The sequence below is a fragment of the Buteo buteo genome, chromosome 13 (genome assembly GCF_964188355.1).
Source record: "Buteo buteo chromosome 13, bButBut1.hap1.1, whole genome shotgun sequence".
Classification (NCBI taxonomy): Eukaryota; Metazoa; Chordata; class Aves; order Accipitriformes; family Accipitridae; genus Buteo; species Buteo buteo.
Genome location: NC_134183.1, coordinates 23,499,248 through 23,784,107, shown reverse-complemented (window position 1 = coordinate 23,784,107; position 284,860 = coordinate 23,499,248). Strand labels below are relative to the sequence as shown.

At 49.3% G+C, this 284,860-nt stretch overlaps 1 protein-coding gene across 3 annotated transcripts; it reads left to right on the top strand.

Moving 5' to 3' along the window:
* The first annotated feature begins 63,672 nt into the window (after positions 1–63,672).
* NTRK3 (neurotrophic receptor tyrosine kinase 3) lies at positions 63,673–283,589 on the top strand. 3 transcript variants are annotated; one of them, XM_075045071.1, is made up of 18 exons: positions 63,673–64,428; positions 98,447–98,521; positions 99,853–99,924; positions 119,260–119,328; positions 126,722–126,879; positions 129,163–129,305; positions 129,928–130,069; positions 132,293–132,589; positions 136,064–136,087; positions 136,929–136,999; positions 138,781–138,883; positions 184,770–184,958; positions 239,995–240,125; positions 244,194–244,366; positions 249,959–250,202; positions 261,951–262,025; positions 279,971–280,129; positions 283,007–283,589. In XM_075045071.1, the coding sequence occupies exons 1-18, from the start codon at positions 64,181–64,183 to the stop codon at positions 283,190–283,192; spliced, it is 2,559 nt and encodes an 852-aa protein (XP_074901172.1). In that variant the 5' UTR covers positions 63,673–64,180; the 3' UTR covers positions 283,193–283,589. The 3 variants fall into 3 exon arrangements, with proteins under 3 accessions (XP_074901172.1, XP_074901173.1, XP_074901174.1); XM_075045072.1 differs by lacking the exon at positions 261,951–262,025; XM_075045073.1 differs by lacking the exons at positions 239,995–240,125; positions 244,194–244,366; positions 249,959–250,202; ... (1 more) ...; positions 279,971–280,129; positions 283,007–283,589 and adding an exon at positions 211,095–213,815.
* The last annotated feature ends 1,271 nt before the right edge of the window (positions 283,590–284,860 follow it).

Genomic DNA, 284,860 nt, shown 5'->3' with positions numbered 1-284,860 from the left:
AGGATGGAGGGTGGGTGCTGAGGACTGCCCAGGGCACTGTGCAGGAGTTAGGGAGGAATGGGGTTGCAGAGGCGGGGGGGGCATCCATATGGGGTAGGGATAGGGGCAAAAAATGATTGTAGGTGTTTGATGCAGGCAAGGAGAAGGCAAGAAATCCCTGTGGATGAATTTCCTATGGCCCGGTTGTGCAGCAGTTGTTTTGGAGAAGGCAGTGAGTGTTTTTCTAGCAGTGTCCAGGTTTCAGCTGCATGCTGTCCCTCACCTTGCGAGATGGAGTGTGGTCGCCAGACGCTGGCTGTGGGGCTCAGTGACCAGGGAGGACCTGATCCTCTCCCCAGGGTGGCTTGGCATACCTTTGATTTACTTGGATTGGGCTTTGGGGGTTTATCCTCAAAAGTGGGCATAAAAGTGGGTTTACCTAGAAGAGGGGATGTATCTCCTTCCGCCACCCCAGTGATGCAGCATGGGCTCCCATGCACTGTTAGGGGGCAGGAGTGGCAAAATCCCTCCTTTATCTTCCCTTATTGGCCAGGGTTCTGAGCTCAAGGTATCCCTGGGCCCTGCTATGTGCTGCTGCCACCCCTATGAACCTCAGAGCAAGACAGCCCCTGTGGCGCTGGGTGCCTGGTTGTCCTCTTCCCAGGCACCAGTGCAGAGCTGCAGCCCCTGTGCTATGCTCTGGGTGTTGTAGGTCCCCTGTAAGCACCTTCCAACAAAAAGGGGATTATCTATAGCTTGTTAGAGTCCTTGCAGGGAGGGAGAATAAGGCTCTTTGCTCTGAAATGTTCTCTTCCCTGGGATTACAAGATAATGCATATGAAACGACATTAGCTCAGCCAGGTTTATGGATTATTTGAAAATCAAATTCTTTTAATCTCATCCACCATCTGGCACCAGCGTAACAGCCAGCAGCCAGCTCGCTGCCGCTTCCACCCTGACTGCGTCGGAGTGACTGGAGTATCAAAGCCGACGAGGGGACACCAGCATCCCTGGCCACCACTGTGCATCCTGGCACCACCACCCAGGCCAGTCTTGTCCTGATTTCTTCCCAAGACAGTGTGAAGGTAACACATCTCTGATGAGTTGGGTGCTGTCCTTGGCGTGCACTGGGAATGAACAGACGGGCTGGGAACATCTCAGTATTTGTGCCTGTGTGACCATGAGACTCAAAACCAGCAGCCAGAGAGGTCCCCAGGCCTTGGATAAAGGTTAAGATCTGAGCAGGGGACCTGCTAATCTCACTGATGTGATTTGCAGTGATCTCCTGGCTGGGCAGGGAGGGCGCAGGAGCTCCTTGCAGGATGCTGATGCAGAGCTTTTTCCAAGGAGGTTGTGTTTCCCCTTGAATATTAACTGGGAGCTGCTAGGGTGCATCTGGGCTCTGTAATGGGACTGGAGGTTCCTGTAGGTACCAGGGAGCCAGTGACAAATCGCACTGTTTGAGGGGGGCAATGTGAGCGGGCACACTGTCCCCAAGGAGCAGGGCAGGGTGGAAGAGCACGTCGGAGATGCAGCATGGAGCACTTGTGAAGCATCGCTGTCAGCAGCACCACAGAGGCCAACCTGGCTCGCTCTCCCTGGCTTACAGGTCAGGGAACAGATGGGACCGGTGAGCAGTCCAGGGACCACCATGGGAAGGTGGAGCCACCAGAACTGGGGACATGAGTGTGCAAGGGGTGCATGCTGGGTCCTGTTGTCCCCAGTCCATGGGTGCAGTTAGCACCTCCCTGGGGAGGGAACAAGGTCAAGTGATATTCCATCCTTCTCCCAAGAGTGAGCCAACCTCCCAGCTGATTTATCAGATGGAAAGCCAGCTGTGCCGCAGAGCTGCTTGGGTCTCATGTTTTTGGTTTCTTTGCTGAGCCTCAATAGGACCATCCATCTTCTCCTGTCTCCTCCGGAACGCTTCTGCACCTACTACCAAGGAGCGCTGTAATCTCAGTACCCATTTAACATGAATAAAAAGCCTTCTGGGACAGTAGGTCACGCTTATACAATTTAGCTCAAGTAGAGAAAAGGCCTTTATAGCTATGAATACATGAATACTTAAAATATATATATAACATTGGTTAACATCAGGACTTATGAGCATAATATATATATAGCGCTGGGCTAACAGTCTGCTCCTTGACTCCCTCTACAGAAGGCTGTAGCTGTTCTGCCTGTCAGCTCCATCCCAGCGGCTTTTTGTGGCTGGAGTCACAATTTGCACTGCTGCCCACTTTTGCTGGGCTCTTGGTATGGAGAGCGACTCTTACAGGCAGAGGGAGGCTGGGGAGGGAGGCCTGCAATTGCTCCTCGGTGGGGATCGGGATGCGAGAGGTGAGGATGCAGCACCTCTGCCCGCAGGTAAGGAATCGCACACAGAGCCAGGTTGGTAGCTGATGCGCCACACAGCAATTCGCTGCCATGATTTGTGTGCCCTGAAGACAGTCGCATGCAAGAAAAAAAAGAAAAACAAACAGGAAAAATGAATAGCTTTAAAGAAAAGAAAGTGTCATTTCTGTAGGTAATTAATTACTAATTATACAGTCGCAGCATTGTCTGTATCATTAAAATTACTTGGGTTTTCAGTACATTATAGTTTTAATTAAACAAATCCTTGGATTTTTTTCTCCTCCTTTGTAACACAAATTCATTTTTTTTATTAGTGCCAAAGAATAAATTAATTGTATAATTAGTGACTGTTACTTTGTCACTCCTGGAAGGGTTATTTCCAGGTTGTATGTATGCAGTGGCTGGGGAATGGTTATGAAATGCTGTCTGATACCAAGACTCCCTGGAAGCAGCTGTCTGTGGATGGGGATGCTGGTGGAGGTGGGGATTTGGCAGCACTGGGACACAGCTGGCAAGAAGGGGGTGAAAAACTCTGCCAGGGCTGGCTGGAGGAGGCTGTCAAACACTGGTGGGTATCTTTCTTACATGCCTGTGAGTAAATGTGTTTCATTTTGATGCAGAAATGCCCTCTGGAAGGCATCCTCAGGTCCTCCAGAAAGGAAGCTGTAGCGAAGCTGTGCCTGCTTCCATGTGCTCCCCCTGGTACAGGTGAGGGAGAAACCCCAGGGTGGCGTTTTCAAGCATGCACCATCACAGTCATCATTACAGGGGGCTGAGGGCTGGCAGGGATGGCCTGTCTCCCCCCGCCCCACAACGTGTAGGGTACACAGCAGATTCAAGGCAGGAAGAGGGGAATTTAGTATGCAGCTAGTGATAGGGTCTTAATAGATCTGCACTTATTATTTGGAAAAGAAAGAATCAGGATTACAGGCTTATGAGGGATTAGCAAGCATAAATGCGTATTTCTGCATATACTGCTCCTTTTATAAACCCATTGTGCCATTAGGCTGATACAGAGTTATACCATTACTAGCATGACATCAGTGTATCAGATAGTCTTGATTGTAAGATCCAGCAGCTGTACTAAGAAAAACAGTGCTTTCCCGCTGGCCTGCTGATCCTCTCCTGTTTGTAGCTTGTGGTTTGGCTGTGAAACCACTTTGATTTTCAGGCAGCATCAACATCACCAGTAGGACAGCCAACCTGTGAGCATTGGCCTACTTCCTGGAGGATTGTGATCATCTGTTGAAGTGACCAAATTGAGGCTTTAAATGTTTCAGCTGCCCTCTCCTGGGGTTTTAAAGCAGAAGGAGATGGATGCATGAGGATCCTCAGGTGTCTGTGCACTCAGTTTTAGTGGTGCAGAGAGATCTTGGACTGCTCAGAAGAGCTCAGGTCACTTGTGGATGTATGTGCAGGGGTCTTTCAGTGTGGCTGAAACTCTGCATTTCTGGTCTTAGCTAAAGTACAACAAGATTCTCATAAAGGTGGTATGTCTGTTGGCTTCAAGTACTGCCTGCCCTCAAGGGCAGTAGCTGTGAGGTCTTAGCTCTTGGAGCCCTGGAGGTGTGCGAGCTACCTGGATGTGTTAAGAAATCCGTGCAAACATAGGCGGCTTCAAGAGCCTGCCTGTGTTTCATAGTGTGCAAGTCTTGACCCCATGTGGCTGGCCACATGGCCAACATGGGTAACCTAAGCAAATCAAAGCCCTTGGCTGTAGGCTTCACTAGAGACGGTCTTTTTAAGTAGAGATGTGCTGAGCAGGAAGCTGGGATGGAGAAGCAGGGAATTGAGTGGTTATGAAACGTCAGAGCCTCTACGTGTGTGACTGCAAATTTTGATTTTTCACTAAATATTTTCCCCTTTAATTTAAACCACTGTTTTTTTCCAGGGAATTGTAATAAAAAGAGCCCATGTGTTTCTAACTAAATGGCAGCCTGTGCTTCGTAAAAATCCAGGGTCAAGTTTGGATGGAATCCCTGCATTGATGTTTCTGGAAATCAAATAACAATCAAGCTAAGGCAACTTGTTCCTGGAGCTGCTCAGAGCTGTTTGCTGCCAGAGCCAAAGGGATTGAGAGCCCCTGGAGCATCCAGGTCTGCAGGCAGCTCTGCATGACACCAGGAGATCCCTGTGCTGCTCAGACCTGCCTCATTTCCTTGCTCTCTGTCAGTCAACCATCACTGTACAGGACAGCATCCCAGGAATGATCCCAGCCCTGGGGGCAGCCAGCTCCATCCATGGGCTCCCCTTAGCACTGTTGTTCTCACACCTCCTGCCTCTCCATTTTCCTCTGGGGGTAATTTCAGCAAGGAAATTTGGCTTTTCCTGCCTCTGTAGTCCACAAAGTCTAGATGCATCCACCTAGGCACATCCCACCTCCACGTTGAGATGGAGAGCATCCCTCTGTGGCAGGCAGAGTGGGCAACATGCTGCTGCCAGGTGTACTGGTCCCTTGGGCAGCCACTTCCATTTTGCCTCTTCTTGCTGCAGGTTCTCTCCCCTCCTATTCACTGATCTCCTGCAACACCACTTGCATTGCTGACACTGGGCACTTTGGAATTAAACTGGGACCAGTTCCCTATTTATCCTGTCAGGGTCCTGGTGCTTTTAGTGCTTAGATCACTTTTGAGTGTGAGATTCCAAAATCTCTTGGCATATTTGAAAAATGGTGTCTATTTTTTTCTCTCCATTGGAGTGTGTATCTGTGGGGTTTTTATTTTTTTTCTGGTCCATGTTTAAAATTTCTTTTGGCCGTAATTTCTTTGTGTGTGATCTAAGTGTTCTGACAAACTTGACCCCATGCTGCAGAGCAGTTCTGCATGGATGAACCAGGTAGGTCAAGCAATCTTCCTCTCTGGTTCCTTCCCCTGAAGTTAAAAATGACCCTGCCACCACAAACCTAGTGCGTAGAACCCAGTGCACTCAAGAGACCCTACAAAAACAAACCAGTGTGTGCACAGCCCGCTACTGATGAGTGCTGACATGGTTTCAAATGTATTGATGCTCCTGCTGATGTGTCCTTTCTGAGGGCATCAGCATCAGCAGTCCTTTTAGCTGTGAAACGAGGAGGATGACTCATGAACCATACAGACGCAAGCAGTGTCAGTACCTTGACGGTCCATCAGGTTTCTAACCTGCGTCAGCAAAATCAGGGGTGAAGAAGGAAACGAGAATGACAACCCAACCTGGATTTGAGGGGGAGAGGGTAAGTGATATAAAAAATAAAACTCCCTCTGAGACTGTCCCCCGGCTCCTTACCAGACACATGCTGCAGGGAGACCCAGCTCTGCTGACCTTCAGGCATGGACTGTTTCCTGTCATTTATAGATAGTAGAAACATGGACTTTTGACATGCTTTCTGATGGACTCTATCTTTTTCGTCTGCTGATAGCCTGAGAGCTTATTCCCTGCCTCCCTCTGCAGAGGCTTTTGGAGGACTGATTCTTGTGAGCAGGCACCTCTGCCCTCCTGAGTTTGCTATGAATATTGTCTCTGCTGGTGCAAGAAACCCTCCTTAGGTCAAAGCTACAAGCAGGCCAGAAGTGCTTAACAGTCCTGAAGCCAAGAAAGCAGGTGAGAAGCTGGTAAAAGCAAACTTAAGATGCTGTGAACCCAGTTGTGATAATTAATGGCTCTTTTTATCTGAAGATGCTTAGAAACTGACATTTTCTGAAGAAATGAGAGTGAGGTCTTTGTAATAAACTAGGAAGAGGTTTTGTTTTTTTTTTTTAAAAAAGATGTTTCAGCCAATACAAGCAATTACACATTCCTAGGTGTCTCTCCCTGCTTGCCATCTGTAACAGAAGAAAAACCGCTGAGAGACAAGTAGCTTAATTTGGGTCAAGGGACAACCAGGCTGGACCATCACCTGCAGCTCAGGTGTAGCCTTCATGGAGTGCTGAATGGGGGTGATGAACCAGCCCTGTTCCCACCGCAGGGTGCTGCCCCATGTGTACCTTGACAGCTCTCTGAGCCTCTCACCTCTGCAGGGACAGGAGACATTGAGATGCCAAGAGACAATCTCAGCTGCCACCTCTGCCAGCAGCCTGGTGTACACCTCTGCTCAGCCTGGCAGCAGCTCCCTCGCTGGCAAGTGGAGCAGTCAGCATCGACAGCCTCAGCACCCACCTACGTACCTGCATCCTTCCAGCCTACCCCCCTCCCTCCATCACCACCCGAAGTGGTGGAAGCAGCCTGGAAAGCTGGTGGGACATATCTCCCCCAGATGCTCCAAGTTCAACAGTGCTAGCCCAAGAGCAAATCTGATATTGCAAGTGAGACCTCTCCCAGCGGGCAAGCGAGTAATGAACTGGAGCTGGGCTGTAATGATTTAAAAAAAGAAAGTTTTTTAAGGCTGGCTGTCAATGCCCCAGCTAGATCTTAAAAAAGGGTTTCATTGTTCCTAGAGCAGAAATACAAGAGAGCACTCTGCATTTATTTACGATGCAGAAGGGTCAAAAATGGCTCTTCTCCCTCCTGGGTCCTTGCAGCTTCTCTAGCAGAATGAAAAGACACATGCAGAGCTTCAGCACCAGGGTGAAGAAGAGAGGGAACAGAAGAGAAGAGCCCTCTGTTTCAACCCACCTGCTCTGTGATGGTGACTTGCCCCGAAGAGTCTCAGGAAAATCCTGTGTAAATGGAACATAAATATTTTATGAATTCAGCCCTGGTGGAGTAAATTAAAGGGTCATTAATGGCCTCATTAAAGAGCTTTGCACTTTGTTCTGAATTATGAAAGCTATCATGCAATGTTAAACTAAATGGAGTTTTCGGTGAGATTTTAAAACTCTTTAACTAGTTAGCTCTCCCCCTCTGTCTCTATTCTTTTCTTCCCCCCTCCCTTATTTTTTGTCTCTGAGAAATGTCCTTCGAGGGAGCCGCCTGTAGTGCTACAAACTAGATTTCAATTATAAATCTTCTTATGCTCCACTAATTGCCCAGAATTTTTCTTGAGAGCTGCCTGAGGTTAGCGCTGATGAAGAAAGAGCCCTTTTGTCTTTTCCTGAAATGGCGCCTCCCTCCCCCATCTCTGATGAGATGTCAAGCAGGGAATTACCTATAATGACACCCAAACGAGATGCGGAGAGCTGCCATGTGGGAAGAAAGACAAGTTTGCTGTGGTTTTGCCTTGGCTTGTTGCGGAGAAGTCTTTGGCTCCTCTGGCATCTCCTGATGTGGCTCTTGGTGGACCCCAGCAGCCTTCCCTGGCTCCGGCTCCATCAGCAGCCCAGCACTGGCCCTTCCCCTTGCCGGGAAATTAGCTGGTGCTCAGTGGGGTCCAGGAGGCATATTGGGGAAGCCCAGCCTGGACACTGTGGGCTTGATGGATCCACGCGTTAAATTGAGTGGTGCTGTATGATATGGTCCAGAGCCATCAACAGGGCTGCATGACGGTACCTGATGGGGAAGAGGAGTGGAGAAAGGGGTGATGAACTGCTGGCGCAGTCTGTGTGCCTGTATGTGTGTGTGCAGCTTCTTTCATCAGCCCTTTGCACTTTAACAGGCTGAAACAGCCTGTGCCAAAGGCTAGATCAGGTCTCTGTCTTTCTCCTCTGCCTTGCTCATCTCCTCCTAAGAACTCAACAAGGTCCTGCAGAAACCAGGGTTGTAAGGACATTTCTGAGAGCTATGACTGCCGCTGAGCATCTTGGCTGCCATCACAGGGTCCTCATCCGCTGCCCTGGTCTTGGGGATGAGGAGTTGCTGAAGCCTCTTCTGCAGTGTGGCAGTGACCCCACGTAAAGAGCCATTTTATGCCATTTTAAATGTTGCTATGGATCAACACTAATTGCCAGGTGGTTTTGGATCAGGCAGGAGCTTGCTGAGACAGTGCATGCCCTGGCACGTTGCTCGCTGGCCAGGCTGTCCAAAGGGTGTTGAGGGACCTGTCCCTGCTGCTACAGCTGGGACAGGGGTGCAGGAGATATGGACAGTGGGAGATATGGGCAGTTTCCCCAGATGTACAAGCTCAGTGCACTTGGAGATAAAGACTTTGAAATCCATATCCAGGAGTCAGCATCTTCATTGCCACTGGGTTTGAGTGTATGGGAATAAAGAGCTGTCCCCTGGTCACCTCCCTGCCTTTCCCAAGTGCTGGGGGGATACTGGGAGCCCCACACCTCAGTACAGAGAAGGGAAGACCCCTATGTCTGGGGCCAGCAGCATCTTGCTTGAGATCCAGCTGCCTTGCTAAATAATTTGCCAAATTTGTTCGGCAAAACAGAAAATGTTGGTTGGCCCCACATTTTCCGCTGGGACACAATCACTTCGCCGCCAAGAGAAGCTTCTCGGGCCTCGCTTGGAAATCCTTGATGAGGCTGGAGGCAGAGCTGGGTCTCCCCGTGTGGGACATGGCCGGTCACGGTGGAGACACCGTCCCCTCCCCAGCCTACCTCTAAGGCTCATTGCTTTGACTTATTTACTTAGCTTGCCCTCTGCAAGTTCTTCACACAGCTACACAACAAATCAAACCCTTTATTAACTAATTAAGCTATTTCTCCAACCAGGCAGGAAAGAGAGGAGAGGTTGTTATTATTTCTATTTTTAAATACCTGTGAGAGGCACACGTGCTTGGATGGAGGCTCAGCCCAGCTGAGACATGAGTGGTGGACAGGGCCAGCCCAGGGGCCCCGCAGCAGCCCAGCAGCTGTAGCAACAAAATCCCTAAGGGGCTGAAACGTGCTGTTTTAGCTGGTTAATTTTCCGCATCTGGGATGGATTTTGGGCACGGTGCCCGGAAGATGCCAGCCTCTGGGAGATACAGGCTGTGATGGGGGACAGCGCGGGGGTATCCCCGGGGAGAGATGCTGAGCTCCCCTCCCAGCACAGTGTGTAACTCCAGCAGGGAGGACGCAGGAGCCCAGGGGACCCCACCGCCTCCTACAGCGACTGCAAACTGAGCAGCGGGTTTTAACCCCTACGCATGCATCTCTGAAGGCTCAGGCCCTGCAGACAGTGAGCTGGAGTCCCACGCATACCCCTTGGACTCGGTGGAGCCAGATTTCCCCAATGCCAAGCTCCCCAGGGCCCCCATCATCCTCATTGTCTCCAGGGACCACTCCACACTTTTTGAGGGGGGCCTCCTCAGACATCAAGAGTCACCCCACAGCAGCCATCAGTGGGACTGGTCCAGCCCTGGGACACCCCACAGTGGTTCTCCTGTCCATCAGCCTCCCCGATAGGAACCGCAGCCAAGGGCTTTACCGCCGCACGGAGCTTTGGCAGCGGATTCACGTTATTGAGGCTTGCCGGATGCTCTTTAGGAGCATCCCGGCCAGCTCCTGGCAGCCTGTGCCACAGTGCTTCATTGCCGAGAGACTCCGTCTGCCTCACGGCTCCTTTCCTCCGAGGTGGGAACGCTGCGGCTGCTTCTGCTGCGCATCGTGCGGGAAAGGATGGGGATTTTGCAAGAGCTCTGCTCAGAAATGCTGCCACTTTCTGGCAAGCTCTGGCCTCCTTCCCTGCACCGGGGTGTGTAGTAGTGGGACAGGGAGATACCCAGGAGCTGGAGTCAGATGGTTTCTCCAGGTGAAGCCACTGATGTGAGGGCTTTTTGGGTCTGGCAAGGGGGTCAGGAGCCACAGCTGCTCCATATCCAGTTTGATGTGGGCTTTTTCACTGGGATGTTTGCCCTGAGGGGCTGGGAGCAGGCACCGGGCATGTCCTGGGAGAGCTGGGCAGGTTATAAATAAGCGATGAGGGGGAGGCAGCTGCGTTGGAAGGGGGTTTGAGTTTGTGCCTGTTCTGCTTGTCTCCTCTTTATAGAGCTGTGTAGCTCTTGCTTTCTTTTCTTTTGGGGTTTTTGCCTTTTTTTTTCTTAAATGACCCCTTACAGGAGGTGCTCCAGGGGTGTGGAGGGGCTGACCTGCTCTGTGGTTGGTGTGGAGGTTTCCTTGCTGGAGGCTGCTCTCCAGCCTACCCCATCCATACCAGACAGCCCTTTGCAAACTTTTCTTTAATGCTGTTTGCTGCTGAGGGGGCTCTCCCACCACCTCTAACCTCAGGAGAGGGGCTGGTGCTCTGGGAAGGAATGGAGACCACTGCACAGGGTGATTTAGAAAAGCTGACATGCAGCAACAGTAGTGCTATAAACCATGTTTATGCTGATACAATTAGCAGAGCCATCGCTGTGCAGTGCCGGAGCCCTGGAGCTGGGGTGAGCATTGGAAGGGGCAAAGCCCTGCAGCTGCCAAACCCTGCTGCGAGGGAACTGCGGGCAGCGAGCGCCTGGCAGTTTGCAAACCGGGGCTGCAGCGGGGAGGTAGAGCTGCTGGGGCAGGTGGGAGGATGATGCCATGGGCTCTATTTGATGCCTTTTCTTGCCCGCTGGTGTCTGCGGACATGGCCTTTGCTTGGCCCCGACTCCCAGCGCCTGCTGGGCAGGGCTATGGGCACAGACCCGTCTGTGGCCCAGTGCCACCATCCCCAGGGTCACGTAGGGTGGCCAGGGCTTGGGGCTGTGTCATTTGGGATGGACCCGGTGGAGGGTTTGGGGTCGGCGCTGCGGTGCGAGCGCCTGCAGAGTGTGCTGTGGCTTCAGGGATGCCGCAAGAACCCGCAGCCCCTGTCAAGTGCCGGGGACAGGAGAATTTTATGGGTTTTCCATGAAAACTCTCCACAGGTGCCATGGAGGAGGGATGCCGGGGAGCCAGAGCTGGGCTATTCTGCCTGCGGCATGCCCGGGGATTTGCGGGGCTCGGTTTGCCCCCAGGTGGGCTGGGGGCACAGGAGGAAGCCCAGGGGTGCCAGACCCTGGATGAAGCAGCAATGCTGGCATGGGGAGCGTAGAAATGCCAGAGCTGGTGGGCAGATCCAGGGGTTAATGCCGCACGTGCTGCTCTTCTCCCCAGCCACGGTCCCTGCGGGGCCAGTGGTGGTGTGGCATGGCCCCCCTGCGAGCAGGAAGGTGGGAAGGATGCGGCTGGGATGCAGAGACCGTCGTGTACTGCTCCTGGTCTGCACAAATGGAAGATGGAAGGGCGAAGGGAGCTTGACAGCTCCTTGGGCGGGGAGATCGCTGCAGGCTCAGCTGAAGAGCCCCATAAATGCTTTGCACTGTTTCCAGCAAAATGACTGATGGGGACTGAGGGAGGGGGAAGGATATGGGTGGGGAGCTGATTTAGAAAATGATTTCACCGTTGCTTAAATTTCCTTAGCACTAAAGCATTGCAGAATTTGGGGAAAGAAGCACAAGTCTGCTACAAAAAAAATAAAATAAAAAAATCCCACGTCCAGCTGTAGCCGGACAGCAAGGGGAAGGATCTTGCAAAGTCATCAGTGATGCAAAGCCACACCAGGAAAACACAGGACAGGGCACGACAAATCCCACCTTGCGCACACGCCTGAAAGAGAAATCTCTTTCCCCTGTCTAATCCATTACCACATGCTTATTCCTATAACAAATAACTGAGTCAGCGGGAGAAAACCAAATTCAATTTATATCTCAATCCAAGCAAATATGAAAAGGCTGCCAAATCTGACAATAAAAGTGCAGTGATCTCAGATGTTTCCCTCCTATATATTAAGAGAAAAGGGAGTGGAGGAGCTTTTGGCCACGTGATTGTAGGTGGGGATGCAGGGGGATTAGCGGGATGCCTCAGAGCTGTGTCCTCAGGTGGTGAGCAAAGCTTTTGCTGTTACCCTGGGGACAGCAAGGGTACAGGGAGGAGGGTGACATTCCTCTCACCTTTTTGAAATTATCTGAATAATCTCTGGTGGAAAAAAGTGAAGGCTTCCTGTATTGGGCTGTTCTTTCTGTGTCACTGTGGGATTCTCAGAGGTGCCCCCCTCTCTGCTTCGCAAACATTACTGCTGGCTCTGGCAGCCTGTGGGCACAAGGATTTTTCTTCAAAGTTTGTCAAGTTTGCCAGACTTTTAATGAAAGTGGAGCCATGCAGCAGAGCACCCTGTGCCAGGAGATGTTCTTTCCCGGCTAGGGTGGCAGGTAGCATGTTGCTCTATGTGCCCTGGGGGTCCGTTTCTGCACTGCCTGGTGCGTGATAAATGGGTGCAGCCAGCTAAAAAGTTGCTCTCCCGCCTACCCCGCAGAGATAGCGCATCATCTGTCCTCCAGCCAGAAACGCCCCAAGTGACTGGGATTTCTCTCACAGCGAGGCAAACCTCTCTGCAAGTCCCTTTATTCCCATCTGAGCTGCCCCATCGGTGGGTGTTGAGCTCAGCTAGCCCCAGTATGGCTGGGGGCTGGTTTAGCTCCCTGCTGTGCCCAGCCTGGCTGCAGGCGTGCAATGGCACCGAGAGCGTTTCGCTGTGCATTGGCAGCAAAGGTGTTTTGCTGTGCAATGGCATTGAAGGCATCTTGATGTGCAATGGCAGCAAAAGCGTTTTGCTGTTGCATGCCACCGAGGGTGTTTTGCTGTGTGGTGGCACTGAAGGGATGTCCATAAAGCCAGTGGCAGGGCTGGGGTTCACACTTGCTGCTCCTTGCTAAACCCAGGTGACATCCCCACACTGAGCCACGCACCCGTGCCCGTTCGCACTTAGGTGGTGTCAGGCTTCCAGCAACGGCAGTGGGAACAGATGGGCAAGAGAGATTAAACAAAGAGTCAAAATAGACAGTTTGATGAACTATTTTCCTAGAAGAAGGCATTTAGCAAGCTCAGCTGAGCTATAAATATCCCATAATGTTCCTCTAATGTGAGGAGAGTTAGGGAATGGGAAGGGGGGGGATTTTCTTCATGTAAACAAATGCAGAGAAAATAGTGATGGGAGGAACAAAAGGCACTGATGAATTCAGGTCAAACACCCTGGTTTGGCTCAAAGGTGCAGCTTTTCTTGGGGACTGTGTGACCATGTCCAGGCAGTTCATCTGAAACCCAAGCTTGGGACTTTTTGTTCCCAAGTGTTGGGAGTTTGGGGTTTGTGGTTGATCTTCCTTTATTTGAAAAGCTTAAAAAACCAAGTTAAGTAATGCGAGAATAAAAGGAAACATTTCATGTTGAACTGGAATATTGTTTTTTGGTTTTCAGCCTGAAAAGTTCCCACTTTACAGAGCATCACACATGAATAAGGGCTGGATTCAGCTTGTGGAGGACAGGCAGAGGATGGATGATGGGGAGTCCATGCAGGGAGCAAGTGGGGACACAGATGCCTGGGACGAGCTCTCTGTTAGACCTGTACTTTGCTCAGGAAAAGCTTAAGTGTTCCCCATGCTAATTTGCTTTTTACCCACTCAAACCGCAGAACAGCAAAAGGGAGGGGAACAAAATGCTGTTCCTGGGCTACATTAGGAACAGTTTGGTCTCATTAAAATCTGCTTTCACCTGCTACTAATTTTCCTCTGGTTACGAAGGCCTGGAATGGTTGGTTGGTTTGTTTGTTTGAATGAAGAAGGGAAAAAGAGCTGTTAGACATTGTTCATGGTGAAGAAATGACAGCACTCGCTGGCGGGGGCACGCTGGGTAATGAGCCAGCCATGGGGACAGGGAGAAAATTGCAGTGGTGAAATCCTTCCTGGGCTTTCACAGCAGCCTAAGAAGGGTGGGACAGATGGCGAGGTGGGACCTGACTTGCCTGCCTTGCCAGTGCAGGCAGCGGCTGCTCCTTGGGGCATGTAGGAGATGGCGGGGGTTGAGTCCAGCCCCATGGGTGGTTTGCACAGGGGATGGTGCACTGCTGGAGAGTCTGGAATAGGACCTGCTTGCTTCCACTGCCTTGCCTCACCCCTGGCTCTCCTTAGCAGGCATTAGTGGCTCAGGGCTGGGGACATCCCTCTGTCCCAGGGAGGGGACGTTTGCGGTCCCAGAGCAGCAGTGCAGGGTCAAAACGCTGCTCCCACCTCTGCAGCTGGCAAAGGGTCCCGCTGGCAACGCACCCCAGGCAAAAGGGGCCCCTCGTGAGGTGTTTGGGCTGTTGTTTTGGGGAGCTGTGATGGGGAAATGGGAAACAGCAAGTGCGTGGGGAAATGACCTCAAATTCTGGGGCTGAGGGGTGGGAATGCGTGACGGCAAGTCTTCGTCCTCCCTACGGGCTCATGCACCCCACTGTCTCTGCTGCCAGCCGTGCCAGCCCCTGACCAGGCCAGGGATCACAGCACGCGAGAGCTGTCTCTTATTGTTGTGACAAGTAATTAGGGTGATGCGAGATTCTAAAAAATTACTTTATTAGGCAAAGGCAGCCTGGAACAAACAGGCTTTTTAAACAATTCCAGATTGTGCACGAAGACGGCTGCTCTCCCTCCTACTCTCCCAGCGCACCTCGCCCTGCTCATCTAGACCAGAGGAAGAACTGGAACCCGGAGAGACTTTTTCCTGCTTTGCCTTAACATCCTACCAGCTGGTGAGATCCCCCCAAAATAGGAACTTCAAACCGCAGCAACCACCGGGGTGGGTTCAGCTTCTGCTCCCCACCATACCCCTTTGTTTGATGCCATCCCTTCTCTAGAAGCTCCCCAAAACCTCCGCTTGGGGTGAATGGAGCGTTGCTGTGGCACGGGCATGGCTGGCAAAGCACCTGCTTGTGCCTGCTGCTAGCATTGGCCAGCAGCGGTCTGAGGATGGGACAAGTGTTAATAAATCTGCAGTGCCGGTGCTGCTTTAGTGTTCCTCTAATTGGAGCCATAAAGTTAGACTCGGCCACTTAGGGTTCTGCTGGGAGTCGGGGCTTCTATTTGCAGGTTCCCCTGCACCACTAAAGGGCACCGTGCTGGCTAATAGGTGTTAAATTGGAGCATCATTTTTTAATAAGCCTCTTAATGGCATTGTGTGGATCCTTGGCAGCTTTGGGATGATGCCTGCATTAGGATACCCGTGCATGGGGAAGGCGGTGCTGGGAACTGGAGGGTTGGAGAAGCAGGGGTGATGTGGAAAGCATGGGGGGCACCTGGGTCCTGCTGTGCTGCACAGATTCAGGTCACTGCAGAAAATCAAGAAGGTGGCTTGGTCTGAAAGCCAGGACACAGGCACAGGGGCAGGCCAGGAGATAGCACTGCTCACAGCCAGTGGCATCACACAGTGTGGTGTGTTTGGTCCTACAGCACCTATTTTCAGGGTGACTGGGTAGTTACTGCCTGGGGAGCAGCATCGCCTGGAGCTGGACAAAGCAACGGTGCTCCCCTGTGCGCTTTGTCCCTTTGGTCAATGGCAAAGCCACCAGCTGTGTTTCCCTCATTGCTGTCACAGCCCCCCCCCCCCCCCCCCCCCAGCGTTTCTCACTTACTGAGAAAATTTCATAACTTTGAAAAAAACCCAAGCTCCTCCTTCCCCCACCCCAAGTCAAAGGGGTTTCTCTCCTCCCACTGCTCTGCGTGGTTGCCCACCTAGAAGTGACAGCGTGGATGCGATCGTGAACTGTCCTGCAAAATATAGGCAGCGAAGCCATCCAGGCTGCTTTCACTTGGGTAATGCTTAGAGAAAGGACTAAGCTCCCAAGAAACAAGCATGCTATTTTTATCTAATTCCTCTGCTTTAATAACTGAGAGTTGGAGGGCTTTCATTATTCGTAATTCAGATGAGGGTGTTTTGAAGAGTCCCTGGTGGGTTTTGTCTTCTGCCTCTGGCTCTGCTCGTGCCTGGGTCTCCTACTGCCAGGTGGGACTACAAGGAAGCCGTTTGCTGAGCCCATGATCACGTCTGAACGGCTCCACACTGCCCAAGAGCTTGATATATAACCCCACACTTGATCTCTGGGCATGCTGAAGTTTAACTAAGAAACACCCACCAACAGAAAGCACTTTGTCAAACTCGGCTCCCCACAGCATCATCCACCTCAGGCAGAACGGGATGGACTCGCTGTGCTCCAGGAAGGGAGATCGGGTGGGATCTGTCACCTCCAGACCAGGCAAATTTGAGGCCAAAGCAGTGGAAGGGAATGAATGCAATTTTTGTCAGCTCCATCCGTGCCGGCAAATGCAGATCATGAATTACACACCCGCCAGATGACAGGCTGACATTTTAGCTCCAAACATTCTCCTATAATTAGAGAATCTAATGCAATACAGGGAATGGCTCCATTTTACACACACATTATCGTAATGCCTTTAAATAAGATAATTGATTATGCCTCTGCATAAGAAAGTAAAATATTCGGTGTAATTAAAACCGACATTCAGATTTTGGCATGCTGACAGGTGAGGCCATGTGTCATTTTATAAATCCTTAAAGTGATATTCACACCCACATCTGAGTTCCCAAAGTTTGGGGAGAAGAATAAGAGAAACCCTTGTCACTGAGTTGCTTTTTATCCTGAGTTCAAATGTGTTTTGTTGAGGGATTTCTCTTTTTTTCTGCTCTCATTTATCTTCATTTCAGCCTCATATCATCAGCTGACAAAAAAACCTGCAGTCATGCTGCTGTGAGCAGGGATATTGGTAGATCCCATTTGATAAGCAGGATTTGGCCAGGTTTCTGCTTGCAACAGACCCCTCCGAGGCATTTGTACACAGCACTGCTGAATTGGCAGGCAGCATCTTCCAGCCCGCGTCTACCCCGATGCCGAAATTGCTGCCGGGTATTTATGGGCTCTCCTGGAACAGAGATGTTCATGTAGAAGCCGGGAAAATGCTTTGTGGTGCAGCAGCTGCCAAAAACCTTGAGATCCTTCCGGAGGAGATCTGACCGGGAAATATGTCCCTGGTGCAATGGATGGATGTTGGGGGGCGGCTGAGGATGGAACATGCCAGGGGGACAGGTTGTGGTGAGCCTGGAGGCATGAGGACCTGCGCTGGAGGACTCTGGGGACATGGGGCTGGGCTGGCAGGTGCTCTGTCCTTGCCACCTGGGCTGAGGTGCTCTTCTAACTCCTTTATGAGTGTTTTTATGCCAAAGACTGAGGAGAACTGGATGCTTCTCCCATTCATTTTTATGGCTGGAGATGTCTGTGAGGACTGTGTTTCTGATCCAAACAGCAGGTGCCAAAAACTGCTCAGGACCCACCACAAAACCTCCTGGTTGGGGCTCCATCCTGCTGCTAATGGACAAGGTTTATGTGACAAATCACCACCGCTGCTAGGCAGTGAAACCTGCTGCTGGTGGTCACAGGGTCGATGATGGGGCTTGAGGTCTGGGGGCTTTTGAGGGGATTCTTTAGGTCTTGAGAAATCCTCTAAGTCAGTGCTGATGCTGACCTGCTGTCTTGACATTTGCTGACAGTTGCGCCTTGAAACTTTGCAAGCAGAGGCTTAAACACCTTCAGCATCCCTAAATCTGTCCTTGTTGTCCCATAGGATGTTTCTGGTGAGATCTGGGCAGGACCTGGGTGAGGGATCTCCACCTCTGCCCTCTGTGCTCTGGATCCATCCCTATCCCCTTTGAAGACAGCACTCTTCTGATAAATGGGAGGGCCAAGATTACGACCATTGAATCCACCTCCTGTCTGGTAACATGGACTTGGTCCAACCTGCCCTCAGCTGCCAACAGCTGCCACTCCGTTTCCTTCCAAACAAGCAGAATCGGTTTCTCCTTTCTAGCCTGGGTTATCTGTGAGTAAGCTGCTCCTTCCAGCATCCCCATTCAGTCTTCAAATACTCAGAATATCTGCCAGGATGAGGTGGCATTTCCAGCCCCATATAGAGTCTGTCTGGGGACCTCTGCAGAAGGAGAGGTGCAAGAGGGTTCCATCTCATGGCTCGTACCTGCCCGTGGACACACAGCATGCAGAACAGCGCCTGTTAGATGCAGTTTCAGTGGCACTTGCTCCATAATATTGCTACCCAAACCTTCAGTGATGACCTTCCCTATTTTGTATCTGCTGGTCCAGCTGCCTGCCCACTACTTTTTCCAGTGCACGGAGGATTAAGGCACTCAGTCAATTAGATGGCTCCCAGCCTCCAAGCTGGCTGTGGAGGCCTGATCCTGCTGCCCTTCTTGCTGCTCCAGGACATTGTGTTCCTCAGCCGGGCTCCGATGGAGCTGGCGGAGTGAGGGCAGGGTGGAGCCATGTCGGAGCAAGCCCCGGGGGGATGCAGGATGGGAGAAGAGGCTTTCCCTGGCCTCAGCCCGGTCCTGTCTCCGCATCCAGCCCCGTCAGGGGTCTCATGGGGTTTCCTCGAGGGAGAGATAAAACCAGATTCCCCGGGCTCCCCATCTGGCCAGGGCTCTGACGAAAGGAGGAGGAAGATGAGGGGGGCGAAGAGCCCGCGGGCAGTGCTGTCTGCTCTGCTTGCATTAGCAGGCTGCTCTGGCTTTCTCCACCGCTCTTTAGGCCATTACGCCAGGCTCGCCGGGCTGCGGTTGGTAGTGCGGGGCGCCGGAGCCCGCTGGGATGCCGGCACAGCAGCCGGCAGCTCACCCCTTCCCCTGCTCTTAAGTGGGCTTATAAAAAACAAAGCACATGCCCGCATGCCTGGAAAACAGAGGCATGGTTAACCATCTTGTTTAAGGGCACTCACTGCCTGGCCTCCCATGGGACAGCCTCCCCGCAGCGGGGTGATGAGGAGGTGCACCTGGGGTGATAAGAGGGGACGAGGACAAGGGGACTCGCTCCTGGCTGTCCCCGCCATGCGTGGGTGGCAGGCGTGTGGCGGGGTGATCAATGGTGGGCAGTTGTGGCACGAGCCCCCAATACCGGTTCATGGCTGCCAGAAATGATATAACGTACCAGCCTGAGGGGAGAGCAGACCCTGGAGGTGGGGTTTTGCAGTTCCTGGGGGACAGGATGCTGGGACTTACCCTGCAGCCAAAGCCTGACATCCCAGCAGCATTCCGGCCGTGGACACTGGCTGTGTCCTACTGAGCAAGGGCAGCCCTGGCTGGAGTCCTGCAGCCTTTAGGAGCAATATCCAAGGCTTCCATGAGTGTACCTGTGCACCCATAAATTGTAGGTGGGCACCCAAGGCTGGCCGGGACACAACAGGTGAGAAGAGCCCTCAATGTGATGCACCTTTCCATGACTGGGTTGAGAGTTTGCATGGATCTGGCTTCCTGGGGCTGCCTCCCGCAGCACCCTGCATCCCTCAGCACCCTGTGTTTCCCAGAAGCCACCAACCAGTGCCCTGTGTGGGGAATGGGGCTAAACGGAGACTGGTGAGACTGCTGAGGGAGGGAAAGGCCCCCTAAGTGTCTGGCCCAAAGTGGCTCCTTTCCTTGAGGGTCTGACACCCCATGGGTGATGGAGCAGCCCATGAAAGGGACACTGGGCAATGCTGGGCCACCCCATTGTCTCCTTATTCCCCCACATCAACCTTCATGGTCACTGCTGATGGTTTAGTGCATCATGAGTTGTGTTGTATCAAGTCCTGGAGCTGCACCACGCTGGTGAGAGAATGGCAGCCTGGGAGATTGCTTGACAATAATGGCTGTGGCAATATTAAATGTTGCCCAGGGGGTAAACTGAGGCAGGGGGCTGGGGCATGACTTGCCCTAAGGGTCTCAGCCGTGCTGCCCGGCCGCCTGCTCTGTTTCTCATGCCAGAGAAACCCAGGAGTCCCAATCTTCCCAGTGTGCTCAGTGCTTCCAGCTCCTTCAAGTTCGTGCCCCCACTTGCTCTGGGTGAGCAAGACCCCAGGAGCAACATCCCGCTAGAAAGTGCCACCTGGACATCCCTTCACGTCCCCAGCTCTCGCTGAACCCAGCCAGGGAGCCCGGCTGCCCTCGTGGTCCCCGGACTGTCCCCACCTCCCACCGTCACACGCAGGCTCCTGCAGCCTGTCTCACACTCTCACAAGCACGCTCCCCCCGTCCTCCACACGCTCGCTCTCTCACCCTCGCACACCCACGCGCGTGGGGATGATGCACGCTGGAGAGGAACGTGTGCCATCAGCATTAGTCACCGGTTCCTGTAGGAGGAAGGTTGCGAGCAGAGGAGGAGGAGCAAAGCCACAATGTGGAGCAAGACCACAGCCCTAGGGACAGCCACCGGCTAGGACGTGGTGTCACTGCTGACCGTCCTGCTCCTTGCAGTTGGAGCTGGCGGGGACCAGGCAGCCTCCTGGCTGGGGGCTGTGAGCAGGCTGTTGGGGGGCACTGATGCTGACATGACTCCTGCGGAGGAGAAGAACCACCCTGGAAGCAGTGCAGCCCTCTGGGAGGGAAGGGGCTGGGCCATGCATGGAGCTGCTGATGTGGAAACACGTGGCTGGGATTAGGTTGAGAGAGGGAGAGTCACAGGAGCGTTTCCCTGGGATGGAGCTGACACATTTCCGAGCATCCCTTTTTGGGGAGGAGGAGCTGGGTGTGAAGGAGTGTGAGGGCAGGTGGGTAAAGCTGGAGGAGATGGACTGGAGAGGGGAGAGCAAAGCACCCCAGGCGGTTTGGCTTACTGATGTGGGTGAGAAACCAGGGCAGAGGCAGAGAAAGGCAGTCGTGGGGGAACCAAGAGCATTTTAGGGGGCTCCAAGGGGAGCAGAGCAGGGTTGAGCAAAGGGACATTCCCCTCTGAGTAGTTTCTAAGAGGTGACAATGAGAAGGCAGCCTGGCCGGCTGTCCTGAAGAGGAGTCCCAACAGCAGCAACCTTGGCCGAGAAGCGTGGAGCAACCGCTCAGCTGGGAGAGGAGCCCTGCCTGCCAGCCCCTTTGACCTGCAGCTTCCAAGTCCTGCAGAGCATGTGGGCAGCAGATCGGAGGAGAGAGTAACCACAGACGCTTACTTGCACTACCTCCTTCCCTACGAATTAGCCTGGGCCCAGCTGGTAAGTGAAAGCAGGCTGCCTTTGAACTGCAAAGCAGGCAGCTGCCGTATTTTCAGGGCGGGTGGAAGTGCAAGCCAGCAGGCGAAAAGCTCTGGCCATGGGGTGCTGGTGATTTCTGGCAACAGTGCTGGCAGAGAAGAGGCCAGGGAAGTCAGAGGTGGCAGTGGCAGTGGCACGGCTGTCCCTGGCTGGGCAGGTACAAGCACACTAGGCTCCGTATTCCCTCTCTGGTGATGCGCAGGTGACCATGACCTGGTCCTGCAAGCTGTCCCGCGCTCCTGGGACCTTCCCACAGCCCCTCCACATGGCTCTCTCCAAAGGCCTCCTTGGGTTTGGGTGTCTAATCCAGCCTTTTACATCCTTTTTTTCTCTCCTCCCTGCTCTCCTACAACATACTCCAGCCACTGTCCCCCCTCTCCTGCCCTACAGGCATTCTGCTGTGAACTGCCATCCTCCACACCTTCTCCACCCCCAGGTGGGCTTGGAGAAGGGTGGTCCTGCTCAAGTGGGACCTTCCGCTAGGAAGTGAGCTATGAGTGTACAACCCAGGAACACACCGTGCCTGGGGCTGGTCCCCAGACCTTCTGATCATCCTTCCCCTGTGAGCTGCCGCTTCACAGCTGCCCACGTGCACACGCCTGGATCTCCTCTGGGATCTTGTCTCCGTAGGTGCGTGGTGCACGTCTGTGTATTTGCATCTGAGCCTGTTCCCACCTTGCCCAGTATTCACGGGCATGTACTCCATGCCTATATGTATTTTACCTTGTACACGTACTGCATTCAGACTCCTTCTCTGTTTACAGCTGCGTGCTTCTCCTTCATCCTATACCTCATCACATTGTTGTGATTGCTTTCCCCACGGTGGGCTGGATCATGTAGGGATTAAAAGGATCATCTAGAGCAGGGGAAAGCAACTGTGTTTTGGGCATTAGCTGTTGCACCAAGCCCCAGCTCCATTTTATTTCCCACTGAGGTTGAGTTGCCAGACTTCAGCTGGTCTCTTCCTTCCTGTGCACCTCTGACTTGCCAGCAGAAGACGAACATAGGGGAACACTGGCTTTCAGTAAGGACTGCTGATTTATCTGTGGACCCTGGAACACGAATACATCGATAAACAACTAATGAATCACACCATCACTTATGCATTAACTTCTTTGAAATGCAAAGCACTCCCTTGATATTTCAGCATTTTCCACCTAGTCCAAAGCAAAACCCAATAGGCAGAGAAGAGATAAGTGGGAAGCTAAGCAAGGTAATGTTTCCACCTTGTGTCTGTTACAACGATTGCATCAGCCTTAATTACAAGGGGACTTTCTGCCCTTTAAAGCAGTTCGGCACATGTTGTATTCTCAGCTTTCCTGCCTCCGGCTGGCTCTGGCTCTGAAATGGTTTCTTTCATGCATTCAAAACAGTTTGTAATTAACAATCACATTGTTTTCCTTTGAACATCGACAGAAATACAGAAAACAGAGAAATTAGGAGCTGAGATGCCGATATGACTGAGTATTATTTTGCTTCCATGAAATGACTTTTTCCATTTTACAGCAAATTTTGTGCTGATGAAAGGCTCAGGGTAGTGGAAAGACTTTGCTCACCAGTTGTTCATGAAGCTTGGGAAGCTGGCTCAGACACCTGAAAAAATTCTCTCCCGTCTCGATGGGGAAGAAGGAACTTTTGGCTTGGCTGCCCTGTTTCTTTGGCCCTTGTTCTTGACCCCAGTAGATGCCCACGCAGAAAACATCCCTGACAGCATTGTAGCATTCACAAAATAGCCCTTGATGGGAAAGCAGCAGAAAAAAATAAGTAAAACCAGGAGTATCTCAGCTCCGCCACGGGTTCCTGAGCTACCCAGCGAGTCAGACCAGAGGAGGCTTAATTTGAAGCCTTGGCTCTGTAAACAAGAACCAGATTACAAACTTCTTCAGTTCTGGTGCAAAGCTTGGATGGGAGGATTGTTCCCTCCATCTGTTCTTCTCATAGACAATCTGCCTTCGAAAACCGTCGCTGCATAAATCTGGAGGAAGCGTAAATGCAGGAGCACCTGAATATTGTTTAACAGATGGGGACACACATTTTTCAAGCAGAGATTTCCCTCACATTGGCCCATTTATTTTAGAGGATGTTTTTCAGGACCATCCTTGCAATGCCATGGCTGCCAGGGAATAAGATGGCATCCCAGTCTGAGGCTTGTGGCTAGCCAAGTTGATTTTCAGTAGCAAGCTTTACTGCGTGAACACTGTTGTGACATTTCTGGTTTGCTTTCACCCCTTTCAGTGCTAATTCCCTTCTGACCAAACTCACATTTGTCATCCAAGCCTTTCAGGAGAACTGTCAGCAGTGAGCACTCAATGTCGCCTGCTCTCATCCTGGAAACAAAGTGGCTTGAGGAGTTCATCCACACACCTCACTTGAAACTTGTTCTGGCATAAGCAAACAAAAGCATGCAGGAATAAACACAAAGTCAGGTTTTGAACCCTGCAAATCCCTCCACCCACGTGTCCTTCTCCTCCTTCCCTGACAGGCAGTCCGGCAGCTGCCTTCCTGTTGACAGCGCTCACTCTTGCTCTTCCACCTTTCATCCCGCAGGTTCTTTAATGTGTTTAGCATAGTGGCTTTCAGCTTCGTCAACTCAAGGACCACTACAAATTTTCCGACAGTAACACAGCCACAGACTGTTGAATGGCAGAAAGGAAATTGCTTTTTTTTGCAACAGTTTCACGACTCCCTGCAAATAGTTACTGGCCCCCCAGGCCTCAAGGACTGCAGATTGAAAGCCACCGACTTATCAAGCTGCATAAGGACATCACTTCAGGTAACATCTCTGGGTGGGAATGGGTTAGCCATCAAATTTAGCAAGCGGCAGCATTTCATGCAGATACAGGAGGGAATAAGAAGCTACTGAAATTGCAGTGGGAGTTTGGATATTCCTGATGGAGATGGGGAGCTCTTCCCTGCCGCAATGTCCTGCCTTGCGGTGAGCAGAGCCCTGGCTGTGAAGCCACAAAGATTTGCCTAAGGACACAAACCTGGCTCCTTCGCCTCCTCTCCAGCGCAGAGGCACAACAGACGCCGTACTGCTGACCCCAGACATTCAGAGCTCGCCAGCTTGGCCTCCAAATTCAAACAAAAATTTTAAATGCTTTTCTGGCTCTGGAACCAGTAGGTTGCACTCAAATAACACTCACAGCTTTTATTTATTTCCCCCCCAGCCACAAGAACTAGAACTTGTCCTTTTTTTTTTCTTCTTTTTTTCCTCAGTATAAACAGAAAGCTGAGAGTCTCGCTGAATCACTTGTCTCCAGGAACTGGGGCCTTAAGGAAAATATCCCGTATCGGGAAGTGTGCAGCGTACGCGTGAGACTTGGCAGCACCACCAGGAGATGAAACCAAAAGATGATGTAATACGGCCACGTCGGGAAGGGCAACACAAGGATTGTGTTTGGGGGTGTATGCAACCCTGGTCAAAGGGCAGGACTCTGTGACTGTGACCATGTCTTGTGACTTGTGACAGATGAATGCCGTAGGATGCCGTGTGGGTGGTGATGACAGGCAGGCATTGAGCTCAGCCCATCCTGGCCTCCCCCCGCCACTACCTCTGCACCTAACGTGGGAGTCAAGGTAATGATCACGTCTCCTAGGAGAGGTGGGCAATGCCATGGGGCACTAGACCACCGGACCAGCAGCATGGGGACATGGGGACAGAAGCTGGCTGGTGCAGGAAGGAAAAGAGGAGAAGATGGGGTAAGGAGGGATAAGGCTTGGAAATGGGAGAAACAGGCAGGTTGTCCCCAGGGCAACCTGAGCTGGACCTGAGCAGCTGCTTGCTGTCTCACTGACCCTCAGCCCTGCCCATCCACAGCCCTGGACTCAGGAAAATGCAGCAGGAAGCACAAGGCAGCTCCCAGTGGTTGGTTACGTGGTGCAGCATGCCATGGGCAGAGCCCTGGCATGACCTGTTCTCCCTGGGCCATAAGATCTTAAATCCAGCTATCAGGAGAAGCCTGAAAAGACAGGAAAAAAAGAAGTGAAAATATGGGTGCAGAGGATGGACCCCAAATTTCTCAGTTTTCATATCGCTTCCCCTTCCCCCTTCTTCTCTGTTCTTCAGTCATCGTATTGTTTCTGGGAGAAAGTGGCTGTTGGAAAACAGAGAGAGAAGACGACAAACACTGCTGTGGAATTATTTAACGAGCCAGAATGAATTGCATTTGAAATCATTTAAATGGGATCTGGGAGTATTTAACTGCAGCACAGGAACTTAACAAGAGTGGGAAAGGATTTTGCGCTAATTGCTGGCAATGATATACCTACGGAGAGAGAACATGCAGCAATTAGTAAGCAAGGCTGTAATTTCAGCCTAAGGTCCCTGCCTGCCCTAGAATATGGCATGGATTATCTGCTGGAAGGAAGACAGGGGCTCTGATCCACAGGTGACCAGAGAAAGGAGCACATGAGATTTGCATTAAGAAGTCATTAACCAAGTTTTTCAAACAGTGGGATGCAGGAGATGGGTTTGGTCAGACCCAGCCGTCCCTTTACATCACTCCAGGTTTGACTCTTGACTGCCTGTTCCCCAGCCTGGCATGACTCAGATTGGCAAAAACCAAATGAAACACAAAGCCCCGTCCCAACCCACACCAGGTTGTTGTACCCCCTCCTTGCCCACCCAGACGTGGCAGGGACTGATCCTGTGGCCAGCCTCCGCTCCACACCTGGGTAGTGGGGCTACAGCTCCTGGCATCGAGGGCCTGGGGACCAATTTGATCACTTCTTGCTGAGAACTCAGCAGCTTCAGTGCATTCTCAATGCTGCTGGATTTGGGGAACCAGTAGGACAAGACCAGAGAGCTGGGGGCGTGATGTAGCCTTGTTCATAGCCTGCACAAGGGCACTGCCTGGGGCGAGGACCCTTAGGCTGGGGCCAGGACCCTTAGGCTGGGGCCATACAGCGATGGTGGGGTGAGATGGGAGGAGGGTTGAGGAAAGGAGGCGATATGGGACACTTTTGCAGGTGCAATGACAGCAGACAGGAGCCTGCACCCACCAGTGGGCTTGCACAGAAACACCCCAGATGGCTCCAACCCTGCGAACAGGGACCTGACCTTCTTATAGAAAAGCCCATATAGGCCAGACCCTATGGTCCCACTCTGCTGAGCCTGCAAGGCTGGGGTACAAACGATGCCCAGCAGCACGTCTCAAGCCCTGACCCAAACAGAGATGAGCTGCCACAGCTCTAGATGGGACAGTCCCTGCTAGCAGCAGTCCTGGGAGGGTGTCCTCGCCGCAGGGGAAAGCAGAAAGCCACCACCTCTTGGCGGTGCCTCTGACACCCGGCAGCTGCAGGCAGCCTCCGCCAGCCTCTGCTCATTGTTTCCCGGTCCTGCCGCTCCCCGTCTCCATTCTCTCCCTGTGATGCCTCTGTCTTTGTTTTTTTGTCTTTCAATCAGTTTTCATCTCAGTAATTCCCATTCAATGGTTAGTCCCTGATCTTTCTAATTGAGATCAGAGCTTCATATAATAGGGAGGGGGGGAGGGAGACTATTTTTAATTTGCTACGTTCCCATTAATAACAAGTTCTAATTAAAAACCCTCCATCTTCCATCCTCCCAAGTTCAGAGGAAAACTCTCTGCAACTTCTGTTGGAATCTTCTCCTGATAAATTGGTACCACAGCCTCCTAGAACAGCTGGTCCTCTTTAGCAGGCATAGTAATTAATGGGAATAATAAATGCATTCAAAGCAGGTTCGTAACCCTCCTTTCTGTGCACTCAGACATCTCTTCGCATTGCAAGAGACACACATCAACATTTCCACTTACAAAACAGGCCCCAAAGAGCTGCCTACGTCTAACAAGCCCGGGTTTCATTAGCACTCTCCGTCCCATAGTAAACCTTGTGATACAAAGGGTCCCCAGAGACAGGGAGGTTCCCTCTTGGCTGGGAATGAAGCGGATGCACAGAGTAGGAACCGTACCTTGGAGCATCTCTGCGGCTGTTGAGGACTTTGTGCCAATCCTGAGTTTCATATTACAGCTCCCCAACCTCTGTGGGGAGGAAAGCCACGTTCTGCCCTTCACCTGCAGCCTGCCTGGTGGGGAAGGGTCTCCAGTTTTACAGGGCATAGAGCCACACACATGCCCTGCTCTGACGGGTACGGCTCACCCTCGTCCTGAGCTGCTGGCTTATGCCGTCATCCTGCGCTTGCCTGCTGTAGTTTGTGATACCCATTGCAGAGGTCAGGGATGAGCTGGTGTAGCATCGCTCAGAAACGATATCAGCGCTGAGGAGGGGAGAGTATCACAGGACCAGCCCTGCCTGTGCCTGTGCTCCTGTGTGATGCTGCCCTCGCTGCTATGGCAGGGGCAGGCAAAGTGCAAAGAGACCTCAGGGAGGGAGTTTGCTTTGCCACTTGCACAAGAAGACAGGAGATCAGGATTTTCCCTTTTTTCCTGCTGCTGTTCTTGTCCACTGTGTCCATCTTGCTGCCTAGCATGTATTAGGGTAGACAGATACTACTGCCTTGCAACGTCCACACAGTGAGACTGAGAGAGAGGAAGGTGGAGCGAATGCAAAACGAAGGCTAAGGTCACACCGTGAGCTGGGCATGAGGCCCAGGTGTCCTGATTGCCCTGCCTGGGCACACAAGATCAGCACATAGGGACAACCCTGCCCAGAGAATGAGACAGAAGAGACCACATCCAGCCTGGGTCAGCAGACACAGTGAAGCAGAAGCATAAGGTCCAACAAGCTGCACACCCTCTCCTCCCTTTGCACGGGTCTCCATTTACACCAGCTGCTGACTTGGGCTTCCTTGGATGTGCAGATCAGCTCTGCTGGGGATGGACGACCCCTCGCTGTTCCTCTCGCTTGCTTTCGTTCACCGCAGCTGAGTTAATGGACTCATCTCAGGAGTGGCCAAACCGGGAGCCATCAGTGCAGATATCCCCGAGCTGAGCAATCTGTCCCGAGCAGTGATTTCAATTAAAGTGTCATTAGCATGAAATCTTATCCAGCCCAGCTCCCATTTGCCAGCAGGAGGTCCTTCTCCTCCCCATCCCAAGCCCTGCTCTGCGGTTAGAGCACGCTGCTCCTGCTGGAGCCCTCCACTTTTGCTAAAACACAGCAGCTGCTGCTAATAAACAAACATATTGATCATACAGATATGGGCTGTCAGGGACTTAATTCATGAATGAAATGTGCTTAAGAGTGCCCGGTAGGCAAAGGCTCTGCTTAAAGAGCTCATAGCCAAGATGGTGCTTGGAGGTGGGAACTGAGAAGACTGGCGGCTGCTCAGTACTGGGATGTCGCAGTCTGGGGCTGGTGAAAGGATCTGGGGATGAAATTTATTCGTGGGACAGAATGGAGCAAAGCAAATTTCCCCTTTATCATCATGGGCCATTGCTAACAGGGATGTGATGCAATGAAGGGCTCTGTGCTTCCCTCCTGTGGCATTTAGCAAGAGGCTCCCAGTTCTGCTCCATCATGTGGGGAGCACCTGGGCAACCCAAAAATTCAGGGCTAATTTAAGGAGAAAGCTGTCAAATACCCCACAGAAAACAATCCCTCAAGTCCCTCAGGGGTCTGAGGCTTGCAGAGAAACAGGAGCAGGACCCGTCCCATGCCTGCCTGCTGGAATTTGTGATATCCATTGCAGGGGTCTGGGATGAGCTGGTGTAGCATCGCTCAGAAACTACATCAGCACTGAGGAGGGGAGAATATCACAACTCCAAGTTTCCAACATTTCTATTCTCCTGACAGCAAGCAGGTTTTCCTGATTTTGTATCAAATTTTCCCTCCACAGGCACAGTAAAACTGTCCCTGTGCGTAAGACCAAGGCTGCTTATATTGCTGCGATACTAATGCCTGCCATTGTTTCTAAATCGTTGTCATTGTGTGGAGTCATATCTAAACAAGGTACAATCAGCTCACAAATGGATCCTGCACAGTCAGGGACTGCAATTACAACAGAAGTATATTTGAATATAGCCTTTATCGGTGCAATAAATTACACCGCAATATGCAAGGATATAGGTTGATCTGTAACAGGCTTCCATACTTTTGGTTTTGGCCACACTGAAGGCAGTTGTTAAAATAGGTCTTAGTATTTATGGTCCTGGGATGTGGAGGCCTTGCTGTGAGTTTGATGAATGAACTTTCAAGGACAGGAGTAGTTGTCAGTCTGCAATATTTATCAGTCTGAAATCTCCCTGCGATTCATGCCATGGTTTTGATACCTCTGTTTTTTCACCCCGACTTCTAGGTTTGAAGCTGAGGTTCCCCGGAGAGGAGGAAGGTCTCTGGATCTCTGCTGTGGGGCTGCAGTGAGCAGGACTGTGTCTGCCTCCTCTCCTCCTGCCTTGTCTCATCTAGCAAGGCTGAGATGAAGGGGGCCGGCATGACCCCGGGGGGATCAGCTCCCTGCAGCTTGAGGATCCGTCCTCGGGGAGGTTGAGCAGCCTGGGGAGGGCAGAGAAGGGAGAGCTGCCTGCTGCTCAGCTTGCAGGGCTACCGGGATGGAAAAAACACCCCAGGCTTTCTGCCTCTGTGCAAAACACCTCTGCAGGGAGGCCTGCGGATTCTAAAATCAATGATGTTTGTGCTCTTTGCAGAGGGAAAGAAAGATGGTGCCTGTGTTTATGGGCACTCGGCAGCTGTAGCAGCCCCGTGGCAGGAGGCTGCAGGGGAGGCAGGGGCCACGGGGACAGCGTTTGACCTCTGTGCACTTTCCGGGGAGGCCAGCAAACCCTGCTCAAGCGATGTTATCTCTTCTTCCCATGTCAGCAGCAACTGCTGTTGGAGCCGGCTGTGGTAGTCTGCACTAGCCAGCCGGCTGCGCTGCCGGCTCCCAGGCTGCTTCTGCTGCCCTCCGCCCCGGGGGCCATGTTTCAGGGCTTGCCAAAGAGATTCCTGCTCCACGCACAGCAGGAGATGGAGGCCTGTGTCTGGACAGACTGCATGCCTCCCCCAGCGTGTGTCTGGATGCTGCTGCTGTAATACCTTTGCTGTGGGCCTCCCACATCCCTCTGGCTGAAGAAAGGCTAAGGGAACTCAAGGCCAGATGGGTAAGGTGGGTTCTCCATCATCCTGCATCTCATTTCTCCCTGATCAACAGCACAATCCTGTTCGCTGCCCGATCTCCAGTTCCCCCCTCGGTTCCTGGCGTCAGCAGTACGCCTGGGACTACCAGCCCTCTCCTACAAGGAAGGCAGCCTGGACACTTCGCTCCTCATTGCTGTGGGAGAGGAGGGGCTGTACGGTTTTACACCAGCACAGATGAACTTTCCTCTTCTTTGCAAACGCAAACCCAAACCCAGTGGAATGTGTTTCATTTCTGGCCCATCTTTCCGTGCTGCTTTTATGAGTCTATTGTGTTTTGCGGCTAAAGCGTGGTTTGAAGACCACGAGTAGTGCATGAGGCCACTGCAGAACCACGTCCCACTGCAGCCTTGTTAGCAGGTCCATGCATGAGGGCAAGAGGGTCTGCTGAGCAGGAGACATGCTGGGTTTTATAGGGATCTGCTGCTTGAGAAAAGACTGAGGGCCATGACTTCAGGCATCTTTTCAGAGCCTGATCTCACCAGTTGGGGGTTTCTAGACTCCTCGGGTCTCCAAGACACCCAGAGCCTGCCAGTTAATAAACGTCTAGACGTTATCTCCTGAGAGAGGTGATGAAAATTCCCAACGATTCACCTGCAGTAAATGCCAGCAAAGCACATTTGCTTGAGGTTTCTTGAAGCTACCACTGAAAGGTCAGGTCTCTCAGTGAGACGAAAAGCTCTCTTCTCCCTTCTAGCTGTTCCATCAATACTTGGTTTTCCTCTCCATTTACTTTTACTTTCCTGTTCAGAAAAACATACGTAAAGAGGGGAAAAAAATGCTGCTTCCCATGACAGCAGCTAAGCAGCTTCTACTGCCAGCGCTCAGGCCAAAGACCCCAGTACACCTTGGGGCAATAGTGGAGACCAGGAGACCCCAGTGATGACCAGGGCAGTGCAAAGACAGGTGCGAAGTCAAGGTGCAGAGGGGACACCTGATCTTCTGCAGCCAGAAGTGAGGCATGGTGCTCGTTCTCCATGTGCTCCCTTCAGCCTGGCTGGCTCCAGCATCCTTTCCAATACCTAGGGCAGAAAGAAGGGCAGATGCTGTGCACAGGGAGAAGGGCAAGTGGGAACAACAGGGAGCCTGTGTGCATCTTGCCATCTATGGTTGTATGACAGCCATCACTTTAGGCCTTGCAGATAGGCAGCAGGTGGCAACAAGGATCCTGTTTCACCCTTGCAAGAATTTCTCTGAAAATAGTGACCACTGTTGCAGCCTCTACCACGTCCTTGGAAGAAGCCTTCAAGATGATGTTTGTAGCCCTGCTGGGAGGAAAGCAAATGGCTCTCCAGTCCTTTGGACATCTGCCATGGAGGTCGCCTTTCTGGGTTGGATGGCTCCTTCTGCCAGCAGCCTACCCACAGGTTTTGGGCATGGGCAACCACTGCTTTTCAAGTTGGGGAAACGCCTCAATGTTTGGCGTTGGAGCAGGAGCTCTGTGCAGAGGACTGGAGTCCTCTCTCTTGCTCATTGAGTTAATGGCTCTCTGCTGAGTTAATCATGTAATACCATTTGGGGATAATATTCCTTAACCCGCCGCTGGGCCCTTTGGTGATGATTACTCCAGCTGCAGCCCACCTCTCTTCCACTTGCTGTTCCCATCCCTCCCTTCTCCCCCATCTCTCTCTTGTTTCTCTCTCCCTTGGTCATTATGGCCTTCGTCCAACAAAGCACTTAACCAGGTGTTTCACCGAACAAGTAACCTGGCCCTCTCCATGCGGCAAATCTGGAAGCCTGACGCAGGAGGCATCTGGCCACCTTTGCCCTCTGGACACCTGGGGCCTTCGCGGTGTGGAGAAGCTCTTGGGCTGTGGGTAAAGGAGCTCAGAAAACCCTTGGATGTCCCTCCTGACCTGCTGGCTATGATGTGCAGTCCTGACATCTGCTTGTGTATAAAAAAAGAAAACAAATCACCAAGGATTTCCTCCCTGGGCTTCGGGAACAGGAGCAGTGCCGTCCCCGGGATGGGGCTGGGCCATCCAGGCTAGTGTTGGGCAACAGGCAGAGAAAGGCTGAGCTTTTCGGAGCTCTGCGTGGGCGGAAGAGATGGTGATGGGTGCTGCCTGGCCGCGGAGGGCAGCTGGAGAGCCCTGGGAAAGAGTCCAGGCAACGGACCCCACAGCATCTTCTCCACTTTGTTAGCTATTGTATGTGCTTTTTGTAGGTGCATTTGTTATTTTGCATGGACCTTCTCATCCATCACCCAGTATGCACAGTTTCTGCATAACATCCAAGTCAGGACAAGGGTCCAAGCCCACCTTATTAGAAAAGGCAGGACATTATTTTTGCTGCCACAGGAAAAAGGAGTGTCTCAGGGTGGCTGAGGAGTCTACCAAAGAGGTAAAAATGTTTCCTGTGTGACCAGGACCAGACCCTCTGCTTTTCACACCAAAAGAGTGAGACTCAAGGTTAGCTTCTCGCACTGGTGCAACATCTCTGCTGCTCAGCTCTGTAACAAGCCGCAGATAAGACAGTGGGGCTTACATTTCAAGACTTAAATATTCAATTAATCAATGGAATATTCCATTAGTGTAATAATCACTTGGCATTGCCTGATCTATAGGTACATCTCAGCTGGGCCTCGCAAATTGATTTCTGATGAAGTTCTAATTGACTGCACAGGCAGAAGAGGACCCGTCTGAGCATGTCGAAGCAGGGCTCGCGAAGGCTCTGGCAGCACCACCTCCCTGCAAGGAAGGGGAAGGAGGAGGGGGAGGTGTGATTTATGCCCCATTTATCACGACAGCCTCTACCCTATCCTGTTTTATTGGTCCCAAGTGAGGCATGAGAGCTTACAGCTTTAATGCGGAAATTTGCAGGCAGCCGGAGACCCCCGTAAGCTGCTGACAGCTGCTCGTCACTTATGCAGTAGGTGCCGGGGGTACCCTAAATCCTGACCCTCCTAACGTGGGACGCAGCCATGGCACGAGTCGCGTGGGGAGGGCTCAGGTTTCTTCTGGCACGTGTGTATTCGCTGGCTGGGCCCTGCCACCCCTCTCCGTAGAGCCAGACCGGCAAAGCTGTGCGGGTTTCTTCTCTGCTGATGTGGCTCAGAGCATATGGGGATGGATGTGTGTGGAGGGAGGCAGTGGGTGACCCGCGTGTGTCCTTCTTGCTCGGCCATCCTGCAGCCCCGTATCCTGAGTGCTGTCCTTCCTGAGCCTTGTGGTGGTTCCTGAAGGAGGATGGCACTGCAGGGACCATCTCTGTTGCAAAAGAGTTGGGCTTTGTCATGCAAGGTTGCGGGCATCATAGGCTGCCATGCCAAAGGCCTCCAAAGGCTCTAACATGGCCCTGCTATAAAGAATTAGGCAAAACCTGCCCGTGTTAGCAGCCTGGCTGCGAAATTACCTTGCTGGGGTGGTTGTAGCAGGAGAGCTTATGGTCATAGCAAGCCCTAGGAGAAGTGTGCGATGCACCTGCAGGTGCAGGCACATGGAGATCCCAATCTCCTGGTGGGATGGGATTGCCTGCCTGGTGGCATGTGTTGCACCAGGGGATGGTTTGTCACACTGAAGCCACTCCTGGCTGCCGCAGTCACACCCAGAGATGTGCAGAGAGAGCACGCCAGGCTCACAAATGTCCCAGCACAAGCTGTTGTGATGGTGAGGACCAGCACACCAAGGGCTTGGGGTGCAACACCAGCCCTTCTAACAGCCCCGCCTTTGCCGCCCAGACCCTTGCTTGGGACCTACTGGCTGCTTCTGCATTCTCCTGAAGAAGCTGCTAAAAGGGAAGGTTTAGGGGTTTCCCTCTCTGAGCATCAGTGGTGGGAAGGAGACACACATGCTGGTCCCCAAAACGTGAGCTGACTCTGCTTCCCTCCTCCTGCCTGCATGGGGACTTGGGCGGCTGAGCCTTCCAATGGGGAAGGTGACGGATAGTGATTTCGGGAAAACTGAAAACAACAACATCAACTAAACCAATCAAAGTGTGTGTGGCTGGCTGCTGAGAAATAAGAGAAATAGTTGCATTTTTCAAACATACAGAAGTGACTGTAACTTCCTCTCCATCCTCTACCTGCATTAACTTAAGAGACAGCCAGGTGCTTAAAGGTTACTTTGCAAGCAATGACTGTTCTGTAAAGGGCTACTCATCTCTAACAGAGATAGGTTTTCTTTTATTGAACGTCAGGCAGAGTGGCTGAAACCTGATAAAAAATCCAGAGCGATAGCTTTTTTTTCCCCTTTTCCAGTGAGGAATAATAACCAGCAAAAGAAAAAGGCAATTGCCTCACTGTATGCACTGCTTTAAGCAACGGCTTTGTGTGGCAGGGAATGCAGCTTAGGTAAATGCCCAATTAGAAAGATTTTGTGGGAAGACCTTTGAATCACCATGTCCGAACCTCTCTCCCCACCACCATCATTTCCATCACCATTATTTCTATCCTCACATACTTATGGCACAGGAAGATTTAAGTGGTTGAAACCCCACGTGTGGAGTTTAGGTGACAAAATTCTCCCTGGGACCACTAGGGCTGGGTGGACAATGGCAGCATGGTTTGGAGGGGTGGCCTTCCTCCAGACCCTGGGAGTCACCACAGGTTGTGTCTTCTTCCTCGCAACAAGGGAAGGTGCTCTGGGATTTATACAGCTCTGCCCTGGTGGGGGTTTTGACTGAAAAAAAGTTGTAATAGCAGCCTCTTCTATGTGGGGAAGATGACTTTCCCTCATGCCAAACCTAGGATGATGGGCTGGGAATCCAAGCCTTTCCATCATTGTAGCTGCTGGTTGCTTCAGAGCAGTCTTGACTGATGAGGTTTGACTGATTTCTAGTTTGTTTGTTTTTGCTATTTTTTAAATGAGTGTTTTTAATTACTTGGTGAGCAGAGCCAGAAATATAACCCGTGCTGCAAATCCAGCCGAGAGGAGCAAGGATGCAAATAGGGGAGAGCCTGTGGAGGTGAAACGCACGCCTCTGATATGGGGGGACTTTTCCAGCAGTTTGCCCCTGCACTGTCTCCACCTGAGATCCTTGCAGGAGACCCCATCCTCACCCAGCTTGGGCACCTGGCAGAGACATCCCCTCCCAATGACCCACGAGTGCTCCCCTTGGGAGACATTGAAGTCTTCCATCCTTGTAGAGAGAAACCCCTCTGGGGCTCTCCCCAAACTCCACTGCCCTCCCCTCTGCGTGATCCTAAACACAGAACGATATTTGGTGGCCATCCAGCTTGTTAACGGGCTCATTAGACTCACATGGTATGTTTAGGCTGTCCCTTCAGGGATGTACTTTGGCTGCCCTCATGATTAGATTTGTTGTCTGTATGTGGAGCAAGCCACAGGCATGGCTTGGGCATGGCCGAGGCTCAGCCCTCGAGAGCTGAGCATGCTCTGGTAACCCTGGCCTGTTCCTGGTACCTACAGTGGCTGAAGGATGAGGATGCAATGCACACTAAGAGAAGTCCTCTCAAACCCTCCAGGACAGGATTTGGCCATAGCTATGAGCATCTGGTGCTTATACCCACTGTAGAATGAGAAGACACTGATCTCCAGAGCTGTCAGCCCTATTTTTATCAACAACATGAAGTTCAATTAAAATCGGCATTATTTTTTTCCCAGAGTGCCTGTTCGTCCCTCTCCTTTTTTGCAAGCTGCACGACATATGGGGCAACCACGCTGCGTGTGCTGAGAAAGCATGTCCAGTCCTCCATGTGTCACAAATTCCCACACAAATATGGAGACTATTAAGCAGAAGTTATTAAGTGTCATTATTAATACACTTGAAAGTGATGGGAGGAGATTTATTTTTATGCCAGAGCCTTGCACATGCGCTCCCATCATGACAGGGTGAAAGGGGAAAGGGGAATTGCCCACAGCTGAGCTGTGGACCAAGACGCTGAGCTAGAGATAACCAGTCCCCACGGGGCCGTGGCCGATGTGGTGCCAGGTCTGCAGGAAGAGTCTGGTGAAGCCAGCTTGGCTTTTTCCAGGGCACCTGGTTGTTGTGGGGAGATATGGGAGCAGAATTGCCACCAGGAAGGTGAGGGCTGGTGCTGGGGTTTCCATCTCCTTCATTGAAAAAGAAAGAAAGGAGGAAAGAAAGAAAAGCCGCTTCAGATAAATCTCTAAACATCTGATTCAGAGAGAAAAGAGCAATGGGAACAACTGTTTTGTGTAAGCACCGTAGATCATTAATCCTTCCCGTGGGCAGGATTGTCCCTTTCCTGTGGTCTCACACACATGCTGCTGCCCTAAGTTTGGCCAAACTGCTTTCATTTCTCCAGTACCAGAAGTCCTCTGCCCCCCAGCTCCTGCCCCTTACCCTGGCTCCTGCTGAGGCTCCCCCCAGCCCTACCTCGTTGAGATGCTCTCCCTGCCAGGTCCCAACCCACCTTTGGCCCTGGCTGGGGACCATATCTGGAGATAACATTTCTCATCAGCAAGATTTTGGCTTTCTTCCCCCTGCAGCTCCCCCAGCCCCTCCAGCAGCCCCAGTTTGCTCCTCCAGCCTGGCTGTAGGGCAGGAGCAGGAATGAACTCAGACCCTCCGCCTGCTGTCATCCTCCAGTGTTCCTCTGCATCCGTGCAGGGCAACCCTTTCCATCCCTCTCTCCTTCCCAGGGGCCGAGTTTCAACCTTTCTAAGAAAAACACTCTTCCCCTCCATGTTCTTTACTGTTTTCTGTGCAATGAAATACAGTTTCTCTCCTAAATGAAGCTACAGGCAGTTTATTAGCCTAGCTAATTAACCCATAATCAGCGTTTCGTTCTCCTCTAATCACAGGCTGCTCACACCCTTGGTTCACAGAGTGCAGCCATGCTATAGCACATGTATTTATAAAGGGGAAAAAACCCAAGTGTGCAACACACCATGAACTCTATTTGCAGGAATAATATCAGTTCATTCAGGCATGCAGCGTGACCTTCCCAGGGCTGGGGGACAGAGGTCTCAGGTGACTCCGAGGGGTGACAGTGAGCTCTGGAGCCTGTCACCTTCTGAGCACAGGTTCAGTGGCAGCTCAGGTCACTAATGGCTGGCTGTCGCTGCTGGTCAGTGGTGCTTTAGGAAGCAGGGAGGTTGGAGGAGAAGCAGACCCAGTAAGTCTTGTAATCCACATCTCTGCCTTAGCAGAACTATTCCCCAGGGTGTCATTTTTTCCTAATGTTTCCAGCTGAGTTTTCCTGTCCCTCTGGCAGCAATCTTTCCGTGAATCCGTACCAGAGCTGCTGAAAACAAAATATTTTGGAGAAAGCACCTGTGCTTTTTCATTTATTAATTTTTCCTCCTTTTCTACACTAGGTAGCACCTTCCCCAGTGCCTGCCTCTTGCCCTTCCAGATCTTTGTGGGTGGATGCTGAGTTCTCCGCTCCAGCCAAACAAAATGGATTCAGCTTTCTTAACATTTCCTTGTAAATCAGATTTCTGATTATTGCCGCTGCCCTCTGAACTCCGTCCAATTTGTCACTCTATTCCTGGTACTGTGGTATGCCGACCATGAAGAGACAATGTTTGAAAACATCCTCAACCCGGGCAGCGATCTAACGAGACAGCATATAAAAATATCGTTACATGGTGAGCTGAAGGCATTGTGCAGCTCTGTAATCATTTTCAAGATGGTAAAATCATTCTGCAAGGACAGCCTGTCTCCACTCTGATAAAATCAGGGCCAGAAAGGCAGCCCAGCTTGGAGGAACAAATTGCAGAGTTGTTTTTTTTCTTCTTCTTTTTTTTTTTGTCAAGGATTTATTTTTAAATAAGAGAGCTGTCATAAAGTGGGACAGATGTTGAGCAGATCAGGTACCAGTGAAACCAAAGTGGTGGTGCATTTACCAAGTGAAAGCGGATGGTTTATCCTCTGCTCTCCAAAGCCCTTTGGCTCCCTGGCAGTCCCTCACTGTCCCTGCAGTGCCCTGAATCACCATGTCCCAGGTGTCCCCAGCCATCCCAGGCTGGCAGTGCTCTCTCTGAGCCTTTTTGGACCCACAGCTGAAGCCACCCTCTGCTTCGTCTCCCGGAGCAGCTGGTCTTAGCTATTACCATGTCTCTCTTGCTTTGCTGTGAAGCTGCTCTTGGATTTCTAGTCTGCTCTTGTGTTTCTAATCTGCTCTCCCTCTCCATATCTGCGAGACCCACTGTGTGCAGAGGGAGATGAAGAAAAGGAATCAGGCGAAGAAGATGCCAAAAGAGCCAGGTGAGAAGGCTACATTTGTGTTAGAGGTGGGTCTATCTTGACGTTCACCAGTTTGCCCATCACTGGGGCACTTCAGTGTTAAAGGCTCTACAAAACAGCCCCCAATGTCCTCCCATCTTCCAACCCCATGAGCACCATGGGCTTTTCTTCTCTTTTGCCCCAGTATCTTCCTTCCCTTTTTCATTGCCATCTTGCATGCTGGGGAAAGGTGAATTTGACTACAGACTAATGAAACACATAATGCATTTCTTGAAAAACTGCAATCTGAGTTAAAAGAGGGCACTTCTGTTTACAGAGCCACTTTTTTTTTTTTGCTCTCTGTCTTTCCCTTTGTCTGGTAAACATGTATTGCGTAAGTCCTCGGCGCGTTCACGGGATGCTCAGAACATTGTTCTCACTTGTCATTGTTCGGGTTAATTTATGCTGTGTTAGACCTCACCCTTTGGAAAGGGTCCAGAGTCCTGGTGGTGTAAATCTTCCCAATTTGTTTCCGCCCCCCTAAAGAAAGGAATTTAGGGAGTCCCAAAGAGAGGAGAATTCAGGACAATTTGCACCCATAACTTGCTCCTGACAGGGAAGGCTGGGATGATTTGGGGTTGGTAAGCACAGACCTTTCATCTGTTTGTAGAAGAAAGGAAAATTAAATCTCATGGCCTGTTTGTGAGAGGAAATTGCCCAGAATAGCTCTGACAGAATAAGCTATTCCACAATAGCTCCCCATGCGGACACTCGAGCCACTTTGTTCCAGGCTAATTAGTGTGCTTCCAAGCGGAGTAATTATTCTGGAAAGGAAATTTCTCTTCTCCCACAAAGAGTGTCCACATGGAGGTAGCTGTTTGGGAATGGTACAAGCGGGCCATCTGAAACCATTGCTGCTCCCCCAACCAGCGTCCCCTTGTTGAGATATCCTGGGCTTGGAGAAGTCCCACCATTTGTGGGTGGGATGCTCTGGGGGGTGTTTGGAGGAGGGCTGGGGAAGGAGATAGCAGCGTGGATGTATCTGGCTGGTTACCCAGGTGAGGTGGGCTCGGGTGGACTCCCCTGGTGCATGCTTACGGGCCCCAGAAGAGGCAGTGATTCAGAAATTAGAAAAGATTGCACCAATCCTGTTATTTCATGTCCTTCTTTTATTCCACTGTTTCATGACCATGCCATTAAATGTCTGCTGTAAGGGCTTTTTTCCTTCTCTCAGAACGTCTCACATTTTTTCTAAAAGCTTTTTTTTTTTTCTCACCTACTTTGCTACTGACTCACTGGAGAGCCTAGATTTAGTCTAAACATTTCTCAGGAGACCGCCTGGTGTCTCACGTGGCTCATTCTCTGTAATTCGCAGAGAAGTTCTTTTTATGAAAGATGAGGACTTCTGTGAGGAGGGAGCTGTGCCTGAAGCAGGGACCATTTAGCCAGGTTTGGTGCCAAAGCATTGGACTGACTTTGAGTTCCTGGAGATGGCTCTCACCTTTTCCACGCTGCTTGCACCAGGCTCAGTGGAGGTTGACTCAGCTTACACCAGGGGACCAGAGGTCAAGTCTCCCAGTAGCAACCAGTGCGAGGACCTGCATCTCCTCCACCATGTCTCATGGAGCAAACTTGTACTTGCATTTGCCTGGTTGCTCTTTCAGTTGTCCTGGCAAAATATTGGTGCTGAGGAGATAGGAGAAATAACAGAGGAGATCCTAGGGTCCATCTCCATCCAACCTAGGATCCTGGAAATGTTTTATAGTCTGCTTATATTCAGGGCTTGATAGGTATGGCCCAACCCAAAGCAACCTCTCAGCTGCAGTATTCTCGTAGAGCTGTTGAGAGTCTCAGCCCAATCTCTTGCACTTTGCACATTGTTTTGGAGAAGGGAGGCAAAGTACTGTGCTGCTTTTCTGGCATTTATACCCCTTTACTGCTTGGTTACTCTTCCCCCAGGGCTTAACCCTGAGCATGGAGCGATCTGGTATTTGGAGGGGCAGAAAGAGAAGCTGAGAGGGCTGGATGACTTACACTGGATCCCTTCCTCCTGGAAAAAGTTCAAAACAACTTCATAAACATTTTTGTGGCAGTCGGAGAGATTCTCCATGGCCATAAACCGTGGCACGGTCTATAATTACACATGATCTGCCCACTCTGGAAAATTGTTACTTATATGGTCCACTGGGCCCCGTGTCCCTGTCAAAAGGCAGATCAGGTGTTCCCCATGGGACAGCTGAGCATTCCTTCTGGACAGAGTGCTAAAAGAAAATGGATGAGAACTTTCTTCATTAATGATAGCTTCTCTCTCCTTAAACTCAGACTCCATGGGGGCCCAGAGAGACTCTGGGGGCATGCAGTGGGAAATAAAGTGGGGTCCTCAAGCGTCTGTCTTGGATGCGCCCCTGTTTGAAAGTCTTTGGGGTGGACAAGCCACCAAGGAGATCAGACGAGCCCAGGGGGCTGCGAGTCTCAGTGGTGCTGAGCTCTGTGGGAGTCCAGGGTGGACAATGCATTGGAAGAAGGATGGAGACAATGTGGATGGACAAGGGGAATCACCAGCCCTTGAGCTGGCAAGCACAGGAGAAGAAATTATTGCTGTAGAGAACTAGTTGCGTCCTTACTAAACCTACTAGTTCCTCCAACCTCGCATGGCTCCTGCAGACCACAGACCCCAATCCTGGGGTCCCTCCCCAACCACCTTGTCCCTGCCTCTCTTCAGCCAGAAAAGGAGACAAAACTGGGGAAAGCACTGGAGCTTTGGGGCCTGAAAGAATTAAGAGAGGAGGCTGATAAGGATTAGAGGCTGATGCAGTTCATCAGTAGCAGAGCTGGTCTTCACACCCCGCAAGGTCCCTTCCAGGGCCATGCCTCTATAGGGGCTTGGCAGGGCATGTCCCAGAACTGCAGCAAGGAGAGGGAGCGTATCCCATGGAAAGGCAGCCCAGTTTTACCAGGAGGTAGCGAAGGAAGCTGAGGAGTGTCTCCTGCTCCCAGCCCAGCCCTGGCCCTGCCACGTTGACCCGAGAGGCAGAAGAGACTCTTTGGGGCAGGGGCTGGCAGCAACGGGGGGACCCTCAGTTTCCCTCCAGTGAGGGGGAGAGAAAAAGCGATTACTGTCAGTGAACAGCAGGCTGACACCTCGTCAGTGCCAGCAGTGACTGATATCTCCTTCTTCTGAGAGATTAATTATCTGAAAATAACCGTACACCAGGAACTATGAGATCTTGTCTCTGCAGAAGAGTCCTCTCCCCTCCCAGCAGCATGCTTGAGCAGGCACCCCTCAGCAGGCAGTTGGGGGACCCCTTTGTGGTGCTCCAACCTCGCCAGCCACCAACCTGGTGCTTTCTGTGGGCACTAAACCCAGCCAAACCATGAAAGCAGTCACCAGAGGGGCAGCACAGGGAACAGCATGGTCAGGTCATGACAGCTAGGAGAGCTAAGGGGCAGAAATTTGATTTAGAGGAGCTGGGAGGCTTTGCAGCCTCTTGAGCTGGACCTTCTTGTTGTTGCATCAGGGTTTATAAGGTCCATCTTGGGGGTCCTTGGCAGGAGTGGGGCACCCCACAACTGCATCTCCACCTCCTGCCAGAGCCTCACCAAAGCGCCGGCTCCTCGGGAAGCCCAAGTCTAGCAATTAATATCCCAGACATCTTCCATGTCTCTGTATCTTCCTTCTGAGCTGACTCCTGGCTCCAGCTAAGATTTTTCTCCTCCTGAATTATATTTCATCTGTTGAATCTGGAGAGATGAGGTCTGTGGAAATTTTACAGATCCACCTGATTTCTGCTGCTTTATCCAAGCTTCACCCGCTGCAAAGGGTGCAAATGCAAATATTGATAAGTTCAATAAAAAGACCCATCTAGCAGGTAAATAGCTAAACAGACTCTCTAATGAGGGGGTGCAGGGAAGGTATTTGAAGAGCAAATCATAACTTTTTACCATAATCTATATGCTGGCCTCTTGCCTAGACCCTAAATAATCCTGAAATATGGGCACATGGAGTTGTTATCCTGCCTCAGCCCTCCCTAGCAGCTGATCCAGTGCCATACAGGGACGGTGGCTTTCTCCTTGGTGTTGAAAAGCCAAAATCCCCTACGTTTACTGAGCTTGGCACTTTCCATGGAGCAGCAGCAAAGTGATAACGTCCCAGGTCACCTGACTCCCCCATCACTTGGCAGCGCAGTCCTGTCTGCAGCCATCCCCTGCTCCCTGGTACCCGATATCCTAATTCAGCCCTTCCTTAACGATGTTTGCAAAGATTTCCACTGGTGGAGCAGGATGCTGGCCGCGGTCTCCACCATGCTGTCAGCCCACAGATGTGCTCCCCTCGTCCTGGATCGATCTTCACATCGGAACCGGTGCTGTTTGATGTGCTCATTGCAATGCAGTGGAGGGGAGTGAGTCCAGGGAACAGACCTCCTTGGAATTAAACTGCGTCTCTAATGCGATTACAAATGGCTATTAACCCTTGTATCAACATGAAGGAATGCCATCTAAGGGGGGTGGTGGGGAACGACACGTGAAAGTCCCTCCTTGCTCTGTGCTAAATGAAAACGAGAGGTGCTCTGTTACTAGGAATAATTAGGCTTCCCCAGCTCCCTCACAGGGGCTTAGGAGAGTTATTTTATGTTTGCAAAGTACGCTGAAGAAGGGAAACATCCTAGAAATGGTGCAGATACCAGCACAATTACTTCAGTGCTCCTCTTGCTAAAGTGAGAGGATTGCAGCTATGGGACACCTTCCACCCAAGGATTTCACAGCATGTCACCTGTGTTGGGCATGTGCGAAAAGTACAAATATAATTATGCCATTTTAGCAAATGGAGAAACAGGGATGCAGAGCACAGTGGAGCTGTTGAACATCTCTCACAGAGTTGGGATTAGGAGGGAAGAGTCCTATTCTCCATGCTGTTGTGATGTCCACCTAGGGGATACTTGGACTTGAAGACATTGGTGTTTAGGAAGCACATATTGACTGACAATGCTGCCGTAGAGGCACGATGTTCTCTCTGGAAACCAAGTTCAAGACTTGGGTTTTTCAAACACCTCCATGTGTGGGAGCAGGGTAGCTAAAATATTGCCTGGACCATTACCTTTTTAGCCTGAAGGACCCAGGAGAGTTCCAAGTGCTCAGCTCTGGCTGTTTATCTCTCTCTCAAATCAGGCCGAGCCTCAAGCTCACCCATCTCCTCCTCCAACATCCCCCTAAGCCTTAGGAGGAACCGGAGATATGTCAGATGATGAGGCTGTTTCACCCTAACCATGTCCCTGGTCTGGACCAGAGGACCCTGGAGCTACAGCCTTGTTGGAGCCACCACCTCCACTCTGTGGTACTACTCGGTGCCAGGATGGATGGCTGCCTGGACGCCAAGCAGAACATTACACAGCAGACTCTGATGAAAACTAATTTTCCCCTAACCTCCCCATTTTGTCTTCACAGCAGAAACGTCAAGCAGGCTGTACAGAAAAGAAGCAAGCCATACCAGAAGAAACTTGGCTTGGTTCCCACCGTCAGTTTGGTTCCCTCCATCAAAAATCAACTTCGACAGGAGCATCTGCTTCACTCAGAAGGGCTCATAATCATCATCTGTGCACCCCAACACAGCAGCCATGAGCCTTTCCCCCAAAACCATTATCAATGCATAACTCTTCAGCCAGAGGGTGTCTGCAAAACCCCTTCTAACCTTGGTTTCTACAAAATCCCACTGCATCCTTGGCATGGTCAGCGGCAGGGGCAGCCACTGTCTCCTGAGCTGAAGTGGGGATACGTGCGATGCCCCCGGAGGTCTCCAAGGAAGATGAGCAGAGGCTGGAAAGGCACTAGCCCAGGATGGGCCAGGGAGGGCAGGGACAGCAGAGGCACAGGATGATCTTGGAGGACAGACAGTAACAGCCTTGTCCATGCTTCTTTTTTCCCCCTGACAGCTTGACAACCTAACAGGAAAAATGAAGCCAGTGAAGGGAGAAATGTTATCAGAAGCCCCGTGCTAAGAGGGCAGACAGGCCAGATTGGAGGAAAATGAGAAGCTGTCCGGACTAATGCAATCATTTATCACATAATCTTGCTCAGCAGTTGGGCGGGGAGCCTGGCAGTGCCTGGCACTCAGAGGAGGCTCTCTTGGCCCCTGGTACCCTATGCCAGTTGGTGAGGGTTGTTTCTCCTGGATTCTCCAGGGCTTGAGGTTTCCCTTTCACCATCTTGTGCTCATGGTACCCGCCTCATTTTGCTCTGACTGTTGTCCCCTGCACGCTTCCCTCCTCCTCAGAGTCAGACTGGGGATTACTTTCCTTTGCTGTGGACCCTTTTTCAGAAAAGATGGCATCTTGTCAGGCCGTTGCTTGTGCTGAGACATTTCATCACCAGGCCACTTTGGCTCCATGCTGTGTTAGCTGCTCGCCTGGAACCTGGATTTACTGCTTTCTCATCCCTGGCCATAAAAAGAGGCATTGCTGAAACGCCACTGCAAAAAGGGGTCAGCATGAAAGCGTTACCAAAAGGAAGCAGCAAGGGAATTTCACTCCCTGCTCATGTTGCATCTTAGGGTTTGCTCTGAGTTTGGGCCATATGTGATCCGCACCCCAGGGGAACGGCTGGACATCAAAGGGTGACTTTTGGAGAGGATGAGCTCATTCGCCCCTGCTCGACCCTTCCTGCGAGGCAGGGGGGTGGGAGCTCTGTGACCACCCGGCAGCTCTTCCCCGGCCGGGGCTGTGCGTATCTGGGGCGGGGAACCCCACCGGCTGCAGCTGCTCTGGCTCCGTCAGGATTCGCTCTTCCTCCTCAGCCTGTAAATCGGAGGGAGACCTACACTTTCTTTAGACCCACAAATCCCCCGTGCTGCTAGCATGGCACTCAGCACCGTTCAGACCAGCACGGCAGCATCTCACACCAGGGATGGGTTATCAAAAAAGTTTGCGCATCAAGTTTCAGTGGCAGGCTGTGGGACCTGGATGCCCACCGAGCCACCTCTCCTGCACCTTGCCTCTGCAGCCGATCTGCATGGAGTTTGTGATTAACATCATCTTCTGGATTTCCAGGAAAGTGGTGATGTGCCAAACCATATAGCTAATTTGTACAGGCCCCATCACAGATGAGCACTTAGCTGTGTAATTACTAGAGCTGGCCACAGGACAAGAAAGCTGACTTCGTCACTGCTCTCAGGTTTTGTTTGTTTCTTTTCTGAGGAGAACCAAACCTTCAGGCACAGAGAGATGAGGGCTGGGCTGGTGTGCAGGGCACTGGCTCAGGGCTGGGGAGCACAGATTCAAATCCTCTCTCTGCTTGAATTATTTTCCCTCCTGGACACTTCAGTGTCCCATATCCCTAATGCTCCATCTGCAGACCTGCTCCCTTGTGTGCTCTCACCTTTCCTGGCTGTGGAAACCAGCTTGTTTCCAAGAAACATTTTGGCTGGGACAAAGTTTTCAGCAATGTTGCAGCCAGGTCCAGCGGTTATTCCTCCTTCCGCCAGACTCCTGGATGGGCCCCTCCACGTGTCTAGCTCCATCGCTGTGTCCTCACCACCCCTTTTCAGAGCAGCTTCAGCTTGTACTTTTGTCAGGGTGCTGCTCTTCTCTGAAAGAGCTCTATGGCCTCTCTTCTCCCCAGCACAGCCCAAATCCAGCTGAAAGAGTTGTCAGAGCCCTCCTGTGTCTGATGAATCCTCCTCAGACAGACCTTAACCACCTCCAGCCCTTGTACTTCCCATCCACAGAGCCGTTTGCCACCCAAACAGCTCCAGACCTTCCTTCCCTCTCTTGCAGAAGAACCATCAGGAGGAGGACCGGCAATTTCAGGAGAAACACAGCCTCTCTGTGGCACAGCGCAGATATGGGTGGCACTGATGGAGCCTCCCAGGGCTTTCCAGCTCTGGCTGTCTGCTGAGGCAGTATTGGTTCAGGTCCAAGGCAGGGGGGAGATTTTGCCAACATGCACCCCCTGCTGAGGACCCACCAGGCACGTAACAACAACAGCCAACTGTTTTGTGGCTTAGCGATGGAGAAGCAAAATTTCTTGGACCGCTGCCTCCTCCAGGAATATGGAGTGTTAATTATTATTAATGACTCTCTGTGACTTTTATTATTAGCAATACTAATTAATTGGATTATTACTATTTCCTCTCTTGTAGATGCTTGGGGCTGGCACATAGAAGGAATGGACATTGCTTTCAATACAGAAAAGGGACAAGAGGGATCTCAGGTGATGTTATTTAGATAATACAAAGTGGCAGAGGTGAGCGGAGATCTGGGAGAGTTGTCATAGAGGGAACAGAGTATGAGATTAGCAATGCCAGCACCAAACACTCTGCAGGCTGGATGCTTCAATTCAATGCATGTTTTTGCTATTTTCCAGCTATAAAGATATAAAAGACTAAAACTAGCCCTTAGATCTTAGTCCCAAGGCTCCTTAGCTCCCTGTATCTGAATCAACGGTAAGTCCCTCCAGGTGGTTGGCCAGGCAGTTCTCCCAAGGCTAAGGCCAGGAGAAAACTGGCAGCAGATAGTCTCTGTACATGGCACGAGAGTCCCTTTGTCCCCAAATCTTTGTCTCATCACACTCAAATCAGCCATCCCATGGAGCTGCCCAATGCACCTGCCCATCACACTAGTTCCTCCTCGCCCTGAGCTCAGGATGATCCACCCTTCCTTGTGGTGAGACCCATCGTTAAACGTATGGCACAGCACCAATTCACCAAAAAGAGCTCTGAAGAAAGAAAAAGAGAAGAAGCGTGCGTGCAGGCACGTGCGCAAGCGTGTGTGTCCACAAACCCATTTGCTGTTTAGGTGTCAGAAATAAATTTTACCACTGGAGTCTGCAGCATCTGATTAGTGAATTATTCAGTTTGGAGATTGCCTTCACCGTGACCTCATTAGTAACCCCGAGGTGAGCGGGACGCATTAGACTAACCACCAGGCTGTCACTGAGGAGCAGAACTGGGGCATTAAAATGGATTAAAGTGCTTTACCAAGAAGTGCGGCACAACTCATAAAAAAAAAAATGACAAAAGGGGAAAGAGAGAGGGATAGAAGGAGGAGAAAAGAAAGAAAGACCAATAAAATAAATAAATAAACCATCTTGTTAAGCTGGCAGCCTGAGGATAAACAGGCAAGCGGGCGGAGGGGCGCAGGGGCCCCGGCGTGCTGGCAAAACATGAGCCTTCATTCCAAAGCCAGGGCAGGTCTGCGGTTGGGAAGAGGCATTTGCAGGGCTCTTCACTGTCTGCTCTGCCAAGGGAGCCCAGCATCTGCTCAGTGAAACCAGCCCTTAGGATGCCAGCCAAATCCCTTTGGCTGCCCAGGAGAGCCTCTTCTTTTTGACCCCCGTTGGGCTGACACCCAGCCTTGGACCTCCTCTATGTCAGGGCAGGTGATGCAGGGCTGAAGGAAGATCCTCACATGGATGTGACCTCTAAGTGTTGGTCCCCATGTTGAGGGCCTCAGTGGTTCCATGCAGCTGGCTGCAAATGGGAGTGTAGTGCACACCTCTCCCGAACCTGCCCGTGAGTGGGACTTACTCAGCTGATATGGGGAGGAAGATGTGGCCCACAGTGATCATTAAAGGACCATGGTAACCCCCTTGAAGGGGACATGATAGAGGGACGGAGAGGTGAGATTCCCCATTTTGTCTTTTCCTGACAAGCCTACAGAAGGGAAAGGGGGATGGGTTTGTACCACGCTCCCTCAGGGGCAACTATTCTTTCCTGGGGGGGAGGCATTGGCTGATGCGAACGGCTTTCATCTGGGGATGGGCCTGGTGACTGATGTGGTCACATTTGTTTGCTCAGCAGCCGTTGCAAATAATGGATGCTAAAAGGCTTTGTGGTTCATTGATGGCCATGCTCATAACCACACACTCTTCATCCAATTCTGGGGAAGAAATGCAGCGCTCTCCATCTAACTTCTCAGGTCCTAAGCCCTGCCTTCGACATGATGTGGCCTTGGTCCCTTCGCTGTGTGCACAAGAGATCCTGTTGGTGAGAGATGCTCCAAAGTGGTGGCTGGACCCTGCAAGATGATCATCCAAGGGTCTGTTCCTTCCTCCCACCACTGCAGCTGCTAGAAGCCTGGACATGCACCCGTGGCACTGGACCCAGACCTTTATGGGGTCTCTCTGTGGTAGTGCCTGTTGAGTACACTTGCCTCTCCCACTTCTTTAGTGACGGTACTGGGAGCACCTTATTGCCAACTCATGTCAGGGCCAGTCTTCAAGAGGACACTGTGGGATTTCTCTGTGTCATCCGGTCCTCAGAGGCATGGTGACCCCCTAGGTTTCTTCAATGGAGCCAAGTGTTTACATTCCATCTAGCTTCATCTGTTCAGCTTGGGCCCATCTGTAACTGGGGAGACCCCTATTTAATACTTTCCCTGTGCTTCCTATTATTAGTCCTTCAGCTGTCCCAACCCATGCATCCCAGGCCATCTCTGCACCTGGGCTGATCTCTGGGCCAGTACAGGAATGGGAGCTTGTTGTCTATCTCTTCTCCTCTGTGGGGTTTTAGACATCTGGGACTATCCAGAGCAGGGCTGTGTTGGCTGACCCCTCACTCTGCCCCACTTGAATCTGTCAGGTGTGACCTGGCCTCTCATGGGAGGCTGTAAGAGGAACAAGAAGGCATAAGGAAGGTAGGACAGAACTACCTGAAGTTTATTAGGTTTAATTGTCCCTATTTTGTTATACCTGAATGCACAAAGAATCTTAATTGGATCAATTTCAAACACCCAGGGCAAATGAGCCACTCGATAGACACAAGCTGAGAAGGGAGACATTCAGGCTGTCATTTCCCTGGGTCTTTCCTGGATCCTCCCTTCCTTACCACCAGGCGAGTACAGGAAATTCGTTCATTTATTGCTGCTTAATAATATATACTTATGCACTGTGTATCCCAAGCTATTTGCATTGTCAAGTCATGTGCACTGATGTGGAAGCTTTGCTTTCCCTTGTGTTGCTGCTGGTGTCATCTTTGAGCGTTTACCTAACAATGACTTGACGAAGTGAATGGAAAGATGCAGCAGAGTTGAAAAATGGCTGGGGGAGCCCAACCAGGGCTTTCTGTCACCATCCTGGGAATTGCTGGGCTGTGTTAACTGAGCATCTAGCAGGGACACGCACAGTATTATGCCTTCCCCCTCCAATTAAAGTAGCCACATTGGCTTTGTTTTGAAGGCCAGCCAAATTTCACTCCACTGATTTCTAGGACAGTTGTCCTGGTGGCATTCTCATCTCCCATGCAGATTGTCATTGCCTCAGCTTAGCCCCTTCCAAAAAATAATCAGCTTAAAACAGAAGAAAGTGCCATACCAAATAAACAAAACACTCCTTGCACTTCTTTTTTCCAGCCAGCCCCCTTTGGTCTGCTGTGCTGCCATGGACACATAGAGACATGAGGGACCTTTCCCAGGATTGCCACTGCTATCTCAACACCTCCCCACCGGGCTTGTGTCTCTTGACATCTTCTGAATTTGAAGGCCAGGCTTGTCGGGTGAGTCAAGCACAGAAGACCTGCTCCCTTCTCTTATGCATGAGTTTCTTTCTTCCATCTTGTGTTTCCTGTGGGAGCTATTTGCAACTCATGTTTTCAGCGATGAACAGAGCTGCATGTCTTGTCTCCTCACAAGGCTTCTCCCAGCCCCCATTGCTTGCTTAGTTAGTTGGAAAGACCCTTGCATCTCTCTGGGCAGGGACACCTCTAGCAAGTCTCCTTTGCACGCAGCTGCCCATCACAGATCCTGGTTGGGCAGCGAGGCAGACTGCGAGATGCTGCATGCCTGCTCACAGGACACAGCTTGGGATGCGAATGCAGACACAAGAGCATCCCTCAGGACCTTCAGGTGCATCCTTCTTGGCACAAAATTACCCATAAGGAACCTTGCTTATCAGCATAGATAGATTACCCACTGGACTAAAGCTGGACCTTCCTCATCCACTCATCAGAGATGAGCACTTTGCAAAGGACCAGCCTTAAAAACAATGCAGGACAAGAGCCCAGACCCACGCTGCCTACATCGCAGCCCAGCGGGCATCAGCACCTTCCCCACAGCTGGTGTCCCCTTACCTGTGATGGGCACCCAGCTCCACCGCCCGCCCCAGAGCATCCTCTTCCCAGCTCCCCAGCAGCCAGAAGAGGGTGGCATCAATCTCTGCCTGTTTTGTAAAGCAAGGCTGGAGTTTTCTCTTGGCCATTTGCTAAACAGCTGGAGTGCTCCCTGTATCCAAGGAAACCTGCCTTAACCTGCTGCTTACAGGGAGGCTTCTGTTCTGCAAGTTTCTCTTGGCTTTCCTTGGTGCTCCCAGGTTAAGATTTTGGGAGATCTCTAAGGGAAGATGCACCTGCCTCGTTCTTGCACTCCCAGCCTCTCATGCTCCCCCCGCTTTGGGAATTGGGCCTGTGTAGAGCAGAATGGGAAAAGCCCTGATTTCCCCAGTTTTGTTGCCACTTAGTAGCAGTTTCACAAAAACGGAGGCAGAGCCCGGAGGCTGTTTTTCTGCTTCTGTTTCTTTTCCTTTCTTCTTCTTCTTCCCTACTCCAGACATTTCCAGTAGGCGAAGTGCAGTGTAACCACCCACTGTGAAGATGCTCTGTGCTGCATCTTCGACTGGGGTCGTGTGCAGGAGCTGAGCACCACTGGGAGAGATGCGCATGAGGGCTTGGGAGGAGGTAGAAAGAATCAAAATCCAGGAATGCTGGAGAGGCTGGGAGAAACCTGTGAGTTAGGCAGTGTCTGTGGCTGCAGCCAGGACCTTCCACCTCTCCCTCAAAGCAGGAAAGACTGCAAGCATCAGAGACAGCAGAGAGCAGGCAATGCTCTCAGGTTTCTCTAGACACTTTCTCTTCCACTGGCCCACATTTACTCTCCGGATGTGGCTGTCAGCAGCTTCTTGCCCTGCCAAGCCGCTGTTGTAGCCCTGACCCTTCCCAGATGCTGTATCTCTCCAGACAGAGTGCAGCTCTCTGTCCTGCCCTGCAGCACCTGAACCCATCCCATCCATCCCATCCGCTCCTCTCCTCTCCTCTCCTCTCCTCTCCTCTCCTCTCCTCTCCTCTCCTCTCTCCTCTCTCCTCTCCTCTCCTCTCCTCTCCTCTCCTCTCCTCTCCTCTCCTCTCCTCTCCTCTCCTCTCCCATCCCATGTGACGCTGTCAGCATCCCCCATCCTGCATCCCTGCCCCCCTGCTTTGTCCCTGCTGTCCCATCTCCTCTCTCAAAGCAGTACTGATCCCAGTTCTCCTTCAGAAAGCTCATAGCCCAAAAAATCCCCATTTCCTTCCCCATTTCTTCTGCTGCTTGGGAGCTGGGTGCAGGCAGGAGAGTAGGAGAAAACCATAGCCCTGCGGGGTGGATGTGAGCAGCCGTGAGCTCATGCTGGGGCTGCAGGGTGGGCTGCAGGGGTGGGAGAAGGTGGAGAAAGCCCAAGGAACAAGCCCAGGGAAAGCAATTGGGGCAGAGAAGGGCTGGAGGTCATGCCAGGTTTCCCCAGGCTCAGAAGCAGCATGCCAAGGCAAGCAAAGAGAAAGAGCATCCGTCCCCTCCCAGTCCCCGTCCAGCTTGGTCACGCCAGCCCCAGCCCGCCGCTGGGTTCATCCGCACTGCCCCAGTGCCGGCAGGCACGGCTACGCTGCCTTGTTCGGCTCTGGTGCCGTTTTGCTCTCTGTCAGCGTGTCCCGCCAGCGCATCCCCGAGCATCTCTGGGTGGTTAAACAGTGCTCTGGGAGCCGGAGGCTGCTCCGCTCCCTCCAGCAAACCCATAACGCGCGGTGCTGTAATGGCTGGGCTGTGCTAAAAGCCTCTGCCTGCCCGTGCTGGAGCGGGGCCGGGCGCTTTCCCAGAGCCGGGTTAATGCAACGGCAGCTGCAGAGCGCAGCAGTAAGTGGGGTTAACACACTCGCTCTCCCCCAGCTCCCCATGCTGCCGGGGAGGTTAAACTCCTGCCTTGGCCTTGCAGAGGCTCGTCTTCAACCCAAGGCGAGAGCGACATGCTTCCCCCTCTCAGGTTAAGCATTTCTTTTGCTTTCCCTAAGGTGGCAGTACGAATCCCCTCGCTGCAGCATCCTCCCGCAACCCAGTATTTAAGCTCTGCATCCTCCAAGGTGTCCCTCTGCCTCCCAAAGCACCCAGCACTGTGTTTCGTAGCTCGCTCCCCATCCGTGCCCTCCGGTAGCCCAGCCCGGGCCCGAGCGGCTGCTGGGGGACCCAGGGCACCGCAACCCCGACCACCGCCGGTGGCAACGGTGGTACCCACGCAGGCCTGGGCAGGAGGATGCGCAGAGGGGCTGGCAGTGAGAAGCAGCTTGCAGGCAGAGCTGGGAGAGCTGACAAGCTTCCAGGGTCTGGTCAATAGGAGGACAGATGATGGAGAGGCAGAGAAATCTGGAAAAAAAATTATTGCAATTTGCTACCAATAGGGAGAAATAAAAGCGTTATTGCTTTCTTTAAAGGGTGATAAGAGGGTGTCAGAAAGCCTCAGAGGCAAGGAAAGGACACTTTGCATGCCAGCCTAGTGTTTTCACTCCTAGGTTGCAGGATGTCTCCCCAGCGTCGCCTGTCCGGTGCAGTTTGGCTCACAGCTGGCCAAGGGACTGGTGTCCCGCAGGGGTAGGTCCTGGCCCTGGCAGCAGGCTGGCTCCTGTGCCCAGGGACCCCCACTGCCACCCTGTACTCCTGAAACTTCTGGGATGCCCCATGGGGTCTCCTCCACCTGCAGCAAAGACTCAACCTCTTCTAGAAGAGCTGGTGTGCCGGTCTGTGGAGTGGGTTGCTGACTAGGCAATCCTCGGGCTTCCAGGGCACGGTGACCAAAGGAGGTTAAAAATGATCTGTTTGGCAAAAATACCCTGTAATTTCCTCTCTTTCTGATCACGAAGTGCCCCCTTAGGAGTGCCAGACAGCCCTGGGCAGCAGGCACAGATTTGGATTTACTTCTGTTGTTCAGACCAAACAGCTGCTAAGGGCGTCAGTTATACAGACATGATGATGTTGTCACTTTATGTATCATTTTTATTTCATTGCTCTCCAACGTTTGTAATACCCCGGAGCTCAGAAGCTTAAATAACAACTCTCCCCATATTGATTTTATCCTTCGCCATTTGGCACTCATTCATCCCTTTGAGCTCCTAATAACCAGGATTTTAACCGAGCACTGTCCCTCTCCATGCTTGGGCAGTGGTTGTGGCCAGCCGGAGATGGCAGGGAAAGGGACGGGTGCAGGACAGTAGTTTTCTTGGGGTCCTTCAGAGATGGGGCTGGTGCACATGTGATGCTGCGGTGCCTCTTGGACTACTCCTTACCAAAAAAATAAAATTAGCACTGAGACAATTGTTTCTCACTCAATTGCAATAACTCTGAAGGAAGTTGTGTTTAGGATCAGGATGGCCCTCTCCAGCGGGACTTTGGGGATGGAGCAAACAAGCAGATGGTGCCAAGGGAATTAATTCATAACAAAATGTGTCTCTTCTTCCCAGTGCAAACTGCCTGTGAAGCAACCACACGCCTTTCACATGTGTTCCCCGTATGGAGGTGTGTTGGGGCTCCCGTGTCTGAGCCATGGGACTTGGATGTTGGACCATATAATCCCTTGTCTTCTTCTGGCTCAGCACCGCATCCCCCCAGGTCCTGCAACAAGGCTGCTCCGGTTGGTACGTGGTGGTGTGTTTTACCTGCTCTCCCTGTGGGTTCGGATGGTGGATCTGGGTCCAGAGCACCCAGAGCTGGCAGACCCCCAGAACAGCCTGCTCTGTCCTCTCTGGCAGATCTCACCCACCAAAACCACAACAACTTTGTGTTGCAGGTGGGGAGACTAATAGCACCAGGAGCTCCTGGGGGACCTCCAGGAGGACATGGGGAGAAGTGCCCTAAGAGGAATGAATGGAGATGGGCTACTGGGGCCAGTGAAATAGTGTGGGCTTCTGGCAGGACTGGTGAGAGAAGGAGCTCCCCTCTAGCCAGCATTAATGGGCAGTAAGAGGAAATATTTATCTTAACTTCATTAGATGGCTCTGGCATATCACTGAGGGAGGCGAGGGAGTGAGGGGAGCCCTGTAGCATGATGAAGTAACCGCTACAGAATCTGCCTGCTCAGCACAGCAATGTCTGTACACACAGACAGGTCAGACTGGCACAGCATGGTCTGGAGGCTCAGCTTATCTGTCTTGGTTGTAGAAGCTCCATTTGGATAATCTGCCCATGAGCAGCCAATGGAGATTGTTGCTGGACCCACCTCTGTCTTGGTGGGAAGCAGAGGTCTCTATCCAGATGCTCGTCGGTACAGCATAAGGAAGAACTTGGTGTCATTTCAGCTATCCTTGGTCATTTCAGCTGTAGGCCATCTCCAGATTTCAGCTGTGTGCAACGTTTCTGTATATTTGCAAAAATAAAGCGATCTTTTAATATTTAATCAGTCATTAGTCACTTTTATTTATTTTACTCAGCCGAACTGCATCACAAGTGTTTCAGTGACAGCTCTTCATAGTGGAAGCTCTCTGCTGGAGGAAAACTCTCCAGTGTTTGAGATTTTGGACCAACTCAGGCTCCCCTGGAAGCTCTGCAGTGGGTGGCTGATCACCTCTGGCTGGCAGAGGTCTGTCTCCATCCCTCCCCAGAGCTCTCCCAGAGCCTCCCCAGCTCCCCGGGAGGAGCAGGCCTGGCAGGGCTTTGGTTAATGCTGCTGCACCGTCAGCCGTTGACGCATTTGGCTATCACAAACCACAGCCTTGCCTGGCAGGGGGAGTGGGTGCTGAGCCAGGGAAGGGGGGAATGGGAAGATGGGCTCTGGGGACCCCATCCTGCTGAGAAGGTGGGTTGTGTTTCACATTAGCTGATGCTCCTGTGTGGTTTCCAGCACTAGCCCAAATGCAGAGGCTTGTGGCAAGCCAGCTCGGATATGCAGTAGGCATAAATCACATCAGCCAGATCTTTCTCTGTAAGGATAGGGAGAGCCTCTTTTCAGACTGGTGGGGTGATAGGGGGAATTGCTCGGTGCTGAGAATTGCAATGGGCTAAAAGATGTGGGGGACTTACCCCTTTTAGTAGGACAAAGATTTATCTGCACTGCAAGATCTTGGGTTTTGGCTTTTCCTTGTTGGTTTTAAAAGTGGCAGGGCAGGGATGATATGGGTGCCAATGTGGAGAACAATATGGCACTGCTGCCCAGACATCTTCAGGGCTTGCTGGTGTCCGTCCCTGCCTTCCTACACTGGCAGTGTGTCCCAGATGAGCATGGGGACCTCTGAGCTTGACCTGCTGGTGCCTGTCACCAACCAAAATGACCTGAGAGATCATTTCCCACTGTAGGATGCTCTCCTGAACTGTAGGTCTGGAGTTGGCTGGACAGGAGGTTGGCAAGTTATTTGGCATCTTGAGCTTCGGACAGGCGAGTGTGAGGTTGGTAAGGCTGCTTTTGGGAAGGCAGTGATCTTCAGGAAGTGACATGGCTGGAGAAGGAGCCAGGCAGGAGCAAGCGAACAAAACTGCTGCATGTTCAAGGAGAAGAAAACCTCCCAGCTGTTTTATGTGTAGGCATCTAGACCCTTTGTTCACCTGATGGGGCAGATCTGTGGATCATCAACAGCCACAGTTGTACGGAGCTATGATGTGCAATCTTGCTTTGGTGATCCTGAGTCAGTGTGTAAAGGCTGGGGCTGAGATGAGCACTTCTTCCATCCAACACCCAGCCCCTAGCCAACCCACCAGGAGCTGGGGCAGGCCCTGAGCACTACCGCTGTTGGAGGAGCGGAAGACCTTTTGAGGGGACTTCACCTACCAGGCATGGGAATGGGTGGGGGACTGTGGCGTTGGTGATGGGCTCTCTCCTCACAGCTCCTCCGTGATGGTCTCTCATGGTACATCCCCACTTCTCAGCTCCAGCACGTGGACTTTGTGCCCATCACACCTGCAGGCATGCTCATGCACATCACCTCCAGCCCCTGCAAATGCCTGCATCCCTCTTCTTCTTAGTGCCCCAACTGTTCCCCCAGCTGGCTGCTTCCCACACATGTCCCTAATCCCACAACTTGCCTGCCTGATAAATCTCACCCTCCTCCTCCTGATCCTCCATCCTCAACCCTAAACCACACCTCATCCTCCTGCAGCCCCTTGGCCCTTTGCAGCAACCCCCCCGCCCCTTTGCTTATCCCACATGCTTTCCTTGGAAGGGCTAAAATAAGCTCTACCTGGAGTGTGTTCAAAGGCTAATGTACATCCTCCCTTAATTATTGATTTGTTTATTGCAGACACTTTGGCAGGACATTTGCCACAGCTCACACACCAGGCTCCTGCCTTTGGTTCCCCTTGCAGCTCATGGGGGCTGAGGGCAGTGTTAGAGGGGTGTCCTGGGGACCATATGTCCTGGCTTGAGGGCAACATCCCTCCATCCTGACCAGCGCACCCGTGTGCCCCAGGGTCTCCCAGGTTAAACCCCATCAGCCCAGCCCTGTCGGAATGGTGAAGGGCTTTCCTTTAGAGCCAAAACCAGAGCTCCCCTCCAGGCCCTGCCTTTCTCCCCAGGTGATCAACGCTTGTGGGAGCTGTTTGCCATAGCAAGGCCCCCTCCTGTAAGGTGGTATCAACTCCCAGCGTGTGTCTAGGAAGTCTGGCACAAGGGATCAAAACACAATTATGCCATTGAGCCCCAGCTGCTGTCATCCCCGGGCAGGGAGAGATTAGATGCTGCGCATTAGTGGGATTGTTAACGACTCTGCAAAACCCATGTTGAGAAATGAGCGTGGCAGCGCCTGGAGAGGAGGGCTCAGAGGCACGGTCCTGTTACTGGGGCTGCTGTCAGCCTGTCACCCTATGCTCTGGGAGCTCAGGCTTTCAGGTGATGCTGGAGAGGCGTCAAAGTAGGAAAACACAGATGCTACCAGCTGCCAAGGGGGAGCATCCTGTGTTCGCTTGCCTTCCTCCAGAGTGGGGTGAGGTGGCTGGGACAGAGCATTTTGGGGTCTTGCTTGCTCAGCCCAGGGCTCCTGGCTAAGCCAGGCTTTGTGGTTCATGGTCCCTTTGGGTTCGGCATGGTCACTTCTCCCAGCACGTTGGGTTGAGAGTGGGACCAGCTGGCTCACTTGCACCCATCATGGGATGGTGAGATGTCTTCAGTAAGTCAGGGTTTCACAATTCCCCTGATAGACTAGGAAACCATTTCAAGCAGCAGTTGACTCAACTCATCCTTAGGATGAGAGAGTTAGGAGAGATTTTTGGAATGATGCCCTTTTGGGGCCGCAGCCATCTCCCCAGTTGGCTGTGGGGGCTGCAAGTCCCTCGTCCCCCTGACGCTTAGGAAGCACATTAGATGCTGAGATGGAGCTATATGTCCTTTCTACATCAGAGCCCCAACACCAGGTAAAAACTGCCTTCCCTACCTTGCTGTAGATAATAGCAACTTCACCAGACTTATTTGGCAGAGCAGCACCCTACAAAAGATTTTGGTAAACCATTTTACGAAGAGTTGGGTATATTAGTTTCTTCCCTGCTTAACCCTGCTCCGGCACCTCTCCCCAAAGTCAACAGAGCCCCCCAGGAAGGAAGATCAGTGAAAGATTTGGAGGCATAAACAGGCGGGGGAACTTTTTCTAAAGCAATTCAATCTCCTCACAAGGGTAGCTGGGTTTTGCAGAGCATGTTTCTCTGCACGTGTGCAGGGAAGAGCTCAGGGCAAGGAGGAACTGATTCTCCAGTGAGTTGTGATTCAACCTGGAGGCTTGGTAGGGGCCTGAGGCGAGTGTTGTTAGCTCCCTGATGAGGTGTGTGTCATGGCCACTGTTCCTTTCGCACAATCTCCTCCCCAGCATTTCAGCGGTGGCCTGAGTTTCTGCAAACCACGTCGGCGGTGCAGGAAGGATGCAGCTGCGGGTGCAGGTGCCCGGCTGGAGGACAGGTACACTGTGATGGTATGCTGCAATGCAAGAAACCAGGGCTTGGCACAGACGTAGCTCTTCCTTTTGTTCTTAAAAGCATGCTTGAAAATAAGCTGCAGGTTTGGGGGGGGAGGGAGGGTGTTGATTATTTGTAAAATCTAAAGCAATTTTTCTTACACCAAGGTCCTGCATTGTGGGATATTCCAGGCTCCCTCTGACCCCCCAAGTCTCACATGCTCCACTTGTTCATTCAGAGACTGAATTAGGAATGTGGGATTTTTGAAAGCACAGGCTTAATTTGGGGCAAATCATGGGGGAAAATGACAGAGACTTCCACTCCTTTGTTCTTGCAAGGGTTGTGTCCGTGACTGTGTGGCCTGACCACTCACGTTGGGAATTTCCTGACTTGTGCCCACAACTGAGTGGCTCTAAGCACATAAAATACCCCAAGAGACGTGCAGATGGCAGGGCATCAGAGGAACAATGCTTGGACTTTAATTCCCGTTATCTGCCTGCAGCATGGCCATCTTGAGTGCCTCCTGGGACTCCTTTGCAGCCCCCTCCCCAGCTCCTCTTCCAGCAGCTGCCCTCAGGCTTTGCAGCCTTGCCCCTGTTAGAGCTTCCCCACCCGGGTCTAAGAATTGCTCCTCTTTCCTCTTGGTGAGAGATGGACCAGCTCTGTGCAGAGCATTGCTAGCAGATCAAAGCGCTGCCTTGATTTCTTGACGGCAGCTATAATCTGCACCACATTATTCTACTTCCTATTCCTTGGGCTTTCCACGACCTTTGTTTCAGTCTTTTTTTTGACCATTGCAGACATCCCGCCTGGACCATCTCTTGGACATTACAGCCATGACCAGACCTTTTCCCTGGCTAGACACATTAACTCAGGAGCTGCCTGGGTGGGAGACTGGTTCAGGTCCTAGCAATGAATGCAAGCACAGCAATATTTGTTATCTTCGTGACAGGGCTGTTTATTTAGAACTCACTTGAATATGTTTTCTTCTGAATTTTTTGTTCCTGTTTATTTCAGCAAACAGTTCCTGGTTAGATGCTTTTCCCTACACTTTCTTAACAGCCTCAGAGAGTTTATGAACAGGACATCTGCTGGAATGGCTTCATCCTGCCCTTGTCCCTACATGCCCACAGCATGGACAAGGACAACCCGAGGTTGGAGTCTGCCACCGGCTGCTCTCCAGCCATTTCCCCAGCTGAGCACTTCACCTTTCATCACATAGCTATTGCCGCCCACATGTGATTGCCCCATGTGCCTTCCCCTGCCCCTCTCCCTGCAGGTTCCCGGGGCCAGGCTGACTCATGTGCAGGATGCGACCTTCCCTGCTGCATGGGGGCTCCTCCTGCCAAGTGCTTGAGAAGCGATATGGACATCAGATCAAAAGCTGCTTCCAAGCTCTTCCCAGGGTGGTGGGAATGAGGAGCTCTGTTTCAGGGAGCAACACTTTTGAGGCTCGTGTGCCTGCATGGCTCAGGCAAAAGGCAAACACCTCCTGGTTCTGCAGGGGCTGATATTTTCCTCCTGCAGCCCATGCCAGTGGTGCCGTGGGGGATGCTATGCCCCCAAACCAGTCCTGACCCCCTCCCCATAAAAAGCTGGCAGCAGGTCCTGGGCATTTACCCTGCAAGCTGGACCGTCTCCAAAATCGCACTTCTTGGGGTCTCTCTGCAAAGGGGCACGTGAACCTGCAGCCAAACTCCCAAAATGCAGGGGATGAAACCCTTCTCCCTGCCTCTCCCGTCAGAGCTCACGTCCCGTGCTGCTGCCTGGCATCGCTGCATGCTGCCAAACAGCAGCTCTGCCTGTCCTGGGGCTGGCTGCATTTCAGAGGTGTGCAAAGTGGTCCTGCTGTAGGCAGATTTGCAGATCCTTCTGGATGAGAAGGGGGCTAGAAAAATGTCAGCTCATCATTTTCAGCAAGCAGCGAGTGCTGTTCTGGTAATAGGGAGCGGGGCGGTGCATGCCTCAGTGCGGGCCTGCCGGATCGATACGGAGATCAGAGGCAGGAGTGGACGTCGGAGCTTATGATGACTGAGCAGATATTGGACCATGGATCTCTTTCTGGTCATGCCTCGAAGGGCTGTCGTGTTTGCTGGCCCCGGGAGGCAAGTGGTGCATTGGGGAGCCTTTACCTGGGAAGTGGGTGGCAGGAGGAAAGATCGTCCCCGAGGGATGGCCAGCCTGAGAGCATGATGCTAAAGGCAGCCGTGTAGGTGGGAAGAGCAGAAATGCAAACAAAACAGCTGCCTCCACCTCTGTTCGTGGCCAGAAGCCCCCTGGGCATGTCCTGACCCCGCTTCTTCTGGGCTGGGTGTTTTGGTAGCAACCTGTGTCTCCATGCAGAGGGCAGCTGGGATGGGGGAGATGAACTGGGGTTTAGTCTCAGCTGAGTGCATCCCATGGAATTTCTGGAGGCTCTCAAAAGCCAGAGGGAACTCATCCTCTGAGCCCCTGTGGGGCAGAGTTCTCGCAGGAGGCACTGATTTCATCCTTCATGGAGATGCTTCGTGAAAGAGCAATTTGCCAGCATCCCTCAGAGCAATAACGGCAAGGCCTCTGCTCGAGATACCATCTCTGCGCTCTGACAGCCCCATCACTCATGCCCTGCTCCTGCCTCCCTCTTCCATGGGGACAGGAGTGAGGGATGGAGACAGGGATGGCACGTTCCCACCACTGGCAGCTCCCAAATACTCCCATCCCTTTTTGGGTCTGGGTGTGCAAGAGGTAGTGCTGCCCTCCCTGAGCATCCTCTTCCATCTGTCCAAGGACCGGTGAGGGGTGGTGGGTTCAAGCAGGACCAGGACCTGCCCAGCTCTGGTGCTGGGTGAAGGTTGGTGACCCGTCTGCTCTCTGCAGCAGGGACTTTGCTGTCGCTGCAGTCTCTTCTGCCAGCAGACTCGCCAATCCCCCCTGGCAGCCTGCAATGGGGAGGATGAACAGCCCCCTGGTTTCTTTCTTTCCCTGTCCACTTTCCGCCTGCCCTCCGGGCACCCAGCTGGATGCTCCTGCTCCTCCCATTCCCGCGCTTTGCCCGGCCACGTTTCCTCTGCAAGCGGCAGCTTTATCTATTAGCGGCAGAGGAAGCCGTGGCTTGGCACAAAACCTCCTCATCAGCTGCTGAAGCGGGGCCCGCCTGGCACCAGGTGGCAGAGCAGGGTGTGCATGTCATGGGGGTGGGTGGGCTCCTGCATCCCCCCAACCTGGGACAGCCGACCTGAGACCTCCCCAACTTTCTGCGGGTTAAACCTTGTCTTTGCATGGAGAGTGCAAAGCACCTACCTGCCCACCTCCGGTTGCAGAGGAGGACCTGAAAACCTCTCTGGGTGGGTTTGTACTTCGTTAGCAGTCGTGCTCTGCTCCAGGCTGGGGGTCGACCCCACACCCTGGGGGACAGAGGAACACAGGGCAGGCTGCCACCCCGGTGGGCAAGGAGGGTGCAGAGTGCTCATGCACGCAGCCCCGTGCCAAGCAGTGCCACCCTGGCACTTCCAGGTGACAGTGGCTTTCCCCAGGCCCTGGCACTGATCTGCCTGGAGGAGTCTTGCTGTGCTGCGGGACTGCAGTGGGTCCCCAAGGCGGGTGTGTGCCCCCAAACATGTCCCCACCCTGTGACTGGCCCTGCGGTAACATGCTAGGGTAGGCTGATGGCCTCACTCTGGTTTCACACTTGATGTCAAGTGCCACGAGAAGGCTGTGACCTTGCACCAGCTTCAGTACGAGGGAAGCCCTGGTCTTGCCCTGGGCACTGGTTTTGTGGGTAGTGTGACATCTCTGTCCCCTGTGCTGCTGAGGGATGAACCCACATGCTGGCTGGGCATTTTGGGGTGCCTAGTGTTCCTCGCTGGCAGGGGCATATGACATGGTGCCCTCCATCAGTGTCCTCTCCAGTCCAGTTGCAGTGCTGAGCCACAAGAATGGCATTTATCTGACATGGGTGGGGAAACTGAGGCAGGGAGTAAAAAGTATGCCTTGGGTGTTCTCCTCTCTGGTGCCTTTCCAGCCACAGTCTCTGTACGGATGCCTGAGGATGGAAGCCGCTTCTCATGGGGGTGGGAACCCACCAACCCCCTTGTACTCCTCTTCCTTGCAGTGCCAGGCACTTCAGTAACCTCTTTGATCCAGCTGTTTCACTTCAGTTGTTTGCATGCAGGCGGGGCTCAGGGAGAAACCAGCTTTCCCACCTTGGTATTTATTCACTAGATGAGTGTCCCTGCTTCTTCTGGGGAGCCCTGGCAGGAGGAGCTCTAACGAAGCTGCTTGGTACCCCAGAAGTTCCTGTGGGAGCAGGATTAATGCCTGGTATGTGTAGCCCCTTGCACATCACTGCTGTTCCTAGGGCTTGTGATAAGGCCGTGCAGCTATGCGTGAGGAGTTACCCAAGTGTGAGCCCTGCTTGTGCCCTGCTGGGACGGGCTCCCCACGAGCATGGCTGTGAGCAGCCTGCTTCCCACTGAGGGGTATGGGTGCATAAATTGTGGTTGCAATCCTCCCTGCAGCTGCTCCCCCCCCCCCTTTTTACCCCCAAATCCTGTTGCCTCTTCTGGACTAGGATGATTTGGGGTGCATAGCAGAGCCTGGAGGTGTTGGTTCAGCCCATGCAGAGATCCCTCTCTCTCTCTCCTCCCTGTGCAAAGCCCTGTGCTTGGCAGAAGCCGACCCTTGAAACATTTGGAGTCCTACACCTGTAATTCCTCCCTTCACCCGTGCTCCAGCCTGCAGCACTGTCCCTTTATCACTGTGTCTCTGTGCAGAGGAGCAGAGACATGAAACTATTGGGGGGGGGGGGGGAAGGCATGCAGAAAAGCGCTGTAGAAAAGCAGAGCAAATTAAGCAGAGCTCTGATCTGCTTGGGTTTGTGCTTGCCAAAAATGCACCATGCATCTTAATTCGCTCTGCTGTTCAGCTCGCACTCACTGCTCTCCTGATGCCATTTCGGTGCTCTGAGCTCAGCCTTTTCAACACTTCAGTCTTCCTCTTTCAGGATTTTTTTTTTTTTTTTTTTGCATGTCTGATTGCAGGATCTGCTGCAGGAGGGAAGGGGGAAGCCAGGGGAGGGAGGACGGGAGCCCCAACCCTGGGTGCTCCTGCCTGTGCTTCCCGGCAGTCGGCTGAGTCCCCGTTGCATTTTGGAGGCGGGTGTGTGTGTGTGTGCGTGCGTGTGTGTCTTTTCTAGAAAGTCCTTCCTGGGTGCTCTCCAGTCGCTTTTTTTTTTCCCACCCAGCCGTCTGATCTGCGTCTCGCTAGGATCCTCTTAAGAAAAAAAAAAAATTAAAAAAAAAATTGCTGTAATCCACACCGGCTTTTATTCTCTTCCAGTTCAGTTTAATCTTTCTTTCCTTTCCACCCTTGTGTCCGGATTGCGGGGCGGGGGGGAACCCACCCAACAACCAAGCGAAAAGCAGCATCGTCCTCCTCCTAAAGACGAAAGAGCCTGAGAAAGCAGGAGCCGAGCCAGAGCCCCTCTCCTCTCCCCCCAGCACAAATTTAACCCCAGCTGCAACTTTTCCTTTGCTGGCGGGGCTGAGCTGGGGCTCCAGCAGTGCTGGGGTGGGTTTTTCCCCTCTCTCCCTCCCCTCCCCTAGATTGATTTTAGCGGAGAGGGGGGTGGGGAATCCTTTTTATTGCAGAGCCCGGCTCGCTTTGCGAGCCTTCCTCCTCCTCCTCCTCCTCCTTCTCCTCCTCCTCCCCTGCTTTTTTGTGCCCGCCGCAGCAGGGCTGGCCAGGCCGGGGGAGGGAAGCGATGGGAAGGGGAGGTCGCCCCCTCCTCTCCCTCTGTGTGTTTTTTTTGCAGGTGTGTCAATTTTAATTCTGCCCAGTAGGTGGGACTTGGTGACTTTCGCACCGTTTTTGTTATTTATTTATTTCGCCGGCTGCCTCCCCAGCCTCCCGTTGCAATCCTCCGGAGCGGCTGGCGGGGAGCGGCGGGCGGCGGGCGCAGGGCGGCCGGGCCAGCATGCATCCCCGCCCGCTGCCGCTGCCGCTGCCGTAGCGGGAATTACAGCCTCTCCGAGCCAGCTGCCAGCATGATTTCATCTGCTGGAGGATTTTTGCATCTGATCGCTTGAGGTTTTGTTGGGTTTTTTTGGGTTTTTGTTTTTTTTGTTTTTTTTTTTCCTCCCTCTGTCTTTGTTTCCTTCCCCCTTTCCCCCCCTTCCCCTCCCTCCATCCCCCCTTTCCTCCTCCTCCTCTTTTTTAGAAGCAGCAATCGGAGATGGATGTCTCTCTTTGCCCTACCAAGTGCACTTTCTGGAGGGTATTTTTGCTCTGGAGCATTTGGGGAGACTATCTGCTTTCGGTGCTGGCTTGCCCTGCTAATTGTCTTTGCAGCAAGACAGACATCAATTGCAAGAAACCGGATGATGGGAACCTCTTCCCTCTCTTGGAAGGGCAGGATTCAGGCAGCAGCAATGGCAACACGAGCATCAATATCACGGACATCTCAAGGAACATCACTTCCATGTAAGTGGGGGTGTCCCCGTCCCCCCCCGCGGGTTCTCCCGGCGGCAGGGTGCGGGCTGGGCTGCCGGTGCAGGGCTCAGGTGCCCTCGGCATTGCTGCGCTGCCTGGCAGAGCTCAGCCCGGCTTCCCGTGCAGAGGACGCAGATCCGGCTTTCCCCCTTATCCCCCCCCCCCAAAAAAAAAAAAAAAAAAAAAAGCCCAGCAACAGTTTGGCCGAGGCTTAGGAAGAATAAAGTAAATGAGATCTGATTCCTTAGCAGGAAAGAGAGCAGCAGGCAAAGATGCTAAAGCTGCTGCTTCCAAGTGTTTGCTTCTGCAAGGGGAGGGGGGGACGCCACAGCCACACGCAGCCACATATTTACCCAAATTGGGCAAGAAAAGCAAGTTCTGAGCTGCTTGTTCTTTTTCGAGACTTTGGATCCGAGTAGAATGTCATTTTTTTTCATCCCCACGACAGAAAATGCTCCCTTCCCTGCCCTGGCTGAGTGTATCTGGGGATCTGCGGTTTCGCCTTTTTAAGGGGAGGAAGAAAAAAAACAGGACAGCGAGATGTCCCCTAAGTAGCTTATTTAACTTGCATTGTTATAATTTTGCAACTTGCCGTGGTGCTGCGATAGGGTTTGTGTGTTCTCGTCTCGGGGTGGTGGCAGTGGGGAGAAGCATCGGAGCAGGGAGATATTTTTAGTTGAGCACTTTGCGTTTGTTTGCATGCTTGTTTATCTGGAAAATCAACTTGAAGTTGCATTATCCTTGTTTGGAGAGGCAGTTAGCAAAGCCCATGTTAATCTCATCAGCATGGAGTCGAGAAAGGAATATATTTCCTTCTCCTGAATCCATCATGCTGTGTGTGTGCGGAAAAAAAAAAAAATCCTCATCTCTTCCAATCTCCGCTCTTTATTTTCCAGTACATTTTTGGGTGAGATGAACTCTGAGCCATTTCATTATTCTAATGCTAATTGAAATGTGAGCATTTAGGGAAATGTAGCCCCCAGAGCAAGTTGGCAGTGGGAGTTGAGCAAGGAAGAGGTGGAATCCTTTATTCTGGCAGTTAAATGCAGCAAGGTTTGAAATGAGTAATGGAGGATTATTTATTTATTTTTTTTCACCTCGATGGCACAGTTGCAGGAGGGAGCAGGCTTTGCCCGGTCTCTTCCTGAGGCTGTTTTATTTGGTCACAGTGCAATTGCAGCAGAGCCATGGAGTAATTGCAGTGCCTGTTTCGCAGCTCTGCTCGTCACCTTTGCTGGGTAAAGATGACAGGAGCTGCTTTCCCTGCTTGCTTACAGGTTCATGCCATGCCCAAGCAGGTTTTCAGCAGCTACGACTGACCCTGAACCCCCAGCCCTGCCTTCACCTTGCCAGCAAACCTCTGCAAACCCAGCAGGAACGGGGAAAGTAAATGAGGAAACCAATGCAATGCTCCCCTTCCAATTGCCCAATATTTATCCTGTGTTGTGGTGCTGGAGTGTTTTCTCTGTGATACCAGAGGGATGTGGGTGATGCTGGGGAAGTCAGAGAAACTCGTGTTTTTTTCCTGGGCTTGGTGTTTGTTGTGGTTTGGGTTTAACCCTTTGGGGAGCAGGGAGCAGCAGGAAAGGCTGTGAAGGGTTTGGAAGCCACCAGTGTGAGTGAGCGAGTGTGCGTTGTCAGATGCACACATACATCTGAACTGCTGTGAGAGGTAGTATTATGTGAGTCCTTTGTGCCCAGAAGATGTCTTTAACTGCTTTGAAATTGAAAAATGCTGATAAGTAGTCTGTAAAAAGGAGAGGGGCAAAAAAAAAAAAAAAAAGAAAAGAAAAACGGACTACTCCAGAAACAGAGATGTTGGGTATTTTTTTGGAAAGAAGCTTCTCCTAAGTTGGGGAAGGAGAAGGTGCCAGTCTTGCTGGAATTTGTATGCATCTCTGCTCCACACTGAGCAAAGCGTGTTCCCTCACCCCCTGCATCGCTGCCGGCCCCATGTCTGCCTCCTCGGGCTTGGGGGGGCCGAGGCACAGGACTGGGTGAACCCCAAAATGCTGTGAGGGGCTGAGACTGAGCATGAGTGAAAACTTTCCCCAGGGGTCTGTGCTTACTGGGAAGACACCAGTGGTTCGTAGGGGATGCTTATGGGAGCAGAGGGATGGTTTGGGTAGTGAGGCCACTTCCTCCCAAAGGAGTCACTGCTGGGAGCCAGGGTTGAACCCATGTTTGTGCTCTTGTGAGGGCGGCATCAGGTCCTGCACCCTTCCAGACTGATGTCAGGCCTCTCCTTGCCATCCCCCATATCATGTGTGCTGGGGCGAGGGGTGCATCAAAACCCAGCCTGGTCATCGCTGAATCACTCCCGGCATGTGAATCTGATTCAGCTGGGCACTGAACGGCACTTCCCCCTGCTTGCCATGCTCACCGGGGGCTTGGCTTCATTAGGCAGCTTGCCTCGTTTGTGGGCTGCGAGTGGGGGTGCCCCCTTCTCCCACTGGGCTGGGAGGTGAATAGGGGAGGCTTAATCCTGTCCCTGTGGCTGGGGGATGTGATGCTCCAGCCTGGTCCTTCCTGCAGGCCCTGGGGAAGGTTGTGGTCTCTGCTCTGTCCTGCTGCTGGTGGAAAGGCAGATGGGCTGTGGGGTCCTGAAACCACCCTGGGGGCAAGCAGGGCCTTATTCATGTCTGAAAGACAAGCTCAGCGTTGCAATCAGAGCTTGGGTGGTGCTGAAGAAAGCCTGCCAGGGCCCATTTGGAGGGCTGGAGAAAGCAAGCAGTGTGAGCTGGCTTGGAGGGCTCGTCCATCATACCCCCCTGGGCCAGGGCAGAGGTCCCTCCATGCCAGCCCACCCCACCCAGGCAGGTCTCCCCAGCCCTGGGGGCCAAGCCATCAGGAGCTTTGGGTTATTTTGCGTCTCAGTGGCTGATGAGACCCCCTGAGGCAAGGATGACAGAAGGACAGGAGGCACATCCAGCCTGTAGCGCTGCCCATGGAGGCTGGCATGGCAGGCCAGCCCTGAGGGTGCCTGCAGAGTGGTACTCCATCATCGAGCCTCCAGTTGCACCCCTCGAATGAATGGCCTTTGCTCCGATTGCTGCTGCTTCTGGTTTCCCACCCATCCTCCTTTTGGTGAGAGTGGAGCAGCCGCAGTCAGGGCTGGGTGGCTCCTGCCCTGGCTGGGCTGGGGAGAATGGTGGCATTCAACGTTCGTGCAAATCCAGGGGGTGCCAGGTTAGAGGTGAAGCAAGGGAAGGGCAGGAGGTTCCTGCCCTGAGACGGAGGAGGAGGTAGGGTTGGCTGATGTCCCTCTGCCCTTTCTCAGCCGGCTCAGAAACGTATCCAATTTCGGATCGTATCCCTGGGGACGTGGCTCTGCACACAGAGATCCCTGCAAGAGCTGCCAAGGGTCCTGGCTAGCCACGGGGCCAGCTTGGACCCCAGCTGAGATGCTCCAATTTGGAGTTGTGCTGCTGGAGTTTCCCCCTCCCGATTCTGGAAGAGGATGACCATGGGGCTGGGCTATGTTCATGCCATCACTTTTCCTTGTGCAGCTGGGTGGCCTTTGCTGCGTCCCCAGCCAGGTGTGACTTGTGGAGATGCTCAAGCTTCCCCTAAACCAGCCTCACCCCTGCAGCATGGGGCTCTATCTATTGCAAGACCTCCCTAAAAAGACCAGATGCACAGGGAGAACTTTGGTCCCGGGGCTCCTGCGGCACAAAGCCCCTTCTGCCCCTGTGTACTGAGCAGCTGAGCTGTTTGCCACTCCGGGTCCCCATCCGTGGCACCGTGGCAGTCTGGCTGGTGCACGGGGCGGCTGGGCTCGCCTGTGCTGCCGCGTGTCGGGGTGACGGCGGGCGCCGCGTGCCAGGGGTGGGCCGGGGAGTTACCCTTCTGGCAGCGTGGGCAGCGCCTGCGTGTGCCGGCACGGTGCGTGGGGAAGGACGGACGGAGGAGTTTGCCATCTGGGCCTCCCTACTTCTCAGCTGTTGCTATGGCACTGTAGAGATGCTGCCAGGCAGGCGGTGGTGGCCTGTGTTTGTCACCCCTGGGCTCCCTTGAGGTAGGGAGATGTCCCGGGTATATAAAGCCTTGCTCCCTTACCCAGCCTCACCAGGGGAGAAGGGGGTTCCCTATGGTAAAATACCATTGATGGGTGGGTTGGCAGGGTTCATCTGTGCAGCTCGTAGCTGCCATCAACAAGGTGAGATGAATTCAGAGCAGCTCAAAAGGAGATGGGTCGTTGCAGAGCACTGTGGGCTGCAGGATTTTGGGATCCCACTTGCAGGGCCAAGGGGAAGCCTCTTGCCACCCACCATGGACAAGAGCAGCCCCATCCTTTCCTACTGGGCTGTCCCACCAGCCCACGGCAGCATCCGCTCCATCCCGTGGGCCTGGCTGAGGGTGGGAGAGCCGCGTCAGAGCTGGGTACCGTGGGGGGTGAGCGGCAGCGCAGCCCCCACTTGCTGCGCGGGAGCTGGGAGCATGTGGCGTGGGGGAGAGCGAGGGGGTGCTCAGAGCGGCAGCACCCCTTCGCTGCTGGCACGGGGAGAGCCGAGGCACCAGTGATGCCCACACGCGCCTGCATCTGGGAAGGAGGGAAGAAAGAAAGGGCAGGCATCTTCCTGGAAGGGCTGGGGGGAGCAGAACTTGCTTTGGTGGCCCAAACAAGCAGGAAAGGGACTCCTGTGATGCTCAATTTGGTGACTGCTTTGGACAACAGGGCACAAACTTTTCCCCTCTCTGTGAATCAGCCACAGCATGCCCAGTGTGCCTCGTGTGCTGCTGCTCTCCAGAGATGAAGGGGTCTGCATTCGCAAAGCCTCCCATCTCATCGTTCCTCCCATCTCCTGGTCCCAGAGGCTTTGGCTGCTGCAGAGACCATTCAAAAAGTCCCTAATTCAATCCAGCTTTGTTTTGCAAGGCTCTTGTTTATGCAGAGCGGCTGTCCTGAAGGATGTTGGGATGGGGGAGTGGGTGCAGCACAAGGCTGTGAGGACAGAAGAGGGTGCAGAGATGTTTGGGACAAGGAGGTGGGCTGAGGAATGGTCTTGATGCTCCAGAGTTGCCTTAAGCTAGGAGCGCTGGTCCTGACTGTCCTCGTATTGTCTGCCTCGCATCAGGGGATCGGGTCCGTGGTGGGTGTGCCCTGTGCACCAAAGTAGCTAAACTTGTACCAGAGGTGCCCAGGGCTGGGTACATTGCCTGGGCTGGCTGCTGGTTCCTTGCTGTGCCCTTACAGCCTTTCTCCCTGCTGACCAGTCCTGGAGGGAGGCAGATTCCTGGGACAGGTGATGTCTGGGACCTCCAGTACTTTTTCAGCGCTCACTGCTACGTGTGGGGGCAAAGCAGAAGGTTCTGTGGTAGACAGCCTATAAAAGGTGATTTTTTTGAGGAGTCAGCCATCAGGGTCAGGTCTCGGCTTGGCTTTCCCAGCAGTGGCCGAGCTAATGCTGAGCAGAGGACATCAGGCACCCAAGGGTTGCAGCCCCTCTTTGTCTGGGACACAGGATTCCAGCTGGGTTGAGTCACCTACCTTTTCATGCCAGTGTCTGCTGATGTTTCTGCCCCCCTTGTGCCTGGTCCCACTGGGGTCCCCAAGTGCTCCCCAGCCATATCTGCATTGCCTGGCTCTGCTGGTGGCCCACACCAGGTATTTCTCCAGGGAGGAGACAATTTTGGTGCTTGCCAGGACTTCCAAGGCTTTTTCTGAGCTGAACATAGGGCCTGAGCTGCTGCCTGGACAGGAGGAGCTGGTGACCCAGATGGTTTCAGAGTGCATGTGACATTGCCCCAGTGTTCACCTCCTGCAGGGTTTGGTGAGGTCTAAGTCATCTCTGCCTGCCAGCTTGTCTTCCTGGGCTTAGAGAGGTGAGATGGGGATGCTTTGAGTCTAGGACAGGTGTTTCATGGGGGGAAGAAGCAGAGATGGAGGGGAAGAGACTGAGGAAGCACCTGCCTTGCCCTTGGAGGCTCGGAGGTGTGTTCCCTCTGGCTAGGGACTTTTGTAGAGCTCAGTTAGGGACAGCTCTGCAGGCCTGCTCTACCCCATCAGCTCACCCCTGTGGGGGTGACACTTTCATGTTCTTTGCCATGAGGCTGCTTGTAGTCTCCCAAAGGCCTGTGACCACCCAGGCATCCAGCACTGCTGGGCTCTTTCAGTGAACCCTCCAAACAGGTCATGGGATGTCCCATGGGATCACTCTCGGGGAGTCCTGCAGGTAGGTCATGCTCAGCGATGCTGCCCGGTGCTACCCTGGCACACTGGCTTGACCTGCTTGATGCAGTGCCCATGCTAGGTGTTGCCCATGATTTTATGGTTGGATTTGGTGCATCCCACTCAAGGGGGGCTGCAGTCAAGCAGGGAGAGAACCAACCCCTGAGTCTGCCAGGCTTCCGAAAGTGAGCGTTAATAATGCTTCTAACTCGGTGTATTATTTACCGGGCACTGTGCAATAGCAGTAATTTTGAACTTTGGGTTTCCTGCAGCAGGGGTTTCGGCAGGTCGTGTAGGTGCTTTCTAAGCTGGTGTGTTTGACAGCAGCCTGCGGGCTCTGGTCTCCCTCAAATTCTCTGTGCATCAAGGGGTGCACAGCAAAACCCCCGCTGAGGCGGTGCTGCGGGGCGGGTTTCTCGTTCGGAGGCTGCAGTTCACGTACGGGGGTTGGATATTGCGGGCACCTTGCGTGCCACGTGAAGAGATGGGGAGCAGCAGCCCCGATCGCTCCGCACGATGCTCCGGGTCCCGGAGGACTGTGCGCAGGGCACGATGACCACGGCTGCACCGGTCTGGTCCCCGTGTTCCTCTCCCGGTGTCTCGAGACTGTTCGGGACAGAGGCTACTGGTGCGGGACCGCCTGTGCCTGAGCAGCTCGGTGGATGTATCCTAACCCCCAGCCCCAGCCGAACCTCTGCCTTGTGCCCCCTCCCCAGGGCAGCCGCAGCCCGACCGAGCCCCGGGTACCCTCTCCCCGGCTCATGCTCTCGTCTCTTCCCCCCGTTGGAGGGTGGCTGTGCCGCTAGAGGGCAAGCGGCAGCGGCAGACAGCGCGGCTCCGGGCTGCGCCGGCCCCGGCGGGGCCGCAGCCTCACGCCGGCCGGGGCCGGGGGCAGCGGCCGGGGGCTGCTGGGGCTCAGGGGTCAAGTCGCCGCTTGCTTGCTGTCACGCTGATGGGTGCTGCGTGGGAGGAGAGCCTTTGCTCTGGGGTGCCCGTGTTGCCGTGTACCCCTCCTGGGCTCCCACCTGCTCCCTAGCTCGGCATCCCGGACCCTGGGGTGGGCACCCGGTCCGCTCAGACGGTCCCCCGGGGTCTGGGTGGGTTGCTGGGTCACGGCTTTGTCCCCCGCGCCGCTGCGGGAGGATGCGGTCTGCGCACCCCCGCGTACCGACAGCTCTCGCGCCGGTGCTGCAAGCCATACAGCCTCGGCCCGTCTGTGAATTGAGGGCGTTTGCGGCTTTTTGGAAGGCGTTGACCCAAGCGGAGCAGGTGCTGTGGGGACGTGTTTCTGGGCCGTTTGACGTGCTGGGCAAGAGGTGTCTGATCGGGGCAGTGCGCTGTCACCTGCATCCGGCTTGTGGCTGCGCGTGATCTGCAAGGAAGGCCCTTACGGCTCTGCCCATTTTACTGATGGGCAAGCTGGGGCATGGAGTAGTGGTGCAACTGGCCTGCAAGCAGCAGAGCGGGGACGGAGACTCTTCAGCCCAGCCAGGGTTTAAGGAGAGGCCAAGTGTGGAGGGCGGGTGGGGGTGGGATGAACAAGGCCGTTCTATTGGTCCTGTTGTATCTAGCAGCCATGAGAGATGTCCCCAGAGAAATCCTGGAGGTAGAGGCAAGAGGGCACAGGCTGAGAGCTGTCTCTGGAGGCCCCCAGGGTAGGTGCAATGCTCTTTGCTCCTCTGATTAACCCTTTGCTGCAGGGGCTGGATGGAGTTTGGAGGGCTAAAGAGGCCACATGTCCTTCCCCAAGGGGGGAATGCTGAGAAGAGCCTGGTGTGAGATAGGGCAAGGAAGAGTGCTGGTAGGAAGCTGGCCTTGACCCTGTAGCATCCTCCATGGGCAGCTCCTGGGGAGGTATCTCATCCTCCCTGGCAGCTGGGCCAAAGATGGGCTGGTTATTTCCCTGGTTATTGCCATGCGCTGCCAGCGTGGTGGAAGGGCTGTGACACCCAGTGGTCCCACAACGCAACAGCAAATGGGTCATGGACGTGGGTTAGAGCCGTGATATTGCTCAGGGCCTGAGCTTCACTTCATTTGAAGAGAAGGAGATTAAACTCTCTCTGGACTCCCCTTGGAAGGCTGCACTGGAGTCAGTGCCCAGCTAGCAGGGCTCCTTCACCACCCCTGCTGCATGTGCCCTTGTGCATCTCCAACTTCCATGTACCACCCTGTTTCCCGACCCCATGGGGCTTGGCGTCCTGCCCTGTCCCCCTCTGTGTGAGACCTGACCCCTGCTTGCCTGGAAGAGGAGCACCAGGAGAATATGTGCTGTATTTTTAGCTTGGTTTCATGTGTTGTAGCAGTTGGGGAGCCAAAGGAGAAGCCAGAACCATGTGTGCAGCCAGCTTTTTTCCAGCTGCCACCCAACGCTCCAGTGTAGGAGATAATGGAGCCTGTTAGTGACTGTCCCCATCCTGTACCCCCCTCCAGCATGTGCCATCACCCCCACCTTCCCCTTCTCCCAGCTTCAGTCTGCTTAAACGGAAAGGAAAACTGATTTTTCAGTTAAAAACAAAAGTCCCAGCAGTGGAGCACAGAGGTCAGGAAGGATTCTCAGGGGAGTGTGATGGTGTGATAGCACAGAAGGGTGGCTTGGGGTGCTTCTCCTTGACCTTGGTGCCTGTTGCAGTGACAACTAAATGACCTCAGGATCCCAGGGCTCCAGGGAAGGATGCAGGGAGATGCCGGGCCCAGGTGCTATTCCCCATGCAGCCCCTTCCCTGCAGCCCTCATACAGCTCTGTTCTATGCTCAGTTGTGCTGGGGAGGGCACAGGGCACTGGTGCCTTTGCTGTCTGTCCTGTGCTGTCCCTGGGGGACTAAGTGGGTAGGAGCAGATGTGAGCGTGGTGAAGTCCCCATCCTGCTGGGTTGTGCAAGGCTGTCCCTTAACTAGCTCTCCCCAGGCGGTTCCCACTAGGAAATGTTAACGTGGAAATGCTCAAACATGCTGGGGATCTGAGTGCTGCTGAGGACCCTGCATGCTCAGGGTTTTGCCAGGATAAATTAGGAACACGAGTGCTCAGCTGAGCTGCAGCGATGCCAGGCTCTAACTCCTGGCCCTGCTGGGACATGAAGCCACATGGGGGAGAGGCTGGGTGCCTCCAGCTGCTGACCTTCCTTCTGCTCCTGGAGCAGCTCTGGCCTCATCCCCCATCCCATGCTCTCCATGGAAATGCTGTGCAGTGACCTGGGCTGGGAACCAGGACTCCTGGCTCTCTGGTCTGTGATGCATCTATGCAAATGCTCCCTTGGGCTGCCTGCTCTTGTCCTGGACCACAACCCTCCTCCTGCCTGCTTCTAACCTGGGCAGGCAAGACCAGCTTGGGCATCCCTCGTGTCCATCCTGGTACAGATGGGATTGCCTCTGGGGAGCTCTGTGACTTGTATGGCTGGAAAGATTTCTCTTGTCCTGCAAACCTCTTGCATCCAGGATGTGGCTGGGTGCTCCCGGGGCAATGATGTGGGCCCTGGTTTTGGCTGTCTCCTGTCTTGCCTGTGCTCTCAAGGCCAAAATACATCCAAGGGAAAGTAAGCTGAAAGCCGTCGAGTGACTTGGTAGCTGTTGCTGAGCAGCCTGGGGAGCAAGCAAAGTTCACTGGGACACAGGGTCAAGGATGCTGTGTGTTCCCAGCTCCCCAGACTGCTTAGAGCATCCCCGCCCTCCTGGCGTTCTCCCTTTGCCAATTCAGAGAAACTGAGTGTTACTGGGGACTGTTTCCTAGTCTGAGCCTCACATGGACTCTGGACATATCTGTACTGCCAGCCATCTGATGGGCTGTCCCAGGCTCTGCAGTGGGGAGGGCAGAGTAACACAGAGCACGCTCAGTGTCAGAGAAGCAGCCTGGTGCTCCCTTGGCAAGCACTGTGACCCTCATTTCAGGTTAGGGCAGGTGCTGATGCTGAAGGGAGTCCTTAAGAGTATCAGAGCAAAGCCTGAGCTTGAGGAGTGCATGCAAGGCACCGATCTGGTGCAGGGATGCTGGCTGGGCAGGGAGGGAGCCTCTACATCAGGGAGCTCTGCAGGGCCTGGCACCCTGGGGGTTAATGGTAAGGTGCATGCTACAGCTGGAGCGGATTTGGGAGAGGCAGAGCCTAATGAGGCTGAAGAGGTATCAGGTGGGAGAACTGAGGTGTAGGTATTGGGGGATGTTTGGATTTGTGGGTGAGGCAGGCAGGCAGTTAGTTGCAGTGCTCCTTGCAAGATGCTGCAGTAGCTGTTTTGGGAAGAGAAGCTGAAGCTGGGATGCTCTCAGGTATGAAGCTGTGTGGGTCGCCTGCCCTGGCTCTGGGCAGGGGGGCAGCCGGGAGGTGGGATGTGGGTGGCTGTAGCTGGTGCCCAGAGCAGCCCTGGCTGCCTGCTTGGTGGTGGGCTTCGGTGATGTGTTGGTGCCTGTCTTTGTGTCCCTCCAGCGCTTTGTGGATTGATCCCCTGGCCCGTGGGAGCACAAGCCCTCAGCTCCTCGGTTGCAGCTGAGATCCCATCTTGGGGCCAAGAGGCACCATTTTGGGCAACACTGCCTGGAAATCCTCCTCTGTGTCTTGCTCTGCCTGTGCTCTCCTTCAGGTCTTAATGGCTGAAGTCTCTAATGCCCCCAGCCTGAGCTGTGCCTGGTGTTGCTTTGTGTTGTAGATAAGCTTTCCTTTCTAGGAGGGATAGAGGTGGGATCCTCAGGCTTTGCCCCAGGCTTGTCCCCAGCTCCAGGCAGGCTGCCCAGCACCCAGAGTGCTCTGGGCTGCCCTGGCCCTTGGGAAAGGATCCCTGCCTTCCAAAAGGCACGGGCAACACAGATTTCTTTATTCAGAGACTTAATTAGCATCTTTAAATATTAAATAGTAAACAAACTGCATCTAGCGGGATCAACATTTACAAACAGGGATTTCCCCCCCCCCCCCTTCTCTCTCTCTGGGATGTGCACTTGTTTTTTAAGTGTTTGGGGAGGAGCAGCTGTGTGTGGGCTCTGGTTGACGGGTGAGGGACTGACCCACAGGGCTGGTGGTGAAGATGGGGGAGAAGACGGAGTGAAGGGGCATGAACAGACAGGAGGGCTGTGAAAAAGGAGGCAGAGAAGCAGGGATGTGTGCACAGAGCATGGGTGTTGGGGAATTCCAGAGCCAAGTTCTGGATTTAGGTAATTCTCTGAGGATGTGCCATCCCCCTCCTGCCCAGGCAGGTGGAATGGGACAGGCAGGAGATGGAGGTTCCTGCCATGGCACAGCTAATTGCAATCAAAAGGTGGTGGTCCCTGCGAGGGGAGGTGGTTTGCAACTGATCTGCATCCTATTATCTCTGCAAATGGAGGCCTGCCTGGTAGCGGATTACACTGGGGGTTATTTATTGGCAAAGCACTGTACAGTTTTAATTTTTCCTTTTTGCTTATTCAGGCTTTAGCTCCAGAGGAAAATAGCCTGGGGTGGCTTTGAAATGGATTCTCTCTGCCCCATTAACTTATTCAGTGAGTTTAATGGGCCTTTTTTTCTCTGAGCCTTGAAGCCATCATTAAAAGGCAGAGATTTATAAAAGCAAAGATACTCCTGAGCTTTAGTCAAACTTTGGGGTAGGGGGATGGGGCCATGGTGTTGTCACTGCCTGTCGTTAGGGTCAGGATGTACGGGTTTTTGCTCAGGGATGTTGTGAGGATTGGATGCTGCTATTGTGCCTCTCTGGAAGTTTTACACAGAGAAGAAAACCAGGTTTCTTGGGATGCTGCCCTGATGCTGCCCATGTTTCTCTGCTGGGGAGATGCTCCTGAGGAGCTGTGGGATCAGCTGGGCTGTGCTGGGACTGAGCCCTTGCCTGCGAGTGACGGGATGTTATCTGGGCTCTTGCGCATTGAGATGTTGCCCAGTGTGACTTGTAACCCGTTTGCACTGCAAAGCTGCTGTCTCTCCAGGCTCAAAGAGAAAAACTTCTCTTGCTTTGTGTAGGCTGCTCACAACTTTATTTTCATCTCATTTATGCCATGTCAGGGCTGGGCAGTGCTCAATGCTTTCATGGGTGTCTGTGGTCAATGCTTGGAGCCCTTTCCCTCCCTCCCTCTGCTAGTGGCACCTGGTCATATTGCACCCCTGTGCTGAGCAACCCAATGCTGTGAGAAATCGGGTGTCCCCTGCAAGGATTGCACTTAAGCATGTGGTCTCCTGGTACCTGGTGCAAAATAGGGTGTCTGGAGAACGAGACAGAGATTAAATGTCTGAGTGAACTCCCTCTTTCTTGGGCTCTTCTAGGACCAACCTCTCCACCTTTTGCGTTGCAAAACAAACATGTGCGTCTTTTTGGGGAGTAAATGCAGGAGCGTGTAACGGTGTGGGTTGGGATGTCATCTAGGGGCACCCTTCTGCTCGCATGTTTGAGTTTTTGGTCCCTAGGCCGTGATGTGTTGCAAACATTGCTTCTGCATAGGCACCTCTCGGCTTGTACCGTCAATGGGGAGCAGTGGCAGGGAAGGGCTGGGAGCAGCAGGGTTTCCTGGCTTGCTCCTGAACATTAAGTTGAGCTTGTCCTGGCATCTCCTGGAGTGGCAGAGGCCAGCGTGGTACCTGTCACTCTTCCCCGAGTGCCCTGTGCAACGCGGTATGCTCTGACGGGAGGATGTCGCCATGTGGTGGAGTGGCAACCAGAGTCTCGGTGCTGGGACAACTTTTCCTATGTATTTCTTACTCCATGTGCAACCCTTGAGGGTAATCCCTGGCAACGTGAGCAGGCCAGGCGTAACCCACGTGCCTCCATGCCCAGCCTGGCACCTGCCAGCTCAGGGATGCTGCTAGTACGAGCCTGGGCTGGGAGGTTTGTGACAGCTGAAGACCCAAGCATGCTGCCACTCCTCGCCTTTGCACCATGTGCTCAAGGTGTGCATCCCCTGCCAGCCCTGCTGCAGTTCAGGAGTGGGAGGCAGATGCAGTGGGAGAGGGAAAGGACCTGCGTGCTCAAACTGATGTGCTCAGGGTTGTGCGTGTGGGGCTGACGCCAGACCCTGGCTCCTGCTGGGTGCCAGAAGCGCCTGGAAAATGGGACTGGGGACTGGGTGATGTGACTCCTGTGTGTCTGTGCTGGTGGCCCCAGGGAGGGACAACAGACTGTGACCCCTGCCCACCCATTGCCAGCCTGGCAGCCCCGTCCTGGCGGCAGTGAGGAGCCTTGGCAGTGGGAGAAACGCTGCCTTATTGCCAGCAGATGGGCTGGATCAGACCCTGGCGGGGAGGGCCTGTGGGGCTTGCCAGGAGGAAGGGCCTCCAGCTCCAGGAGGAGATGTCCAAAGGTTTGCTGTTTGTAGTAGCCTCCCTGGAGGGACTGACCAGTGAGCCTGGCCTTGGAGTGCTGCCTTGGGGCAGTGGCAGGACAGGGACATGCTGAAATGACCCCGAGGGTGCTGTGGCCAAGCAGAAACCAGCTGCAGCGTGCAGCCACACTGGGATGGGGAGGTCCCTGATGCTGGGCTGTCTGTGGCCTCCAGAGCAAGGGGGAGACTCGTTGCAAATCCCTCTGCTCCCGCGCCCCTCCCTGCGTTGCAGCAGTCAAGGGAAGGAGACGCTCATTTCCTAATAAACACCCATAAAGACTACTTCTCCCCTGCCCCTGTAAATCCTTGCCTTCTCCGTGCTACCTGCTGTGTAAATTGCTGCTGACCCTGTAAATCACCCTCTGCTTCTCTCTACCTCCCCTGAAACCAGCCCTTCCCTGTAAATCCTCTGTCCCCATCAGTTTTCTGCTGCCAACCCCCTTGCTCTGCCTGCGCTGTAAATCCTGAGCCCTGGTGAGGCTGAGGGGGATGTAGGGAGGGAGGGTGCAGTGGTAGGGTGATGAAGGCCAGCTGCCCTGGGATGGGTTAATCCCTCCCAACAGCTCCCCTGGGACTCACTTGCCCGCGGGAGCTGGTGGAGGATGTTCTGCCTGGCTGCCTGGAGGGAAGGTCATCCATGTGCTGGAAGGAGGACAGGGCTAGGCTGTCGTCTTCAGCCCCTGGGCTGCAGGCAGCTGGGTGCAAACTGGAGGCTGTTGGTGGAGCCTGTGCCTGACCACAGTCATCCCAGCCCTCAGGAGGGATCCTGGAGAGGGCTGCTCTCCCAGGACATGTTTCCGGGATGTAAAAATAGCCAGAGTAAAGAGAAAAATCTCCATTTATCCCTCGAGTACTTGCGTCATGCCGTAGCCTAGCTTCGCTGTGCCCCCACCTGAGCTCCCTTCAGTGAGCGCTGAAGGAACTGCAGGCGGCAGAGGTTCCTTCTGGTAGTGGAAAACCATCGCCTGAGCTTCTGCTGGATGCTGGTGCCCGGTTTCTGAGCCCTGAGCTGCTGGGATGACCATGCTGTGTTTTTTCCCCTTACGATGATGCTGGGACACCACATAGGAGCTGAGGCAAGGGGTCTGGCAGACACCTGACCCAAGGGAGGTATAGGAAGCCAAGCATGGGGGATCAGCTCAGTGCCGTGAGCTGTGCTGTTTGTAACCCCAGCCTCGCTGCTCAGCCTGGGCGTGCTGGGCTGTGCCAGGGTGTGCAAGAGGAGGTGTTTGTGTCTCCGTGGGAAAGGCTGTGGCTAGAGCTGATGGCTTGGCCTGTGTGAGTGACTCAGCCTTGATCCAGGCTGGTAGAGCTGCTGCTTTGCTGTGGCTGGACAGAGTGTCCTGAGGGCATGCACGCACCTGGCACCCAGACAGGGTGTTATTTGGTGTGCAAAATACTGAGCCTTTCAATGTCCAAGGACTTAGTGAGCAGAAACTGATTATGCTCCAGCACAGCTGCCTCCTTCCTCCTAACGAGCAGGAGCAAGCATTGCCCTGAAACGCGTGAGCAGCCCTGGCCCACTCCCGCGGAGGTCAGTGGAGCACACAGCAGAAGATGCACAGTCAGAGCCAGAGCGGGGTCACCGGAGTGTTTTGGGAGGGTGCTGTCTGCAAAGCTGCTGCGTGCATGCAGGGTTTAAACACTTCTGCTTGGCTCCCTGTGGAGGAAAATGCTGCAGGAGATCCGGGTGCCTTGTGATGTGGCTTTCCAGGTGCCCCAAATCCCCAAGGTATGAGTGGGAAGTGGGGTGCCAGCCTAAGGCAGGGAAGCACAGCCCTTCCTGACCTCTCTCTGCAAGCCCTGAGCCTGGACGAGCTCCTCAACTGCCCGAGTGGTTCAGGGTTTGATTTATAGATGTGCTGGCCCTGACCCACTATGGACTGTGCATGTCCTCTGGAAAAGCACCAGCTGGTGTCATTTGTGGCTCAACTCTCCCTGGTCGCCCGGAGGGTGGTTACCAGAAAATTTGCGAGAAAAGCGAGGTGATGCTCCGGGATGGCTAATTCAGGAATTAATATTAACCGCTCACACTGCTGGCCGTGCTCTGCAATGGACCTGGGCTTGACCCAGCTGGGTGTTTCCTTTAGACCTTTCTCCTGCTGCCAAACATCCTTTTTTTTTTTTTTTTTTGGTTAATTTTTCTTCTGTATCTTGTGTCTGAAGCCAGTTGTGTATTAACACTGGACTTATGATACTGCCGTGCTCTGGCTTTGGGAGGAGGATGGAGGAGGAGATGTATACTGTGGCAGCACAGGGATGCTAACAGCAGTGAAGAAGGCAGGGGGCAGCGGAGGAGACCAGAGGCAGATTTTCAAAATCCATATAAATAGCAAAAATAAATTTCCAGCAAATGCTTCCAGTCCTGCAGTATTAATAAAGTGAAGCACTAGAGGATAAGGAAAGCATGAGCAATAACAGCAGGGATTTAGGAAGAATAAATCTTGCCAGACAAACCTGATTGCTTTTTCTTTTTGATGGAATCGCAAAATTAGTGTCTGAGCAGAACGTGGAAATCCTAATATATTTGGATTTAGCAAAGCATTTGATATAGTGTCTCGCCAAATCTTACTCTTAAAATTAGTTCAGTTTGCCTTGGATATGATGCTGCCAAATGGACTGAAAACTGGCTTAGGGCCCTAAACAAATAACGATGGGCTGCTTTTGGGGAGAGGGGGAGCTGCAGGAGCAGAGCTATGAACTGGCTTTTCTTTAAAAAAAAAACCCAAACAACAGAAACCCCCCAAAATAATAATAATATTAAAAAACCTCAGGAATGTGGCCTCAGTTTGAGGCACCTTATTACAGGAGCATTGACAAACCTGGAGAGAGTTCAGAGGCAAGCAAGTGGAAAAAAAAAAAAGCCATCAGAGGGGTCAAATTACCCTCAGAGGGAGGCTGGGGGCTGAGAAAGTCCCAGGGCTAGAGGCATTTCAGGGAGGAGCAGGTGGTGGCCCATGGGGCCAGGATGAATATTTGGGCTGTTATTGGGACCTGGCAGCGAGCACCTCAGTGTCTTCGCCCCCGCGCAGTGGAGAATTGCTAAGCTCCCCATTTCACGGCCCTTTCCAGATATTATCGAATAAGCGGGGGAAAATATTCACCGTGACTGTCAGAAAGAACATCCCTGACTGGGGGAGCTGGGCACGTTTCCTTGGGGAAAATATTGAGTCGTGGAGCAAGCGTGAGGAGATAGCCCTAGGTGATTTGGGTCAGCAGATGGGGATTTTCCTGGGTTGTGGACTTGTGTGGGAAGCCAAGAGGTGATTATAGCCACCTTGAGGTGCTGCCTCCTGCAATATCTGTCTGCACTCCGCAGGCTTTTATTTATTATCATGGAAAAGGCTGGGAAACTGCTAGTGGCAGCTGGAGTGCAGATATGTCCCCAAGGGAGGATGGCTGAGTCCCTTCACGTTTAAAGGCTTGTGGAGAGGTAGTACCCTTTGGTGACCTTGCAGAGGTAGGACGGGATAGCTTGATGCCCCTCACAGGATTTTATACGACAGGTTGAGCCCTGTCCATAGAAGTCAGGAAGTTCATCCATGCAGGTGTCTGTCTGTCTGGTACACTGAGCCTTTGGGGTCCTTCAGCACTTATCTGGGGCCTGAAAGAGATGCTGAGTGTGTGGAGGCTCTTGGTGTAACTGTAGTGCTCCCATGAGGTGAGGAAACATGTGCGTCCATCGGCGATGGCTATTTTGGATCAGCTGGCTGCTGCCAGGGCCGTTGCCCACTGCTCTCAGCAGGATGGGCTGGGTGAACTGAGTCTTTCCATTTGCCTTTTAAAGCAGATCTGTGCCTTTTGATACAAATGCAAAGAAACATTCAGTATGGGAAAGGCAGCTTGCTAAGGGGGATGTTGCTTTTCACAGGGAACAAGCTACCTTGCACCTGTGAGCCAGCGTGGTGGGGCAGGTGTTAGGTGGGCTGAACCAGAGTTAGGGAGAAAGCCATGGAGCGGAGCTGGGAAGGGCTACTAGATGGGGTGGCCTTGCATTGATGTCCTGGTCTCCCTGGGGGAGCACAGGGTTTCTTCACCCCCTTCATGGTCCTTCAAGTGGTTCCCCCCCCCCAACTTTACATTGCTCCCTGCCCAAGGCTGAGCCTTCTGGGGGGTGGCAGGATGGGGCTGAACCAGGCAGGGTTCAGGAGGTATTTTTAGCTGTTCTAATTGTGGCAAATAAATGCCATTCTTGCTTGTTGGGATTGAGCTACGGCTAAATCACAACTAGTTCTAATGATGATAATTACCGGATTTCAATATTTATAGAAACGGGCGCTTCCTTCATATTGGCGGCTGCCGCTGTGCTCTCACCTTCACAGATCGAAACCTTGGCTCATTATCACTGCAGCTATTTATTTACTTGCACATTTTTAACCCACAGATGGCAATGTATGAGAGATCTGAAATGATACGGGCCCGCTGGGTATGTTGTAGTCTTTGGGCAGAAGCTGCGGGATGAATAAGGAAGCATCTCCTAAGGACCTGCAGGTTGGATTCTTGCTTTTTGGGAACCCTTGAGAGATGTTTTCAGGTCTGCAAGCTTGTCTGTGTCTGCCAGGGCTTAGCCCCCAAAGGGTGGAGGTGGCTGTGCATATTTTTGCATGTGTTAGCACGGTGGATCGCTGCCTCTGATTGCTGTGTGCACCAAAACATGCACACGCTGTAACTGGGACAGTGCTTAAAGGTGAGGCGACACAAACGGCTCGAGTCCTGTAATGCTGGACTTGGAGGAGCTTGTGGAAAGGGGTCTGGGAAGTTCTTGGCTGCAGCAGCAGCTTCTGGATATCTTGATTTAGCAGCATCCCTCTCCAGCCTGGTACTGCAGAAGGGTGGGCTCCTTTTGGAGCATGTGGGTGCAGAGCCATGTGTGTGGGTGGCACGTGTGCCTGTCCCCTAAGCCTGGGATAGGGGTGCAGACCCCCCGGGCTTTATCAAACCGGTCCTGTCAGGTTGATCCCAGCCTGTGGATCCTCACCGGCATTCAGACCTGTGCGCCCATCGGGTCTGAGACTCCCTCCTTGTGCAAGGTGTAGAAAAGATTCACTTATTCAATTTGTTATCTCTCCAGTGCCACATAAGCTGTATTGATAAATTAATCTTATATTGTTGTGACTAAACAGCCCTGCAATTTTTTACACTGTGCAGTCTAATCTGTCTTGACAGCTGTATCATTAGTTTATATTTGTTGTAATCTTATTCTCTCTGTTGGCTGTGGGGAGTTTTTATTTGAGGCACTGTGCTGCTATGCAGGCAATGGGTGCAGCCGGCAGCTCTCTGCCGGGCATCTTGGGGTGCTGTGAGGTGCAGCTGGGGTGCACCCAGGCAGCCACCTGGGTGCCCTCTCCATGAACCAGCACTGAAACTCTGCTCTGCTGCCTGGTAGCAGCATCTGCCTGGTAACAGCATCCCCAGCGCTGACCTGGCCTTGCCAAAGTATCCCTGCTGCTGAGGTTTTGATGGGGACCCCTAGGTTGGGGTAAAGAGAATGAAAAGGTGGATGTTGGGAGATTTGCATCTTAAGGCATCCTGAAAGGTTTGCTGCATGATGAGGGATAAGATGTTTTCTTGGTCTGTGCTTTAGTTTTCCGTGGTACAGGATGGTCCCTGCTCCATCACCGAGGTCACCTTTTGGTCACAGGGGATAAAGGGACTGTGGGAGCTTGGACTGCACAGCCTGTCACCCAGGCCTTTGGAGTTGTTATGGTGATGTGCGCTGGCATAGTGTCGCGAGATGGAGGTGGCAGTGTCACAGACGGCTGGCTGCTCCCCTGCCTCGAGCCTGGGTTTGCTGTCCCTGGTCCAAGTGGGGCCGATTCGGGCCTCTCTGTTGCTTTTGTAGAGAGTCCCTCTGCTTTGCAGGCAGCTTTGCATGCAACTTCTTCTGATAACAGCTCCCCAAAACTGTGGAGCAAAATGTTTTGGGCTCGTGCAAGGAGATTTCTGCCAGCAGGGAGCAAGAGAGACTGTGTGTTCCCCAGGCTTGGGACAAAATGGTGGGGGTGGGAAGCATTTCAGCTGCTACTTTATGTTTTAGGTGTTGAACTTGTTAAATCTGGGTGGGAAAGGAGAATGGTGAGAGCACAGGCTCCTGTTTGCAGCATCTCTGACCAAGCCTGGATGGCTCGGTAACGGCTCAAGCCTGTTCTTCTCTCTCAAGTGCATCCTTTTGGGAAAGCATTCAGGATCTGGCAAGACTGAAGATGTGGATGGCTCCTGAGGCAGATGTGCCCCTTGCAGTTTGATGACTCAGATTGTTATTTAGACCTTTAATTAGGGTTGTGCACCTGTAAGGACTAACAGGGTCCAGCAACGCTCCGTGCTGCGCTCAGATCCGCCCTGGCGCCAGTAACTCGTCAGCCCAATGGACATGCCATAGTGCCTCACAGTGCCGTGGTGGTGCTGCCCATATGCCTCCCCCTTCACAGGCAGGACTGAGAGCAGAGGGTGGGACGTGCTGTGTGACAGACCCAGCGGCTTCGTGTAGGGCTGGTGGGGGAGGATGGTGAAGCTTGGTGAGATTTGCATGGTGGCATCAGCATTGAATGTAGGAAAATCCCTGCTCCAGGAGGCAAATGCTTTTGGAAATGTCTGTAGCCTACTCGTTGCCAAGCATGCAATGATGCTGCAAAGGGAGTTTTGTGCGTGGTGGTCCACAGTGAGTGGGCTACCAAGGGTTTGGTGTTGTGACTGTCCACCACACAGCTCAGAAGCTCGTTGCCGTGGCACCAGGTTGCGTCAGGGTTAAACTGCCATTTGTGAAGTGATCTCAGGTTGGGGATGGCTGGGGACAGCCCTTGGTAGTGGCAGAGACCTGTGTTTGCATCCTGTAGTTGGGAGAGCCTCCTGCTGTCATTGCTAGGGGAGCTGCCATTTGTCACGGGCTGCAGCTGGTGACAAGGTGAGGGACACCAGCAGGTTGAATACAGCTACTCAGCATGGCCAGAGGCAGGAGGTGCCCATGCTTTTGGCAGGGGTGTCGCATCCTCCCTCTCTCCCAGCCAGGTGGGGTGATGGAGATGGGGTCCCTAGCACTTAACCTAAATCCAGGGTTAATGACAGATGCATTGCCTCTGCCAACATGGCAGTAGCACCTCTATGTGCACCGAGCCCTGTTGGCTGGCTGTCCGCTCCCATGGAGAAGATGCATTTCCTGCTTAGCTGGTCTTCAGTACCTGGGGATCTTGCTCCAAGCTCTAGTAGTAAAGGATGATCCTTTGCCTGCAAAGACCCTGCCAGTGTTTTCAGCAAGAAATCAGCTTACAGTGTAAGATTTGAACGGTCTGCAGCCGCAGCTCTTGGTGACTCAGCGGGTGAAGCAGATCCATTGAGGCACATAGCAATTGCCCAACATGCTGGTCTCTTTGCTGGATAGGAAAGATTCTTGCTCTGTTCTTCAACTGTCTTCACAACACTTGACAGTTGCCGTTCACACCCTGCTTCCTTATTAGCTTCATATCTGAGGTGGGAGTACGGAGAGGGTGGCAGAATCCTCCCTGGAGGGCTGCATTGAACCGGTGGCAGGGCCAGTGACAAAGCTCAGCTCTGCTCCTGCTACCCTTGTCTGTGGCCACCTCCTGCTCGCAGTGAGGGTATCCCTGGGGCAGATTGCAGCTTTTTGCTGTTTATAACGGTCTCATCCCTTAGCTGGTGTGAGGATGTCTCTATTTCTTTTTTTTTTTTCCTGGTTTATCCCTGGGTGAATTGCAGGTCCCTGCCCTTTACTCCCAGACGGGTCTTGCTTACCCATCGCTGCCAAGTGCTGCTTTAAGCGCAGGTATCCCCTGTGCAGCTTGGGATAATCTCCAATGCTGCCAGTTCCTAGGCACTGGTGTCAACTGGGAGCCACAGGGAGTTTTGGCTGCTACTGCTACACTCCACCCATACTGATGAGACTATTTCCATAGCAACTACAGGATTTTTCAAAGGGGAGATAGGGGAAAGATGTGAAAAACCAAAAACAACCCAGCTGCAGCTGCTGATGCACTGGGTGATTTCCCAAGCTGGTGGCATTGCTGTGCTCATTGCCAGTGAGGCAATTCCAGTGGTGGTGGGGGCTGTGGGAGTCAGGGATGCCTTTCATCTGCCCCTGCTTTTCTGTATGGCCCGGAGTCCTGGGGGAAAGAAGGGCAGCTTCTGGCCTTGGAGCATCCCAGTGCCGGTTTGGCTCTGGGCTCTGCCCTCCCCTCCATCCTCATCCTGCTTCCTTCTCTGACTCCTGCTCTCACTGGGAGCCAGAGCAACAGCTAGAAGGACTGTAAATTATGCTTTTTGGTGCAGAAAGCTTTGGGAATGCAGTGATGGGCACAAGCCTGGCATGGTGACAGTGTCTGTCCCAGAGGCTGAATCCAAGCCTTGGTTGGCATTGCAGCAGGAGAGATCAGAGAGAGGCTTGACCCAGTGCTGTTGGGGCTTGTCTGTGGTTTGATGGTGCCTTGGGTTTGGGGGGCCCAGTAGGGCTTTGGGTAGGTCTGCTGGCTGCCTGGCAAGCTCGAAGGTAGCTCGGAGGCTGGTGGGCATCCCACAAGCTTGGTGCAAGGTTGGGGTGGGGAGGCTGTGGGCGAGGGCATATTGGTGGGTTGATACCAACTGTTGGGGTTGGTGACACCTGGTCCCAGCCCTCCTGGGGCAGAGGAGGAGGGAGCCTCAAGGCAGCCCTTCTCCATCCCATTGCAATATCCACAGAGAGAGAAGGAGCTGGCGTGCATGAGGGCTGTCCCCCACCAGCTGCTGTCCCCTGTAAGCCCCAGCCTGGCACGCAGTGCGGGCTCTTGGGCCCCAGCTGCTGCAGGCTGCGACCGAGCCAGCCTGCTCCCCGGAGGGCAGCCCGGGGCTGGCGGCAGACAATGTCCGTATTCTTTGTGCAGAATGAGCTTCCCTTTGCTGATAACTCTCTGGGCTCATGTAGTTCGCTCTGAGGTTGGGCTAGTGCTGGGACCCTCCTGGCTCTCCAGCTGCCCAGGAGCACAAACAAAGTTTGAGTGATTCTTTAAAAAGAAAAAAAAAAAATAAAAAAAAAATCCAAGAACAAAATCTCCCTGGAAGGACTTTGTCTGATGATCTGCTTTCTGGCTTTGAAATCGCTCCCTGACCCTAAACAGCACCAAAAAGACATGTGTCCCATTAAAAACATCTTCAACCCAAGTTGTGAAAGGGCAGGTGCCATCAGGAGGTGTGGTCTGGCTTCCTCGCTCACTGCCTCTCTGCAGTTACAACTGAGCAGGACCTCTGGATCCCTCAAATGATCCTGCGAGATTTTTATACCTGTCAGTGTAACACCAGCCTCTTGGAAAAGCTTCAGAAATAGGAGACTCATTTTCAGGAGCACCAAGCCGTCAGGCTTGTCATGTCTATGCTCATGTCTCATACGAGGGATGTGGCCTTGGTCTATGGAAAGGGGCATGCCACGGCCCGGCTGGGGACTGGATGTCATTGCTTCTCACCGTTGTGGCCTTAAACCTATGTGCTAACCCCCAAGGCCTGGTGATGAAGGACATTTTCAAACGGTGCGAGGAGAGCCTGCTAGCGGAGGGTGAGGATGTCAGCGCTGGGCTAATGAGTTGCCACGTGTTGGCCAAGCTGCAGTAACTCAGGTTGTGTGCTCCTGCCTCACTCCTGGTGTAAAGCAAAATGCGTTTGCTTAACAGCCAGCGCAGATCAACAGCAGTGTGTTTGGATAGCATGAGCTCAAGGGTTTCACCCCACATTTGGCCTTGGTGGAGGAGGTGCCCGTGGGGAGCGAAGGGTAGGGGCTTGGTTGGGGCGGCTGGTTTTGGAGTGCTGGCAAGCCCTGGCTGTGAGTGCTGCTCTCTGTCGAGGTGCCGGGCGAGCAGAGGCTTCTCAGTAATTCACTTATGCCTTTATCTGGAGGAATGGCAGACTGAGCTGCAATAAGAGATAGAAATGGTCCCCAGATTTGCTATTTGTGTAGCTAGATCAGCTCAAACACAACCACCTGTTTAGCAGCATCTCTGGCTGTCAGAGTGTCTTCTCCTATAACGTTTTTGCAAGGCATTTTTTTTTTTCACGTTTATATGAACAAAGTAGAGCGCTGGGAGAGGAGCTTTTAAAGTGTCTGTTCCCTCCCTGCTCTCCTTTCTTCCCTTCCCTGCCTCCTCCTGCCTGTGTTGTGTTTATAGGCATGCTGGTTAGCTTTTCCTTTTCGGAGCCAGCTGACTTCCCACAAAATATCTGCTATCCTGGGAAGCCTAGAGCTCTGAGTCACCATGTCTTAATGTGTACATCCCTCTGCTCCTGAGTGATGCTTCTGCTCTTACACCTCTGCAATAAGAGCAAGCTGGCGTGTCCCCCTCGTAGCAAAAGCTTGGGTGGGGGGGAAGGGGGAAGGAAGGTTTTTTTCCTGGCTGGGGAGAAGGGGACTGAGCCCCTTCTCATGAGTGATGAAGGAGCCCCTTCATCGCTGCTGGGGAGGCTGAGCAGAGCGGGCTGTGATTTATTTGCAATGCAGATACAAGCCTGGGCGGGGTCGTGGCAGTTGACTCAAAATAAACTCCATGGAGAGCTTGCCTGGTCCTTTGGTTTTACGGGGAGCAGCCGGCAGGCTGGGCAGGCAGATCTGCTGTGCCATGGAGGTTACAGGGACCTTGGCAAGTCTCCTTGCAGGTTGGAGCTGCTCTGCCCGTGGCTGTCCGAAGAGGAGCGGCTGGGATCCTGGCCTGTGGCCAGCCCAGCTGGGCATTGCTGCCCGCTTGTTCAAGCTTCATAAACATCTGAGGAGCCAAAATGCTGGAGGATCAAAGTTCAGGCTCCTTGGGAGCCGTTTGGGAAAACAAATGCTTCGTGGGAGCGGGATCCAAGTCCAAGAAAGATTGGCTCTCCCCTCCCCTTGCTTGGGCAGCGGCTTTCCTGGTGTTCAGGGTGTGTGGGAAAGCTGGAAACGGGATGAGCCACGCTACGGGGGTGGTGGAGCTGTGGAGGAGGATAAAGTGGGATGGGGGACTGAGGAAGGGTGCTGGATTTGGCTGCTGAATAGCCATAACAGTGCAGAAGCAGAGGGACCTTTTGGCACCTGAGGTTTGCAGCTCCAAGCTCTGGTTTCTGTGCCACTTTTGGGATCCAGGCACGGGAGCAGTGGGAAGGATCTGCCCCAAAACGTGCAGCTACATTGAAACAGGATTTGCGCTGAAGCTGGTGTGGATGTAAAAAGCTCCTGAATTTAGACTCCCGTGGAGGCTGTGGTTTTAGAAAGTGTGCTTGCGGGTTTGCGTGGGTGGGTGGCAGTGGGCAGGGCCAGGAAAGGCAGCGAGTCTGGATTAAGGACCACAGCCCCCTCCAACCACTGCGCTCGTGCAGCCCCATCCCCTGGCTCTTGCATCTGCTCTTGCTGGACTCTTGCTCCTGCCGCCTCATTCCCAGCACTGTATATCACAGTAACAGCCAGTTCGTGGGAGATTTTATTTTCACCTTTTCCTCCTCCATCCATTTTACTGTCTTCAAGCACAGCATGAAGTGCAATGCATGCATGTGGCTGGCAGCGCTCCCCTTTGTGTCCTAGCTGAGCTAATATGATCTATCAGGACATCATCTTGGCCATCACCAAGGCCCTGTGCCTTTTTGGGGGGCTCCTATCCACCGCACGCTCTTTGGCACTACTCTGTATCAAGAGTTGTTCCTGCCAAGCTAAACTCTAGTGATCCCATGCCTTTAGTACATTTTCTTGTCTTGCTAATGTGTGTAGGCACTATGCTCTCCAGGAGAGAAACACAGCTGCCTTTGGAGCAGAGCTTGGCAGCTCTGTCTGCCTGTATTAATTTTTATATATATATACGCTTCAATTTCTGAAAAGCCCTGAACCTGTTCGGAAATGGGAGTGTGAGGCAATCTGACCTCCAGTTTGAAGTTGCAGGGAGGGTTTAATAAGACAGAATATGATTACTGAAGCTGATTTTGACCAGGGTGCTGCTTCCTCTATAAAATGCTGTTTGATCTTTAAAGACCACAAAACGCTGCATACTGCTGGCTCTCACTGCATATGAAATCCTATGGATAAAAGCATCTTTTCCTTTGGCATGGCAGGTGCCTGGGGAACTGACTAAAAATGGAAGCTCTTTTGGTCTCCTGTGCCCCATAAAGCAAAGGGTGCTGCCTCACCTTGAGGTTTGTGCTTGGTGTAAAACTCCCAGGGGAATTGTTTTTTCTGCCCTTGGATTGCCCTCTTGTCCCAGCTGGCTGCACGGCTGTTTCAGAGATGTAGTGTGATTAGACACATGCAGGTTGATGTTAGCGGTCCTGAGCAGGAGCTTTTGCTCTGCATACCCCAGATCCATGTCTAACGGTGGGCAGCACCTCTCTGGGCACAGAGGACTGGCTTTGCAGGCTCTCCTGCCAGAGAGTAACAAAAAGAAATGCCTTTTGGGGGAAATATCATCATTTCCGAGTCTGCCACCCAGAGGAAAAGGGGAGTGAGCTACAGCTGATGCTGCAGGCGAGGGGTGAGCTCTCACTCTTGCTGATGCTTCAGCCCAAGGTGGTTACATTTGTGTGTTTATGTCCATGTCTGCAGGACTAAACTGCTCATCTCGTGCTCTCTCACTTCAAGTGGTGTTTGAGACTGTGTGGGGGTCAGAGAGCGATAGGCAATAAATAAGAAAGAGGTGGGAAGAGAGTCTGCAGCAACTGGGAGAGGCTGAGGTGGTGGGCAGGGAGCTGGGGCTGAGCCAGGAGCCCAGCCTGTACACAAAGGGGTTCAGGGTCACTGTCCCCCCATTCCTGGTTCCTGTGCAGGGAATGCTGCAGCCCTTGGGAGTTTCTTCCTGGAGCTTTTGCACTGTTGCTCATCTCTGGTAAAAGAGGTTTCTTCAGCACTGTGATGATTTTGGACACCTCGGTTCTTGCTCGGGACCCCAGGTCTGCTTTCTCCCAGCACTAGCTGAGTAATAGTGATGGGATATTAAGGAGGGTATTTGTTGTGATGGCAGTTGCACTGCTGCCCACAGCACTTCTTCAGCTCTGCCATCCCACTTGCACCTATTTCTTCCTTTCTGAAAGTGACTGGGCATAACTCTTCCTGCACTGAAGAAACCTTGGATGTAGTGTGTGATAATGGGAACATACTGCTTCCCATGTGCTGCAGCAATCTGTCCATGCTGGGTCCAGGCAGCCTGCTGTCCTCTAGTAATACTGACACATTGTCCCTGGAAGGGATGCTCTCTGCTCCATAAGTCACCAGCCAGAGTCGGTGCGGGATGTGGAGGCTGTCCTGGGGTGAGCTGGAGGCTTGTGGAGATCGTAGAAGGAAAAAGGGGGAATGCACAAACACAGGGCACAGTGCACCCTGTACCTGAGAGGGTCTTGTGTCCTTGGGGACAAAAGCAACGGGTGAGCTCCTGGTCATGTTGGCACTGCTGTCTTTTGAATGCACGAGCTTTCCCTCTTTCCTTTAGGTACAGCTCCTATGCATCCTTATGGGTGCCAAGCAGCATGGCTTAATTGTAGTGCCTGGAAAAAGCATGTTCAGCAGAGCTTAAAGCTGCTTCTCAGGGTATCTTCCACAGTAGGGTGTCTATATGGCAATCTTGTTAGTGCAGCTGTAGCAGTTCTTCTGCATCTAGTGGTTGCTCCTAGCCAGCCTGGGGCCAGGCAGATGCTGTTGGGGTAAGCGTGAAGCTCCTCTGGGCTCATCTGAAAGGTGCCCTGCAGGGGAGTCCTCTCCCCTGAATGCTTTGTGTCCTGCGAGTTGCTTGTGTGTAGCAGTTGGGTTTCTCCAGGAAACTGGAGAAAAGCTGTTGAGACACCACACTGCGGTGGCTTGTGCATGGCTGTAGTGTTCCCACACTCTCCCCAGCTGGGCGGACTGGGGGCTTTTTCCTTTGCCCAGCCTTTCTGAAAGGGCCCAGTTTGGATTGTTGGGTTGGATGTAGCTGGGCCCATGGGATGGGGACTGGGTACATCCCCATCGCATCCTCTGCAGCATCTGTGTACCCCTACGTGGCCTTGGCAAGAGGAGCAGATCTGCTAGTGCAGAGGGAGCTGTGTTGCAGTGGTGTGTTTTATGATCATTACCTTGATGAATCACAATTGCACAGTGGGGTTATGCTCATAATTGTTTCTACAAAGCTGGATTTGCTTTCTCTCCCCCCCCCAGTTTTCTCACTGACCTCAAATTATCCTTAATGATGCGAAGTTATCCACTGCTGGGTGAATTTTCCATGCATTTTTGGGAAGGGGAAGCCCACACTTTAAATGGGGAAAATATTGCCCTCATAAGTCTTTATTCAGCTGCACTTGCCTTTAATGCTCAGTTACCAATTCACTTTTATAACTTCCATATTGAGGGAATCAAGTCCTTCGTGCCTCTAGTTATTAAATGTATGTGATAAGTGCCTTACAATACTGTGAAAGATGGCTGATTCCTTTATGGCTTCCTCAGCCCTGCATGGTGTGTGAGGGATGGATAAAAGGAGTTGGCAACCCCCACTGTGGCTATGCTTTGCCCTGGGGTGTGGGACCTGCACCAGTGCCACGGGTTTCCCAGCCTCCAGGGCTGCCCATCAACATCTGCAGCACCTCTGCTTGGAGGAGGCAGGTCTTACTGGTCAAGGGTTTTAAGAGACATCTTCCCTCTATTCCCTCCCGCAGTCAAATTCATATTTGCATGGTCTGGAGCTGGCATGCCTGGAGGTTTGTTTATAATGCTAAACATATCAGGTAATTGAAAGCTAATGCTTCTGTCTGGATCGCGAAGTATAATATGCCTGGATGACGCATCAATTTTCCTGTTGCCCTACAAGAGAGAGGAGTCAAACACTCTGCTTGCCTTTCCTATATATATGTGTGTGTGTGTATATATATATATAAAAAAAACAAACTGTGTGTGTGTCGGTGTGCTGCCTGCTTGCTGGCATGCAATTTATTCACTGCCCAGCATCAAAACATGAGCGGTGGCACTTGTACAGCATGGTTCTAAAAGGGACGTGTCATTTGCTCTGGCAGTGAATGGAGCTGATGGCATCCTGATGAAAAGTTGCTCCCCTCCGGTCTGGGCTAGATATAGATTTGGGTAGCACGTGTGTACACATGCTATATAATACTTGGCACTTATCGAGTGCCTTTTTAGCTATTGACCGCAGCGCTTGAAAAGCTGAGAGAGATTAGATAAATATTATCCTTGTTGTATGAGAAGGGTGAAGGAAGGCCAAGACACTTTAAGTAGCCTCAAGCTAATCACTTGGTAAATCGGTATAAGAGGCTGTTTTTCACCTCTGCCTCATGCATGTGGGACGAAATGAGCCTGGCTGTGTTTAAATCCCAGTGGCTATTTTAGTCTCTCTTGCTGCATTGTCCCTGGGCTGGAAGGGGAGCACGTGGAGCTGTGCAGGCTTGCTGTGCGGTCTCAAGAAGGTGACACCAGCCTGCCTTGTCAAACACCTCCTTGCATGGTGTCCTTCTGGGAATGAAAGGAACCACCGTTCCCAAGGGGTTGGTGGCTACGGGTCCCCTTCCAGAAAGTGGGGCAAGGTCCTGGCACTTCTGGAGTCCAGACAAAACCTAAACCCTGTGACTTGGTGACCGTACGGTCAAGAAGATTGCTGATCTCTCTCTGCATCTGTGTGATGCGGGGGCAAAGACACCTGCTGCTTTGCTGGCGTTGCACGGTGCCCTGGAATCTGCGAGTGGGATGTGATGCCCGTGCGCTGTGGAGCTTGCAAACAGGGCTTCATGCTTCACAAGTTTGCTATTAACTGGGACACAGCACGCAAGCTGTGGACTGACCACTGGTCTGACTTCAGTGGTCTACAATGCTTTCAATGAGTTGTAAAGGCACAGCTGTAGGTACGTGGAGGCTGAGATACGATGCAGGATTGGCCTCCTAAAGTTAGCTTTTGTCAGGCTAACCCCATATCTTCCTTTGGAAAGGTAACTGATTTCCTCAGCAAAGAGATGACTTCGTGGTGAGAGGTTAATATGATGCTGCATTACATCATAAGTGCTTTGTTTTTCTGGAGAAGACACAGTATAGTCCAGCTGTTGTAGGTGAAGAGCTGGAAAATGGAGAAGTGGTGGTGGGAGGTGTTGAAAGAGGAGATAACTGCTGAGGTTCCCTGGAGGTGATGTTGGTTCCTGCTTTTGTTGAGGACGCTGGCACAAAAGGCAGGAGCATACTCGTGGACTTTGCTGCTGGCACGGTGCTGGGGCTGTGGGAACGCAAGGTGGGGTGAGGGTGGCCAAGGAGAAGAGCAGCAGTAGCAAAACCAAGAGTCTGTAATGCAAAGTGGGATGAATGCAAATGTGGGTGTAACGGGGCTTTTGCTGCCAGCTGGGAATTCATGTCAATTGGAAGCAACCTGGTGGATAGAAGTGCTTGGTGCAGTGCTCAATTATGGGGTAAAAACAAGCCTCCAGGCTGATGGGGCTATGAGAAAGGCCAGCGTGATCTCAGGCTGCAAGTCACGGTGTTTCCAGTGTAACTGGGGAGTTGCTTGTGCTGTTATACAAGTGAGACCTCCTGGAGATTGCTCTGTGGTTTTGGTCACTCTTATTCAAGAAGAAGGAGCTTAAATAGGCTGATGAAGAAAATAGAGAACTGTTTTCTATTATAGTGTCTATCACAGGGGTCCTTCTTGCGTAGGTCACCAAGCATGAGCGCCAGTTGTGCTGGGTCTGAAACCAGAAGCAAAATAACCTCGCCAGGGGGACTCTGCCTGAGCAATATATCTGCATCACTTCTGGGACTTGAGTTAGTATCTCTTCAAGGCACTTGAGACAATTTGCCTTGCACTTCACTGCTTGGTACAGACTTGCTGCCTTCGAAGAGCTGACTTCATGTAACTTATAAATGATAGCTGGGTGGTTCTGGCTCTTCCTTGTAAAGAAAGGAGGAGAAAGTGCTGGGAAAGTAAAAGCTGATTAAGCAAAGACAATTTTGACACAAGGGAAAATGGATGTAAAATGCTTGTGGGTAAGAGATCAGAAGAGCAAGGGAGTTCTGGTGCAGTGTTTCAGTGTGAGTTGGGAGGGCGAAGCCCTAGCTACTCCTAAGGTGGATTTTGAACAATCTGTAAAAAACATGGTATAAAGGCAGCTCTGCAGTGCAAGCAGACCTGGACCAGCAGGACCCTCCAAACAGACAAGAAGTATGAGAAAGAGGAGAGTATTTAAACAAGCACCCCCTTCACCCCCCCACCCCCCCCCCAAAAAAAAAAGTGAGCAATCTCATCTGTGCTAGCGATGCATCTCATGTGGTCTTGATTAGAAGTTGGAAATGAGTCTAGGTGGATGTGTATATGGTGAGCAGTTCAGGATTTGTGAAGTATGGTATTGGTCTTGAAGCTATTGTGTCTTGCAGAAGAGCAGCTTACTTTAGTAATAACTGAGGAATGCCACAGGAATATATATTTAGAGATGTTTGCAGGGAGGAGGGAGTAACCCACTGACTGTAATTCATACCTCAATGCCTGATTGCAGAGACCAGGGCAGGGCTGGGAGTTATCACATCTGTATTTGGCATGAACCCAGCACCCGTGTTCCTGCCAGGTTAATGAACCGAGGCAGAGGAGAAGGGAAGGTCTCAGTCTTCGGCAGCAATTGGGAGGATATAAGATTTCTAGGGCAAGCAAAACCCTGGAAGGAAAAGAGGGGGAGCTAGCTGAGATACTGAAGGACGTGAAGAGGGACTTAAATTTTAGGGTGGAGTTTCTTTGCTTGGTTGGTTTTCTTTCCTGTGCAACCACTGCCAATTTTGCAATCACAGCTTGACTCCTTGAGCTTTCAGAATAAGATGCATTTCTGTTTTGTTTTTAAAGTGGATTCAGGTGAACCTAGCCAGTGCAAAGTTACACTATTCTTTCCAAAGTAATAGGGAACCAAAGAAAATGGTTTTCCTGGTGTATCCGTGAGATGCCTGTGAACCAAGACTAATTTGCTACTTATAGGAGCAAGGGTGCAACTCTTACTGAGTTGAAAAATCAAAGAAAAAAGGGGAAGAGCCATTTCTGGGAGTCCCTGAGAAGGGAAGTGTCTGTGTAGCTTATAGGACTCCAAGTCCCTTGCTGACCTGTGCACCTAATTCAGGATGATGCTATTTCTCTGTGTTGCACTCAACGTAAAGCAGCTTCTAGTTGGGGGATTATCCTATATGTAAGAGTATGTGTATGTATTTCCACCGTTGCTTCTCTTGTCTCTCACTTTATGGGTGTTGTGTGGCTATGTTAAATAACATACTAAAGCATATTTGGATCAGGAGGCTCATGGGCTTCATTTGGGAGGCTGAAACACAGGCTGTGGAGTTGTATTTACAGCCTAGTGTAATGTCAGTTCTGGGGGGGCTTGGCCATGGGGGGCCCCAAGACCCCCATACCCCAGTGTTGAGTCATCAGAAAGTCATGCCTGTGCATGTCGCTGGCAAAAAGCTCAGGTCTTTTTCTGCCTCTTCTAGAATGCTGCCCACATGGCTTTGAGTGTCAGGTCAAAAATAACCTTGACTTTTTTTAGCAAACACAATCAATAAAACAAGAGCCAACCTGGCCGCCGCCTCCTTCCCAGCTGTGGTTGCTCTGTAGTTTCTGGCTCGTGGCTGCTCCATCCCTCCCCGAAGGTCATTGCTTGGATGCTGTAGCTTCAGCATGCCCCGGTGGTAAACCCACATCATCACATTCCTGCTTCTTTTTATGTTCTTTCTTTCTCTTGGAGGACCCTCTCTTTGGGTATGTAGGAGTTGCAGATGTGAAACGTCTTCAACTTGTGTTTCTAGCCTTGCTAAGTCCTGCAATCTTGTGGCCCAGGAGCTGAACTCGCAGTCCTGCCCTGTCTCGGAAGGGTTTCAGTGAGCCGTTGGATCTCTTGACTGACTCCTCCCAGTCTGTGTTTTGTTCTGCAAGTGTTCGCAGGGGCCTTGGATGTTGGCAGGGAATACGAAATGGCTGTAATAATGTCCTGTTTCTCATTCTGTCTGGGACACAGGCGATCCAAGCCGATGAGCAGGTCATTGAGGATGAACCATAACTTACACTGTCATGCAGCAGCCATTTGGGAGCTTATGCTGTGTCCTTACGCTAACCCCTCAGGGTATGCAGACAATTATGGAACATGTGGAAAGCAGAGGTGACTCTTGTGGGTCTCTACTTTTCTTGGATCTGCATGGTGAGAGCAGAGAAATATGTTTAGATTTAGTCCAGGCTTTGTATTTTTCTTTCTTGAGCTGGATGGTATTTGGGATATGGCTCAAATAAGTCCGTATACTTCTGTCACGCTAATTCATCTGTTCTTGTGCAACCACAAGGCATAGTGAGTGCTGGAGGAGGAATGTGTGGCCCTGTGACTGCTCTGGAAGTGGTCAAAGGCCCCTCTTCTGCTTACCTTCTGGACCACCATGTGGGGTCCTGCAACCTTCTTGCCTAGAATCATAGAATCATGGGATGGTTCTCAGTGTTGGCTCTTCACCCCAACCCTGCATCACTTAGAAATGTTTCCCCTCTACAGGGCCAAGTCCAAAGCCAACTATTGCATCGAGGCAGATGTGAGTTTGGGTGCATGTGTTCATAAATTTTGAAGTTGGGCTTCTTTCACATGTTGTCTAAGGGGACCAGCCAGATGTTTTTCCCCTTCTCAGTGCACTTTCAGAGAGCACCATCTCCACCTGCTGCCCAGCAAAGACCCTCTTGAAAATGTTTGTGCTTTCTGGTGGCAGGGTGTCTGAGTTTAATCTGGGAGAAAGTCCGAGCTGGCCAAGGACTGCCTGGGGGGTGAAGACTGAGCTCCTTCCCCACCACGCAGCATTGCAGCTTGTTAGCAGAGGCCCATGGCTGCAGCTGGCCGGCCATGCTGCTGCCAGCATCGCTCCTGTGCTGCTGATAACAGCGGACCCCGTTCTCTGGGGCTGTTGATCTGTCACCTTCCCACGGCTCTAATATTTACTGAATAATGATCTCACAGTGACAGATCAATTTCTGGTTTTGTTCTCTATAACATACCTGCAAGAGTGCCCTGGGCGACTGAGGAATTTATAATAAAGCCATGGTTTCCAAACTGTTTGGTGCTCTCCTGCCAGCAGCACTTCCAGCCAGCAAAGACTAGGACCCTGTTTGTCTACCCCAGTAAGAAATTGGATAAATGTGACTTTTTTTTTTTTCCATTTAGGCCCTGAGTTTTTGTTGAGAGGTTTTATTTGCATTCAGTCCTTTTGCGTGAGCTGTCTCGATCGTGTCTTTGTTTTACCAATGTGCGCAGTGTGGTGCAGAGAGGGTCAGTGACTTGGGCAAGGACGTTCAATGGCTCAGTTGCATGTTTTACAGTCAAAACTGTTGGTAAAACCATGTTATTTGGCTTTCCCAAAGTGCTAGGAAAACAAAATAAAAAGCAGCATGAGAAACTACTTGTTTTGGCAGCGTGATGCATACTGTACATGTCTGAGGGTGCGGATGCTGAAGCCTAAGCAGGTCTAATCCCCAGACCTGTTGCAAGAAGGTTTTGGGTGAAGGAAGGTGGGAAGAGGTGTGGGGCTGGGTGGTAGGGCATGACAAGCTCTCGCTATGTGCTGACCCCTGCATGGGCAGAGCAACCGTTTGGTTGTGCCACAGCTGAGCCTTTCCTTCTTCTCCACAGACACATAGAGAACTGGAAGAACTTGCAGACGCTGAATGCTGTTGACATGGAGCTGTACACGGGACTCCAGAGGCTGTGAGTATGTCCTGCGTGTCGGGGAGAACAGCACCGGGCAGTCCCTTCCAGCAAAGAGCTGCAGCTTCCCTCCATCTGCAGTCTCCATGCCATGATGTTCAGAGCCTGTTTAAGCTACTGGCTCTGTGGTATTTTGCTACGAGACTCTGCAAAATGGAGAAGTGGTGCTTTTTGGTCTTTGCTGGGTCTGCGAGAAGGAAGATCGCTAGCTCCTGACAGCTCTGTCAACATACATCAGCCCTGACCTCTCTTCTCCCCCGCGGTTTTGGTTCTGGGCTTGTGCATTGTTCTGACTCATTTCAGCCCCACAATGGAAATTCCAGCTGTCGCCATTGATCCTTCATTGCTGGGCTGTTGGTCCTCATTTAGCGCAGTTGCCATCACGGTGGTCCTGCACAATAAGGCAATTGCATCTCCCTGTACAACCCTCCGAGCACCAGGAAAGGTTGACTTTGTGCATCACGGAGGGGAAACTGAGGTCCATGAGATTGAAGGGGCTTGCCAGGCACTTGGGAAGCCTGGCTGAGTGAGGATACCGCTCAATCCCTTAATTCCCCCTCCTAGAGCTGGGAGCACCCTGGGTGCTACTTGCATGAGATGCACAGTGCTGCTCAGGGTTAATTGGAGACTCTGCTAATGTGTTTCACTGGGAGCTTTACACCATGTACAGCTTGCTTGCAGGCTGGAGGAGAGGTGTACATTGCTGAGCACTCGATAACCCAACACCAGCAAGTTGTACTTTTAACACACACCCCCCTTGTAAGCAGGCTGGCTGCTGTTCTCATTTCACCTAAGAAAACAGCAATGGAGTCAGGCATAGTTTTGTCTGCAGCAGATATTAATAAGCCCTGGTCATAGTGCTGATACAGCTTCTCCAAAACAGGGTGGGCAGAGGATTCCCCCTTCAGTGTCCATAACTCCCTATGCAAAATACTGACCCCTCTTTATCAGAGCTGCAAGCAGAAGGGTTTTCTCTTGGGAGGGGACATGGCAGTGCTGGCTGTTAGGTTTGCTGTGGGGCCAGGCAATGCTGCTTGTGAAGATGGAGGGAGAAGAGAGGAGCAGAAGATGCTCTGGGCTGCTCCAGCAAGCCTTGGTGGATGTGCGGGGAGAGTCTCACCCAGCAGCAGCTCTGTGCTGTCATCATATCAGATGAAGCTGAAAAACCCAATTTCCTTTTTGCTTGTAACTCATAGAGGCTGTCTGGGGAGAGATGTTCCTCCTGGGTGGGGGCACTGCAGGCCTCCCAGTGCACCTCAGGTGCTGAGCACAGGGTTTTAGAGCAGTCGTCACCCTTGACTCCATCGCTGCCTTTCTGTATCCCTTTGCAGGACAATCAGGAACTCAGGACTACGAAACATCCAGCCACGCGCCTTTGCCAAGAACCCTCACCTGCGCTACATGTGAGTGCCGGAGGCTCCTGCCCCCTTTTCCCTCTGCTCTCTCTAGAAAGGCAATGCCCAAAGTGGATCCCCAAAGCGCCCGTTGGGGAGAACAGCGGGAGGCACGGGGGATGCTCATGGGAAAAGGGAGGGAGAGGTGGTAAAGGGCAGGAGAAGGAAAAGCGAAGGCACGGGGAAGTGCAATGGGCTGCGATGCAGAATGGGGCAAGCTCCGTCTGGGCAGCTGATGGGTTTAGGTTTCTACTAACTGCCCTGGCTTTGATTGCCGCTCTAACGAGCACTTGAGTCATTAGCAGCCTTATGGTGGCCGGTGTACATTTCCCTTTCTGCAGAGTTTGGGGGGCAGCTGCATGCCCCAGCACACAGTCGGAGCCTGCCCTGCTCGTTAGCTTTTGTGCCAGAAAGGTGCCCTTTGGTTAAATCCTGGGGTGTGAAGCTGCCAGCTCTGCTCCTAATTATTGACTTCTTAAACTGGCATCTGCAGCAGGCCTGGGGTAGGGACATTTTGTGCCAGAGAGACTAGAGGCCTGTTATCATGGGATGTCGTTAGCCACCAGGTACAGTCTTCAGGGGAATTCCTGCATCCTTGAGGCCAAGGGCACTGATTTATTTTCTGGATATGTATTTACTTTTCCCAAGGGGATAAAGGAAAGCCTGAATTTCAGGTAAGTGTGCAAGGCACTCCATGGGCTTGAAATAGCTCATCAAAGTGACTGTGTCTGAGATCAAACCCCTCTCAGCTCCAGTATAGATATAAAAGGTGAAAAGGGGTTGGTAAGAGGCCCTGGCCTTGGGCATGAGCTGGTGGGCTGGATGTGTGTATCCCTGCTTTTTGGAAACTAATGCTAGTGGCTTCTTCCATGAAAGACAGGCGTAGTGTGCAATCTGTTTGAGTCTGCGGATGCATGCGGCCGTCGATATGGGCATGTTCCTGGCGGAGGGAGATAGATGTGACCTGCAGAGCAGGATAGATTTGTCTTTTGATATCTGCTCAGACATGATGTGAACTGAAAAACACCAAAAGCTTCTTTTTTGGAAAACCAGTTACAGTTGCTAAGTGACGGTAAAGTACTTGCTAAATAGGAGATCTGCAGTATCAGAGGGCAGGAATAGTTAAGGACGTGTGAACAAGCATGGAGCTTTTTTGAGTTTAAAGAAGTGCATCTTTTGTCATAATAAACCCTTCTTAAAGCTGACCACTGGGATTTTCCTGATTTCTGTGCTTTGTTATTTTGATTTGTAGTGTTTGTTTTGTGTTTTCTGTAGTTGTTTGTTACTGGGAAGTGTTCTCTCTGAATACCTCTCCCAATTGATTTTTTGGGGGGGAGGGGGGATGGGGTGGATGTTGTTTGTCAATTGTGCAGTTGCTGTTTATGTATCTAGCAGATAAAATGAATAACATTTGATTCCTGATGAAATTAGTTTGGATGTCATAGGAGTTTAGAAGGCCATGAATGCTTGTTTTGAGGCTAAATGTGTCATTAATGTGTACACATGCAATTGTTGTTGCTTTTTCCAAAAGTGTTTGTTTTTGTCTTTTGAGATTACTTTTGAGATTGGAAAAAACCCCACATCCATCTTGTGTCAAGAGTTAAGGTTGGTATGTGGTGATGAAATATGTGTTTGTTTACTGCTTGGGCCATGTAAGATTGATCATGTTCTTAACATCTTTCTTTCCTTGCCTTTTGAAGCTTGAGGCAAGTAAGTATATTATTTGGTTAGTGTTTGCCAGCGGGTTTTGATGCTGTTCCTGGCACCTAGCAGCATGGATGTTTGCAAGGTGGATGTCCCCCATGGCAGATGCCGGGCACCTGGGGATGGAGACCTGGTGCTTGCAGGGATAGTGGCTCCCTCCTGCTCACCAGAGGCTCTTGGACCATGGTGCTGCTGCTTCCTTGCAGCCAGGCAGCTTTTTCTGGGGTGGCTCCCCAGGCTTTGTGCAGCCTGGCAGGCACCTGGTGCCACCTGGGGTTCATGGCCATGGCACCATGCAAATGCATTGGGGTGCCTCCTTGGCTGCTCCGCAGCCGCTACCTCCCGGGAGCTTGGCTCACCAAAGTCCTGACATTTTCTGCAGCCGCTGCACGTAGGAGCCAGGGATAAAAGGATTAATGGAAATGTCACTCTGCTGTAAGTCTTGGGCTGCTGTAACCAGGTACAGTAGCTGACAGGAGTGAGGGATACTGTCCCAATCCCTTTGTGGTGGGGCTGGCTGCAGCTAGATGGGGGCTGGGGCCTGTGGGATGGTGTTCTTAAGGCTTGTTGAGTTACTGCTACGTGTTATCTCTGCTGCTTGGTTTTTCCTTCTCCTTTGCTGGCTGTTTGGATGATTGCAAGTGGAGTTGAGTCAATAAGATGGCAAATGTGTCTAATGAATGACAGAGAGGTTTTGCTGCCAGGGAGGGCTGGCACAGGGTGGTGGGGACCCTGGGCTGGACCTTTGCAGGGTGCTATAAGCTGGGTCTGAGAAGCAGCAGCAGGCGTTTTTCCACACAGAGCTTGTGTATAAACTGTGAGGACTCAAAAGCTGGTTTCCCACCCCCCCACGCCCCCCATCCTGAGTTAAATCCTAGCTTCCTGCTGAAGGGAGTTTTTTTCCCAGTGCCTTTCATCAAGGTTTCCTCCTCTCAGATGGGCCAGATAGCTCTGCCTTCTCCCAGCAACTTCTATTTCTGGCCCTTCCTCTGTGCATGTGCTTGTCTTCAGACCCCAGCTGTGCAATCACAAGCAGATCACTTATCCCAGCTCTAATTGCATGAGCTCGGGTTTGCGGGGGTTTCTTTAAGATAATGGTTCTGGATGAGATTTGGCTTGTGTTTTTCCCCCCTTCTCCATTACAGAGTTGGGGAGGAAAGGCAAGAAACCCATGAAGGGCATTTTCAGCCTTCAGCTGCCCAAGTGGTAGAGCTCAGAGTGCTCCAAAGTGCAGCCTGGCAGAGTCAGTCATGCCCTGTCCTTTAACGTTTGAAATTAGCTGTATAAGTGTAAGGGGCTTGAGGCCAACCTAATCAGCGGAGGAGCAGTGGGTGACTGGGAGCCAGAGTTGTGGATCTAGAAATAGCTTTGGACCCCTCTCCCTTCTCCTTGAATGAGGAGAGGTAGGGCTCCACGGCATCAGTGCTGTGAAGCCTATCGTCATGGTTTAACCCCAGCTGGTAACTGAGCACCACGTAGCTGCTCACTCACTCCCCTTGCCCCCCCAGTGGGATGGGGGAAAGAATCGGGGGAAAAAAAAAAAGTAAAATTCATGGGTTGAGATAAGAACAGTTTAATAGAAAGGAAAAAACTAATAATGATAATTATAATAATAAAATGACAATAATAATAAAATGATTGGAATATACAAGTTGCTCACCACCCACCAACTGATGCTATCTCAGCCGAAACCAGGACACCTATCACTGGTACAGAGGCAATTAATCCAAAATATATAACAGTGGGTTTTGCAATGTGGATCTGCCTCTTCTGGTGGCACTTGGGCTGAGGTGGTTGACTCCTTCCAGAATAAGTACTGGCTAGGTGTTGAATGGGGATGGATGTGGGTCTGATCTAAACTGGATATCATCCAGTGTCATTTTGTGCCCTCACTGGAGGTCTTTCTGCTGGGAAAAGTTGCATTGGTGGGTTCCTGGTCCCATTTCTGTGCAGCTTTCACAGCCCTTCAGCTAATATGGGGATGGTCCTGGAGAACACCACACACTGGATGCGAGGACTAGCAGGTCTAGGCTGTGGAAAACTGAGCCCTTGTAGTCAAGATTTGTGGAAGTTAGTGATAGCAGGTGGTGCGGGTGAATGTAGGAAAAGTTTGTTGACAGTAAACCTCAGCCTTTGGCTTGAGGCTGTACAAGAAAACTTTAGGATGGTATGGTTCCTAAATTTGAGACATACAAACCATGTGAATACATGTTTATTATGTTGCTGTGTTTAGCACAGCTTACTGAGTAAAGTCTTGCATGCTCTCACTCTCTGTTCTTCTCCTAATAACACTGAAATGCTTTGGCCAGTTGATAGAGGATTACAAGTCATGAGGATAGCAAGTTCCTACACGTATCATGCAAATAAGCAGAGGAATAGTAAAGAGAGGTTGTTGTAGTGCCTTCTGGGGAAGAATACAACATTATCACATTCATTAGGCACTGGGAAATCTGCAGGAGAGCTCAGCTTCACAGTGCACCAGGAATCAGCGCACAGGAGAGGACAGGACGTGTTTGCTGCTGGCCAAAGCGTCCAGCCTTTGCTGGCTGTGGGACAGTGGAGCTGTAGGAAAGTAGGCTTCCAGCAGGTTGTGCCTAGAGCTAGGCAAGTTGACGTTTGTAATGCCTGAGTCCCTCTTTACTGGGAAGCAGGTACTTAAGAGACTGGGATTCCCTCTGAATGCTTTCCTGGGTGGCTGCATGCTCAGCCAGCCAGTCAGGAGGCACTGCCTTGTATTTACAGAGGGTAATTGTGCACACCTTATTTATTGTGTAGTAAAGAAAACAAATTAATGTTGTGTAATTATAGAGACAGGCACACTTTTAAATAAGGCTTAAGTAGTCAGAATTCTATTTAGAAAATTAATAATTGCCATTTCTGTCTGCATTCAGAGGCTCTTCTTAAACTGTCTTCTGGAGGTTTATACGTGCTCTAAATTGGTCTGTGAGCTGGCCAAGACACAGCTCCTGTCAAAGAGCTCTCTCTCAGCACTGTCTGCCAGAGTAAGGATGGGGTTCAGGATCAAGCTTTCTCTTCAAGATTTTACCCAAGGGTCTTAAAGATGGAGACCCGGGAGTGCTTTTTGCTGAGTGTAACTGGTTTTTGAGTATGGTATGGTCAGATCACCTGCACCACAGGTATCTTTATCTACGTGATCCTGTCAGTCTTTTTCTCCCAAAAATGAGGATTGAGGAAGATCTGGAAGGTGCTGGCAGGAATACACAGGGACCTGCTCTGCCTGGTGAAAGACTGAGCTGGTTGATCTGTAGGCTTGTTTTCACAGGCAAACCTGAGCTGTGATTAATCTGGAGCTTCCCAGAACCTCCTCTGTAGGTTGTGCTGTTTTCTGAGGATGGGGTTAGCTTCAGTGTCCTGGTTGGGTTCACGGCAGTTTTGCACTGTCGTATGAACTGGTACCCTGGTATTGGATGTACTTTGTAGCTTTGACATGGGAATTCCCAGAGATGTGTTATGATTTTAGGCTTTGATAGGAAAGAAACTGGGCTGCCTCCCCTGAAAATTGAGGTGGCTGAGGCAGCACAAGGTTGGTGAGTCACTCTCTGCCCTCTTTAATGCTGTTTCAGGACAGCACTCAAAGCCCTCCAGCAGCTGAGGCCTGTGTGCTTTTGAAGGGCTGCAGGCAACCATCTTGCAAGGCTGGCAAGGTTCACCTTCTTTGCTCTGTGTATCTGGGAGCTTGATTGAGATCTTACACTAAATAAAGAAATAAACAAAATATCAGACGCTGAATTACTCCAAGTAGAGCGCTGTTGCCTCTCAGTCATGGCTCAAGGGTCATTTCCCCCTGCTTTGTAGTTAATGATCTATTGCCTTGCTCTGAAAGAGCCGTTCTTATATATGAAGCAGGGTTAAACTCTCTTTTGCTCTCTTCCTATAACCAGCTCCAGGCCCTGTGACTACCTGCAATGCTCTGCTTGATTCTGGATGTCCTATTGCCCTTCCTCCTCCTTCCTGATGATTTCTCCCTGCTTTGTCCTTTCATCGCTGCACTGCTGTCATACCCATCCTGGCAGTCTCCTCCCAGCCCAAACTGTCATCTGTTAATTGCTCTTGATTTCCTGTCCACACTCTCGAGTCAGTGTAGCCTAACAAGTCCGTGTGTATGAGCTGGGGCATGCTATATAACTATATGTAAGCTCTGAGCTCACTGGGAGAGTGAAGTAAAATCCATTTATCTAAACCACCTCCTTGATAATTTAATGTGTTTTATGTTGTATTTGCAAAGGACTAAATAGGAACCGAATTACTCCATGAATATAGGCAAAATAAGAAGTACGAGAGAGGTTTAAACAGCCTTTAATTTCCATTAGGTGAATGTTCCTTTACTATCCCTAATCAGGCAGGCAGCTTGGGTACCCTTTGATTCCCATTTGTACCCTAAGGATGTTCCTGCTTCAGCCCCTTCTTGGAGCAAATGAGGGAGGCATTTTCCCCCATGTATCTCTAGTTCTTCTATAAAATGCTGGGCATGCTTATAGAGCAGTCACTAAAATAAACAGCAGTAACATCTCCTCTGCTTCCATAAACTTTCCTGTTCTGCCCCCCATCTGCTTCATCCCCTGGATGCCAGTGTAGCGCGTGTCCTTGCTGATATGCTAATCAGCAGCAGTGGTTTGATGGCATGTTTATTCCCAGTCATTACCGCAGGTGACTGATAAGCAGTTAACTGCAGCTATTCCTTTTCCTGCAGTGGCAGAAGTAGGTCCTGTGTTTTACTGGCCATTGTGCACAAGGCCAGGGGAGAGACCGGTTCCCTGCAGGACTGTGACTTTCCTTCAGGCTGGGTCAAAATCATTTGACCTGCATTCAGAGGGCTGGGTAACTAATTCCTGGCTGCAGGCTGCTTTGCTTGGCTTTGGAGAGGGTTTATTGTATTATAATAGGAGGCAGAGTGGTGAGTTTGTGACTGATTTACTCTAGTGGGACCTGGGAAAGAAAGTTTCCAACTCAAGCAACTGTGCACCTTGCAGCAAGACTTGTCCTGCCTTGGTTCCCCATCTGAAAACCTAGAATAACATTTGTTTTTTTTCTGGTTTCATTTGATCTATTTGCAGCATAACACCTTGTATGGTTTCTAGTGAAACCTGGCCTTGAATTGTGGGATACTGTTGCAATGCAAGATGAGTAATAATAATGCTATCACAAATATTTGTTGCCTGCTCAGATTCTTATGTTATGCCTCTCTCTGGTACCTGGGCGCTCGGGATTTTGCTGTCGCTTTGTCTCTCCTTCCTTCCTTTGAAATGTTGAGATGTTCTTTCCAGCTGCATTGTGTGCCTATGAGCCTTATTTCCCTTTCTGCAATTTGATCAACTGTCTTTTGGCAGACATGTGAAATGGGCAACTGTAGTTTAGCAAAGGTTCTGGTTTTTCCCATCCCCTCTTTAAAGGAGGCTGCAGACAGTGCTGGGGATGTTTTGAATGAGGCTGTTCTTACATGGGGGTGTGTGTGTGTGTTTGTGTCTTTTTGCAAGCTTTGTTTCAGGATTGGGGTAAAGTGTAAACTTTAGAGAAGTTGGGGTTTTGGGGGGGCTGGTCCTCTGTGACATAGTCCTTGCTGTGCAACAATGGCCTGATGGATGTCTTGTTGCGAGCTTCCCTTCAAAGGGAGGCCAAACATTCCTCTCAGATGTGATCACGAAGATCAGGTGTAGCTGTGTCTTGATTAAACCTCACCACATCTTTGAGATCACCAGCAGCACAGAATGAGCTGATTTCTGGAGATCTGGGCATGATAAGGACAGGATCTTGTTCCTAGGGTTCTGAGTCCACTGCAGCATGGAGGTACTCCAGAAACAGCCTCTGGCTGTCCCTTTTGCTTGGTCCCCGAACCCTGTGGCTCAGTTGATTAGATGTGGTGCAAAGCATGTCTTACCTGCCTATGCCAGTGTGAGAGGTGTTGCACAGGGAGAAGGACCCTCCCCAAGAAGGACCTGAGGATGTGGAAGCCTGCTTGAAGGCTGCTGGGGGAGAGAGTGAATAATCATGGCAGGATGAGTGAAAGTTAAGTGACTGCACAAGTTATCTCACCTGGGATTTTTCTTTCCATGATATTGGTTTACTAACAGTATGATTGCAGGGCTGATTTTTCCTTTTTGATGTACAGGCAATAAGCACCAGGGCAGAAAAATAGAAACATTAAAGTCATATGTTATTTGAGCAATAAGATATGACAGGGCATGAATGACGGGACATTAATTCATGATGGTGTGTGCCTAGGCAAGAATTTAAATGTCCTAAGTTAGGCAGTCATGTGTTTTATTGGAATTATAAAATTTTATTAGAAAACTGGGCGAGGGGGTGGAGTTTCCCACCAGCCCCCTCCCCTCATTTGTATTTGTGAAGGGATGAGCTGTGAATTATGTCGGATGCAAGAGACCGTGGGGATATTGACAAGGCTGCCTGTAAGAGCCAGGGGTTTGTCTTCTCTGGGGGCTGTGGGTAACCGTGTCTGTAGACTTGCTAGTGACTGAAGATGAGTATGTTTTGTGCCTGCTGTCCTCCAGCATGCCGTGAGGTCGTGCGTGGCCTTTCCTAGGACAGGGAAAAGCAGCCCTGCTGGTGCCCACGGGTGTCCCGTGGGGTGGCGCCGCGCCCGGCACCGTGCGCCCCGCGGGGCCGCGCTTCAGCACCACGGACAGGGCCCCCGGGCCTCCCTGCCTGCCCCGCCGGCCTCCTGCTTCCAACTCAAATGCCGACCTGCCAGCCTGCGGCTGAGCTTCCCTGCTTCCCAGCCTGCGGCTGAGCTTCCCTGCTTCCCAGCCTGCGGCTGAGCTTCCCTGCTTCCCAGCCTGCGGCTGAGCTTCCCTGCTTCCCAGCCTGCGGCTGAGCTTCCCTGCTTCCCAGCCTGCGGCTGAGCTTCCCTGCTTCCCAGCCTGCGGCTGAGCTTCCCTGCTTCCCAGCCTGCGGCTGAGCTTCCCTGCTTCCCAGCCTGCGGCTGAGCTTCCCTGCTTCCCAGCCTGCGGCTGAGCTTCCCTGCTTCCCAGCCTGCGGCTGAGCTTCCCTGCTTCCCAGCCTGCGGCTGAGCTTCCCTGCTTCCCAGCCTGCGGCTGAGCTTCCCTGGCCTCTGATCCAGCCTCCCTGCCTGCACTGAAGCCTCCTGGCTTCCCCACCTCTTGCTCAGCCTCGATGTGCAGCTTGGCCTCCCTGCACGCAGCCCCTGTCTCCTTTGCCCTTCTCTTAGAACAAACTCGCTCCCCTTTCAGCCTCGCCAAGCACCCCAGGGCAGTGAGTGGAGCAGTGGCTGTGCACACCTGGCTGCAGCTGCAAGCTGGATCAAACCATCAGGTGTGAGCCCACCTGAGGGGTGGTCAGCCTGGTTGCACTACCAGTGGTGCCTTTATTCCTCCATCTCTCCTGCTATGAAGCCAGTCTGCCGAGGTGCCTGTTTGACGGACGCAGTACTAACTTTCTGAACTGCAGTGGCTCCTGGCACTGGCTTTGCTCTGCAGCATGAATGGAGTTGTCTTGCAGCACTGCTACCCAGCTGCTGTCTGTGGGTTTCTCACATGAGTAGTTCTCTAGGAGATCTGCCATTCGACCTCACTGCAACTGCAACCCATGGGCTTTGGCTAAATGTTTGTTGTATCCAGTTGTGTGTGTTGATAATTGTGGGTAATTTGCTGTCTCAGAATAATGAAAGAATGCCTGCTGCAGTCTGAAGCACTCGGTGCTTCATGGTGATTAGTCTTTTCACTTGAAAATATTCCTCACAGTGACCAATATTTGAAGATAAAGGGTGGGTGAAAGATACTTCTCCTTTTTAAGTACATCATGTATTGAGAAGAACAGGAAAAATGTAACTGCCGTGTCTAGATATTCTTGTTGGTCTTGATACAGCTAATTGTCAACGACAAAACATGTTTCTGCTTTTGGGGTGGTTATAAGCAAGGAATGTAGCAAGTAGACTTCGCTGGACTCTGTATTAAGTCACCAACAGTTCCCTGTCCCCCTCAGCCAAGTGTGCCTGGGGCTGTGATGAGGTACATCACACCATGGCACAGGTGTAGCTGCAGGCAGGTCTCTGCTTAGAGCATTACTCCTCCCTGTCTGCCCAGCTGCTGGAAACAGAAGCATTTCTGCCCAAAAGTCTATGCCCATGCTCAGGTGCACTCATGGCATCTGCTGCCTCCCTGCTCCCCATCCCCACCCCGCAGGCCCCCGGAGGAAAGCAGCAGCCTAGTGTGAGGCAGGTCCCTGCTTGATGCTGTCTGTCTCCTAGGCTGAGTGTTTTTCTTGCCGTTTGATGAGGTGTAGGTGGAGCATGTCAGCCTCATCTCCTGCTGTGGCCAGGAGCCTCAACACAGCATGGGAGGTGGCAGCTGCTGTCTCTGCTGGCTGACGGCGTGGTCCCATCGGTCCCCCATTCCCCACAGGTGCACCTCCCCATGCCAGCCCACTGCCCCTGCATGCTCACCAGCTCTGGTCCCTCGTGGTGTCCAGCTGCTGCTTCCTGGCTCCCTGTGCTATGGGTGCAGGTAGCTCTGCTCTCTGCCGAGGTGGGGTGAGTGCTGTAGGCTCATGGCAGGCTTTCTTTTCATTAGCTGGTGTAAACACAGCTCCTTGGCAGCAACCTGCTTTTCTGAGCCCAGGAAGACCATTTTTCCTTTTATCTATAATTTAGTAAAGTGTCAAGCCACAGAAGTTTTAATGATAATAAGCAGCAGAGGAAATTTATTTATTTGCTGCAAAGGTGGGTTTCATTCCAGGTCTGTGGGTGGTTGTTTTTGGTTTTTTTGGGTTGTGTTTTTTTTACTCTTCCCTCACAAGAAATGTTGCCTGCTCATGCCATCTCCCTTTCAGTGTGTTCAAGTGACCTTCCCTGCAAAGCACACCAGTGCAGTTCCTGCTTGGCTCAGTGGCTTTCCAGCCCCTCTCCCATGCAGGACCTGTGGGCCAAGTCAACTGGGAAATAAGAAGCAAGGAAAACATAGTGAGGTGGGAGTATTCATGTGCTTGGTGAGGTGTAAGAGGAGAAAAGGGAGTCAAGAGTTCCCCATCTTTGTGCATCGCTCACATCTGCTTCCCAGACCAGCCTCTGTGATGGATTTGACTACTGAGGAAAAGAAGGGAAGAGCTTTTTTGTGATTACATGGAGCACTTGCCTTCTGTCAGCCTATGAAGCTGCCAGTGGTGACTGGAGAGAAGAAGTGGATCCATGTCATATGGAAGGACCAGGGTTCCTTCCTGAGGTGCACGAGGACAGAGAGTGGAGCTTGGGGCTGGTCAAGGATGAGAAGGGGATGGGATGTGGCTGTGGGAAGGACAGGGACCAGTCTGGAGAGAGAGGGTTGGAGAAAGGATTGGAGCAAGGAGTCATTGGGAAAGAAGGTTGAAATGGAGAAGAAGGGGGATGGGGTGTAGAAGAGGTGATGGGGAAAATAGATCTGGAGAGGAGAGGGAGGGTTGACTGGGGTAGGGAAGAAACATGTGTGTGTGGGAGCTCTGTGGGGGGAAGCAAGTGTAAGGAAGAAATGGGTTTGCTAGCTAATACTTGGGAACTGTGCCTCTGAATTAACCAGAACCTTCCTCTCCCCCTTCGATGTGGCTTTGGAGGCAATACTAGAATCTTCCTAATTATTTTTCTTGGATGAGTTTTGCGATCCTGATGATATTAATTATTCTTAAAGGTCAACAGCACTCACTTGAATCCCCTTCTGTTCTATCATGTAATCAGTTAATTAATTGGAAACCATTTAGCAGTGTCTGCCGAGAGCTTAGCCTGCCTTATGCCCTGTTGTTTTGCTATTGCTAGGAGATCTCTGTGTGTGTGTGTGTGTGTATATATATATATAAATTCATATTTGCACCCCTTCCTTTCTTCAGAAGCTCTGCAGAGCACTTGGTACTGTCCCAGCCCATTGCAGCCTCTGGCACCCCTCCCTGAGGCAGGCAAACTGGGACTCAGGCCCAGCTATTACTTTTCTCTTTACTAACCCCCTGCAAGAGCGGTGTTTGAGATTATTCAGGGCTCATTGATTTCTGGGCATCCAAGTAGGTGGGGATTTTTTTTTTCAATATAAATTTGATGCAAGAGCCCTCTAACAGCTGAGAGCACAGTCCTAGTTCAGGAGGGAAAGGGAAGACCAGACCCTGTCCCAGCGCATCTGTGCTCGATGTGTTGAAGTTGAGGCTCTTGTGGACCTTGTCCAGCCCTCCCAGTGCCTGCCTGTGCATTTGGGGTGATCTCCCAGCTGGGGTGGTACCTCCTGAGCACCTGTCCTTGCTGCTTCAGTATATTCGAGGGAGAGGTGGTGGGAAACATGTGGAAGCCTGAGAGGGCACATATTTGGGGGCTGGTGTCACTGCATACTTGGAGATGCTAGGAAATGCCCCTTGGGCATGGCTCTGCTTCCCACGCCGTCTTCTTGAGCTGTGCCTTGACACAGCACAGAGTTCTCTTCTCTCGCACAGAGCGATTGGGTTTGCTCTAGGTCCACTGGAAACCTGTGAGTAGGAGGCATTCCCCAGTCGTTCTCTGTTCCTTGCTCAAAGAAACATACAATTTGAAGCAAACAGGCAGGATAAACCCAACCCCTCACTGGAACTGTCAGCTGGCAACCTTTGTTCTCAATAGGCACGCATCTCCAGTATTATTTCTGCCTGCCGAAGCAGGAGAAAAGCCCGGCATACAGTTATATTTCAGGCTTAATGGATCTAAAATTACTACAGTTTGGGAGAGAAGAGATGGGGTGGGAGCAGAGCAGCCCTGAGGATGTCTCAGCTGCAGGAGGGCAGCTGTGGGGAAGGGCTCTTGCCCACTGCAGGTTGATTTTTCTTTTCCTTGAGCAGAAGACTGGCATGTTCTGTGGATGCTGCTGGACTCTGCCTTGCAGGGCAGCTTGCAGGCAAAGGGAAAGCAACTGCAGGGCTGACCCAGCTTTTAACCTTTCCTCGAGTCCTCTGATTGCCCAAATGTCTTTGGAGAAGAGCAACAAAAACTGCACACAACAAGGGAGAGGCGAGTGTAGTCCAGAGGGCCAGATCCCCACATCTGATCCGCCTCGAAGCATAGGGGATAATATTACCCACATCTGCTGATGACTTTCCATCTGTACCGTGTGCTGAACCAAAACTGTGAGCAACAATACCTCTGAGGGGTGATTTGTCTCTAAAAAAAGCTTCATGCAGCTGGGAGATGCCTCAGAAGAGATGACTTGGAGGGTGTGGAAACATCATGGGGTTGGAGATGGCCTTTAAAATGGCCTTTAAAGTATTTTGGGATGGGCTGTGATGAAGGCAGCAGCAGGAGATGGCTTGCTGCATTGGCAAAGGCAGTGGGAGGAGAGGCGTGGGGCAGATGTGTCGCTGGCACGGGCCGTTGGAGCCCTGTGATGGAGGCGTGGTGCCTTACGCCTTCCCACTTGCTCTGCAACTTCTGTTTTGTAATGCTATTGTTTAAAGAACAATGCAGGAGACCAGCCCCTTCCTCCTCCTTCAGCCCTGTTCAGTGACAGTTGGGATTTTACAAATCAAGGTCATGCAGCTGGGAAATACAGAGGGGTTGGTGGTTCTTCCTCTGGCATTGCACCTCCAGGGCTAGCGGGTGTGCACATGGAGTGGTAGGATCTCTTCTTATGTGTCACCCGTGATGGTCTCTTGCTCTCCTCTGATGCAGGATGCTTTGAGTTTGGGAAATTATTGCAAATTCTGGCTCTAGCCTTAGAACAAGAAATAATTTGGGGGGAATGAGATGATAATGTTATGGGACATACAGTGTGACACAAGCCTTACGAGGCATAGGACAGTACCCATGGAGGCGAGAGAGGAGAGTTAGCTACACTGTCCAAACTCACAAAGGAAGATTGAATAATGGAGGCTTTTTGATTCTGCTGTGTTTGGGGTCAGTAAAGACCTGGGTGTTGCCAAGGGGCTGCTTGAGGAGCAGAACTGGACTGTAGGTAATGCCAGACCACGGCTGTCTTACTCCTCCATAGCACCAATATACATGTCCTGGTGCTGAGCCCAGACAGAGAGCACAAATGGGAGAACTGCTGGCAGCTATGAAATCTCAAGCTGACCAATTTAACACTGTGTCCTGTTCTGCTAACTCCACTTTCCAGGCATGCGAGGCTTGCACGCGCTTGGCATTGCCCAGTGCTTTTGCAGGCTCTATCTCAAGCGCGTCCTGCTGGGGCTTTGTGCTGAGCTATCGGAGATTTCAATTGAGTCTAATATTTGCAGAGCCTGATTTGTGGGGAGGCCTGTACTGCCACAGCTTCTGGGACTTTCTGGGGTAATTTTAGCACATTCATTAAGGGAGGACAGTACATTTTTTCCCTTAATGAGCAAAGCTGCTTACTAAACAGGAAAAGGAGGGAGGGGGAAGGGGAGGGAAGGGCGGGCAGTGGGGAGTGTAACATTGCTTTTAGAGGTCACTGAAGTTATCTGGCAGGGACGAGCAAGCCCCAGAGTGACTTTCCAGCATTTCTCTGGTTCAAACCCAAAGCTTTAGCAGCTTGCTTGCTGCAGAAATGAAGTCTGGATGGAGCTACCCCTACACCTACAGCAGCATGCAAGGCTGCTGGCATTTTCCTCTTCTGTGGCCACCAGCACCTGGCCAAGGGTGCAGTGAGCTGTGAGATGATGGGAAGCACCTCTTGTACCCAGATCCCAGGCCATATCAAGGGAGTCCCACGCGGTGCCACAGGCATATCCAGTGCTGGGGGCCGTAGCTGAGGATGTGCATCTTGCCTCTTATTTCTGGCAGGCAGTTGCTCGTACTCCGTCAGCCCCAGCTGCTCGGCCCAGTTAATCCCGATCAGAATTTTCAGAGTGGCACTGTGTTATTAAGATGTGTGAAAAACTTCTCCCATGCAGAAGTAAATGTGTCAGGTAGGAAACAAGGGCGAGTGGAGGACGGAGATGTGTGGAGGAGGGACAGGCGCAGAGGGTCCCTCCTCAGCAGCAGCGTTTCTGCCGTTGTGTTGGGCTGAACTGCATAATATAGCTTACAGTTTAATTACAGGGGCTCCTGCTTGTTGGTGTCATTAATGAGGCAACTGGCTTAATTTAGCTGAATAAAAATGGCTTTAATAGTGGAAACACTTTTGGCTGCTGGGTAACTGAGGGGAAAGAAAACACGCTGTCTCCTCTCGGACTGAAGTCCACTTGTTCTGGCCCACAGGGATCCAGACTCCTCTTTTTGTCCCACACCCACTCATCCCTTTTTAAACAGAGGAACTTGTTCAGCAGATGTACCTCCATGGCCCCATATGTCACTCGTGCTGGGACAAAATGGCAGTGCTCACCTCCCCTCCCCTGCCGGTCCCCAGCAAGGTCTCCACAGTGCCTGTGGGAGAGCGTGCACGACACCACGTGTCCCCTCCGGAAACATAGGAGGAGGATAGATGGAGGGAGAGAGCAAGGACTGGGACTTTGCTGTCACTCAGTGATAACATCTGCCTTTGAGGCGTGCATGGGGTTGTTGGTGGAGAAGGCTGGTAGGGATATGGCATGATATGGTGGGATGAGCCAGCCGTCTGCAAAGCAGGAGGCTTAGGAGCATGACTGCTGCGGCAGTTGGAGAGCGGAGTGATGTTGAGCCTGAATCATGAGTGGGTTGGGTGTCTGCTGTCCTGGACCTGGCCCAGGTGAGATCCATCCAATCCCTTCTCCCTACCCAACTCCTTTGAAACCTGCTCTGGAGGCAAAAAGGACCCTGGCAGCTGTTTCTAAAAGACTGTCTCTGTGGAAAATAGCATTGTGTGAGTGATGGAGAAAATGTCCTATGGCAAAGAAGCAGTCTGAGTATGTTCTGGAGGTGTGGACGGCAGGTCTGTCCTGAGAGAGACAGGCTCCTGTTCACTGCTGAGAAATACACAGGGAAGGCGTTTCACTTCACTCCTGCTGTGTTTCCTCGATGTGTGATGTGCTGTATTTTATTACAGGTGGAGCTGATGCGTAGGCTGTTATAAAGGTTGTCTGGCATGCTCTAGTACAGGACTGCTTCCACTTTCCTATAAGTCTGCCAAATTCTAATTGCTTAGGCTGAAGTTTTCTGTTGGGTGTCTGCTCCTGGCTGAATTAATTTTTTTAGATTATTTCTTCCTAGTTTCAAATAAAAACCTGCTCAAATGTTTAAGGTGGTGGAAGAGAGGGGGCGAAGCAGGCTGTTTTGCTCAAGCTAGAAAATACTGGTGATGCTCCTGTTACAGAGCACACACATTCTCCTTTTGTGGAGAGGAAGAAACTTTGTCAAAGGGCAGATTTTGCTTGGAAGACTTGATTTTGCTCTGGGATGTCTCCTTACATAGGTAGAATGGCTCTTGATCCAGTTGAGGGGAGAAGTTTTGCAAAGGATGTTTGGGAAGAAAATAGGGGAGATGAGGAGCAGCCGCTCTTCTTGTGACACTGGGGTTAGGATGGGAGAATGTGAAAATGAGGAAGATCATAGGAAATCTGGGCATGGATAAGGAAATATCTAAGAATAGCTGAGAAGTATTTGGGAGTGGCTGGAGAGCAATGGGTAGTGTGATTCAGCCTGCTGGGGACAAGTGGCCGGGTGGGGAGGAAAACAAACCGTTGGGGAGGAGAGACCTGGCACTGCCCAGCCACGGGCACAGGATGATGGGGGTTCTGGTCACTGCAAACAATGGGAATTTGGAGATGACAACAATCTTTCAGCCTTGGAAACAGCAGCGGGAAGGCAGAACGGGCAGCTGGAGCTGGGAGAGGTCTAGTCCTGGCTGGGAGGGCCTTGATTTTCCCCTGTCCTCCCCATTTATGCTCTACAAAACACTGGGAAACTCAGTGCATGCAGCCAAGGTTTGAGCACGGGGGGAACCTCACGAGTGCCAAACAGGAGTTACAAAGCACCGGAGCTCAGAGCTTCACCTGTGGAGCTGTAATTTAATCTCTTTGTGTGCATGTACTGCGATACTGTCTCTAATTACACAATCACACGCTATCTTCCCCAGGAAACCTGCCCCATCCGGCAGGCGGGATGGATCTATTCTGGGGAGAAATCAGTGCTGTGCAGTGAGGTTTCTCTGTAGGAGCTCTCTATCTTTTTAGCAGCAGTCAGCAGATGTACCCTTTGCGTGTGGAAACCCAAACCTGACTTTTGGAGTTTTTGTGACTGAAATGGCATATTTTTAATGTGTGTTTGTGTGCAGCCCCTTTCTGTCTCTGTGCTGAGATCAGGGTCCTTTGCAAGAGTCCATTGCAAGGACCTTTCTGACATTTTAAACTGAGGTGTCTGTTTCCAACGACAAACACGTTTGTCCCTGTGTGTGTATTCTGGCTGATCTGAAACAGAGCTGTTGGTGTGTGTTCCCCCGACCAGCCCTACAGAAGTTGATGGTCAGGTTGGTTCGGACACTGGCTTTGCCCTTTGAGAGCCGAGTCTCCTGCCAGATGTGTGCAAGTGAAGACCCATCTCCTCTTTGCCTAATACTTGCCGTGGTTTGTTGTCTGAGGGGAGGAGGTGGTAGGCGTTGGTTTCCAGGGACTGCAGGAGATGAGAAGCGGGGCACATCTGCCTGGCAAAGCTCCTTGCATTAGTGAGGATGTTTCCTTTCTCCATCTCTCTGTGTCCTAAATTGTAATAACACGATCATGCTATTTTTGATTCCCTTATTTGCGTGGAAAGCCTGTTGTTTTTTTCTCTTCTCTTTCAGAATCCAATTTTCTCCTGACATTTCTGCCTAATGTAGCAAAACATGACCTTTGAGAAAGGACATTCCAGCAAGATTCACTCCCTCCTCTGCATCTCTGCCTCTCTCCCACATCTTGCTGTCTCTCATGCATCCCCCTTTACGCTTCCTTCTTCTCCCTGGCTTGGGGGAGGGAGTTTACTGTCTTGCTTTTCAGTAGCAGCGAGCTTCTCCTTCCCCTCCTACTTTTCATCTGTCTTTGCAAAGTTTCCAGGTGCTCAGTGCTCCGGGGTGGATAAAAGAAGCATTTTTGCAATATTTCTTTCTCCTCCTGCTTAGCTTCACCTGCTATTTTTGCCACCTTTCTAAACTTTATTGGAGGCTGGAAGCAGTTTGTCTACAGCCGTAGGAATGGTGGGATCTTAGTCATGTGAAATGAGGTACCTGTGGTTTGCCATGGTTTCCACAGCGGGATAGTCTGATGTGAAGCAGAGCCAGAATTTAATGATGCAGTACTGTGCCATCATGGTGTTTGGGCTTATTTTTCTGCCAGGCTCGTGGAGAGCCTTTGGGATGATGGTTTGCTGTGTGAGCTGCAGCAGCTTCCCCACTCCTAATTGCAGAGTTTTGAGCTTTGCAGCATCGCTTGGTAGTAGGTGGGACAGGACCAGAGTTGTTTTTCCCTTGTTGGTCCCTGGGCTGTGCCCTCTGCATTTGTCCAATGTGTGTCTGCCCTTGCTGCAACCTGGTGTAAGGCAACAAATGAACCTCTCATCCCAAGTCCTCATGCATCAGACCTGCACTGGCAGGAGCCTTTCCAGGATTTGCTCTCTTGGTTTTAGCATGTTTCTGCAAATCAAACAAGGATTGTGGGCTGAGCCCAGCACAGCTGGGCTGACTGCTGTCACTTCTGTGCCACCTTGTCCCATACCTCCTCTCTGGCCAGCTGAGGCTTTAATGAACCTCCAGGTGGTTCATGCCTCTGGCCCTCTGTCACTCTTTCCAGTGAGCAAGGCAGAGGCAGGAGGACATCTGCAGCCTTGTGCTGAGCTGCCCTGCCTGCTCACAGCCTGCCTGGACACATTCAGCAAAGGGTGCGAAACAGCACCTCCTGTGTTTTCTGGAGGCCAGCATAGATATGGGAGTATTTGGGTTTCTGCCAGAGCTTGTGACCACCCATCCCTCTGCTCACCCCATGGGCTGGTTTCTCGGCTGGTGGCTCTAAGGCTGGCCAGGCGTCCCCAGCAAGGCTGCCCGCTACAGAAAGCATTTTATTACCATCTTCTCATGCCCTTAGAAACCTGGGGCTTTTCTCTTTCTGCTCACTCTGCCCCAAATGCATTTCCCCCTCTTGTTTTACTTCGGTTGCTTTTACACTCTTTCATCCTCTCTGGCTTTCAGCTGAAAAGGTGATGTCTGCTGGGTTGCAAAGCTCTCCCAGGTAGATGAGGTTTATCTCTTTGCAAGTTTGGGCAGATGGAGAGAGGGATGGGGAGCTGTTGGCTGCTGTAGCAGTGGTACCTCTGGGTGCAATCAACACACAGCCATACCAGGACACTTCAAGCGCACAGCTACTGCAGATCATACGGTAACACCTTGGATAATCATTGTGCTGTCATTTGAACCTGGCTGTTACTATTTTTAACGTGAAGTTTGTACTTAATTTTCTGTTCAAGTTATGAAATTAGACTTATTCTTTCTGCTTATGGTTGGTTGAGCTCCAGTTTCACGGGCAAGAATCAAACATCTTGCTCTGTTTAGTTTTGTTTTTGTTTTTTTTTCCCCTCAATGTTGCAGCAGGATATAAACCATTTTTCCCTTTGGAAAAAAAAAAAAAGTAAAATGAGAAACTTCCATTTGGGTTTGTCCTCATTAAAATACCTCATTATGAAATCTAAACTAGGGTCCTAAACTGCTTGACAGCTTCCCCATTGAGGAGGATGATGAGCTCTGTGGAGGCGGTAGGGCCACATACAGGAGGAATTACTTACCGTGACTACTTTTTTTTCTTGTTAATTTTCAGAGACCTCTCTGGGAACCGGCTCACTACTCTGTCATGGCAACTCTTCCAGACCCTGCGACTCTTTGAACTGTAAGTCCCGCCCTGGAGGTATCTCCTGGGAGAAGAGGGGAGGCTGAGAGGAGGAACGATTTCCAAATAGAGCTATTTTGAAGCCTGTGAATAATTACCTGGAACTCCAGTGGGCAGCACCATCCTTGGGAGGGTTTCCCTAGTATGGGAGCACCAGAGCAGAACTGCTTCTCTTTTAACTTCACAGCAGCTGGCTAATTAATGTCAGGATGATGAACAAGTCATGCTTGGGGTAGTAAATGGTTGACTGACTCTGGGAACACATTAGAAACACTTTACTAGGCCAGATTTTGAGTGAATCTTCTCAAATACTTGATCCTCATCTGTTGTAGGGTAGGGCTAACTGTTTTTCTTTAGCTGATGGACATGCTTTATAAGACACCCCTGCTTTTTAGGCGAATGACTCCCTTGCTCTCTAGCAATCGAGGCACCTCCCAGCTCCAATGTGGATGAGATAGTGTCTCTCCTGGGGCACTGGTGGCCTTCAGCCTGCTGAATTATTGATAGAGCATTCAGCACTGTGCTTGAAGAATAAGTGGACACGAAATCAATGGAGCATTGCCCTGATGACCTGTTTTGTTGAATTTTAGAAATAGTTGTTTGGTGGGTATAAAAAAATATATATATGTAGGATTTGTCCCAGAGGATCCTGGGAAGCTCCATTCATCCTCACTGATGATCAATAGAGCTGTAAGCTAGAAGTGACTTATGAAAGAATAAAGACAGTCTTTCAAGTGGGAGTAAGTGTGTTATCACCGGTGTTACTGCAGTGTATTTTATTTCTGTCAAATTGTTAAATGAAAAATACTAATAGTGATATTAGAAAATAGAGAAACGCCCTTCTGATGGGGAATCTGGCTTGCAGAGTTAAAATGCTGAATTTGGAATTTGTCTCCTCGCTGATTACAGCTCTAAATATTTTTCAAGCCTGGCTCAGGTTTCAAGTTTAATAGCATGAGTCATTTGTATTCTTAGACCTTTACTTATTGTCATTGTACTGTCTGGCAAAACTCAGATTGATGGTTGTTACCCAAGAGAGACCCAAGAGTGGAGGAGCAAACGGGGCTGCAGTCCTGAGCTAGAGGCACTGGCAGGGCCTGGGGTAATGGTGAGCCTGCAGATTAATGGGAATACTTCCAACGGGGCTTGTTTTTATGTGGCTTTGTTTCATCTGGTCATATTATGTTTCTTCAGGCCTGTCCCAGGTCTGCCAGCCCAAGTCAGGCTCAAAAGACCAATACCAAGCACAAAGGGAATTGAGATGCTGCTGTTTGGGCAGCAAAGTGTACTTGTCCCCACCTGATGAATACATCTGTGTTGTCCTGCTATGGTGATCCTAACAGGGAAGCTGGTGTGATTGGGGTGGCTTTGGCTGGCGTCAGTAGAGTCACTTGGGGCCAGAGCTCTGCAGCCTGGCAAACAGGAAGGTTTGAGTTACTTGGCTCCAATTGGGGCGGTGCTTAGAGTGGTTTTCTTGGAGATAACAAGCCCCAGTTGATGAAGGAAGTAATGCAGATAGAAATGTGGGAGATCGCAGGGCTGGTTGGTAGGAAGAAGTGATGAGGTGGGAAAGCAGCAGTGATGTGATGCATGGTGTCCACAGTGTCCCGTGGGGAGGCTTGGCACCACATGGGGCTGAAGCCTGGGCTGGACTTCTCCTGCCATCATGCTGTGAAAGGGGTCTTGGCAAATGACCCCCTGGCACCAGCTTGTGATCAACTTAGACCTACAAATGTATGGGTCTGCAGGGTCTGGCTTGCTGTTGGCTGGGCTGGTCAAGTTTATTTTTCTTCTGAAGAATTGCTTTGTCACTGGTACTTCCTGACAAATGTTTCCCTCTGGGCTCCTTTTCAGTAAGGACCCTCCATCCATGTGAACACAGGTAGGACGGTCAGTACCAGAATAACATGACGATACTGTTCCCCAAAGCGTGATGGGAGAGGGATGTTTTAGCTGATACCCACTGGGACGTCAGTGTTAATGGGGCAGGGGGGTGTGCCTGCAGTGTCCTCCCTGGGGCCATGACACTGTCCTGCTGGACTTTGTATTTGTTTGAGAGAAGACAGCGTGGAGGCAGACCCTGAGCTATGGGCTCTGAATAATCATTCATGTAAAGATGTTGGGAACTAAGTTAAAGACGTGTGTCATCTACTGTGCGGTTGTCATGGTCCTGAGTACTAGAAGGATGGGACCTGTTGATGAGGAAGAGCAAATCTCCAAGATCGGGAGAAATTAGTAATGGATGCACGAAAGTGGGAAATATTGTATTTTTTTTAGAAATGCAGAGGATGGGTGAGTAGAAGACAGTTTTTTGGCACACTGAGCTCCAAGAAGGCTTCCAGAATCTGGGAAGGAGACAGAATACATGGCCCACATAAAGTGAGTGTGAAGCACTGGTGAAAGCTAGAAAGGGAGTTGCAGACTGACATCAGCCAAGGACTTGAAGCTGAGCCAAAACTCTCGGGAAAGGAAGAAAGCGGTAAGCAACAGAGACTGATGCAGAGGCAGCAAGCCTGAGGAAGGCAGGCTGAGCAGCAGCACTTGTGCATGGCTGTGGAGAGACCAGAAGACCCCAGGGACACAGAGATGCCGGCAAGAGTCTGGTCTTCTCAAAAGGGTTAGGTCTACGGGGACGGCTGGTGGGCCAAGCGGGTGCAGGTCTGCAGTCATTCACCAGAGGCACCTCCTATTGCGTACCAGTGCCCCAGTGCTACCAGGTGACCATGGATCCAGAGGGAGGATAGTCATCAAAGGCAAAACCGTGACTTGCAACGAGGCATCTCGGAGCAGTGGAGCATGCGGGGAGGGAAGCAATGGGAGGATTGTCTCCAGGAGAGTGTTGGGAGGAGAGAAACTACAACTGATGTGACATGGTGATTGCCAGAGAACATGAGACCTGACAAAGCCACTCATGGTGAACACAGAGGATGAAAGAACTGGTGACTAATGTGAAGATCATGCCATGCTATGAGACCAGGCAGGTGGATGGCAACTTGGGGCTTGAAACAGCTGCCTGGCTGCATTCAAGGCATCTCAAGCTCTGGGAGATGGTATTGCTTTAAAACAGAGTTTCTTTTCTTGTTCGGCAGAGCTGAGCTTTTCCCCTGCTGACTCACTGAAGAAGGGATGGCAAAAATGAGGCACACTTCCAAAGAATATTATCTCTTTCTCTTCCTGGCCAGAAGCAAGGCTTGGAATGGTTTCCAGTAACTCCAGCCCTAATTCCCACAGCACAGGCTGACCTTGACTGGCGAGGCTCAAGCTAATGCGTGCACAGCTCTCCTAAGTCTGAAGCTGAGTGTGCACAGGGAAGCATCTGACACATGCAACAGCTCATAAACATTGGACTTAGAGCCTTTCTTATCCAGAAGTCACAGCTGGTTTCCTCTGTCATGTCCTTGGCTTCCTTTGTCATGTCCTCAGAGAGCTTAGGGCTGACATTTCAAGAAATTCCTTCCCGGAAAGACCTAAGACTCTGGATCCAATTACATCTTTAGCTGTATAAAACCTTGTAGTCCTGAACATCTTGCTGCTCTGCCCGGCCCATCAGCATTTCTAATACCAGCAGTCCCTGCCAGCTTGCCCTGTAGTAGATTCTGCAATGCTATAGCAAGAGGCTTTGGTGGGGATGGGGCACAGCAGCATCTCCGTTAATGTTGAGTCCAACTTAACATCATCTGTGCCTCTAGCTTAAAAACTTATTGCCGCCAACAGTCACACTAATAGAGTTGTAGCTAGACAGTGGGTACTTCCCTGCTCTCTGCATTAGCTAATCCAGCTGTCAGACGCCACGCGTCGCTCCCTGTCTGAGTTCTTCCCTTTCTATTCCATCCCTTTCTGGCAGGGATTTGGAAATAACAGTTCTGGCTGGACCGCCAAGAGAAGCCCTGGTTCTGAGAAATAAATAGAAATGAAAAAGAAAAATAGATTTTGTTCTCTCTGCTGGGTGCTCTTTGGTTCTCAAGCTTAGGGAAGCGGTCTCAGTCCTGAGGTAGGAGAGTGTTTTAATCGCAAGGGTATGAAACCTTGGCAGCAGTTTTATATGAATCAAAACAGACAGGAGAAGCATGGCAAGGATCTCCACGGCCCTCTGAGAGGCTTTAGCAGCAGACAGCTTTGTTTTAGCTGTGGGGAGGCATGGGGCAGGGCGTGTGTCTCATTTAGCTGCCTAGCCTGAAAAAAAATCTGTTCTGTTTACGTGTGAAGTCCTCTCTGTCCCAGTACGTACTGGGATGCTGATGGCATCCCTCTCCCACACTGGTCCACCCTGGTGTAGGTTGTCCAGGCAGTTTTGGGAGGCAGTGGGTACAGCTTTCTGTGGGGAGCAAAGCTGGGCTCAGCCAGGCACTTTCAGCATCGCTGTCTCTGAAGAGTTGACTTGGTGCCCGCATTGCTCTAGGGTTTCAACTCTGTCATTGTCCCCTTGAATGACAGTGCAGGGCTTGATTGTCCCAGTTTTCCTCAGTTCCAAACATAAGCCCTGCCGTGTGCCCGCTTCATGAAGGAGCTGTGCCCAGAGCACACCCTGCTGCAAGCCTCTGCTTTGCCTGGGGCTGGTGGATAGCTCTGGCTTGTGTGGAGGTTTGGTCCCTTTTTGTGCCAACTCCTCCATGCAGAGAGCAGCTCCGCTTGTGCAGAGAGAGCCCAGCTCACTTGTGGCTGTGGTACTTGCTATTTCTCACAGGCATTTTCAGTTTTAACGAGGCCTTCAGAAGGTGTGGGACTGCGCACGGCTCCTGAGCGCCTGTAACCAAGCGATGCTTTGGCAACATTTCCAGGCTAAGGCTACATGCGAAAAATGCCCTTTGGGTTTACTTGTTCTCTCCGGGAGTAAGCTGTTCTGGATTCGTCTCACGAGAAGGAGCCCCTGGCTTTAATTCTCATTGTGGTGCTGCTGCACCCATTAAGCACGTGGCAGCACTGAAGACCTCTTGGCTGTCCTGCTGTGCCTTTCAGCACCAGTTTTTGTTCTTCCCGCTGTGATGAGAGACGTCTCTGCAGCACATGGTGATGTCTTCTGGCCTGACAGTGGGTTTTGGCCAAAGGGCACCTTGTGGTCCCTGAGGTGCTCCTCCTCCTTGCAGAGAAGGGAAGGTGCATTTATCTCGGCGAGCAGAGGGTCATAGGTAGTGGAGATGTGTTACAGAAATTGTGGGAAGAAGAGCTAGTAGGAGCTGCAGCGTCTAATGATCCCTGCAATGGATGTGGTCTGAGGAGAGAAAGGGAGGTCCAGGTTTTTGGGCAGGTGCAGGACAGTGTGAGCATGGAAATCCCCACCCACTTCTCTGGAGAACTGGCTGGCAGGGCAGGCACCAAGCAAGGAGGGAAGGCATCTCCTGCAGGTCAAGAGCACTTTTGCAACATGTGTTAGGGAAAATGGGTGTACACATCTGGGTCCCTTTCACCCACAGTGCCATGCCATGTGCTGGTGGCACTCGGCACATCCAGCTGGTGATGGGAGTTAATTTGTGCAAAAGGCCCTGTGGGGGTCTCGATTAGAGCAAGTTACATCACTGATGTTGGGGCAGGTCATGAGCAAGTTCTGCCCTGAAGCCTGCTGCTCCTGCATTATTCATGGGCCTTCATGAATTAGCAATGGGCTAGAAAGGCTGCTGTCTATTACTTACAGAGCTGCCCTTAAGTGCTAGGGCAGCGGCTGTCCCTGGCAGCCTCGTTTCGTGGGAGTATTTGCAGCGGAGCAGAATTTCTCCCCTGTTGCCCCTGAGCTCCCCCAGCTCCCTGCTGGGTCCCAGGTTACAAGTCCGGTTACCCAATCTGAAGTTAGCTAAGTCCATGGCTCTTATCCACATGCCATACCATGACGTTGGGAGAATCCTGAGGAGAACGTGGCTGTGCTGAAGAGTACCATGCCGTACCCATCATAGCACGCGGGGAATGCCTCGTAACTCGAATCCCACAAAGTCACTGCACTAATCTGCGCTGGTCTGTTAAATTTAGTGCTTTGGCCTTTGAGTTGCTTGTCTGAGCCTCGTACCTGTGTTGCAAAGGTTTATGTGCTTTTGATGGGAAAGAAATGAACTAAAGAAAAGCCACAGAGTGAAGTTTAACTCGGTGTTTGTTCTAAAAAAAAAGGTCAGATGGCATCTTGTTCTATGAAAAGATTCAAAGTGGCATCATTAGGGTTCAGGTTTAACACACTTGTGTGCTACCAGAAGATCCCTTCTCCTCCTCCTCCTTTTGCAGTACTGTATTGACAAAATAGCACCTGCATATGTTTGGAAGGTTGTTTCTAAATCCTATTGGTTGGTGGAATTAATTTTGTAAAAGCAAGCACAAATGTTGCAGTAACACATGGAACACACCAGAAAAACGGTTTCTCTGGTGTGACAGAGTGATCTAGGCAACCTGTGAAGCAATGGTTTGACCTTTGGAGATGCCCTTCTGCTTTGGGGTGACTGAGCTCACCTTTTGCAGTGCTGGCTCCTCTGCTCCCTACTTTCTCCTGCTTCACGGTTACATGGGGAGATATTTTGTTTGTTCAGGCGGTATCTGCTGTTTTGCTCAAGTTATTGTTGCAACCCACGTTGGTAACAGTCTGTCCTCACTGAGCACTGGGCTATCCTCTCTGCTGGGACCTGCCCTCCTCACATCTCTGCAGAGAGCTGCAGGGCTTTAAAAATGTAAATGAAATGGTTAATAGGTTGGAAAATCAATTATAATAAACATTCCTGGTATATAAACTATGTGTAAGTGTGTTTTAAATGAAGTACATTAAAGGCAGTGCTTTTTTCCATTTCTCCTGGCCAGGTCAGCAGGGTCTCAGTGCAGTGCTGTTTGATTTGATTAAAATGCATGATACCCTGCACATTAGCTTGTGTCCAGGGTCACCAGGAGGCTGTGTTCATTCAAGGTACTTGTGAGAAGAGCTGCCAGCTTCACGGGGCTCTTGTGAGGACTGGAGGTGCACTTTGCCCAGCAGGGTCTTGGACCCCCACTGAAGTGGGCTTTGAAGATGTGAATCAATATTTTAGGGCAGTGTGGAGCTGCCTGCTCCTTTGCTGAGGGATGAATGTTTTGGGTGTCTGGATGACTGTGGGACCGAGCTGCAGATGTGCAGATCTTGTGGTGAAAGCCGTTGCATGTATCCATGTGCTGCCCTGGGAGATGTAAAACCGTGTGTGTGTGTGTGTGTGTGAAGGAGGCTGTGTGAACGTGTGGATGTGTAACCTCTGTCTCTCTGGAGGCGGAAGAGACATGAATAACGAGTGCCAGAAGATCCCAGGCAGATAACACAGAGGAGATTCTCTCTTAGCTCCGAAGGGCCCCTTGCATCTGCACGGTGGCTGTCCTCCTCAGGGAGCCTGGAGCCAGGCGATGGTCCTGCTATCCTTCCCCACCCCACCATCCTTTCTCATGCTCTCTCTGCCCGTAGGAGACTAGAGAGGAACCTTTTTAACTGCAGCTGCGACATCCGCTGGATCCAGCTCTGGCAGGAGAAGGGCGAGGCGAACCTGCAGTACCAGGAGCTCTACTGCATGAACATGGACGCAGCCATCATCCCTTTGCAGGAGATGAACATCACCCAGTGCGGTAAGGACTCCTGGGGCTGGGCAGGAGGGTGCTGGGAGGGAGTCCTGTCCTATCTGGCTCAACCATTTGCTTGGGGAACCTGGTGTAGCAGAATCCCACCATGTGGTCAAGAATGAGATGATTGAAGCTGATTGGAGTAGTTTATGAATTAAAAATAGACTATTTAGGTAAATGTGGGACTGCTGTTTCTGTATGTGTGAAGGTATTGGGTGATTTGGGGCTGTTGTTGAGTGATTGTCACGCTGTTGCTTGACAAAGTGTCTGTGATGAGTCTATGTGGTGTCTTGAAGAGAGATATGTTTCATGTTGCTCTTCCTCTGTCTAATAAATCCTAGAAACAGCATATTGTTAAAAGACATTGCTACTGTATCTTTTGTAATTACTCTTAGGAAATACATGTCTCTATTCATTTTCTTTTGTTTTATTTTTTCAATTGAAAGCCCATATCTGTAGGGAAGAAGCAGGAGTGACTTTATATCTCTTTCTGTTTCCTGCTGATGTTTAAAAGAGTCCAGCGGCCCCAGGAGCAACATGAGGCATGTTCAATAGTTATCCCATTTTCCTTCACCTTGTTCGCACATCAGCTGCCTGTTCGGTGTCAGTTTTTGCTCTGCTCTTGCCATTACTGGCAAGCATCCCTTGCAGAGTAAGGGGAAGGAGGTGTACCTTCAGCAGAACAATTAAACTGTCTATATGCAAGCAGCTGTCAAACTCATGGGCTGAAAAAAGGAGGAAAACCAGAGGTTTTCTTTTTCTGATGATTGTCCTCTGTTCTAGGAATTCAGGTTTGTTTCTTGTAGCAGTAGTAGACAAACAGCACGCACATTTGGATTTGCATGACTTCCCCCCTGCGCGCGCCCCCCCCCCCAAGTTCACGATGTCCCTTTATTAAGCTCTGGAAATTGGCCAAAGCGTTGCCTGCACGTGGATGAACAAAAAAGATTTGAGAGTGTGCTGTAATTTCCTCCCAACATGGGAAGAATAATCTGCAAGGATTAGAGGGGAAAAAAAAATCCTTAGGGATCAGGGACAGGGAGTAGAGGTGAATCCATCAATGGTGGTATTAGACTCTAGGGGACAGCAGGGTACTGATTTGGGAACACGAACATGCTGGTGTGCAGGGTGAGCACCTCCTCTGACCTGGAAGGGCAGGGAGCCACATTGATCTGCTTTTCTCCAGAGGAGAGTCTTTCTGTTCAAGCATTAAGATGACTCAAGGGATGTTGTAACAACACCCCATTTGTCTTTGTCCTTTGGTGCTGAGGGCTGGTGTGACTTGGTGTGGCCATGTTTGATACTACCTCAACCTGGAGAGATGATATGTGTCCCTCCCATGTCCCTCTCCACTGATTCCTGCCACCTATGCAGCTTTGCCAGGCCTTGACCACTGCCTCCTTTCTTCTGGTATCCCCCAAATCAGTACAATGTTGCTTCCCTCTTGGTGTCACTCCTTGATGGCAATGACAGGAGGTGTATCCCCATCCGTGGCTCTGGGTTGGCGTGATGATGCTGCTGCCCTATGATGGCAGGGGACCACGGGTCCATTCCCCCCTGCCCTGCCTACCCTGTTTGACTCTACGAACAACCCAGAAAGCCTCCCCTATGCAAGAAGGCTATTTGCCCTTCCTCTTGCAACCAGCCTTGTTTTGTTTTATGTTGCAAGGATATTTGGCGCCTGTGGCTGCAAGTAAGGAAGTGGTGTAAATCAGAGCCACCATAAATCAGTGAATCTCTCTGCTACCACCAAGGAAGAACAAGGGCACCTTTTATTAGGAGAGCTGCAGTTAATATGAGGACACATCCTTGGTCATCTTCTCTTGATTGTTATAAATTAGAGGGACATTTTCCTCAGCTGGAGTGCTAGGTGCTCTGTGCACCTTCCCCTGGCGGTGGGAGCACTTTGGATCCTCTCCCAGCACATACAGCTTTCCCATCCCAGGTGACGGCTCTCAAGAGCAGCTTCTGTGGGAGTAGAAGAGATGGGGATGGGGATTGTGTGAAGGGAAGCACAGCCAGAGCTGGACACCAGCTTTTGGATCCAAGTGTGATGGGAGGGTCTGTTCAGCTGGCACATCTCCAGTGTCTACGTTTCCCCCTATCTCCAATACCCCTCCTTCACTTGGTAAGGCGAGGCTATGCTGTTGCCTCCTGCTACTTATCCCAGGGTGCTGGAGGCTGATTTGGGAAACAGCTTGGTGGGATCTGGGTCCACACATGTGTCCTGTGGCTGGCTGTAGCAAACGCTGCTCCACACCTGAGCGCTTTGGTGTATGGCTCTCCTAGACCTCCCTGAGATCAGTGTGAGCCACGTGAACCTGACAGTGCGAGAAGGGGAGAACGCCGTCATCACCTGCAACGGCTCAGGCTCGCCGCTGCCCGATGTCGACTGGACGGTGGCTGATCTCCACTCCATCAACACACACCAGGTAGGGGCCACAGCACCTCAGTGCTGCCTGCGCCTGATGTGGCAAGGGCAAGACAGCTGCCATGTGTTCCCCAGGTCTGTGCACGCAGGGCAGAGGGTCAGGTAGATGGTGGAAACTGCTATGAGAAATGTGAAATGGTTGTATCCAAAGGAAAATTGAGGCTGTACCCCATCCACATGAGAACCTGGCAACTACCTGACAGCAGCAAAACCTTCCCTCTGTATGGCTGGAAACTGAAGATGAGATAGCTTCATATCTCAGTGCTCCCTAATTGAGTTAACTCATGTCTCCTCTGATGAAACTACCTGTTTACAGGGGTGTCTGCAATAACCGTAGCTGAAATAGGCAGCTAAACAAGCTTTTCTAGAGGCAAGCCATGTTTATCAGTGCTACAATGCTGTGGGTCTCCCCCTTCCAGTAATTCCTCTTACAAGGTGTGGTTTCCTCACTTAATCAAGTGAGGAAACACCTGCCTGCACCCAGGTCCTAGCTGTCTTTGGATTTTAGAGACCTTCTCACATCTTATGTGGAAAGTGTGATCCTCATCTTCTGGCCACAGTAGCGGGGAGGAGAGGAGCCACCAGACACTGATTTCTGTCTGTATTTCTCTCTGGGATTTTAGACCAACCTCAACTGGACCAATGTTCATGCCATCAATTTGACCTTGGTGAATGTCACCAGTGAGGACAACGGGTTCCTGCTTACCTGCATTGCCGAGAATGTGGTGGGGATGAGCAATGCCAGCGTGCTGCTCACTGTCTACTGTAAGTAGCAGTGGAGAGACCTTGACAATATAGAGGCTGGAGGGCTGCCCTGGGAACCATTTGAATGCATGACCACTTGCTACCTGTGACGTACCGGTTTTGTGCATGAGGATTAGGAGCCGAACACAGGGAGGAGGAGGTGCATCCTTGCACAGTTCTCTCTTAAGCATCAATATTTTGCTTTCCTGCTGCTTCCATTAGTGTAGAAATGAGCACTAGAGTAGGGGAGGAGCAGCAGTGCCACACTGGTGGTGGACATATCTCCAACCATCTCTTGGAAGATCCAGCAGAGTAAGGAAAAGCTGTAAAGGCACTAAAACTCTGTTTACAAACACAGAGTTGCTTGCCCTGATGCTTTGTGAGAGGTTAAATGTCACCCTTGCTAAAGCCAGTGTAAATCTTGCCTCTGATATCAGGGATGCTAGTGCTTCCTCCCAGATCTGTTCCTACAAAGTTAAACTGCAAATGCCATGTAAACATGCACGTGTCAAATTTCAACAGTTCACTTTTAGCTGCAAGTAGCTAAACTTTCTTTGTGCTTTCTAATATAACTTAGCACAAACCTGACCTTAAGAGGAAGTTTACACAGCTTTGTGCTCTCAAGCAGCTGAGATTTACTATATGTTGCTGTGTCTGTAATATTTGCCCTTACTCTGTAGTTTGAAAATCTGTCTCCCACCCCCAACCTTGCCAGGTAGAGCAGAGACCTATGCATGATTCTGGCTAGTCTTGGTGAACTCACGCACATTGCATGTCCAGTGCAGTGCAGAACCCTTGGGGTCCTGTAGACAAAGCAGTCACAAGGGATAGGAAAAAGAAGAGCAGATGCTTGACTGCTTTCATCTTCTTCCCAGTAAGTACTATTGATGGATTGAAGAATAGAGGTAATCAAAGCTCAGATCAACTCAGAGGTGATTGGTCAGCAGGCAGGTGTTTTTTGCACTGCATTTTAGCATCTTTTCATCCACACCTTAAACAGCACCATGCCAATGCCTATTTTCACCCATGTAATCCTCTAAGCTGCTGACAGTTTCTGCTACCCGTGCTTTTATTGCCCAGTCCCATCACTCAGGCTGTAATTGCACGCTGAAAAGATCTGGGTTTGTGCGTGTAGGTGGCTGCCTGTTTTGAATCCTCCTTGCCAGGAAGATGTGAACAAGCCACATGCGGATCCAGGCTTGCAAGTGAAGGGAGGTGGCTGGGACACGGCTGTGTGGTTCAGGGTAACTGGTGCTGGCGGGAGAATGTTGCTCAGCTCTAACCAGCTCTGCACCTTTTTCTCTTCTACTACCTTCACTGCCTGAAAAATTCACTGTCTTTTTTCCAAAAGATGGGCCAAAGTTGGTGCATTGTTTTTTGTTCCTTGTGGATGCCCCATGGATTGTCTTTGCAGTTGGATGTTACCAGAAAAAGGAGAGTTCTAGGGAAGACCTTCATCTTTTTGTGTCCTTTGTCTTTGCACAAAACTCTTATTCTTCTAGTTCAGACCTTGCCATCCTTGGGGTTTGGGACCTTACATGTAGGTGTTGTAAATGGGGTTTCAGAAGTGATGGCAGAGCAACATTTGAATTCTTGGGGTGTCCCAGCGGGAAGACAATTGCATATGCAATAAATTGCATGTGGAGTCCTGCTTTTCTTTTCCCTCTCCCACTCTACTCCCCTTAATTAAAACACCCCTGGAGGGTGTTCGGCGGGTGAGCAGCCCTTTGGGATATTCAGGCAGTCAAAACCCCCAAGGACAGGCAGTCGCTGAGGGATGTTTGCTTCCACAGCTATGCAATCCAAAATTGCTCAGTGTGACTGGAGAGCTCCCACGGGCACCTTGCGCATGTGTAATGTAACAGTGCTACATCGCGGTGTCCTCCTTAACGGGGACAGGCAGCCTCCCTGTGATCCCTTGAGGGAAGGAGAGCAGCAGTTAGTGTGTGGACTGGGCAACTCTAAGCTTAATTGTTTCTGGGCTGGTGAAAGGACCATCCCTGTTGGTAATTTGTACCCCTGTTGAGAAGCCGAAGAGAGCTGGCTATGGTTCAGATCCTCCTTCTGGGGAGCGTGGAGTGGTTCTTGTGACTTAGCGCTGCTTATTTGCAGAAATCCATGGGAAAAATAGAAGGAACAAGGGATTTTGGAGGTTGCGTTTTCAATAATCTTAATTTCCATGGTGTGCGGAGACATGATGTGGATGGAGGTGTGCTGTGAGCCTGCCATGTTTTTCTCTGCTAGATCCCCCTCGCATCCTAACTCTGGAGGAGCCTGTGCTACACCTGGAGCACTGCATTGCATTTGCAGTGCATGGGAACCCAGCTCCCACCCTTCACTGGCTGCACAATGGCCAAGTCCTCCGGGAGACAGAGATCATCCACATGGAGTTTTACCAACAAGGGGAAGTATCTGAGGGTTGCCTGCTCTTCAACAAACCCACTCACTACAATAATGGCAACTACACGATTGTGGCCACCAACCAGCTGGGCTCAGCCAACCAAACCATCAAAGGACACTTCCTTGAAAAACCCTTTCCAGGTAGGATATCGGTTTATCTCATTCGTGTTGCTTGCAATCCAAAGGTCTTACTATGGTCCCACCAGTAACTCTCGCGCCTAGACAAGGCCTTGGCAACCCAAGTTGGCCTTTGTCTGAGCAGCAGGTTGGAAGAGGTGACCTCTGGAGAGGCCTCTTCTGACCAGTATCTTTCTCCTACTCAAGTGTGCTTTGGTGTCATAACAACTCTTTAATGCAGAGAGACACACTAACTGGTTTAGATATTTTGGTTGTGTAACATATTGCAGTGTATTTCTTTTTAAGCTCTTTAGGGATTTCAGTGGGAATGGGATGCAAGTTTGGTCAATTATTTCGGAGCTCCTCTGGGGTCCCCCAAAGAGGTTGCCTGCTTTTTTTTTGAGAGAAAGTATTCTTCTATATGATTGCTAGTTATAAGCTAAAGAATGGAAAGCCCTTTGAAGTGATGCAGCTCTTCCCTTTTTCTTCTAGCATGCATTTGCAAAATGATTAAAGCTGGATGCAGCAGTGTCAGGATTGTTTTCCTTCTGAATATGACGTGCAATTCCAGAATGACAGGTCTACAAAAGATGCGACGGCTCAATTAGTTGCTTTGCATCAGTTTGTTGGGACTTCTTAACTGATTGTTTGGAATTCCCCGTTGTACTCCATAGTGATTCAGGGCTTAACTGCAAAAAAAAAAAAAAAGAAAAAAAAAAGAAAAAGGCATTTGAGGACATGAAGATGCAGCTCTGGGGAGTGCAGTAGAGACTTTTTCAGTGACCTGTCTGCTTTATAGGAGCGTGGAGGGTCTTGGTCTGCTCTCTGGCATTGAAACGCCACACTGGCCATCATGGAGTTAAGATCTGTGCATGCCGCTGCCTTCAGGAATGATGGCATGAGAAAGTGGCAGCTCTAAATTGGCCCCTGCAGCCCAAGAAAATCCAGCAAAATAGGGCGTTCGCTAAATATAGAAAAATAGCAACAGTACTCTCATTTATTATTTATATCACACCATATACGTACACAGAGTTTTCCCGCAGGTCAAATATTGTAAATGTAACCCCAAATCTCTGCCTTGAAGATCTGATATGGATGGGAGTGGAAAATTTGTATTCTGGCTTCAAGGATGATGCCCTGTTTGGCTATCTGACCTATTTATGTTTCCTTCTGTCAGGGCAGAAGAGCAGCTTATCAAATGTAGGTGGGTGAGGAGAGGCGCACAGGTTTGCAGTCTCAGCTCTGTCAGGTCCCACCTTTGTGACTCAATTTCCCCATCTGTGAAATGGGGACAGCTTTTAAGTAGGTGCTGGACCTCCAGAAAAGGGAGCAGATCTGTTCGGGAGAGCTGATTTTGGAAATGGATCTGAGCTGTGCTGTGATGTGGGAAGGCACGTTGATGTTTGAAGAGCCTCTTGTGTCAGAAGCTCTGGGAGAATGGGATTGTGTGAAATATATGCAAAATATTGCCCTTGTGAAGGCATCTTCACCCACGCCTTGTGTGTGGTGTTGGTGTGGAGTATTTACTGACCCCGAACCATCTCTCAGCAGGAACTGAACCATTTCTTTTATTTCTTCTGATCCAAAGTCCCAAGCCGTTCCTCACCCTGGCAGACCCTGTCAGCCCAATGCAGGATGTAATTTACTTTCCTTGAAGTTCGTTGTTCCGTCCACTGCCACAGCTGACATTAACACTCAATGCAGCTGACGTTTATAATTTCCCATTTGAAGGTAGATTCCTCCAGAAAATGCCACAAATTGAAGGTTCCCCATTGTGGTTCATTCAAGAAGCTTATTGCCTATAGCTATTCACACCTGCAAGGGTTTTGCTGTCACTATGCAGGATGAGATTATTAGTCTTAATTAATTAATGAAAGTGTAGTGCCTGGAAGACTTCCTATCAGCATAGAGAAGGACCTGTGACCATGTTTTTTTAGAAACCCCTGGTCTGCAACCTCTCATTGGTGCTGTGCCAGATTGTGCTTCCCAGGTTGAGAGGAGAAAGGTACTGTTAGAAGCTGGGTGGGAGCTGGGACACGTAGCCCATGCTATATCCTGCTTCTCTGTGATGTTGTGGCTCTAGGAGCCAGGGCAGTGGCTCCCAGGACAGGTTTGTGTTACATCCTAATAAAAATCTCATCGTGTGTTGACCCTGACATCTCTACCATAGGCTACCATCTCCTTATTTAATCCACAAAGGCTAATGTACCTATCTCTCCCATGAAGAGTCTTCAGTTCTTTGGGAACTTCTCACAAAACTCAAGTTGGCTGAAATTTCTTGGCTATGTTTTGTACTTTGAAAAATAGGGTTTAGTGGGAAAAACTTTTTGTGGGTTTCTGTTGAATTTGCTTGGTCCAGTAGAGAAAAATGGAAAGGAAAATGTAGAAGCAGCATAAGTTTTACGACTAGCCTCTGTCTGCTTCAATAGGAAAAAAAAAAAAAGTCTCCAAATGAAATATTTCTTTCTCTCTTTTTTTTTTTTTTTCCCCCTCCCCTCTTGCTAGAAAAAGCCAAGGAAAGCTACTCTTCTGCTTGACTTGAAACAAAAATATTTTTTCAGGTTTTTTTTCCCCTGGTTTGGAAAGCTGTGTTTGTCACCCGGGGGTTGTTTTACGCTTCCCTTCCAAACCTCACCCATACTTCAGCGTGAACATTTCAGCGTCCTTCCAGGAGCCCTCTGCCAGCAAAGCTGTGTAAACTCCAGTTAATATTGGGCTCAATTTCTTACATGGGCGAGTGAATTGAAAGCTGATGTTATTCTCATGCTATGTAAACTGAGTGTCACCGAGAGCTTTAGACCTCATCGTCCGGGGCCTCAGCCGCCTTCGGAGCTGAAGGAGCTTTGCTGAATAGACTGCAGCAGTCAAGAGGCTGACAGCAGGGACTGGCATGGCTGTCTCAGGCAAGAGGCAGCTCTAGGACAGCCACAGCCTCCATGTCCAGTTCGGATGCTATTAGCTTTTATGAGTGGCTCATGAAAAGTTGATCAGAGGAGGTCTCCTCTAACCTGCTGTCCCAAGCTGGGCTCATCTTCCTGGGAGCTGGTCCTCATCCTCGTAGGACTTTGTCCTTGGGTGAACCCTGCCATGCAAGGCAAAATCTGCTTCTCTCCCCTTCACCTCCATCCTGCTGAGCCCCATGTGTCCGTCGAGCTTTGCTCGCTTGCTGAAAGCAGGGTTGTTGAATGACCATTCAAAAGTTTGGTTAGCATGCTGCTAATTGTTCTCCATTTTGGCCTTGCAGAAGCATCCCTCCCCTCCTGTTTCACCCAAGGTCCTGCACAGTTACCCCTGTGCTCTCTGCTGTGACCTCCAGCATGTCCTGCTGGCACATGCACTGCAATTTCCAGTTACAGTTGCCCAACAAGACAAATATGCAAAGTTGGTTTCCTGCGCTCTTCGGGGTGGTGCAGTGTGTTTGAGGTGGGTTGGGAATGAGACCACTCTCCCTTTGCTGTACTGCTAACTGTGTTGCTTCTCTCTTTGTACTTTCCACAGAGAGTACGGACAACTTTGTCTCAAGTAAGTGTCTCCTTGCCCTTTGCATACTGTGGGTGTTTTGTTGTTGTGGTTCCCCCTGCCCTTCTGTGACTTACATGCTCCTGGAGGAAAAGTCAGGAAGCCAAAAGCAAGTTGGTGGAGGTTGCACAAAGTCCTGGCTTCCCCATGCATAAGCAAAATGGCTGGGGAGCTTTTGATCAGCTGGGTAATCTCTAGAGCCCAGGAGATGCTCACTTCCCTCTAGTGACGTCCTGAAGAAGGTCCTTTAGTGGAAATGATGGTCGGTTGTGCTGTAGCAGAAGGGGTCTTAACTAGGTGCAGGCTGGCCAGTCCCCAAAACAGTTGTGTGTCATGGCCCATTTACAACATGCTTTCTAGTGTGGGCGGGGGTGAGAAGCAGGACTCAACTTCTGTAGTGTTTCCTCAACAGATTCTTCCCTTCTTCCTCTCTGTCCCTACCTGCTCCCCTCCAAAAAACATCTAAGTAACTGTTCCTTTTGATCAAGTTCTGCTGGAGATAGTCTTGTGTTTTAACCCTACTTAGCCCAGTAGATTTCCAAAAACTCTAGGAGATAGCTCAGCAGTGGAGGTTACCCACCCTGGAACACCAGGCAACCAAATGTTTCTCATTTGTAAGGTTGGAGTGACATCAGTGTTGTCCTGGTCTGTGTTTTCTCTGCTGATGCGCACAGGGAACTCTCTGATGGTTGATTTTGGTGCCTTCTGAAATAGAGAGTTGCAGCCTCTGTTAGGGGTGAACTGGATCTTTTTAGGTCAGGCACTGCCACTGGGGATGTGCAGGTGCCTTGGAAGTCCCATGGGAGCCATGATGAATATTCTGTCTTTGGTGTTTTGGTTTCAGTCGGTGATTATGAAGTGAGTCCCACCCCACCCATCACTGTGACCCACAAACCAGAGGAGGACACTTTTGGGGTAAGTCCTTTCCTCTTCTCTACAGAACTGTTTTGCATGCATTTCTTGTTATTGATGACTCAGTATTTACATTTCGGTGCTGTTTTGAGATGTTTGCAAGGAAAATCTCTTCCTTTATGACTCAAGACAACAATCAGAAGGATTTTGTGGCTTGTGTCAGGCAAGTAAAATACTGACACGTACCATCTGAACCTCTTGGGTCTGCAGTGTGGAACCAGGGAGCTCTTTGAAAATAAGGCATCCTGTGAAGTTGCTGCTGGCAGGGTCAGAAATTCTCACTCTGAAAAAGTAGCACCCAGAGAACAAACAAACAAACAGCCAATTGTGTGTTTCATACTATTATTGAGCTGTTAAGTTTAGCCCTGTGAGGGACTTGGATTTAGCTTGGTTCAATTTTGTCAATGCCAGTTTGCCCTCCCTCCTGCTCTGCAGGGTGTGCCAAAAAAGAAAAAGGAAAGAAAGCCTACGGCTTATCAGGTCTCAGCATTGTCTTTCTTCTGCAGAATCCAGGTAGAAAAAGAAAAAAAAATTACGTATAAGTATTGGGGAAGAAAATTAGCATGTTACACAATTGCTCTGATTCTGTGAAAGTGTTAAGATCTTGAAACCCACCAGATGTTAACAGAATGAACAAAACTCAATCCACTTTGGTTTCAGTTTTTAGCCAACTGAAAATCTCCTATAACTGAAGTGAAAGCTTTGAACGGTGAGACTGGAGTAATAATGTGCACTGATTATTAAATATAAAGCACAGAAAACAAGCTGGGCGATGAAAATACAGTGTGGTAAAATAAAAAATTTAAAAATATTGTAGCTAATGTATTAAGGGCAGGGAAAAGGGTTGTGAAATGAAATTACTTTTTCTTGGTTAAATGACGTGTTTTCTATTATAGCAGAATACAGTTTTGCAAAAGGAAGTGAAGTCTAAATGCATCACAAGACCCAGTACAGGAGAACAATTGGGCCAATGCCAAAGAAATTGTTGTTTACATCAATGCAATAAAAGTATCTTGAGCAAAGACTTGAAGGAATAAATATTCATAAATATTAAAATAAGCCTGAGACTGTAAACCCTTTAGGGCAAGGAGGTTTTCTTTCCTCTAGTTTTACACCGACACAGCGGAACAACAGTTCCAGTGAAGGACTTTGGATGCTGTTGTAGCATAAATATTTACTACTAAAAATTACAATAAATAGGGAACGATTAGAGGCTTTAGGAAAACCAAATGTTTTTTGGGAAAAAAAACCAGTTCTGCTTAATTTCTTCTGTTTTCCTTTTGTGGTGTGTTATTTTCCCTCATTCTTTGTCCTGAGGGATGTTTGGATGGAGACAGAGTTGCTCTTTCTAAAGAATTTTCTGCTGCTCCTGTGCGTTCCTAGCTCAGGTTAGTACAGCTTTAGTGTTGTGATGTCATGGCAAAGTGGCGATGTTGGGAATGGAGGCTCACGATGTGGTGCAGTGAAGGGAGATCCGAGGCATTGGAGCAGAGGTCCTCCTTCCCTGCAGATAAATGGAGTGAGAAGCTGGGGAGAACTGGTGCCAGAACAGCAATTGCTGATAGGGAGATCCCAGACCTCCCAGTCCTGCAAACAGCCTGTGATGCTTCCAAGCTGTGCCAGGGCCCTTTGCTTTAGCTTGTGTTTTCCTCCACAGCTGATATCCACAGGGCTGCAGCAGATGGTATGAGCCTACAGGAAGGTTAACTGGGCAAGGAGGTGCTGTATTTCCAATCTAGACTCCTAAATTCCTCTGTCTTGACTCTAAGGCTTTTTCCTTTCAGGTTTCCATAGCGGTTGGGCTGGCAGCTTTTGCTTGTGTCCTCTTGGTCGTCCTCTTTATTATGATCAACAAGTATGGCCGGCGGTCCAAGTTTGGGATGAAAGGTACGTGCAATCACTTTCCTCTAGCAGGAGGCACCTTCCAGGATTGCCCGGCTCTTATAGCACACGTGGAAAGGTGTTGTGATTTTATTCCTACGTTGTCAGTATTGGTGCAAAGCCTTCTAAAGAGAATGTTGTCCAGCCCTCTTCTGTTTGTTGGGAGAGTAATGGAGATATACAGGCTCATGGTTCTCACCTGTATGTGCTTCTGCTGGGCAGAAGTATGCGTATGTTTTCCTTATCAGTACATAACTGCATGTACAGGTTGCCCAGAAGAGCTTTGAGCCTGCTCCTTCCAGCCGTGTGTTGAGGGAGTTGTACTCAGGGGAGCATGTTCTTGGATGAAATCTTTTTTGCAGACTTGATGCATGGGTTTCCCTTTGCGTTGCACTGGCTGCAGAGTGCAAGATTCAAACAGGGAACAGAAGGATGTGAAATTGGTTTGGGTTCTGTTGGAAAGGCAGATGCACTCATTCTGTGCCTGTCTGTGAATGGGGACTGAGATGCTGCAATAAGTCTGTAAGGTCCACGCTGGGAAATCAATTGCTGACCTGTCTTTCAGCAGTGTGGAAGATCTTTCTGCTGCCTCTCTGTTGGAAGGTTTGCTCCTTTGTGTCATGAATAACCACTTTAGGAGCTATTTCAAGTGTCTTTGGTGTAGTGATTGGAAAGCAAGAAGGTGTCTGTTTGCCAGGCAGAACTGGTCTCTCTGTCCTGCCAACAGAAGCACAGTGATGCGGTAGAGCTAATGCTAGAAGAAAGTAGATGACTCTGTGCCATCTGCTTTTTGTGACTCTGCTAGTATCTCCAGTTGGGCAGTGTTGGTGGTGCCCAGTGAACTTTGGAGGAAGAGCCTTCACGTGACAAAGTAGTTCTCAGCCTAACTGGTGGTTCATGCATACACTGTTTGAAGCCAGGCTTTGACAAACATGAGCTTCTTCTGAGGCTCCTGAGTCTTGCAGGGCAGGTTGATAGGTTTGGGAATGTTTCTTGTGCTTGCCTAGGGCTTGCTTTGCTTTACGGAGACGTTTCCTGAGTGGGTCCAGATGGGATTCTGGCTGGAGTTTCCCCTATGCATCCTATGGAGACAGAAGACAGGACATTTAATTAAATAGCGAATCTTCTACACCAACTTAGCAATATTTAGTCCATATGTCCAATGATAAGAACCATCTGGTAGGGTGTACTGACTGGTGGGTGGAGCAGAGGAATGGAAGACATGGTTCCTGGGATCAATTCCCAGCTCTTCTACTGACTCAGTGTCCGTAGGCAATTAGCTGTCTTAACCTCTGTCTCTGCTTTAATTTCCCCATCTGTAAAATTGGGATGATGTTATGTGCCTTCTGGAGGGATTTGTCAGAACCCTTTAGAAGTGCTTGGGCATCTGCCACTGATGGGGCTTAGAGATACAAATATAAAAAGGAAAAGTAACTTCTGACCCTGGCAGAAGAATCAAAGAGGAGCAAACCTTATGTGAGTAACCTGTCTTGGTGAACATATGTATGTATGTGTTCAGAGGTGTTTGGACAAGTGTTTTAGTGGATATTTTGCATTCCCAGAAACCAGAGGGGTGCTGTGATGGGTCTTTGTGTGTGCAGTTTTTGGGACGCAAAAATGTTTAGCTAGAAGAGCCTGCTTTCCTCCTCATCGTGCTGTATTTCTTCCAGTTCTGATATGAAACTGCAACCCTGCAAAGTTTCTAAAAGTTTTATTAATGACATTGCTTGGAGAGATGGAGTTGACAAATTAAATACATCTTTGAAATGAGGGTGATAGCTCTTTAATGAGTCACGAGTGTCATAGGCACCACCATGGGCAGCCTACTCATACTGCCTAAACTTTGCTCCCCGTTGGAGGCTGCAGGTCCTCCTGCACTGTGGACAGTCTCCCTAGCACATGGCCTTACCTGCTCTGAGCCTCCTGCTTTTCCCCAGCATCTCTTCTGCCCACACTTTTTTCTTTAGCCATAGTGCCATTGTCAACTGCCATGCCACCAGGCTTTGCCTCTTTAGCCTGTATCTCCCTTCTTTGCATCAAGCTTGCTACCAAACCTCACCACTTTTTCATCCACAACACAAATGCAACTCTTTCATTCACTTGCAGTGGCTGAGATGTCTTGTGGTACCCTGGTGATGGTCTAACCTGGTGGCTGTAGCTGACTTATTTCTCACCTGCACACGAAATGTCACAGTCCCCTCCATGCTCTCCAAAATGCAGTTTCTAAGCTCTCCTTCCTTGCTGCTCTGCAGGTCCATGAGTCCAGAGCCTTGCTTTCTCCTTAGGTTTCTTAGGGGTTTCAGCTGAGCTGTTGCAGATCGTTCCAATCTGGCAGTGGTACCTTGAAGCTTGTGTTTGTCCTGTGTGTGCTGGGTGTCTCTTTCCCTGGTGTGTCCTCTTTCAGCATGGGCTGCTGTTCCTTTCCTGCTTCCTGTTCATGGAGTGATGCCCTTGTCCAAATCATCAAATCACTTTACTGAGTGGCCCTGAGCTGCTTTTCCCAGGGGTTCACATACAGGTTCTACCTTATTCTGACACCCTGTATGGGACAGTGCAGCTGGCAACCACCTCCAAATCTCCTTTAGCCGGCACTTTCCTCTGGGTCCCTCATTATCAGCTAATTCTTGGGCTGGAGCCATCCTGTATGGCACCCAGCATGTTATCATTTACTAAGAAGAAAAATCCAAACCTTGAGTCTTTTTTGGAAAGTGCATCATTCCCTGAATCAGGAGCTGTTTGTCGCCAGCTGATATGTTGCCACTTGTTGTTGAAATCCCAGCTTGGCAGGCCTGCAGGAGCAGGTTTTTCCTGTTGTTTTTGTCACGGACGCAGAACATTGTGTGCTTGTGTTGGACATGTTACCCAAACCACTTCGTGAGTCTCTCTGAGCACATCGTTTTCCTTCTGCGTCTCCTAGTGTTCAGCCAGATGGTTTATCTCCTAGAGAGAAAGAGGTGAAGTTGGACTGACGAGGCTGGATGTCATGTTGGGCTGGAAAGTCCCCCTGGGCCAGCCTGCTGGGTTGACCACCAGTCTTAAAGTGGACTAATGGGCTTCCAAGAGTCCAACATCCCAGCTACCTTTGCTGAAAAGAAAGTCACTGTGTCTCGGGGCACATGTGCTGGGGGAGGACTACGAGAGGATGGTCTGTCCACATTTGTCCTCTTCTGGCTGGTAGCACACCCTCAGAGCATTGCACAAGGGTCCTGGCAGAGCTGCTGCTCTGGTTACGACCCGGCTACTGATACAGCCAACAGCTAAGTGGTGGAAAAGCCTGCTCTGCCAAGCATGCTGTCAATGGGCTGGAGCGGTGGCATCAACAAAAGCTCCTTGTGGAGGGGGCTCTGATGTGCTGTGCTCCCGGCCCCTTGGCGTCCTTTGGCTGAGCTCGCAGAGGCTGGCTCTGTGCCATCCCCCTTGCCTTCCCCTGCTCCCTCTGGAGAGGGCATTCATTAACACGGGATGGCAGAGGTCATATCCCCTTTCTGGCTGCCTGTCAGCTTTGGCTCCTGTAGCTGGGGGGGAGACGGGGTGGCCTGAAGCAGCTGGAGGAGGGCTGGGGGATCACCAGAGCTGGGGTGATGGAGGTGGCAGGGAAAAGGCAAAGTGCCTTTTTGTGAAATGTTGTGTTACATGGGCAACATGGAGGCAGCGGAGGGGAAACCATCGGGAAAAGTGAAAGTAACAACTGAGACATGCTGAAGTTGCAGACATGGGTTGCAACCGCTTGCTGAAGGGCGATGTATCCAGAGGGGGAGCTGAGATGCTTTATAAAGGCTTGTGTTAGTGTGGGGAGAAGAATAGGATCTTACAGGGCAAGAAATTGTGAGTCAGGGCCCTTTGATTTACCGCTGTGTCCCAGGGGAGTGGGTTTTACAGGTGGGGTAGAGTTCATGGGAGTAAGGAGCCCGGCATCCCACACTCAGTCGTCACTTGCTCTGGCTCTGGCCTTGGCATCCCGCATTCCCTGACCACCCGCTGGAGGTGGAGGGTTTTACACCTCACCTTCTGGGGTCAGGCTTGTCACCGCAAGTCTCGTAAACCCCTGTCTTCCGATCAAAGTTTAATCCCAGCAGATGACAGGAAATGAAATTTCATAATATAATAAAAAAGCCACACACAAGTCCCGGGACTAACAAAAATGAAATTTCATAAGCCAGTAATAACGGCACAGAAAAGTCCTGGGACTTACAAAATGTTCGGATGGCACAGTGATGGAGGCTGTGGAAATGCTTAGGTTGATGGACTGAAATATATGTTCCTTTTGCTTGTTTTCTGTTACATTTGCAAGTGCTTATAGATAAAGAGCCTGTGCTCATGTATATTTGTGTGATGTGATGTATTCCTGGTGCTGTACAACTTAAAAAAAACAAACAAACAAACAAAAAAAACCAAAACCAAAAAAAAACCAAACAAAAAAAACCCCCAAAACCAAACCACCACCAAAAAAACCCCAAATTGTGTTTGCTGAGATATGGGGAGAAAGATGCTAGAGAAAATCCAGAGACAAGAGCACTTGTCGTTTTGCTGAGATGAACTATTTTCCAGGCTCTGAGATTAAAAACTACTTGCATTCTCCAGATGAGGTTTTCTTCCTCGGGTGGAGACAGTGCCAGCTAATGGTTCAGACTTGGTTACAGTTGGCAAAGAGTCGATTGCTTTTTAATCTGATTTCCCAAAGAAATAAGGCGTGTGATCATGCTGCTTCTCTGCGCACATGCAAGCGTGTGCTTACGGCCCTGCCTGCCTGTTTTTTCCTCTTTCTCTGCTGCAGCTTTTGGATCTGCTGGCTGGTTCAACTCAGACGAGAGGGGGGAAGGACTTAGAGATGCCTTTATGGGCATCATGGAAATAGGGGGGCTAAATAGAGGATGACAACTGAGGTGATGCCCCACTGATGGAAATGCCTTGAGCCTTTCTGGGCACTGGAGAATCCATATGGGAGCTCAGCCTTGGACAGAAAAATGAAACACAGCACAGACCAGGCTTTCATGGGGTCTGCTGTGGTGGGTGGTGTATACATCTGTACACATGTATGTACATATTTTCTTTCTGAATAGGCAGAAACAGCAAGGAGGTGGGGGAGATATGAAAGAACAGTAAATAAATACTGCCCACGCTTTTTGTAATGTTTGGGGAATTGCATCGCTATCAGTTCTTTTGGTATTTGTTCTAATAGCCCTGATCAAAGTGCTGGCACTGCTGATGTGGATGTGGATGTCAGAAGTACTTGCAGAGCTGTTCCATTGTAATTTAGCATTAGTTAATAGGTACTTAAAGTAAAGTGGTTGCCTATTTGATTATGATTGGGGGTTATTAACATTTTTTTCCATAAACAGATGGTAACTGTCCGCTGAGTCGATTGCAGAACAATTCCAGGGTTCTGATTCAAGAGGACCAGCTCCTGCAAAGATATCTTGGGTGCCTGGCTTTTTGATTTTTTTTGACTTGTGGTTTTTTGTTTCTCTCTTTTTTTTTTTTTTTGGTTTTTTTTGGGGTTTTTTTTGTTTGTTTGTTTCCTCCTTCATCATGCAATTATTGCTGCAGCTTTAAAGGGGAAAAAAAAAAAGAATATACAAGAGGCATGACCTGCCTTTCAGATGAGGCTTAATTCTGACCCATGTTGCCTTGGCCAAGTCTGGCTGTAATCATGCGCTGGTTGTTTTTCCCTGATTATTTGTTTTGCAGCTGTATAGGCATGAACAAACACTCTGCATCTTGGAGAGCCTGCACCTTAAGGGTTAGCTGCTCAGGAAAAATCTGTGATCAGGGCCTTTTCATTTCATCCTCCTGGGAGCCTGCCATGTAGCGAGAGCAGGAAGAAAGAGAGAGCAAACTAGTATCAGCCAGCCTGGCACGGCTACGGGAGAGAAACAGCCATACATTAAAAGCCACAGCTAACCATGGGGGCTCAGGGATATATGGTGAGCCATACTAATGAACTGGAAATGGGAACCAATTGCTGTTGCTTTCTCTGAGCCTGGGTGTGTGATGTGCAGAGCCCAGCGGTGCCAAGGCACTGAGCCCCCTGAAAGGCACGGGCAGAGCGACTGCGTGGGGCTGCTGGAGGTTGGGGCTTTTCCTTGTTGGTATCCTTCTGTGTGTTTGAAAAGCCCCTTGGTATACTTCTTGCGCTCGATATTACTTGGTTTTATTTGCCTGGGAAGTGGATAGAAAGGGCATGTGGTTTCACTGGGTCTTCTTTCTATAAATGCCTGTTTATACTCTGCTGAAGTGCAGGCTGCGCTATTTATTTATTTATTTAGTGCCTTCAAGGTGATAAAGCATAACGCTCTTCAAACTGTGAAGCGCCTCACCATCTGCTAAGCCATGCAGTCCGTAACCAGTATGGTGGCAGAAGGGAAAGTTGCAATGCAGCCCTGGGCTCCTTGGCAAACCTTTGAGAGATCCCACTTCTCCTCTGAGGTGTGGTGATAAGGCACCTGCTTCTGCCTTCCCTCTCTGCAAAGGCAGATCTGCTCTCAGGCCGGCAGTTAATGCTCACACCCCTTGTCCTTCAGTCCCAGGTGGTGGTAGTCCAGTGAAGGCTTTGGAAGATGGGGCGGCGCTGTTGCTTGTTGCTGCCTGAAGGAGCAAGGAGCCACCCTCGGCTGGAGAGATGCATCAAATGACCCTGCAGGAGAAATGGTTAGCAGAAGATCAGGATTTATTTGGATCTAGAAAGAAACATTTTCCCACTTCCAGAAGTATTAATAGGTTATTTATAAAGGAAATGTGAAGTGTGCTGACCAGCCATTATCTATTTCAGTTGCTTTTACAAAACCAAGGTGTCTATTTTAGGCACCTACTAAAAGCAGTTAAAAAAAAAAAGTCAGATCAGTAGTTTTCAGGTGACCGGAGAAGCCCCGAGCCTCCTTCATGCCATGTTTCCTGCAGGCTCTTCCTCCCTGTGCGTGACCTCCCTTGCTCGCAGGTGCATGCATTTGCTCTGGTCACCAGCTGGGTGCTGGACCCTGGGTGCACCACTCACCCCAAAGAAGCCCCACGGCACAGTTGGCGTTTGCTCGGGGTGCTTCTGTGTTAGCAAGTGTCTCGTTGCTGACTTCCGTAAGTGGTTCTCACGTTGCAGTGTCAAAAGCTGCGTGAGTGACCCTCATCTTACCTGTGATTTGGCATGATGTGAACTCCCAGCTGAGGCAGTGGAAAGATGTTGAAATTTATTTTTTTTTTTAATTTTTTTTTGAAGCTGTCCTGGTTCCAGGCTCAGGGCATTGACTTTTCCACCAGCAAAGTGTTAACAAGTGGCAGTGCTGGGGACCCTGCTGCTTGCGGCACTGTGCTTGCTTCTGCCTTTGCATATGTGGTGGGCACAATGCTGAGGAAGGAGAGGGTGAGAATAAGCCATGGCTGCTTCCCTCACACTGCAGGGTTGGGAAGATGTCCTTCATCCACTCACCATTCAGGAGCAACTGAGTTGGCCCAGTTCCTCATCCAACTGCTTGCATACATCTTTTCCACAGCTGTGAAACTGCCCAGGCTCAGGGACTTGAGCAGCCTCCCACAAGGACCATGCAGAAGGTGCTAATCCTCAGGGGGCTCCTCTCCACGGCAGTGATGCTCCTGCCTGCCCGCTCTGTGGCTCCAACCTGTTTTTGCTGCTTGGTCTGATGGTGTCTGTCCATCTGTCTTCTCTTGGCTTTGCTTTAGTGAAAGATACTGGAATGATAGCACAGAGCCAGAATAATTCTGTTTACCTCCAGAACAGGTACCACCTACAGCAGCAGGATAGGCTATTTTTTAAACAAGTATAACTAGTCTGATGAAGAGACAACATCTCCACAAGCTTTGCATCCTGTGCGCTCTTTTGTGACTCTCTGAAGGCAGCCAACAACCAGACGACTAAGTGTCAACTTTGATGTGGCTTTAATAAGGTACAGGGCGGTGTGGGAAGAAGCAAAGGGCTTTAATTTTTTAATTGTAGTTTGTCTGTACAGCAGCTGTCCAATTATTCTTTGGAAAAGATTTTGCTACTGTTAATGCTGATAAATGGTCCTCTGGGAGGATGCCCCTGGTGAGTTTATCACCTCTTCCTTCTTGTGACTTGCTGTATAGCATTATTGTTCATTTAGGCAGTGTTTAGCCAGGGATGCTGAGATCTGGCACTCTGTCCTTAAACCCTGGAGCAAGACAGCTTTGCTCTTGGTCAAGGGACAGGTGACTGTGATGTAAATGACAGGACTGGCAGGGGAACCATTTGGGAGCTGTGAAGGCAAATGGAGAGAAGAAAGAGAATTGTGCTGCTGCTTGGTTTTTAACCTGGGCTGAATGTGCTTGAAAGAGTGCCTAGAAATTTGGAGGCAGTGGAATAACCTCCCAAGGGAATGGATAGGAGCTGTCACTTGGGCTGTTCAAGCTTTGACTGACGAAAGCACTGAGGAAGCAAATTGTAGAGAGCACTGGAGCATCTGGTGATCTAATGTGCTTGTTCTGTCTACAACTTCTATTTCTTGTGGTGCAGTAACAAGCCTGCCTGTGTCCTGGACAGCCCTAAGAAGCTCCGTCATCAGCACCAGTGTTTAGTGTCTGTTGATGAAGGTGGGAGCGGTGCAGAACCCTGTGATGCTCAGGCATCTCATTTCGATCTACAACTATGCTATTAAAAATCAATGGACCAGAAGATAATGCCTGTACACAAAGGCAGCTGGGTAGTATTTTGTGCACAGGAGGAATAAATCACATTTGGATTCTCATATTTTGTGTCTGAGGTGCAGGGTTATGATCCAGTTTCTATTTGGGAGGATGGTCTTCAGTTGGTGCCATGGCCCTGGATAATGGAGGAGGATAGAGGATGGGACGCTTTCTTACCCTGAACCTGGCTTTTGGACTGCTGCCATCAGGGTGCATTGAGGGGCACCGTGCTGGGAATGATACCCAGTGCACCCACAAAAACTCACCCCAGTCCAGTCATCAGCCTTCAACGTGCTCTGCTCCACACTGTTATGGGTTTGTGTGGCGTGGGTTTTTTTGATAGCAGGGGAGGGTCTGCATGGGTGGCTCCTGTGAGAAGCTGCTCGAAGCTCCCCCGGCTCCAAGCCGGACGCCCCTCTGGCCCAGGCTGACCCCATCAGTGACAGTGGTAGCGCCTCTGGGAGAACAGATTTAAGAGGGGGAACCTGCAGTGAGTAGTGGGATTGGAATGTGAGAGGAACCCCTGTGCAGATACCGTGGTCAGTGAGGAAGGAGGGGGAGGAGGGGTGCCTGAGGAGCTTGGTGCCCCTGCAGCCCACAGGCTGTCCCCCCCAGCCCATGGAGGGGAGCGGGGGAGCGGAGGCCCCCGAAGATGGCCACGACACCATGGTGAAGCCCGCGCTGGAGCGGTGTGTGGCTGAAGATCAGCCCGTGGAAAGGACCCACGCCAGGGAAGTTGGGGAAGAACTGAAGCCCGTGGAAAAGACCCACACCAGGGAAGTTTGTGAGGAACTGCAGCCCGCGGAAAGGACTCACATTGGAGAAGCTCGTGAAGGACTGTCTCCCGTGGGAGGGACCCCACACTGGAGCAGGGGACGAGTGAGGAGTCCTCCCCCTGAGGAGGAAGGAGCGGCAGAGACAAGGTGTGATTAAGTGACCACAACCCCCATCCCCTGTTCACCGGGGGGAGGAGGTGGAGAGAACCGGGAGTAGAGTTGAGCCGGAAAGGAGGGAGGGGTGGGGGGAAGGTGTTCCAAGGTTTGGTTTTACTTCCTAATAGCCTTGGTTTGTTTTGATTTGTAGTAAATTAAATTGATTTTGTTTCTTCCCCAAGTTGAGCCTGTCTTTTGCCCGTGACCATAAGTGGTGAGTGATCCCTCCCTGTCCTTATCTCGACCCACAAGCCTGCCTTTATATTTTCTCCTCGTCCCACTGTGGCCGGGGCAGGAGGAGTGAGCGAGCGGCTGCGTGGTGCTTTGTTATCGGCTGGGCTGAAACCATGACGCACACTCAGGCCATATTGCAGGATGTCCTGTCTGCTCTCAGGCTTGCAGCATGAGAAGACAGTGGAGCTGGTGCTCGTGGCCATCTTTTGTGTCTTGTGGCCTCTTTGCTCCTTGTATCTGCTGGAACGTGCTAGATGCAGAAAAGTTTTTCTTCATTGTTTTACTTCACCTCAGCCCAGCATCTGCAGGAATTACCAGCTGCTTCTGGAAGGGACCATTTCACATCAGGACCCTTATGCTGCAGCCCAGCATCCTATGCACTCTGGTGTTGGGGTGGTTTTGTGGCTCTGCTGGCTGCCCTCTGATCTTGCCAAAAGACCTCGCTTTGAGACCAGCAAGGGGTTTTCCCTGCAGAAAAGGAAAAAGCCATTTTTGATCAGAGCCCCATTGAGAAGCATGGTCTCTGGAAAGGTGATTTTGCCACATCTGCCTTAGATGCCACTCAAGTCAAAGCAACGCAGAAGCTTCAAAAACTGCAGAGGGTGAAAACCCATACAATTATGGCAAAGAAAAGGGATGGGTCTGCTTGGATTTCGGATTAAAAACTCTTTGGCTTGCTTCTTATTCCACCTGAACCAGCTACAGGAGGAGCTGGTGCCAGTGAACCTGCATATCCATCTTCTCTCTGTCCCAGGGCGTGCTTCATCCTCCCCAGCAAACAGCAAGTTCTTCCCAGCCTAATACGGTCAAGAGTCAGACAAAAGGTTGTGAATTAGTGTGAGAGGAAAAACGTTGTTTTCCTTCACCCTAGTTTTCCTTCAGAACAAGATTCACATGGCACAGGCTGAGATGGTGGTGTCGTGGTAGCTCCGGGGCGGGCAGCGTGCCGGCAAGGCTCCGCGGCGCCAGCAGCGTCAGTGTCCTGATGCAACGCCGGCCGTTCACGGAGAAGCCTGCGGTGCTGAGACAGCTGCTGGGATTGGGGCAGGGCAGAACTGGCCCTTTTGTTGCTGACAAGACGATTTCATCTTGATGCTCTAAAAGCTCTTGTGACATCTGCAATTTTCCAGATGGATAACGAAAACCTGTGAGCAGGGGCGTCTCGGCGGCTTTCGAAGTGCTTGCCTGCAGAGCTGCGTCCATTGGTTTCATATCTGCTGACAGGGCTTAATAATCATTACGCTAAGTGAAGCCGGCACTCGGGGAGGCAGGTAAAGCCGCTGCTGCCCTTGGGCTGAGACACGTTTCTCATCGTGCAGTGCAGAGATATGGATCGGAGCTGTGGATCTCCATCCTGATGGGCTGATTTCTGCCTCTTCTCTTCCCAGGCTGCAGGGCTCTGCGGGAGCTGCTGGCCGGGTCTGCTCACCTCTTGCTCAGGAGCCCCTCAGCACCCTCTCATGGCATCCAGGGATGCTCCTGGGTCCGGCCCAGGGGCTGTGGTGCTTCCACTGGGCTCCAGCTTCAGTCCTGCTTTGGGAAGAGGAAAACAGAGCTGGAGTTTCCCACAATCAGCAGGTGCATGGTCCGTGCGAATAAGCAAAGTATGTCTTCATCCTAAGTGCTCGTAGCAATGATGTGCTCTTTTTCTGATTGATGTTGGGGGTAATAATTAGCATGGTCTTACCTACTAAGCTATGATACATTTTTTTTCTGAAGAAGAGATGTCTGATATTATAAAAAAGAAAGAAAACCCCCATCATTTTGATGTAACAATGGTCTAGGATCAATATTTATGCTTATCGATTTCTTAATCGATTTCTCTGACTTTTTTCATTTGTATTTTTGGTAAATTCCCATGCTCATCCCTGTGCACACCACAGCTGGATGCTGCAGCTGGGCTGAGTAGCCAGCGAGGGGCTCTGGAGCAGTGTGGCAGGGCAGGCACTCCTTCCGCTGGTGGGGTATAACGCTGGCAAACCAGCTGCTGAGAGCTGCAAGGAGGACGGGTGACGTGCAGGGTCCCCATGCTGCTCTGTGCTGGTCACTGAAGGTGCTCTGGGGCTGGACCCAGGGGCAGGGTAGTTTGCTGCAGGAGAACTACTCAGTCTCTGTTTATTGAAGTTAGTTTGTTACATGCTTTTACACCCTGTCCCCCTGGCTTCAGCATCGCTGGTCATCCCCGGGGTTTCCTCGGCATGCAGGAGGCTCCTGGCCCCGTGGCGGGCAGGGTTGGGGGTTACCCCAAGTTTGATCCCCTGGCTCTGGATGGGGACATCTCCTCCCTGTGCAGAACGCGGTCCCGCTGTCCTGCTCTCTCGCCGGCTCGTAACCCATTTGCAGCCTGCTGTCACCACTAACCCATTTAGATGTTAACTGTTTTCCAGGTTTCTGCCTCCTGGTAAATTGGCAATTTATCTCCAAAACTTGCTTTTCTTGAATGTTTTGAAGTTTGCATCCTGATTTTCTTAACTCTCCCCATGTTTGCTGGCTAAGGGATGCGCTGCCCATGTGACTTTTTGTGCCTTTGGTGCTGCTCGACTTATGGGAAGGTAGCAGAGCTGGTGAGAAGGAACGAGCTCTGCTCAGTCATTGAGCCACCATATCAGTGGTGGCTTTTGGAAATTATTACTGTCCCACCTGGCCCCCTAAACAGACACATATCAACAGCTTAGCTGATTCAGTGGGTTTCTTTCATTTCCAAATAATTAATAATGACGTTAGATAAACCCAGCCTTAACACCCGTCCCTGTGGCAAGCCTCTCCGGCTTAAAGCTTTGCCATATTTGTGCCTCCCAGACTGGCACTAGCAGGGAAGAGCCACGTAAATCAAATTTACTGTTGTTATTAATACTGTTGTATGACAGTGCTCATATCCAAGCCAGTTTGAATTAATTTTTCAAGGAAGTTTTTTCTGAGACACTATCAAATATTTTACTAAGCCTGAATATATTACAGTCTTCATTGACTAATTTTGTAATTCAATCAGGGGAAAATAAGGCATTGAAGGTAGTTCAGCGTGATTTGTTTTTATAGACCAACTGCTTCATCCTCTCGCTTCTGCTATCATTTAGGCTCTTAAATAATTTTTTTCTTAATATTTCCTTTGATTTTTTACTATAAATTTAAAGTTAGGCTTATAATTTCTTCTGCACATCAGCCAGGAGAACAAATACAAGTTGTGTGCATATATGTGTATATAAAGGAAATGTCTTTACAGATTTACAATACATCTGCCTTCTTGACAAGTTTCTCAGCCTGAAATTAAATTGGAAGCAGCATCTGGTAATGCGCCTTCATGCCTTTTGGGCTGCTGAGTGCTTTTGCTAAGTATCCTGCTATAGACTGCTGCAGGTCTGTCCCCTTGGTGCATGGGACTAAGAGAGGAAATATTGCTGAATTTTCCAGTAAGACTTTGCTTAGCTGTTTTGACCATTACTTAAATTTCTTTCTCTCTGGTTGTTTTTTTGGTTGTTTTTGGTTGGGTTTTTTTTTTATTTAATTTTATTTTTTTATTTAAAGAATATTAATTCTTCTGTCTCCTGTTTGCTCTCAATCTCCCTTGATCTAAAGTGTCATGATAGAAACTGAAATTAGATGTAGCCTGATTTCACTTCTGGGTGTCTGCAGAAATCCTCTTCCACTCTGCTGCTGTAGGGCAGCTCGATTTTAGATTTTTCTCCCGTTTTTTATGTTGTTATTTAGTTCTTAATAACAAAACATATGGTCTTTACTATGTTTCTCTTCTATCTAAGTTTATTATGCTACTGGTGTATTTAGGAGTGATTTGGGCTTATTCTCTCTGCTTAAGGATTTCAAGTAATGCTTCTTGGCTGCTACTGTCTATTAACATGATATTGGAGTTAATGGGATGTCAGCATGTGCCAAAGCCCCTCATCAGCAAAGCACGTGTATTCCACCCTGGCATATTAAAACTGAAGTTGTAAGGGTAAAGCAGGGCACCTTACTACCTTTTGATATGTATAGGTAAAGGCATTGATTTAAGTTCTGCTGAACTCACTGTGATCAGGTCATATCAAAAAAAGTCACTTCCTCTTAAGTGCATCCCAACAGAAGCTAAAATCTGTACTGGGTTTAGGGATGCTTCAGCAAAGGGCATCTCACTTGGGTTTGCTCCTGCCAGAGCTTTGCCGGGGTTTCAGCCGGTGGTTTTGGGACCAGTCATATGGGCAGGCTTTTTGTTAATCTGCCAAAAAGGAATGAGGTTCTGCTTTTTTGTTAAATGAGGAGAGGTGCTATTAAATTTTGTTGATTGAGTCTTTTACCAACAGGTACTACTGGGCCTTCGAATGCCTTCCAGATGCTGCTCTCTTTAATTTTTTTTTTTTTATTATTATTTGGATGAGACAAAACGTGGCATTTATTTACCTGCTACTAGACAGTTTGCAGAAAGCTGTGCAAGCTCTCTTCTTGCAAAAGGTACCTTAGTTCAAATTCCTAGTTGTTCTGTTGACCCATGGTGCAGCAACCTGCTTTGATACCGGCCTTTCAAAACCCTCCTGGATGCAGCGGGGAAGCAGTGTGCTGCCTGAAACTGCCTTGAGGATAAATGCTGATTTCCAACCAGTGGCAAAAATCTGTCTGTTTTCCCTGGATCAGGCTTTACCCTTAGATTTTTTTTACCCATATGTGGTTCTCAAAGCCATCAGGTTTTTGTGTGAATTCATGGCAACTTACAGGTCCTATAACATCCTCCATTCTTAACGGAGAACCTTTTGTCATGAACCCAGAGGCTGAGAGCTTTTTCCAGGAGCCATTTTCAAGTACTTTACTTTCAGATGTCAGTACTAAGTGGGCATGTACATATATAGCCCTGCGTGCTTTGGGACTTCCGAGCTCTCTTCTATAGCACATGTGTCTTCTGAAAACTTTATGGCCCTTGCACCAGCACTGTTTACAGCACATTTTGGACAGCATAATGCTTTATGACATGCAAAGGTGTTGTGAAGTTTGTGGTTGGAAGATGAGAAGAAATGAGGATGTGGAAGGATGAGGGAGAGGTGATGCAGCAGCCCGGGTGCTTATTTGACAGCCTAATGCTTCATGTCAGCCTTACCAAAGCAGGCAGGGAAGAAGGAAACTCCTCTCTCCGAGTGCTTTGTGCGTGTGGAGCACAAGCATGTGTGTGCACGTGCATACGCACAGGCGTCGCAGGGGAATAAAGGTAGGGAGATGCTTTATGAAGTTGTTAGTAGTTGGCAGTAAGTGCCTATTTATCTGCACTGAGCTGTGGAGCCTGGGAACGGCTGGAGGGAGATTTGCTGTTGGGCAGGCTCTTTAAGGATAAATAATCTTGGCTGGAATTTGCGCTAATGATTTCCTAAGTGTGCTGGCATGTCTTGAGCGGTGGAGAAGGAGGGAAGGCGGTGCTTGCATCTTTTTTTGGGGTGTGAATGGGGAAGGCAGGAGGAGGCTGGAGGGAGCAGCAAGTGTTTCCCATTTTAGTTAGTGGTGTGGGAGATGGAAAGTTGGTGGTTGAATCTTGATTTCTTTTGTTGGTCTAGTAAGCACAATAGCTATGGGAGATGCGTGACCCATGGATGTAGCTCCACTTAACATGTTGCGGTCCTTGAGACTTTCTGCTGAAGGATGTTGTCTTGATAAAGAGGTTTGGTTGATACAGAATCCAGCACAGCTCTGTCATTTTAAATTATTGAGAGGGTATGTACAACTGTCTCGATCAGGTAGCAACAAAACCAAAGCAAAATACACAAACCCATCTCTCTGGAGCCAAAGGCCATCCTATGCTGGTGCAGAGCAGGGGGAACCACGTGGCAGCCTGCAGTTATTAACCTCATGTCTCCATCATGCTCAGATCACATTCAACAAAATTATTTCAGCACCTTCCTGAATTTTACTACAGGACTGAGGATTTGAATTTTAACTCATGAGTCCAGAGCCTGGAAATAAGTGTGCACACTCCTGCGTGTGTTTCGAGTGAGCAGGAGCACTGCAGGCAGTGCTGCCTGCATTCATGCCTTGTGCTGCGTTGTTGAGGTGCAGGGGATCAAACACATTGTGGTACCAAAGAAAGTCTTCAGGATATCAAGATGTAATCTCCTAGAAGTTGCAGGCTGAGGGAAATGTTTCTAGTAAATATTGGCTCCTAGAGGATAAAGAATTGAGCAGTCCTCATCTGTTTGAGGTAGTTTATCCCTGTTTCTGGGGTATATCACAAATGCACAGATTAGGCTTTCACTATGGTTGTGCCTTTCCTTGTGCTGAGACATGGGAAATGTGGGCTGGGAGGTGGGGAGATGTGTGTGCACTTCTAGAGGACTGAGGACTCGGTGTTGCAGCTCTGCTCCAGCCTTTATCAGCTGTGACAGCAGCTCCAAGCCCCACCATCTCAGTGGTACTTCTTTTGGGGGGGTGCTTCTCTTACCAGATCAGCTGAGCTTTGCTGAAAAAGTAGCTGGTGGATAATTTCATTAGTGGCTGTTGAGAAGGACACGTATGCCAGCATTTTTCTAAGCATAGGAGTTTAAAAAGTAGCAAAAGGAATTAATAGACAAATGCTACTGAAATTCCTCTAATGTCCTTTGCCAATCCTGGGTTTAATGTCTAACGTGTGCTGAAGTATGTATCATGGGAGCAGGGGACAGTAATTGATAAAATGTTTCATTAACTGGTGAAAAAGGGCTTTACTCACAGTAACTCAGAGCAGGTAAGTTTGTCTGGTCTTGATGAGAAGACCGGGACAGAGATGGGGTTGGGGCTGAGACAGGCTCCCTGCTGTGACCGGCAGCAGAATGAGCCATCCAGAGCGTACAAGTGTTAAGGGCCATCCAAGCAGAAATGACACCTTGTAGACTGTTAAAATACCAAGGCTGGATTTTCATTTATCTTCTGCTAACAAGTCTGCCTTGGATAGTTCATCAGTTTGATGTTGGAGTAGCTTTCACAGAGGCTTAATGAGACTAATCACTGCAGGCTCCCTCCACAGGCACCCGTAAGGGGTGGGTTCCTCATTAGGCAGATGCAGAAACATTTGGAGCTGCGTCTCGCTGACCACTGACTGCAGAGTGAGCCTCAGGGACATCCATCAGACTTGGTTAAAGGCTGGGAGACCCAAGATGAAAGTATGCTTAGGGTAAAAGCATCCTGAAATGCTGTCCTGAGCAATTTCCTTGAAACGTGTGCATGCGTGTTGACCACCCTTGTGGCCTTTGTTCAGCATGGGCTTGCCACAAAGTGGCACATGTGGGTTTTGGGAGAAGTCTAAGTGTATGCTCAGTATCTTTTGAAATGCATGTTCCTGGCAGATCTCTGGCATCTGCCGATGAGAAGTGCTTCCTGTGCTCTTTTACTCTGCTCTTTGTTGGAGATTGTTATTATTAAACTTTTTTGTTATCATGTCAGCTAGAAGAGATGAGGTGGGAATGAGGTTACATTATCACAGCCTTCTGCAGGCAGCAAAAGGAAAAAAAGGGAGATTAAAGATGTTTTCAGGAGGTGAACAGACAAAGAGCAATGGCTTGAACTTCAGGAACATTTGTAGAGGGGTTGGGAAAGTTTTGGGAGAGTAGAGGAGGATGGTGTCTGATGATGGGATGATTTAGGGCTTGGACTGGAGAAGTGGAACCAGATTTCCAAGAGGTTTTGTGTACTGTGGCCCCAGTGGCCTAACTCTCTAAAGAGGTCTCTGCTCCCTCCAAGGACAAACTCCCTGGAGAAGCTGGCAGAGGGCTTGTGTGAACCAGTATTACTGGCCATGGGGCAGAGTGGCCATGGTGGCCCCTGCCTGCGCTATCCTCCATCCTCTCTCAGGAGCTTGCCTTGCTGGCTGCTTCAGCCTCCCTCCCTGCTTCCCCCTGAGGTTAAGCACTGGATCCAGCTTTCCTCTTAATGACCCTGTCCCTTGCCTGGGGAATTAGCAAATACCCTTAGCACAAGCACTGAGCTGCATCCCCAGCACCAGGGAGCTTCGCATGGTGTGTTGTTGGCAGCTGAGTTACGTGCCACTTGGATATTTTTCGCCCGACAAGAGCAGCCTGTACAGATTTTCCGCTTACCGCCCTGCGTGCTTCAGTTGCTCCCCGAGCCCGAGTTAGTTACGGCAGCTTTCAGCACACCCTGTGTAGATCATCGCACTGGCGGATGCATGTATTTCATGCAGGAAAAGCTTTTTTCTTTTTTCTTTTTTTTTCTTTTTCCTGGAGAATGAGTGAATTAAGCCGTGTGTTTACTACCACTTGAGCAAAGCAGTCCCAGGCTGGGCCACAAGAGACACGGCTGGTGTTTAAAATTAAGAGAGCAAACACAAACATAGAAACTAAGAGAGGGAGAAGGAGTCTGGGTAATGGGATTACATTACTTCCACGCTAATATGACCTTGGAGATGGTCTACTGCTCTGCAGGGATTTGGGGAGTAATGCATTTGATAGCATCATGTGAGAGGGTGTGCGTTTATCTGTGCATATTTATATCCAAGCTTACATATTTTTGTGTATGTGTGCACGGTGCTTATTCTTTCACTTTACCCTGGAGTGTTTTATCTATTCATCTGCAGCTCTGTGTGACCCAGGGATGTGTTGCAGGCAATGCTGTGGGATCCTCCTGCAGTAGATTCAAATGCTGTGCAAGGGGTTAATGCCTTCTCCTTTGAAATGCCACCCGAGAAGCCTAAATCAAAAACATTGCACCCCTAAAAGTCAGAACACAGTGGCACCCCCCCCCCAGGGACTAGATCTTCACTCCTTAGTCTCTGTTGGAACCAGGAGGGGATGGAGATTTCAAAGGAAAGAGCTGCTGCCTGCTAATGTGCCATCTTTGTGGCATTATTAGTGTGGAGAAGAGCAGCAGCATCTCTTTTATCTCAGTTCTTGGGGTACCACACCGAGACATGTTGATTGCTGAGGTATCCAAGGTCCTGGCTCTTGAATGGAGACGTTTCCCGTTCAGAACCAGCATTTTGGATACCTGTCAGTGGTCAGAGTGCTGTGGTGCCAGGCAGGCTATAAATTATTAAAATCAATTTTTTATAATTGGCAGTCACAGTAGAAGTGAGTTATAATGAAATGGATCCAGCAGTTTACAGACAGGCAGTGCAGGGGTGGTGGGAGAAGAGCAGGGTTTTCCCTGTACAAAAGCATCCTTGGGGAGCTGCTTCTCTGGGTCAGGATATCCAGAAATGTGTGTGTGTCAGGGGGAGCTCACTGGTCCCTCTGGACTCTGCAGAGCTTAGCTTTGTTTTAGGAACAGCAGTAGGTTTTTGCCTTTCCCCCTTTTGTTTTGAGGTCACTTTTTTTTCTAGAGGATGTGTGAAAATAGCCTTTATGTATCAAAAGGCAAAAGAGACAAGTTCATGGTTTAGGAAGAGGGACAGCCTTGGGTGATGTGGGAGCTTTCTGTGTGAGGGTGCCATTTGCTCAAAGAGAGAAGGCAGCTCTTCCCAGTCTTCCTTGGAAATAAAACTGGTGCGAAGGGAATGGGACGACAATGAGAATGAATGCTTTAAGAGCTTACATGGCTATTGGAACTGTGGAGTGGATGTGGCTTCCTTTGAGGCTGCTGTAGGTGCTTTACGGGGCCTTCTGCTGATGGAGAACATTGTTCGAGAGTGACCAGCTAGCCCCCACCCAGCACCCTCGCTGCAGCTAGTTTCTCTTCAGTCACTCATCACCACTTCATACCACAACCTCCCTGGCCAGCTTTCAGGTCCACAGGTCCTTTCTTGTGAAACGCAGCTTTTTTCCTTTTATTTTGACACGGTTTGGTTGGGTGAAGGTTGTGTATCTAGTCGGATGTTTAAAGCTGATGGTCTATTGCAGTGCGTGCTTCCTTCGTGTCGCGAATCCTCTGGCAATGGTACCACCTGCCCCAGGCAGGTCATTTTGCCTGTGCTGCCCAGACGTGGCAGATCCATCTTCCTCCCTCTTAACCACAGAGGTGGCCCTGGTTCAGCAAGAGGAACCTTGGTCTGTCTGCTGTTTCCCTAATCACCACGGCCTGTACCTGGCCTGCTGATGCTGGGGGAAGACACCGTTGTTTTACGGGATAACACAACCTGCCCGAGCTGAGCTGGCTTGGGTTTGAACTATCTCACAGAAGGCAGCAGGCCCAATAAGCACCTCTCAATGATCGCAGGGTGACCATGTGGAGGGATGGGCCCTGCTGCCCTCTGAAGAAGGGGCTTTGAAGGAGCTGGTTTGGGGCTGCTGGATAACCCCTTGCACCCTGGGCTTGGCTCCAGACCAGCTGCACCTCCCTGGAGGCAGGTTGTAGGCAGCACGCAGAGACGAATCTTTGCTTGCAGTCTATAAAACACACAATAGAAGCTGCTGTCCACATCCAGGCAATTAAAATATCTACTCTGTGCATAAAAAGAGTCTAATAATAATAATAATAATGGTGAAGCTAATGAGATTTCAGATGTCTTTGCAAACTGGCCTGGGTTTTGTAAGTTCAAAGATGCATCGTGTTGCAGCCCCTGTGAATTGGGGCCTTTTCTTCCCCCACGTGCTTCAGGCTGTAATGAAGGCTGAGCATCCCTGATCAGGCAGCCTGTGCAGGGTATGTCTCATCCCAAGGGAAATAGGCATTAGTCAAAATGCAGTCCGGAAGGGATGAGAGCAAATTTGCAAAACTTGCTGCCTGATGCCTTTTGGAAGGAATTCAGAGAAGAGCAACTAAAATGATTAAGGTTCTGAGGGGAATGTATTGTAAGAAAAGATTAAGAAAAAGAAAAGCTAAATATATAAAATGCAGCTAGACCAGAGTGAAGGGGAAGTGATCCTCAGCAGTGCATATTTAGAAGAGTTGAACAATGGAGAAGTAAAAAGACTATTTAGGATGCTGGAAGGAGAGCATGGGGTGTATAGAATCAATTAAGCAATCAAAAACCTGTGGGCTGCATATCTAGATTCCTCTTCCAAAGTAAAGAGGTAAGAGGAGCATGGGAGAGTCTCTGAAATGGACACCTTTGAGCCAGGCTGAGGGGGGCAGACGATGAGTGCTCGTTCTGTGGTGTGTGTGTGGAGACGCCCTCACTGAGGTCCCTGCGTGGTGGGATGGGGGTATGGAAACCTCCTGGCCTTGTTGGGCTGCTTCTTTCTCCTTAGAAAGTGCAAAGGGGTGGCTGGGCATCCCCCCAACCCCAGACCGCCTTCTCCCATCCCTGCTGCTATGCTGGTGCATGAAATAGCATAGCAACCTGGAAGGCGTGATAGGGATGACTGGCTGCAGTCTCCCTGCCTTGGCTGATTAATTAACTCTTCAGATTAATTTCCTTTCTGATTACCGCTTGATTAATTCCTCCTAACTCTGTGAGACCTCCTCACCACTTAATCCTCTTTATAAGCCCTCAGAGTGTGATGCTTGAAGTAAACATCAGGGGAAAAAAAAAAAAAAGCAGCAAACACTCTGAAATGCAAACACAACACCGTTGCCGGTGGGACCCCCTCCTGTGCTAGGACCCAGCACCCGTGGGCCTGCCCATGGCACCCTGCCCCAGGGGCTCCTCCACGCTCGCCTCTCCTCCTCGGGTGAGGAAGCGAGCCCTGCTTTTCTCATCGGTTCTCCAGCGTGTCTGTAGCAAATTGCACAATTTCACTTGTTGAGCCTGATAATTAGTGACAATATCCCAGTAATTTGCAAAGGGGGCAGGAGGAGGGAGCTGTGTTCAGCTGTGTTCAGCAGCATGAGAGGAGGTTTTTTTTTTCCCCGTTGCTTCATTAAAGGGAGCGTCTGAACTCATAAAGCAGCTTTTGATGTATGCAAGAGCACAAGATACTGCCAGCACGGCAGGTTGAGCCAGGCGTGAGCGCTTGCTCTGTCTCTCCGCTAAGACTGGTGCCATGGGGCAGGTCCAAGAGGTGTGGGGACAGCAGGAACCACCAGCTCGGAGGAGAGGGGCAATGGGTGAGTGGGGACACCAATTTGCGGATGGCTGGTGGCATAGGTGAAGGCGGTGGGGTCAGAGTGAGTGGGGGTGATCAGGCTGAGCCTTGTCTTGAGTCTGGACAGAATCTGCATGCAGAAGGCAGCAGTCCTGATCCTGCTGGGGTTTTATAATTTCTTTTTTTTAATTTATTTTATTTTTATTTTTATTCCTGGGCATCCGTTCCCAGAGGCCTCTAGATGCTTTAATAAAATATAAGTAAAAACATAACTTATGATGAGAAAAGAAATGCAGCCAAATGAATCCCCAAACAGGAACGAAAGCTTTCCCCCTAGCTTCCCTACACTCAATAACCCAATGCGTACCCCTGGGAAACGTAACATTTAAAAAGCAACAGCACTTTCTTGGCCATTGTTTTTGAGGAATGTTTTGTGGTTGGAAACAAAGCTGTAGTATGCACCAGCTAAGTCCTAGTGAATTTGTTTTTCTCGTGACCTCAGCTGAAATGGACACAGCAAGAATATTTTGCACCCAAGAGCCAAGCTTGCTTTTAGTTTCGTGGCTGTACGGCGTATGTCATCCATAAACATGACCTAAACTAATGAATTTGGCTGAGTTTGAACTACCAAGTGGAAGAAAATAAGAAAGATGGTGTGTGGATAGAGGCACAGACAATGATTTATTTCTGTGTTGACAGACAACACAAGCGGCTCTTGGAGGTTTTTGGAGCCAATACTGTTCCCAGCCTACAGCCTTTGCTGTGATAGTCTTGTGCAGCCTTGCCCTGCACTGCCCTGATGTAATGCTATGGTCGTGATATTTGAATCGGTCTTTAGATCTGTTGGAACCAAATTACTCTGATAAAGAAGATTGAGCTGTACACAGAGAATATGCTGTTCTTGTACACACGGCATTAAGTGCAGCCCTCCAAGATTACCAAGGTACAGCAGGCAGACTGGGGCAGACTGCAGCCAGTAATGTTTGGCCATGAAGTCACTTGGGCCCGAGCTTGTCACTGCTCTGTCACTGCCTCTAAAAAATACTTATTTTGGCTGTGCGAGCTGTGTTCTAGGTGGTGTATGACAAATTACAGCCATGCTCTGCAACGTTTGCTTGGACATGCAGAAGTCTGCAAACCAGCTCCTTTGGTCTGATATCCCAGCTCCTGAATTGCAGGTCAGATTAATGGTCCATTTTGGTTATTTCTGAACTTGTGTGATGATATTTCTGTCCTGCTGGAATGGGGTGAGGAAGGGATGGAGTCCTCCTGGTAGCCAGCATCTGTGGGAGTCAGCAGCACTGGAGTTGTGTGTGGCTAAGGTTTCGGGCCAGGGAATCCCCATGTCCAAGCGAATGCAGGCAGTGGGGGATTAGGGCACCTGAGCTGTGCCTCTGGCTCTGCAGCTGAACTAGGCTTCAAGCCTTCCTGTCTCTCTTGTCACACATTTGTAGTGGAAACAAAGGGCACCTACAGCCCCTGCAAAGCTCCCCTGTTTCTGGGTACCAGAGGTACTACCATGGTATAGGCAGTGATTTGTTCTTACATCTGAGACCTGCAGAAACCTCCTTTTGGGTGTCAGCAGGGTAGGGTCCTGCGCGTGTGACTTTTGTAGGTTAATCACATCTTTCATTAGGAAAAAAATTCCCTTTATTTGCCTTTTAATCTCTACTATTAAAGAATTACTGCTGACCGATCTCCAGTTCCTACAGGGAATGGGGGAGAGTAAATTGGAATCTTTGATCTCCTTTGCTCCACCTCCTCTGTCCTTGCATTGTCTTTAGGGCTATATTTCCTTGGCCACAAAAAAGTCAATATGAAAGTAAGAGGGCAGGGGAAAAAAACCACCAGGATTTATTTTTTGTAGTGGTAAAGAGACTGTGCATACCAGCAGCAGTAACAGCATTGTATCAAAAAGTCATGCACCATGTCTGCGGATGAGAGATATTCCCGATTGCATGAGGAGTGGAGACTGTTTTCTCCCGATGGCTGTGGCGTCTGCTGTGTGTCTGACTGGGAGGGGAGATATTTGTGGGGCAGCTGTATGTATATAGGTCAATATAGGATTGCAGGTTGTGCCTGTGGATGTGCCGCTGCTGAAAATGTGGGGAGCCTCTTCCGAACCTGTTTGGCACCTTGGCATCACCCTGGCAGATGTGATGGGTTACATCCTGAGTCCAGACCAGGCTGCTGAGCCTTTTGGAGGTGCAGCATCTCTGTCATGGTCAGAGCCTCCCAGGACAGGGCTGGTTCCCCCAAGCTAGCAGGGAACTGATGCTCTGTCATTCCCGGAGGGTGACGGAGTAGCTCTGGGGTCACACCTTTGGACCTTGTCCCATTCCTCATTCTGGGCTTGGCATGTGTGCGTAGGCGTCACTGTGTGAGGAGTTTAGCTGGGTTTCAGGCTGCTTTAGAGGAAGCCTGTCCTGAATCATGGCAAGTACAAAGCCTGGAGGAGGGCAGCTAACAGTGAGAAGTTCCCCAGGAGTTTGGGCTGAGGGTGTCCTCTGGATCAGAGGAAATCAACTTTTGAAAAGGGGAAAAAGGAAAAACTTGGATATTCTGACTATATCCTGAAAGTCTAGCTAGAAGCAGCCGGAATAGGGCTTGGTGGAGCAGTGCTGGCACACTTTTTTTGTTTCCTACGCAGCTTGGAAACGGGAGCAAGAGAGAGAGATGAAAGGCAGATTTGCAAGGAAGGTGGTAAGTCTGGGGGAGAGAGGGGAAATAACAGACCAAAAAGGATGGATGGATTTCCAGCTCATGCAGAGGATCCAAATATGCACATAAATTATTTTGGAGGGATGAAACTCTAGTTTTAAGAAGACGTTGCTGCCAAAATCCCCAGAAAAGGTGCTTCAGTGCCCAAGGAAATTTCTCATTTTGTAAGGTGACCAGAGGGCGAATGCATGATCCTTTCGGTACCGCATTGTACTAGAGCCTCCCACGCGCCCCCCTCCCTCCATCCCTTGCCCTCAGGCGACTTCAACTCTGTAAAGATGACTTAGCGCATGAAGGATGTGGTAGGATTGGATCCTAATCAGATCATTACTGCAGCAGTGAAGGAATATAATTTCCCATCCATGAGCTACTACCTCTTTCAGCATCTTCTTTATTTATTTCTAAATATTTTTTTTTTTGCTGTGTAGTCAAAAATGAAACCACTCTGTGTAAAAGGCAGGAGAAGTAAGCCAGGTTTAGACAGCATGGAAAATGCTCTTTTCTTCAGAATTAAACCCAAGCAAAGACCCCAGACGGTTTGAAATCCAATGTTGAGATAGACATATGCACAAACATCTTCACTGTTAACCAAATAATATTCCCCCTACATCCAGAATTCAGCTACTGGGACTTGTATGTCTGTTCAGCACAGTGGTCTCTTGTGGCTAAAGGCTACAGAGCAGAAGGGGTGGGATGAAGTGAATGTGTCCAAAATACCCCCAAACCTATTAAAACCCAACACTGTTGCTGCTGTAACAGCATGTGGCAGCTGGCTGGCTTAAGACACAGGTAATAGCTTTGCTTTCTCTGTGGCATATTTAGCATCTGGTCTAGCGCTGGGTTTCAGCCGGTGATCTGCAGCACTCTGGATGTCTCAGTCCCCAGAGATCAGCTCTTTGAGGGATGTGGGGTGGTTGGTTTTGCTCTCTCCTGCCTCTGACTTTGCAGGTAATCCCTGTGTGGTTTTATCAGCTACACTGGAAAGCATTTTATCTACAATATCATACTAATTCCATAAACGGAAGCTAAAAGCTGCATGTATGGCAAAGTAACATTGTATGGGGTCATCTGTAGTCTTGATGAAATGATTGAACCATGGCATGTGCAGCCTTTTAGCAGACTGTGGGGTGCTGCTATCGCTAATTTTTGGGGAAAACCTGTCATTTCCCACATAGGCTCAGAAAAAAAGTTTGCATGTGAAGCTGGAGAAACTCTAGAGCTGTGAACACTTGGCAGAACTTTTTTTTTTAGGAGTCCACAGATGGAAAAGAGCTCCAAACTATGTGCTATTACGCAGCTACGTGTGAATGGGAAAACCGCAGTTGCATGAACGATCCGCAGTGGCAAGTTGTTGATGCAGGCTGATTTAACAGACCTGCTCTTAATAGCCTTGTCTAGCTTGTGATGCAGCTTTTGGGGTGGAAATTGTAGTCTTCTATGCAGGAGTCTTGCTCTGCTGCAGTGTTGTGGTTTAACTCCAGCCAGCAACTAAGCACAGCCACTCACTCACTGACTTCCCCCGCCAAGTGGGATGGGGGAGAAGATCAGGAAAAGAAGTAAAACTCATGGGTTGAGATAAGAACAGTTTAACAGAACAGAAAAGAAGAAACTAATAATGATAATACTAATAAAATGACAATAGTAATAATAAAAGGATTGGAATATGCAAGTGATGCACAGTACAATTGCTCACCACCTGCCGATTGATGCCCAGTTAGTCCCTGAGCGGTGATCCCCCCTGCCCTCACTCCCCCCAGTTTATGTACTAGATGTGACATCATGTGGTATGGAATACCCCTTTGGCCACTTTGGGTCAGCTGTCCTGGCTGTGTCCCCTCCCAACTTCTTGTGCCCCTCCAGCCTTCTTGCTGGCTGGGCATCAGAAGCTGAAAAATCCTTGACTTTAGACTAAACATTACTTAGCAACAACTGAAAACATCAGTGTTATCAACATTCTTCTCATACCCAACTCAAAACCATAGCACTGTACCAGCTACTAGGAAGACAATTAACTCTATCCCAGCTGAAACCAGGACATGCAGGTTAGCTCCTAGGCTGTGGGTTAGTCCTGGACCATCATGCCATGGGACCTTCTTGGTGGAAGCCTGTGTGCTCAGAGCTGCGTTCATGTGTGTGCACCATCAGACAAGTGCTGGAAGGGGACTGTCCTGCTAATGGAAGTATGGGGTTCTGTGTTTTAAGGCAGCTGCTAGAAAAGGTTATGGTTTTGCTTGTCTGTTTTCAAAGGACAGGAGGAAGAGGCTGGCGTGGGGAGATCCTGCTGGGCGGCTCAGGAGTGCTCTGCCTACATAGAGCTGTCTCAGCAGCATCACCGTTCCCTGCTTGAAATGCTAAATTATTCTTCTACTCTGTTGTGCGATTGTTTTATGTGCTTTTCTCAGCAAAATCAATCAAGAATTGATAATTTATAAGCTCTTGTTTGCCTTTTTCACTCTTCAAGGGGAAAAAAGAGAATAAAGCAGAAGGCAGTGATGCAAGTAAAGGAGTGTGGCGGATGCAGAGCTGAGCACCACCTCCCTTGTCTGTGGGGTCTGAAGGGACATTGCTCATACTGGTGAGGGGGCTGGTCTCTGCTGCTGGCTCTGTAAGGGTCTGCCCTTGCTGCCCACTCTAGGAGCAAGGATATGAACTGCAAGCATGCCTGTAGGAAAAAAACATGGGCTCAACCTTGAGAGGTACCAGGCATGGTCATCCCCAGCAAAGTTATCCAAGTGTGAGCGAGAGCAGAGCATTGCCAGCCTTGTGAGTTTCCGCATATAGAGTGCTGTGGAAAGAGAGAGATTCGACTAGGCAGGTAGAAGGAGAAAGCTGGGTCAGCTGCCATCCCAGTTTACACTGAAAAAGAAATACCCTGTGGCAGCATATTCCACACTTCTAATCTTGAACCCTGCCTGCATGCCTGCTGTCACTCGCACCCCCTTGCATGCAGGGATGCATTCTCCTGCCTGCCCGCCTGCCCACCTTCCCCCAGCTGCTGCCGCCCTGTGGGCACATGTCCTATCTCCATCCCACCCCACCATCTCCATGCGATCGATCCTTCTCTCTTAAAATAGAGATAAATATTATAGCTTTATAGAAAATATAAATAGAATAAGAAGACACTGCTTAGATAAATAAGTGCTGTGGATAAACACTTAGGTACTGTAAATAATTATGTAGACAGATGGGTGCACAACCAGCCCATAGACATGGGTGATATCAGGCTGCTTTTGTAGAATAGGAGACACACACTACTTATATTGCCCCGATCCTGCTCTGAACTGTTTGTCCCCTTCACTGATGCTCCTGCTAGAGCAGTCATTTGCACGGTGAGCTGCTGCTTTTTCTTGAGAAGGCTTGACTTCTAGTCTCCATACTCTGTAGCTTTCCAAGCATTGCTTCTCCAGTTTGGAGAGCAGCCTTGGAAGAGAGAGCTTAATAAAGCCAGGAAAATCCATTTATCAAAACAGCCCAACTAAGACTTGCCTCTAGTTCTGCTCCTGTGGGTTCCTGATCCAGCAGGACAAGGGGAGCTGAGCTGTGGGGAAAGCAGCCTCGGTGGCTGCCTGCACCCCTCCAGAGCTCGGGTGCCCGCTGGAAGCGATGGCATCTGTTGCGCTGCCTCCTCTGCCTAGTGGGGTTTCATCCTTTAGCAGATGGTCTAGAAATGCAAAACAAAGTCTCAGAGTGGACTGTTGACATCCCTTCTTTGTAGGCTGTTCAGAATTTGATTCAAATAGTCTGTATTTGTCCTGGGTGTTTCAAAGCATGCTTTGGAAAATTTGGCTGGGAAGGTCTGGAGAACTGGCTGGCTCCCAAAGCTTTCCTGTTGCAGATACTCTTGCCTTGGTTTTCAGCTCTTATGCTTCTACTCGTGACCCGAAGCAGAAGCTCAGTAGTCACTTAAATGGAGGGATGTGAGATTTTTGTGGTTTCCTAGAAAGGGTCAGGGCTTTCAGCTTGGTTCTAGAAATGGTAAAAGTTGGTGTGGGTGATGTTTCTTCAGAGCAGTTGTCTTTTCCTTTCTGGCAGATAACTTTTTACTTTATCTGCCTGGCTTCCCGGTATAACTGACACTGGTCTATCCCACTTGACTCAATCTCTTGAAAAGTAAGTGTTACTAGATGGGTCAATAGCTGATATGGTTCAAGCCTATGGTGACTTGAGTGATTCTGAAAGCTTCTCTTTACCTCTTTATTATCTTTCTAGTTGTAATTTAACCAAGGATATGGCTGAGCAAATGATTTTACTATGTACCAGTCTCTTCTTGTGCAAGAAACTTTCCATTCTCACCCACTGATGTCCACTTTAAAGGAAGGCCAGCAAGATTTCATTACCACTTTACCAACCACCTGCTTGCTAGCAGAGAAGGTCCAAGACTTGACCATGCTATCGAGAACAGACTCTACCCCCACCTTCAAAGTTGTAACTGGTTGTGAGTAAAGGTTGAAAAATACCCCAGATTCCCCCTTTCCAAGCCTTCCTGTGACAGACTACTGGCAAAGACATGTTGTTTCGTAGCACTACCAGAGACTGTACTGAGAGCTCTGTTAAATATAGCAGAGCCGTGCAACACCCCTGCATGCCGGACGTTCAGTCTGTTCCTCGCTGCATGCTGAACGATGAACACGGTGAAACAGCTTGTTCTTGCTGCTGCTAGGTGGAAGATGCTCACTATCTTTGTGTGTCATCCTTGTGAGCAGTACATTTTGGCTGGACAGCACTCACGCATCCCCTGCTGAAGATTCATCTCAGCTACATAAGCAAATATTGGGCTGATTCATTAGGGAATTACCAGAAGATGGGTTTTTCTCTATAGTGCCCTCGGATGGGCACTGGCCAGCAGAAGTCCCTCTGGATCCACCTCTTGGTTTATGTTGGTTCTGTGGCAATTCTCATTAGAAAATATGCTTTTGAAGAACTTGGTGCTTCCACCAATATGTGCTGGGGGTCTCCTGGTCCCATCTTGCCATGACTTTTCTCTGCCTGCATCCCACCCTTCTCCCACCTCTCGTTGTGCCATGGCTGCAAATGAAACAAGCAGGTCCCTGAACTGTGCTGCCAGCAGGGCTGCAGATTGATAGCTCCTGGTAGCAGAAACACTTGTCAGGGGCTTGACAGGCTGCTCAAGGTTGCCTGATGTTGCAGTGTGGAGGTGGAGGGAGGGAGCCGGCAAGCTGTGTGCTTGCGCTTTATGGCCCTCCTGGTGGGACTGGTAGGCAGCCTGGCATAGCAACCGCTCAGGGCATTTACTAAGAGATTTATGAATTTGTAATTTTCGGAGGCCCTGAAGCAAAAGTGTCTTTTTAATTAAATTTTGATTCTTTCCTTTCTTCTCCCCTCCTCTGCCTTCCCCCTCCCCGCTCTCATCCCTGCCTGTGGTTTGTTTACTGAGACCCGGCAAAGCTTTCAGAGAACAGGTAGGAGTCTTTGAGCATAGCCAGGAGGAGCAGAGGATGGCAAAGCAAACAAGCAGATGGCAGATATGATAAAGCAGTCCCCAGTCGGCTCTGCCAAGATCCAAGAGGGCTCTGCGATGCAGTTCAAGGGTCCCACAGTACGAGCTTCCTGCATGCCTGTGCTCTGGACACGGATTTGGCAAGGTGTCTGAGAGACTGAAGGCCAAGCTGTGTTCCTGTGCTCTCATTTGCCCAGTGCTCAGATCCTGGCATTGCTTAGGGCTACCTGGAGAGTGGGGGTGTTGGGGACGAGACGGCCTTATGTTGCTCTGCATTGCCCTGCTGTGGCTGACATGCGCGTGCAGCCATCCATCTCTGAGTGGTGGTCCCCTCTAGAGGGGGAGCACAAAACTAAAGGAAAGCAGGCAGCTCCCGTTTGTTTTTTTTTTTTTTTTTCTTTAAAAGGAGGTTCTAAAAGAGTAAGGTGAGAAATTGGCCTGGCCTTTGCAGTACACTGTCAAGGGACTAGGGGCGGGTCCCCCAGGAGATGCTGCCTTGGGATTGCCTAGGACTTCCCCCATCACCAGTCTTATTTTGTGATCCCTCCCCAGCCGCTGACTCAATAGCAGTGTCCCTACCTAGCCAAGCGATGTCAGCCCTGTGAATAGATTTCTATCAACCCACTCAGCCCTAAAGAGCTACAGTTAAAAGGCTCTGGAGACATAATTGTGTCTGCGTAACAGCAGTGATGATTTCCTTGAGAGGTAGGATGAAAAGTGGCTCCGTTCCACTACTTCTGCAGAGACTTGATAGCTGCTTCTAGAAAGGGGCTTCGTTGTGATCCAGGTGCCTCCACCACTGCAGTTCTCCCTGCCTCGTGCTGCTTTCCTTTCGCATACTTGTGTTGCCTGCACACTTGAGCTGTGGTCCGTAGGGTGCTAGCAGCCTGATGGGTGCCTCCAGGCAGGTGAATTTTGGAGTGGGTTTGGCAGGGTCTGCTGCAGGATGCCCTGGCAGCCTGAAGTGGGCTTTGTGCAAGGGGCACTTGGCCTGATGCTCAGCAGACACGTGCTACTCACAACTAGAAAGACACCAGCCTTGTGCAAGCTCCCTTTTTATTTTCTTTTTTTTCTTCTTTTTTTCCTCCCTCATCACCATGCTGTGGGTAAGGATACTGTTTATCCCACTCGCTCCTTCCTGCTCCCTCAATGGTGCAGATAGAGAAGTTGCTCGACCTCTGCACATCTTCAGGTCCGGCTTCTCAGTGTGGATGCGTTGTCATGTCTTTTGTCGTGAGTTACAAAACCATCAAGCAAGGGATGTGTTTTGGGTACGTGGGGTGTGGAGCAGAAAGGCAGTGCATAGTCACAGAGGTAAATGCTGAACACCCCGTCTTTCTCTGCCCTTGGGCTCGCAGGCTAACATGAGGCAGCTTCCCTCCCACCTGCCTTCAGGATGTTGATGAAGTAGCTTGAGGGTAGGATGTGGAATATGTGTAGGGAGACAGGGATTTGGCTGGTGATGGCTCTTAAGCTCTTATGCTTTAAAAGCTGGGGACTGAGGTTGCAAGAACCAGCAGAATCAAAACGAGACCCTGAGGATCCCACCTTAATGTCCCTTCATATTGTCAGGCCATTGCTTGTGCCAGCCAGGCCCACAGTGACTGTTGTGATGCCCAATCTCTTGCATCCTTTCAAGAGTCCTTTTTAGTAGGCTTTTCCCCTTCTTCATGCCTCTCTCCTGGCTATAGAAAGATGTTTGTTTTCATTCTGCTGCCTCCGGGGCTGGCACCGTGTTCAGGTGCCTCTGGTCTCACGTGGAGCTTCATATGACTTGTCCCCATTCCCTAACCACCTGCTCCAGCATGTCCACCTGGTTAACTCCCACCCTTCATTTCTTTTCTGAAGCTTCTCTGTTTCACTGTTGTTTTCCAGCCAGAGGCCAGTGCCCCGGTTAGCTCCTGATGTTGTAAAGGACAGAGGTGGATCTGGGGGTGATTCCTCTCGGGGGAGCTGGGAGATGAGATGTGCTCTGCCCCAACCTCCACACTCACGTTGGGCACCAGCTGCTTGTTTCTCAACCGGAATTGGTAGATGCTGCATTTTTGCAGACCAGCTCGCTTGCTTTAATTGACGATTAACACCCTTGCTGCATAAAAACTCTTGTCTTGAAAAGTGTTGGTGTTGGGCTGACAGGGTGGCAAGAGTCCGAGCATTTCTAGCCGGGCGCTGGAGGACTTGCAGAGTGGGAAGGTGCTGGGAGGTGTGAGGCAAGCTCCTTGCAAGAGCTATGGCAGAGCCCCCACCCTGGGACTGCCAACCCAGCGACGCGGTGACAGGCGATGTGTTTGCTAGTGCCTGTATTGAAATGCGAGTGGTGTTCCTCACTGACCTCTGATGGGAGCCACGTCCATGCTTGTAGCTCACCGGTGAGGAGGGGAGCGTGCTATGCTGTTTAGAAAGGGAAATTTCCCCAAGCCTTGGAGGAATTAATCATTTTATATTCTGGACTCTTGCCTTCTGACTGATCTATCTGAATTACAGATTAACTGGCAGCATGGGGACAGAGGAAGCCATTTCAATGAATAGCTCTCTAATTTATTAAAGGGTTTGTTTAGGCTGATGGATCGGCAATGCAGCAAGTTCTCTGAGTGGGGAGTTGTTTTCTGTCCCCGTCCACATCTCCCAACCTTTTATCCCCTGCTTGCTTTATCTGCCTGTTCACAGGACCCCTCTCAAGCTTGATGAGGGTCCCAGCAAGGCAGGTGGAAACCCCAAACCGGTGATAGTCTTTGCAAATGAGCTGTCAGCTCCCAGAAAGCTGTAATTTTGGAGCCTTTCTCTGGGGGCCACTTCTGTGATTTTTAAGCAAAACCATCACCTTTATGACCAAGGACTATAAATTTTGGAGTAAGGCATGGCATCGTGGAAAACACCAGTGTATTGATGCTGCAGTTGGCATTAGTTGAGCCAAAAAGCATCGGTCCCTTTCCAATCAGTTCTGCCTGCAGAATGTCAAGCGCTTCCCTCCTGCCCTGTAAGTCTACAAAGGTTTCTTGAAAACCTGCAAAACCTTATTTCTTTAGTGATTTTCATTTTAGTAAATGTTGATCCTGGGACTTGCAGCAAAGCTCAACACCCCCAACACCGTTATTGATGTAAGCATCATGGGCTGGGGAGTGCTAGGGCTGCCCAAACCCCAGCCTCACTTCCTCTCTCAATTGCTCAGCATGAAAGAAAAAGGATTTGTTTATTTGTTTGTGGATATATCTGACATGGACTTCATATTCCAGAAGAGTCTCGTAATATTGTGGGAGCAGATTCAGGATTTAAACCATTACACAAGTTAAATACATTTTGATTCTGTAAGCAACACACTATTTATCTTGGGATAGAATAAATCTGAGATACTGATATCACTGCCGGAGATCATCTCAAGGAGGGTTGTGGAGGGAAGAAAAAAAAAAAGAATTGACTTTCTGAGAGGCAGAAGTTTTAAATTTTCATTGCTCTCATGCATGAACTAAGCCAAACTGTTGTTGCAAGGAGTTTTATTATTTTTTGACCATGTAAGGAGTTATCTTTTGGCCTGAAAGTAAACTTCATGGGTCTGATTTTAAGTTTGGGTCTACAAATTCGCACCCTGAGTGAATGCAGTCGCTCACTTGCTGGCAGGGACTGGGCACGCGGGATGTCTGCTGGAAGTGAACCCAGTCCATTGGCACCTGCAGCCTCGATGGCTGCTTGATGTTTTCATAAGAACTCCATTTCAAAACATAAAGGTCAAAAGTTGACCAAAAAAGTAACAACCTAGAACTATTTTTGTTTCAAAAATTACAAGCACTATTAATTACTGCATGAGAACCAGATGGTGGTACTGACCAGTTCAGTTTCATGGTCCAAGCAGGATCTTGAAAGAAAACCAAGAAGAAAAACACAGAGCAAAGATAAACCATGTGTTGTGCCAGGTACTTTACATTTTGAGTGCTCCTTCCATTTGAAACCTCTGAGCAATGCAGAGCGGGGCATTTATTTATTTTTTTTAACGTGTGATTTTTTTTTTTTTTTTTTTATCTTGACAGAATATTAAACCAAAATAAGGAGGTCTGAAAATTAATGTCCTGTAATGCAGCAAAATCCCTCGGTGTCTCGGGAGTCACATAAATTGGATATTTGGAGAGGGGACACACAGCTCCCTGGGCTCAGAGTGGCTCTGGTTACCACTGGAGAAAATAAACCTCAGCGCAGGGGCGGCCAGGCTCTGAGGAGAAGGCACTGGTGTCAGCACTAAGTGATGTGGCTGGAAGATAGCCTCGTCAGGCTAATTGATCTGGAGCCTTTGCCTTTCCTGCCAGGGCTGCCTGTCTCCTTACCCATAATCCCCACGCCTTTGATGGCCAGTCAGGAATATGGGACTTGGCCCAGTTTTACGTCTATCCAATAACATTATGAAATTGATAGTGACACTTCCATTGGCACTAATTTCAGTAAGAGATTGGAGCCAGAGGACAAGCGGTTTGCTTTCATGGCAGCTAAGCTTTCCAAGTAGATCAAGATGACCCAAGGTTGATCTTGCAGTGGCCAAGGCATGGGAAGGGGAGCAGTGGGAGGAAGATGGAGGCAGCTGGTGGACTGGGGCAAGGAGCTAACGAGAAATGTGCCCAATGCTTGCCCTCAGCATGCGGTGGTCCTGGCTGGTAGGAAGCTTGTGCTGCAGAGCTGCTGCTGGCAGGGCTTTCTCTTCATGGATGGTGTTTATTAAGCAGTGTTGGGTACCGGTCTCAGCAAAGGTCAGAAAAACCCTTGGGCAGGGGGGCAGCAGTGATCCCAGCTGTTGCCTCTCAGACCTTCAGTGGTTCTCGCTGTTTTAAGTGTTTCCTGGCACAGATACAGGTTCCTGCAGCATCGTGCTCTTGGCTCAGGTCAGTCATCCAGCAGCGGGCTGGACATGATGATGGTGGAGCTGCCAACAGAGCCCCTCACCGAGACATCACTGGTGGTCACCTTGTGTGCTAAAGGGAGCTCCATGCTGAGCAGGTTAGATACCACATCCCAAAGCTTTCACCCAACGCTGGCCGCAGTGTTGAAGGTGATGCAGTTGCCGCAGCCTTAATGCGCACTGTGTGCACGTTCTTTGCTGGCTGAATTGCAAGATAAGACTGTGAGGTGTAGCTTAAACCACTTCTGCTTTCCTCCCCATCTTGCAGCTGTTCAGCCAAGGTCTGGTTTGACGTGGGGGAGAGCGTCGCCTCGGTGCTGAGCTGGAGTTTGCAGAAGACAGCCCCTTGATGCCTCCCCAGGCAGCCCTTTCCCCAGCCTTGTGCTGCATTCACATGTTCACCTGAGCAAGGGCTAGGGGAAAATGTTTATCAGTTTGTCACAGTCTCACTCTGTGGTGGCTGGGGGCCAGAAGAGAGGATAAAAGCCTTGGGCTGATGATAAATTGGAAATGCAGAAAGGAAATGCATCTGCTCAGTGCTGAGCAGGCAGCCCTGCTCTGGGCTTGGGTCTTTGCTCAGGTTCACTCAGCCTCTGGGTGCTAGATGCTCATGAGGAGGCGAAATGCCATCGGGGCCATGTGTGAGCTCACAGGTGAATACAGCTATGGGGTCCTGAGGGTTTGGGCAAAGCAGATGCTGCTGCTGCCTTGCCCATGTCCCCATGTCAGTGGGACTGTCCCTCTCGGTGCGCTTGGCAGCAGATCTGAGCATGCCTGGATGCCCATCAACCCTGAGCAAGCTGCCATCCACTCAGGAATGGGTATGAGTGAGCAAGCATCTCCCTTTTAGCAAGTGCTAACATGACCTAGGGCTCAGCAAGTGCATGTTAGTGCTGTTTTTATGCGGGCAAGGCACGTTGCTTTGGGATACCTCTTGGCACCTCCGGCATGGAGCAGGGGAAGAGCTGTGGTTTGGATCTGCAGATCCTGAAGCTTTTCACTGGAGGGGCTGAGAGCGAGGAATCGGCTGCACATGGGCAGGTTGGGGGGTGCGGAGGTGCTGGGGCCTTCTGTAAACAAGCCGTAGGAAACGCCGCAGTATATAAAGCGCGTCCTGCGAACAGAAGAGATTAGGGAGCTGATATGATGTTATTCCGATTGATTTTGCTGTTGTATTTATACCTGGAGGTAAAGAGCAGACATACTGGAAATCAATTGGCCCCATGCTCTTCCCCACTCCCTCTGCAGCGCCGTTTGAATGAAATGCTTATATCATTTTTATGGTGTGTCTGTGATAGGGATGAGTGAGCCAAGAGATTAATAGGCGCTGCTGAGGCCTTTACCCAGCCACTGCCCGGCTCTCGCCTTGTAAAGCCTGCACTGCTCTAGAGTTCAAGGTGGCCCTGAGGTGACAGCTTGGTGACTTTGGAAAAAAACAAGACGCAAAACTCTAGTCAAGACGAACAAAGGGGAAAAAAAGGTAAATGGCAACAATAGAGGATTTGGGACAGGCAGGATCGTGCCCAGCTCTGGAGCTGAGGGCTGGGTGCAGTGGGATGATGGTGACATGGGGGGAAGAAAATGATATTTTGGCTTCAAATGGAGCAGATCCCATAAAGAAGGGTGGAAATGATGGCCTTGTGCATGGGAGATAAGGCTACAGTGACCTCATTTTGATGTCCCATTGCACACCTGGTACCCAATAGCCACCTCTCCTGCCCCACCACCCTTTTCTGAGCCTTGACCTTGGGGCTGGGGCAGGAGGGCTGCAGTGGGACGATGCAGGGAGTTTGTCTGTGCACAGATGCTGCATCCCCGTGTGCCCCTGCTCACTCCTTCTGCCTCGTCCAGGTGCGTGTTTCTCTGCCCTGGGCACTGCTGGTGCTGGCTCTGCCATGCCAAGATACCATCTCAGGAGGTTTCTCTGCAAGAATGGATGTGTTGGACCCCAGCTGGCTTCTCACATCCTGTGGGGAGCATGCATGCCCAGTAGTGGGAAAAATTGGCTTGTGAGCAGCAAATGGGGGAAGCTAGATGGGGGAATGATGGAAGGTGACTGGGGATGGAGTGAATGCCAGCACCAGCATTTCCAGACAAAATAGTGTCTTCCTCCCTGCAGCAACAACTGAATAAAACACACTTTTCTTCCTCTCTTGTTGTCTGCATGACAGCTAGTTGTTTCATCTGACCTCAGCGGTGAAAACCTTTTCCTGTTGACAAATGAAGTGGCTTTCCAGTATCCATCCCCTATTACATGGGAGAAGGTGTTGGCTTGTTGATACTTAGAGTCAGCAGATCATTGCATTACAGGATCTAAAATATATTCTCCTGGTTACCCCCGTCCACTGTTTACAGTCCCTTTCCTGGATATATGTTTTCTGAGTTGAAGAGGTTTGGTACTGCTGGGCCAGGAGCTTTAAGCCTAGATGTAAGAATTGCTGCTTTGCCTGCCTGTGGGTGCTGGCTGGCTCTGCTGTCACGCACAACCCTAGCTTGTCAGATCCCTCCCTTTTTAATCATCAGATTGTCTCGCTTTTACTGTAAGCATTTTCTGTTGCTTGTTCTGCTGGCTTTATACATTTGTGCCACCATATGTGTTGACTTTATATTTTATACAATTTGATCTTAATGATTTGTGTCTAAGCTCAATAAATAAACTTGAGAAAGGAGGGGAAGGAAAGGACATGGGAAGAGTAGTGGAGGTTTGGGGATCATCTACCCCCGACGGGGTTGGAGTGATGTTCCATACCGGGACTGCCAGGGTGACTGGAGGGTGGAATGGGCAAAGGGAGGATGCACAGGGCTGCCATGGCCCCTCCACCCTGATGCATCCTCTTTTGCAGCGAGAGCTGCCTTCTCCCCCTGCAAACACCTGAAAGCATTAGAGAGAGAAGGAAATGTCAATATGTAAAGAAGGAAAGGGGCTTTTGTAAACAGCAGTATTTCAGCAGACTGTTTCATCAGGAAAGAAAGTGCTTTGAGGATCACCTGTGTAGGGATCACCTACTGACAACGGATCTGACAGCCCTTTTTTATATGAGAATGCATCTGCAATTTATAAGAGGGTGGAAGGTGGCAGCGGGGTGGGGGAAGAGCCACGTGTGCAGCTGGAGCGGTGGTGGGTTCAGGGCTCCTGGGCCTATCCCTCGCTCCCTTTCACCCCAAAGTTCATTGGGATTGTCACCTCCTCGAGATGTTCAGGGCCCCAAAGCCATCATCTCATTCAGGAGAAGGGAAAATGGATTGCTGTTGGCCATTTTCTCCTGCCTTTGCTGCCAGAGGGGCTGGAAGCTGAGGATTTGAAGTAGACCCCTCTGAGAGCTCAAATTTATGTTCTCGGAGTCTTCACCGGCCTGCAAAGCTCAAGGATATGACATTTTACATGTGCTGTTTCCCCCAAAAGCTGATGGGAGAGTCTGCACCCCATAGGCCATGGCAGAAGTGGGGCTGGCACCTTTTCAGGTTCCACAGCTGGCCACGGTGTGGTTCGAGCAAAAGCCATGCTGTACGGGTGAGCCTCTGCAGCGACACCCTCCAGCTCCCATGGTGTGTTTGTTGCAGGGGTTGTGCAAGGATGCGGGGATAACCCGGGGTGAATTTAGGGCAGGGAGACAGAACTGAGCTGTATGGGTGTGGGAAAAGCTGCTTGGACCTGGCGGAGGTGGTGGTGACAAAGCAAGCGCACAGAGAACTGGAATTAGGGGTGTCTCCAGTTAAAGCCCAGCGTTTTGTAGAAGCGAGGGGTCTGCTGTGGCTCAGGGGATGATGTGCCACACGATGGACCATCCTGTGGTTGGGATTGGAGACTCCAGGGATGAGGCGAAGCAGCTGCTTCCCATTGCAGGAGGGCAGGGGACGGGCTGGAGCCCACGGCAGTCTGGCTCCAAGCAGGCCCTGCGTAGGCACTGAGCGCTCACTTGGCCCCTTGCCCACATCTGCCAATAAAAATTAAGAAATTGATTTCCTTTTGTTTGCCTGACAGGACGAGGCTCTCTTTATGAGACAGTAAATGCAATCTTGCTCTGAGCATGGCTAGATTTTTAATTGTATTTGTTGTGCTTTTGCTTATTGTTTTATGAGTTTCCGTTCCCTTCCTTGCTGGTGCAGAGATCAGCCCTGGGGGATGGTTTGATTTCAGCTCTAGCAAAAGGTTAGAATTTTTTTTAAACTTTTTTTTTTATTTGTTTGTTTTCCTGATAAGCTGAAGTTCAGAGTTAGTTTTCTATCTGTGTTAAAAATAAATGTGTATGGGCATACGTATAACTCCAAGTTGTAAAGCTAGGCTGAGAGATCCTGCCTTGGAAGTATCTACTTGCCAGCTGGTGATACGGCCCTTTGAAGAACAGCATTTAAAATTAAGATCAGGGAAATATGGAAGTGCCAACAGAGGTTTGAAGTCAGAGGAGGAGGGGATTTTGTATATAATATATATTGGAGTTTAATGAGGTCTGCTTTAGTGCTTGCTATACAATGCATGGTGACCCACTTTACTAGGAGAGCATTTTTTTCTAGTTATGGGTCATATACAGTTCCTAATTAAGTAGGTTAATTATATGGCTCCTTTATATTACACAGGCAAATGCGGATGGCACAGTTAGCTCTTGCAGTGATCATTTTTGATCAAAAAATGATGTTCTGAGAGACAGCTCCCAGAGGCATGGGTGGTGAGAGGAGGATTGCCCTGCAGCCCTGGGCACTCGCCTCATCACTCTCTGCTTCAGCAAACGTAGTTTCTGCCCTGAGCACGTGGCCTAGGATGTAGGTGGAGTTGTCCTTTCTGAAACCACGTTGGAGAGACCATGGTCCCATCCCAGTCCAGTGCTGCACCCACGGTGCCACAGATGCTGTCCAAACCTGATCTGCACTGCCGGCGAGGTCCTTGGTTGGAGTTTCTTTGGAAGCATCAGTAAAGGGAAGAGTACTCCTTGCTGAGGGCTGTTTGGTTGCAGGTGAAAAGTGCTGCAGCCTGGGAGGGCTCTGAGCAGTGTCAGACCCTGTAGCTAAGAAGTCCTTGAAAGAAATTTCTTTAACCTTTCCCTTCCCAGCCTGACAGTGGCTGAGCCCCTGCAGCATCCCCGGGTTATCTCTTCCAGTGCTCAACCATCCGTACTTCTAGGCATTAGGGAAAACATTCAAACCCTAATCTCCCTCAGCGCAATTTAAACCTATTATTTCTTGTTTTATCCCCAGTGGACATGGAGAACAGCTATTATATTTCTCTTTGCTGCAACCTTTTACATATTTGAAGGCTGTTATCACGTGTCCCTTCACTCTTCTCCTCTCAACACAAAGCATAATTCTTTCAGTTTTCCCTTGGAGGTCATGTTTTCTACACCTTCGATCATTTTTGTTGCTTTGGAGAGGTTACAGCAATAGCAAGCTGGAGTTTTTGTTGTTTCTTCACCTGTCTGCCTTGGAACATTCATTATGTTACGGATGTGTATGAAGTGGCCATTATCTTATCTTCTCCAATCTGTGGTTATTTATGAAATACCCTATATTCCTGAGCCTATGTTTTATCAGAAAGTATATCTCTTAGCCTTGATAAATAATTTACCATTATGATATGATCACACAAACAGGGGGTCCCTAAGCTATATATTATTATTTGCTTTATTTTTCTTAAGTAACAAGTTGTCCATGTAACACTGTGAATGAACCAGGCGATTCACAGACATGGACTAAAAGGTATATCCTATTTCACAGAGTTTCCAGATAAACAAGGAGATGAAGGAAAACACCAGGCAAAACTCCAGTTTAGCCACAGGGAAGAGTCCTGAATAGAGAACGATAGGAGATTTTCTGAAAAGCAGATTTTGGGGCAATCTGGAAGAATGTTTGCTCAGTATTTGCAGAGATGATAGTATCAGGATGGATGCAAAGCAAGAAGAGCTGGAACATTGCTGGGATGGATGGAGCATAGCCTGACCAGGAGGCTGGGGGAGAAAAGAGGGTGGAGATGAGGCCAGGGATGGTGGTGTTTGAATAAGGCACCTCTCTTGGGAAGGAGGAGTTGACTGTAGAGGAGATGTGGGAGGGAAGGGAGAACAGCTTTGCTCCTTTTGATGTTTCCAAAAGAAATGTTTTCAAGCTGCCTTGCTGCTCTTCAGTTAACATCAGATTCATTTTGATCCTAATTTTCTGGTTGACTCTCCCACTAGCATTGCAAAGGGGCAGGTTGGCAGTGGCTGTATGGCTGGGCTGGAGCAGGGGCTGACTGCCTCTTCACCCAGGGTTAGTCCTGGGACATCCTTAATATCTTGCCAGTCTTTCCCTGCAGCTCTGTGGCTCCATCACTGCTGCTGACATTGCTTCCCTGGCAGAAAAACCGCATGGGCTTAGCATGGAGAACAGCTAAACTCTGTCCTTGCAGGCAGCATGGATGCTGCTGGCTGGTGAGACCCCTGCTTGGATGGAAGCAGAGCCATCGAGAGCCTTTCAGAGTATAGATGTGACACATTTGATGCTCAGAACATACAAGGGCTTCTTAAAGTATTAACAAATAGACTCTTTTTATAGTTAATATCCACAGTATGTTTGTCCATAGCATAGGCTGAGTTATTCACAGAAACAGCTACTGCATCACTCTTTAGATTTCAAGTTTCAGAGGAGCTCCAAAATATTTTATATTGTGTTTTAAGATCAAAGGGTGGTATATAAGGAGGTACCCCAGGCTACCCTTGACTATTCTGCATTTTTACAGTACAAAACTGGCTTCTTTTCTATGTCCCTCTGCCCATTTCTCTGTCAAGTGGGAGGTAAACCTAAATCTTAAAATCTGTACTCTCTTTTTACTCCATCTTTTTCCTTTAACCTTACCTGGAAAATGCACTGCTGAAGCCTGTGAGAATTCTTCCAAATAAAGCCATTCATCAGCATTATACATCAGAAACTCAACCTCCTTACCTACTTAACAGCAAAAAACATATGCTATTGCCAAGATAGATTAAGAGCTGAAGTCTAGGTAGCTGCTTTGTTTCCAGGAGTTACTAATGGTAGTATATGTTTTGAGTGTCAGAGCAATAGTCAAACCTATAAAAGTGATTGGTGACTGCTTGATATCAATGATGTTGTTAAAGTTTGTCTCAGGCTTGTATAATGAGTCCAGCACTCATCTGAGTCTCAGAGGGGCAACGGAGTGGCCGTGTGCTTAGAGGTCACTGTATCTCAGCTGTGACCAGCCAGAAGAGATGGGAATGAAAGAATGGAAGTGATAAAGAGCTACGACTGTGTTGTAAGGAGTTAATGTTGTCCAGATTTCTATACCTCCCACCCCTCCCTAAAAGTTAATGGGAGAAACTTGGAGAAGTCCTCAACTGTAAATTACATCTTTAATCCAATTATACCTTGTGGAGGATATTGGGATGAATTGGCTGAATGATATGTTATAGTCCATGCCAGCTTGGTGCCTACCATCATCAGAAATGTTTCTGAAAGCTTGAAAGCAAGTGCATTGCACCCATCGTCGGTGTTCCTTAGGACTCTTGAGAATGTGATTTATTTTGTTTTTTTTCAAGACCTGGAAATACAGTCAGAGGCAGTAAACTGTCCCCGGATGATTGCAAGGGTAGAATATATTTTATGTGGTGCACTATTGCTGTGGTGTCAGGACTGCAACTGCCTTGGCAGTTCTTGGGGTTTCCCACTTTTGCAGAAATGGGAAGGGGTTGAGATGGTCATGGAGGATCAGAGTTCAGCTCTGAGGCCTTTGAGGGTTGGTAGATCTTGTAAATGTCTAAGCTTGGCAGCATCAACTTGAGGTGGATGACTAAGAGGTTGAGTCTGTTCACAGGACCCAGTGCTCGCTGGGGAATGGAAGTGCAACTGTGGATCAGTGGAGGCATGGTTACCTCTTACCCCATAGATCTTGGACAGGTTTGGGGCATGAAACTAGGGATAACACATGTAGAAAGTCCACCTAAGCAGTGAACTGCAGAAAAAAACCTGTGCTGTGTAAAGAAGATCAGACTCTGGATCTGTTCAATGACAAGGAAACTGCCATCAGAACATCGGGTAATAGATGCTGGCTGTGTTTAGTTTCACAAGAACCCAACCTCCTTGATCATGCCCTACTTCTTTAGATGTAGCCCTGTCCTTCTAACCTTCTTGTACAGAGGAACACTGCTGTGATCCGTGGTCCTTAAAAATGAGGAGGTGCTGTGCAAGCAATGTCAGCAAGAGTTATATGCTGGCAGGGCTTTGTGAGCCCCCAAGAACTACGTCCCCAGCAGGGTCTGTGCCAGCCTGACCTATGTCCCATGGTTGGTTATGAAACCTACCATCTCCCTCCAGTACTAACGCTGTAGGAGATGTCCTCTTTGCTCCTTGTCACAAAGTTGTGATTTCTGCTCTCAGAGCAGAGGACAAAGACTTCCTTCATGTCATTCCCTAGCAAGGCCTTTCACATCCCACTGTGTGATTAGGAACCTTCCTTTGAAGCAACACCTTGGCTCCTTAGGGAAAGCAATAAGCCCTCAATAGCCTCTCCCACCACTCCACTGCAAGGGAGACGGTGTCTCCTCAAATTATTTATACCAGTCTATACCAGCTCATATTTTTATGACTTGTTTTATGAACTGCACCTTGAAACACAGAGGTCTCCCCTTCCCACCACAGCTGAGCCAGCCAGCAGTGCACGGTAAGGCCAAAGGGACATGCACGCTGTGCAAAAGCCAATCCTCCTGGTTTGCGTGCAAAGACTTGACATGAAAGAACAAAAGTCATTCAAACCAAAATTGCCTGTTTGCTCTTTGTGTTTGGAGAAATACAGCGTGTGTAGTCCCAACAGAGGCATCTTTGCAGCAAGAGCTGAATTTTGCCTTTGCATCTCAAAAGCTGGAAGTCACGTGGGCCCGGGGAGTAATGTAAAAAAAAGCCAGAACCTGCCAGAAGGAATTCACAATAAAGGGAGAGACTTTTTTTCCTTGTGGCTAAAACACCTGTCACGGCTGCTAGGACTCTGCTAATTACACAATAACTTTATTATATCCCACTTGGAAGAACAAACGATACTTGAAGCTCCAAAAATGAGCAGCCTTTAGACTAGATTAATGACTGCATGGAGCCAGTGTTCGCCTTGTCCTCCCAGAAGCTCTGGAGAGTAAAATGGCTTGAAGACTTTGTTGCTAGTACTACATAATAAAGTAATTGTGCAATTAGAAGTAGATTACTGATGGGAGAGAGGCATTTTCTATGCAATGTAGGTAAAAGCCAGGCTTCTCTGAATAAGTTTGAAGCCTCAATGCAGCATCTCAGCTCATTTTTGCTTGAGCTTCTGGTAGCCCTGGTAGCATCCATGCAGGAGAAAAGGGGCATCTCTAGTTGAGTGTGGTTTTTCTTCCCATGTGAACATATAAGGGAGGTCCTCATGGAAGGTTGCAGTGCAGTCCCCACATTGCCCAACTCCTCAGGATCATGTGTTTACACAGCATGAACGGCTGCAGCATGGATTAAAGGGTTTCACCTCGTGATGGAGGTGTTTGTGATGCTGGCTGGCAGGTTGGACCCCGGGACAGGTGAGAGCAGATGGAAGTGGGGAATAATGTATTAATGCCTGATGTCCCCCGAGGTTTCCAGCTTTGGTAGCTGATAGCAAAGACTGAAGTTAAAAGATGTAAAAATAAAATAAAACATAAGTAAAAAATTGGGGTATGGCTGATTATTGTGAAATAGTTCTGTGTCCGAAGCAGGCCTTGGCTCTCAGGTATGGATGTTCTTTCCTTCATCACTTTATTTTACCTATGGGAACAAGCCTGCCATTGGTTTGGGTAAGATTAGAGCAGTGATGTAGAGTCATAGCTGGGGCACGAAGCTGAAGGACCTGGAGCATGGTTGCTGGCTGGCCATCTGCAGGAGGGAGATCAATGTGGGTACATTTGGGCAGACTGGTGTTTTGGAGACCTATTCCATGGAAGTAGACAAGGTTGTGTAAGTGGGTGCTGTGGGACTTGGGGGAGGGACGTGGACTGGCCCAGTTGGCTGGGGTGCTGAGATGCTTGGGGAGCAGGAAGGTCTCTTGTGTACATTGACCAAGGAGGTGGGTGCTGAGAGCTCTGTGCTCATGGAGCAGCAACTTCAGGACTTTGCATGGGCGTCAGTGCAGAGGGACCACTTCAAGCGCTCCACCAGGTCCCTCTCAGCCTGGTGGGGATCAATAACTGGTCCTGTGAGCAAGAAGCAGATGGGGAATTGGGATTTAAGAAGTACTTGAGATGGTAGCACATGAATTAGAGGAGATAAAGAGGAGGGAATCTTCTGGGTTTGTTGCAGCTCAGCCTAAAGTTTGTGGTGCTGACTTCTCCATATTTTGCTGGGGCCTCTCTTCTCTGCCATCCCTGGGTGCCTGTGGCCTTGGGGTTCCAGCATGGCACAGGGCTCCTCTCAGGGGAAACACCCTCTGTGTCCTTGCTCTAGTGAGAGCAAATAATGAACACCAGAGAGGCTGTGCAGGGATAGGAGACTCCTATTACTCCCATCCTGGGGGGGCTGACTACTTTGCCTCATTTTCTTGCGTGTCTGATGGTGGCATGAGCTTTTTAGGGTCAGGAGGGTAAGGGGGAGATGTTGCTGTTTGTGCTGGTGGTGGGATGCAGCATGAGCTAAGCAAGATCTGCTCCAGTACTTCGTGGGTCCCTGCAGGTATCAGCCTTACCAAAGGTCTCCGTGTGTGTGCTGGAGTGAAACTGGAGGAGGGGAGACAAGATGGGCAACACATTGGGTGAGAGAAATGGTGTGAATATGGGTTTGGGGTGAAATAGATCTTCTGTAGGGGTGATGTTTCTCCAGTCTAAGCTCAGTTATGTATTTTGCCAAGCTTATGATACCAGGGTATACAGGCACCACAGCAACTGATCTATCTTATGACAGCCCTAGGTTTGTGCAGCACTCACTCTGCTGTAGTGTCACCTGTAGCTACTTTAACATCTGCAGGATTGTCAGCCTGGTTCCCCAAAACCAGGAAAGAAAACTTGAGGTGTCTTCCCTGCCCTGTGAGCTGCCTGGGGATGGGCCAACTGCCAGGAGTGCTAGGACAGGCATCCGGTCCAGGGGCTGGTGGTGGTCCACTGCTGACCTGCAGGGATCCATACCCGTGTGGTCAACAGGGCTCGCGGGTCCCCTTTCCCGTGTTGTGCCTGATGGATGTGTGTGGTCTTTGCAGGTCCTGTGGCAGTGATCAGCGGAGAGGAGGATTCAGCCAGTCCCCTCCACCACATCAACCATGGCATCACAACGCCCTCATCCCTGGACGCTGGCCCGGACACAGTGGTGATCGGCATGACCCGCATTCCCGTCATCGAGAACCCCCAGTATTTCCGACAAGGTCACAACTGCCACAAGCCAGACACGTGTGAGTGCCCGATCCGGCCGGAGCCCCCTGCGAGGACCAGGGGATGGGTTGGGGGGACGGGGGAAAGAGGGCAGGGAGGAAGAGGTTAAGAGGATGAGGAAGAACAGAAGGAGGTTTTTGAGAAGAGTGGGTCTTGGTATGGTCCAGAAACCAAAGTGAATCTCAGGTCTCAGAAATCACAACATACATGTAGGTGCTTCCAGAGTAGACTTTCCACCCTCACCTTCACCTCCCTTCACCCTCCCTCCGCCACCCACCAGTCACCTTCCCCCCTTGCCTGAAAGTGCCATTCAAGCTGGGGTCTGCCTTGTTGGCTCCAAGCGTGAGGTCCCAGGCATGAGCAAGAGCTGCATGGGAGCGTGGGGATGGATGTGACCCCTGCCTGGCTGGGGAAAGGACCTGCCTCCCCTTCCTCCTCCAGCAGTTTCCCAGCCATGGGGCTGCCTCCTTGGCTCCCCACCGGGCCAGGGAGAAGCTCAGGACACGTGGCCATAGATGGGGTAGGTGCGTGGAGATAAAGAACAGGAGGCTTAGATGCTGGATGTCTTGTTCTCATGGGCTTCTGTAAAGCTTTTGCATCTTTCCCGTATAAATCTGGGTTGTGAACTGGGCTCATTAGACTAGTAGGTTATGATCAAATGGTCCTCTCCATTTTGCGTTCCTAAATTCTGAGCGTATAAGATAAGTGCTGGGTAAAAGGATGTTTTTCTGGGAGTCCTGCACTGCTTCCCATGCAAGTGGTGAGATGCAGCCTCCCCGACCCGTGGCTCGCAGCCAGTAGTTGAGTCCTCCTAGGCCTCTTACCAGCTGTGAGATGCGAGGCGAGCAATGCAGGAGGTTTGGATAACGTTCCTCTCCTGCTATTGCTCATCTTTTTGGTGTGTCTTGGTTCTAGGTAGAACTGGAAAACCAAAAAGCTTGCAAAAAAAAGGGAAAATATCCAACTTGTGTTATGTCTGTGGCCCAGCCAGAAGTAGGGAGTGCTGCACTGGAGTCGCCTCTGCTCTCCCCTTGGCTGCTGCTGGCTCATGAGTGCAGGAGACATAACTCAGCCCCTGGAAACAGGGAGGAGGCCGATCTCCCAACCTGCGGAAACTCATTCAACGTTAAGCACTCAGCAGGAGCATGCTGCTCCACGGCCACCACTCCTCCCATCAGGGGATGGGGAGCTGCGGCTGCTGCTCCCACGGAGGTGTCCCTGGGGCAGCCCCTCTCAGGTGCTGCAAGCCGGTGCCTGAGCCGTCATCACCATGCTTTGCTTGCCAGAGCAATGGGGTGTACCCAATGAGTGCGCCCGGCTTTCCCTTTGATTTTCATTTTAATGTGCTAAATTTGGTCTGTTTGTAGAGAGGGGAGGAGGAGGGCGGTGATTAGGCAGGAGCAGAGAAGCCGAATGTAGCATGGTTTTTCTGTGATGTTAATTATGTATTTTACGTTTCTTATAGCGCCTCATCTCAAAATGATTTACAAACTCTGATGGCTTGGGAGGGGGGGCTCCCTTACTTTATTTTATTCCCTTCCCCTCCTGTGGTCTCTCAAATCTCTTTGATCTATGCGCCGACCATTGCAAGACGCGGGTGCTGTTGCAGCTGTGCAGTAGCAGAGCTTAAACCTCAAAGGATTAAGTTGTGCTCCGAGTGTTTGCCCTGTGGGGCTTGTCAGAGCTGAATGGGTTGTAGGGGAAGTCACTCGCAGCAGGATTTGGCCTCAGAGTTTCATGGGGCTATTTGATTAGGACCTGAAGAGTTCACAGAGATGCTTGGGGGCGGCATCTGGAGCTGCTTCTCCCATGGAAGATGCCACAGGGGGGAAATGCAGCACTAGTGACAACTGTGCACACTTGGAAATCCACAGCAAATCGCCACCTCCGAGCTCCAGGTTTCCCTGCGAGGCAGCAGGGCTGAAATCAAACCCCGCCCCCCCCAGGCACTCCTTTGGGTGCTAACAAGAGGCAAACCACAGCTGGATGCTGGCAGGTGGAAAGCCTTTCTATTTTTTAGATTTGCTTGTCGTTCATGGGGCAAAACCCAGGCTTTGAGACCAGGTGGATTTGGATTTGGTGTGTGTTTTGTATTTTAGTCCCCAAGACTTGACTTGGACAAAACTTCTGACTTCACCGGTTGCTTTGCTTGAGGCTGGAAAGTTTCATAATTCACCTTTTAAATTAACCATGCTTTGGGGACCATTCGCTGTAAGGGGTTTGTTTGATCTGATGTGCTCTGCTCAACTTAAACCTGAGCTGGAGAATATTTGTTGCTCCCGTTCTCCCTGTGGTTTTCATGCCGGAGGGTTTTTCTTTCCCCCTGTGCAGAGCTTGGACACAAACTCTTCTTCATTCGCTGTCACTTGTAAAGAGGAGAACTCCTCTGGGCTGGGGAGTGCCTCGATGTCCAGCTGAGCCTGTACTGCTGCAAGCTGTCATCTCTCTCCTGCCACCCACCTCCCACAGAGCTGCTGTCCAGCTGTGAGCAAAGGTGCTCCATGGCACCCAGCATCTCTCCTTTTGCACCGTGGTGTTGCCAGAGCAACATCTTCAGCAAGCAATTTCTCTCTCCATTGTGCAGCTTTTTCTCCTTCCTTCCTCCTGCAAGCATCCCTGTGCTCTTGGATGTTGTCTGGGTTGAGGACATGCTGATACCCATTGCCGCGCTGCAAAGAGGAGAGCAAACTCTATATGCTTAATGCAGTATTAATAGTACATTGATGTGATATAGATTTCTGTCACCCTCTATACTAGCAAACATCGCTTATCACGCAGGGATGACGGATGTTTATTCCCAGCCACTTAGCTCTGCATAATGGAATTGCAGCTGAAATATGGAGAGCAGCTCCCTGCCCATGGAGCTGCAGCCCCTCTTGCACCCTCTGTGCAATGCTGTCCTGTGGGCTCTTCTTGTTAACATCTCCTCAAGTAGATAGAGACGTCTTCCTCACTGGGGATGTGCTGTCCTTGCATCGATGAGTTGAAGGGCGCAGGAGCCAGCTCTCTCTGAAGTCCCCTACCCCCTTTCTGCTACTGCCTGATTTAGAGAAACAGGAGGGACAAGCTTGGCTCAGGGTCCTTTTTTGCCTCCTGGCTGAGGGCTTCTCAAAGAGCCATGGAAGAAACTGTACCACCCTGTTTTCTTGTGATGAAGCACTGAGTCTTTGGGAAGATGCTTCCCCCATCTTTACACTGTAACTCCACGGCATGCTGGGCAGCACTTTGCAACCAATCCTTGTTTCAGCCATCCTCAGCCCTACCTGGAGGGTTAAGTAAAGAGCTTGGCAATGGAGACAGTCCAATCACAAATCAATTTCAGAAGAATAAGCTGAAATGGTCTTTTTTCTCCTGATCTTTTGCACATGGAAGAGAAACCAAGTGGCGTATCTGCTTGGCAGGTGTCAGCAGGAGGAGCGACAGGTTGATGAGTTTGTACCTCTCTGTATTTGGAAATAAACAGATGAGAGGAGAAGAACAGGATTTGTTGCAGAACAAGCACTGTGGGCAGAATATGTGATGAGGAGATACAGTGTATGACCACATGGATCAGTCCTATGATCAGGGGTTTTGGTAATGCAAAATATGATCCAGTCTACCTTCATTTGTGTCCAGAAAATGGCTGTGAGTCCTTCTGGGCAGGAAAAGTCAGCTCATTACAACGGAGAGCTCCTTATCAGTGGAAAAAAAGGGAGCATTGGCTTGAGATAAGTTCATGAGGCTGTTAGTAGGACATAATTTTCATACATATGCTTCTTGGCAGTAACAGCAACTTTTAACCTTAGCTCCATCTCCTGATGTTCAGGATTCAAATTTGCAAAATGGGTAATTATGAGTAGCTGGAGACTTCTGCGGTGAAAGACTGGTAATGTTTCAGAAGGAACATTTTGGAAGATTATTTTACTTTAATAGTAGTAATTAATTATTAGCACAATGCATCAGATGCAGATTAGTTCTTGGATCTGATCTCTCAAGCTTTACTCAAATTCCACAGCACAGTTTTGCAGTTATTCTATTCTCTCATATTTCTTGTCTGACCAAAGAGGTCTTCTCGAGAACGACACAAATCAGAGAAAAAAATTCAAACCTTAATGGAGAAAATTAATCTGGGGGGCAGATCCTTTGCAGATCCCTGTCTGTCTCCCATCAGTGGATGCTCGGTTCCCACCAGTGCTGTGAAGCTAGACTTTTGGGGCAAGTGGTTTGATTTTCGTGGAGGTTGTTGCCAGACATGACTGGAGCTGGCTGTGTTTTCCTCTTCCAGGACTGGCGCAGTCTGGGGACTGGGATGCATTCTCCACACGGGTGGAGCAGCCGTCCTTCCATAGAGTCCTAATGAGGGTTTTTTTCAACCTCATTTATTACAGGCTGCCCTGACATAATTACATATTCGAAGTTAGTAATTACACATATTCATGCTAATTAAGTAATTAGATATAATTACACTAACTGTAAATACATGGTAATCGGCTAAAAAGAAGTACTTCAGAAAAAAACAAGGCAAATCACACAATAAAAGCGCCATCAGCACTCTTTCACTCAGTACCCTGTCTTTATCTTGTATTTCAGTGCAGTTTAAAAAGAACATTGTGGTCATTTCAAAAATCATAATTTTTAAACAAATAGATTTCTTTACCTCTGTTTCTAATAGGTCTTGAAAACAAAACTGGGAAGGATATTTACCCTTACCACTGTAAATTCTTTTTTGTTTGCCTAGTGTGTTTTGTTCATCCTGGGCATGGGAAGCTAAAAAGTACGCAGCATTTCTATTTTTGGTCAGTTCATGTTCCCATTTTCACTAAAAACAACACCAACATAAAAATAAAGCCACAAATACTTGCAGTTTCATTTGGCTTAAAAAGAAAACTGAAACTGTTGGTAGCAGAAAAGGGAAACTTTTCTTTCTTTTTTCCCCAGGGATAAGAGGATCTGTCAAATATTATTTTCATGCCATATAAATATGGAGCCCAGCGTGCAGTGACAGCAGCACTCTGCTGCCCAGTGCCCAGCCTGGGGCCAGGCTGTACAGGTCTCAGTTCCTCCCACAGGTCTCTGCTGTTTGTCCAGTTTCTCTAAACTTCTCTTTTCCTCTTCTCTCCTCTAACATGAAAGCCCCAGGCTCTTCTCCAGCAGGACCCAACGCCCATTACTTCTCCGAAGTAGGCACTTGTGGGTCAAGACTTCTGCACTTGCGCTCCTCTCTGTCTTACAGTCTTGTCCTTCTCAGTCAACCCATATACGATACTTTTAGAGGATTTAATGAGGACCTATGAGTAGCTGTATACTTACTTACATGTGTTTTGCTACTCTGTTCTGTGTCTCCTCATTTGTCCTAGCAAAGCCTGGGTTTCTGGCTTGGGTCTGTGGAAGAGCCCTGACCTCAACGCTCAGCTGCTAGCAGGTAGAAGGCATTGGAGGTCGGAACAACCTTCTGCCTCCAGATTTCTCTTCCTTCTGGTTTGCGGTTGCCTCTCATAGAAACTGCTCTGAGCTCCAAGTGCTGATGTGAATGTCCTGCAAAAGATTTGGATGTTGAAGAAACCCCACAGGCTCTGTCTGGCTGCTTCCACAGCAGATGTTGCAGGTACCTGAAGAAAAGTGTGAGCAACAAAAATTACTGCTTCTGTCACCCTTCAGAGCAGGAGTCAAGTCCTCCTGTGCCCAGCATCGCCTTCTCATCCCCTTCTCCAGGCTGCAACATCTGACTAACAGGGGAGATCCCACGGCCAGTGGGACTCAATCCAACCTGCTCAGCTCTTCCCAGCTCTCTCAGCTGGTTTTCCTTACCTGTGGCTATTTTATGCTCTGCGTCATTCCATCCAGCTCTGAAAGAGCAAATGGAAGAAATATCCACATTTTCCAGAACTCAGAAGTCCAACCTGCATTTGCAGAGGTGGAGTGCCCATCCAACCTATTGCACCTGTACTTTGAGTTGCAACCTCATGCTTAGCCAATTGATCTTCAGATCTTCCTGCCACGATGATGCTACAGAAATGAGAGTTTTTCAGGCCATCTTGGAAAGGCTGGCAGAATTCATTGCATATACCTTGCCCCTTGGCCAGCTCTTCAGGTGTTGTCTGTGTGGTTGTATCGAGAGAAAGAAAAGCAGTGTGGGAGTGTGGGAAACGTGGCTCTGCCTGTCCCCTGTCTCCTTTGGAAAGAGCCACTGAAGCCAGCAGTGCAGCCCTGCCTTGCTCCGGGTGCAATGTGCACAGCGGCTTGGTTTGCACACAAGCCGATTACCTCCTGCGGCTGCTTGGTTTTTAGATCCTATCTCGGTTACTTTAATGTGTGTTTACTGCAAATATTTGTAGCAACATCCAAGATCAAAGGGGGCCGAGCAGGCTCCAGCCCCGCCATGGGGAAATGATGCTGGTAGCACAGCTGCAGTGGGTACGACACATTGTGCGGGGACATTCCTGGGGACCAGTATCCATTAGAAGAAGAAACCCTAAATCAAGGAGATTATGGCTGTGGGCTCTAACATTGACCTGCCTCCAGAGGGGCTGTCCTGGTGATGGAAATAATCCCGGATACAGACATCAAGTAGTCAATGGGGAAGTGTTTTCTCATGCAAATTCTGGCCTGAAAGCATCTCCTCTGGACCCTTTAATCCCAGTGTCTGTGGGTGCAGCAAGCAGGGTTGGTGATTTCGGAAAGGGAGCCCCTGATGTGTGAACTGTCAAGCACTTAACAAGCCAGATGAGGGGAGGCCCTGAGCTGGTTTTGTCCTGGATTTGGAGCGGCTCTAGCACAGCAGGCTGCCTTCACTGCCTGGCAGCCTCATCCCTGCATCAAATGGGTTGGACCGGACTGCCCAAGACGTGCACCATTTCACGGAGGATGGACGTGCACTCCTCATACTCTGTCTTGCATCCAACCCCCTGCTCGTCTCATATAGGGGCTCACGCACCCTCCCACTGCTCTTGCAGCATACTGCGGCCCCCCACACCACACCACCGTCCCTGTGTACATGGGCACGTGTTCCCCACTTGCTCACCCGTGCACTGTGGGATGGGCAGGGTATAAAACCCTTGCTGAATGAGCTCTTCTTCATTCCCCGTGGCACAGCTTCCTGCACGGTGACACCTACACACCGATCACCTCCGCCTCACGACTGATGCTGCCAAAGCACACGTGGATTTCTGCTGAGCACCCTCACAGCTCTGCCTTTCCTCAGCAAAGCCAGGGATGCCATGATGCTCCTGACCAGGCAGTTCGCCTGTCAGGGCTTGCCCAGCACCATCAAAGGTGGTTGCATCTCCAGTTTCTAGTGGGTGTTCAGGGCTTGGCAGCACAGGCATGTTTTTCACCCATTGCAGCAGAGCGAGAGAAAAGGAGCAGGATAAAATGGGGACAAAGCAAGTTTTCATTCCCTACATTATTGGCTATGTGCCCAGCTATTGGTGCTTCTCTCTTTCCGGTTGCACTTGTAGTGCTTTTGATCCCACAGTGCTCTTAAACCTGAAGGAGGTGTCCATGGCAGAGGAAGGAAGGCTCTGTTCATCAACTAATGCTCCTCATGCCTAGGGCTTCATCCCTGCAAGACACGGGACACAGTGCATGACCTGAGGCTATTGCAAACTCAGGCAGCCCTGGTGCCTGGGGTAATGAAGGGGGTTCAAGAGTATTCTCCTAATGGCTCATTGATTGTGTGAATTTTGCTGTGGGTCACTTTAAAAATAGCTGGTGTGCGTGTGGGTAGGGTGGTGGTACTGATTTCTTTGGACCATCAGTTAAACATTTGTTGTGCTTTTTAATGAGTTTGCTGTGGCTTATAACGCTTGGCTGTTGGGAAAGTATCTGGAGGCTAGGGTACCTCTGCGTTCTGGGGACAAGGGGGATGTGCCTGTGGTACCTGGTCGTGCGGTACCCCCACAAGCACCGGGAGCTCCCAGAGTTTGGAATGACATTGTGTTGTGACTTTTTAGTCTAACTGGGCCGGTTTTCAGGTTTAAAAACTAGCTCTCAGAAGTGCATGGGAACTCATCATGGTCAGCCAGGAGCTGTGTCTCTGGTTGGAAGATTGCAGGCTCTCATTGCTTGTTCATATTCCGATTAAATTATGATTCCTAATTAAAAATAGCTGCTATTGTTTAGGAGTTGGAGCCGTTTTGCATGACTGCACACACAGCAGGAACATTATTAGTAGCGCTGCCCTGTGGGACAAGAAGTACAGCCCAGGATCTAGCAGAGAAGCTGTACATCAGTAGAGGTTAAAAAAATAAAAACCTACCTTGATTGCTGCTTTTGGGCTAGACAGCCCAAAATACCCTGTTCAGCCCTGAAAGCTGGGGAAAGACCCATGTGAAAAGATATTCTGCCTAGAGAGCTTCTCATGTCAAAGGGGGCTTTTGTTTCCCAGCCTAGCCTGGTGGCTGGCTCTGGGGAGATGGTGAGCAGAGGCAGTGATGGCTTGTGCCTCCCGACGGCACTGGGCAGGCGGAGCAGCGCTGCTCTCTGTAGAGCAGAGCTCAACTGCTTCATGTATATTATAACAAAAGTGCAGAAATTATCATTCTTGGTTGCTGAACATTTTCAGTCCGCCTCAGCATCCTTCTGGCTGTCTTGCTCTTGTCAGTCGTGGGCGCGGACAAGGAGTGGGTTCACTGCCAGTGAGGTCGATGGGATGGAGGAAGATGCTGCTGCTAATGGAAGCACCACTTGTGCTGGTGTGCTCCTGAAGCCCTGACCTGAAGCAGCTGTCTTGCACCACTGTTAAGCGTAAAGCACTAGCCTTGTTGAACTTGGCGTGATTTACTGAAGTGAACAGACCTGGCTGAGAACTCAGCAAACCCATTTCCACATGTAGCTGATGTGAGATTTGTATGCAAGTGTCTTGAGGTGAAAACTACATTGAATTCGCAGCATGTAAGGATTACTCTCAATGCCCAGGCTTGTCTCCCATTAAGGCAGGGTTTATTGCATAATCCATTTTTAGATTCCTGCATGCTCACTCCTAAACAGACTGCAAGTCACCTAATGCTGAACCCTGCTTGAATCTGTTTTTTGGGACCCCTCTCCCTGCCCCTACTTGGACAGATCCATGTAAGAGACAGGAACAAACTGAGACTCAGTGAAAGCATGAAAATTTCTGTATGTACATCAACGATCAGGGTGTCCTGCCATCTGCAGCTGAGCGTGGTCAATATGGAATGCAGTACTCAAACTAAGCGATGACTTAGAGCTTCATGTCGACTCAGCTTTTCCTGATGTTAGTTCCAAGTTCCTATTTGTTGCTGATGTCACAGCATTACCTGTGGTTCTCTGTCACACTTGTGGGTCTGCAAAAATATCATGCCTTTCCTTCAGCCTTACTAATCTATTTTTCCTCAATGAATTGGAGTACTGAGTCTAAAGGTTACTATACCTACCTATTTATATATATATAAAAAATATACATAAATGTACAGTTATATATATATCATATGAGATGTACTGTTTTATAATGTTTGGACACCTGTTCTTATCTTGCTAATACATTTTAATAGGTTTTACATCATCCTTCCCTGTCCCACCACCATACCTCCTTTTTTTTCCCTTTGTGAGGAAAAAGGGATCTATTTACTCTTTTCTCCCTACAAGCATCTCTTAAATTCAGGACGAGCAGTTTCTCTGGCTCCCATAAGTGTGACTAAGAGACGACAAGGCAGCTAAGTCTCCTAAGTATATATGGCGAATTTGCAATTAGAAGAAAACACTGGCACAAAATTACTTCAGCCCTCGTCTCCCTTCCCCCAGCCCTTCCCACCCCTCCACCTCTCTCTTGCAGGATTAAGCTAAACTAATCCTCAGATGAGCAAGATCTTTGGGAAAGCAAAGAAGCAAAGTAAAACCAAGGGAGGAGAAAGAAAAATCCTTCACACTCAACACTAATAAGGAAATTATGGCCGTCCTACATTATGAATTGGATGAATTTTTAATGGTTAGAAATGCAGTTAATTTATAATGCATCCATCTGGACTGCAGGGCCTGTCGCCAGCTAATAAATAAATGACAGGCCCTTTGTATTAAAAGTATCAGTAATTTTACATCTCTGCACTGTAATTGATGTGGAGCATTGAGCAAGGGGAGATGATGGCCACCGGGTGTATACCAAAGCAAAGGACCTCATGCTTCAAGCAATACCTGAAATCTTGATATACCAGAATGCTGCAGTCCGATCTTCAAGTCTTCTTTCAGATGGGCCACAGCTTCTGCTTTATTCCGTTGCTCACAATCCAAAACCAAAAAGAAGTAAAGAGCTTGGCAAAGGGCTCCATGATTTTGAAAGGTCGTTTTAAGCCGAGCTTAGGGCCCTGTTTGTTGTGTCTTACGCTCTAGGACAAGTTAGTTACCCCTGGACAGCAGGAGAAGCTCTATTTGAGGTGGCTGCCCAAAGCTTGCTTCCTACAGATTGGATCTGCCCCATTAGACACCTTGTTCAGGCTGGGGGAGATTGTGCCGTCTGTTCTCTCGATGGTCCTGGCTATTGGCACAGCCACGGTGAGGCTAGATCCGAGTCAGAGATCAGCATGGATTCATACGAATCCCACCACAAATGTTCATACTGAGGGCTGTGTTAAAAATAAATTCTGGGCAAATTCCAGAGATGGGGTGGGGTGGGACTGTCCTGTTCTCATGCCAGATCCCAGCAGAGCCCAAATGTCAGGGGAACCTTACTGAGAGCACAGCAGGCAGCTGAGTGTTTGAGAGATGGGGTATATTTTATCCTCTTCTTAACAAGGAGAAGTAACCTAGCATCTTGCACCTCTACTATTTCCTGGAAAGAGGCACTTCTCCTTCCATCCCATCAAGGGGCTGCCAAGCATCTTCATCTCCATTTTATGGATGAGGAGAGGCAGCTGGAAAGGCATCAATTTGCTCAAGGTCACACCAGGTTGCTGACAGCTAGCAGTCTGGCCCATGTTCAGCCCACTGGACCGTGTTGTGTGTTTATGAGTCGCCACCTGAAGTCCCTTCACAGCCAGCCTTTTGGAGTCAGGAGTTTAGATGGACAAGCAAGTTCTTGGAGCTGTCAGCTGTGTATTATGATCCCACAAAACGGCAATTCTTAGCTTTTCCTGCTCCTTTCCAGATAGGTTAGATTAAATTCTCCTTTTCCACCTTCATGGGGGTGATGCTACAGTCTAACATGTTTCTGCTTTGCTCTCCTGACTAATTCTGAAGAGACCTTTCCTTGCCTACCTCCTAGGAGCTCTGCCAACCTCATTCCACCTAGGCATTTCCTCCTGGCCCACTTGGTGGGAGTTGGAGCTGGTTGGAGCCCGAGTGCTGGGCTTGGAGGAAAAGCAGTTATTTTTTTATGTTGGCTTTAGTTCCTGGCTGAAGGAATTGAGCGAGGGGCCTGGGGTACAAGCCTTGCTGCCCAAGGAAAGCACTGCTCTCCAAGATGCAGACTTTCATCTTGACCTGGAGGAAGGAAGCACTTATTGCCTTATTTATTACATTTCCCTATAGCAGTGTAAATACTATATCCATGATAGATATGGATCTTATGAATAATATAAAGATTTGAACTAAGTAATTGCAGTGCTTTTTTAATACAAGACATCCTCAGCGTCAAGTAGTATTAATGATCTGTCTTGACGTGGTCTCTGCAGAGGGCAATTGCAAACCCCAGTTCCGTGAGAATTTGAGAAATTGGGGGAGAAATCCTAATGTGCTGTTCATCCCCTCTGTTCCCTTTGGGACACTCCAGAAAGAGTATCCTGTCTGCTGATTTTTTCTCAGCTTTCCCTAGACCCTCCAAGGACGGGAAAGCTAAGTGAGTTTTGGGAAAACAAATCCCTTTTGTAGGCAGGCTGATCTGGGCTGTCAGAGGAGGCAACTTCGGGAGGAAATGTAATACAAAGATCCTAGCAGCTCAGCTCCCTGTGGTCACTAACAGTTCTCTGGACATTTCTGGAAGAGCAAAACGATTAGTTACAGTGAAATAGCTAAATTCAGGTGGAGGTAATGATAGTCTATGTCTCTGCCGATTGGAGCCTTGTCTCTTTGTAGCTTTAATATGAAGCTCTCCTTTCCACTTGTTCTCCGAAACCCTTCTGCAGCCTCGCTGCTGCGTGCTATTAAACAGGTGGCTACATTATTATGAGAAATTCTCTATAAAGTCCACTCTTTAATGCCTTAGAATCTTTGGGGATGAATTTAAGATATTAATAAGTATTAAGATTTAACACCTAATACTTATTTGCAGTGACATCATTGTGGGGGAAGGGGTAACGGGATAGTAATTGCAGGATGTGCTAGGGGTCATTTTGTGCCTTGCATCAGTGGTTGCAGTGAGCTGGTAGCCCAGCTGGCTGGTCCTTCTTGCTCCCTGCTGTAGGTGTGCTAGGTGCCGGTGTTACAGCTGCAGAGCTCTAAGGCCTCTTTAAATTAATGGAGCTGTCTGAGAAGGTTATGAATGCCTTTTCAATTTTTTTTTTCCCCAAATGTAGCATCTCAAGCCTTGAATCAGACTGTTAACCTTTTTCATTTCTCTTTAAGGTTATTTCTTTTCCTTTTTTCACCATCACCTTTTTAACAGGAATGAGGGCAGGGGAGACCTGTGGACTTGGTGGCCCACGTTCTCGGGTTGTCAGTCCTGGAGGACTAGGTCTTGCTGACCTCTGTGGGCTGTGTCATGCGGGGAGCATGGGCTCAGGTGTTTCTTTGCTACGGGAATGGTAGCTCATTAACACTCTGTGCCCTGCAGATAACTTTTATTGATCATCAGCTGCTTAATCAAAAACTCTATCACAGTTTGCTTCGATTATTCTTTTCCATCTCTTCATCTCTGGAGAATCAGCTTAGCTAAAGTTAATGTACTCATTATGCAGTTGGGAAACCACTGCCACAAACTGCTATGTAAATCATAGGTTTTAGGAAGGTTTGTGTCCTCCTTCCTGCGTGTAGCAGGATGAATATATTGGTGCATATTCCTCTGCTCGATGGGGTGAAACAGACTCTGAGGGAGTTGTGCTGAGCTGGGTTTTGACCTGCCTGGGGTGGCAGTAGTCACCTCCCAGGTCACGCAGAGCCCAGGCTCCACATCTAGATCCTCACAGTCCTGGTATAGTGATGAACTGCTGCTACACCTAGTGCTAACCCACCCTCACCTTTCCAGAGGCATGTGATGGCCTCCATATCACCATAAATACCTACCAACGCGTGCACCTAGACTGCTGGAGACCTCCCTCCCCTCTCATAGGATGATGTTTGGGTTGAAGCAGCTTTATGAAGTTGTCTCTGCTGGTGATTGCTCTGCAGTTGGGTGATGAGAGCTTTCCTATGGGACAGCAAGCGCTTAGGGTGTGAGAGAGCTGGGATGGGGGTGACCTGTGTAGGGGTACACTGAGGAAGAGGGCATGGACAGGGGATATTTGAGAGAGGTGAGCTGGGGGAGGGAGATGGGAGGAGAGCTGAGTGCCAGACCATGATGGTGAGAGTCTGCACAGCTGGACCATACATTTGGTTTTTATTTTCTGATGATCTGTGTGCAATGTATATATACAGAGAGAAGTGGTGACTTACAGCAAAAGTAGGACGTTAAGTCCCCTATCTAAACAGATCTCAGCACTCCTGAAATCAGCACCTTGAGTGTGTTGCTGTTAGGCATTTTGCTGAACACAGTGAGGGCCATGTCTGGAAACCTCCTCTGTGAATAGTGGCTCTACTCTTTTGGAAACCATCAGAACTCTGGGGAGGGGAAGCAAGAAAGCTGTGCAGGAAGTGGCAAAGATATTTCCCAGCATTTGCCATGTTTTTAATGACCAGCTCTGAGATGTGGCAGGCCAGTCTGAGTGGGGATACAGGAAGGTTTTGGAAGGGAAGCCCTGAGACAGGAGTGCTGCTTTTTCCTGCAGCTCCAAACTTATCTCACACTCTGGTTATGCTTGATGTCCTAATATGATTCATTTTCCTTTTGTCTCTTAATGTTTGCTACATAAAATCATTCTCCTTGATCCTATATGCTATCAGGGCTACATATTCTGTGCTGGTTATGGTGTTGCAATGACCTAATTTGATTGCAGAGGGTCATGTCCTGTATAATGTTGTCTCGTTTTCTCAGTAGTCAATACAAACTCATTTTATTTTCTTTGAAAAGAAAGGAAGTAGGGGCAGGAGCCCAGCATCCATGGCCAAGCTTATACCTGTAGGTCTTACCTTGTTGCCTGGCTGTGAGGCTGCAATGGCACACATAGTTCAGCCTGAATGGGACCTGCAGGCTCTTTTTATTATTTTTTTTCCTGCTAGTACTGAAGGGGAGAAAGGGTGGAAGTTACAGCAGAGAAAGGCCCTCATTTGTAGCTGCTGGCACCTCTGCTTTGCCTCAAGGAGTCATTATTCCAACAGGCTGGATGCCCTCTTGATGGAGCTTATCTCCATAGGGGAGAATTAGCTGTGTCTCCCCGTGGAACCTGGGTGAGTGTTTAGCTTTCTCCTTTTGTCTCCAATTAGATGCTTGGTCTTTTGTACCTCTGTGTTACACCCGCCTCAGAGACCCTTAACTTGCCTTATGCCTCTGTTATTTATGAGTAGCTCAGAGGGGAGAAGGAGGGTCTGGTCTCAATTTGTGTGGCTCTTTTGCATGTGAAATAAGCATGTCATGTCAGAAGTGGTGACAGCAGCCTGGGTCTCCTGGCCCCACTGGTCTCATTCAGGGTGGCTTCAACAGCTCCAAGGCTGTGGCTTGGGAGAGCCATGGCAGGACTTGCTCATAAACTGGCAGTGTCACTGTGTTTTTGCAGAACTTGTTCAGAAGACGGTGTTTTTTCAGCAGCTTATAAAGGAGGTGTCAGCCCAGTGTTTGGTCTGTGGGAAAAAGAACCTGCTTTTGCAAACTGAAGATTGCAGCAAGGGCTTAGCTCTGGCTCGTGGGCCATGTCTGCCAGCTGGGATTGCTGGTGTGGCAAATTATTCAGCTGATGGCTTCATTGCTATTTTCCTTATGGGTCCTGGACTTTCTTCCTTTGTTCTCAGGGTATTCCTCATTCTCTGCCCTGCCTCCTCTTGTCCCATTGGGCATTCACTGGGCATTCAATTAAGAATGGATTTGTTGTGGTGGCAGAGCAGGAGTCAGAGAGCTGTTGGCAGGCAAAACAGACCATGATATTGCAGCTTTAGCTGCAGGTAGGAGTTGAATAAATTGAGTCAACAAATCTGTGTTCTTGGTGTGTCACCAAGCAGGCTCCCTTGGCTTGGCTGAAGGATTTAGTGGTGGCAGGAAGAGGCCAGGCAGCGGAATGGCTGAAGCACAGCAGTCATCTGTGCGTCTGGGCAAGGACCGAGGGAACGGGATCTTGAGCCTTGAGGGCAAGAAGAAAGGGAGCACTCCTGTGATCCTCCTTGGCAGGATACCAGGTCTCCATGGGCCGAGTGCCTGGCACAGTCGAGCCAACATCCCTGATTTGTTCTCAGTTTTGAAATATTTAATCAGAGAATCAAATATGAAGTCTCTTTAAGAAGAGACTGGCACACAGCAGCTGGCTGAGTGTTGCAATCAATGTATCCGCTGTGGAATGTTTCCTGCAGAAATATTACATCCTCTCTCATTTACTTGATGATCTTTAGGGTGAATCAATCAAAAGATGCTGCACACAAATAGTTCAGCCTGTGATCCTGTGGGTGTCCATTAGAGAGGCATTTGCTCCATGTTAATGGACCTGTTGATTAACAAACAAACCATTGCTTTTTAAATAGAAAGCTGTTACTTGATGGCAATTGTTAGTATTTGCTTTTCTGCTGCCCCACCTCCCCTACATATAGCTCTCACTCTGTGCCAATGCAGGCGACTGCTGCAACAAAACTCAGGTCTGCCCTGCTGGAGAGAAAAGCAGTCACGTCTCACCCAAGCAGCTATCGGAGGTGGACCTCTCCTGGAGGTTGGAAAGGACAGAGAGAGACTTCTTTGTACTCAGCGTGTGATTTCACCACTGTGTGTCTTATTCTGTTAATCACGTTTTCTGCACCCATATGCCTCTGCATGTAATGCCCTGTTGGACTCCAGCAGTGTCTGAGGAAGATCTCTCCCTGACATCCCCAAAGGCTGAGACCCAGCAGCTCCTTGAGGAGTCTGTCTTGGGTTTTATACCAGGCTGAGTGCATGGGAGTTTTTATTTGGGTCTGTAAAGCCTCTAGGCTGTTGGAGGAATATTGTGTTCATTTCCTTTCCCTACAACATGAACATTTTCCTAGTGTCCACTTTTTCTGGGTGAAAAACTGCCCATGTTGTAATCTTAGTTCTTGCTTTTCTGATGCTGGCATGGCATGAATCCCAGCTGGCATTTTAAGCACTAGATCAGGCTGATACCCACTGCTTAGATGTCCTCACCCATTGGAAAGCCCCTGCACCAATCTGAGCGGACCCAACCCAGTGATGACCAAAGCTGTGGAGACAGGGAAACAGCATATTCAGTGCTGCCAGAGCTCTAGTGTGGCACTGGAAACACCACACTCACTGGACATAGCCCAGGACAGACCACTGTGCTGAGCCACATGACATACCTAATTGCGGAGCGGCAGTCACACAGCAGGGCTGACCAGCCTGAAAGGGCCACGTTGTGGCTGTGGGTTGCGTTTAGCCTCATGCTGGTAGTTGCCAGCAGCTGTTCTGCTTTCTGAGAAGGGCGTTTGGACCCTTGCTGCTCAGCCGGAGGCTGTGGGGGCATTGGTCCCCCCACAGGCTGCTGGTGGAAAGCAGCTGCTGTTCAGTCTGGCAGGCCAAGCATTGCTCCAGCCCGATGCAGAGGGGACCAACCCCCCCCCATGTCACTTGTTTAGCTCTATCCTTTATTGCTACAAACCAACTCACCCAGAGCCATCCTTCCCACAGCTGGTGGGAGTCAGAGTGACGAGGCAGTTAGTGGATTAGGGCAGCAGAGTGAAAACCATTTGGCGTTTCTATCCTGATTCTTCTGGGTGCCTTTAATTAGCATGATTGCTCAGCACACGAGTTTGCCATGTTCTTTAGCTCCCCTGGTTAGAATAATTATTCCCTCAGCTCCTTTTGTTCCAATTCCTGATCGCTTACAAAGTCTCCTGTTAAAAGCCATTAAATCCGTAATGTAAAGTGAGAGTAAATGTTCAGCAGCGTTATGCTCTCAGCCCCACACGTGTGCGCTCGCGCTCTCTCCAGCCCCTCTCCGGCACTCCTCTGCTCCCTGCCACGTGCTCCGTGCCGCAGCATCGCTCTCTGCTTCCCTCTCGCACGCTTCTCCACTGGCCATCCCACGTGTCCCACACGCAGCAGGTTGCGTGCATGCCCTCCCTGCTTTCTGCTGGTGCTTTTGGTATCGCTCAGCTCGCTTCCCTCTGTGCATGGGCTGGTTTTGACACTGAGGTTGAATTCAGGGCTGTGGACTGTGATCTCTTACATTTAGTTGCATGCGCAAATACGAAAGTGGCATTAGAAGTGTATGTTTTTGCATGCTTTTGCCCTGGTGTGGGCAGCTCTCGCTTCGAGGAGCAATGTACGTAGAGGAGGATAATGTCCTGGCTGTGGTGGCAGGCAGGAGTTCTGATGATAGATGATAGAGAATAGGAAGGAACTTATTTTTTAAGTAAAGCTATTTCCCTTTTTCTCGAGCATGAAATGCTCTGGTGGAGGAAAAATGGGTTTGGGATAGTTGCATTCCTGGAAGTTTCCATGTTGCAGTGCCTCCCCATCCAGAGGCCTGGGAACTCAGACCCTTCCCGTCCTTCATCTCTGCTGATGTTTGATCAGCACATGCCAATGACACAAGTGGGGCAGACACAAAGGCTTGCACGGAATTATATGGTGTGAAATAAGATTGGGCTGAAGTGCTTTAAATGCCTTGTGCATTTGGGTGACTTGATGTGAAAAGGAGAAGGGAGAGAGGCAGACTTATTTTCAGACCCAAAAGGAAACTGGGTCAGAGAAGGGTCTGGCAGTCATGTAGTTCGTTAATCTTGGAGCTGACTGCCAGAGCAAAAATTCACAGCTATTCTACTTGCTGGAAAAACCTTGTAGGAAAGAAACCCTGGACTTTTCTCCCTCATTTGAATGAAAACTCCTAATTCACAGCAGCCACACATTTTTGGCTTAGGTCTTCATTTACTGCCCTGCTGTGATATGCCAGATCTTCCCCACCCTGCAAAGCTTACCTTCTGCTGCAGGGTGGAGTAAGGGTGTCCTTTCACAGCAGCAGCTCCCCACAGCAGTCCTCCTGCTGCACTGCTTTGGGGGCTTCCTACTCACCTTATCTCTGCTTTGCTGGCTGCAAGGGTCTTTCCAGGCATTTCATACCTTCTCTTGCAAAACCACACTATGTTTCATGTGTGTTTTGTGGGAGAAAACCCCTTTCTCCCCTCCTACTGATTGAAGGCCACCACAAATAACCTGCCGCTCGTTTGGTGGGCAGTACCCAAATTGTTCCTCAGGAGCATCATGATCGCAGCGCAAACCTATGTTCCTCTGCTTGCTGTCCCCTCTTCCCCTGGTGAAAGCACAGCCCTCTGTGTGCCCTGGGATGTGTGTTTTAGAGCTTGCCACACACTGGCAGGTACCAAAACATGGTTTTGAAACAAAATCTGGAGGCAGGAGCTCTCCCCTGGGAAGATTAATGACATTCTTCTGACATATTTTGGTGCAGAAGGCAACTTGTTTTGGGAACCAGCTAGCGGGGCAATTATCAAAAGAAGAGTCATGGTGGCAGCCTTCATTTCTAAAACAATCAGCAGAGTAGGAGTGCTGGAGAGACGCAGATGAAGGACAATAATTCCAGACAACACAGCATCCAAACAGCCTAAAAAATCAACAAAACCTTGTTCCTTGAGGCTCCCTTCTGCTCTCACTGTATTTTTTGCCCTCAGCTCTTCCTGTTCCCATTTACAACTCCCTTGTAGTGCTCAGTGCCTCCTTGCCTGCCGAGATCTCCCACGCTCCTCAGTTTCCATCCTCAGCTTGTAAACTCCACTAAATCGCATTTCCCCACAGGATGCTCCTGCTGACACTTCAGGCTCTTGGGCTTGTACCACTCCTGGGCTTCCTGGAGGGCAGCTCTGGCCTTTCTAGATGACATAAGGTATTGCTGGAGCAGATGGCAGAGTAAAGAGATTTGAGCAAGCAAGGATTTATCCTGGGCCTTGATCAGCTCCTCCGCCAGCCTTCTGAAGAGCAGGAGAGCATCGTTGGCACTGCCTGGGCAAGGAAGGTCCCAGACGCAGACTGCAGTAGTTGTGTGCTTTCCTATCCACCGTGTGTGTCTCCTTTGGTGTCTGCTCTCATATCCCAGCCATCTGGCTTTACCAAGTCCTTCTGTCACCTTCTAGACCCCAGGTCTCCTGGAGAGGATGGGACCCTGGGAGCTGGGGCTATTCCCTGCTGAGTGCACACAACTGGCATCAGTTCCTCCGGGGACCTTGGAGAAACCGTGGTCCTGCTCCATGCTACCGTTTTGCCATCTGCATAATGAATATAACAGCTCCGGCCTCTCCAGGGAATGAGTGAGGCATAACAAATTAATGTTTATGAAACGCTCTCCGGCTGAAAAGAAGTTTGCAACAGGGCTCTTTCTGTTCTGACTTAGGGGCTTCCTTTGCTGGTTGGCTCTTTGATGTGGTGATCTGTGGTACTGGTGGATCAGCTGTACCATAATTGGAATTAATCAGCAATTAAGGAACATGAGCCCAACCAGATTCTTTCCCAGTGGATATTCATTTCTGGGCAGATTAGTCAGTGGTTTCAATAACTCTGTGTAAAACGCTTAGGGTAACTATTGCTATCTGAAGCAGCTGGGGAAGAGAGGCGGTGTCAGAAGGACGTGGATACCTGTCAGGCAAAGTGGAAATGAGAAGCTCTTGTAAAGCTGTGCACGGTGCTTAAATTGGCAGCACTCTGAGGGCTGACTTGAAAAAAAAAAATTAAAAATTGACAAAAGAATATATTTGAAAACTGAAGTGATGAAAATGATGTATTACTTGTTGGGATGGGATCTTCCATGCCAGGTCCCAAGGGCTTTGTGGAGTGCAGAGGCGGAGAGAGTGCACGGTGGTGAGAAATGGGGACTCGCGGAGGCAGGGAGACACGGTTGTTCCTCCAGGTGGTGAGAATTGCAGAGAAGACTCCTGGATGTAGCGGTGCAAGCTCACAGAGGCAGGGCAACAGCTCGATAATGCCCAGGATGTCCGCTACCACCAAACTCCAAGGCATTTTGCAAACACTTTCCTGCAGCTTGTTCTCATGGCTGACCTATAAACCCCAAGAGTTTTGCCACGCACCTTTGCACAGCCATGGTTGTCGCAAGGGACAGAACAGCCATCCTCTTTGCTCAGGTACCTTCTCTCTGACCCAGTATGATTTACATGAGGCAGAGGCTAAGCTCTGCATATTGTCAGTGAAACTGCTGGGTGCCCAGCCCTTCCCCCTTCCCTGGTCCTCTTACAAGTCATTTCAGATACTCTGGCTTCAATCTAACGAAAACAAAACCGAAGAGGCCCAACTGATCTGGCTGCTTTCCATCATGCAGTGGGCCTCTGAGTGGCTTTAAATAGCTGCACCTCTGTGCAGTCTAGAGAAAAGCATTGGCTGTGTCTCTGGTCAGGGAGGGTAGCTTTGACTCAAATCACAGGGCATCTCAGACCTGAAAATAGCCTTTTTGTTTTGTCCTTGGTCTCAAATAGATTTCTGAATATTTTTTTTCTTGTTATTTTTTATTTTATACCCTGGTAAGTGCTTTCCTACTTTGGGCCTTTTCCTAAGGGGGATTGGTGGGGAATCTTGGAGCTCTGCCTCCTGAGCTATCAGGCTACATCATTTAGTATCTTGGAACTACTCCATCCATGAAGGAGTTCCAGAGAAAACAAACTTGTGATCCTGGCTAATATGGACATGGCCCACATTAACGGCGGCAACAGTAGAAGTGCAACAGATACTGGAATTCCTCCGACCAAAGGTTTAATGAATTTTACATAGTCTTAAAGAGTTCACTGCGTGGAAAGCTGCAAATGCTGCCCTTTTCTCAAGGAACATTGTTCAGCTGTTGAGTGTCTGCGGTATTCTCCTACCCCTTCTTCTGCTCTAGTTAAACATGAGAGAAATCTGTGTGGAAATGGGATCTTCTGGACCCATTTGCTTCTGCTGTTTTTCTTGCTCTCAGCCCGTCTCTTCCCTTTCCTGCCCTCAAAAACATATGCAGTGCTGCAATCCCCTGCTCATGATTTTGGGTTGTGGAGAAGATGAAGATACCACAAACTGTAGCTAGAGCTCCATCTATCACATTCCCAAGAGGTTTCCAGTGACGTCAAGTCTCATTGGCTAAAGTGGGAGACTCTTATGCCTGAGGTTAAACCATGGAAAATGAACAAAGATACAAGGTGAGCTGCTGTGGAGGGGAATAAGGACCCTGTTGCCATGAAAATGAAAAATCATAAGCATTTCTGTAGCTCTCAGTGCCTTTCTGTGAATCTTAAAAGAGCTGTTACCTACTTGAAGAGCTGCTTGAGGTCTGTGTATCAGTGTGAAATTCATCTGTGGGCTGAATTTTCCTGTGGTTCTCCATCGTGGTCAGCAGCGTTGGGCTGGTGTAAATGAGAGGAGGTCTAGGCTCTTTGGCTTTACTTGGACGGTAGAGGAGATGATGTGCTTATCCACAGCTGATAGCATCAGGGAGAACCTCAGGGTGTGCTTCTGCTGAGCTTCTGTGACCTGCTTTGTTGTGGCAAGCGAGGCCTTAGGCTGGGTTGCATCTCACCCTGCTATATGTTGTGGGGGGAGAAAAAAACAGAGGGTTTTGCATCATAGCCCTGCAGATGAATCCATCCATGACAGGAAACCTGGATTGCTGTGTTGCTTTCCCCTCAGATATAGACATGTCAGTCCTAGCTTTGACTAGACGGATGGCTGTTTCCTTTGCTCTGGATACAGGCCAGGCTTTATGGTTTTCATGCCTTCTTTGATGCTATTCATACTTCATATCTGTGCATAGAGAAAGATAAAATGTACACTGTTGTTGGAGTCTCCTATTGCTTTTCTTTTAAATCATAAATCCTTCTGTAACACAGAAGGGAGATCAAAGCTCTGTTGCCTAACGTGGGCTGTGTGGATAGCAGTGTTGTGTTTGGCCAGCTCATTGCCCCTAATTTGCTATTTTTGTTTAACCCATTTTTGCCAGGTGTTACATGGCATCCCATTGCTTTTCTCATCCGTTCCCACAGCAATTTATGCTGCTGTTTTAGACGCAGTTTCCATCCCCGTGTTTCAAAACTGGGCTGCACCGTTCCTGCTGTGGCGGATGGGGCTGCTGTGAGGAGTTGTGCATCATTTTCTGCGTCGTTCCCTCACCTCCCTGTGTCATGTTCCCTGCTGCTCTTCTCAGGTGACCTGGAGCAGCTTCAGATCTCAAAAGTCCTAGAAGCATGGTATATTTGAATGGTTTCAATTTTACCAGAAGGCAAACACTGAATGCAAGGTGAAATTATCTGGTTTGTCTCCTTAGTCTTGCTCTCAGTCAGTGGAGGAAGGGTGTTCATTGCAGGGCACTGTTCTTATCGTAGGCTGGATTGGGTATGTCTCATGGGGCAGAGTGGCTGAGACCCACTAGCCAGGATGTTGGGAAATGCATGACAGCTCTGGAGGACTAAGTGGATGGCCAGGGTTGAGGACAAAACCTGATTGCATGGTTTGGTTGCCTTCAATTTTCTTGTCCTTTCATTGCCACATCCTTCCAGCCTGCTTAGAGAAATGCCCCATCTGCCCCCTCCATCTCAAGCTGTTAGAGCTGCACAGCAAATCTGAGCTCATTCCTCCTTCCCTGCTTTCCAACACTCTCCATACATTTATTCCACTACCATACCATGGCTATTAGTAGAGACAGTATCATGTTTTTATTTAAAAAGTGGTCTCACTAGAACAGGGAGAAGCATGAAGTTTGATCTGTTAGACCCTTCCCAGTTTTGTAGGTCTTTGGAGATGTTTTTGATTTGAATCTACAGGGTGGGTTTTTTTACCTCCTTACTATTTTCAGGCTTGTATATAGGAGTTGCCCTCCAAATCTACAACCAATGTCAAAGATAGTAATTTTCCTCCCATTTTCCAGCTAGCACTGACAAATGTGAAACTCCACAAATGGAATTGTTTTTAAAATTTCCCCAACTCCTTCTAGGAAGGAGAACACTTTTCTTTGTCTTTCTTTGTTTCTTTTGGAAAAAAAGAAGTTAAACAACCCCCCCACGTTCTTTAAGACATTTCCAAGATAATTTTGCAGGAGTTAGTAGCTTTGATGGCAGAAAGATGACATTTGTCGTAGCAGCATCCAAACTCTGAACCTGTTGAGATTCACCCATTTTAACCCTGGACATCTCAGTGAACATCATCCATCTCACATCCGACAGCAAAGACATAAACCTAGCAAGAGCCTTGTTGGTTTCTGCTCCATACAAGAGAATGGGGTTGAAGGTAGCAGTGGGAGACAGCAGTGAGGAAAGAGAGAAAACCAGTCAGGAGAGAAGCATGGGTTTTTTTCAGATTCTTTGGGGACTTTAATAAATCAGAAGGCGAGGATGCCAAAATGACCGATGCTGCATTGCTTTCCTGAGTCAGTGGTATGTGCGTTCAGTCCCTAAGCTTCAGAAATGTAGGCTGTCCTCCTGCCGCGTTCCTTATCATCCCTCAGTAGTGACTGCACGTCAGTTTTGGGGTAACCCCTACTGCAGTCCCATTCTGCAAGGACCCTGCTGTCACTGGAGATCCCTGTAGCTGGGATTCACAGCATAGCACTGATGACAAAAAGCAAAGCCCTCAGCGTCCCCAGCCTTAAGTCTTGCTGATCTTTCACATGTCCCTTTTCTGAGGCTGTGTGTCCCCAGTGGGTTTTTAGGTCTGTTGGATGTGGTCCGGCAGAAGTGGAATTGCCTTAATTTAGCAGAGCTAAGAAATGCAAAGAAAATAAAGCAGACAGGAGTGCTCCTTGGAGATACTTGGTATTGTTGAGTATAGACTTTCCCAGCTATCCTTTGGTGGCCATAAAATATATTTATATTATGAAAAACAAAACACGATAAATAGTGACGTTCAGGGATGCCATGTTTATTTGTCTCCCAGTGACTCTGATAAGAAATGGACTTAGTTTACATACACATTTCCAAGCATCAGCACTTTAAACTCTGCTTTGGCTCTGAGAGTTGAGCTAGGCTCTTTCTCACTACTAATGATATTTCAACACTTGGAATTTGCCTATGAATTTTGTTTATGACACATGAAGCGAAGCTGAGCCTGGCTTACTATCCCACGTGGATCAGCCCTTCAGGGCCACTGAGAATAACAGATAGTTTCCCCCAAACAAGTTTAAACAGTTCCAAACCAAACAAACAGCTTTTATCTGCATCCTCAGGTTCATCAAAAGAGGCATGCTTTTTGATGAGCAGATGTAATAAGATAGTGCAGGGAAGAAATATAAATAGATATAAAAGAAAAAACAGAAAGAAGAAATAGGAAAAAAAAAATCTTCTGGCTGGGGTAGATTTGGTCTGAGAAACTTTCTGTTCCTAGCCTAGTAGAAAGCACCTTTCCTATTGAGATCAATTCACAAGGGCATCCAAGCTGCTCCATGCTGCTCTAGTGCTGCCAGACGTGGGCTAACTTGCCTGATCTGTTGAGGATCCTGTGACTGTATGAGATGCAGGAGCATTTTGCAGACCTTAGAGCAATTGTGTAGCCAAGACATCCCAGTAATTTTCTTGGAAAAACCCTTTGGGCCCATTAGAAGTTGGGACAGATTAGAGCAATCCCAGGATTCTGCCATGCGTCTTGGTCCTGGCAACTGGGTGGATCTGTATTGGGGATTTTGGTAAGCTGGCATAGGAGCCTCTTATGTCCACATACTTGATCTGAGCTAAGAGCAACTTCACTGCAGTCTTAGCAGCTCCCTTCAGTGACCTATGCCTGTTCCTGCCATGTCTCTTTGCAGTCCATTGGGATGGCCTCAGATGTAGAAATACAGTTACAAATGGGTGTCTGAGAAAGTAATGTAAAAAATCATAACCTGACACCTGAAGACAAATGCATGGGTCTTTTCTGCAAGCACTTGCAGCACTTAGCTCAAAGGATGATAGGAAACAAGGGATCAAGTCAGGAAGAAGGGAAATGTAGGCTAAATATCAGGATGTGTCCCAACAGTGAACCAGAATGTGCCCTCCTTCAGTCAGATCTTGAGGAGAGGGCTGTGGGACTGGATGTCTTGGCAGAAGGATTCCCTCCTGGAGCTCACATCCAGTGCTCCACAACAGGTTTGCTCCCTCCAGTCCAGAGAACTTTTCTCTGACAAGTCCTGAATATTTGCATTTATTTAGGTTCAGGGAATAATGTTAATCTTTAATAATGATTAGCATCTAATCATTTCTATATTAGAAACATGCTAGTAGTGGGTTTCCCTGACTGGGGCATCCCATGACAGGAGCGTTATGAAGAGATGGTTAATACAGCCCTTGAAAACGTTATATTTGCTCAGTAAGTTCATTGGGACTGAAGGAAGGAACATGCCTATGTTCTCTGCTCCACTTATTTTTCCTTTTCATCCGGCCAGTATTTCTGGCAAATCCGAAACCTTCAAATTACTTTTAAAGGGGTGGGGTTGTGTAAGGGGAAGATGCGTCCTTCCAGTGTGCAGGTTTTGGTGTAGTTGGGACAACTGGGGCTAAGGAAGTCTATGGGGTTATGAAAGTCAGGTCTCCCCAGCCTCACAATGGTACTCTTTGGCCTCAGAAATGTCAAGCCAGGCTAAATAAATCATGAGAAAAAAGTAGACATAGGAAGGATTCTCCGTTTTCCTCACTCCCTGCCTAGGGGAAAGATGGACTAGGTAGGAATGAGGACTTTTCCACCCCTGATTAGTGGGAACCTCTAGAAGAGAGTTGTTCCCGGTTCTCTGTCCAGACTGCTTGCATGCCCTTTGTCCTCCGAGCACTTGTGCCTGCACACACCACATGAAATAATTGCCTGTTCTTTATGGAAAGCCAGAGCGAGGTAGCCCTGCCCAGAGAGGGTGTTTTGGCTTTAATTTAACAGCAGCTGTTTGCTGGTTATTCATTTGGTTCATTTTTAATAATTACATGTGTGTCGATATCTCTCTCTTTTTTTCTAGTTTTGCTCTTTTTTGTTTTTTCGTTTACTTTATTTTGCTTTTTTCTTTTTTCTGTTTTTTTTTCCCCTTTAGGTTTCAGAGAAATTATGTTGAATCCAATAAGCCTCCCTGGACATTCCAAACCTCTTAACCAAGGCATTTATGTTGAGGATGTCAGTGTTTATTTCAGCAAAGGACGTCATGGCTTTTAAAAACTCCTTAAAAGTCCCTGTTCTGATGTCAAGTTTATAGGCTGTGCCCTCAAAATGGTGGGAAGCAGTAAGCGTGGTCTGTATGGATTGAGGTCTCCTCCTAATAGGACTCTACAGCCCTGCCTGTACACACGTTAAAGCCAACTGAAACTGTGGTTTTCTGTCACCAGATAACAGGGTTGTTCTTTTCCTCCAGTGGTCGCTGTGTTCGTTAAATATTCCTGCAAGGCACAACAGCAGCAATGAGAGCAAATAAAGAGAATTAAAACCCAATTGAAAGGAGTCATCCTAATAACACAGTAAATAATTGTACTTTTGCTTTAAAATAAAACACAAAACAAAACCAACCAAGCCAACCAAACTGACATCTTTAGTCATGTCCTCCCTGCTTGGAGTTTTCCTTGTAAGCTTGTGTCTTCGCAACACCCAGTGAATGCCGCCATCACCTCTTATGTGGCACCGCCATGGGAGGTCTCCCAGAGCGAGCTGAGGCGGGGAGCCTGGAAGAAACTAAAGCAGAATGAAGACTTTTGGTAAGAACAAAGGCAGCCCCGCTCCCAGTTCTTGCACAGAACATAATGTTGGAAGGAATAATAATGGAAAGAAAAAAAAAATCTTACTTCTCTGACAGGAAGAGAATGTGGTTATCTTTGAAGTGCACATATTCTAGGAGGCTTTTTTTGTTTGTCTGTCTGTCTGTGTGTGTTAGAGCGGCTCGTTGGATCTGACTATATCGTTGTCGTACTCTGGTCTCTCCCTGCTGCTTGAATGATGAGCTTTATCTGAGTAGTTGCCTGGACTTCCCGCATGGATGGAGAATCCATAGCGCAGGAGGGTCTGTGTCCTTGCCAGGACTAGGGCAGTAAGCAAAGTGGAAAAGCATATCAGACGCACGCAGGTCCCAGTTGCTGGGCCTTTTCCAGCCCCCTATAGCTCTCCCCTGTATTCCCACCCAACTAGAGATTGATTGTAACCCAGTCACGTACTCAGAACCATCAGCTCGAGGCTGACTGAAGGAGAGGGAAAATAAGTATTCTGTTGCTTCTTCTCTGGCATAAACAGGAATATTGATCCTGTTCTCTGGCCGATATTCATATTCTCTCCCCCTCTCCCATCCCACTTTTGTCTTACTTCATCCAAAGCCTCTCAGATGGAAAAGTAAACCCTTTGATCCTGTCCTCAAGAGAAACCAGCTGCCCTCGCGGCAACTTGCAGGGCTTTCCTTGGACTCTCTGGACGTCACGTGTATGGGAAGTACAGATTTGCTCACACATATCAGTGATAACCTATAAGCAAGGCAGATTTTCCTCTAGAGGAAAAAAACCTTCCAAAAGCTTCAGGTGTGGCCAGATCTTTTTCTGAGAGGAGTATTGAACCAGGAGCTTGCTCACCAGCCACTCAGCTTTGCTTGCCTTCTTGGTGGCCTGAGACAACCTTATCACATCAGGGATGTCTCTAAATCACCAGCCCTGAAGGGTCACTGCCACTGGAAAGACTCACAGTCCCCCTCCGCCAGAACTGAGCAGAAGCCTCAGAATGGGATGTTCTGCTTCATCCTGCCTTTACAGGTGACCTGCATGAACCACCCTGGAGATTGCCAGGAGGTTTTATTATCAGCTTTCCCATAGGGATGTCCCTGGGAATATTCCATTCTCGCTTCTTCTCCTGGTTCATTCGCATAAAAAGGTAAAGTGCAATAGAAGAGTACAGGAGAAACGGTAGCAGATTGCTTTAAGTTAATGGACATGCCTTAGGGGGTCATCTGCATTAGGACGAGGAGGCTTGGCTCAGGTTGGATGGCTTCAGAAACCATGACCAAAACTCCCAACAACGTTTCCTGCCCGTATCGGAGCTGGAAATGCAAGAGGTGCACCGCCAGAGAGGACCTGCGGCCATGTGTTATTGACACCTCAATTCTGCAGATTCACAGAGTGAGGAGGAGCTTCGCCAAGCGTGTGAATCACTGGGTGCTTGTCTGAACTGAATTTCCCCATCTCCTGGAAGTCGCCCACCTGACCTGGGGATGTCTTGTCCGTCTGAACTGTCTCCTCTCCCTAGCACTGTTCAGGGGACTCTGCTCTCAACTGTATGTATCAGTCTTAGAGATACATCTGTGGGCCTGGACCAGAAGCCTATATCCAAACACCCTAGCAGAGGAAGGGTTGAATTTTGCAGCTCAGGTCCATCTCTGCTTAGAAGAAATCCTCTGGACCGTACAGCATAATTTAAAGCAGTTCTCCCCACTGTGATCAATGTCTCAATTTGTTTAACACCAATTAAAATCTCTGGTTCCTCACTGCTGAAAACAAAAGCCAGTCATGGCCGTTTGCGATTGGTGGCTTTAAGTAGCAAGTCTAAGGATGTTTTTTTTTTTAAATTTTATTTTATTTTTTAATTATTGTAAATCATTACCTCATTTTCTGTCAATGAGACTCCTCCATCTTTGAGCATTCTTATCTTGCCATAACTATCATCCTGTGCTAATGGGAAATGGGACGGTCCCTTTTCACAGAGACTCTAGGGGTGTTCAATGTCTAGTTTCTTAATAAACACTTTATTTTCTAACGAAACAGCTGCATCAGGTCTCTTCTTTGAAGACAAAATAAATAAATATTCAGAATGACACGTCCTATAGTCTACTTCTTCATGAGATGGTCCATGTGTGGGGAGTCTGGTTCGTTTGCTTCTTCGGGGGGTTGTGGAGGGTGGGATTTACAGTTCTGATGTGAACATTGCTCAGGTGTAGCTCTTGCTTCTGTCACTCTCATCAGACACGAAGATGTTTTCTTGCCTGAGAGCTTAGCTGCTGATGATCTCAGTTGACAACCTGTTGGCTTTTGTAGCTCAAAATGGTCATATTCTTAGGGACAAGGCAGTACTGCTGGGAGATGATGTCAGGATTTGCCAAGACAAGCTTCTACACTTAGTGGAAGGAGTTTTATTAGGAGCTTTATCTCTCAGGGAGCTTGACACTGAAAGATTGTTCTGGGAGCAGTGCTCTTGTTTCAGAACATGCTGTTGTTGCAGGTCTCCCTGCTTGGGTGTGCAAATTGCTCTCCTGTTGGGTGTTGACCTGTTGTCCCTTCATCAGGGGCAATTAGCCTCCTATTAAGCTAGCAAGGATGTGTTTGATGTAGAGGTGGAGGGGTACAGGTGAGCCCTGCACTTGGGTTCCTCATCAGGAGTTCACGTAAGGATGGTTGGTTGCTCCAGGAGGAGAGGGGAACTACTCTGCAGCATGCAGGGCTCGGCATGAGGATGTGTCTTAGTGGCTGTGTGTTAGTATTGTTAACGGGAGATGTCATTTATGCAACTTAAAGCTGCTATGCCAGCCTGCAGGTGACTGTGGGCATGAGGCTGAGGTTGTGTTTGAGGTGATATTGGAGGATGATGCTGGAACCCTCTTAGAAAACCTGGTGAGAGTTTTGATGAGCAAAATAGAAACATGTTTTCCAGCATCCTTCTGTTCCTATAACTTCCTGGCATGACTTTCAAGCAAATGTCTCAAAATGATGCTATGAGTGAATTTCTGCATGCTGTTCCCTTCTAATGAGTATGCCTCTAGAAGCGATTGGGTGCTGTGGTTCACAGGATTAGGTGATGGATGAGATCTTTACCTTTCCAGGGATGTCTGCAATGCCCGAGACAAATGGTTGTCTCCTGACATATAACTTTACACATGGGATAGGCAGCTGAGCTGCATCAGATTTCATCCCCATTTCCCTTTCCCTTCTGAGGCGTGGGAAACAAACATGGGTGTTGGAAGCTCTGCCTTTTCCTCCCCACTACTCCCAGGTCTGTTACATTTCACAGTGCAGAAACATTGCAAACAGGGGGTCAATTAGCCAGTTACTTAGACTAATGGTATGGTCAGCCTTAGTTCACTTTGCTTTGTATTTCAGGGAAACTGATTCCTTACAAATGAGTTCCCACAATGTTTTTGATGCTGCCAGTTCCCAAGGAGCTAGCTTAACTCTGCCCACGGGCTCTGACATGCGTTGCAGAGGGGTTGGGTACTTGGTTTTCCTTGTGCTTGCTTCTTGGTCACCTCTGTTGCCTGATGTACCCATGTGGAGGCTCTATGCTCTTTGAGACAGCTGGACTGTGAGTTGATACTGTTGTCCTGCTCTGCCTCCCCACACTGGCTTCAAATGACTCTTGAGCTGTTTACAGAGCTTATTACTGAAGGAGCTTGGTTTACTGTTTTGGTAGGGTGCAGGCAGTGGCACATATCAGCTCCACCTGAAAATCACAAGCCTGCCTTCTCAGTTCTTGTAGAGCGTGGAGCCTGCATGTGAACAAGCAGAGAAGCAAAGTTTTGTTTTCTTGTGTTTTGACTCTAAAAAGATGGAGTCACATTTCTTTTAGTTCATGCCTGGAGTGAGTGTGATGGGCACAGTATGATTCTAGCACAATACCTCTCTGCATGATGGAAGCAATGCATGGCCCGGTGGGACCTTGGGCTTGGACTTGCTGCAGGCAAGTGTTTGATGTGTGTGACACTGTAGGTCAAGATTGGGGTATATTGAGTCCCCGTAGTTGCTTATCCAATTTGCACCAGCTGAGTCTTGATGTTCTTTGCTGCTCTTTTGTTTATTTAAATGTGCTTTTAAGGAGCCAGCCCTTCTTTCCCAAGAGGCTGAAGTTTCTTTTGAAAGTGGTGGTTTTCTCTGCCACCAAGTCTTTGGCCTTTCCAGCATGTGTCTGTGCCCTGCTGTCCAGGGAGGCAGGGGCAGAAGTCCCAGGAGCTGTGGACAGTCAGAGGAAGGTGCTTCTGCTGTTTCAGCAAACTGCATCACTGCATCACCACTCTGCTCTGATTTGTACCCAGAACAAGCTGCAGATCCTTGGGGTTAAGCCCTGGCATTAGCAGAGGATAAAGAGGCCTAGACACAGTAGTAAAGCTAAAACCCACAGGTTTGGTGGAGCAGCAGGAAGAGAGCATGCAAGAAATCAATGCCGGGTGACTTCATTTTTGCTTAACATTTCGAAGTGCTTCTGGTGCAGTTTACGTGATGAGTCAAAGAGTCCTTATTAACTGTGTATTTACCAGTGCCTGCAGACCCTAATCAATTGGTGGAAAAGTTTAACAAGCTGTAGGAAAGTGCACACAGCCGCTTTGAAGGGCAAAGAGTATGACAGGAGACTGGCACACACACAGCTGGAAAAGGTGCTTTACCTGGTGAAGTGGCAACCTATTTTCCTCTGCTGTTGTGGTGCATTTTGCTTTGCCTGTATCTTTTGTGGTTTCTCCAATGTCCACCCCCTCCCGCCCTCCTCATGGCAGGCAGGCAGGCTCCTTGGTGGTGCCAGCATGTGGTCTGATGCCACAGAGCATCAGCCACTGGCCCCACGTCTCTGGGGGCCTGAGTTTGTTGTGCCACAGGGGTGCACTGCAGGCTGTAGGACACCCTACCCTGTGTCCACACCATGGGGAATCACATAGATACTGCTTTGCCTTGACCCCTAAAAAACAACATAGGAAACCCAATGGTAAAAATAAGTTAATTTGCCCGATGTGGCTTCCTTTGTGTTTCTTGTAAACTGATGTGGGGAAGACACAGAGGGCCTGGGGATGCAGATACAACACTTTTCTGGTTCTGCTGGGAGCTTGGTTTGGTTGTGTCAGTTCCTGGCGTTGTTCTTCCTTCCTGAATTTCACCTCCTTCGATGCACCATTGGAATTTTGGGGGTTGTTTGTCCGTCTTCCTTATTGGGATTTGGTAATTGGTTCCCAGAGAAGTGGTAAGTGCCTGTTTTTACTGCAATCAGTACAGAAATTCAAGAGAGTGTTAACTGAGCTTTTGCCAGGCAGCAGTTTGAGGTGGAGTTCAGGCTTTGAATTTGTCCAGTTAAGACCTAGAATAAATCCAACCCACACTCTCAGCCCTGGTAAATAAATGCGGGATGATTCCTTCGCTAAGAGAAGATGAAGGTCTCTCCAGCAGTAAAGCAGAGTGCAAGTACAAGACAACTACATTTTGAACTTTGATATTAATTTTGAACTTGTGAGTGTAACTGCTGACTAATCAGCAGGAATAAATTTTGGTTGTTCTCTACAAAGTGGAGGGATTTGTTCCAAGTGCTGGTTAAATGATTTGCTCTGCTGTTAGTGAGTCATTTGTGACCTGTGCCCAATTCCTGCAGATGAGTTGACTTTTTGTAAGGATTTGCTTATGATTTCAGACTGTTTGGCCTTTTTCCTCCAAGGGTTTGCTTACAGTATTCATGTTACGTGACTGGCTGACTGGTACTGCTTTTGCTCTGAGATTGGGCGAGTGAATGTTTCAGACAGGCAACCAGAAAAGTAATATGCAGAGATGCTCTTTGGTAATCTGGTATTTGGGGTTGTCCTTAACCCCATGTTTCTGTTTCGTATCTTGGGACTGGTACCACTCCACCAGGTCTGTGTGCAGGCAAGAAAAACTGCTATTCCCCAGGCCTTTGGAGTAGTTAAGAGCTGGTTTTCAGAGCAAGTAGCCTTCATGGCTCCAGCCTGAAGTTTGGGAGCAGCCTGTGTCTGATCTGTATGTGGGTCTCCATCCACTGATTGCAGCACAGCTGCTGCTGGAGGTCAGCCTCTTTCATGAGAAGTCAGAAAGAGCCAGACCAGAGTCGCATAAGGCTCGGTAAACTGCCAGGATGTCTGAATAAGCTAATCATGGCCAGGTCATCATTATCTTAAGTGAGTCAGAGATGTGTCCAGGCTGTTTATTAAGATAATTGGGAGAGGGAGGGAGGGATGTTTGCAGTCTGTGGACTAGACCGGTGAGGTGGTGGAATATATTGCAACGCCTGGTACAAGAGAGAAGGAGCTCATGGTCTTGCAAGTTGAAGTTCTGCATGTGTCCAGGGCCTGGTCCTGCTGGGATTCAGTCCCTGGTGCCAGTAACAGGGTTGTAAGGTGACATCATGATAAGGCAGTCTGCACATTTCAAACACTACCAATGTGAGCTTGTCTTGCCAGGCTAAAGAGTTGTACCTCTGCACAGATTTCCTCATGAAGCCTTGTTGCCTGGTCATTTTAGAGATATATTGGATCAACAGAGCATTTTCGTTTTGCTGCATCAGTGCCAAGCGATATTTGGGGACGATAGGAGCAGTTGCGCACAGTCACTCCTTCCTTGCTAGTGCCTGGTCCAGTCTGCCATAGGCTGCTGAAGGTGGCTGCAGGTTTGCTTTGTGTTTCCTGAGACACATTTGTTTGTCAAATGGTACCAGAGGGGGCTGCAAGTTTAAGAGTGTTTAAGTTCCAGTCATATGCTCAGCACTGCTAGAACAACTCCAGAGGTACATGTCCCCCAAAGCCATCACATCTCACAATGCACAGACGTTGCAGGCGACTGAGAAGGGACTCCCTTAAAGACAGGTAAGTGTCATTTTTCTCCTTCCAGGGAGCTATTGTGTGTAATATGCTGAATTCAGACCTCTAGCAGGAATTATTTTGATGGATCTGCTCTAAATGCATAAAGGATAACTGACTGCATTAGACAGTATCAGTAAGAAACTGTCAGTCCCTGCTCAGGAACTAGCAGGGGCTCTTCTGGCTGGAAATGCTGCAGATCTGGCACTGTGTGAGAGCAGAAAACCAGAAGAGCCAAGTGCTGCTGGAGACTGGGGTTAACACCCACCATTGCTCCTGTTTGACTGCCCAGGTCAGGGCTGGTGGCTGGAGGACGCAGCTGGGATGCCAGCAGGTAGATGGCAGAGCTGCTGGAGGTGTTTGGCACGGCTGTTTGTTCCTTTAGCACAAATCTGCAAGGGTGGCTACTAAATGATAGGTGCCAGTCTCGGCAATAAGCAAAAAAGACCCTGGTGTGCCTTAACCCTTCTGCCTGGTGCCAGCAGAGCATGCATTACAGATGGATCGCCTCTTTTGCAGCCATATGAAACACTTACCACTCAGTTCCAGCAGAAGATCTGTATAGCCACAGCTTCAGAAAAAGGCAGCAAAGTCCCTGACAGTGCATCTTGGATGAAAATACTGTCCTGTGACTAGACTGAAAGTTCAGTTTAATCCTGTTAACCTCAGAGAGGACTTCTGGGAGTTGGGTACTGCTCTGTGTAGGTCCTTAAGCTCCTCTGCATGACTGTAACGTGTGAAACATCTAATCTTGTGCCGAATTTCCTTCCCTGGATTCAATGATGCTGGCCTGAGCCTCAGAGAAAATGGGCAGATTGATATCAATAGCAGTCTTACAAGACGAAGAACATCTCCTACCAAAAAACCAGAATCACCCTTAGAAAATAAAGAAGACTCCTGATCATAAAAGATATCATCAGGTACACCCAAATGGGTAAGGATCAAAAATGTCCCTCTGAAGGAAGAAGATCTTTAAGACTCCAAATAGCAAGGAAATGTGGTTATCATGAGATACAGCATAGACTGAAATCTGGCTTTTTGATCGTGAAAGGACCACTGAAAACAAATGGGCTGCACAGGAATATATGTGGGTGATCCCTTGAAGGGATGGTTCAACCTTTTGGGGCATGTCTGTGCCATTAGTTTATAGCACTGTGAAGCTCAGGTTTGCCAGCTTCCTGGGCCGTTGGCCTGCCAGCACAGGGAAGGAGGCATCCCATAGCTTGCTGGACACGAGCCACGGAGAGTCGACTTTGCTGCCAAGCCTGCCCTGTCTGAGACCTCTCCCTTCTGAGTAAAGATGGATCCTCATGGGCTTGGAGCTTTCACCAGATGTTACCCAGGCCCATGCTTAGGTTCCACAACAAGAACTCAGAGGATGGCCATCTCTTCAATTGGAAAGGTTACTTTGACATAACATCATTGGAATTGCCTGAAGTGATGTTCTTGTCTGGAGAAGTAAGTAGATGTTTGCTGATCGTGGTGCAGGGCTGTGTGTATGTTTGTGTTTGCATGCATAGTAGGAATCAAATATTGATGGTGGAAAGGTGGTGCTGGATTTCCAAGGGAAGAGACACAATCATTCACTGTGATCTACTGCGAAAGGCAGAGAACTGGAAATCAGGATGGTAAAGTCTTCAGTGGATTAGGCTGTGACACAGAGGTGAGTTTTTGCTGCAGCTTCTCCATCTGTAATCCTGCATGAGTGATTTAAGTCCCCCACAGTGCACCGGTGGTATCTGTGCACTCCAGCTGCCAGGGATGGGTGAGAAGAGCCTGGCTCTGAGCTGGTCCTGGGTGTGATTCAAGAAAGCAATTCTTGAGACCCTCAGCAGCAAGCACGTCCCTGTGTTGTAGAGACTGAGCTGGGGTCTCCCGCAGAGCTCAGCTTCAAGCTCAGAACAGTTTCTGGGTTTGGAAAGAAGCAAGGAGCCACAAGGGTCCTTTCCCAAGGGACATCCCAGCCCAAGTGCAGGCATCGCACATGCTGCTTCCTGCTCCCTCACAACCCCCTGAATAAAGACTCTTTGTTCTAGGAGACATAGACTATATATATTTTAAGGCTCCATTAATCATTCATAGCCCAAAGATGAAACTGAGCATCAGAGAGAGCTAAGGAAAGGCTGAGGGTGTGAGGCAAGGAACCTTCCATTAGTGTACTAAATCTCGACCTGGTAGCACCTTCTCCTTGCAATCTTGCCTTTGCTTTGCAAAGCCCTCTTTTCTCCTAAAAATCTGAAGTACTCCCCTACTTTGAGTATATAATTGTAGCAAGGACCTAATCAGCTGCTTCCCTTGTGCAGCTTGATGGTTGACCTTTGAAGGAATAAAGGCTATGTCCTAGTGAGCATGTGAGAGCAGAGCTGGGCTTCCAGAAAAAGCATGTCCACGTTGGCTTGGATGGAGAATGAAAGATTCCTAGGTATGCTCTGGGATCAAGCAGGGTTGAAGGGTTAACACTGGGTCTGGCAAACAGCAGCAGGGGAAAATGTAATTGAATGGTTTGGAAAGAGAGGGTGGCTGCTTTCTGACTGAGCCAAGCACTTCCAGGCTGTGTGGCACAAGCCAGCTGCGAATAAGGGCTCCTGCTCATTTGTGGTCACTTGGTGGTCAGCATGAAATGAGTTTGTGGGTGTCAGCCTCGTTCTTGGTACCCCGATGTCCACAGCACAGAAAATGTCTGTGGTTTCTTGGATGGAGGCAAATGCCAATGACTAAATCCAGAGCATGACAGCATGGCACTGGTTTGTGGGGTCCTGACCTCTTGGCAAAAAGAAATAGCCAACACAACCTGTCTGAATAGCAGCAGAACTCATAGCCAAAAGAGTGAAAAGGGTGGAAGAGAAACTGGTTGGTTGGTTGGTTGGTTTGCTTGCTTTTTCTTTGTGGTTTTTTTTTTGGTTTAATTCTGTAATCTAAGAGAAGGGCTGGAAGTTGAGCTTTCATTTTATAAGATCATAGTTTTCTTTCTTATTTCAGTTATATTACAGTAAATATTCGGATTCTGCTTGTCCTGATTAAATGGCAAAATGTTGTACAACAGCAGGAAACTATCATGTTGCTTTGTTATTGCCTTTTTAATTACTGTGACCAATTCATTGGCAAGAGAAATATTATTATTGCTAAAGGCTGGAGACACCTTCCCTTTCCACTGTTATATGGCCCCAGGGCTTGTAAGATGCAGCTTTGGCAGTAAGGTGAGATAAAGAGAACTTCATTTATTTGCTGCTCTTCATTTGTGCCAGCACAAGAGCTTATGCGGCCACAGTCTAACCCAGGTGTCTAGTATGATCCAAGTTAAAAATAACCCCACTTCCACCCCTGCTTCTTCAAAGGTTAGTTTTCACCCAGAACATTTCAGGGCACTGCTTTGCCAAACAGCAGTGACAACATGAGGGAGGGGGAGGCCAGTGGTGGGGCAGGGATGGAAGGCAGCAGTGGGGATGGGAGGAGGCCAAACACCCAAGCAGGTTTCACCATCAGAGCTGGCAGCAAGCAAGCATCGTGACATCCAAGAAGGCTGCTGCAAAAACGGGGAGAAAAATGATTTGGAAACGTGCTTTTTCTAAAGACTTTATTTTTTTAATAACGAAACCTTTCAGGCCCCTTTTTAATTCATAATAAAGAGCAGGTTGAAAAGAAAGAGAGGGCAAATGAAGACAGTGAGGCTTGCTAACTTCCTTTAAAGTTGGAAGGTCACCTTTAAAAATGGATGAATGCATCGTTTGCAGGAAGCTCCAAGGCAGCAGGCCTGGGGTTCGGCACTAGAATAGGAGGCAGAACAAAGATGAAAAGAAGAATCCAGTTGGGATCTAGGAATAGCTGCAGAACTGCAAGTGCCTGTGGTGGACTTGGGTGGAGGCGGTGTTTGAGGGAGCTTCTCTGCCTGCTCTCTGAAAGCTGCTGTTGTGCGTGGTGATGTGCTGGGGAAAGTTAAGTCAGGTGCCAGATAGCCAGCTGGACTGCGCAGGAGCACGTGGATTGGTGGTATCATTGTGGGTGTAAACTGGAATTTGGGATAAAATTAAGGCACTGCCTGCCCATTCTGCATTCAGGGATGCTGAGTAACCCTAGAGTAACCCTAGGCACGTCTTGCCTGCTCTGGTTATGTTCGTGCTGACTCTTCCCCTTTCCTGGGACCCCTCAGGGAGTGGGAAAAGGGTGGTCACAGCATGAGTCCTGGTAATGACTCGCTGGACAGAAAGCTTTTGGGCTGTGTTTTGGATGATTTCCTGGGTCTCGCTACTTTGGTCTACTTTGTGAGCTGGTGAAAGTCATGGTAGTGCCACTGTGCCATATGGAGTTATGTGAATATATTCACTTCTCCTTACCCCATCCAAATGAACATACCGGATGCTAAGATACAGCCATATGCTTCACACTCCTTAGTTACCTGGTTCAGAAACCAGGTATTTCCCCCTGCGGAATACCCCAAAGATGAGATGTCACAAGGAAAGAAGCCCAACATTTGAAAAGGTAACCCCCACCATGTCCAACACGCTTTCTCCCCCATGATCCCAGTGCCAGCCCTTCCCACCTTTGCTTGGAAACCACCAGATGCAGGCTTGGAGCTGCCTGGTCATGGAGCAAGCATGTGGCAGCTCTTTCCTCTTCTCTAACTGGATCAGGCATATCCTCAGGGAGCTTCATACAGCCTCTAGTCCAACAAGTTCCAGGTTTGGTCCCCAAATAAAGGGCCTGGATAAGCACAGGGAAATGAATTTCCCCCCAACCCCTTCCAGTCAAGGCTGAAGGGTGAGACTGCTCCTGTGAAATCATTGTGTCGTGAGATGAGAGGACAGGATTGCAAAGGAGAAAGGACTCCTATGAATCTACAGTTAGTTTGTAAAGCTTTGGTATCTGCTGAGAAATGCTGTCTACGTGGTGTTTTGTCCTGCTGTGTTGCTTCCCTTTTTCTGTATCTGCCCTATTTGAAGGTTTTCAGCGTACTTTTGCAATCGGTAGTCAATAAGACTTGCTAAGGATACAGTTTGGAGGCCATTTTCAGGAAGGGAAACATAGCAAGCATGTTGCCTTCCCCAGGCTGTTGCAGTTCATACAGAAGCACGTGGGAGTGCACGGCCAGACAGCGAACAGGACGCCAGGGGAAGAATGGGGACTGTGACCAGAGAAGCCTGTGACCCTTGTGCTGGTCTCAGCTGTGTCTGCCCTGGGCAGAAGTTCCCTATGACAGGGAATGAAACGGTTTTTCTTAAAGGTTCACCTAAGAACTGAACTTGTTTCATATTTAAGCACTTGCCTGTCTGTCCCACTGAGCCAAGGCGTGGGGGCATCAGACACATGCTATCTCTTGCTTATTAAGTGGTTCAACAAGCCCAGCTAATTACAATGTACTCAAGGATTTTGTAGTTCATGAAAGCGGTCCCTGTTTGTTTGTGTCAGTGCTTTAATACATTAATACACCAATTAAACCTCAGGGTGTGTGCGTGCTCACACAGCTTAACATACAGGAAGGCATGTTGATGTCTTTCATATCAACTGCGCTTCTCTGGCTGTTTCTGCTCCAGCTCTGAAGGGATGCTTGTGGTTTTATGCTCAGCCTTGTCACCAAAGGGCACACATCCCCTACATAAAAGCATAGTTCTAGCCCCCCAGAAGTACATTGTTTTACAAGACTCTGGCAGACGTAGGCACTCTCTGTTGTTAAGGTTTCCTTCTCTCAGACAGGCCTGGGAGAGTTTCTCGGTCTTTATTTCCATCTCGGTGCTGATGATACAGGCAATTTGTGCATGAAAGTGTTGTCTTCTCTCCCTCAATTAGTCCCGAGGGGTCACCAGTGGGAGCGTACTGTCTGCGACATTTGCACTTGTTTGCAAAGGGCCCGTCACATGCGTTAAGCCACATGGGTAATGAGGGATAATCAGTGCACAAGGCACCCAGCGTGAGTCAGTGCAGGGATGGGGCTGGAGCGGACAGTGAGGGTCAGAGGTAAAAACCTCCTTCAGTACACTTACAGTTCAGTGAAAAGAAGGCAATTGTGGGGGGAGGAGAAAGGAGAAATGACAGATTAAAGGAAATTGAGCAGCTGTAATAAATACACTTGAAATTGAAGAGCACCTAGGATGCAGTTGTTATATTCCCTGCAGAGCTGAAGTGCTGAGGAGGGTCTGCAGAAAGGGCAGCCGTACAAAACCACTGGCCTTTCGGCGAGCAGGCTTACAGGGAATGCAAAATGAGTTGAAGAAAGCTGGCTGGGCTTTAATGCAGGTCTTTAAGATACAGTTGGGAAGGCTGCCTTAAACATTCAGTCTAGTAAAAATAAAGACAATAAAAGATGGGATGAAAGGACTGACGTACACCAGGCTGGCTAAGCAAGAGATAGAGGCCGTGGCGGGGCACTGCTGAAGTATTACAGTGAAAAGAGAGGGGAGGAAGAAGAAAGCAGGAGAAAACAAAGTGACAGAAAGCAGCAGCCATACAGAATGCTGAGGGTGTATTTCAGAGAGCAAGGTCCTTTTGCACATAAGTATCTCTGAGAGACAATGAAACTGGCCTCACAGCAAGGAGGGGTTTGGAGTTTTGAGGAGAACAGTGAGCTGGTACAGAGGATACAGAGGAGAAGTGCTTATCTTGAGAGTGATATATGGAGAACTTAGACTGATGACAGAGAATGAAAGCCACCTTATATCAGCAATAAGAGGAAAGAAGGATTATTAAATATTTTTCATCTGCCAAAATTGTATCCAACTTTATAGAGGATGAAGAGAAAGATGCCCCCATACCAGTGGCCAGGTGTTCAAGGGCATGGGACAAGGTGAGCATCCTCTACTGGTGGAGAGCACATCCTGTAACGTACACACCTATGGGCATGCACATGACTCGCCAAGCTCTTCACTGACATTTTAGATTGCCTGTCTAAAATGGGACAGATGGATGAGAGTTGGAAGGTGGTGGACATAATGGGGACAAGAGACAGACCAGTAAGTTTAATGTTTGCTCTGGGAAATTCTTGGAAATCTTCTTAAACTTTAAGGGATGTTGTGGGAGAACACCTGGAGAAGCAACACTCTGTGAAGGCCAAACTTATGTGGCTTGAAGTAGTGGGAGGTCACACTCAACTAATCTGCTGGCTTTCCCTGAGGAGCTAACTGCCACTGTATATAAGGGAAATTGAGTGGATATAGTGCACTGAGATTTTCAGCAAGTATTTGACAAGGACCAGCATCAGAGATTAATGACTGGGGGTAGCAGCATTGGTGTAGGATTTAAAATAACAGCCTGTGTAGAAATCTGCTCTAAAAGCAAAAGACAAAAAGGAGCTATTGCTAAAAGTGTTTCCAATTGGAAAGAGGTTGAAAGTGATGTGTCCTAGAGGTCAGTCTTAATCATCTGTGTTTTTCGTAATGTCTGCTAATGATCTGCAAGGAAAGACTGAAAGCAGGAGCCAGAGTCATCCCTGCTGTAACACCACAGACGTGAGTGATTTTTCACCAACACTGGCTATGGCTGAGGTCCCAAACATGCCCAGTGCCTCTCCTGATTTGGGATTTATTTGAGAGAGGCAGAGAGAGGGGACCTCTTTGGCCCTCCTACAATACCGTGAGCAGCACTGGGAATATACCCACGCCGGCGGAGACGTGGCATGGGGAGACTGCAATTTATGCAATGGAGACACAGCACTATCTATGAAGAAAGGATAAATGAAGCAAACTGAACAGCATAGGAATCTTTTCCTTCACTGAACTCCTTCCAGAAATGAAGATGTGATTTTGAACAGCTCGGTAATTATTTTTTCCTTCATTATTTTTTTAATTTTATCTGCTTTCTCTACAATTCCAGTTTCTAGTCTGGAGACCTTGGATGACTTGTTGTGAGCTCTGTTTGCAGAACTTCAGCCTGGCTGTGTAAATGCAAGAAGTCTGAGTGAAGTTTTGAACTTTGGGTGCTCATCTACACTCAGATATTGATCTGGGTAGGTTTGTCCATTACCTGCTTGAAAAATCTCTGCCCTGGGAAAAGGTTAAGGGACTTGATTTACTGATTGATAAAGAAAAGACATCAGGGTGACCTTTATAATACAAAGGGGTCACTTTCCAAGCTCAGATTGCAATAATGAAACAGGATTTGCAGGCAAACTGATAGATTAGATTGGTGGAAACTGGCCTCTGATTTTTCCATGTTACCATCCCAATATCTGATGCTGACCCTCCAATTAAGACAATTCAGGAAAGCAACATGTATACTCTTGTTCATTTTCTGATGAAATGTGACCTGTCCTAGACTAGTGAGGAGAAACAGCTAATGGCATATTGGAGATCTTTCCACTGTTCTACCCCACTCTGTGCTCTGCAGCATCACCCACATATATTCATCTACAAATTGCTACTGCCAGCTTTGAGAGGTCCTTTTTATGCCTCTGCATCCTCAGCAAACTGAAAAACATTATTTCCCTTTCCCTCCTTTCTCAGAAATCTTGCTCATTTTGGTCCTTTCCACTAGCAGTTTGTTCTTGTTCTAAAACTTCAGTATACACATTTAAATTTAAGCTGTTAAGCCATATATGATATATATATGAAAGTGTATTTATATAGTCTTGTTTTTGTAGCTGAAGATCCTAGTAGGTTGCCTTCTGCATGTGTCTTGAATACTAACTTAGCAATCATCCAGTCCTCACACATAGTTCAGTTAAAGCTGAACATGCACCTTTTCACCATCTGCAATTAATCATGCCTTCTGAGGCTACCAGCACTGCAGAATGTTTTCTTGAGTCTCACCAGGGCCCTTAAGAAGAATTAACTGGGTATTTTTCCCCTGGTGCAGACACTGATGTTTTGCCACAGGAGAAAACTATAGGATTTTTTTTTTTTTTTCCCTCTTGCATGCAGTGAAGTTTGTGATGTTTTTCTGTGAAAATTCACCCCAACCATCTGGCTCATAATGGCGTAAGACATCACTGAAAGATGACAGACAGACAAATGGACAAATATACAGTGTTTTATTACCCCATGTTCTCCCCATGCTGGGAGTATCAGAGACAATAAACCAAGGTGGATTCTCATTTATAATCATAATAAAGGCAGGACACAGCAGGGATACGGTAAAGCAGTACCATCAGGGAAGGAAAGGCAGTGTCCTAACAAGAGCATGTGGTTCCTTAAATAGTCCTGAACTCCTGGTGTTGAGGGATTTCCAAAACCTTGTCCAAGGAGAACTTCTTCTGGTTCACTTCTCACTCCTCCAAGTGCTTCTGCCAAGGAGAGGAAGGTGGTGTTGGCACAATGGTGCCTCTGCTCAGTCAGCGTCCATGAAACGAGTCAGATCCCACTGTGGAGCAGCTCCAGAGTTGATGCATGACTGAGCTACTGCCTTTCAGAGGTCCTCTTCTGCAGGATGGACCCAGGGTACTGGTGGGCTCCTTTCTCTTGTCTAGAGCTGCCCTGCCATTACCTTGCTCATTTTTCAGCAGCGAGGGGGACCTGAGAGAAAAGGTGGATTTCACCTTGTGTGAAGCATCACAGGAGCACCAGTCCAATATTCATTGCATCCTACTTGTGACTCAGACATAGACCAAAGGAATACAGGAAGCCCCAACTATGCACAGACCTGGAGAGCTAAATGAGGACCAGCTGCTATCCCCATCAGATTAGCTAATTCCTTTGTATGATCCGTCCTTCTCTTTATTCCTCTCTGCATAATTTGCTGCCTCGTAAAAATTGTCGAAATCACCTAAACCACGGTAATTTTAGAGCCCAGCAGGCAGAGCTGTCTCACATTACTCCTCCTTCAGGGGTTTCCTTCTGCATGAGAAGTTGGCAAGATGAAAAAAGGGATGGGGTTGTGCAGACAACAAGTAGGGAGAAAGCCAGGGAAACCTCAGGCAGAAACAAAGACAGAGCAAGGTCCATGTGGGGTGTTAGGAAAACATGAGTCTGAGGGAACACCTCATCAAGCCATATATGTAAATGCACCTCCTGTGTCAGTCCTGCGAGAAAGAGAGTTGGAGGAGGTGGGAAGGAAGGGGAGAGATGGAAATTGGGCAAATTGGAGAGAGGCCTTCTAATGAAATCATAACTTGAGCCTGAGGTCTGTCTTTCAACACCTCATGTTTTTACTCCATATGGCCTCACTTCTGGAATTTTCTTGTTCCATGAGTTTGGCTGCATTAGCCACTTGTTTAATGACCACTAAAGGAAGTTGTTGTTGGGAGAATGACTGGGCATGGGGCAAGAAAAGACATAGGTACCCAGAGATCACAGCAGCAAAAAAAGGAAAAAAAAGCAGAAGATGCTATGTTTTGTCCAACATTGTCCTTTTCCTTTGTGATGATGGCGAGGCTGGCAACAATCGGAAGCATTTCTAACCTGCCTGGAGCTCTAGCTGGAAAATGCAGAAGACCAGGCCCTCTCACCAAATTTCCTGCTTTGAGACGGTCCAGAAATTCTGTCACAACAGATTTTTCTGAAAGTCTTTTTGCACTTTCACATCTGGAGGGAACTGCGTTTCTTCTAAAAATACTTCTTCATTTTGCACCCAAGTTTGGGGCCAGTTCTTACTCTGCTCAGAGGGGGTTCTGCACTAGGGACCACAGCTGTAGTTCGGCACTGGAACCACTTCCAACCCATACCTCTTTCTTTAATGCCACCCTTCTAATAGTCAAATAGTCCCCAGAACATATTCAATATATCTGGATTTTTTTAGCATTTATGGTGGGGGCACATTAAGATCAGAAGCTGTTAGAAAGACAATAACAGCAGAGTCGGACTAGGCAGAAGCAGCATATGCCTGTGGCTAGATCCTTCAAACCACAAATCAGGCCAGAGACTGAACAACATTGAAAGAGTAGTACCAAACCCCCCTCAATCCTCAAAATTGCAAGGAAAAGCTTAACAGTGTGACCTGAACCCAGTGCTGCAACATCTACCTGGGTATGCAAGCAAACTGCAGCATGGCTCTGAGGTTGACTACTGAAACCAGGATGGCACCAGCAGGATCTGGCTGGTGAGGCCAAAAAGGGCAATAGATTGACCATGGGATGTCTGTCGGTCAGAGACAACCCTGCTGTGGGGGTAAGTACTAGCTGGGCTGAGCTATCCTGTTTCCTGTTGGAGGGAGCACTGGGTGCTAGCAGTGGTGATGCATGGCAAAATTTTGTGTCTGCCTGTCACTCCAGGTGAGGACTGCAGCCTAATCAAGGCTGTTACAAAGATAAGGGAGTTTTTCAATGCTGCTTCCAAAAGAAGGAGTGGGAAGAAGACCCGGTGCAGGGATGAGGGCTGGGAGAAAGGCTCGTGTCATGGCATGAGCCAATTAACTGAGCCCCGAGTGACATCCTCCTGCTGGGACGCCTGCAGGGCTGGCAAAACCCAGAGGGCAGCAAAGGTGAAAGCTCAGGCTGAGTTTACTGAGACCATACTCCTTCCTACAAAGGACCCGGCAGCTCTTTTCTGGCCTTGCAGCAGCTCAGCATAACTTACACACAGCTGAGGAGGGGCTGCTGCCTGTGCCAGGTACTGGAGTCGGTCCCCATCTCTCTGCAGTGGAGATTTGACTAGGGGAATACGAGGCTCGACGCTGCCTAAAAGCAGGCGCTGCCAGGTTGCTGGACCCGCTGGAGCAGGCAGAACCATGGCAGTGAACTCGCAGGCTGGGGGGAGCCGATAGCCAAGAGCCTCTGAGACCGCGGGGGCAGAAGGTAAGCGTCTGCGTTCCTGCTGGGAGACAGTCTCAAAGCTGCAAGGCTGCTGCTGAGACCCGGTCGCTTCCAGCTTTCTTGTGATTATCCATCTCAGCAATAGGATGCCGTTAAGTGTCTGATTACTGCGTTGTTAAAGCCTTAAGCCTGAAATCTGACTACTGCATGGTCCCTCGAGGGGCAGCCAATCCTCCTCCACCCCTCCACCAGTAATCCCTCCCTTCCCTCGGAAAAATAATAAAAAAGAAAGACAAGTGATATCTGTCTGCAGCAGCGCTTTCCAATCAAGTGAAAACTAGCTGGAAAATCAAATCAGTCGGTAAGTTCCTGCAAAACACAACTCTATCTCTTTAAAATCTCTCCTTTTGAAGGGATGAACTGAACGGCAATAGCTGCTGATGTAAAACAAACCATTATTCCTCCTATCTCCTCTCCAAGCCCCCTCCCTGCAGACGCATGAGTCTGAGGGAGGCAGATGCTCTCTGAAGACTATTTTCCTCCGTTAAATAAATTCACTTTCAAATAATGTGTAATTAAATGTGTGGTATTGAATTAATGTTTTATTCCGAGTGCTTTGGCAGCAGGGGACCTAGGGGCCTGGCTGGTGGAAAGAAAAACACATTCACCAGAAAGACTCCCTTTCCCTCTCTCTTTCTCTTTTCCTCCCACCCTGCCAAGAATTCCAACCTCTGTTTCCAAGAGCTGCTGGAGAGTACCAGTGAGTCGGTGAGGACGATGCTTTGTGTAAGGTCCCTTTTATGACACGTTGCCATGGGGCTCTTGGGCATTTCACCCAATGCAAAGACCTCTGCAGCCCACTCTGGTCCCTCCTCTACCTTTCTTCTGATGGGCTTCATCTTCCTCCTCAGAAGAGCCCAGTTGTGTAGTTAACCCTTGTATACAAAAAGCAGAGCCCAAGTGTCCCCTCGGGTTGTGAAGTTGGTGCTGGCTGTCTAAGGACACAGACTGCTGAAGCTGGAGAGGCAGTTTGGCTTTGCAGCTTAGTGTCAGCCAGAAATTATTTGAGAAGGTGCAGGAGACAATGGGAACCATTGGCCAGTTTTTAAGTCTTTTGTCTGGAATGTTAATAAGGTTTTGGTCCCATAGAAGTGTTTTGTGTTCCCCTGGGAGCCAGCTGAGCAGGAGTTGGTGCATACAGAGGTGTGGGAGGGCACAGGGTGTACCTGCACCCAGGCTTTGTAGAGGTGACAGCAGCAAGGGGGACCAGGGTGTCTGTCCTAACCTGAGGGGATCTTGATGTGTGCCTTGGGCACAAGCAGGTTGGGCAGAGGCAGAAACTGGGTTGGAGCACAACTGGGAACTTGCTTACTTACAGCTGCATGCCTACTCCCTAACCCCAACCCCAGCGGCTGCAAGGAGCCTTGGGAGCATTAGATTTCTTTTGGGAAGTCTTCCAGGTCTCTATACTAAAGGACATTTTAACCATTGACAACAGCATAGGTGAAAGGATTTACTTTGTTGGGTCAAGGAAGGGTCCTGTTGATATGATGAGCTCTTGCTTGAGTAATTTCAGTAAGTTGCAAATCTGCAGAAAGATGTGGAGGTGGATGCTGTCTTAAAGGCAAGAGCCCACTGCTGTGCAAGGCCCAGATGTGCTGGAGTCTTCCTTTCTTTGTTGCTGTAGTCATTGTCAAACATTTGCTGGGGGGGGGGATGTGCAGGAGCCTTCCTCTTGCTGTAGCTCCTTTGCTTTGGGATCTCCCCAGCATGGCTGTGTTTCTGCAGGACTATACAGTGTCATGCATCCTAGCTGAGACTGCTCAGCGCCCAGTAGCCATGGGACACTTTATATTGCACTCTTCATAAAATAATTACTACGCGGTTAGTACTCAGATTTATGGGACTGAAATGGATGAGAAGAGCTTGAAATCATGTTATGTTTTTATAGGAGTGCCAGGTGGTTTAAGCTGGGACAGAAGTTTTTGCTTAAAAGTGTTTGTGCGGTGGTGCCAAGCACATTCTATTATTATTTTTCAGAATTTTTTCATGAAGAAAATGAGAGTTTGCTTTGGTTTGGGTTTAAACTTTGCAGGTATGTCACACCAGGTAATGTCACCTGCTTCCAAAGGCTTTTCAGTGTGATGTGGTGAGGGAGTCTGGAAGGCTCTGGACTTGCATCTGATGAGTTGGTTTAAGGGGTGATTGTGCTTTGCCTTTCTGCCAGCTCCTTTACACGTGCGCACACACGCACACTCCCTTTGTACTTACCTTTAGCTCCAAGAGCATTGTACATGTAGACTGTCATTGTTGGCAGTTGCTGTATGGCTGATATCGGAGCTGGTGCTGCAGCGCAGATGCAGCAGCTTAAGTTACGGCAGCTCAGCGGGTGCTAATCCAGTTGCTCCGTGCCGCTAATCAAATCACTCTGTGGAGCTCGAGGGCTGTTTTGCAGAAACACGGCTCTCCCTCAAATCGAGGCTGACTGGAGTTAGCTGACGACTGAAAGGCAGCCCTTGGGGTCAGGGCTTCCTCGCCACCTGCTATTGCAACAGCAAAAGCCAGAGGTGCTGATGATGTCCTGATTGCTGGAGGTATGCTTGGAAGTGGTGGATGTAAGGTCTTTTCAAAGCATCAGAGATCTGGCTTGCAGAGGTTGCTCTTCTCATCTCCTGTTTTCTTGAGCTTGATTACACTGAATGTCAGCTCCTGGTGCAGAGTGGTGTTCCTGGATAATTTTTTTTTAGCCCAGATTGTCCAGCTATGTGTGTCAAGGCCCGTTATTTTCTACCAAAGTCCATTTAGCAGCAGGTCGTTCACTAGCTCCAGGTCTGCTGGATCAGCTGGGCAATAATGCCTTCTTCACATCTGGGAACTGCACTCATGCCTTGCGGCTACTCCCAAGGAATGAAGGGGATGGCAAGAAAATGCAAAGAACTGCAGAAATATAAAGTAGTTGTCTTTTAAGATCTTCATGAACGAGTATGATCACAACTGTTTGATAATGTAATATATAGTCAGACACCAGGGTCTGTCTGGAAGCAAGTTGCCAGCATCTTGGTAAGGTACAAGAGATGAGAAACAGTCTGAAGAGAGGCTGTGAAGCCAATGACATATATTGGTTTGATGGAGATCAAAAAGCCTGAGAAGGGATTCAAAGAGAGGGGTAACATAGTAAATGGCAGAACATCCTTTGCATTTCAGGTTGTTTCCAACAAGGCCAAAGGACAGATGGATGGAAGATGTGAGAAAGTCTCTCTCTCTCTCTGTTTTTGCTGTGTGGACACATACAAATGGCTCTGAGAGCTGTCATGCAGAATTAGTAAGATTAAAATACTGCCCCCAAAGTGATGAGAAAGGTCTGAACGAGGTGGTCTTGTCCACAGAGCCTGCAAAGAATGGGGTGGGAAGGACCTTGGTACACCCACGTGTTGGAGCCCAAGTGGCTCCGCCAAGGACTGTGCCTACTCCACCAAGTTCCCAGAGATGCAGATATGCTTTACATAAACCTCCATGATTTGGGGTCTTTTTGAAAGGACTGTCAGAACTGCTTGGTGCTTGTAATCATGACTCTCTTGAATCTTGAGTCCTTGAAGGGTGCCTTAACAGAGGAACTTGGCAAAGAACCAGCATCTGGGCACAGCGCCGACCTGCCGAAGCGTGTACATGGGCCTTTTCCCAGAGGTGGCTCATGTCAGAGCTGGGAGAGAAGCCACCACAAGTCGAGGGCTACCTACTCGGAGTCCATACAGAGATAAGAAACAGCCTGTTTATGTCTCCATTTTTTTAAATGATGTGGGACTGATTCTCCCTTTGTTTACGTGTACTTCACAGCAGTCCATGGTTGAAATCAATATCATCATTGACTTTGATGGATTTGCACCAGGCCAGGAGGGAGACTCAGACTCTGTGCAGCTAGCCTATGCATTATCTTCTCTTACTATGAGACAAGTCTGTGAGAGAATGACTTATCAGCCCTCCAGCGGCAAGGCTTTTTGATCTGGTCCTACCCGATCTGCACACTTTGCTCTGATCAGGTACATCGGGTAACTCATAAACACGTTTCGTTAACATCCAGGTTGCAATTGACTGCCTGATGTGAAAGGCACTCTGTTTAGTAGTTACATGTCTCAATGACAAGATTTCTGCTGTAAATTGTAAGCTTTGTTTATTTGATTTTAATTGCCATGGAGCAGGGAAGCTATGTAGGGTTTATTTGTAAGAATTATTTTAGCAGTGAGTCAAGAAAGAAGTGAATGAATCATATTGACTAACTGAGAACTTTGCTACCTTTTTGTGGACAACTTATGTATAAAGAAAAAAGAGACAATTCTTTGGCATAAATTAGTTGTTACAGCAAATGACTCAGCCACTACCGAAAAATGTCATTGTTGTTATCATTTATAAAGTGTTGTTGATGCAAATGAAGCTTTAGAAGCTTATGAAGATCAAGGCCACTACCACAAAGAGCCCAGGATCAGACTCAAATCAGGATGCCCTACAAACACATCTAAAAGAAGTCAGTTTTAAAAGAGGGATTGAACAGCAAGAGGGCAAGAAATGGAGAAGAAGAAAAAGAAAGAAGAAATGCCATGATGTGACAAAGCTAAGGGAGGGAGAAGCTGGTGATGGAGAGGTGCAGAAAAGGACCTACCTCTAGGGAAAACAGGGCCACATGTGGAGAAAAAGAAACTGATAGAAAATTTATATTGGTCTTTTTGTAGGCTAGAAAAGAAAGCTGCTGATAAAGAGGGTGGCAAAAATAAAAGGAGAAATTTCTATAATTCTGCTCTGTTTCCCCAGTAAGCTACATGTTAGTTGTGAACTAAGAGTCCAAGGACAGGAAATCCACCAGAAATACAGCAACCAGACAGACCGCTGTTCAGGACTTTGAAAGAAGGAGATGTGAGGAATTAACTTCAGACCTGGTGTAAATGATCCAGCTTAAGAAGTAGTTTTGCATTTTGCTGTAACTTAAGTACTGGCACTGCTCATGGTTTACTCTGTTTGGAGTTTGATTTGTCCATTTACCTCCCACTGTAGTCATCTGTGTCCAAACACAATCATGTGCATCCAGGTTTCAAGAGTATTATCAAACCATGGTTTTAAGGATGCTGGCTGTAATGGGAATCTGAAATGCAGAATTTGCAGTGTCACTCAACCCATCTCTTCTTCGTCTGACCCCCAGGACTGATTTGGAAATGAGACAATACTTGGAAAATTAGATTCATGAAATGTACCTATGCAACTTCCTGATTTCTGCTCACATGATTGAAATGTGGTGGTTATTAGAAAAAGTTGTTTACCTTGCACACAGTCTGTTACCAGCTCTATATGCTCTACCTGGGATTTGGAGGTTGAGTCAGGGTCTTTTTGCCTTGATCGTGTCACAAGCAAGAGAGATTCTGCAATATGAGTGTAAAAGATGGGTGAAGAGTCATTGAATCAGTGATTTAAGTGAAAAAGTTCTGGCTTTTCCAGGCTCCATCCCAGGGGTCAGTGCAGAAGTGACCCATCAGGACATGGTAGATTGATGTACGAGAAAAGCAGAATTAATCTTGTTCCTCTTCTTCCCCTATATCCCATGGCCGTACTGGCTTTGCAAGGTTAGCAAACTAGAATATGTTTGTGTCGAGGAAAGGAGCAGACATGACTAAGGGACACATGGGAGCGAATATGGGGAGGAAGAAGTTGCTGTGTTTAGACAGCCACTTTTCTGACTGAGTGCACTTTAAGCACAGATCAAGTCAACCATCCTGCAAAAGGTTCAGAGGAGGTTAGGTAAGATCCCATCACAGATCCAAAGCCACAACCCTTCTGCCTTGGCTCTTCCAGAGAAAAGGAAAGCTTTCAGCTCTGGAAGCAATATGTAAAGGTGAGTGCAGTGTCCCAGACTTACCTTCTTGTTAATGCTCTAGCTTACCCATGTGCTATCATCATTGAACTGAAGTCATGTGCGTTTCCAACCAGCTGCAGGTCGGGTGTTTTCTGATGTGTTTCATGTGTTATTCAGAACAACAGTGAAGGCAAGAGCTTGAAACACATTCTCAGTGCATTAAATCTTGATGGACAAGAAGGAAGGTGGGGGATCTGCCCAACTCTCCTTCTGTGTCATGCAGCAACAAAGTAATCCCAAAACAAGGACTGCAAGATGTTTCATTTAAAACTGGAATTACTTCAGTGTTGTGCGCTCACATCCTTCCTGTAGATGCAGCACGGCCTTGAATGAGTTCCCATCATGCTGTCAAGTCTGGTTATTTTCCTGTCAGGTCTTGCTGTGGCTCCTGCATAGGTTCTTCTTTTGAATTGTCTTGTTGGCTTGTTTTTATAAGTTAATGGAACAGGGGGGAGGAAAAAAAAAAGAGTAGTACTTATGGGAAGACAGTTTGCATACACCTTGTCGGCAGGGCTGACTGCAACACAGCCGAGACATATTAGCACACCGCTGCCTGCCTAAAACAAATAAACACCAGCTGTTTATCAGACAGGGCTCAGCTTTCTCCAGGAGGAGGTAAACAGATTTATGCAGATGAACCTCCCAGGTGCCCTTGCAGCACAACATCTTTCATGGCTACTTGGCCTTCCTTGTGAGTTACAGCCAGGACAGACGAGCAAAGAGATGCAAGGTTAGCACAATAACACAGCCATTTGCACAGTGCCAGGGCGGTTTGTCATTGCTTTATGTTTAAAGCCCATATTTAATAGTAATGTAGAATTAATCATAGTGCTGATCTCACTGTGAATGGAAGAATTTGATGTAAACTTCAGTATTTCAGGCCTATAGCATGTGAAAAAGCAATTTATTATAACTCACTTATTATTCCATTTGTGCCTAAAATACTATGAAGCAAAATTTATGGCCATTCAAGGTTGAGAGAAATTGTGATCAGCAAAAGTATTTTTCTGACTCTACATTAAGATTGTCCAGTTGCTGTCAAACTGCTTAACTTCATGAACCTTTTTTTTTTATAACCATCCAAGTTTACTTTAAATCTAGCAGTGCTACGTGAGTCCGCTACCTCGGAAGGACTGCTCCTCCCTCAGTTCAACTCTGTCTGCCACAATATCTCCTTTAATTCTTCACACAATTTTTCCCTGAAGCTTCTCAGGTGACCCTAACAACTTGCTGCGAAATCTGGTCTTGAAGACAGATGGGATATTATTTTAATAATTACACAGTCTGGATGCCGGCTCTCAGAAATGTCTGATCATTTATTAAGATGTTGTTGGGAGGAAAAATTGGGAGCTGAAAATTTTGGGCAAGACCCTGGGGAGTTCAGAAAGAGAGGTTTGCTTCAGTTCTCATGGTGTTACTCATTAGAAGTGTAAATAATCTCAAATAGTATTACTGGTTATTCTGAGACAGTTTCCTTTTTAACTTTATCTCACACCAAATGGGGCAATTGGATTGTAATTGCTACATTTCTGTTGGGATTCTGAGTTTTTTAAAGTCTCCTTGGGCTCCTCTTAATACAAGATCATTTCCCTGCAGCTTTCTTGACTGCTGCTATTCAGGAAACCAAGAATGCAAATACATGGTTTGTCAATACAGTAAATCCTAGGTACTGTAGTGATGAGTGCTGTAGAAGTGCTTGCCAAGAGAAAGAGGAAAAAACCCTTTTCCTCTACCCTATTAAGTAAATTGCTGCCATTTGAGCTTTTCTTAGATTAGGACTTTCCTCACCCAAGTGCATCACTTAACATTTCAACACATAATTTTTCAGATTTCTCAAGGTACTCCTTAAACACTCAGCTAAACCAGGTGGAGAAGGCAAAGTCCACATGTGATTTGTTCTCCCTGGCTGTCACTGCATATTTAAAACCAAAGTCATTTTGGATGTGCCTACCATCCTGTGCCTTAATGTCACTAATATTATTAATATTGGTAACCAACAGTTTTCAGTCTATTGAACAATTAATGAAAAGGTCAACTGGAATTCTCTATAGAGGCATCGTTCATTACAAGGCCCATTGCTTATGCAATCTCACAGCATCCATCTTCCCAAACAAGCAAAAGGGCCAGAGTTCGCAGCTCCTTAAACCTGCCTGTGAGCTCCTAATTAAAAAGCTTAATTGTATGAAAGCCAATAGGATGATAGTGTTCCAGTCCATTGGCTTTTTGATGCATTAAGTGGTACCTATGTTGTTGTGGGGCATATGCTCCCTCGGGTTGATGTGGGTGCCCACTTGGGCACCTGGGTGGTACGAGCTGGTGGCAGATTGTGATCACTGTTACTGATGCTTCCCTGGAGCCACTCTGAAATCTGGTGTTAGTCACCTCCACCTCCTGCATCTGCAGTGCCCCTAGGGAAATGCATCTGAGCTAAGGGGTGCATACCTGTACAGCTCCTGTGGCACATGGAAGAGATGGAAAAGACTCAAAACCAGTCCAGTTTGTGAGCAAACAGATGCGGGGCCAAGTTGTGAATGCCCCAGGGTAGGAGTGGAAAGAGGGCACTGTCCCATCTAATGCCTCTGCTTGAGGAGACTTCTAATGCATCAGCTTTTGCTCACCAAGCACTGGAGAAGAGTGTGTAGCTCTCACTGCCCTGCCATGACCATCAGGCTGAAGCTGGGGGTGGTCTGTGCTGCCACAGTTCTGAAGGGAGGCAGCAAGCTCTAGTAAAGGGCAGTTTAGGGAGATGAAGTTTTGGGTGCTGTGCCTCCAGAAAATGCTGTGATGGCTGTGCATCTCTAGCTGCTTCCACAGTTCATTCCAGGCACTAAAAAAAGCCTCTCTGTATTGTGAGAGGAGCTGTAGGAGTGCTGTGATGCCAGAAAGGTGCTTAGAGATTTGGCAGCAAGTAGCTGAGCCTTAGTGTTGTCCCCAACAGAGAGTATGGAGACCCCCCAGCTCTCCCAGCAGCCAGTGGCATTTAATCATGACGCAGCATTTGTGGATATCCTGCTAGTCACTTATCTACCCTTGTAGGTGCCTCGTACCTGGGTAGACCTAGCCCTTATGAATGACCCTGTTAGCTGAGCAGACCAATCTTCATAGGCCTCTGTACCTTTGTTAAATTAATAGCTATTGCTCTTTTGATTCTTCCTGAAACCTCGGTTGCTATTCTCTGTCAGTCCTTGCCATCCTAAATGTCAGTGGAAAGGATCATTGAAACTAATGGGTTCAGTTTGTCTGTTGTGCCAGTGACTTTATCCTGGGATGACCTTGTTTCTGAGGGAACAGTCATGTAGGAGATGGCTGCAGGGTCAGAGTCTTGCTGCGGGGCAGCGCTCGGCACTTCCAACCAGCTCCTGCTAGTGCCCTAACGTGCATGGGGGTCAGTAGTCCTCCTCCCCTTGGGAACACTTTGACTTGGCAAGGCTCAGTCTCAAAAATCTGCCCGAGTTTGGGTTTAAACTAATCCCTATTGAAATGCAAAACTCAACAGGACCTTCTAATCTCACCCGGCCTGGCATCAGAGGTATGTGACCTTTGCTGCACCTTGCAGGAGTTGAATTATATCCAGGATCGTTCCAAAGAGATTCAGGTCTTTGTAGCAGATTTTGCCCCAAAGGTTTCTCTCCCTGAGGACAAGCTTGCTGTGAGCTTGTAGTGAAAACGAGCTTGTAGTGAAAATGTGATAAACCTCAAGTACTTTCTTCGCAGATGTTTTGCATGAGACTAGCTCCATCCCAGACATGGCTGCTTTCTGTGGGTGGGTAAAAAGATCCCTATAGATATTTTTGCAAAGCAATTTCAGATCCTTTGCAGCTTGCTAGAAAATTGAATTAGTTGTTTTCCATTCCCTGAATTAACCCTGATTCATTCTTCCCTCAACCCTCTTCCTCCCCTCCCTCCAACAGATGTCCAGCATATTAAGAGGAGAGACATCGTTTTGAAGAGGGAGCTGGGAGAAGGTGCCTTTGGGAAGGTGTTCTTGGCCGAGTGTTACAACCTCAGCCCCACCAATGACAAAATGCTGGTGGCAGTGAAGGTAAATCCCAAGGGCGAATGGCAGAGAGCAAGGCAGGGGCTGGCTGGCAAAGCAAGGCTGGATGAGCCTGCGTGGGAAAGGGAAGCAGGGGAGGGCTGGGGGCCAGGGGCGGAGATTTATCTGATGCTGGAGATTGTGGTAAATCCACTTAGTCACGCAAAGTTTCAGTGTCTCGCTTCAAGGTTGTCTATTCTCAGCAATGCCAAAGCCTCACTTCCTGCCGATGTGGCCAGGAGACAGACGGGGAGGAGAAGCTGGTCTGGAAGCTGTAAGCTCCCCTGCAGCTGCAGCAGCGCAGTCTGGAGTCCACCTTCCCTCCACGAGGGAGTGGGGCTCTTTCCGGATTTTATCACTTTGTGGAACATGCAGAAGCTGAAACAAAAAAGGGCCTCAGTAAAAATGAGCACTTAAAAGCTAAGCACGACTAACCAATTTGCTGGGATCAATTTGCTGCAAGATGGGCAAAGCAACTCGGCTCGGCTCCACTCAGCTCCTGCTTGCCTAGCCACAGATCGCTTCTGTTTTGGTGATTTTGCACCAACACAAGTTCAGCTTGGCCTGTGCTGTGCTGTTTGCATCCTTGTGAGGGTCTTCATGTGAGCTGTGCCCCATCAGTGTGGCTCTGGGCAGAGGAGACCACTCAGTGCAGAAATGTGCTCTCCTCTGAAGTGGCACGTTGGCAGACACACATAGTCTAATCCCCGGGAGTTAATTGATGCCTCCTAACTCCTTGGAAGAAGATCTGCATTTGAACTGATGCTCTACAGGGAGAAACGTTCCAGCATTCTCTCCAGGATGCTGGAGGCATCCAGTTACTTAAGAGTTGTTTTAATCATTGGCAGTTCAAGGAATTTTTTAGCTCATTTGTCCCCTTATGCTCCAGCCGTGAACTGCAAGATTGCACCTTCCACCTCTGAGGCTGGCTAAAGCCGAGGTAGCACAGCTACCCATATGATTAATTGCCTGATTATATGGCTAGTACCTGCCTATCAGTGTCAGCCATCCCTTATGCGATCCTGCCTCTCAAGTCTCTTCCGAGTTTCATTTGCATTTATGCAGAAACAGCATCCGAACTTGTTTCTGTTAATTGCTACTATAAGCTTACATCTCCAGAGTGCCTTTCATCTCACAAGATCATACAGATCTAGCTTCGGAGCAGGGCCTTGAAATCTGGCTTCTTGCCAGCTCTGGAGGGGGCAGGGGGCAGGGAAAAAAATCCCTCTAATTTGGGCCACATTATAAGTCTTAAGGGGGGGGGGGGAGAAAAAAAGGCTTTACATATTAAGTTGAGACTTGGCTGCATTTTCTGGAGATCTTGTGCTCCTGACAGAGGCTGAGAACGACCTCCCTGGTAACTGCAGCTCAGGGCAGCAGCAAGACACACTGGTTAAGGCAGCTGAGTCCACAGCCCAGAGTCTGCCTCTGCTCTGCTCTCAGGGACTCACCCCCAGGGCCAAAGAAAGTGGCTGTGTTACTCACTCGGTTAAATGGACTCTGATTTTCAGCGGATCTAAAGGTTGCAGCCCTGCAGATAAGCTGAGTTTTGATGTGATGGCATGGACAAGCTTCCTGTTTTATTCAGCTTGCTTCTGAAAGCATCCTAAGAAATGAACAAAAACCTATATTCGGCAGAGTGCTGAGGTTACAAAGTCAAGTACTAGAAATGCTGGAGGGGCTGGTATTCAGGGCATGTCCTTCTAACACGTATTTTTCATTCCTCTATGGGCTGTTCCATTGTGATGATCTGTGTCTGAGAGCTCCCTAGATGTGAGTGCGCTCATTTTCACAGCCTCCCACTGAGGCGCTGGGGTTGTATCACCCCCATTTTGCAGAGGGTAGGTGGAGAAGCAGGGAAACTGAGCTGAAAGGATCCACTTAAGTGGAGGATGGAGTCACTGACCTGCCTTTCCAGCCCTGTGGACAGCAGGTACCAGACCCACTTTGACCCCTGTTGCAGCAATACACGCGGTGCTTGTGCAGACCTGGCCCTGATGCCACGTGAGAGGGGATTTCCCAGGTAACGTTGGAACAACTGACACTTCGTGACAACGGCTGCAACCTGCAGATGCTGAGTCACTTGCCAGATGTCACGCAGGAATCGTGTGATGGAGGCATAAATACAATACACCCCAAACCTTCCTAGGAGAGGCATTTCAGTGGTTTTGCTGAGACACCCCTTCTCTGGTCCTGGTCTTCTTTCCCTGTTCTACCACTTCCAGCTCCTGTTTTCCTCATTTCTAAATGCTTGGCTGTGCAATGTGGGGTTTTTTAATATCTTTTCTTTTTTTTTGTGTGTGTGTGATATTTACAAACTTACAGTCCTAACACCTTGTAGGAATGATTGTGTGTGAAGGAGAGGAAACCTAAACTCACTGGAGCTTGAAATATTACATGCAAGCACGGAAAAAGGGGGAGAAAAGAGTGATGGGGGAGGGGACTGTTTTCCTGGGGAAAAATAGGATAGCATCAACATTATGAAGTTATTAAATGACTAAAAGAAATTGGGTGCCTGAGATAAGGATGGATGCTTTGCCATCTGCACTGTGTAACTAACATCCATCTAAATATCTCTAGCCAAGCTACCCCAGAGGACATAGAATTAAAATACAATTATGCCATGTGACTAGCAGTTTGGGGGCAGAAGAAGGAGATGAGGCAGTGTCCTAAGGCTTGGGTAAAAAACTCGCAGCAGATCTTCTCCAAGGCGAAAAACAGCTACTCTGGAGGACTCACTACTTCGCTGCGCGTGCCATTGCACCCAGCACTGCCATGGACCAGCCGAAAGTGCGTTAGCAGTGTGCTCTGCCCCTTCCTCTCTGCACAGCTTTCTGATGCTTAACATCCCTTTTTGCACATAAATTGGAGCCTGCACCTGGTGATGCCACCTCCCTGTTCGCATGGGGAGATTCAAGGCATGGGGAAAACACAGCAGGTATATTTATGTGTAGGTAAAGGGAGAATTACCTAGTGTCCCCCACCACTGAGGGGGAACTGGTGCACATCAGATTAAATCTGGGGATAACTCAAACAAGTTGCCTTGAAGCCTTTTTGACTCCTGTTAGGCTGCACGGTTAAAGCCAGAACTGGTACTAAACATCCTGGCATTTGGAGGGTGAGGAGAATATAACTGAGACCGAGCAACTCAAAACCAGAATCGCCTCTTCATTTCCTTAAATCTTTGCAAAGATCATGCTGATTCTTGTGGCCATCCCATCTCGTCAAATGTTCTGGACTTCAACTTTTTTACTAAGTGCCCTCCCTTGACACCCTGGGGTGACAACATGCTGCTTTCACACTAGCTTTCTGCTGCAACTGCACAATAATGCATAGAGAAGCCAGACTGCAACCCTGGGGAACCCTCCCCAGTCACCGGCTGCACCCACTGCAACATCTTCATAGCAACCCTGCGACGTCCAGCAGGTCCACACAGCCCGGAGCCTGCAAGCTACCCTGCAATGGCAAAATGGCGTGCTCAAATGTGGAAGATGAGGTATTCTCAATAAGGATACCAATTTCAGCATCAGTCTGCCAGGGGAGCTGTTATAAACAGCATGGAATAAAAACATGATTTTAAAAATTATGAGAAAAGACTTGACAGTGTCCTTCTTCAGAGGCAGTTTGAAAAATCCACACAATAACTGCACAGCCAGGCAAATCTATCTTCTGAATAAAGGCAGTATAGTCAGCTATTTCAAAATAAAAGACAGATAGCAAGGACTGGCTGGCTCAGGAATTTAATAATAATGAGATATGAAGCCATTCACCCCTAGGTCACCAGTACAAATCCTGCCCAAGCTGGGAATAATTGGAAGCTATTGCCCTCTGAGGCATGTTTGCTGCTGCCTGGGAAATGAGTTGGGGAACCCGCTGGGCCAGTAACTACATGAACGAAACACTGAGGTGGTGCCACCAGCACCTACCACCAGCCCTCCCAGTGCAACTGGGCCGGTGGCAGCTTTTCCTCTGCCCTCCCTTCCTTATCATCTCCTCTGCGATGCTGCGACCCATTTGTTCTGGCTTTGCCCCCACCTGAGCCCACCCTGTGTGTATCTGTGCCCCTTCTTTCAGGCGCTGAAAGACCCCACCTTGGCAGCCCGTAAGGATTTCCAGAGGGAGGCAGAGCTGCTCACCAACCTGCAGCATGAACACATTGTCAAGTTTTATGGTGTGTGTGGTGATGGTGACCCACTCATCATGGTCTTCGAGTACATGAAGCATGGCGACCTGAACAAGTTCCTGAGGTATGTGCGAAGGAGGGCACGGGAGATGCTGTACAGCCACCCTGCAGCCTCAGTGTGGCTTGTTATAGATCTGTGGCGCACCAGTGGCACCATTACCGCGTGGATGCTGGTGGGCTGAGTAATGAGATCTGGTTGTTCCAAGGACAGCTTGTACGAGATGATGGTCCTCACCAGATTTGGTGCTTTATTAGCCCTAACCCAATAATTCCTCTTAGGTAGTCCCAGGGATAGTCCCTGTGAGCTATGGAAACCAGACTTTTCTTCTCCCACCCCAGCAAGTTTGAAGCTGCAGGAAGTGTGGCTGCAATCCCTCTCCGCTCTGGGCGGGTAGAAGGGCAGGGAGCCATGGTTGTCAGCAGCTCCGAGTCCCATATACCCAGCAAAACCATGCCCTGCTGGAGCAGGAAGGCTGCTAGCCATCACTCCCCATGTCACCCAGCTCCTGATTCGATAGCACAAGAACCAAAATATTCCTCTGAGAAACTTGCTGAAGTCCTTGGTCTGATTGGTATCCTGGGCATTTACTAATCTCCAGTTCTCATTCCTATATTCAGAAAAGACCTGAGAAATGTTGGAGGGGCCTCAGGTGGTGCCTGTGGAGTCCATCCCTGGTCCTTGTTCCCTAAGCCTCATCAGACAGACAACCTGACTCAGAGACAAAATATCCTAACCTGTGGCACCACACTACTCAAGAAGCTAGGCAAGGCCTGACCAAGTGCCATTATTGCGTTCCCTGCCTCTAAAGAGATGCAAATTGCAGAAGCCCCCCCCAGTCATCATTCAACCGTTTCATCAGTGTGAGGCAGATCACTTGTGTGCCCTGAATCTGCCAGCGGTGAGGGGCAGGGAGCAACTGTGGGAGGATGTTTGTGGTGCTGTTCTCCCACGATACAGAAATTACGCTCTAAAACCTGCGTGCAAGTGGAGTGGTACTTACCTCTTGAAATAATTAGTAGTTTTATTTCCCAGTATTTAGCAAATTGGACCCTTGATATTCTCCTGTTTTGACTGCTAAGTGTGAACATGATTGCAGCAGGAACAAGAAGCTTGAGCACAGCAGGTCTAGATCTGGGGCTGGGATACACTCAGTGATTATTTTTCCACCATCACAGTCAGTTTCTGACCAGGAAACACAGGTCCTTCCCTGAGGTTTTCATTTCTAAGCAATCACCTACACCAGAAGAGCTATGGGGAAGGATCCCAGAGGTTTCTTCTTTCCTCTGTCAAGCAGTGCCAACCTGTCTACAGCTCCCTTGGGGCATTTGCAGGGCAGTGGCTGAGCTGGGAACATCTCTGCATTGGTTTCTCTCCTCATTTTGGCATAGTTGTGGGTGGATTGAATATGATTTTATAGCTCAGTCCCTGTCTCAGGCTCTGGATAGGTGACATCCTTGGCAAGGTAGGATGAGTGAAGGCTGATGCTACACTAGCTTTGCAGAGCTGCTCAGACCCACATTCAAGAGGGAGCAGCCTTGGTTACCCTAGGAACCTCTTTTGTGGTACCCTGTCTTGCAGGGGCTCAGCAACCTCCCAGCAGCAGCGGATTGAACTCTGCCTACTGGCATGGAACTGTGCATTGGGCGGAAATGGTGTTTTAGTGCAGATTTGAGATGCAGTGTTAAGGACGGTGCCTCAGCCTTGTCACTGGAGGAAGGCAGTCTAAAGAAGAGCATAAGAGACTCTGTTCCTGAAGTGCTTCACAGGGAAGAGCAGAAAATTGACCCATCTTTTTTCCTGGCAGAACCAGCAACCTTATTCTCCCTAGAGGAGGTAGACATTACAGCTGAGGCATAGCTTCCTTCACTGCTCTAGATGACCTCCCAAATAGTATAGTCCAAAACAAGCGCTCTCACTGTCTCAGAGGGATATATCATGCCTTGGGACATGTCTGAGAAACACTCATGCCCTGGGAGGCCAGGGCCTGTTCTGGTGTCACTGGAAAAGAAAACTCGTTGTTGTATTATCTTTGGCCTTTATGAAGGAAAAGAAACTTTCCAGATGTGTGGTCCCTGGGACTGCAGCCTCTCATCTTCCAGCTGCATTTAGCTGCCAGCTTCTCCTTCTCATGCAGCTATGGAGCAAGCAGCTATGAGCTCCCTTCTCTGCATGTTGGTATGTGATAGGCAGTGAAATCCTTTTGTGTCCCAAAGGAAGCTGGCTTTTGGGATAAGGGAGCTTATACCCAACAAACGGGAACTCAAAATGCCTGAGGGGGCATATGGAAAGAGAGTCTTGGGCTTTGTCAGGTCAGCTATCTGCTGGTGGGAAACTCTGGGGGACAGGGGCTGCAAGGGGGTCAAAGAGGGTTGGTGGTGCAGGTCAAAGAGGGTTGGTGGTGCAGGAGTGCCTGGCATCCCTCAGCAAGCAGCAGTTTTTATTGTGGCATGATTCACCCAGCCCACAGCAGGAGATGGTTGCTCCCAGGCACTGGAGGCCAGGGATGCTGGGAGTCTGTAACAGACACTCAGATGGACTTTTCCCAGTTTAACTGCAGAAATTGGAAAAGTGGTAAAATGGAAGAGGCTCACTTTAGACCCAGTTTCCTAGAGAAAAGCACAATAAATAAATTCCCCTAAGTGTCGTTAGACCTTTTTGTGCGCTTCCCAGAGAAGAGAGAGAATTTTACTGGTCTGTAAAATTAACTGGTGTGGCAAAGGGAAGAACTAGGATCACCACCTGCCAGCTGGGTTAGAGGTGGCATGTATTGGGATGGCTCTGCACGCCTCCCAGGGCCCCTGCTTGTAAGACCATTGCTAGTGGTGCAACAACTTACCCTGCTGTCCACACCGGGGGACACTGCAGTCACGGTATCCTGGCTAATAGAAAATGGATAGTGAAAAGATCCTGCTGTGGAGAAATACGGGAGCTTCTCTCCAGGGAGCACGGCATCCCTAGGACTGGTGTACACAGGGGCTGGAGACTGCCCGCAGGTTGTGTGCGTGGCACGGCTGGCTGCTCCCTGGCACCCAGACCCAGCGCTCAGTGGTCTGCAGCAACCGCCTCCCCTCTCTGCTCACTAAGTATCTCCATCGCTTCCTCCCTTTCCTTCTGCCACTGGTTTTCTAGCTTTTGTTTTCTGTCTGTGACAGCAGTAAATTTGAAGTAGGGATATTTGCACATTGCCATTACAGCCCCTTTTTGCAGTCTATATTAAGTTGCTGCTATTTGGTGTTAACTCAGACAGGCAATAGATTTTGTTAGAAAAGTTGCAAAGTTTTGAGTTTTTTGTGTCAGCCCTTCCAGGGAAGCAGCCCCACAGTCTGACTGTCTTGGGACAGAAAGAGGAATTCCAGCAGAGGAAGCCAGAGGGGTGGTTTTCTTCCTCACATTGACAAAAGCCTCTCTCACTCCATAATGGAAAAAAACCCCGAGAGTTCTCTAACAGGGGATCCACCCAATTTTATGGCCTCTCTGTAAAGCTGAATTAAACCCCTTTCCCCAAGAAAAGATGGGCAGACCCTTCTCATATTCCCTGTAGGCTTCTTGACACAAATAAATGTACTAATATCCTTCCTGTTAATCTCATAAATGTGTTGATACTTCTTTTTTGTGGACTATAACCATGTGGGATGGAGAAAGCGAGGGAGGGCAGTGTATATACTATATAGGGCATACCAAGATGTGTCCTATATAGTAGGATGTACAAAGAGCCAGTGAAATAAAGGTGTTGGCTGACCATTTTTTAGACATCACCTGTTCCCTTCAGACACAGACATTTCTTTGGGGACCATTATTGTATTTGAAAAAGATGGCAGTAATGAGATAGTAATATATGCTTCACTTCTCACCTAGGAATGTTTACCTTTGATGACAACAGGTATCAGCTGCAGCTAAATATGTTGTAACTGCAAGGCATGACTGGGACAAACTGTCCAGCACAATTTTAGAAGCTATTGTTTGTCCTGCTTTGCTGGTTTTAGCTAACCTGCTCAATCCTGGCTCAGCTTCACATGCTGCCGACATCTGTTGTCACCACCAGGTAATTTCCTGGGGTAAACCCGTCTGTGGGCTGTTTAAATAAGACATCAAGCACTTCTGCAGACACTCTTCTGCAGCTCCTCTTTGCCCTCAGCAGTTGTCCCAGTGTGCTGCTGCTCCCACCATGCCCACGAGCTTCCGAGATGCCTCTGGCAGCCCCAGCCCTGCTGCCTGCAGTGCTGCTCTCAGCCAGCTCACCCCACATTCACTGCAGCATCACCCACTTGTGGCTCCCAAAACCTACTCCTGGCTCCTCAGCACTCGTTTCTGGAGTTCCTCTTCTCTTCCAGCTGTCCATTCTACCAGGAGGGGACCTTCAGGACCATGTTCCCAGTGGTAGGGCTGCAGGAGGTAGCTGAAGAGGAGGGCATTTGAAAAACTATCGGTTGAACTCCAAATGCCTGGATGCTAATCCCTTTGGTGCCCCTTCAGGCCCCACAGAGCAATTAGGGAACAGAGACAAAGGAGGGAAACAGTTTGGATCTTGTTGTGGGTTGTTCAGTCCCATGTCAAGAAGGAGGGAAAGCTCTGTATGTGTAATTTCAGTTTGCTATCTCTCTGTGGTGTTACTGCTGATGACAGGAGTGAAATGCCAAGAATCATTTCAAAGAGAACAGTATGAAAGCCTCGGAGGAAATGCTGTACTAGTCACAAGGAGGAAGGTCACAGCAAAATCTCTTGCTTTTCCTAAATGTGAGGGCTTTTGTTATTCCACCTTCACACAGGCTACCACAGGGTGAGCTCTACCAGGGAAAGGACATCACAGAGGGAGCACGGCAGAGAGTCTTGGTACACAGCGAGGTAGGGGGACTAAAAAGGGGACAGGACAGGAATGAGACTGACCTTAAGTCCTGTATTTACAATGCATTTGGTTCAGCAAAATATTCCCTTTTGTTGCTCAGGATGTTCTCTGCATCTGCTGACATCCAGGTCTAACCTTTGCACCTGTGCTCGTGCCTTCACAGTTCACACTACCTGTGTTGCCTCTGGGACAGCTTAGGGTATAAAAGGTATTTTCCAGGGATGAAGCTGCTGGTGTTCCTCTGAAACCTTTTCTGTGATCTCTAGCTGTATTGATATCGATCGGGGGCAGTTGTTTGGTGATATGGTGTTTGAGGAAATAGAAGAGGCTCTTTGGGATTAATAACGAGACTAGGTAGCAAGAATATGACGGCTGTGAAAGAAAAGGGGGTGATAGTTCTACCTCTGGGAAGGTTTCCAAGGTGTAAGAATTAACTGGAGCAAACATGTAAATATCTGGAAGCTCGTTAGTTTTGCATAGGTCTTGCCAGAGAAGAATGTCCATGTTGCATCAAGCCAACAGTCCCTCTGTCCTGGTGGTCTGTCTCCATCTGTGGCCATAAGAGGTTGCTTGCAGTAGAGTAAGGATAGGATAAGGATGTATGGCACCCACTCACCCACCAAATGTTGCCCCAACCTCCTTTTCTCTTAAGCTTTTCTTTTTGTCTTGCCACTGGAGCTGTGTGTACATCCTCACAGTGCAGAGTTGGGGGCTAGTCCCCACACCAGCAGGAACAGCGACCGTGTGGGATTCCTATCTCCTGGTCACTTTTGAGACCCAACTCTATGCTTTTTGCTTCTTCCTCCCTATAGGGCACATGGCCCAGATGCTATGATCCTCGTGGATGGGCAGCCTCGACAAGCCAAAGGGGAGCTAGGGCTATCCCAGATGCTCCACATCGCTAGCCAGATCGCCTCTGGAATGGTGTACCTTGCCTCCCAGCACTTTGTCCATAGAGACCTGGCCACCAGGAACTGCTTGGTCGGAGCCAACCTGCTGGTGAAGATTGGAGACTTTGGGATGTCAAGAGATGTCTACAGCACTGATTACTACAGGGTAAGGCAGCTCCAGCGGCAGTCTGATGCTCAGAGCAAAGGGAGACTAGGAAATGTTACAGTAAATCAGTTTTTGGAGCTCTTGGGCTCACTCGCTTGGCCATACCCTCATTGAAACGTGCGCACAGATGTCGATCAGGCATCCCTGAACCACTGTCCTTACTCCTTTTCAGTCCTGGGCATGCTTGTAGTTCAGACATCCATGCAGATGCCTACACACAGAGCTCTCTGTGATACCCCAGCACACAGTCACATGCTTTGGGATGGCTCTGAAGTCATCCCATTCTTACTTCCTTCCTATTTTTCCTCTCTTTTTTGAAGACATTGATAAATAAAGGTAATCCGAAGAGATGACAAAGACTACAGGCTGTGACCCCTGGTGTTAGATTAAAGAAACTTAATACAGGGACCTAGAGAAAAAGCAACTGAGAGAATGACTGATAAGTGCATAAAATATGGAAGAGGAAATAATAGGCAATTTAGGTTCGACCTCAAAACACTTTTTTCCAGCAGGGTCATCATTTAGACAATGGAATAATTTGCCAGAGGTATGTTGCTGAGGGCCTGTCATTAAAGAAGTTCAGGAAGCAACTAGATAAAAATGCCTGGGTTTAGTGCAGAGGCTTATCCTGCACTTGTCTCTGGGGACGGAGTCAATGAGCCAGGAATGCCTTTCCAGCTTTTTCTTCTGTGATTTGTGCTCACTGTCCCCTTGTCTTGCACACTCCCTCTGTACCTGTCTGCACTGCCCTATCTGCCTGGGATGGCAGCCTCCCTGGGGGGATGGCATGTTTCTCACCCTTCCTCAGCTACAGGAGAAGCTGTGATGTGCAAAGTGTTTGAAGCACACTGGAGTAGGCATTCGTCGCTGGGCCATCCACCAGCAGGAAAGGGCTTTTCAGGCTAAGGAGCAGTGGTTTTTAGCCTGATGCGTGGGCTAAAGCTGGTTTATTTCTGGTTACAACATGGATGTTTGGCTTTGAGGATGATTTCTGTCAGCTACCTGAGAAAGGGTTGACCTGTGGTCTTGATCTGATTCAGAGGGTTTTCTTTATGTGATAAGCAGTTGCCAAGTGCAGTTCCTGTGTTGGGGAGGAGGAAAAATGTGATAAGATTTCTGCTGAGACATATCACCTCTCCCAGCCCAGGACATTGGCTTATCACTAAGTTTAATTACCAGCGAGGGAACCAATCTTCACTGTGCAGCACAAAAGCCCATGTTGGGAAAAGGTCTCAGTGCAGTTACTGGGCAGTGATGAGGGAAGAGAGGTGGCTATGGTCCCATCACTGCTGAAGCTTCAAGAAGGAGCTAGTGGGAAAGAGAAGAGCCCAGAGGAGGATGAGAAGCAGCCCGTGCAATTATCCACCTTCTTGCCCACTTCCTCTCCTTCAGCCGTGTTAGACCTCCCCCAGCCACATTCAGTGTCACACCGCTTGAGGCAATCCCAGCAGAGCTTGTGTTCCTGCAGCACCGAGAGCTCTCTCTGCAATGGGAGAATTTGCTGCTATTGACATGTGAAGGCAGGGAGGGGCCCCCAAAATTGAGATGGTCTCCACAGGCCAGTTTGTTTTTGTGGGATTTTTGTCTTCTCTGTGGTGGTGTCCTGTAGACCTCATCCTGTCTGTGTAAAACACTTTGCTGAGGATTGCTCCATGCTTTCTCATGCAATGTCGTAAGGCTTTTTAGTGGACTTTTCTCTGCTAGCGCAAATTGCCATGCATGACCAAAGTAGTAACTAGTTATCACCTGTTTACCAGAGCAAGAGCTGAGCTTCAGACCAGCACAGCCTTTTATTCTTAGTTGATTTTCCTTTCTCTGTTTTCACTGACTTTTGGTACTTTTAAAACTTTTGATCAGTAAGTCCATGCTCTGCACGCATGGAGACCTTTTCTGTTACAGTCCAAAGCAGGGGCCTAGCAAAATAAGGTTCTGATTGCCCATATTTACATTGGTGGTGTGAGGAGCAGAGGGTTTACGTGTCTTGCCCAAGGCCAAAGCAGGATTCAGTGGCAGAGCTGGGAAGCCCATCCAAGCCATATATTCCCCCCAGCAAAGAGCAGAAGTCCAGGGGCCAAGTGTCCATCCCTCCTCCAGCCACAGCCCAGCCACACCCCTCCCAGCATGTAAGAACCCAGACAGATTGGTTTGTTTCTTATTTTCCTTCTCTAATCACTATCTTGTGGGACATGTTTACCAGGAGAGCACATGGAGCTGATCTCATTATTCACCCTTCAGGTGCACTTACGGTTATGTGACAGTCTCTGTCCTTCCCCATTCACCACTATCTTGTACCTGTCCTCTCCTCTCCCTCTGCCTTTGCACAGCAGCGCCGCATTCATTCTCTACAAGAACTGATGTGAGCCTTGCTGTCTCTGGACTGGGAAATCTATTTGGTTTCTGTGTGGCAACCTGCACTTCTAAGTAAGTTCCCTATGAACAAGAGTAGTCAACCCTTTGAACAGAAGCCTGCTTGTGACACTAGTGAAGCCACATGGGGCTTGTGAATTGACTGTATTAGACTTGACTTTAACTGGTAAGAAGAAGCATTCACTTTCTCCTGCAAACCTAGGTGAGAAAAACAATATGGCTTCACGACAGTTGTGCATTTGTCCTCTGTCTTCTTTGCAATTTTAATTCCTAACATCCCTTGCATGAAAACTGGCTCTTCAAGGCTCCTGGGACAATCCTTTTGAGTGCACAGACCTATCATAAAATTCACCAAGGTACCCCAAGTGAGGGCTTTTGAATGGATACAGACAGAGAGCAAATGAGCTCACGGGTGAGAACTAAACTGCTCCTGGGTCTCACCTATGGAAGGTGGAGATGTGGCTGAGGAGCTGAACTTTGAAACTCTTTGGTGCTGTCCCTGGTCACATCTACAACCTGCCTGGTGAAATTCCCAAGTCTGATTCTCAGTGTTTGTGCATGGCAGCCCTCCCCTGTCGACAGCCTGCCATTCCCACCAGTAGGACCTGGAGCAAAGTTCTGCTTCAGGTGGCTTCTAGAAAGTATCACTTGGTGTGTCCAAGCTGCAGCCCGTGGAGAATACTGTAATTTGTCATTTTCTGGGAACACAGTGAAGGATTCCACCTCAAAGCTGACACCAAGTGACAGGTCTGGAGCTCTCTGCAAGCAGACTCACTTCAGTCTGCTGGGTCCCCGTGTTTGCTCCTGCCCAGGCCCCGTGAGCCCGAGTAACTGGGCATGTGGATATGTGAGTGTGTTCCAGGCTGAGGATTAGCTCCTAGCCATTTCCTTTCTTTCCCATTTTTAATCTTTTAAAACAAAGAAAGAACACCATCTGGCTCCTGCATTTGTGGGATGCAAAAGTGCTTTAACAAAGGTGAACTGCTTAATTTCCTGTTACACATTTGGATACAGAAAACAACCATTTGCGTAACAAAAGCAGCAGAGGCTTGTTTCCCCTCTCCACAAGGCTCTCCATGTTCTGCCTGAAGACAGATGCGTCCTTTTCCTTGTGCATCACAGAGGGATCCCATCAGCTGTTGCCTTTAAACCTTCTTTCAACAAGACAGGATGGAGAGAAGATAGTTGTGGAGGTGTAGGTGGTGGGGAGAGGTGAAACAGCATCTGATTAGAAAGCGGAGGAAAGTGGAGGGACTGCAGAGACAGGGAGAAGTAGCTCAGCTTCTGTGTGAAGAGTAAAGGCGGGGATGCTTGAAGAAGCATTTCTGTGATGTGTTGTGTAATGTGCTGTGCAATCTTTGGTGTGGGTCTCTGTGGGAAGGCAGGATGGAATATATCCATATTGGAGAGAAAAGATTCGGGCGGATTTCGTTTGCCTTGTTGTTTTCTTTAAAAAAATGTGTGAGTAGGCGATTTTTTTAGGTATGACTCAGGACTGTGACAGCAGGTGGTGGGATGCTGCAGGTCAGGGACGTTGTGCCTCAGCCAAGCTGAGCGTGGCATGGAGACTGCAGCAAGTCAGGCACACGGTGCCTGCCCAGTGCTGCCCAGGGAGCTGGAGGCTGTTGCTGTGGCTGGGGGTGGACGGGGGCGTTGTCCAGAGCTGTGGGCATCACCGGAGCTGCTCTTAGGACCCCCAGCTGCTCTTTGTCCCAGCAGACTGGGGTTTGGCTGCTCCCAGAGCCCTTCTGTGGCTCTGAACTCACCTGTGCTCCAGTAAAATCCACATAATTTTCCTTTTGTCCCCCAAAATGCATAATCTGATTCTAAACCAAAATCATGTGGCGGCTGCCTGGGGAAAGGGCAGTATTTCTTCATCCTTAGAAGAGAACACAGTCTTAAATCATAGGGAACAGTCCTTAATAACTTCCAAGGTAATGTCCTTACATGGGTCGGACATCAGCAGTGAAGACACATGTCGAGTAGAGGAAAGATTTATGTAGGCATTAAACCTCATTAAGACATCCCTCTGTCCAGATCTCCTATGTCCTACCCTTCTGGCATCCTGCCCCAAATCCTGGGCTGGGCTTGAAACCTCTTGGGGATTTAGCTCCATCCTTTCCCAGAGGTCTGTCCTGAGTGTTCTCCTGGTCATAGTTCATCACGCAGAGGACACCTGCTTGTCAAAAAAACCACACATGCAGGATTTGCAAAGGGCTCTGAAAATATGTTTCTATTTCTAGCAACACAGAGCTAAACATAATAACAAAAAATTCTCCCTGTTTCTGTGTCCTCACCACTCTGGAGCATTGTTTGGATTTAGGAGAGACAAGGCTTGCAGGAAGAAGTAATATCTTTTAATAGAACATACGATATTGTTGGAGGGGGAAAAAAAGAATGAATTTTAGACACGCAAGCCCTCTCTCTTTTTTTTTTTTTTTCCAGTAGTATCAGTTGGTTTAATAAAAGATTAATATCTCTTCCTATGAACCTTGGCTCTCACATCCTTAGACCATCAGAACCAAAAACAACATTTCTGCTATGTCTTTGGCCTTAGGTCAGTGTTCTTTAAAAAGTCTAGGATCCCTCTGGTAGATTGCCTGTTCCTCTGAAGCATGAAGGTTTACTGTGTAAACATTTTCTTTCTTCTCTTCCTTTAAAATGGCTAGCAAAAAGCCCATAGTCTTGATAATTTTCAGTACTCATTGTCAGGTTGCTTTCTGATGATCACCTTCCATCTAGACCACCTCTTACTTTAGTTCTTCTCCTCTGGAGTTCAAAATTGTTTTCTTTGACCTGGGTACAGTCAGTTATTTTTCCAGTGAAGTTTCCATGCAAGTAATAGATCACTGAGGTTTAGCAGCTGCATGGGTCATGCTCCTTTGCAGGGTCATTCAGCATGGTAGATAAGACTAATAGACAAGCCTTACATTGAAAGTAGATTTATTCTGACCCACACTCTCCTAGATAGAGGGTCCCTAAACAATCACACCATCACTGAATGGTGCTCTGTTCCCACCAGCTTTGAACTCTCTGCAGAGGTTTAGCAGTACTCTCCCACCAGCATTTTTTGTGGGTCCTTGCCAGGGCCCCTTAATGCCTGTGTGTATCCTTCAGCTGTACAACAGCCGCTTTCATGTCCCCTGATGCTCTCTTTGTTGCTTTGCTGTCCATCTCATGCAGCTTGTTTACAGTATGGGAGATCAATCCCAGCAGAGGGAAACTGCCGCCCAGTTAACACCAGGAAGGACTCCTGCGATGAGTGTGCTAGGGCTCTGCACCATCACCTACAAAAGGGAATGCCAACAGGCAGAGGGGAGGAAAACCCCCTCTGAATTTCCATCTGGGATATGGTACTGACTCACTTTGGGGGTAAAATAAAGCTGCTACTCTCAGGTTTTACAGTAGATCCGGTGTACACTGGCAGGAGTAGTCAGTTCCGGACAGAGAGCGAGCCAGGCTCTGCGCACCCAGACAGTGTGCTCAGGCTCCGCTTCAATGCCGATGGGTGGGGGAAAGCAAGCGCAGTCCCTGGCCATCCTGACTGTTGTGTGGGATGTTATGTAGATGGTACAGTGTGTGTGTGTGCCACTTTCAGCTTCCAACATCAGTATCATTTCCAGCACCTAAGTGTTGTGCAGATGCTAAGCAGCTGAGCATTGCCTTTTGTCTCTTTTACCCCTCTTCTGAGGTGAAAAATATAATCTCTCCATCCTTTCTGCTTGGGTGTTGGGAAGGTTTCATATCTGTAAATGTATGTTCCACTAAGGAAAGGACTTAGAAGTGAAAAGTACTTTAATTTTCTCCTGTACTAAGTAGGGTCCTGGAGAACATGTCTTGCTTTGTCATACCTACATAAGTAAGGGCAAAGAAGTCACATAGTAACCTGGAGATGTGACCTGGAGACCCCTAGTACTGATACAGATGGGCCAGCTGGGCACAGCTGTAGTCTTGCTACGCACAGGAGCCCATGTCTGCTGTTGAAGGTATTACATGCTCTTCTCAGCATCTGTTTACCCCATGTGTCCCATCACCCCAACTCCTGATCTGTTATTTCTTTCCTTGTTTTCATTGCCATTGTTCCCCCTAGATGACACCTGCATGCCCCATGAGGTACGGACGGCTCATGCCATGGTGCCTCACAACTGCCCTGGCTGGTGATTTGGGGGCGAAAGAACCAATTTCCCCCTAACGTGTAGTAGGACTGGAAACAGGGGAGGTGAGGGAACTGCTCAATGTGGGTGCGTGGGTTAAATGTGCCTGTCCTGGTGTGTTCTGCGTGCAGGAAAAGTCAGTGTGATATTGAACGTGCTGGTCTTTGATATCTCTGTGGCTCCTGTAAAAACCTCTGCAAATTGAATTCGCGGCACAGTTCCTTATCTCCTGAAAGGAAGATGTAACATCATCATCTTGTGTTTTAGCCAGACATTTTTCCTCAACACTTCCCTATTTCTATGCTGAGGGAAAAACAAATGTTGAGTCTTCCCTCCCCCACCCCCCCGCCTTCTTCCTGTTTGAAACATTAAGAGCCCTTCACACAAAGCAGCTCAAGTGCAGAAGAATTAATTGGGGAAATTAGGTTGTGTTGTATTTCTGGCATTTTCTCAGAAACAGTAATTGCCCTAATTCTCCACCCTGCCAAGACCTCCACCCGCACTGTTTCCCCCCTCCCCTTTTCCTCAGTGTCTACCTGTCTTTCTCCTGCTTGAGTTGCTGTTTTCATGCTGTTGCCATTTATTGCATTTCAGTAATGAGAGGGATGTGGCAGGTGAAGAGCTCTCACAATCTGGTGACATCTTCTTTGAAGCACAGGCACAAAAGAGCAGTTTGTTTTTGGCAAATAAAAACTCCCTGCTATGGTACTTGACCTCCATGCTCACCTCTTCTCCTGTTTGGGATATGTTGCTGCTGCATTGCAAGTCATCTGGCTCAGATTTTTTGTTTAATATAGTCTCAATATTCACTCAAATACTGACCTCCCCCCAAACCCTCACACACTTACTGAGAGCTAATGAAACTTAGGATCTTTCAATCAAAGCTCAGCCCCATTCCCAGGCAATTGAATTGAGGCTTTTGCTTTCTCCCAACCATTGGACTGATCTCCAGAGAGCTGGGAGTTCAAAGCCCTTCAGTTTAGCTTTCTGGTGTTTTTTAACTCCTGACCTTCCATTTGCGGAGGTCATAGATGTAGCCTAACAGGGAAGAATTGTTTGTTGTTCAGTATTTCCTGACCTAAAACACCTGGTGATGTACATGGCAGGTTCAGATCCAATGGAGATGCTACAGTGGGTAGTAAAGTGGTGGGACTCCTTGTCTCAGGAGATGGTAGATGCCAACAGATGAGATGGGTTGAAAAAGTGATTGAACAAAACTGTAAAAGCAAAGTAATCTATCAGGGGCTATTGGACACGAAATACCTCCCCTGTTTCAGGAAATCTCTGTGCCACTGATTATTGAGGACTGGAAGGTATTGTGGGACATACACTGTGGGCTCTTCTGTTTCCATAGTCTCCTCTGCATCTCTGACTGAGGTCAGGGTCCCAGCTAATTGGACTTTGGCTGCTCTTAAAAACTGTCCAGGCTGATCTCTGCTTTCCTGGGAGCTGGGGAGAGTACTGGGAGTAACTAGTCAAATGCTGGACCCAGGTGAGGGGTAGTGACATCATCCCCAGGAAGTCAGAGCTTTGATTCAGTTCAATTCAGAAATCTGGGATTGTTTCTCAGTGTAGCCAAACTGCCCAAGCCTGTTCACCTCTGCTGTGAAAGCTTGAGACAGCAGGTTTCTGGCAGGGATTTCAGGAGCTCTTTCCTTCAAAGCAATTCCCTTCCCATAAAAACTTAAAAAGGGAGGGCAAGACTCCTTTCCATTTTCAGTGGTCCCTGGGTGCAGCCAACAGATCCAGACAGGCAAGAGAAGCTACTTGTGACCCCTGCCAATCCTTGAGTAGTTCCCCCCCCACCTTGACTGTGAAACTGTCTTTTTCCCCTGTTCTGATTTGTATTGTCCAAGTGTGGTTCCCAACCACCTGCTAGAGGTTGCCTGCATGCAATGTGCTCCCTTCTTCCTGCTGTCCCCACCCTGAACGTCCTGTTAGCCTGAAAGCTGTGAGATACACGGAAAAGAGCACAGTGCCTAGTTTTGAGCCAGAGGGACTTTCCCATGGTGGACATTCATCCAAAACATGTGCCTCTGTGGTATTACCAGAAATAAGGAAGGATTTTGTACAGGGCAAGCCAGAGAAGCTGCTGGTTCCTGGGTTTTACCAAGGTGGCCTGATTTTAACTGTAGCTAGAGCAGAAGAAGGTGGAGAACCATATGCCAGTAAGCTTCATTATTCTAGCCCCAGGTGGACCAGAAACAGTATGTGTGCTCCTGAGCATATGGAAATGAACCGTTCACGCTTTGGAAGGAGCACTGCCGCTTACAATCAAGGGAGACTTGGATGTGTAAAACACTCCCCTCTCACTTTATCTAGGTTGCTGGACCCATTTCCCCACTGCATCCCAGCTGGCCAGTGGCTGCCTCCTGCCTTCCCACCTGCAGGACCATGATCTCAGCTCTCCTTTACCATGGGGATAGCCCTGAGATCTCACATTGGTCAGGAAAGCTGGGGAGCATTCCCAAACCTCAGTATGATCAGCAGAAGAACTGGAGGCAGAGAAGTTATAAACCAGTTTAGTGGGAGCATGGCTAAATTATGCTTTGCTTAAAGACAAACTGAAGACCTCCTTAGAAAAATTAACATGCAAATATCTTCATCATCCTCCTTAATTAAGATGTTTGCATGGAAAGAAACCACTGCTTTTCTTTTTTTCTCCTGATTCCTGCATGGTTGGAGTTTCCACAGGCTTTCCTCTCCTGATCCCCCCGTTTCATAGTCCTGCCTCTCTCACAGCCACAGCGAGCTCCTTCTCCACGCCAGCTGGATGGAGAGAGCCCCTATTTGCAAGCAGCTGTCTTTAATAAACAGGCTGTTTAGGGCTAGGCTGTCAAAGAGAGCATGTTCAATGTACAATCAAGGGGCAACGATGCACAAAATTGCACACACACACAAAATAGGAATCTTTTCTTGGTGTGTGTTGAGCTTTGAACGCTTAAGTGATTCCACCTCTCTCTTCCCCATCCAATTATGCGGGTAACACTTGGTAAGATTGCTAAAGGAATTAGTGAGGGAAATCTTTACACTGTCTAATCAATATTATTCTGCTCAGTACAAGGCATATCCCCCTCTCTGGCCTCAGTCGTGTTCTCATTTGCCCTCTGAAGACACAAGTTCACTTTCTCACTACTTGGGTTGTGGTGACCAAGAGGAAAAACAGCAGCATGTCTATTAGAAAATGTTTGTAGTTAGAGTTTCTTCCTTGAATTAAAAAAAAAAAAAAAAAAAGAAAGAAAGATGTAATACAGCCCTGCCAAAACCACGTTTCAGGGTTTTAAAGAGGCTTGCTGTGCAGGCCAGAAAGACCTTTTGTCTCTTTCAGTTGTATGGCCTTACAGAAATGGCCAGCAACCTTATAAGCAAAGACAGTAGATGATAATTTTTCTGAGCATCACTGAGGCAAGATGCCAGATTTTATGGGCCACTAGACTGATCCAATATAGCAAATCCTGTGTTCCACTGTGGATTCTGAGACCAAATTATCAATTAATGTGAAGCATTAAAAAATCCAAATCCCTTTTAGTTCCCTGCAGTCATTAGTGACAAGAGACAATATCTATAGCTCAAATGCTTTGCCAGCATCCCCTGGCAGCAAGGCAGAAACTCCACTCCTATTTTTTCCAATACATACAAGGAAAACATATGAGATCAGTGTTTTTTACGGTCAGATTCGTCTGCCTCTTCATATTTACTTAGATGGAGGAATAAATCAGGTTTGGGTTACTCTCTGGGTTAGTTATTTGTTATTGGAATAAATGCATGGTAATAGATCTGACAGAGCAAGATGTTTCTCTTTCAGCTCTGTGTTTGAGGTAGAATTCGCTTTGTTCTGCACTATATTATATTGATGGCTTTTTTCCACTGCTGGATGACTTCATTTGCTCTGCTTCTTTCCAATGTCCGTACCTCTGCCCCAGCTGGCTTTAGGATGCAGCTTTATGCGATAGATCTCTCTTTTCTTTTTCCCTAACTGTAACATTGTAATGCAGAGGCAATTTAAACACCCATCATGAAACAATTTTCTAAGCCTTTCCCTCACCCATTTCCTACCTCAACTTTTTGGGAAGGGAGGTGAGTCAGTCACTGACGGGGCAATTCCCCAAGCAGAATGAGCTGTCAGCTACATTTAGCAGCTCAATTTTCACCTCTGGTGTGGGGTGGGAAGGTGCCCAGGGTGATGACTAGCTGGACACACCCTGAGGTCATATTTTTGGTATTCCCCGGACAGCTGTCAGCCCGAGCTCCTAAGCAGCACAGCCAGAAGTCTCCCCCCAAACCATTCTGCTCACCAACTTCCCTTTCATCTGGGGATTTTGTCTCCTTTTTGTCCTGGTGGGAACACGAACACCTTACTAGAAAGTCAGCGGACCTTATGCTCATCATTCACTCTTAATTTGCATACTGAGATCCCTACCCCTTCCCCTCCCTCCCATTCCCCAAATCTTTCCTACTTTGATACGTGGGAAAATGTAGTGCTGTATTTTCTGCTCCATCATTTCGCTTCCCTTGTCCCCTCCTAAGGTTCAGTTTTGCAAACTCTGGCAGGTTTGTGGGTGATCGGAAGCTGTGGGATGAGTTTGTTTTTTTCTTCCTCCCCCAGCCTGTGAGAATACCGATGGGACACGGACTTTTGGGGAAGTGTATGGTGATGTACCAGCTGCTTCACTGGACATTTGGCCAATGATGCCCTTAACTCTGGCTAACCCAAGCTTGCTTGAGTAAAGACATCAGATCTGGGTCTTGTCCTGCTGGCAGAGGCAGAAGGGTCCCTGCACCGTGCCCAGGAGGGCTGGCGATGGGCAAGGAGCAGGGTGCTTGAGTACCAGATACAGAGGAACTGCTCAAGCCCCCTAAAACTTCTGTCTGGAGGACTCTGGGTCCCCAAGGGATGTGGCTTCATAGTCCAAGGAGAAGTTTCAGGAGGCTAAGCCCCCCTTGACTCTTGCCCAGCTCGCCCTCCCTCCGCACTGGTGCAGGTGATGGTGTGAGGTGCAAGGTGGTGGTGACCAGGGCCAAAGGGTCTCACCTGCCCCATGCCCTCACAGCAAGGGTTGTGCAGTGTTGGGATGTTGCAGCCAGTAAAAGACATACAGTTCGGTTAAAGACATACCCTTTCCCTTCTTGTCCCCTTGCTTCATCCCCCCCATCCCTTCCTCCCTCTCTCACCCTTCCCTTCTCTTTTGTTTGTCTCCTTCCCTTGTTTTCACCCATTCACTGTCAGGAAGGGCCGCGTCCGAAGGGCCAGTTCAGCGCAGCGTGGCAGCGACAGAGACTGGCACCGCCGGCAGCTGCAACAGTGAGTGGATCTCGACCCCTGGGGCAGCTGGAAGCGGGGGACTGGTGCTGCTTGAGCATGAAATGACACGTGGGGTTGAGCAGCTTTGGGACTAGGTCGGGTCTAGTGCATTTGGCAGTGAAGGGGCTCTCGTGTATGATGGGAACTGCACATGTTTCTACTGGAGCAACTCTCTGGGGCTTGTCTGTATGGCGAGATGATATGGGATGAATGCAAAAGTCCTCAGTGCAGTCTTCCTCTGTGGGTGTTCAGGCTGTGTCTGCACTAGTGGACAGGATGGGCTGTCCTCTGGCTTTGATGGCAGCGAGCGCAGCATGATTTGTCTCCGTGCAGCTAAACCACTCCGCGCCTCCAAGCAGGGTGGCGTTTGCACTGCTCACAGGGGACCGTCCCTGACTTGTGTTGTCCTCTCAACAGTTGTTTGGATGCTGTCAAATTGGCGTGGACTAAAACCAGACCATTTGAACAGTTGAACTGTCACATGCCAGCCCTGACGCCTTGTGTTTGCTAGTCAAGACACAGCCTCAGTGTCTGACCGGTTGGATGCTTGCAGCGGAGATTGAGTGGATGTCAACCATCACCGCCCCACTGCTGCTCCCGTCCCTTGCCCAGAGGAGCAGCAGCGAGGGACTGGTGTGAGTTTGATGCTCTGATAGTGCAAAGGAGTTTGGATTTGCCAAGGTCGTGGCTGATGGGAGCCATGTGAGCCAGCTGAGGGCCGGTAACACCTCTGTTCACCTTGCCCTCCCTTCCACAGAGGCGAGCCGTCATCCCGTTGTGCTTGCTGCATGCTGGACCCTCTGTGTAGGGATGCTTAGTCCAGTGGGTCCCCAACTGTCACAGCATCCCAGAAGCCACTGCCAGCAAGCTGCAAGGCTGCTGGAGGTGAGCTGCAGAAGCCTGTGAGAGGGGCAAACATTGAACTTGATTGTCCTGTGTGGTTTTGCTGCTGGCACGCAAGAAAGTGCTCTGTTGATCCAGAGAGTTGGGGAGCGTTTGCCTGAGTCTGTTTTGGAAGTGGATCGAGCTAATCCACCCAAAGACACTGTCTGTGCAGGGCAGTTATGACCCCTCATAAGTTAAGGCAGGAAAGTGATGGCTTCCATGCTTTATTTCTGTTGTGGTTTAACCCCAGCTGGCAACTAAGCCCCTCACAGCTGCTCATTCACTCTCTGCCACAGCGGGATGAGGGAGAGAATCAGAAGAGTAAAACTGAGAAAACTCATGGGTTGAGATAAAGACAGTTTAATAGGTAAAGCAAAAGCTATACGCAAGCAAAGCAAAAGAAGGAATTCATTCACCACTTCCCATGGGCAGGCAGGTGTTCAGCCATCTCCAGGAAAGCAGGGCTCCACCATGCGTAACCGTTACTTGGAAAGACAAACACCATCACTCTGAACATCCCCTCTTCCTTCTTCTTCCCCCAGCTTTATAGGCTGAGCATGATGTCATATGGTCTGGAATATCCCTTGGGTCAGTTGGGGCCAGCTGTCCCAGCTGTGTCCCCCCCCAGCTCCTTGTGCCCCCCCAGCCTCCTCGCTGGTGGGTTGGGGTGAGAAGCAGAAAAGGCCTCGGCTCTGTGTGAGCACTGCTCAGCAATAAGGAAAATACCCCTGTATTATCAACACTGTTTCCAGCACAAATCCAAAATATAGCCCCATACTAGCTACTATGAAGAAAATTAACTCTACCCCAGCCAAAACCAGCACAATTTCTCAATAGCTTCTCTGTGCCAGCAAGCCCAAAGCAATGGGCATAAATATTTGCAAAGTAGCCATGACTGGGACAAATTACTGGGGTCCAATTATCCGAACTTCCCTGTGACATTGCTAGGTGAGGTGTATGATCCTGGCCAGGTGATGAAGGACCAGCTGCCCCACCGCCCAGCTTCCTCCCAGTGCCACCACTACTCCTGCCCCGGCAACGATGGGGATTAAGCGAATACCTACGTGGTGGTGTTAAGCAGCTGAGTGGATCTCGCAAAGCCCTCCCAGGATCCATGATGGAGCAGGTCTCTGGCAGTTCCTGACTGTTGCCAGAATCACACGGGAGTGTGAGTTTAGATATCGCTGATTTTACAGGGGATATGTCAGCAGATAAGAAGACGTGCCACCAAAAGGTGATTTTGTTACATTTATGCCTTTCTGAGCCCAAATTGAATTGCCGGGTGTGGATGGGAATTTAGTTCTAAGCACTGATGTAATTTTGTGTCCTCAGCCCTGAAGGCAGTTTTTAAAAAATGATTTTCCCCTGTGCCCTGACACTATTTTTTTGCCTTTCAATCATGTCCTTATGACAGAACAAATACTGGGGTTGACCTTTGCAATGTGACATAATAATATGTGACTTCTTTATAGCTCTTTTCATCCAAAATGCTTGGCACACTATGAATCTGATCCTGCAACTGCTTACCACTGGGCTTAGCACTCACTGCTACAAGCAATCCCTGGGGAAGCCAGCGGAGCACTCACACACAAAAGTGCTATACTTGATATTATTTGCAGGATCAGGCCCTGGAGAAATGTAGCACATGTCTGTGAATAGCCACATTTTGGAGAGAGAAAGCCTTGCCCCTCTCATTTATGATTTTTATTCACTATCAGAGTGCCATGCCCAGCACTGACATGACAGCGTCCCTTTGGCTAAAACGGCATGTCAGGTAATTCTTGGGTCATATTTATAGCTATCATCTACAATCCTGTTGCTTCTTTTTATTATTTTTACCCTGCCCTGAAAGCATGCTAATTAATAAACTCCCTTAGCTTATCCTGCACCATTTGATCCTGCAGAAATCACAGCATTTTATCTTATGAGTAAGTAGGAATTAAAGAATTAAAACTACTCAGGGGAGAAAGGAACATAACCACTTTCCCTGTGCATCCCTTCTGAAACAGCCTTGCACTGTGCCCTCAGAAACCCCAAGCTCAGCCCCCTTGGGTTGACACAGGAGAGGAATCCCAGACCAGTGAACACTTGGCTGAAAAATACTTTCTGCTCTGCTGTTCCTGTTGTGAAAGGGAGAACCCAGTTAGGTGCATGGAGAAGAAGAGTCTGTCAGTGAGATCCCAGCCTCGGATCAGGCTGCAGGTCCCTTCCATGCTACCAATGTCCTCTGCCACCATGGGAAATTCAGTTAGTCCTTCTGTGCCTCAGTTTCCTGTTGTTAAAAGGTGGTCTGTGCTCATCTTCACCAAGGAGATTCACATGAAAAAAACATTGCAAGGGACACAGTCATTATGGTGTTGGGAGACAGGTAAGTACCTTAGAAACACATAAAGAACCTATGAGCTCAGACATCTGTGGTACTCATTCAAGGAGAGTGAATTTTCAATTTTGAATTGAATTTTTGAGTCCTCAGTAGGTGGAAAATGTGAAAAGGGAAGCAGGTAGGATCCTTGTGCCCACCTCTGCTTGGTATGTTCAGGATGAGCAGAACCAGGAGAGACACCTGCTCCACCTTCTTGGTGATGGGAAGTGGTTAAATCTGGGGACGGAGACCCACTACCATCAGCAGGTATCTCCACGCTTCACTGTTGTTTGCCATCAGTAGGGCACTGCATCTCCCCCACCCTTAAAAGATAAATTCATTAGAAGTAGAGAGGTCTGGAAGGGATTCCCTGGATCATCAAATCCAATCCCCTGTTGCATCAATCACATCAGATTTATCCTTTTCATAATCAAGCACCACTATTAAATGCGCTCCTAAGGGAAGACAGTCCCAGAATCTCATTGCTTTAACTCGTAGATGCTTCTAATTTCCAGTCTATGCTTAGTCATGGCCCGTTTGTTGAACAGCAGGTACCTGGCACAGAAGCAAGAAATTTAACACAGTTCTCTTAAAATAACCACTCAGATATCCTATCCACAAAAAAATGCTGAAGTTGCAAAAAGGAACGTGCAAGGTCAGGTAATGATAATGGGGAGGTCCTAGCTCACACTTGCCTCAGCCTTGTAGTACAGACTTCACATAATCACCTGCCGTTAATCTTGTATGATCTGGTTGAGGTACAAGGCAAAAGTACTCGCAGAACAAAGGAACTTCTTTGCTATTCTTCTCCATAATATTAATCGTGTAACCCTCTGTCTCTCTTGTCTCAGGTATAACTAACACTGAGCTAAACATTTGTCAATTTTTCCCTTTCTTGGCAGGCTTTTCCATGCCATTTATTGTTTTACTGTACAAGCCATTACTTGCACAGCACCTTTGAGAAGTCAGTAAGTGGCATTGCCCCGTTTTACAGGTTAGGAAACTGAGCACAGAGCTATCAGCCATATCAACCCATCGAGCTGCAAGGGCAACTTTCCTCCTCCAAAATGCCCCTGCTTTATTCAGTGCAGTCTTATTGACTCCAAACCACGCAATTGCTACCCAGCCAGAGGAAAGGGTCTGGTGCAGTAGTCTGCCTTGTGGCACAGAGTGTATGTTGTGTGCCATGGAAAAGATGGGATGCTCTAGAGCCATGACTTGCTTGCTTTACATTCTTGTCTGGTTAGTTAATCAGAGTGCACAATGAATGGGCGAGAGGGAAGAAATAGGTGAGTATAGGCTGAGGTGCAAAAACTCAGTGTTACCCATTAGTTGTGACCCAGTCCATAGAGGCCAATGGTACATGGAGTCATATATGCTCAGATCGGGTCACTGCCGCGCAGCATAACCAGAGTGACTAAGGAGGAGGGCTCATTTGCCAAAACCAGGTTTGCAACTAGGACGCCGCAGTCCCATGTTTGCTTATTTAACTTGGCAGGTATTCAAGTGAAACAGGCACAGAGGGGAGGTGTCAGAGCTGATCTCAGTACCAGCGTGTGGGATTTTGACTTTCTATTTCAGTGCTCCTGTTTGGAAAAGAAATGCACTCAGAACCCCCCCTCCTTTTTTTTTTTTTTTAAGCACTATTTAAATGTCATAAGAATCGTACAGTGCCCACCTTAACGTTCCTAACAAATTAAAATATTTTATTAGTCTATAATGTGAAAACCATTGCCGTGGTTACTATAAAAACCTGAAGGTCTCCAGAGGGAATGTTGTCAGCAGGTCTAAAATGTATGCAAATATATTTCATTGCTACAAAGGTACCAGGGGTCAGACAGGCAGCCCCCAGCCCCAGGGCGACAGGCTGTTAGCGTGGGAGGGAACCAAGCGCATCTCACAGTGGGGAGGAAGAAAGCAAGTCTCTTGGCTGGTTTTCCTGGAGTTTTGCAGGGTGAACGCCTAGGGCTATGCCTGGCTGGTTTGGATGGTTCCCACACACCTCGCTGGCGGTGAGGGTAAGAAAGTGCTCCAGATGGCTCACCCCCCCATCATGGATAAGCAGCTCTGAACCTCTGGCCCCATTCTGCTAACGCAGACAGGGCGGGTGCCTGTTCCCCTCGGGCATCGGCATACCCCTGGTGCCCCCTTCCTCCTGCAGATGACTCTGGATGTGTCCCTCTGAATAAGCAATGCCTAGCACAGGGCAGGCAGGAGACAGCTGCATCCAGCTCTGAGAAAGCAGCCCGTCCCCGCTGCCCCAGGCAGCCGCCACTCGGACAGCTGGGTGACAAAGTAGCCCCTGCTTTGGCCAGGTGACACCAGAGACTCCCAGAGCGGTGGGTCCTGAGCCTGTCCTTTGCCCCGTGCAGAGCCAGTGGGCTTCTGCTGGTTACTCCTCACCAGTTTGGGCAAGTGTCAAATGGTTCTGAGATTAATTACTATTTAACGGGCTGTATTTCCATCTCTGCAGAAGGTTGCAGTGGAAAAGACAGAAGTACTGGGATAATTTACCTTGGTATTACACAGCAGATTACCCTGTACTTACAAGGCCACCAGTTTCCACGTAATTAGACCTCCAACACAGGGAAGTCTGCGATAGGTTTCCAAACGACTCTTCCCGGTGTCAGAGAAGCAGAGGGATGGCAGAGGACTGCAGACTGAAAACTCATTAGGTGCATTTAAAGCTGTTGTTAGTTTACAATTCAAGCTGGGGGAGGTACAATGAGCAGACAGCAAGGCCACCTGTACCTGTCAGTGAGAGGGAGGACAAAAACCCGGAGCAGTTTGTCTAGGAAATGTGGGAAAGCCAAAAGAGAAAGGAGGGCTTTGAGGGAGCTATGTGTGCCAGGCAGCCGGGGGCTGAACGGCAGCAACGGCTGCTGCTCTTCAAGCTTCATGGGGGAGAGCTTTGCCAGTGGTGGAGGACTCTGCTGAGCCACAGAGCTGCACGGCCGCTGGGTCCTGCCCTGTGGGATGGTGTCCCTGGGGCCACAGGGGATGCCACAGCAGGGATGCCCTGTGGGTCAGGATAAGGGGTGGGCAGCAGGACACCCTACCCATGCCTGCTGCCTCCCTGCCTCTTGCTCTGGATTGCTGTCCTCCATTTTTCACACGCACCCAAATCAAACACCTACTCAGGGAGCATTTTGAAGAATGACAAATGTCTTTGATTATCAAGCACAAATTCCAGTAGCAGCTCATCGCACCTCTTGGGTGGCTAATAAAGCACTGAGCCTGTTCTGATCAATATACAGCAAGTATCGCTGTAAAGTGAGATTGTGCGTGCCCCAGGCCATGTTGCATTTTGTCTTTATAAACCCTGTCCTTTTCGAACCAAGCACACTCCCTTGTGGGGTGGCAGCTCCCCAGCAAGCTTGTGACTTCCAGTGTGCCAGTGAAACAAATGCTCTTCTGAAGCCACCCATGTAAAGGACCTATGTCAAAGAGCAAAGTGTGTGCCTCTACAGCAATCATTATTTTAAATACTCTTTTATTACACAGCCACATGTCCCTGACTGAGCTCCACAAAGAGTATCCATAAGGTCAACAGCTTCTGGAGAGGAGCAGCAGAAACAAAGACAGTGTGAAGCAATTGATTGCTGAGGATAGAAAGAACTGTATGTAAATAGTTTGCCTAAAGAATGACTGGAGTGGGTAGATGTGCTACCTGATTGCAAATATTTATAAGGTTGTGAGCTTGAAGGTTAGAAAATGTGAGAGAAGTATATAGAAGTTAGCACAGGGATAATACGGTGAGGACGAGGCTGGGGAAAATCAGTGTGGCAAGCAGGAAATTTCCATCATGTAGGCAAGATTTGCTTGTGATTTCCTGAGGGAGGCTGTGGGTTGCCCACTGGGATATATGGATTGGCACCCATCAATACCTTAGCAAATCCTTTAGGGCCCTCTCTCACAAAGGAAAGAGGGCAGAATGAAATTTAATAGGGTTTTTTTTCAGCTCTACTTTTTGGGCTGTGAAGCTGTTTCCTACGCAGACATGCGTGTCATTGCCTGTGCATGCTGCATACACATACCTAACGCTCTTGGACTAGAGCGGCTTATCCAGAGGCAGTGAAACCAGTCAAGGCTTTAAGCCCAGCATTTGTAGTCACGTTTCTCCTTGAAGTAAATGCTCCAGCAATGACATAATTGAGGACTGTCCTGTCTGCTCAGCATATGTCTGCAGGGGTCATTCATCCTATCAGACACTGCAGAACATTAGCGGTTTCCTTAGACTCACTTTCTCCTTCCGTCCTTCCTCTTGTGGCTAACCCTAATGGAGAGCAGGTGGCTAGAGACTCATCTAGGAAAACTCACCCAGTTCGGGGAGCTGACCGTCTAGAAGCAGTCCTATATTATGGCAAAAACAGTCAGATGTGTCCTACCGGGTGCTGGGTTTGTAAAATGGTCCCAGCGGGGCTCACTGGGGTGGAGCGTCTGGCTGGCTGCAGGAAGGGGAGCAGAAGGCAACCAGTGATGTCTGTGATGGCCACTTAGTGCTCGAGGGCTCTAATGGCATCTGGGAGCCAGGTTCCTGTGTTTGTGGGTTTGCTTATTTATTTACGCTTCTGACTAAATAAAGTAGGGAGGAAGAATTTTAACACAGTGGTTAAAATGCATGGGACTCCAGCAGCTCTGTCCTACTCAAGGGCATCTGGAAAATTTGATAAAGAATGGAGGAAACTTCAATGCACAGAAAGTCTCAGGTGGAAAAATAGAGCAGAAGAGGATGCAATGCTTGATTCCTTTGAATTTTCAAATTTAGCTTGTTTTCCAGCAGAATCCTGCAGCCAAACCCCAGCCTCATCTTCTGCAGGTGGCACCATTTTGACTATCGCTGGTTTTAGTTCTGCCACTTCCCAGTGCTGCTGCTGTTCCCTCATCGCAGCTGTGCTCAGATGGGTGCAGTCGCTCTCTTCTCCTGTGCCAGTCCCTCTTTGCCTGTTGTCACCATCTGCAGCCTCTCCTCTGCGTGCCACACCACCTTTTGACAGGGATGCTTCAGGCAGGCATGGGAAGGGCATGTCCAGGGCAACCTCCCCTATTTTATGCCTCAGGAAGTTTAGCCATTAACATCATATATTCGACGTGTCTCTACAGCAGCCTCACTTATGGGTGGGGGGAGTTGGGGTTTGCCGCTACTGTGAAATGCAGCTCTCCATTCAACAGTGCCAGAGCTGGCACAGCTTTCCCACCGGCACTGATGAGTTTAATCACATCATTAGTAGGTGTGACACTGCAGCCTCCGATGATGAGCTCTTTATTTTAACACAGCTTGCAACATGTTTGTCTGAGATGCCATCTGTGCCTGCACTGCCTTCATAGGAGAGAAAGCGTATGCATCTTCTGAAGTTGTTCTATATTTCCGTGATGTTTCCCTGCTGAGAAACCACTGTTCAACTAGAGGGTGAGAATTTGTACCTGAAGGAAAGAACCATCACCCCAAATGCTTAAACAGGCCAAATAAACCATTAGGAAGGGCACTACTGGGACCCGTCCTCAATTGGCCTACAAGAAACTGGCTAGAAGGAATGATCCAGCTATTTTATTGCTGAAAGTTTTTCATCTTGGTAAAGGACTAAGGCCCCATCCTCTAATCTGAAGTACCGTAAGTTTTCAGGAAAGCAAGGAACAGATTTCTATTTTAAATAGACTTTTGATTTTTTACCTCCATACCATGATTGCACATAAAAGTTTCTGTGTTGCCTGCCCAGTTTTTAGATACAAAAGATACTATTGAGATTCATGGGTGCAGATCTGAGTATCTAACCTTCCCCTTTAAAAACTCCATACTCAGCTATATGTTTCTATAGATGTCCCTTGGTCAACCAACATCATGCACGCTGGCAGCATGCTCACAGTGTTTCACTGCTACTTAACAAGATTCACAAACGACAAACCAGGCAGGAGCTGCCAGATCACGGTCCAGCTGCACGTAAAGAAAGGGACTGCTTCTATAGGGAGATCCTATACCCTGCGTTGTATTAAATTTCTATCTGTATGCTGCCAGGCCTATGCTCAATGAATCTGACATTAACAAGAAATAGATTTCCAAACAATCTAGCCTAATGAATTTTGAATATTATTATGATTAATGCCAAGGCAGTTGAACTGATTATCCAGCATCCAGAAGTTAAGTAATGGAGCCTTATCTAAATCATGTATAGTCCTCAGTCAGGAATGGCTCTGGCTGCAGACAAAGACGGAGCGTTATTGGTTACCCAGAGGGGAGTCACTGTCAGGACAGAGAGAGAGGGACGATGGAAGGGGAGATTATGAGATACCAATCTGAAAGCATTTTAGCGTAGAGTGATCGCACATGCAAGTGCTTTATTGGTCCTATTTCCTAAGCTGCCTTTCTCAGGCCATTTTGAGACTTTGCTTTTATATCGCCAGGTTAAGATTTATTGGGCAAATCTTCCTACTTTCCAAAGCCAGAAACTGAGCTGATTTTCATTCTCTGTGTCGCAAAAAGAGCAGAATCCTGATGGACGCATTTCTTGCATCATGATGGTTTAACTTAGCCTCTATCTGATTAGCTTTTGAGCTATTAAACACTTCTTGTAGTATTACCAGCTCACTGCAAAATGATAACGCAGATCAGTCATGGACAATTTCTGTTGGCACAAGCAGTCTTTGCAGACTGCAGATCCCCTCTGAAGTTGGAACCAGCCGACAGCTGTGCTGTTTCACGGGTATTGCATGTCTTTGAGCAAGCCTGTCCTAAAAAAGTGGGGTGTGGTGCAAGGGTCTCCAGCCTGGTGGAGACAAATTGGTAAATCCTTACAGTGCCTGACAAACTATCTGATGGCTGCAGTTTGAATAGGTTTAGTGGCCTTCCCAGCCTCTGCTGTTATCTGGGCAGTGACAAGAAGAAAGGTGGCTTAGCCGGTAGCTTTTGAACAGCCCAGATGTGGTGCCCATGTTGTGGCTGAGTGCAGAAGACCACAGAGGCCACCATCTGCATGCACCCTTCTGCCCAGCTGCCCAGTGGCAACCCACAGCCAAGCAGTGGGATTCCTGGGAAGCCACTGGGTCTCCCACCAGGGTATCCTCCCCCAGTGCTATCGCTTTCTTCTGCTGTCTGAGAACCTAGTGTGGGGTCTTGTCATTCTGGGCCACAAGAAGCTTTTAGTAGGTGGCCCAGGGGATCTGGAGGCTGGTCACCTCTCCTCCACCTGGGAAGGCTCTAGCAGCAACTGTTAGGACAGGGGTTTAGGAACGGCTAGGACCTGGTGGTGGCCTTGCTGACCTCTTTACTAGGTGCTTTGCAAACTACAGCTGCTCTGCTCCCATATCTCCCCAGCTGAATGAGGCATGGCTGGGGTTTCTCACAGTTTATGTCCCAGTGTTGGAGACCATGGCTTTTGGAGCATTTACTTACACGAAAACGAGAAACTGGCCTTTGTTCTCTGCAGGCTGGTTGTGAGGCCCTTTCCTAGCTGGGGGTGCTGCTGCTTTGAGTTCTGGGAAGAAAAGGGGAGGGGTGAACTGTGGTAAGGAGCACACCAAATAGATTATTGGCAAACATAATTAAAAATATATGTGCGATTACTCCTCTGTTTCCCTTTTCTTAACCATCCTCTGCATTACCTCTGGCATTTTTAGATGGCAGATAATATAACTGAGAGGACTCTTGGGTACAGGCAGCTCTTAGAGCAGCAGTGATTTATCTCAGGCCGTTTTGAGGTAGCAGAATTTACCTCTAGCTACAGCCACCCCTCCATCTCTGCCCCCCCTCATTTGCATAAGTAATTGGCAGCTTGTTAATGGCTCATTAGGAATGCTGAAAACCGTGGGATTAAAACACACTCAGTGGAGCAGAGATGAGGGGAAGGGGGAGAAAGGCCGCTGTCCCTGCTTGCAAATTACACCGCTTGATTCAACGTGATTCAGAATTACAGGTCATAAAGCAACTAGATTGTTAAATGAAGTAAGGAAAAACAATGTCAATGGCAGGCTTTATTTTTAGCCTCATGTTTAAACACAGTATGTGCATCTGGGGGGAACAAACAGTCCCTTGCCAAACAATCCTGCTAAGAGCAGGAAGGTCTCACCCCCTTCTCAGTTTCGCATTAACCCTGCCTGGTCAGTCTTTCCTGCTCCTGAGTGAGTCCATCCGGCTCTTTACATCACCTCACGACAGGGACATTTGCTTCCTTTCCCCATGGTCTCTTTGGGTAAGTCCAACCCTCTCCCCTCTGGCAGCAGGCGATCTGCATCTCCCCTGTTTTGGGCAAGGCTGGGACACCCAGCGCAGCTGCATGCAAGTAGGAGAAACAGCTATGGGTTGCTTTGTGCATTCTGTAAATCTCCAAACCCCCTCTGTGATCCCTTGCTAATTGCTATGAGATGTCTTCAGCCACTGGCATGCAGGGGAGCAGGCAGCAAGCCCGGCATTGCTGCACTGCCAGAGCCTGTAATGGAAGAGATGGTTGGTGTAGAAAGTGAGGATTAGGAGAGGATCAGATCTGCCGTTCCCAGAGAAGTGGAGCATACACATGCAGAGTGCTGCATGGTGAGGACACAATAAGTCAGTCAAGTAAGTTGAAATGTTTGGTAGAAGCTTTTTGTTGTTTGCTGACTGTTTTTAGGCTTATGTTCAGCACTGGCTGTGACAGCAGCAGAGCAAAGGCACAAGACCTGAAGGCAAGGACAGGGCTATGCTGAGAGTTTGCAGTGACGGCTTTTGAATGACTTAGAAGAGGCTCAGCCTGGGGGCTGGTACAGCCATAATGCATGATGCCTTTCAGTCAGGAAAACACCCTGGGGATTTTTTAAGGCCACAGTAATTCTGGCAATGGTGCAGTCTCAGATACAGCTAGCACCTTTCTTTCTGGATAAGCTGAAAGGAAATTACAGATAAAGTACTCCGGAATCACATCCAGTCACAATTTGCAGTTAAATTCAGCTACCTCTGATGTAAACTACTTGGGTACTTAAAAGCCTAGTAAGGTGACAGTTAAAACTACGAAGTGCGGGACAGCTAAAGTTCAGCAAAGCTCAGCTCCGTCTGGCATGTCAGAGTTAATCCCTCTGCTTTGCAAAAGGTGCCCAGGAATCTGTCAGGACTCACACAGGCAAAATACAGGCACATCTGATAGGGAAACATCTCTCAGCACTGCTGGATCCTGCACTGAAGGCAGAGAAGGAGTGTATCCTCCTGGATCCCCAGCCATGAGCACGTACTGCCATTTGCCTGGCCCCTGAGAAGCCACCTTCTCATGCCGCAACCCCATCTGACAAACTTCCACTCACAGAGGCGTGATCTACAGCAGTTCTGTTTGTTGTTTGTTTTTCTCCCAAGCGCTCAACTTAGCCAAACAGAGATGCTTTTCCTGCTTCTTGCTTGCATTGCTTTTTTTTTTTGCCCTTGTGTCCTCTCGGGTGACACAGCCACCTGTGGCTCTTATTCATACAAGGCTGTACAGAACTGCTGAATAACACATCCTGCCCGCAGCAGGAATCAATGTGTCCTGATGGGGACATACATCTGGCTGCTGGGGGAAGGTTCAGAGCTAAGTATCTTCCAGGGATCACCCAGCTTCTAGAGCTGCGGTCTAAAGGACATATGTTCTGGTGCAGCCCAGCCTGGGATGACGGCCAGGTCTGCAATTAAAGAAGATCCCAGGTCATCCCTACCTACAGCAGCAGCAACAGAGACAGCAATCAGAGAATGTGTGTCTTATCACTAGGTTGAGTGGATTGAGTGTTGAGTGGATTTTCCTGGAAAGAAATGGTGCCAAGGTCTCCACTACTGCTACGTGATTCTGTACAAACTCAAATGTTTCAGCTTCCTGCACATAAAAGGGAACGTCAAATAATGCTGCACCATATGAAGACACCTACAGTGGTTCTTGTAACTTTCCCAAGGCAGGAACAGGAGCAGAGCCTCCCTGAAGTAGCCAGGAACAGGAAGAAAACTGCCAAACGACCTTGGAAAGCAAATGTCAAATGACCAAAGAAAACAAAAACACTGATTTATTTTTATTTTATTTCAAAGTTGGGAATGAAGCTGCACAAAAAGGACTGCACAGCCTTAGAGTATGCCAGAGACCAAATTCCATTCTTAGCTGAGATTCATGAAGCAACCTTCAGCTGTGAGCATGGAGAGGATGGCTCAGTAGCACCCCTCTGAATGCTGCTTTGTGCTACAGCCCTGGAACTAGTATGTGAGCTTTAACATGTCAGTATCTGGATTCCCACCAGTCCAAAGTTCTCATAAGGGTTTTTCAGCTGTACTCTGGTTTTGATTTCCATGCTGTCTCTGTTAATGGCCCAAACTGCAGGTATATTGCCCAGTCTTTGCTGAACACTGCTGCTCCACTACCTGCTGCTATGCTGTCGAACTCATTGGGGATAATGTGTCATCTTTTCCCTTCCTAATCAGCTGGATGTCATTCAGAAAGCTGGGACAAGGAGAATTTTTTTCCTAGACACCAGCTTTCTTTGCTAGCAGACAAACCTCAAGCCTTATAATACTACTTGTATGTAGCACTTACTTATATAGCTTTACATCGTCAAAGTGCTGTACTAGCATTTAAGTAATTATCTCTCTCCCTAATGGCCATTAACGCTGGCCTTTCATGAACCTCCCCCAGCTCCCCGAGGTTCATATCTAATAGAGCAATAAGCTGCTCAAAGGGAGTGGCTGGTTATCTTGCAAGTCTACAGGCTTGGATGTGTAATGAGGCTTCAGAGCAGAGGCCAGGTGCCCCAGAGTATCAGAAACATATGGCTGTAGACCAGGTCATGCACTTGGGAGTATCCATTAGAAAGGGATGGAAACAAGTAGGTGATACTGCGATCTTGAAATGGAGACGGAAGAAGGAAACTTTTGCCGCTCAGAGGATATGCACTGATTGCTCTATTACCAGGATAGTACTGCAAACTGAAAGAGCAAAGCAGTGGGAATAACGTGTCAATGTGGGCATGGGGAGTTGATCTAGGGAGAAAAAGAGAGCTAAAAATGTCAAGCAAAGCTAGACAGCCATGGCAATGGGATAAAGAGGCCAGTCTGCAGGTCTATGAAGCATTAAAATAACAAGGAGAAAGGGCAAGCTTGGCAGCATCATAGGATTTAAAGAGAGGAACAGAAGAGGATTTTACTTGCCTTATTTTTGCTCGAAAGCAAATCCTTCTTCCAGCTTGTGGAGTATCTCCAGGGGACATGTTGCAATGCCACTCTTTGAGGACATTTCACCTGTAGGGGCCTTTAGAAGATGAACCTGCATGATGGCTGGGCTCCCCCATCCCTGGCTCCCAAGGGAAATGGAGGAAGATAGGGTGGGAAGATGACATGACTGTTTTAGAAAAGACTCAGAAGTAGCATGCTCCTGACAAGCATCAGTCCTGCATGGCCACTTATTTCTGAAACCTTCCAGGCCCAGCTCTGAGCAAACAAGAGCTTGACTGAAACAAAATTTCAGCTTCTGTCTAAAGACACAATAACAATTCTTTCAAAAACCAAGGACATGCTGTGTAAACTGACTTTGCAAAAGAAAAAAACAGCATCTTTTTTTTAGCCTGATTTAATAGCATCATTTTGCTTTTATGCTTCTGGCAATGGCTGGTCCTGTAAAAGATGTATGTAGCTGTGAGAATCATGTGCAAGTCTACAGTGGCATAACACAGATCACAGCCACTACATGTTATGCAAAGGATTTCTGTCACCCTGGACACACTCTGTTTCCTATGGCATCAGTAGCACAATCCCTCTGTGTTCAGCTCTAAATGATTTTGCTACATCAGCAAATAACAGTGTATGGCTGACTGCGGACCAAGAAGACTCGACTTAGTGTTCACTCACGATACAGCTTCAGAGCAGGGCCTTTCCCTGCCTTCCTGCATCTGTTTTTTCATCTGTGAAATGGGAATTTTAATCCTAATCAGTTTGCGAGGGAAGCAGTAAGGGATAGTCAAAGGAGGTGCTTTAAAATGTAATAGTCAGCCTCATGTGCTAGGCTAGACACTGCAGTAGTTTCATGGTACAGTTTAATTTATGCCTGTTCTGCTTATAGCTAGCTAGTAAGTGCAAGACTTAACATTTGCTCTCAAAGATGTGGCACCCTGTTTGAGATGCAAAGAATACCTCAGCAAAGAATACCTCAGCAAAGAATACCTTATTATCTATGAGCATAGCTGAGCCACATTTGGGGACCCACACATTTCTGGGCATTGCTTGGGGGTTTTCCCCCCCCAGATTAATTTGATTATTTGATTTGGTAATAACCAGATTAATTTTTAGTAAAAGATGTGTCTCACATGACATACAGGGCTGGAAGGAATGCTTTGGCAATCCCTGGACTCCACCATATAAGCTAAGCCAAGACTGTCAACACATCCTTGGGACAACCATTGACTGTGTATGTCACTTTACTGGCAGTTCCTCATCAAGGTGTATCCAGAGGAGACCAAAGACCTTGACTTTATTTTAGCTTATTAGAACTGAGCTGGGACTACTGGTTTCTCTGCTCTACTTTTAGGGCCAGATCCCCAAGTGGTGTAAATCAGGGCCCTCCCATTCAAGCAATAATGCTGTAATATTTTTTGTGTAAGATGAGAACCTGGTTCGTAGATTCTGAACTGCTGTAAGACCTGTTCAAAAAGGAGTTAACTGTGCTCAATATGTTGCGCTACCTGTAATCTCGAATGATGCTGCAAGATTCAGGATATTGCAAATGTAGAGTGCTTTGCAATAAGTAATCATTTTGAGATTGCTGGAAAACTGAAGAGTTAGCGCTACTTAAAGGACAATAAAATAAGCATTAGCACAAAACAGTTTTTGCAACAATCAAGTTTGATGTATGTCCTGTTCTATTGATAACATTTCCTCAGAGCCCTTCACAAGAAGGGAAAGCAACTTGTAAAAGCTGGGAATGCAAGAAAGAGCTAAAACTGCAGCCGGGGTTTCAAAGAAACAAACAAAGAAAAGCATATTTCTATTATTTCCATTATGGGATAACATTCTAGGGAGTCCAGAGCAGCAAGCTGAGAACATGCCAGCCAAGCCATCTCTAAACAGGAGGTGTAGAGCTGCAATGAGCTTTTTATCTTCTTGCATTGCAGTTCTGAGCACCTCTGCACTTAGGAAAAAAAGATGTTCCTGAGACTTCTAAAACTCCTTCTCTTTTTTTGAGGGAGGGTCTGTTTCAGAGTTAGAAAAAGGGTGGGTCTGCAGACCTCTGAGTACAACATTGCAAGCCGGAGTCCAGATTCTGTCAAACCCCAGAGAAGTCTGACTCACACCCTCTGTGCAGAAAGCCTGCTAAACATCATACCCATTTCACACCCTATTCCAACACACCTCCCCAGCACTATCCCTCCTGTTTCCAAGCACTGCAGCATGTCTCTGTACTGACCCTTCCCCACACTAGTTCTGCTTTAATCAGGCAAAGAAGCCTGTAGTGGCTTGGGAAAACTGGCAGCTCAGAGGAGAGCTTTTGTTTGTACAAGAAACATTTTCATCCAAGCGAGCACAACAATCTCATTATTTTGAATAGCCACACATGTGCTGGAAATCTAGATACCAGATACCTTCTCCCCGATCCTTCATAGAACCAGAGAGATTTCTGCCTGTTTGATTTAGTTGCGGTGCTACAAAGTTATTAGCACTTGCTTTTTTGGTGTCTGTAATGAGACAAGCCGTCTTCCAAGCAGTGCCGCAAAAGCGCTCTTTCTCATCACCACTAAAACCTTGGACACTTTGCCCTCAGCAGAAATGAGTGCTGGAGACTTGCAGCCATAGTGCTTCCAGCACCGGCTGGTCTTATCAATTAGCTATTTCCCCACAGATGGTGCTTCTTATGTAGAAGGACAGAACAGAGAAAAACTTGTCTTGCTCAGAGACACTTGTTTAGAAATCTCTAGTGAATCTGAAGGTAAATCCATCTGCTTTCAAACTGTTTGCATGCGTCCTGCAAACCTGCTGTATACCTGCTGGATTCATGTGCCCTAGAGAAGGGTAGACCCTGACCGAGAAAGTGCCTTTCCCTGGCTTGGCATACCCAATGGGACTTCACCCATCAGCTCTTCCATTTCCAAACTCTCCAAAGGGGCTGGCTTTCCTGCCTCCATTAAATGCTGGGTATATCCCTGCCTGTAAGAGCCTGTTCTTTACAAACAGACCGCCTTTTTGCAGTGCGGTCCTGCAGTCATTTACATATTCAAAGCACTCTTTGAAAAGGCCTGTAGCACAGTTTTATGAGCACAAAATCTTTCATGCAATTAGGTGATGTGCAGATGCCTGTGCATGGCTTTTAGAAAACCTTACCGAAGAGAGCCAAACCTCACGCTGTATTTCTGGTGGGTGCGTCAGAGCACTGAGGCCCTGCAAAACTCGGCGCAATACTTTGCCGAACACTCTTTCTTGCCTGGCCTCCTGGTTTGTCAGACTGTAGGGCTGGAGTATACTCTTGGCATTCTGTCATTTGATTTCTTTACAAGCCCATTTTGGGAGGAGAGGAAATCATTTATCTTGATACATTTCAGTCCCTATCCATCATGTTAACCAGGTGGGATTGGTGGGTAAGCCCATGGGTGGTTGGGGAGGCAGTAGCCAGCCCAGCTTTTTTGAACAGCTCCTTGTCGATGTAGCTCACAGGGTGGCCCTGAGTTTGTCCACATGACGTCAGGGCTGGCCACTTCCTCAGGGCTCTCATCACTCAGATTTCCTTGTGCCTTTGCCCTCACCCAGGTTGGAGGACACACCATGCTGCCTATCCGCTGGATGCCTCCGGAGAGCATCATGTACAGGAAGTTCACAACAGAGAGTGACGTCTGGAGCTTCGGGGTGATCCTCTGGGAGATCTTCACATATGGGAAGCAGCCCTGGTTTCAGCTCTCAAACACAGAGGTACAACAGTGCTGAGACAACTCAGCTGCAAACTGTACTTTTTACCACCTCTCCTTTCCAGATTGCTCGCAAAGTAGTTCGTACATAGATGGTCCCCTCCTTGGCACTCCCATGGCAAAGAGCTGGGGAAACTTAGGCATGCAGGAATCAAAGGGCTCTGCCAAAGCCATGTACTGGCTCATCCCCAGTCTCTCCCTTCTAAGTTCCTGACATACCTCTATAACAACGACATCTTATAAACTCTTAGGGTTCTGCCAGAAGTGGGGATACCCTAATTACTGCTGGGATCTAAGTTATCATCATGCCCTGAATTTCCTCTGCACTCTTTCTCCTTTATAGCTGAGGCTTTTACTGCAGTCTCCAGCTTGAGAGAAAGTGTTTGCAGCCTGTTACATAGCATGTGGCACATTTCTGCGGGGCTTTTTGCCACAGGGATATCTATTATATGGTTTGCCCCAGTTCACTGAGGATGGAACCCAAGGAGCTGGTTTGTCCTCGTTATTTCTTTGAATAGCAAAAGTTGCAGACCATCACTATAGGGCTGCACTGTAAAAATATTGAGGGAAGGCTGGCTGGGATTAGCAGGGTGTCAGAGCTGAGGTTTGAGGCACATCAGCAGAAATGCATTGGAAGATTTTTGCTCAGAATAGCAGGGGGTATTATAGAAGAGGAACAAGATGCATTGACATAGCAGTGTGTGGGAACCTTGCACATTTTTATCCTACTGTGTATCTAATGGATTTCAGAAATTTCACCTTTTGTAATGAGAAATGTGCATTTTCTGCTTTCTGGATACAGATCCCTTAATTAAGTGAGTTGCAGAGATGGCAAATCCAAGGTGTTGCTTTACAGCTCTAATACTTGCCCATTCGTGTGCTCAATGGGGCCTGACTGTATATCCCAAAGTAGCACACGCAAACATTTTAGAGACACAAACAATGGAATCGACAGCGACAGAAGTTATTTGTCACGCTATTTAATGAGCTGCTCTTGCATTTCCCTGGGAGGGTAAATACAAACACACACAAATGAGCACATGTAGTTTGTACATGGGTGACAGGCACGCTGGAATATGACAGCTCAGCTGCTCCCATGCTTTCTGCCTCAGTTTACTTTGCAGGGCAGTAGGACCGAGAATAGTCACCCTTAACCTTGAGGGAGGAGGGCTGGTTAAACTCTGCACAGATGCAGCTGTATTGGCTTTGCCACCACCCCTGGAAAAAATCTTGTCCTTCCTTTTTCTATTGCTGTACCCACTTCTTTCTGAGAGCTGAAGACTCCCACCCCAGACCACATTGTCTTGGTGGGAGGGAGCCACATCATTAGCTCTCATCTGGGTCATTTTTCACAATTTGTGGAGAGGTGGCAGAACCTGGGTGCTTGCAGAGGACTGACACCTTCACCAGCTCCTGGACGGTGAGACATCAAAGCAAATCTCAGCAGCAGCCTGGCCGCAGCTGCAGAGCCCTGTGGAGAGGCAGGTTAATTGACTCTGTGCTAAGGTCCAGGCTGCCAGGACTGGGCTATGAGCAATCACCAGGCTGGTGGAGCATCGCCACTGCGGGGTGTGGGCTGGGATGCCCACTCCCTCCTGTGACATCCGCATGTCCTCATACCCCCAGAGCAATTTTAGCAGGTTTTTTCAAGGCTGGAGCAGAGGAATGAGGCAGGGCATCACCTCATCTGAAAGTCTCAGCCAGTCCATTAACTTCTGCCTATGGCCTTCCTTTGCTCTGGAGAGAAAGGGCCCACCACAGGGTTCCTGTGCATGTCCAGGATGTCCTGTCATAACTCACCTCCTCCTACAAGTCACCGCTGCCAGCAGCTTTATGGCAATGCAGGCTTCTCTGCATGCTGCGTCTTCTTTGCCCTGCTTTCAGCAGGTCCTAATCTCTCCTCTCTGTACTTACATGCAAACAGCAAAGCGATAAGTATCCGTTGAGCTGTGTGGCAGGCCCATTACTATTCATAAATGATAAATTCCAAGCACCCCTTGCTGGGTGGCTTCCCTCAACATGCTGCTTGGGATCTGTGTTTATCTGCAGAGCGTGGCAGGTCACCCGCACACTGCAATGCTGGGACTCATCAACTCCAACCAAGGAGGCCAGACAGTAATAGCAGCTCTCTGACAAATCATACCTCCCTTCCCTTTGCATCCATTCCTCCAGTGAGCAAAACACAGACAGACAGGGGAGTCCTTTCCAATGGCATCCCTCTGAAGAGACTTTAATGCTATCTAAGAGCTCACATTTCTCTCATTAGCAGCACCAACCTGACCCAGAACAGAGGGTTAGCACTGCAAATTTTTTTCTCCATCACAGATGTGATTTGAGATGAAATTTCATTCTTTCAGCTGCTTTTCTATGTCAAAATGAGGCAAAGCTGCCCTTGGAGATGGAGGTAGGAAAAGGTGCTCTGAACTCTCCCTTGTAGAACTCTCCTGGGCTTTGCAATGGAAAGGACTCTTGATTTTCAGGGAAGAAAAATATCATTTCAGCTGTGCAAAATATTACTTTAGTTTGGGGATTTTAAGGCTTTTTTCTCCTTCTTCAATTAGCAGGAAAAACTGACATCAGAAATTAAAACTTCATTTCATTTGCTTGTGACCTCCTATTTGGAGAGTGCATTGAGGTGGGTAGGTGTTAAACGGGGAAGATTTTTAGGAACTTCAAGACTGCAGCTGGAGACAAACTTTTCACTGTAAAATTATCATTACAACACACAAACAGGTGAGCACTGAGGATCTGCAGACCTCTTGGCTTCTCAGCACTCCCATTCACTAAACAGTACCACATGAGCCAAGAAGTAGCTGGGACAGGACACCCTCCAGGAACTGTCTGACTGGTGTTCAACATCTCTTTTCTTTCTTTCTTTCAGGTCATTGAGTGCATTACCCAAGGCCGAGTTTTGGAAAGGCCAAGAGTCTGCCCCAAGGAGGTTTACGACATCATGTTGGGCTGCTGGCAGAGAGAACCTCAGCAACGGCTCAACATCAAGGAGATCTACAAGATCCTTCATGCTCTGGGCAAGGCCACACCAATCTACCTGGACATCCTTGGCTAGCAGTGGCCACTTGTTGAAAGTCCCTGCTCCTTCCTTCCGTCCTTCCTTCCCTCTCCCCTTCCCAAGTCCTTTACCCCTCAGCTCCCAAGCAAACATCTTCATATAAACTCAAGTGCCTGCTACACATACAACACTGAAAAAAAACAAAACAAAAAGCATACCAACAAAAAATCCCACAAAACAACAACCTGTAAGGCAGTTTGGCTTATATATATTTATAGATATCTCTCTATATATAACTTCCACACCAATACAGAAAGAAGCTGCTGTTACAGAAAATTATAAGACTTTAAAAAAAAAGAAACAAAAAAGGGAGAAAAAAAGTACTTAAGAAGATATATATAATTAAAAAAAAAAAAAAAAAAAAGAGAGAAAGAAAGGAGAAGGTATCTTTCCCCCGAGCAATGAAGCAGTGAATTGTAACCCTGCTGTGAGTATGGTTCGGGCTGCTGGGCAGGGCTCTAGATTGGCTACGGCAGCGACACCATCCCAGGTAGAAGCCCTGGGAGGAAAGCCTTGCCCTGGTTGTATGATATGCACTGAATGTGTGAAATCAGTCCTCCCTTTTCGTCCTTGCCTCCCTCCCTCCTTCCCAGCCCTCAGATGATGGGCGCAAAGCCAGGGCAGTGCCCCTGGATGAACTCTCTTTCACCAACCCCTTCCCTCCCTCCCTCTCAGTCCTTCCCCATCCCTCTCTGCCTTCCTGCCTTTTTCCTCCCTCCAACATTTCAGGACAATTTTTCTAATTTGCTGATTCTTAAATGTATAGACTCAAGGCTTTCGAACACACAGTCAAAGGATTGTGGCACCTACGGGTAAAACACACACCGGGAACCAGCTGCCCTCCCGCAGACCGCGAGCCGGCCTGACCCAGACCTCCCTCCTGCCCCATGCCAGCTGCTGCCAGGGCTGGGAGAGCAGCGGGACCAAAGTGGCTGTGCGAGGAAGTCGAGTGGGGGGGTCCTGGAGACCCAGTCCTGAATCATCCCCAACCCATTTCAGTGTGCAAGACAGGAGTGCTCTTCACCCAGGGTGCCCAGCGCAGGAGCCAACTTTGGGAGGAACAACCCCCCATCCCAACCCCTCCTTTTTCTCCCCACCCTGCACTTTTGCTAGCAGCCATGGGGTTGTTCCCCCTCCTTCAGCTCTCTGCACCGGGGCCAAATTGGTCTCTAGTGTAAACCTTCAGTGGACAGGGTTGGATCCCTGCTCCCCTTGTGGGGGAAAGGCTGCAGCGTGCAGACAGCTGGGAGCGTGCCCGCGTCCCGGCTGGGCATGCCTCTGGGGTCAGCATATCCCAGCACTCTTTCTCCCCACCCTCTTCCCTTCCCCATCCCTGCCCCATGCCTCAGTCCAAGCCTCGGCAGGAGCCAGTGGGGGACAGGGAGGGGGACAAGGCTTGTGAGATGGCTGGGAACCTACCAACACCTGCCTGCAGCCCCCTTGCCATTCTCCTCACGTCCCCATCCCCTGAAAGGATTGATGCATCTGCCTTTGAGCTGTTGTGAAATGCAGAGGCTGAAGAATAGCTCCACAGGCAGCCCCGGGAGTGGGGGGGAAGGAGGGGAAGGTGCCTTCAGGAGCAGACGGCTCAGCGGATGGCCGCAGCGGCCAGCCTTGCATCTCAATGAGGATAAAGGCCTGACAGGCAGCGACAGGGGGTGGTGG

Coding starts and splice junctions, on each gene's coding strand:
- NTRK3 (XM_075045071.1), top strand. CDS start 64,181: ATGGATGTCTCTCTTTGCCCTACCAAGTGCACTTTCTGGAGGGTATTT. Junction 98,522..99,852: donor TACACGGGACTCCAGAGGCT/GTGAGTATGTCC, acceptor ATCCCTTTGCAG/GACAATCAGGAACTCAGGAC. Junction 129,306..129,927: donor ACTCCATCAACACACACCAG/GTAGGGGCCACA, acceptor CTGGGATTTTAG/ACCAACCTCAACTGGACCAA.